Below are 288,358 nucleotides of genomic sequence, written 5' to 3' on the forward strand. Positions count from 1 at the left end.
AATGAAAGGAGAATTAATTTTTAGATTGGAGAATCAGTGAGTTCTCAAAGCACATCATAAAGTTGGCTGGCTCGTCTGTCTTTAACTAAGGCTGTCCTGCAATTTCCCTGAATTCTCACTCTCTTCTCAGCCTTTCCCCTCAACTCAACTATGTACTTCCTTCCATTCTTCCTTCTTGGCCTCAATTCCTACAGGAGTATTATCACATAATATTACAAATACATTTTCATACCTTTGAACAACTCAAAAGGAAAAGTATATATGGTATGTAAATATATTTTTATTGACTAAAATGGGAGGAATATTATGAATGAATCTGATGGGGCAAAATCAAAGACCGGTAGGTATGTAGGGAGAATGGAGAAAGGTGGAAGTGATTAAGCTCCTTCATAATCTCCATCAGATTCCACCAAGCCACTTCAATAAACATACCATCCTTATGAAAACTGTATGTGCTTCTTACATAAATTCTCAAGACAAATTTCTAGCCCCTACTCCCAAAGGGATTACAGCCACTAAACCCCTCAGATACAGAAATTCCTGATGCTATTGCAAACCTTGATCATACTTATTACTTAATGCTATTCTTAAAATCAGCACAACTGTTAAGAATACATATTAATAAATTAATAGGATGCTCAGGCTCTGATAGTTATTCGTATTTTGATCAACTTAGTTGCTGGGTCAGTGATAAATTTAATTCTCTTTGATCAACTAAATTGACTAAAGCAAGAATCATATCCTAAGTTTTGCACTAAAGGATAATTTAAAATAATTAATGTACAACGATGGCTTACTTCCAAAAACATTTGACGATCTGAAGCTCTTTAAAAGTTTTGCTGCTAAATCATAACGTAATTTCTATCTAACATTGAATTATACAGAATCAAATAAAATATTAATTATGCAGCCATGCTATAATTTATGGCACTAAGTTACTATCACTGCATATTTCTTTAATTATGATATAGAACCCATAATATTGGGCCAGCTCAGAAAATGCTAAATTTTGGAATAGTTGTATTTTCTGTTGGCTATTTACTAGAATTTTTCTCTTGTACATGAGACTTAACTTTTACTTTGATATTAATTATTACCTGCTGGATCTCCCATTAATTAATTTTCAAGCAATTATTTCTATCACAAATGAAAAGTATTGACCAAATTAAAGGTCATTTCCAGAATTAGACTATGGGAATTAATTTCCTGGTTTCTACATTAATAAGTTGTCATATGTTGTTTGGCAGACATTAATTAGAGTTTACATCAGCCATGCAAATTGGGCTACTGGCCACTCTGTTGGAAAAAGTAAGGCTGGGCTTTAAAAGGAAAAAGACAGGATGCAAAATCAGAGCCCGCTACACTGCTAGAGAGCCTATGTTTTCTCCCTTCCGAAGATATATCATTATTAGAGACTTTCAAATGTTTTTCATGTCTCCACAAATTCAATTTAGAATACTTTCTTGGCTGCTCTGAAAGCAATCAAGCGTAGCCACATTTCTAGTTTAATTGCAAGGTGTATAATATTAAGCATGGGAGAATTTTTATGCTTTGGGAAATTTTTTGTACTCAGCTCTGGAAAAGTTATTGCTATGAGAATACAATATTAAAGTATTTGAATTACATTTTATAAAATATAAAATGTGAATTCATTTATAAAATATAATACATGAATTCAAAATTGTACCCATGAACTTAGGCAATCATATAATTTATTAATTTTTTCAGCCATTATTGTTTTTTGCCACACCAATGTACGCAATACTTCTTCAGTTCCTTAAAAATGGTTTGTAATTAATGTATTTTCATGTATGAAATATTTCAAACAAATGATAAAATATGGAGAATAGTATGACAGACCTAATGTGTATCTCTTCCAAACTTAATAGATGTGAATATTTTCATGTTTTTACTTCCAATCTCTTTATGTAAAAGTAATAAAAATAAAACCTTACAGATATAGCCAAAAGTCATCTCCATTCTTTCTTCCCTTCTTTCCCCTATTTTCATAGAGATTTCAGTATCCTAAAGTTGGTGCATATTATTTCTATGTTTTTTAACATCCTTTATAATTGACATAATCAATGTTTGGGTTTTTCATATTTGACTTTCATAGGTATTTCTAAATTGCATTATATATATATATATAATCTATATATAATCTATATATATATTATCTATATATAATATACAATAGATATATATATATCTATTATATAATATATCTATATATCTACATATATATATAATCTATATAATCTATATATAATATATATATAAAATCTATATATTATATATATATGTATATATATATCTGTTAGAGGGCATAGGGTTAAATGTGTGTGGTGGTGTGTGTGTGTGTTCCTATGTCATATAACAGACTTTTAAAATGTTACCAATCCAATATGTATCACGTTGTTTTAATTTGTATTTTCAATAATGACTTTGAGCATCTTTCAAATGTTTATTGAACACTAATTTTTGTTCATCTGTGAATTGAATTGAATGTTCATAACTTTTTGCCCATTTTTTCTACCGTACTGATTTTCTTATTTATATAGGAGTGCTTCACATATTATGAATGCTAAATATTTGTTGATTCTATACAATTAAAATCCATTTCCAAGATTGGCTTGTATTTTAACTTTGGTTGTTTTTAATTACATTTTTAAAAACTTTAATACAAATTTATTGATCTTTTGTTTTAGTTTGTACTTTTTGTGCCTTGTTTAATAACTTATTCTCTACCTCGAAGTCATACATTCTTCTATGTGTACTTCAGAAGTATTTAAATGTTTTTTTTTTCACTGTTTAGGTCTTTCATTTTTCTGGAATTTATTTTTGTGTATAGTTTGAGGTTTGCATCCAATTTGATTATTTTCCATATAGATGGCCAATTCTTCCAGCATCAATTTATTGAATTGTGCGTTATTTTTCCATTGACAAATAATACACTCTGTCAACTACCCAATTTCCCCGTATAAGTGGTCTATTTTTTGGCTGTTCATTTTGTTCCACTGATGTGTCTAACTATCTCCTGTAGCAATACCATGACAATTTAATTACAGATTTATAATGTGTCTCAGTATTTGAGAGAACATATACCCTTTCTTCTTCAAAATTGACTTGGTTGTTCCTAGCACTTTTATGTAGAACTTTAGGATTACCATTTCAAATTCTGTTAATAATTGGAACTTTGGCTCATTGCATTAAATTTGTAGTTACACGTCAAGGAGGAAAGACTCTCCTTATAATATTGAGTCTTTCAATTCCTGTATACAGTATATCTTCTCATTTACCTAGGCATTCTTTATGTATTTACAGTGTTTTCATTTTATCTTTTGCTAGGTTTATTCTTCAGATCTTTATATGCTTCTCCAAGATAGCCCAGTACTAAAGAACCTAAGATTTTGGAGAGAAGGGGAAAGCACTGAGCTGAGTCTGACATTTTGCACCAATTTGCTTAGCAAGGATTTTGCTTATTTTTAAGTGTCACATCTGATAAAATAAGATAAGCAGAAGGAGCTAGCTAAAGGTCTAAGAACCTGAGCAGACTTTCTGGCATTCTAAAGGGGGGAAAAATTCAGGGCCCAGGACTGAAAAGATAGCCAGGATTCATAGCAGGAGAAAAATTCCAAAGAGAAGGGATATAAGGAGGAATGAGCACTACATTTGGAATGCTTTTCCCTCTTATACATTTTCTGATTTTTAAGGAGAGCAGGGCTAAGATAAAAAAACCAATCAGTGAGAATAAGATAAGCAGCTGAGTTGAACGAAGATTTTAGAAGTCTCTCAAGGGTCTGAGAAATAAAATGTATAGTTCAATATCGACTAAGGTAACAGACATTTGTAAACATCCTAATCTTTCAATTGAGGCACTGAATAACTAAATTACTTGGCTAAGAACAAACCAAAATAAACACTTATGCATACTAAAGCAAAATTTTGAAATCATTTCAATTTTGGGTTGAAATTATCTGCTTCTATTTTTAATACTCCCTGAAGCAACAGTAAATCATCATTATAGGAAATAATGTCACACAGAGCCTCAAACTTTTTTCATATGCAATGTCTAGCAGACAATAAAAATTTACTAGACATGTCAAGAGACAGGATCAAGAAAACAAAACAGATACTAGAAATGGACTCATAGATATACACATACAAATTTACATATGTAGATTAGCATATACAAGAAAATAAATGACTAGATGAAGAATTTCAAGAGAGAACAAAAATGATCTATGAAAATATCAACTGGAAGTCTTAGAACTTAAAAGTATAATAAGTTAATACCTCAGTAGAGTTTTTCAAAAGAACTAAAGGGAGGGTAGCGACCTTGAAGATATGACAGAAGAAAATAATTTACTGATCATGAAGTTAATAAAGGAAGAAAATTCAGACTAGTGAATAGAAGACAAATGGTATAAGGTGAAAAATGTCTTAGATATGCGTAACTGGAGTCCAAAAAGAAGCTAGAGAGAAAAAGTGACACAGGCCATATTTTAGAAAACGATGGCCAAAATTTTTTTTTAATTAAATAAAATTCCAATTTACAGAATCAAGATGCATTATAAATTGTAAGCAGGGTAGATATAATATAAAGAAAACCATACTTAGGCATAATAAATATTTTGTTTTATATATATATCAAAGGTAGCTCTTTCGGCCTATCTTATTCTATCAGATGTGACACTTAAAAATAGGCAAAATCCTTACAAAGCAAATTGGTGAAAAATGTCAGACTCACCTTAGTGCTTTCCCATTCTCTCCAAAATCTTAGATTCTTTAGTACTGGGCTATCTCGGAGAAGCATATAAAGATCTGAAGAATAAACCTAGCAAAAAATAAAATGAAAACACTGCAAGTACACAAACATTTTGATATATGTATATATGTGTGTGTGTGTGTGTGTGTGTGTGTGTGTGTGTGTGTGTGTGTGTATCGGGGGTGCCAAAAAAATGTATTACATTCTAGCGTATTATACTGAAATTAAGATGCAAATCAAGTTGCATTCTTTTGGTCCTTATTTTAACTAAATATGTATCCCAAAGGAGAGATTGTCAACTAACTAGAAGTTTCATATTCTAAACTCCTAAATGTCTTCCTTTTACTTAATCTTAATTACCTTTTTTTCAGTTTTCTTCTTTGCTTGATATAATGTTCAATAGAATACAAAGATATTGTTTACCTGTATAGTATCCCTAGATATTCAAGACCAGTGATTATGTCTCTCTATTCCCTAGTGTCCAGGCCAATCAGAAACAAGCCTAATTATATGCTTTCTGTTATCACTTGACTAGTTTTCACAGCTTGATGTACCATCAATTTCAAGATTCTTCTAAATTTAGAAAATGAGTTTGACCAAAACTTGCATTGATGAGATCCTTTGCCTTTAGTTTTTGAAAACATGACTACTGAAGCAAATAAAGCACTATCCTACTTGTTTCTAAAAAGAGATAGAAAGTAAGTTGAAAGCACATTGTTATTTTGCTTCCTCGAAAATACACTCTCTTGGGGTGATTGTTGTGCCGTCTGCTAATGAGTTTGAAAGCCTAATGTGACATTGATGTTCTTTATGCATCATTTATTTCATGTTTAATTGCATTACAACAAAGCCAACATCTGTGGCAATGAAGATACAAAGGATATTTTATAAACTTAGAAAAGTAGAATGGAGTCACAGAGCACACTTCCCCATGGAAAAACATTTCTCTGAAATAGACTTACCATCTCAATTATATTAAAGACAGAGACGGCCATCAGAAATCAAAAGCCAGCAAATTAGTAAAAGACACAGAATTTAAGGACCAATACTAGAACTTAATTGATTGACGGCATAAACCATTCGTTTCCTTTATTTGAGAGAAAGAAGAGAGGTTTTGAATTGTATCCCCATTTCTTCTATCATATGATAAATATATTTTTAATGAGATGCCTTAAAATATTTAGGTAATAAAATTTATGACTTATTGATGTTCATTCTTTGAGGTTACAGTGGTTTAATTTTGTCTTCATGAAATAAAAATTAATTTTTAGATGGTTTACGTATGGTAATTCTAAGATTAATATGTGCATTTTCATGCAATGGAAATAATTTTTATTAAAATGCACAGAAAGAAATACCTGGTATATAGTAGAGAGATAATGCATATTTGATAAATGGAAAAAATAAACTTATAAATTATCTTAGAGACTGGCACGGGATATGCAAGGAATGCACTAGACCAAGATATTGAATTTGAAAAAAAACCATGAAATCCTAAAAGTCAATTTTTAATTACTCAAATTTTTACAGCGCAAGCAGTGTTTGAATATTCTTCTTAAATAGCTAGTGGTGGCCCCAGGGAAAGATTTAAGAGTAACAGAGGTGATTATATTTGTGTCTATTAGAGAAAGTTACTATTTGTGTAGGTCTAAGAAAGATGAACACACTTTCATTGGTGGCTCCTATAAGTTATTATTGTACTTTTTTCCTCTAAATTTCTATAATATCAAGAAACCAATTTATTTGAAGTATTTCCTGTGGTGCATAGGAACACCTAGATTGTTGATTTTAGAGAAAACTAAAACATGCAGGAATTCTTATAATTTTATCATCCCTTTGATTAAATAATTGAACAAGTGAACAAATTGTATTATTGGCCAGATACTCTAATTTGTAAGCAAATACAGAATCCCTCCCAGATGTAGTTTGTTAAGCTAGAGCAGAAGACAGACATGGAATAGAATTCCAAATGTGCTGAGTATACAGCGTTATTGGATATAGAACTAACCTGGCCTGGGCATTTGTGAGCATTCCCTGAAGAAGTGACCTTTAAATTGAGACTTGGTAAATGGGCAGGAATTAATTAGGAAGGGAAAGAGGGAGCAGAAAATAGGGGATCCGGCAGAAGGCAGAGCAGGCAAAAATCTTGAAACGAAGAACAGGGCAAAGAATGCAACTTGATATGCATCTTAATTTCAGTATAATATGCTAGAACGTAATTTTAATTTCCCCAAGCACCTGCTGAACTCCATTACTTCTTCTGTTGATTAGAGTATCCTTCCAAAGGCCAATAATACCATATGACTCTTCAGTTATTGTTAGAGTACAATTTCCAAGAAGCTGAAGGAAGTCCAGCACGGCTGGTGCATAGACAGCAAGTGGGGAATGGAAAGAAAGAAAACAAGCAGGGTAAAGGTAAAACGGAAAAGGTAAAATGGAAATCACATAGCTCAAAACACTGCAATTCCCTCAAAATGATCTCAGAATGGGTTTTGTCAATAGATGTCAGCCTCCAATCAAATCCACTTTCCCTCTGGCTTTCTTCTTCTGGAAACCTACATGCTGACTCTCCCCACCACACGGGCAGCGAAGTTGTGCCATATTCCGGGCAATGAGATATTTGTAAAGTCCCAGTGGGGGTCATCACTTCTGAATCAAAAACAAAGCCCCATTAGAAAAAAATCATTTATACCCTATTCGCCTTTCTGTTTTTGCTGTCTGGATGGTAAATACGAAGCCTGGTGATGCAACAACCATCTTAAAACAGGAGGATCAGTTCCTGCATGTTAAGGATGGTGATGTAAAAGACAGAAGAGCCTGGGGTTAGTGGGAGAGGATCAGCCTTACTCTGCAGTCTATGCCGCGGGCTGCCCCTAGCATTGTGTACTGCACAGATGGTGGGGCCATATACAGATGCCTTGCCTGGGTTCCCGATAGTAAGTGTCATTGAGCCACCCGACCAGAACTGAGTGGTTTATTCCCATACTTATTTTGGTGTGAGACAAATAAACTCCTATCTAGTAAAAGGGACCAAATTTGCGTTTTCTAGTAACTGCTGCCAATCACCTTTTTAACTTTCAATAGCGTTATTTTTTACCTATTTATAAATCAAACATCTTTGTTGAAAGCCTATATATTGTCTGAGGAAAAAATGTTTTTGACAGCCTGCTCTTTCTCTCTATGTGAATATAAGGGTAAAATTGCTGTCCTGGAGTACTAATTTCTCCCCCAGGCAATGTTCTAAACAACTCAAACGTTATCTCCTTAGGGAGTAGGTCCCTATTCCCTCAAGACAATATTAGTTATTTCCAGGGTTGCTAAGGAATGTTATACATTGACCATTTATCATGTCCTCTTACAATTCTTTGTTCATACTACCTCCATTTTCCCCGTAAGCTGTGATATTTACAGGGCACTGTTCTAATATTATTTTCTAATGCTATTGCCTAGAATATTATACTATTAATTTATAATATTAGTACTAGTAAATATTATTCTCTGAATTACATTTAAATTTTAACAAGCACTTATGTACTGCTTACCATATTCCATGCACTCTTTTAAATACTTTACCGACATTGTATAATTCAATAAATTTAATAGTCATAACCACCCATTGAGGTAGGCACTATTATTATTGTCCCCATTTTATAGGTGAGGAAACTGAGACCGAGAGGGCTGAATTAACATTTTTAAGGTTACAGATCTAGTAAATTATGACACTTAGATCAGAACTTAGATGAGGATGTTTGTGTTTGAAATAGAGACTCAGAATCAAATTTTAGATGGAAGGAATCTTAGAAGTGAGCTGCTGTCTTTTCATATACAAGGAAATATTATATATGGCATACAGAGACATGGAGATATTAGGTGACTTTATTAAGTCAATTACTAATTATTAAGTGTTATTAATATATTAATATATATTAATTATTAAGTGTCAGAACATTAACTGGTCTAAGAGCTGAGACTTTGGTTCAGGTTTCCTGATTTACAGGTTAATGCTGCTTCCTCGGCTCCCCAAGCTGAGTTGGCATCAAAATCACGTGGGAAACTGTTGTGATAATACAGATTCTAAGGTCCACCATCTAAAGATTCTGGTTTGGAATGGAGACTTTTAAAATTGTCCCAAGATTATTTAGTTATATAAATAGTTTTTTTTTTTTAAATTGTTAGTCTCCAGTACATATGTATCATTCTAGGTTTGATCAGAAAAACAGAACCACTACAACTATTACGAAAATAAAATATTGAATGTAGGCATTAGGGAAGAAGCTGGGGTCATAAAGGTCTGGAAGAGTGTAGCCAGAGGATCCGAGAAACAGCTAGTAATGACTTTAGCCAGAAGCACTGGAGTACATGGAGCAGACAGAAGTTGGGGAAAATCCAAGAAGCTGCCATAACTATAACAAGAGACCCGAAGAGGTCTGTAAAGTCTCTACTTCTGGGTGTTACAACCTTCTAAGAATAGTGGCTTTCATTTTACTTCCACTTCCCATGCTATATAAAGAAGTTCCTCTCGTTGGCAATCTCTAACCCGGAGTTACACACATAAGTTAGAAGATTCTGGGAACATAATTGCCCCTTTAAAAGGGATATTGGTAGTGCTGAGTGGACAACAGATGTGGTGCCCCCGTGATCTTCATCTCAAGTGTTCACATCCTTGTTTGATCCCATCCTCTTATGAGTGGGCAGGGTCTGGGACTGGCTTCTAACCAACAGAATATGTCAAAAGTAATGGATTACTTAAGATTATAGTACCTCTCCTGCTGGGCTGAAGTCTCTTTCTCCATTGTTGTCTTTAGAGAAGCTAGAGGGTATGGATTTTACAGCTGCAAGGAAATGAATTTTGCCACCAATCATGCAAGTAGGCAAGTGGCCTTTTCCGTAGTTGAGCTTCCAGATAAGACCCCATCTCTAGTCACACTTTAATTGCAACTTCATGAGAGATCTTGAAGCAAAGACTCCAGCTAAGTCATGCCATGATTCCTGTCTCCCAGAAACTGATATAATAAATGTGTATTATTTTAAGCCAATATATTTGTTGTAATGTATTACATAGCATTAGTAACTAATATGACAGACAGCCTGGTACAAACGTACTTAAAAGTAGATTGCTGACACTACTAAAACCTGAAATGTGGGGCATTCGCTTTGGGAATAAGTGGTGAACAGGAATAAATTTTTCACTGGATGTGGAAAAATAATGAGCTGTTTTAGTGAGTGGAAAAATATTTGTTGAAACCTGGCCTGCTCTGACTTGGAAGACAGTTTATATAGTGAATAATCTTATAGCTTTCGTCTAGGTGTTATTGAGGCAAAATACTGGAAGTGAGAGCTGGTTGCAACTAAGTGCACTTGACAAGGTATTGAAGAAAGAAATAAGCTCAGGGGGAAAAAAAACGAATAGTTTGCAAGCAGAATTTAGAGGGGATATAAATAATTCAGAAATTGCAGTGTTATAAATAACACTACTTCTCAGCAAATCCAAAGTGTGGCCATTATGGCATAGCTTTAGTTTAAAGACCAAATCAGCCTAGACTAAAAGAATTAAAGACGTATTTGAGATGCAAAAGGAAGTCTCGTTCCCACTGAAAAGCATACGTTCTCTCATGCCCTCTTCAGCAACAGATGTTCAAAATGGGGAAAAGGGAGGACTTCCCGGAAAGCAGAGCCATGAACTATGGAGAACGATGGGTCAGGAAGCTATTCCTGGCAGAAAAAATGGAGGCTAATGAAGGGAAATTACCTGCTCCACAGTAGAGCAAACTTACAACATTTATACAACAGAAGTTTTGAGGAGTGGTGACGGCTGTGCGTCAATAATTCTTCGGCATTTTGGACAGAAATGTTATCGTAGTTATTCTGTTCCTCTTTCACCATTAGATGTTGGCAGTGAGGGGCATATAACTTGTTTCTTTAGTTTATATACCTCTGGATCATGGAGAACACAATTTGAATTTGAAAACTGCACAGCATTGTGTACTGAGAGCCTGATACCATAATTAGATGCAACACTTGAGGCATCTTCTTTTGGGAGCGATATTTTGCATGAAAAAGCCACATAAATATTTTTGAACAAGAAAGTGGAAAGTGGTAGGTTATTTCGCAAATATTCAGCCCCCTTCTTTAAAAAAGTGTATTTTCCTGCCCTACGGTTATTGGACTATGCATTATAACTTAATTGGCCGAAGGAATGTAGACAGAGGTAGCAGTGTGCCAGTTACAAGTCTAGGCTTTAGCACCAAATGTTACTGCTTGTCCCTCTTGAAACTCTAGAACTTTCCACTGAGAAAAACATGGCCCTGAGTGGCTATTATCCCTTCCGCCTGGGTCCAGAATGAATATGTGTGCAGCAGAGAAACAGATCTGTGAGTGAAAGTAAATAAATGCTTGTTGTTGTATGCCACTGAGGTTGGGGGTGGTTTGTCACTAAAAAAAAACTACCTGACACCATGCTTGGTTAAATTCTTTGATTCATATTTTGGCCCATATCCTAATTAGAACAACCAGTCACCCTAGTGCTTAATTAATACTTAATGCTTTATTTATAGATGCAAAAGGATAATAGAAACCACTGTTCATTCATTCAAATGTGTGCTATACACATTAAGTACATAGGAGTAAAGCACCATGATGGATGTGAGCCACTCTCAAATGTAAAAAAAAAAAAAAAGTATATATGTATGCAAGTATGTATGTACTGTAAATAAATAAACATAATATACACATATACATATACAAGTTCTGATAATTAGGTTTGTGAACTTGTTGCAATGATGTTGCTAACCTTTTTTGATATCAGAGGGATTAGTCATTATGAATTTGTACCAACTGGCCAAACAGTTAACCAAGTTTACTTGGAAGTACAGAAAAGACTGCGTGAAAAAGTTAGATGACCTGAACTTTTCACCAACAATTCATGGCTCTTGCATCACGACATTGCCCCAGCTCACACTGCACTCACTTTCTGTGAGGGAGTTTTTAGCCAATAAACAAATAACTGTGTTGGAACACCCTCCCTAATCACCTGATCTGGCCCCCAATGACTTCTTTTTTTACCCAAAGATAAAGGAAACATTGAAAAGAAGACATTTTGATGACATTCTGGACATCAAGAGTAATATGATGACAGCTCTGATGGCCATTCCAGAAAACGAGTTCCAAAACTGAAGGTTGGACTAGGTGCTGGCATTGGTATACAGCTTCCCAATAGGAGTACTTCGAAAGTGACTGTAGTAATATTCAGCAATGAGGTATGTAGCACTTTTTCTAGGATGAGTTCACAAACTTAATTGTCATACCTCGTGTGTGTGTGTGTGTGTGTGTGTGTGTGTGTGTGTGTGAGAGAGAGAGAGAGAGAGAGAGAGAGAGAGAGAGAGAGAGAGAGAGAGAAAGAGAGAGAGAGAGAGAGAGAGATATTAAATTTTGGCCACCTAAGTCTTCCTTATTATCACTGCATCTCCAATGTATGCAACTGCAGGGATGGGTGGGGAAAAGGTGAACAGAAAGGTTCAAGGAACTATAAAGTAGAAAGTTAGAAACTTATATATATAAGCCAGGAAACAAACTTGTAATTGTACTTGGAGCAACTTAAAAGGTTCCTCATATTTGTGTACCTTGGGATGGGCAGAAGTACACAAATTCAATTTGCTCTGACTTCTGTTGTTAATGTTGTTAGTGTACTTCCTGAACGGGGGAAAAATTCTCTCTCTTCTTGTCATGTTGACAGCTTTTGCTACATAAATAGATAGCTACGTAGGCAGATACCAAGGTGTGAACTTCCCTCATGCATTTTAATTGGATGTTAGATTTGAAGTGTGGGGTTGAGCATTTAAATGGCAAGGATGCCCATCAAATAAATTCCAGATATCTATTTTATATCAGTGAAGTGGGCACTGCATAGTTAACAGAGGGACTAGATAGTTGTGCATTAGTAACTAACTCATAGGTCCTAGAAGCAACCCAAAGGTAAGGTGTTTTGTGATCTACAGAGAAAACACATCTCTCCACATTCTGTCTTAAATCATCCCTGAAAAGGACAGCTTTGGAAAACAAACTTTGGACATCAAGTTTTCTGCAAACCAAAGATAAATCTCTTTGGTTTATTTTTTACCCTAGAAGCTTTTTTGAAGCACACAGGAAATATTAATTGACATGTCATCAATCAGTTGACTAACTGATTGAACAAATATTTACTTATATTTAAATATTAGAGGCCCTGAAGTCATCATAGAAAAAGCACAGACATACTCACTGCTACCTTGAAGCTTATATATGAAAAAACAGTAAATTAATAAAAGGAGAAATATATGAGATGGTCATAAATTGCAATGTTTTATAGAAATAAGGGACTGAGACAGGCCAAAGAAGACCTCCCTGAAAAGTGAAATTTAAGCTAAAACTTAAAGGGGGGAGAAAAGAGCTGACATGTGCATTGGGAGGATACAGTACTTCAGTGGAAAGAAAAGCAGGTGCAAAGGATCTAATATGGGGAAGCATGATGTCACCAAGAAAGAGGAAGGAGGTTGATGAGTAAGGCCTGAGGAGAAGGGTTGTATGAGATAGGGTGGGGGCGACAGCTAGGGGCTAGGTCAAACAAAATCTGGTAGGCCTTAGTAAGGAGTTTTATCAATGTGTAACCTTTGAGAGGTCAGACAGTGGCATGATAGGTTTATGTTTTAAGGTGTCTTTGGCCCATGTGTGGAGAATGTACTGGAGGGCCAACAATAGAAACAGGGAGGCCAGTCAGAAGGTCAGATGAAAAATCATCTTGACCAGAAAGATGATCTGACCAGATTGAAGTGAATAAAACAGGAGATAATTGGTAGGTTCCAGGTATGTTTCAGAGGTAGGTCTAATGAAATATATTGGTAGATTATTCATCACGAGTGAAAGAGAAAAAGAGGGCACGCCTTATGGGTTTCTGATTGAGTAATTTAATAAATAGAAATTATGATGGGCAGAAGTCAAAAGTTTCATTTTAAGATGTCTGTGAAGCATCTAAGTATTGAACTGAAATAGTTGTATATACTATCACCCTAAAACATTTCTTTTCATGTCCGCCCGCAAAAATTTTCCCCTCCTAAGACTTTGTCTTCCATTGAGAAGAGAAACATTTAAAGGTTGGTTTGTGACAGGGTGACCATGAAATTTATGGACCAAATTAGGACCTTTCTGAGAGTGAAAAGGGAGTTAGTAATAATAAAAATGAAAACCAGTGTAAACCTGACGTGTCCTGAGCACACCTGGACCTGTGCCCACACAGCCTTTGGCAATATCGAAATTGGATGTTTCTTGTCTTCAGTTTCCTCCTCACTTACTTTCCACATTTCAGTTCTTTGTAGGTTTTCACCCCAAACTCTGAGAGTTTAGTTTCCCTCTTCTGGATTATGGCGAAGTATTTTAGAATCCAATTGTACCCAGTGTCTTTGCTCTGAGCTGCACCTGTTTCTTAAATTTCCAATGTTTTTCCTCATGAAGTAACCTAACGTGCTTATTATAAATCAAGTAGTTTATACCTAAATCCAAGCTAATCAATGATTACTAGTTGGTTAATGTATTTCCCTTTTTTAAAAAAAGCAACGGAATCTGCATTATAAAGAGAACATGCAGAGAAAAGGCATTTAAGCCAGGAGAGGAATGACTGAGAAACATTCAGGCATTGAAAATGATTTTTGAGCACCCATGTCTTTCATGCTGCATTTTTTTTCTACTGTAGAGTTCACTGTCTAGTGAATATTCTTGGAGCACCAGCCCTGAATTATATAAAAGTTAGATGGGATATTAAAGATGTAAATTTTATCCTGCAGAAAGGATGTCTTTAAGCACATTGAAATCACATTACATTCTTCAAGAAGCTGGATCCTTTCCTTATTGCAGGAAGTATTTCTATGTTCCTTGTTCCATAAGGAAAAGAAGCCTTTTAGAGAAAAGAGCATCCACACCAACAGTAAAGGTCTAACCTCCTGCAACAGGACATGGGATAATTGCTTGGCCTTTTCACTCTTTCATTCCAGCCTGTACTTCTCCTTGGTGCCTATTGTCTGCCATTCCCTTATGTGGTGCTGACTAATCCAAAGACTATGGCTACAGCCATTTGTCTGGAAGCAATTTAAACTATTTAATGCCTTTCCTTTTTTTGTTTGTTTGTTTTCCCTTTGAAACAGCTGAAGTTTGGTTTCTTTTATTGTCAATTTATTATATACCCATTCTGTTTTCCTCCCACTCAAGGGGCAAATATTCTTTAAATTCAGGAAAGAAAGAGGAACCTATGAAGTCTCTGTAGTTAAAAATCTTTAGGTTTCAATGATGATAGATTAGATGTGGATAAGGCTATAACTATAGTTTTGGATTTGGGCTTTGTATTATGTGCATAGAACAAAAGATTGTTTTCTCTTTTTCCTAACAACTCTCTAACTGCATGCTAAGTGATTAGACAAAACTCTTTCATTTGTTCATTGTCACTAATTTTCTGAAATAGAATAAAATTAACAATAATTAATGTGTTGGCAAACCAGTAGGAATGATTAGAGAGATTATAAAGTAGGTTGGAAGAAAATCTCTGATGACTCCCTTTGTCACTTAAGCCCATTCTGAACCTTGTTTGTTTTGAAAAAAACCATCCCTTTCTGGATTGAAAAAATATACATACATGTATTAAAGTAATGTCAACTATCTACTAGTTTTTTCCTCCCCGCCTATCTTTGGTCTAGGTGCAGTAACCCAGATCATGTCATATTAGGATGTATTATAGAAAGAAAGTTCATAAACCAAAAGAAGTGACTCTACAATTTTTACATAAGTATGGCAAAAATTCATTGGGTGTCACTCTAAGGAAATGGAACTGCATAATTATGAAACGCAGAGAAGATAAAACTTTGGGAAATATACATCTCCACTTTGAGAGAGTCTTAGGAATTCTGTGGTTACACTATTAAAGAAGGACTTTAAAACCATATGAAAAGTTCTATGTGACTTTTGTAATGGAGCTCATTGCCAAGGTCAGCAAGACCACCTGTCAGTCAAAATCTACAGAATGAATGCATGCTCATCAAAATGGAATTAAGATAAGAATATCTAATGGTAGCTACAGTAGTGGACCAAGAGTGGAAAGAATGAGTATGAGTTCCTGATTTGGAAAAGTAAATCCTACCTCTAAGTCATAACTTTTTAATACGTGGTTGAGTTCAGAAAAACTCTTTTTTTGAGGTCAAAAAAAGAAACTAGAAATTGTGTCACTATATGTGTGACATTTTATTTTCTGGAACAGAGTCTATAGTTGTTTTCAGAATCTTGTGAAAGGTTTGAAATTTACTCGAGCCCTATAGTGCACATAATTATAAAATTCTATGGCAAATAGAATAATGAGATTTTAGGAAATCTTTTGTTTCAGTGCAACTCCATTATTGCTTAAAAACAAATTACTTCAGGGACAGAACTCCTAATATTCCACTCTTGAATGGGCATGTCAAATAAGGCATACTGATGGTGGAGCAAGTATATCAGACAAAATTTGGACAAGAAACAAAATTAATATTGATATGTAACTGACATTGAAGATCCTTCCTCCAGAGCCTCTAAGAGTCCACTACTGTATGTGTCCCCTGGGCCACAGTCTTGCTCTGTTCTTTCTTGGTAAACACAGGAGACAAAGACCACTTCATATTTGTTTACACTTCCTCATTATTGTATTAAAAAATGACCATTGGTGGGAATGTGTAAATAAACCCTAATGGTCATTGAAGCCACATTTTGCCTGTAAGCAGATAATTCCTCTGGAAATTATAAATGACCAGGAATAACTTGGCCCTGGTTCCTTCTCTGACCCTGTATCAGTTAGTCACTTAAGTTGTCATACAGGAACTTTTAATGAAAGGAGAACTGTACATTGCATTTTCATCTTGCTGCATGTTATGGTACAGATAATCTTGTTTTATAAATGTTTATCAAATCTGTCAGTTACTAGAGACTGAAATTGGCATTTCTATTCTTTAATCCCCAGTGACTCACAGAAACTTATCCTTTGACTCATCCATACACTTAAATCTTTTCACACATTAAAAAAAAATGTTCTGGAAATTAAAGTGTATGCTATTTGTATTCTTTTCTAAGTTCGTCCAAGAAGTAGGTACAATAAAGCTTCGTGTACTGTATCAGCATTCTCCAGATGGTAGAAGGAAAATTAAGTGTCAGATCCACATGCTCTCTTTCCTCTTTCTTTTCTGAATGTACAATATAATAATGGTCATTGGTCTGAAAGTCGGACATTTCATTAGCCTTTAAGCTGTACTGAAAACAAGAGAGACAAGAATAAATTCAAAATAATATTAATTTGAACTGTCTTTGTTTTAAAAATGTTGTAGTTTTTTTCCCTCTACAGCAAACTCATCCATGCCCATTCATTGCAATTACTTCCCATAGGACATCAAATTCCAGGTTTTGTTGCCAAATTGCACTCTCTTTTTGAGCTTCAGACCAATACACCCTCCTCACTTCCTGATAGCCATATTATAATTAGAATGATCTTGTAAAAGTACAAATTAAATTATATCATTCTTTTGCTTAAAGCCATTAATTTATTTCCTATGTTTTAGATACAACTCAGTAGCTTAGTGAACTATAGGACTGTATCATGTAGCGCCTGTTTAGCTCTCTGGCCTCAGCTTTTTATCTCTCATCTCTCTTTGTGGCAAAGTCTGCATAGATATGCGTCCTTTCTGAACATAAAAGGAAGATTATATTTCTCCTTTACACTCATAGCTAGGTTGGAAACAAATGAACAATTTTCAGTTAAGGAATGTGAGTGAGAGGGATATAGCCCTCTTGTAATAACTAACATTTCCCATGTGATCCTTTTTTTGTCCTTGAAAGAGAAAGATTCTGAAATGGCAAACCCACCCAATGACAAAAGTCTGTATGCCTGAATCACCATTTGGAGGAGAGGCATGCAGAAGTGCCACCTGACCTGCTTTGGACAGCAGCAAAGTAAATTTTTATTATGTTACATTACTGAGACTTTGTGTTCGTGTTCTTTACTAGAACACTTGAGGTTTTTAATTCTAACTCATAAGCTTCTATCACAAGAGCTTTTAACATTATTTCTTGATTACATCAAATTCCTTCCTGCCATAGGGCCTTTGCACACATTTTAACTAGCCAGAATGCTCATTCATCTGTTCCTGGTCTGATTAATTCCTCCTCACTTTCCAGCTATCAGCTTAAAACTGCAATCTACTGTAATCTGTATTAGACTGTTCTATTACACTAAAAAAAATCTGTATTTTTCTTTTATAAATGCATTAAAATTTTACATATATGTAAAATTTGAGCCAGTTCATATATATATATGGCATCAAAACAGAAACAGGAAACCCTAAATCCTATTTTTCTTGATTTAGCCCTATCTAGTAAAAAATTCTGCTGATGCCAGAGGTTGCAACATTGAGTTAATAGTTACTCATAAAGAACTTGGGGTAAATGAATAGTTGTTAACTCAGCTACAGTGGGCAGATATGACTCTGAGATAAAGAAGCATTCATAGATAGTTGATAAAAATAAAGGCTGAAATTTCAAAGGCCTTTGATTTAGTGGTTAAAGCTATATATCCTTATGTTGTATTAAACACCCCATTCATATGAAACTTATAACAGTTTTCTATCTTGTAATCACAAAAATGTGCCATATACTTTCTAAGAAGTCCACTTGAGACATCTAGATTTCATAAATTTAATGTTATTTTCTGTGAAATATCAATACACACTAAATGGTTATCTTGGAAGAAATCTGCATTTAACCGACCAGCTGCAATTTCACATATATAAGCAACTTTGATTCCTTCATTATGTGTAAAACATACTCTTTATCTAAGAATACTTTCTGGGTTTATTATAATAATATGTCAGGCCATTCAACACATTTTTCTTTTCTTAAAAACAATATTACTATTAGAAGAATTTTTTTGAAAATAATTTCTTTGACCATGGATTTCTAAAGTCCCTGAGAAGGGAGCCAGGATCAAGACTTCTCCAACTGAAACATAGATTCCCAGGAAAGAGACAGCCCAAGCCAAATACAGGCTTTAGTAAGAAGGGCTCGAATCTCTTGTCTCTCTCCTGTTGGGAATCATGTCAGTGCGAGACTGCTTTCCCCTTGGGAATCTTTTTCAGTCATTGAAAGAATGCACATGTCTACCTTGGAAATGCCTCCTATGGCTCAGAAATACTGTCAGTAAGTGCTTTGTATATTTTTTTAACTTAGTGGAAGAAAAAAGTTGGTATATCCTCCAGGTTTGGCTGTTTTCCTTTCTATAAATTGAGGCTTAGTTGAATCTAAGGATTTTATCTGACTCAGTGGGAGTGTGGGAAATCTTTCCTTAGTGAGTTAAAAGATACAGCCGATAAACCATGGCAGAAGGTAAAATCTTTAGGCTCTAAGGGATGATCCCTGATCCACGTGTGGTTATGTATCCCTAAAGGGAACACTGCCCTTCGAGAATTAGTCCTCAAAGATTATGATGTACAGGGAAAACTCAGGAATTGATAGTCTGGATGTGTATGTTTTTCCTGAAATTCAGTTATAGCGGGTATACAGAAAACACCCTCCTTGTTTTGACTGAAATATTTGGAATATGAGTAGAACTTTCACCGATAAAAGATATTTTTATACATATACAAATTTGAGCCAGTTCACAAAATATCAAAAGGTAGAGTATGATTATAAAAGAATGATCATTTCTTCAAAAGCTGTCTCTCTGAATTTTGTCCTAGCAAATATGAGAGTTTATTGGGCTAAGTTGATAGCACAGTTCTCTAAGCTTTCATTCATTCATTCATTCATTCATTCATTCATTCATTCATTCATTCATTCAACAAATACATATTGAGAACTGAAGACACTGCTTTATGCATTATGGATACAAAAGTGTACAAAGTAGACAAAATCCTTTGCATTTATGGACCTAATATTCTATATGGGGAAACGCAATAATAAATAAATTAAAATGTGTAAATTATGAGTAAGTTAGAAGGTAATGAGTGCCACAGGTAAAATAAAAAGGAAACAAGAAGAATAGAGATTTGTTGGGGAGTTATGTGTATATAAATATCATAACCAGGCAATGTCACACTAAAAGATAAAATATGAGCAAGGCTTGAAAGTGGTGAGGCAGCCACTTTTCTAGAGAAAGACAAATCAAGGTAGAGAGAAGAGGAAGTACAAAATTGTAGTCAGATTCCAAATTTCTGAAAAGTATCCTTGAGTGTCTTTTTTCCTCTTTCCTTCCTAAGTCAAGAACTTTCACCTTTGTATTTAATGGAAACACTGTACAGCTTCTCTTTGGCATATCCAAATTGTCAGCATCACTACTCTTACTCTTTGGAATCATTATTAAGTAAAATAAGGGTTGCTTGAATGCAAGCACAGTGATGCCTCAACAGTTGATCTGATAACCAAGATGGCTGCGAAGTACTAACGAATGGGAAGTGTATACAGTGTAGAAGTGTAGACAAAGGGATGATTCGTGTCCTCCCAGGTGGAACTGTGTGAGATTTCATCACGCCACTCAGAATGGCACTCAATTTAAAACTTCTAAATTGTTTCTTTCTGGAATTTTTTATTTGATATTTTTAGACCATGGTTGACCGTGGGTAACTGAAACCTCAGAAAGTAAAACTGGATAGGGGAGACGACTGCATGTTGATATCTAAAAGGGTGTTGCAATTTAATAGCTCCCACATGAGCTAATCATTTACCATGTGCTCTATTTCTATTGTGCTCCTCCTCATACACACTAACTTCGTTAACTTTCTGTCATCCAAGACAGAGAGCTAATACTTTTCCTTTATCTTCCTTTTCTACATATGCACATTTAATATGTTTGTAAATCTCATCCATCAAATTTATAATTATGACTCAAAATTCTTATTTTGTTCTATTCTTTAAGGATCTTAATTTTTTTTTTTTTTTTTTTTGCACATATCTATTTCCTTGAAACTTCTTGACAGAACATGAACACAGCATCTATATTTATATGGTAACCTGGGGGTGAGGTTAGGAAGAGAAGGGCCTACATGGTTCTCCCCAAATTTCTAGAATGGGTACTATCTTTTAATTATCTTTACATTTTGTCTTTTCACATTTGTTCCTCTAATGACTTTTCTTTTTTTTTTTTTTTTTTTTTTTTTTAGTATAACATTTTATTTCTTTTTTTTTTTTTTAATTAATTTTATTGGGGTGACAATTGTTAGTAAATTTACATAGATTTCAGGTGTACAATTCTGTATTACATCGTCTATAAATCCCATTGTGTGTTCACCACCCAGAGTCAGTTCTCCTTCCATCACCATATATTTGATCCCCTTTACCCTCATCACCCACCCCCCACCCCCTTACCCTCTGGTAACCACTAAATTATTGTCTGTGTCTATGAGTTTTTGTTTCTCATTTGTTTGTCTTGTTCTTTTTGGTTTATATACCACATATCAGTGAAATCATAGGGTTCTCTGCTTTTTCTGTCTGACTTATTTCACTTAGCATTATTCTCTCGAGATCCATCCATGTTGTCACAAATGTTCCTATATCATCTTTCCTTAACGCCGAATAGTATTCCATTGTGTATATGTACCACAACTTCTTTATCCATTCATCTATCGAAGGACATTTTGGTTGTTTCCATGTCTTAGCCACCGTAAACAAAGCTGCAATGAACATTGGAGTACACGTGTCTCTGTAGAGAAATGCTTTTATATTTTTGGGGTAGATACCCAGGAGAGCGATTGCTGGGTCATATGGTAATTCTATTTGTAATTTCTTGAGGAACCTCCACACCGCCTTCCATAGCGGCTGCACCAGTCTGCATTCCCACCAACAGTGTATGAGAGTTCCTTTTTCTCCACAGCCTCTCCAACACTTGTTACTATTTGTTTTGTTGATGAAAGCCATTCTGACTGGGGTGAGGTGATATCTCATTGTGGTTTTCATTTGCATTTCTCTGATGATTAGCGATGTTGAGCATTTTTTCATATGTCTATTTGCCATTTGTATATCCTCTTTGGAGAAATGTCTCTTCAGGTCCTCTGTCCATTTTTCAATTGGGTTGTTTGTTTTTTTGTTGTTGAGTTTCATGAGTTCCTTGTATATTTTGGATATTAGCCCCTTATCAGAGGAACTGTTTGCGAAAATCTTCTCCCATTCAGTTGGTTGCCTCATTATTTTGTCAATAGTTTCTTTTGCTGTGCAGAAGCTTTTCAGTTTCATATAATCCCATTTGTTTATTTTAGTTTTTACTTCCATTGCCTTTGGAGTCAAATTCATAAAATGCTCTTTGAACCCAAGGTCCATAAGTTTAGTACCTATGTTTTCTTCAATGCAGTTTATTGTGTCAGGTCTTATGCTTAAGTCTTTGATCCATTTTGAATTAATTTTGGTACATGGTGACAGATAGCAGTCCAGTTTCATTCTTTTGCACGTGGCTATCCAATTCTGCCAGCACCATTTATTGAAGAGGCTGTCTTTTCTCCATTGTATGTTTTTAGCTTCTTTGTCAAAAATTATCTGTCCATATTTATGTGGTTTTATTTCTGGGTTCTCAATTCTATTCCATTGGTCTATGAGTCTGTTTTTTATGCCAATACCAAGCTGTTTTGATTGTTGTAGCCCTGTAGTACAAGGAAAAATCAGGGAGTGTGATACCTCCAGTATTGTTCTTTTTTTTTAATATTGCTTTGGCTATTCGGGGTCTTTTGTGGTTCCAAACAAATCTGATGATTTTTTGTTCTATTTCTTTAAAAAATGCCATTGGGATTTTAATGGGGATTGCATTAAATCTGTATATGGCTTTGGGTAATATGGCCATTTTAACTATGTTGATTCTTCCAATCCATGAGCACGGAATGTCTTTCCATTTCTTTGTGTCTTCTTCAATTTCTTTCAAAAATGTCTTATAGTTTTCAGCATATAAATCCTTCACATCCTTGGTTAAGTTTATTCCTAGGTATTTTATTCTTTTTGCTGCAATTGCAAAAGGAATTGTTTTTTCTATCTCTTTTTCTGAGATTTCATTGTTGGTATATAGGAAAGCAATGGACTTTTGTACGTTGATTTTGTAGCCAGCAACTTTACTATATTCATTGATTGTTTCTAATAGCTTTTTGGTGGAGTCTTTAGGGTTTTCTATGTATAGCATCATGTCATCTGCAAAGAGTGACAATTTAACTTCTTCATTCCCAATTTGGATGCCTTTTATTTCTTTCTCTTGCCTGATAGCTCTGGCGAGGACTTCCAACACTATGTTGAAAAGCAGAGGTGATAGGGGACAACCTTGTCGTGTTCCTGAACGTAGAGCAAAGGGCTTCAGCTTTTCACCATTAATTATTAGGTTAGCTGAGGGCTTGTCGTATATGGCCTTTATTATGTTGAGGTATTTTCCTTCTATACCAATTTTAGTAAGTGTTTTAATCATAAATGGATGTTGTATCTTATCAAATGCTTTTTCTGCATCAATTGATAGAATCATATGGTTTTTGTCCTTTATTTTGTTTATGTGATGTATCACATTGATGGATTTGCGAATGTTGAACCATCCTTGTGCCCCGGGGATGAACCCCACTTGGTCGTGATGAATAATCTTTTTAATGCATTGTTGTATTCGATTTGCTAGAATTTTGTTTAGGATTTTAGCATCTGTATTCATCAGAGATATAGGTCTGTAGTTTTCTTTTTTTGTGTTGTCCTTACCAGGTTTTGGTATCAGGGTAATGTTGGCCTCATAAAATGAGTTAGGGAGTACTGACTCTTCTTCAATTTTTTGGAAGAGTTTGAGCAGGATTGGTATTAGATCCTCTTTGAAGGTTTGGTAGAATTCACTGGTGAAGCCATCTGGTCCAGGAGTTTTGCTTTTGGGAAGGTTTTTGATGACTGATTCAATTTCGTTACTGGTGATCGGCCTGTTTAGATTTTCCACTTCTTCTTGGTTCAGCCTTGGAAGGCTATATGTTTCTAAGAACTTGTCCATTTCTTCTAAGTTATTAAATTTGGTGGCATATAGTCCTTCATAGTATTCTTGGATAATCCTTTGTATTTCTGTGGTGTCCGTGATAACTTCCTTTTTTTCATTTCTGATTTTGTTAATTAGTGTCTTCTCTCTTTTTATCTTAGTGAGTCTAGCCAAGGGTTTGTCGATTTTGTTAATCTTTTCAAAGAACCAGCTTTTTGTCACATTGATTTTTTCTATTGTCTTTTTGTTCTCTATTTCATTTAGTTCTGCTCTGATTTTTGTTATTTCCTTTCTTCTGCTGATCTTGGGTTTCGCTTGTTCTTCTTTTTCTAGTTTTTTAAGGTGTAACATGAGGTTATTTATTTGGGATTTTTCTTGTTTCTTGAGATAGGCCTGTAATGATATAAATTTCCCTCTTAAAACTGCTTTCGCGGCATCCCAAAAATTTTGGTAGGATGTATTTTCATTGTCATTTGTTTCTATGTATCTTTTGAGCTCTCCTCTAATTTCTTCTTTGACCCTGTCGTTCTTTAAAAGTATGTTGTTTAATCTCCATGTATTTGTGTTTTTTCCTGCTTTCTTTTTGCAGTTGATATCCAATTTCAAAGCTTTGTGATCAGAGAATATGCTTGGTATGATTTCAATCTTCTTAAACTTGCTGAGGCTGATTTTGTGTCCCAATATATGGTCTATCCTTGAGAATGTTCCATGTACACTAGAAAAGAATGTATAGTCTGATGTTTTAGGATGAAGTGCTCTATATATGTCAATTATGTCCAATTCATCTAATGTGTCATTTAGGGCTGCGATTTCGTTATTTATCTTCTGTTTGGATGATCTATCCATAGCTGTCAATGATGTATTTAAGTCCCCTAGTATAATTGTGTTTTGGTCAATTTCTCCCTTTAGTTCTGTTAGTAGTTGCTTGGTATATTTCGGTGCTCCCTGATTGGGGGCATAAATATTGATGACTGTTATGTCTTCTTGTTGTATAGTCCCCTTTACCATTATGAAATGTCCATCTTTGTCTCTTGTTATCTTTTTCACCCTGAAGTCTGTTTCATCGGAAATCATTATGGCTACACCTGATTTTTTCTGGGTACCATTTGCTTGAAGTGTCAATTTCCACCCTTTCACTTTGAGTCTATGCTTGTCCTTGTAGCTGAGATGTGTCTCTTGTAGGCAGCATATGGTTGGGTTTAGTTTTTTGATCCAATCTGCTACTCTGTGTCTCTTTATTGGTGAGTTCAGTCCATTTACATTTAGGGTGATTATTGATATGTGAGGATTTCCTGTCATTCTGTCTTTAGTTTTCTGGTAAGGCTGTGTCTCCATTGTTTCTTTGCCTTTTTGTTGTTGTCTGTTATTTCTGTGTGGTAGTATTCTATGATGTTTCCCTCTGTTTCTTCTTTTATTACAGTATATATTTCAGATTTGGATGGTTTTTGAGTGGTTACCCTTGAGTTTATGTAAAAGAAAGTTTGATATTTAGAGTATTCCAGTTTCTTCAGTACGCTTACTTTCTCTATTCCCATATTCCAGTTCAGGCCTTTACGCTCCCCCTTTTTATGTTTTGGTTGCCACAAGTTGTCCCTGTTGATGGTGGTCTAATAGCCTCCTTTAGTATTTCTTGTAGTGCAGGTCGTGTATTAGAAAATTCCCTCAGCTTCTGGATGTCTGGAAAGGTCTTTATTCCTCCTTCATATCTAAAGGAGATCTTTGCTGGATATATTATTCTTGGCTCATGATTTCTCTCTTTCAATAGTTTGAATATTTGGTTCCATTCCCTCCTAGCTTGTAGAGTTTCTGCTGAAAAATCTGATGATAATCTAATGGGCTTTCCTTTGTAAGTTACCGTCTTCTTTTCCCTGGCTGCCTTGAGGATTCTTTCTTTATCATTGATTTTAGACAGCTTCAATACAATGTGCCTTGGTGAAGGCCTGTTGGGATTGAGGTAATTAGGTGTTCTATTTGCTTCTTGGATTCGAGGATCCAGTTCTGTCCACAAGTTTGGGAAGTTCTCATCGACGATTTGTTTGAATATATTCTCTGTTCCCTTCCCTCTTTCTTCTCCTTCTGGTATGCCCATTATTCTTATATTGCTCTTTCTGATGGAGTCAGAAAGTTCTTGTAGAGTTCTTTCATTTCTTTTAAGTCTCAAGTCTCTTTCTTCTTCCCTCTGTGTAAATTCCAGGTTCCTATCTTCGATGTCACTGATTCTTTCCTCCATCTGGTCAACTCTACTACCTAAGCTGGATATTTTATTGTTAATTTCTTCTATTGAGTTCTTAATCTCCAGAAATTCTATTTGGTTCTTTTTCAAGATTTCAATCTCTTTTGTAAAATGCTCATGGTGTTCTTTGATTGTGTTTCTGAGTTCATTAAACTGCCTTTCTGTGTTTTCTTGCATCTCGTTCAGTTTTTTCAGAATTGCGATCTTGAATTCTCTGTCATTTAAATCACAAAGGTCCATATCTCTAAGTTCCTTTTCTGGAGACTTTTCACTTTCTTTCTGAGCTATCTTGTTGCCTTGGTTATTCATGGCAATCACTGATTTACTATTTCTCTTCCTAGACATCTACAGGAGTGTCTTCTGCAACAGGTTGATAGGTATGCGAAGAGCTTTTGGAGTTCCAAAGCTCTTTCTGCACCAGATTCAGAGCCCGTTTGTTTCAGCAGTTCTGTTTTACTCCTGCAGGGATCCGCCCAGATAGGTGGGGCGAGGGGCGGGGTGAGTTGTGAGAGGTGGCCCAGAGCAATGGCGGCGACTACCACCACAGCCAGTCCTGCTTCCACAGCTCCTTCCCCTTTGCCGGAACTAGTTGGGCTGCGAATCTGTGTCTGCGGTCCACAGTTCTCAGAGCAGCAAATATTCTGTCCTTTGATCCGACACTGCTACTTTATCGCTTCTAGCACCGGGCAGGTGGGGGCGGGGCGAGCTCTGGGAGGGTAGGGAGGGGGCGGCTAGTCTCCGTGCCTAGGGCTTCCGTTCTCCGCTTGGCAGTGAGGGCTTAAACCACCGATTTCAGCCCTCTTCCCTCAGTCTTTGCTCCGAGGTCTGCCGTGAGCGAGCGTTGGGTTCAGCGGTTTTGTATGCTGCCCCCTCAGCCCTGCGGGCCGTAAGCGGAGCCCTAGCAGTCCGAGTCCTTCCCTCTCCCGCAGGTGCGGAAGATCCGGGAGCAGCGGGCTCCGAGCACTGAGCTAGGTCTGTGTCCTGCGCCCGCGCGGCTCCGTCTCCGCACTTCTCCTCTCCCTCCTCCCCCGCTCCCGCGATTCACCCACCTGGAGGTGAATTCAGTAGTCGGCCTCTTCGTCTTGCCTGTCTGCTGTGCAAGGAGTCCTTTGTGGAGATATTGTTGTCCGATTCGTTGTAAATTCCAGGGGAGCGTTATAGAGGCTCACCTCACGCCGCCATTTTTTTCAGTCCTTTTTCCTCTAATGACTTTTCACTATGATGATCTTAACTACAAACAAACTTTTGCATAATAACAATATTAGTTTAATCTATGAATCCTCCATAATATCAAAACAGAGACCAGAACTAGTAGACACTTAACAAACTTTTTTGAAATGAATATATCTGTATATGTTTATTATTTAAAGTTTTGATTTTGAATGAAAAAGGTCTAGAGCAGTGATTTATTATTGAATATAAAACACTAGCATTATCCTTTATGTTCACATTTATTCAAACCTACTTTACAAGTTTTGTATGAAAAAATATTATTTTCCCTTGTTATGCATTTCTGATTCATTTTATTCCCTCGTTTTTGCTTTTTATAGTGCACTTCTATTTCTCTTCTCCTAAATTTTATTTTTTCTTCATTCAATTTATTTAAACATTTTTAGGTTTTCAATGACAATAAAAAACTTCTACATCATCATGGAGAGGTTTTTACCTTGGAAAATGACCATAACATTTTGACTCGTGATTTTCTGCTACTCAATTCAATCACAATCTTTATTTTAATCATTATTGTGAATTAAAATGTTTAGATTTCAAAGGCTTGAAAAGAAATATGAGCAGTTTCTTTTTTCTTTGGGTGGCTGCAACACAAGTTGGCTTTGTGGCAGGTAATTTAAACCACAAATACCTGCCATGTTCAAATTTTGTTCTGAATAGCACTTTGTGTTTTGAAACTATTTATGGCATTCAATTTCATTTCTGGAATTACCATCATAAATTGATGGACAAAATGCCAGGAAAGTAAAGAGGATAAAATATGATGGAATAATGAAGTTGGGTGGACTCAAATGGATAGATTATTTAGCCTCAAATTGCTTGAACACCTAAACCACCCTGATAGATGTCTACCTTTAATCATTATGTCCTCATAGCTCCTCCAAGATGAGGTGAAATGTTAATTATTCTGCAGGGAGGCTACTCAAGTTTGATCAAAAATCAACTTGTGCTTACTCTCATTTTGTGCACTAGAAACTAACATTATTTCTCTCCCATTCAAGTATTTGAAGAACTAGAGAGAAAATGTAATCACTCTCAGGTTCGTATTAAATTTTCATATGCATTTTTCCAGCCTTTCAAATTGCTGTTCTTTTAAAATCTTGGTTGCTACTCATTAGGCCATCTGCAGGTCTTTCATATATTTACTTTAACATAGACACCAAACTTTATGTAATCCTTTAGAGGAGATATAACATACAATGTAAAGAATTATTTATGCCTTGATATTGCTTAGAATTGTCACATCTTATCACTTTTGTATTTTCTTGTTTCAAAAAAATGCCAAGTTATTCACTTAATAAAGTTTTGGGTCTGAAAATATTGTGGTTCCCTTTCAAGACAACTGAAAACATCCTTAAATCTTTGTAAAATGTCTAGGCCTAGTAGTAATTTAGGTTATTAACTAAAAACTTATTCATTTTAACCAAAATGAGGTTAAATGTGCAGCCAGCCCCTCTCGAAGAATAATTACCATGGCAAAAATATTAATCCAGACAGCTAGCCTACGGTACTGAAATGTTGGACACAAATCTTTTTAACTTAAGTACCTATTGTTCAAATACATTATATATGTATACACACACACACACACACACACACAGATATACACACACATATATGTATATACACAATATATACATACATATAAATATTTCAAACAATGTGGAATTGTCAATATAATTTTTGGATCCTATCTATTACTAGGATCTGTTCTTGATGAAGCAATCAATTACTTTTATAACTTGCTTATCAAATGCGTTCACATTTGAATAGAGATAATGCCAACCATTGCTCTGAATAGGCACCCCAAATGATAATGAACTGTGTTACTACTGAATTACTTAAAGAGGAAGCATGCTATTTTGGAGTTGAGAAATGTAAGTTTTAATTTTTAGTTTTGAACTGTGCTAATAATGCATGACATTATGCCAAGGCCCACAGCTGAAAGTCATCTTACATATTTTACCTGTATATCCTCAGCAAAGTGACTAAATATGTGTTGTGTGTGTGTTGCAGTATCTTCACTCCTAAAATAAGAAAATTAGACTAATATTTTTTTTCTAATATTACACCTCATGAAACTCATGAAATTCAGGAATGTCTAAAATATCAGGCCTTATACTATGACATGATAACCTGTGCTGCGTTTGAAGTGAATATACAAAGCAAAGAAAAATATCTTCAAGATATATTATTAAATGAAAAAGTCGGTTCGTATAAACTATATATAAGATCCCATCACATTTTTCATATATTTTCTCAAATTTCACTTCAACAGACAATATTAACCAGCCCAACCTCTTCACCCAAATCACTCCCTGCCACTGTTTTTTGTCTTCTTTGCCTTCATAGTAAGTACCACACCACTTGATATTATATTTAATATTTATTTCTTTTTTCAGTTCTTCCTTTCCATGAAAAGAAGTTTTCTATGAAAACTGTTAGAGGTCAGTTTACTTGCCATGCTTACTGCTGAATTCCTGGGATTTAAAAATAGGGCTTCACATAAAACAGATGTTCATTGTGTGTATAAATACATTTTGGAAACATGATGATTTTTAGAAATAATACATAATTTTTTTTTTTTACCATTTAGAGTTTAATAGGAAGAGAAGGGGGTTTAAATGAAGACATTTCCTTTTCATTTTGTATCCTTTATGCCGTTTGCATTTATCATATGTCTGCATTATATTCATAATAAAATATATATGAATGTAGGGCATTAAACATACCACCAAAACCCTGAGGCCTAGTGAAAATCTCAGGGGGTTATATTGCTAACCCATGGACCTTGCAGAAGACCTTAAAGGTAGAAATTAGATCCTTACTTTCTAAAGCCAAGAATGTGATCTGCTTAAAAAGTAAGCTAAAAATAAATATTAAAATAAAATTAGAAATACAAAATGCTTGTTTCCTCATACTAATAATGTTTTAAATGTATTTATTTGTAACACATTAGCAATCTGGATAAGTTTTGCCATTAAACCAATAATATGAGATGATTTTGCATTTCTTTAAATTTTTTTAACGTACTCTCCAAATTTTCTGTATCATTACACAGTTTGCAGTTATTTATGGCTACAAAGAATAAAACATAATCCCCTCTAAAATCAATCAAAAAACATAGTGGCTTCAACACATTAAGGATTTGGGCGTAGGGGTGGGTCAAAATCTCACATAATAGAAGTTTGGAGATAGAGAGAATGAGGTTGGTATAATGGTTTCAGGAAGACATCAGGGACACAGGCTACTTCTAAACTTCTGCTCCACAATTCTTAGCAAGAGTTGCTAAAGCTCCAGCCATTGAATCCACATTTCAGGCATCAACAATAAAGCCAATCAATAATAAAGCCAAGGAAAAAGACAAAAAAACCAGTACGCTTCCATGCAGAGGCAGCTCTTTCATGGAGCCTTCCTCAATTTTCCTCCAAATTATCTGCTTACATCAGTATAATTTTTGGCAGACTTTAGTCTTATGGCTATGTCCAGCTCCAAAAAAGCCAAGTAACATGTTCCTGTGACTGGTCATATTGATGGTCTGAATAAATTTGACATTTTTAAAATGGAAGAAGGGAAAAATAGATGTTGAATAGACATAGAGTTTCTGCCATAATCAGTTACTGCTTTGCAATCAGACATATATGATATATATATATATATATATATTATATATATATATATATATATATATATATGAGTATGTTTATGAGTATGCAAGTAAAAACAAAGCAAAGCAAAACAAACACCTTGATGATGTCCTGCTACTCCTCAAAATTCAATTTTTCCTTAGGTATCCATTTCTAGCCATGCAAATGGGCCTTCCTAAAAAGAAAATGCTAGCTGATATTTGTGACAGAGGGATCACACCATGATTTCTCTGCTCTTGAGAGCAGTAGCTTTTGTTCATATCTCTGTATTTCAGGGTGTAAAAAGATGAAGAAGGAAATGATGGTACTCAGATAGACAGGGACTCCATCTCTATGGAGACCCTGGGTGTTTGAAAGACAAGCTGTCTTTTTTCTCAGTGCTTTATCATAAAGCCACTAGCAGAAGAAACAATGAGTTTAAGGCAGCATTTGGTAGAGGTCTTGGAATGAGGAGAGAGCAGGGATGGACTCCTCCAGTGACTATGAGCGATAAGAATAGTTCACGCTTGATATTTTCAATTTTTATATGCAACTCAAATATTTTATGTGTGCAATATTATTTCTGTTTAATTATACCTCTTCATACAAATCATGTTTAGCATCCTTTGTGCTGGGGTCTTTTGGGAGACAATTCTCGCGTATTTCTGCGTGACTAGCAAGCAGAGGCACCGGTTGCCGTTTGCTCTGAACTATCCTTCAAAGATGTTTGGCTAGTGAACAACCTTGGAAGATAGGAATACTTTCTTCGTCTGGAGCAAAGTCCAGCTTTGTTTACTGTCTAACACTGTTTTAGCCATTTGGGCTTTCATTACAAAACACCACAGATGGTGGCTTATAAAGAACAGAAAATAATCCCAGTTCTGGAGGCTAGAAGTCTGAGATCAGAGCGCCTGTGTGGTCTGGTGATGGCCGTCTCCCACGTTGCAGACTTCTCATTGTATACTCATGTTGTGGAAAGGGTGAGGAATCTCTGTGGGGTCTCTTTTATAAGAAAATCAATCCCATTTATGAGGGTTACACCCTCCTGAACTAAGCATCTCTCAAAGACCCCATCTCTTAATACCATCACATTGGGCATTAGAATTTCCACATATGAATTTGGGAGTAGGGACACAAACTTTCAGACTACAGCAAGTACAATAAAGATAATGTCTCTCTCTGGAGAAAGCTGCAGGAAGGCTTAGAGTCCATTTAAAAAGATTCAGGTTCTCTAAGCTTGGGATTTCTCTTGTGCAGGTATCACTTTGCCCTCTTCCTACTGCCCTGTGGGAATTGTGGCTTGGCAAAGTGCTACAAAATGATGATGCTCGGGCTATCATTATTGCAATAAACAATCAACGGATAAAACTGTTCATTGTCTCTGACTCAGAAATCTCTTATCTTCAGCTGGCAACCGTGAAACTGTGGCAGGCTAATGTGTTAGTGGCAGGTGGGTTGAAATCTCATATCCTTTACAATTCTTAGTTACACTAAGATGCATTGGAAAAGAATTTATTAGGTTCTCCATGCTTATGACTTCCATATTTCTTTCAGAGGGAACCTAATAATGTGACTTGCCCTTCTTGACAATGGTGGCTTGAAGCAGAAGTGGATTTATGTCCATGGGAGGGCTGCCCAATTGTCAGAGTCCATCTGAACTAATCTAATTCACTTTTTTGGGAGCGTGACTATGAGACATAGACAGAACACTAATGGTTGGGAATGGTTATTAGCCAACAAGTGCACTGGTTAAGCATCAGAATACAGAGGAATGGTTATGCATTTTTAAGAGTCAAATTCTTTGAGAAAGACACCACAGCTGCTCTTGGACATCTGGGGAAACTACTAATTCCTGAGCGGTCATATGCATTTCCAGGGTGTGTGATTTTCCTTGCTTCTCCATGTTTACTTGTAATATCTCTCACTGACTGAAAGTAACCAGAATGTGCTTTTGCATCTCTTAACTGGAAAAAAAGACAAGCTAACATGGGGGAAAAGATGATAACCTCCCTAAATGAAACATGAAGTCTTAGGACAAGGATTTATCTGATACAAATTTTGACTAAACTATACTTCAGGTATTTCCTGAATGAAAGGACCTAGAAATCCTGATCAGATAATCAGGTATTAAATCTGCTAGCCACAGTTGCTGCTAAAACATGAATTTAAGCAGCTTATTTGCGTTGGTACATTAGGATCATTTCAGAATAACTGATTATAATGTGCCTGTGGATTTTCTACCCGTTGTGCTGCAACACCTGTCTTTAGAATTAGCAGTGATATCCATGAAGATTAATCAGACAAAATAGAACCTCAAAAGTCTTAACAGAGGGGTTCAAGGAAGCAAAATGTGCATTTTTTTTGGTATATGACTGATAATTTTTTTCAAGTGTAACTTAATCTATAATAGATTAAAAACAAAGCAGCATCAAAAGGTGTGGATTTTATCAAGTGCTTCTATTTTGGTCATCTAGATTTTTCTATAAAAATTTACTCAGAAAAAAACTCCAGTACAAATGAATAAATCGACACTGGGAAGAGAATCTCAGCCTTTGATTACCTGTACTAAAGCGAATGTGGTACTTGAGCAGGCAGGAAGGAAAATTTGTTTAGCTTTTCTTGACTAACGTTAATTAAAAATTTAGACCCTCTTATTATAGCTAACAGTGTTGTGATGGCCATGTGTGAGACAACTTACCTGAGGGGAAGAAACAATCTCACTGTCTTACTGCTTAGGACAAAATAGAATATATTATGCAAATTAGTAGAATAAGATTACTAGCTCTGGTAATTTTCCAAGGAAGGAGATCTCTTTCTCTCTCTCTCTCTCTCTCTCTCTCTCTCTCTCTCTCTCTCTCTCTCTCTCTCTCTCCTTCTGTGTCTGTGTGGGTGAGTATGAGTGATTGTACATAGCCTGGATCTGGATCTCCTGACTTTATGTTTAATAATAGCATAGATGCTTTATGTTGAGCCAAACTATTGTTTCCCAAAGGGTGTTCTGTGGAGTACTAATTATGTATGATGGGGTAAGGGTGAGAAACCAATTACAAGTAAAAAGTGCCAATTCACTGTATCCCAGATCTTTCTAGTTCAAAACAATTCCTGACAAACATACTCGGTTTTTTTGGTAAATATTCGTAAGTTCAGAGGCTCTTCTTGCCTCCGACCCTATTTCTAGATGAATTTGGATTCAAGTGGGATGACGACTAAAGATGGGGATTATGACCTTGGACCCATAAGTGGTCTTAAGCAGTGGTTTTGATTTCCTCCTGGAGAGCTTTTCCACTGACTGTTCTGCTAGAATTTACTCCTGGCACCTGCACTGGTGTGTCCATGGTCTTTCCTACTGGTGTGGTCAAAATCCTCAATGACTTGGCCTCACTTTGTTTTTTCCTAACGTCACAGACATCCTGGTCTCAGCTAGCCTTCACTCTCTCAACCCTATCATCGTGTTGCCTTGTGTCAGAGCAATCCTATGGCTTTCTTTTGAATTTTCTAAACACAAGCTATCTCTCTGTTCTCCTCCAGCATATGCATGAATTTCTAGACCAATTTCATACCACAGAGAAGCAAAACTCAAACCCCCTCTGTGCCTAAACATTAATGACTCCACTTACAGATCACCTATGCATTTACACGAGGCACAGTGGCACTTTTTGGGCTAATCTGTATATGGCAGATTTAAAACATAAAGTCAGGTATAGGCCCCCCTTTTTTCAGAGCTTCTTCTTAATCTCTCTGAGTCTTCTATTGAGTCACATTTCCCTCCAGTCTCCTTTTCTATTTCTTGACTTGAAGTTTGACCCTGTGGGAATGAGGTTGTTGGCAGTGAGGAAAGCTGTATCTGAACTCTCTGTAGAATAGAGAGGTAAGTAGAATATAGCATCAAAAACATTAGCTCTGGACCCAGAGTTCTTGAGTTTGAACCCACCCTTTGCCACTTAAAACTGTTTAAACTTGGGCACATTACTTAAAATGCCTACCTTTGTTTGCATATTTCCATATCTATATAATGAAGAAAATATCAGAAAGGTGGAAGAAAGATTGAATGAGATAGTGTGTATTAAATCCTTGACAGGTACCTGGAATATGGAGCTGTTCAAAATTATCTACTGCAGTATTTCTTTCCCTCTTTCTACCCAAAGACTTTTATTTCTGTTTGTACAAGGATGCAACTTCATAATATTTTGAATTCTCTCTAATCACTTTTTATAGTAAATTTATATAGCAAGTTTTCCTGGTCTAGCAGTTAAGGCTATTGTCTTGCTTTGGAAAAACAAGAACAAACTATCTAAATTGAGAGTCAAAAAGGACCAATGGCTTTATTTTTCAACCTAATATCTACTCTTCTCCTGAAATCTTGAAAACCATCACTTTAACACATGGAGAACCACTGAGCATTACAATTCAAGTATAATGAAAAATCCATAAATTAACATTATCAGAAATATATCTATTATATATGGAACAAATATTGGAAAATGCTGAGTTATATTAATATTTGAATAATAGGTAGCAAACTTACCTCTTCTTTTTCTTTCTTTTCTGCCATTGTCTTTTGAGAAGGGAACTGCTCAAAAGTTTTCTCAAGTTCTCGAGAAATCCCCTACCCCTCTTCGCATTTACCTCTCTGACTCTTCCCCCAAGGAAGAAAAAGGCATTAGTCTAGTCGCTGGACCTCATTATATCATGGACTGAGTTACCATACCTTACATATATATGTGAATCAATTCCATTTATAAGCACAACCAGGGCATGGCTGGCCTTCTATTATATCTGAGTGCTCTGTTTCAGCTTCTCTATTAAAGATTGGTGAGTAAGGCAGTCCTGCCATATACAGTCATGTCAACTACCCAGGAAGTGGACCCAGAGTCTGCTTGGCCAACATAGTCTTCCATATTTGAGTAAGTAGAGGATTCTAAGCCAGGCTGCTGCCGTTGTAAGGAGAGACATCAACCAGCATGTTGGCAAAACTCACAAGTAGGGAAACAGAGAGGGAGAAGTGAAGTCAAGGACTCCATATGTGCTTCCTTCCCTTCGTTCTTAACTGAGTGGAGGGTCTAAGTATAAAATCACATTATTGGAAAGGAAATAGATTCAGTACTCTTAGAATTTTCAACTTCTGAAAATTTGATTTTACCAATGATAAATCTGTCCCTGAGGAGATTGTTTGGAAAGGGAGAATTTCTCATAACAAGTAAATACATTCATTTTCTATATAAATGTAAGGGATTTTTCCCTCATTTTTAACTCCAAGAGTAACATCCTATGTTGATTTTTCTCTCTGAAGCTGCGGTTTGTTAACCCACCTCAAGGTGAATGGTAATGATATATTTGACCTAATTACGAGTTTCAGAGAAATGAATTCTATTTAAGGAAATACCTTAATAGAAAACCTATTTGCATACCACTTACACCAACAATTTCTGCCTCTTTAGAAATATAACATGCTAGCATGCTTTGGCATAATTTTGAAAACTTTTCTAATGTGGTCACACCTTTTTAAAAAAAAAATGAATAGTCTAATTAAAAATATTGTGAACTGGGTTCTCTGTTTAAAACATTTCCTTTCCTTCTTCAAATTAAAAAAAATCCTCAATCTTTTTAAAGGAATACATTCTTAGTACATATTAGTATATTATTTTATTACCGTAATTGATTTGAAAAAGGCTGAATGTCAGGCAGAGAATTGTGAAAACAAAGTCAGAAATCAAATCTGAAGATGTCAATTATTTTATATCTATTTTTCTAGTTTCAGCATTTATGCCAGAAAAAAAAAAGAAAAAGAAGATTGATGCTAGCATACCTTGGTAGCACCTTTTCCTTAAAAGCTCCTATAAATAACTCTTTATAAAATAGAATTACTGCATTCAACATGGAATGACAGAACAATTTGGGGGTGAAAAATGGAATTTTATCACTAGGCAATGTTGCCTTTGTCCTGCTTGAGGAGGCAGCACAGGCAGGTTAGCAATAACTTCTATTAAATTTTATTTAAGAAATAGCATGATGGACTCATGTCTGTCAGTATCTACAAAAATCCACATGTTGTGGTGACAACAAGAAAGAAAGGGTGTTGGAGAACTCAGTCAAATACTTGCTGGGATAAATCTGTGTGAAAACATATAGATTAAAGGTACTCATAGTGGTTATTTGAAGGTGATATTATAAGATCTTTAAAAATAGCCTATTCTGAAACTTCCATTTTCACTGAACACACCAATTATTGAGTACATCTTCTGTGCACAGATCTATCCTGGGCACTGAGTGAGAGTGTTGAAGAAATAGAGAATTGACGATATTGTTTGTGAAAGAGCATGGCACCATCTTTTAACACTGACGCTATAACTGCATGCATGAGTGTGAGGCAAACAGAGCAGAAAGGAGAGCTCTAAATTGAGCATAAAGTGGAGCCCAATGAAAATCATCTATTCTCTGTCATCCCTTTCTTTCCACCCTGATCTTAGCCCGCTGCTGCACACCTTACTCTTGTTCATGATTACACACCACTCCTGTCATTTCCTCACAGCTCCTCCCTGATCTGCTCTCTACTGCAGAGTTAGATGTCCTTTCAACATTCCATGTTCTTACCCCACACACCATAGTTGAGGCCCAAGTTGCATAAGTTCTCTGGAGGCAGGTAATTTATCTCGCTATTCATTTATCCTCAAAGAGTGATGGCTACTATATCTGAGGAGCTCACTGGAATGAACAGGAATGATTTTTGGATGGAGTGGGGCTTGAGATAAACCTTGAAGTATTGAGAACTTTACTGCATACTATGATGAATATGTCTCACTTGCTCTTAGGACTATAAGCATGAATCAAATAAAAATGCTGCATAAGATCATTCAAACAGAACTATTGGAGGAGATACATTTTGTTTTTCTGTGGAGAAAAATTGATTACTATCATTAAACTTATACTCATAAAAAAACTCCTCTAAACTATATATTGAAAATTTCTTGACTTTTGGTTATTTGTCCTCATTAGGGTTGGCCCTTGTGGGTCCTTGGTGTCATTTGTTTTGTTTTAAGTAAGTTATTGTAAATAGTGTGCCCAAAGAATTTGATCTAACTCAGAATATTTTGGCATACCTAGCAATTCAGTTATTTTACAGCCGTGGTAAATGTGCTGTCAGATTAATCCATTGTTGTGTTAATGTTAATAATACATGGTCTGTTGGTTTATAAATGGCTTGGTGCCAGGTAAGTCAGACAATTCATCACAGCTGGTTATTTATGTAGACTTGTATTAGTTTTGTCCGTTAACAAGAGATTAATTCAGGAAAAGAAGGAAACACATAGACTCTGACTTGCTGAACTAACTGACATCAGTGAACATTTTTTCCCCTTTTCCTTCTCTTTGCCCTTTCATCATTTAGGCTTGAGTTTAGGAATGTGAATATCAGTAAAGTATCAAATAATCAAAAGAATTCATGTGTGAAATAGTGTGTCTGTTTTATAACAAGTATAAAATTGTGTTTAGCTATGAACAGGATTTAAATACCTTCCAAGATTATTACTAAGGTAACAGAAGAGCCAAAAAGAAATTGCTGCAGACACAGCATGTGTTTTTGCTTTGTTCTTTTTCATACTTTTTATCATCAACTCAGAATTATCCAACATTCAAAACGTGAGTAGGGACAGAGCTACAGCTACACGTCAAACATGACAAATAATTGTATTATAGTTGGCTGGACCTACACAGGTCATACATTAATTTTGAGTTTGTCTTGTAAGTAGGACATTGTTTTAAACAGGGGGAAAAAATGTGTATTTTGGGAAGCTCACCTTTCTTCTTATTTTCCTTTAAATAACATACAACTAATCAATTTGCCTTTTAATTCTGTCCCGTTTGAAAAAATAGATGTTATGCCCTTCAATAGTTCTGCTTGAACAAATATACAGGATTTTGAGTTGATTCAATGTCATACTTTTAAGACACTAAGTTATTTCTATTTTCGTCATTTTCCATTGTCATTTTTAAGGTAAATAGGGGTCATGTGCAAGGAATTGAGAGAGTCACGTGGAAGGAAAACAGACTTCCAATAAAGGAAACTATTCCTATTTTTTTTCCTTTTCCTTTTCTATATCCTTGTTGAAATTGTTAATAAATTGTCATGCTCTGGATTTGAATCAGCCAAAAATGTCTGTCAGGAAATGATTTTAAAAAGATCAGCCCTTCTCTCTGGATTCCAATTATAACCTCATAGTAAATTTCATAGTTTCCAGATCACTTTTCTACTTACCTAACTGGAGTCATACAAAACTCCTGTGAATTAATTATAACTATCCTCATTTTACAGGTGAGAAATCTGACTGTCAGAGAGAAAATGAATCCATTCAGGCCACCCAAATAGTCATCTCTGATAAAACTTAAATCCAAATTTTCTAACCCTGTATTTTGTTTGTTTGTTTTTGTACTTTGTTTTATTCTCTTGGTGTACAATAGATCTCCATTAGAATAAAATGGCTTTGTTTATGAGATTGTTCGTTGGATAAACTGGACACAGCAGGATACAATCAGAAAGTACACTTTTCCCCATTTATACACCCCGCTGTTGTGTTGATTCTCCTTAAACCATTTTTGTAATAGCTTCATGATTGCACCGTCTTTTTCAACACATTCAGGTAAATTAGATCTCAATTCCAGGTATTAAAAATCCATTGCAGTCTATCATCAAAGTGTCTATTCTGTATTCTCCATTTTGGACCTACCTCTAATAGGAAGGCTACAGGTATAGCATGGAAGAGGGAATTTAACATATAAAACTAGTTACATGGCAAGCACAGACTAAATGTTGGAGATATTGTAGTGATCTAACAGAGATCCTACCCATTGGGAGCTTGTGTTCAGCTTACGTGTCATGGAAAACAGAACAAGCTGAGCAGAGTAAGAAAGAGCATAAGAGAGAGCATAGGCCTTGTGGAAAAACTGATATTTGATAAAAGTGTTGAATAATGCTAAGGAGTTCACCATGCTTATACCTGGAGGTGAGAGCCTTCTACAAGAGGGAGATAAGAATGGGCCTGACATATTCCAGGCATGGTGAGGAGACCAGAGGGCAAGGCAGAGTGAATGAAGTGAAGAGTAGGAGAGATTGGGACATTAAAGTACAAAGGGCCAGATCATGGTCAGTTTGGGTCTCCCAGTAAGCAGATGCTGAGACAGAGTTGGGAGTGAAAGAAGTTTATGGTGGGTTACACCCTATGGATAAATAAGGAGAGGGGTGAATTGATTAGGGAAAGTCTTCAGACCGAAATATAAATGTAATATCTGTGAAAGGCAAGAGGAAAGGAGACAGAATGGAGCAAAGACTAACCATGAGTCATATTTGACATAGTCTCAGCCAAACCAATGGTTAAGAGCAAAGATTGCCTATAAGGGAGCCTTATATTTGGCTGGAATAGCTGGGTCTTGTATCTGCACTATACTTACGTCATTGGCTGAGGACTGCCTGGGAATGGTGTGGCCTCAAATGCTACAGCTAGAAGCTACCAGTTAACTCTAATCTGAGCAACTGGATGTCAAGTTAGTTTTTGAAGAGATCTGAGCAGCACACCTTCTGTTCCAGGCCTATAGGTCATTGTATGGCTGACTTTTAGTCTGAGAGAAAGCGGGTTTGAGAAGATGAAATACATGATTTGACTTAATTTCAAAAAGAATCATTTTGGCTATGTGATGAAAAGGGTAGAAGAAGGGAGGAGGTTAGGGTAATAATCCATAAGACCACCTTCTTATACCATATACATAACAAATTAAAAATGGATTAACAACTTAAATGTAAGATCTGAAACCATAAAACTCCTAGAAGAAAATTTAGGTGGTAAACGATTTGACATCATTCTTAGCAATATTGTTCTGGACATGTCTTCTCAGGCAAGGGAAAAAAAAGAAAAAAACACACAAATTGGGACTACATCAAACTAACTTTTTGCACAGCAAAGGAAACCATCAACAAAATGAAAAGACAACCTACTGAATAGGAGAATATGTTCACCAATGATACATCTGATAAAAAATATACAATGAACTCATACAACTTAACACCAAAAACAACAACAACAACCTAACAATCTTTTAAAAAAATGGACAAAAAACCTGATAGACATTTCTCCAACGAAAACATAAAGACATACAGATGGTCAATAGACATATGAAAAGATACTTAACATCACTAATCATCAAGGATGCAAATTAAAACCTCAATGAGATATCACCTCACACCTGTCAGAATGGCTATCATCAATAAATCAACAAATCACAACTGCTGACAAGGATATGGGGAGGAGGAAACCCTCATGCACTGTTAGTGGGATTCCAAATTGATGTAGCTACTATAGAAAACAGTATGGAATTTCCTCCAAAAATTAAAAACAGAACTACCACATGACCCAGTAATTCCACTTCTGAATATTCATCTGAAGAAATCTAAAACACGAATTTGAAAAGATATATGCACCCCTGTTTTCATTGCAACATTATTTACAATAGCCAAGATAAGGAAGCAACCTGTGTCCATTGATAGATGAACGGATGAAGAATATGTGGTACATATACACAATGGAATATTACTCATCCATAAAAAAGGAATGAAATCTTACCATTTGTGACAACTTGGATGGACCTAGAGGATATCATGCTAATTTAAATAAGTTAGACAAAGATAGACAAATACCATATGATTTCACTTATACGTGGAATATAAAAAACAAAATAAACAAAACTGAAACAAATTCATAGATATAGAAAACAAATTGATGGTCACAAGATGGAGGCGAATGGGTAAAAAGGTGAAGGGATTAAGAAGTACAAATTGGCAGTTATAAAAATAGTCATGGCTATGTAAAATATAGCATAGGGAGTATAGCCGATAATAGTGTAATAACTACATATGGTACCAGATGAGTACTAGATTTATCAAGGTGATCATTTCATAAGATAAATATATGTATAATCCCTGTGCATAACCTGAAAGTAATATAATATTGTATGGCAACTGTAATTAAAATGTAAATTTTAAAAAATTAAAAAAAAAAGAGTTGATGGAGGCTTGGACGAGGGCAATGGTGGTAGAGGTGGTAAGAAGTGGTCATATTCTGGATGCACAATGTCGCAAAGCTGCTCACTGATGTTGCTGAATTCTTCAATACTTAGCTTTGTTTTTCTATTCTATTCCTTTCCCCCCAATTACTTTGTTGCCTTAGGTCTTCCAGTGTTGAAGCTAAGGGACAGAAGACAGATAAGGGTCAGAAAAATGTTACTTGATTGTTGGAGTTGTAATCTGGTGTGGTATGATCTGTTGGGTAACAAATATCAAAATTCATATTCTATATTGGGGATTATTTTGGGGTGTTGGGCGCACAGTTCTTCCAATACAACTAGTAGTTTGCTCCAACTATAATTTCCTAGTTGGGTCAAAAATCTCTGTTATCTGGCTACTTATATTTTACCCTCTCTTCCTATTTTTCAGCTGTCTACTCCATAACAAACTTGCCTGAAGGATATCTTTTTGGATAGAGACCTTTCAATATGTCTCACTATAATTCGGCAGGGTTTACGCATATCCCACAGAAAACATGTATATTTATCTCTACATACAAGACAGTACAGGTTCCTCCCTCTGTAACCATCTCTCTTCCTCTTCCTTTAGCTTTGATTTCAGTCTTTGGGTCACGTGCCAGGCTCTGAATTTTTAACATTTCAAAAAATACAGGACAAATTCTACAGGTGGTTATCTCAGAATATGCTTTACTTGACAGGGTAAGAGAGCAAACATCACCCAAATTCTCCACTTATTCCTGGATCCACATCCTTCCATGTGATTTTGTAGCTCTTCCCATCAAAGTATGGAGTTCCTTTCTCTACCCTTAAATATGGACTTAATATGGGCTGATAAAAGCAATTTTGAGCCACTCTAAAAGGCTAGTCCACAAAAGACCTTGTATGCTTTTACTCTCCCACTTGGGACACTTACCACCTCTGCCATGTAAACAAGCGTGGGTTAACCGGACCCATGAGAGTATGTGGAATCCAGACATGCTGTCTGAGCTGAACTCGCACCAAATCAGCCGTCTTCTATCTGACCGGACAGCTGACGCAGAAGCAAGAGTCAGCCAACACCAGAAGACTGGCCAGCCTACTGCAGCCCCAATAGTTGTACTGAAGAATTATGAGCTAAATAAATTGTTGTTTTAAGCCACTAAATTTGTGGTGGTTAGTTATATGGCAAAAAATAATTGATATCCTTGGATTAATTTGAGGGGAGTAATCCCACCATAGGAAAGAGAAAGACCTACACTCTAAAAGTACCCTTCTTTCTAAAGAAATTCTTATTGTCTTAATCAATATTCAAGTCTTTCCTTATATACCTTCAAGGTCATTAACCTGATTTTAATGGTTACCATTTAGCAATTTCTCTAAGCTTGGTGCAATGTTTCTTTCTAGAATGCTTACATATTAAATAAACATTCTCAGCTTTGGGAATTTATCCGAATGTGAAATAAAAGGGAAAGTCTTATTTCAGCAACTTTTTTAATGTGCAAGGACCACGTATGCTTCAGCCTTCAAGAGGTGACACAGATTAGTGGTGACATGTATGAACTTCAAGGTGCTAGTGAGAAACTGGATCCTCCACTTATTAGGCAACCTGGACAAGTTAGTTAACTTCTGTGATGCACAGTTTTCACACGGTAAAATGGGAATAAAATAGTACCTATATAATGTGTTGTGTGGATCAAATGAAAATATATCTAACATGCTTAAAAAAGGATTTGAATTAGCATATGCACTCATTGAATGCTAGTGTCTTGTTTAGCACAGTAAAGAGTATGACAAGAGTACAAAAAATATATTAAAAGATCCAGCTTTCTGGAATTACTATGGAATCCCATCTAGCTATGGAATTATATGTAACTTTATGTAGCTACTATGCTATTTCCATTTGTAGTCATTACTAATGTTGGGTGTCTAAAAATGGTGAGTGGCTTAAGAATCATTTAATATAAAAGGTCAAATAACAAATGCAGCCAAATTTATAAGAAGTCATTGATATCACTTCAAATGTAACACCATCAGTTGTACAAAAGTTTAAGACTGAGTCCTAGTTCTGAATTCTGCAAATGACTGACCAAAGCCTCCATTAGTAATTAAAATTTCTCCATTATATCTTCTTTTCATCTACTAAAGTAAATTACATGCAAAAAATCAACTTTGTGATCAGAAATTCCAATATATTAAGATATGATGAACAATGATTGTTAGTATCTCAATTCCTATGTATACTTGTTAGTTTGTGTTTTTTTTATGAATTATTTTAACTGAGTATATTAGGTTTCCTACTGGTTAATTTAATATTGGTGTTGTTCTACATCAACAATTTTCAATTAATGGTGCGAAACATCCAATGAGATAGAAGTAATTATTTTCATGATTGCTTACAGCCGTCTCCGTAAGGATAGAGAATAAGATAATGCCTAGAGACACATTTATGAATTATTGAATGTTACTTGTGACTATCTCAGCAGTTTTAAAACATTTTCCCTCAGATAGCCCATAAAATCATCTCTTGAAACTTCTGAATTAACAACTATTAAATGAAAAAATATCATACAGAAATTCATTAAGTACTTAGTGAGCTAGGTGGTTACCAACCATATGTTGCCAAGAGCTGATAAGATGCAAAAGAATTCACTTTTCAGTTACAACTCTGTCACCAACATGTCTTTAGCACAGATCGAAAAGCATGGCAAGAATAACAATTATTTTTTCCAAAAAACTTTCTTTCAGTGTGAACATCAAATTCCTCTTGTCATTATTTTCCTACAGGAACGAATTCACATAATTTCAAATCTTATTACTGTCGATGTATCACAGAACCAGTATTATCCTTGGCAGTATCTTATCATTGATTAGTCTCAGAGCTGGATCAATATTTCAGCAAAGCATAAAAGATACAACAATTCAAAACAAAACGTGGTAAGCTTACAAATGTTTCCACATACTTCCTCAAGTCCTTTTTTTTTTGGTTTAAATGTTGTTACAACACAGGTTAAATCTCTATTTTGGCATCCTTTTAATTTCCCATTCAGAGAAATTGCTCCTATTTCATGCATTGAAGCTCTGATATACTGTGAAAATTTATGCCATCATTGTGGCATGTTAGAGAACACGTGGAATGTTGTCTAATCAAACTGAAGAATTGCTTCTACAGCACTTCATATTGGTTCTCCTCCAGGCCCCAGCTGCAGAGCTTAGTACATCCATAAAGAGTTACTTCCACCATTAAAAGACTCTCATTGTTAGAACTGTTTGTGTTTTAATTTACCAAGAGTCTGTCACTCTATAATTTCCACTCACTAAAAGTACATCTGTCTCCTGAAACTACACCAAAAAGAAATTACATTTTGAAGTCCTTCAAATATTTGAAGACAATCATCATGCTCCTTGAATCTTTTCTTTTCCAGGCTCGATTTTGCTGTTTTGTTTTGTTTTTTTTCTTTCTATTCCTATTAAATGTGGCATGTATTATATAACTTTTGCAAGAAATGTAATTTCCATTATTTTTCTTTAACTACATTAAATTTCTATCACAAACTCCCCTTCTGCCAAGTGGCAGAAACTTTATCTCAATTTAGCATCCTCACCAGTTTCTTGATCTTCTGAGGGATGTAAGTATTGTGGAGGCTCTGGGAGTTGAGGAGTACCTGGTCCTGTGTGGCCATTTGCCCACACTGATGCCCAATGAGACATTTTTCTTCCTGTAGGGAGTTAGGTTCATGAATGTCAATGCTACATTCTCTTCATCTCAATTTTCCATGTCTTTCAAGATACCCTGAGGAGATACTCTGAGGTACCTCCACTCTGGTAGAAGAAAATATTTCAATCTTCCATGAATTTTGCTCATGAAACAGGTCTTCTGTGATATTGATTTAAGTCTATTTGCTTAGAATCTCAACTATGTCTCTTTAACCCTTGAACCATTTAGGCAATAGGAAAACTTTGGACTCTTGCTACTTCCCTGGAATTTACCCCCCAAAGAAGACGAGAAGTCCCTGTCTGCGTTCCCTAAACTTCTTCGGGAGACTTAACAATTCTACTCTACATATCCATCTTCTCTCCTCAACTGTAAATTTTTTATGTGATGAGAGTGGGAATATTTGATGTTTTATTGATGCTTTATTGATCTATATTCTTTTATATCTGGAGAATTATGTTTCAGATTATCTGTTATACCAGTCCTCTTTTGCTTTAATAGAAATCTCTTAGTCTAGTCTAATTTGATTAATGACTAGAGATCCAAAAGAAATACCAGAAATTAATTTCAAGCTTAATCAATTTAGTACATCTATTTCTCAGCCTATAACTATTATTTTCTCTAGATAATTATTAGGTAGCTTTTGCAACAATGACAGTTAGTCCGTAAGTTTTCTTTGGTCTCTAAAATTTTCCCATCAGTTTTTCTCTTTCTTTAAATGTTAGTTTGGACTTCTTTTTATGAATACACATAAGTATCTACTTCTGATACTCGAGAGGACTTCTTAGATTCTTGCCAAGAGTCTGTTCACCATTGTACTATAATATTTCTTGGTTTAGAAACCAAAATCCTATCTTTTAATGTCATAAATAGAACCATCTCTTTTCTTCTTAGGCCTTCCTCACTTTCAATGCTATGACTTTTAATTATATTCCCAAATTCCTTAGTGTCATGCACAGAATAACAACATCAAGTCATTCATTCATTCACTCATTCATATATATTTTGTATCTATTACTTTGGAGAGGCTTTGTATCCATTTAAGCTAAGATGTTTAAAATGAATAATTGTACATACAATTATAACTGTATTAACTAAATGCTATGATTAAGTATGTACAAACTGATGGGGTGAATGGTGTCAAGGAAAAGAATCTTATAGGAGTTCATATTTCAGCAAAGTCTGGGAATAGATAAACATTTTTAGGTAGCCTTCAGGTAGGGATTACTGCTATGAAACATGTTCAGGATAGAGTGAGCAAGATCAGCAAAATCACACGGGTGCTTCCAGAAACAATAAGTTGGTTTATATTAACAAAGAGAAGATTTTAAAGTGAAAGTTTTGAAACTGGGGACCAGGTCATAAATGTCTTTGTGGCTACACTATTTTTTTTTTATTGTGAAGATTAAAGAATCCTTTGAGGAATTATTGAGAGTAGAATAATTAGTGTTCATTACATGTTAACTTACATATGAAGGTCAGACAATTAAGTTCTCAAACTCATCCTAGAAAAAGTGTATGTACCTCATTGCTGAATATCACTATGGCCATCTTGAAATATTCCCCTTGGGAAGCTATGCACTGATGCCAGCTCCTAGTCCACCCTTCAAAGCAATTTTGGAACTCTTTTTCTGGAATGGCCATCAGAGCTGTCATTGTACCATGCTTGATGTCCTGAATGTCATCAAAATGTCTTCTTTTCAATATTTCCTTTAACTTCGGGTAAAGAAAGAAGTTACTGGGAACCAGATCAGGTGAGTAGGGAGAGTGTTCCAAATCAGCTATTTGTTGACTGGCTAAAAACTCCCTCACCCACAGTGCAGTGTGAGCTGGTGCATTGTTGTGATGTAAGAGCCATGAATTGTTGGTGAAAAGTTCAGGTCGTCTACCTTTTTCATGCAGCCTTTTCAGCACTTCCAAATAGTAAAGTTCGTTAACTGTTTGTCCAGTTGGTACAAATTCATAATGACTAATCCCTCTGACATCGAAAAACCCTAGGAAACATTATTGCAACAAGTTCACGAACTTAATTGTCAGACCTTGTATTTTTCACACACATGATATGAAGTAACCAATGTTCAGCAAAGTTAGAAAACTTGCATCAAAACCAGATGCTTCTTCCATTGCGTCTCTTTGACAATGGTCTAAATATAGTAGTAACAAGAGAAATAAAATATAAAGTTAGTAAAATAACAAAGAACTATGGCTGAATAAATGTAGAGTTAAGGGAGTTAGGAAAATAAATAATGATGATTGAGTGACTGATTCTAGTGACTTGAATAGGTAAGTACATCCTTGATTAGACAGGGATTTCAGCAGTATGCCTAATGGAAAAGATATATTGTGTTAGGCAGGTTGAGTTTGAAATCCCTGAGGGATATCTAAGTGGAAATGTAAATTAAAAAGTTGGCTATATGGTTTGTTGCCTAGGAATTGATATCTGGAGTAAAACTACAGATTTGGAAGAAGAGGTCTTGACTAATGACATGACAGTAAGTAAAAGAACTCATAAAAGTTTTGAATGTGAGAATAGGAGTGAGATAAGTACAGATCCTGAGAATCAGCAGTATGTAAAGTATGGGTACAAAAATGTAAGTTTGAAAAGAGACTAAGAAGAAATGACATGAGAAGGAGGACTAAGGACAAATGAAGTTGATTTTAGGAAAACCCAGAGAGGAGGACAGATACCACTGCATGAATAGAGCAAAGGACTAAAGTATGTAATTACATTGTGCAATAAAGAGGAAAGTTGTTACTGTGATGAAGGCAGGTTCTGTGGATTTGTTGGGGACAGGAGGAAAATTTCAGTAGTTTGAGAAATGAGCACTAGGGGTACCTTGTCCATTGTATTCTCTGGGAATGAAGAACCTGGGCTTGTGCAAGGCCCCAGCTCAGTTTTGAGAAATGAGGTATGACAAAATGGAAAGAATGAGCACATATAGCTCGGAGGAAACCTGGTTATATTGACTCAAAGAAAAGGGAATGAAGAACTGAAAATGTTTGCTCTGCTTTCAAGTATGAAAAGGATTTGAATATTTTTCTAGCTTGAGGAAGAAGAGTGAGCAGAGGGGAAATGGTTGCATAAATACATATATACATTAGAAAGGAAATATTTGACTGAGTGTGGTTGTTAAGGAGGAACAGAGAGGTAAGATCAAGAGACTAAACATCAGAAAGCAATTTTTCCAGCCTGACAAGACTTTTTTGGCTTACTGTCATATTTTGAATTCATACTCTAGGAATGAACTGTCCAATATAGTAGCCATTGGTTACATATGGTTGTTGAGCACTTGGAAGTGGCTGGTCCCAACTGAGCTACACTGTGATTATAAAATACACACTAGATTTCAAGATTTAGTGTGTAAAAACAAATTTCAAATATTTCTTTAATAATTTTTACATTGACTTCATATTAAATGGGGTTATTTTAGATAGATTGGGTTAAATAAAATTTATTATTACATTCCTGGTCAAGACGGCAGAGTAGATAAATGCTGCGCTTACATCCTCTCATGACCACATCAAAATTATAACTAAGCGACCTAACAACATCATTGAGAATCGACTGAAGTCTAGCTGAACTGAAGCCCTACCTCTAAGGAAATATAGAAGAAGCCACCTCAAGATTGGTAACAGAGGCAGGAACATTGAACAGGCTGGTCCTACAGCCATGTTTGGCCATTAACAATTGGGAGGGATATTTTGGCTGCAGAGGTCCATCCCAGAGGAGCAAAAGGTCCCAGCCCTACATCAGGTTCCCCAGCCCAGGGATCCAGTGCTAGGGAGAGAAGTCCCCATAACTTCTGGCTGTGAAAACCAACAAAGATTGTGGTTGACTGTGACAAGAACAGCTGTAGTCACAGGTGCTCCTCATAAAGGGCATGCACACAGACTTATTCACTGACAGGCTCGTTTGCTCTGAGCTCTGAGCTCCAGTATGGGATGCTCAGCTTGAAAGGCAGCAGCTTGAAAGGCACCAGGGACAGTATGGGATGAAATGGATTGTCTGGCTACAGGGTGAGGACTGTAGGGGCAACTTTTTCCCAGTCAAAGGAGCTAGTGGAAGGGATTCTTTCTTTGTGAAGCCCTCCCCCATCCCAGCATGCAGACACAGGTGGCCACCATATCTAGTCTCCATCAACTGGGCTAACACCATTCATTCACCCTGCCCTGGTGATCCCTTGAGACTGCCCCACCCAACTATTAGGCCCACCCAAGCCAGTGGCTTTATGCTACAAATGGCTTTTTTTTTGCTCCTGCTATGGACTTTCCTAAAATCTCTCAAAGGTTCACAAAACTCAAACAAGCAGCATCTGGCTTTGGCATGTCCTATAACTCCCGCTGAGCAGCCCTAAGCCCAGCAATAGTGACAGCCAGCCTCAGTTTGCAGTTTGGCCTCTAGAGACACCTCCTAGCTCAGCATGGGCAGCATCCATCTGCAGATTGCTTTGTGGCTCCTACCTGGTGGCCTCAGGCAGGGCAAAGGCTTTGGCTGAACTTCGCCTGCAGCAGATTCCCTTCCAGGAGGCCCTGGGTCTGGCATGCCCAGTGGCTAGCTTCAAACACAGCCAGAGCATCACCTGGCCACCTCCAAGGATGACACACCCAAAGAGCATACTAGGAGGCACCAGAGCCCTGCTAAAGTGAATCCTGCACTATAGGGTCAGCCTCTGCAACACAGTTCCTCTACTGTAGTCACAGCCAGTCCTCACAACCAGACTGAGGGTCGGTCCTTCTCATTGACATGTAAAGAGCATCCAGGGCTCAACTACAACAGATGGGCACACACAACCCACACAAAGGACACTGCTGGATCACCCAGCTCTTGTGACCAGGGAGACTATGCCACTGGGCCCCAGAAGACATCTACTACTTAATACCAATCTACTAAGACCAAGAGGCATAACACCCCTACCTAATATATAGAAACAAACACAGGGAGGCAGCCAAATGTGGAGACAAAAATTATGTCCCAAATAAATGAGCAGAACAAAGCTCTAGAAAGAGAACTAAATAAAATTGAGACAAGCAATCTACGAGATGCAGAGTTCAAAACATTGGTTATAAGGATGCTCCATGATCAGGGGAAACTTCAACAAAGAGACAGAAAACATAAATTGGAGAAATTAAAAAAAATTAATCAAAAGGAAGAATAACTGAAATAAAGAATCATTAGAGGGAATCAATAGATTACATGAAGGAGGGTATTGAATCAGAGATTCAGAAGATAAGGCAGAAAACATATAATCAGAATAGAAAAAAAAATGAGGATAATTTAAAGGGCCTCTGGGACAACACCAAGTATACAAACATTCACATCATAGAAGTACCACAAGAAAGAGAGAGAGAGAAAAGAATTGAAAACCTATTTAAAGAAATAATGAGAGAAAATTTCCCTAACCTAGTGAAGGAAGTAGACATACAAACCCAGGAATTGCAGAGTCCCAAACAAGATGAACCCAAAGAGGCCAACGCCAAAACACATCATAATTAAAACGCCAAAGGTTAAAGACAAAGAAAGAATCTTTAAAGCAGCAAGAGAAAAGCAGTTAGCCACTTACGTGGGAGCTCCCATAAGACTATCAGCTGATTTCTGAAGAGAAACTTTGCAGGCCAGAAGCGATTGGCACAAAATATTCAAAGTGATGAAAAGCCAAAGTCCTACAACTAAGATTACTCTACCCAGCAAAGCTATCATTTAGAATCAAAGGACAGATAAAGAACTTCCCAGACAAGAAAAAGCTAAAGGAGTTCATCATCACCAAACCAATATTATAAAGAATCTTAGAGGAATTTCATTGAGATGAAAAAAATATATATAAAAATGTGAATAATAAAATGGCAATAACTACATACTTACCAAAAATTACTTTGAATCTCAATGGATTAAATGTTCCAATCAAAATATAGGGTAGTTGAATGGATAAGAGAACAAACCGTTACATATGCTGCCTACAAGAGACTGACTTCAGATCAAAAGACACACATGACTGAAAGTAAAGATGGGAAAAAGGTATTTCATTAAAATGGAAACAAACAAACAAACAAAAGCTAGGGTAGCAATACTCAGAAAATAAACTTTAAAACAAAGGCTATAAGAAGTGACAAAGAAGGACTCAGTAATCCCACTTCTGGGTGTTTATCTGAAGAAACCCAAAATGCTACTTCGAGGGAATGTGCGCATCCATATGTTCATTGCAGCATTGTTTACAATGGCCAAGATGTGGAAGCAGCCTGGTGTCTGTAGATGGAAGAATGGAGAAAGAGGAGGTGGTACATATATACAATGGAATATTGCTCAGCCATAGAATGGAATAGGTTATTGCTATCTGCAGTGGCATGGATGGACCTGGAGGGTACTGTGCTGAGTGAATTGTCAGGCAGAAAAAGACAGATGCAATGTGATTTTGCTTATATGTGGAATCTGAAATAAATAAATAAACAAACAAAGTAACAAATAAACAAATTAAACAAATAAAAAGTAACAAATAAAAGTAACAAAATAAACAAACAAAGTAAATAAATAAAACAGAAACAAACTTATAGATACAGAGAACATTTTTATGGTTGCTAGATGGGAGCGGGGTTGGGTGTGGGTGAAAAGGGGGTTAAGATGTACACATTGGTTGTTACAAAGTAGTTATGGGGATGTAGGATATAGCATAACGAATATAGTCAATAATCTTGTAATAGCTGTGTATGGTGGTGTCAGATTGGTCCTAGATTTCTCAGGATGATAGATGGGAAGGGGTTGGCATGCAGGGTGAAAAAGGTAAAGGTTTTAAGAAGTACAAATTGGTAGCTACAAAAGGGTCACGGGGATGTAAAGTAAAGCATAGGGAATATAGTCAGCAATATGGTAATAACTAAGTATAGTGCCAGGTGGATGGGTAGTACACTAATCAGGAAGATCACTTCTTAAATTATATAAATGTCTAACCACTATGCTGCACACCTGAAATTAATATAAAATAATATTGAATGTCAGCTGTAATTGAAAAAATTTAAAGGGGGTGAAATGGTGAGGAGAGTAAGAGGTCCAAATTTCCATGTATAAAACAAATAAGTCATGGAGATGTAATGTACAGCAGAGGGAATTTAGTCAATAATATTGTGATAGCATAGTACGGTGTCAGATGGTTGCTGGGCTTACCATAGTGATTACTTCAGTAGGTCTATAAATGTTGGATAACTATGGTGTACAACTGAAACTAATATTGCATGATAGCTGTATTTCAATTAAAATCTTTTAAAAATGTATTATTAAAATCAATTGTACCTGTTTCTTTATAACGTGGGTATTGGAAATTTTTTAAATTGCATATGTGTCTCACAATAAATTTTTTGGGGACAGTGTAGCTCCAGGAAGACTCTGGGCCTCAGGTTAGAACCTGTGACTATGTTTAGGCACAAAACACGTGCCCAGCAAGCTGTCACTGACCATCATCACATATATATTATTCCAAAGAATTGGCCCGGTGTTCCTCCTACAAATCCTTGTTTTTGTTTTACAGTACTTCCTCGAAAGTCAAGTCTGACTTACACAAGTCTAGATAGAGGCCTCTCTTGATACTTAAATCTCCAGTAGCATGTAGTTTCTTTTCTTTGTTACATGTCATGTTCTCTTACTAATTCTAATTTTCTTTTGCTTTTGAGCAATTATTTTTGTTGTTGCTGTGATCTCCTTTATTCTTATCCTTCCTTGAGGTCCTCATCTTGTCTCATAATTTTCTCAAGCTCTTTCGGTTCTCTCTAGCAAACATATTGCTCATTTTTATAACAAATATAATTTGTCCAGAGGTCCCCTGTAAACTACTAGGGTAAGTGGCCTTTGTGCTGCGCCTGTTAGTGCTTGAGCTCCTAATCAGGAAGATATTCCTGGCAATTCTTATTTGCAGCCTGTTGACACACTGTTCTCTTCTACCCTCCTACCCTCACCCATTGGCCCTCATAGCCCCTTGCAAACTTTCTGGGTGTTAGGAATTATCAATCATTTCTACCAGCTAGGGTCATTCTTCTCCAGAAAACATAAACACAATCTGTTGACCAAATATTCTAAATTTCCCCCCTATCACTCTTTGTCCCTTTCTGGGTCAGTTCACTGAGACCTGCACTGAAAAAGGCTGGATTTTATCTTGTCTACTGAAGAGCTAATGAAAGTTAGAAAGTTTACATGATATGTACATGTTTACTTCAATCACCACGGCACTCTTTGGTGACTCTCTTGATGTTTAGTCTCATGCTAATTTAAAGACTTTAAACATATACTCAAGGTCCCTCCAAGGCTCTATAAAGAGTCTAAAAACTAGGTCTATGTTTTGACAAAAGTACTTTTTAACTTGTATGACATACTTCATTGATTATAGTGAAATTTTAATGGAAATCCTTTTCAGTTCCTGTATCTTACAATGCTCCTGTCAAAAGTTTTAGCCATAAAAGAGGAATAATGTGTTTATTACTAGTAACTGGAAGACAATATACAGTCTTAATTAAATTTCCTCACGAAAGATTACTCTGTTGCTCTCTATGCTTTCCTCCAGAGTTCTTTTTTATTAAATGATATTTCATTGCCAATATCCTCCTATAAATTTTCTGTATGTTCTGAAACAAAGAAGCAGCTGTCTAAATGCCTCCTTGTCTTATAGAATAGAAAGAACCTTAAATAGAAAGATAGGAAAACAACATTTTGCATTCAGCTAGTTTTTAATTAGAAAACCTTTTTAGAATAGCAATTTTTCTCCTAACCAGAGTTTATAAATATTTGTGCAATTACACAGAGAGTTCAATCCCAGATTGTTTATACCTTTCAGTCATTTAAAAACTGATAAAAATCTATGGTGAAAATATAGTTAATAATTTTCAAGAAAGTCTTATTTTCATTGGTAAGTACAAATTTAAAAATCCCCGGGCTTGGCAATAATTCTTTGGGAAAAAAATATACACAACAGAGTGCTAAAAAATATATACAAGTGGACACATTGGTCAACGTTGCTCAAGCAGTAGTTCACTACAATCAGAAGTGTCTGGACGCTGATGGTAACCACTTTGAGCACCTCTTGTAGTTGCAGAAGTTAAATGTGACTTGTACTCATCTTTTGTTATCGGTATATATTGAGTAATCAATTTTAATAGTTTTTTCCTTTCTCAAATTTGTATACATTGGTTTGGCACCGTGTATGTGTGTGTGTGTATCTGTGTGTGTGTGCCTACACGTATATATGTGTGTATATATATACACATACAATTGAGATATAATTGACCTAAATATTGTATAAGTTTAAGGTATACAATGTGTTGATTTGATACATTTATATATTGTAATATGATTACCCATAGCATCATCTAACACCTCTGTCATATCACATAATTATAATTTTTTTGTGTGTGATGAGAACTTTGAAGATCTAATCTCTTAGCAACTTTGAAATATATAATACAGTATTGGTTACTATAATTACTGTGCTGTGTATTAGATCTCCAAAATTTATCCATCTTCTATTTGCAAGTTTGTTCTTACTCATTCACATGTTCAACAAATTATACTCCACCTTTCTAGAGAGATCTGGTTACTCAGCTATGAATGATTTCAGAGTTGAGGCAATCTTTCTCCCTGTCATATTTTCATCAAAAACCAATACACATGTTCCACAGACTGAGAGTGTTCTGTAATGCATTACTTTTTGGCTGCCAACTGCAAAAAACTGAAAAAGTGAAGATAGATTAATGTTATTAAAAATGCATCAGCCAGTTATTTTCCAATAACTGCCTTTAATGTGGAAATTGTCTCAAATGACTTTCTCTCTTACAGAAAGGCCACTGCCCCTTTACCTGTATTCTGTAGCAAGCTATGGGCAGAGTTATCACTCATCCCATTATTCTAGTGCTCACACTGGCACTTAGATTTCTGAGGGCTCCTTAGCTGCATAGTGCCAGAGAATCCTTTGTCATTCCTAATCAACAACTGTAAAGAAAAGGTTAAACAAGCTTCTTCCACTATTATGGTCAGAAAGGTTGTTCAGAGCAGACAGGTAGAAGAGGGGACATTCGGTGGTGCTCACTGTTGACTACTGAGTGCTGATTATATCTGTGCCTGTACTAGGATCATAACATCATGGTCACTTCCCACTGAGGAAAGAAGGGGATTTAGCTCAGTTGCCACAGAAAGTGCAGAGAAATAATAAGGGTATCAGAAGAAAACCCTTAATTGTCACAGAATGATTTAATTCCAACCAAAATTAACTGCTGTACGTAACTCCAGAAATACTCAAAGAATACAGACACCAATATTGGTTTATGTAACCAAGGAAGTCTACTGGAAACATCCAGAATTTCTTGGACCAGAGACAATTCTCTAAGCTTCCATTTGTTACCCTAAAGCTGTGAGTAGCAGGTTTTCCCCTTCTTTATTTCTAAGAGGTTGGAGGGTTCAGAAGAGGGTAAATGTAAGTTTATTTTTCAGAGTTTCAGCCAAAGCCAAGAACAATGCAATAGATCCCAAGGATTCCAGATCACATGGCAACGTGGTTAAATATCAAAGTGGGCCATGCTAAGAAGGTGTGAAGTTTTACCACTATCTACCACTATGGACTCATCAACCATCTCAGGGCTAAGCCAAGAGACGACTAGAGATGTATTAGAACATTCAAGAGGGCAAGAATAAGAACTTTTTCGGAGAGAAGTGTGCTATGCATTTTCAGCCCCTCGACGTGGGGAGAAAGGATGAGTGCTTCACCACCACTGCAAGTTTAGAAAGAAAAAAAAAATCAACAATAGGTTCATAAGTGTAGTAAATGCTCTTAGAATCTTGCCGAAATCCCCTGAAGTGGGTGTCACCCCCCAGCTCCTAGCTGAGCTGCCTCTAGCCAATGATAACTGATACAAAATGTGTGCTCCCTTGCTTTATATTGGGACCAATTATGTTCTTGCTCCAGAGACCCTCAAGAGAGCAGCTGAAATGAAACTTCAGCTAAAATTATGTCCTTTTTTACATTATCCTGCTTCTCTCACTTTCTTTCTCCTGAGATGCCCTGAATAAATTAAATGTTTTCAAATTCCCACTTCAATTTTTGTTTTAAGGAACCCCGCCTAAGAAAACAGGCATCTATAGCTTGTGGGACATGGGGTCCGGTACCTGATTCATACCTAGAAAAATCTAGGTATGTGAGACTGTGACATGTAGTCAGTTGCAGCACTTTGGGCAGCAGAGTCATATGTACACCCCATGAAAGAGGGCCAGCTACAGCTGTCTTGGAAAGGACCTTGCTCAACGAAGGCCTTTTTTCACGGAGTGAAGCAATTTCTATAGGGATTCTTAGGTGTCCAGAAAGAGAAGGAATCCAAGGGGTTAGATACACACAGTATCACATCGTCACTAGGGATAGAGATATGTGCGGCACCCACATGACATCCCTTGTAAGAAAGAACAGGATTAAAAATCTGTTACACCCTCAGGGCACTACTGTAAGATTTTTAACACAAATGGTAGCATTTATTCTATGACTATTATTTCTTCATTCTCTGCCTCCTCCAATGCTGGATGGGCCGACATCAGAAGCTACTGAGGGACAGAGATAGAGTAAAGAAATAGGGAAGAAACCCTCCGTAATCTCCTGCAGGCTTCCATGCTGCAGGCTTCCAGGCCTAAGGAGGTCCAAGTTGAGTAAATAAAGACATTTTATATTATTTTAGAGTGTGAAGATTTGATATTAGACTGGACTAGACTTTTATTACTTGAGAGTTAGTTGGAAAACCATGGAGACATCGAAATTCATACAAGAGACAGAGGGGTACAGATCCATGTAGGAGGAAATACAAATGAATAAAGTTACTTTCTGCTTGCACCTTACATATTTTGGCTTGTTCATGAAACCTGTAGCTTTCCTCTGTATGTATACCAAATATTAATAAGGCCCTCTTTGTTCCTTGCTATCTAGTGTATTACTTTGAACCTTCCGTTCTGCTACCTGGTATATCCCAAGTCCTTCCCAAGATTTCCATAGATTCCCAGGAAGATGTACATTCTAGTGTTCACGTTTGTTTGTGGCAAACTCCATTTCCTTTTCATCAATGCTCCCTTTCCACATGTCTTCAACAAAATTAACTCAGTGTCAGAAAGGTCTAATGGACATTTCTATATATTGCCCAGGATATGATATCTTTTTTTTTTATTTGATGAAGAACTTAATTCCCATGTACTAGTTTTTCTAGTATTTCTGGCTGCTAAAGTATGGGCAGTGTAAAGCACAGATTGGTCTAGTCAGTTATGTCTACCCATGAGCTAGTGGCACCAAGAAGTAGAGGCAGTGGAGAATTCATTCATTTATGAGTGGTGGTAGTAATGCCCATCCACAGGCCTAGCATTGTCAGCAGTGCCAGCGCTAGTGTCCGGCCACCTGGACCCGTGGTGACAGTGATATGCACAGCAGTAGCAATAGGTGGCCAATGGAAGCAGCAGTAGGTGGTTGGATTCTATGGTGTGGTTTGGTTGTGTTTCTGTCTGTTGTGTTTCCATTTGTTTCTGCCTATTTCTGAGCCAGTTTCTTTCAGACTTCCCAAAGATTCTGTGATCTACAAAAAAGTGTTTCAAGAATATCTTTTTTTCCAATTACATTATCCAGAGTCAATTTTACTTGCTTTATATGAATCTGTATTAAAAACACAAGAATAAAAATAGAATTTAACAACGTATTAGAGTCATGGAGAGGATCACATTGCAGAATGAGACTTTTTATATCTTTGTTTGGTTCTCTCTTTTCTTATTTTTTTTTTTTGCCTTCTGCAATCCATTTACTCTCCCCTTCCCTTTCTTTCCTCCAAGAGGTCCACATACTATATCCTCCCTTCATTATGCAGAATTCCATTCATTCCAGGTACCTGATCAATCCTAAAAGTGCTCATCTTTATAAAGGAAACTCCAATCAACTGGACCTCATCACCTTCAAGGCAATGGGAGTTATAACAATCGTAAATAAATGAATAAAATTCTATTTGTTTGATCAGTGTGATTTATATGCATACTTTTGTATGTACAAGTATATGTATCATGTACATATATATGTATGTCTCACATGTGTCTACATTTCGATAATTATTTCAAACCTAACGTGTATTTATTGCCATCATTTACAGCCTATAGTAGAGGACTACAACTAATGTGTTTCAAAATTATAGTACATATAGTGATTATTATGGTATATTTTGATTTATTATAGTCGGTGTTCAGACAAACCAATTCAATGACTTAAATGTGGGAGAGGGATCTGCAAACCTACAAACAAGTGCTTCTTTGTATGATAAACTGAATCAAAATCTTAAATAAACCATATTGCAAAAGATAAGTGACACTTATAGCCTAAGGATTACTATGAGAAATAAATGAAGTAACTGGTAATGATAGGTGACATTTACTGGGAGCTTACTGCGTACAGCATTCTTTTCTAAGTGCTAACTCACTTATCTACTAACTCACTTATAGAATGTTCAGAACATCCTATAAAGTAAGTACTGTTAGTACTCCCATTTTATAGATGAGAAAACTAAGGCACCAGGTTGACATTTTCAAGCTCACACATCTGTAAAGTTTTAGAGCCAGATTTCAAACACAGGCAGTCTGGCTTAGGAGTCCATGCTTACAGCCATTGGGCAGTGGAGCCTTAAAGTAAGTGATATTGGTACCAGAAAAAACGTAGAGGAAGCATATGAAAACTGTCAGTTTTCCTTACACTTTTATCCCATTTATGACAAAATTTTATGACAATAAGTATACCATTTGGTGTAAATTATGCAACTTTGAGTATCAACAACTTTCTCAAGCCAAGAATATAATGATAAAAACAATGTGACAACAATACAAACGTTAGGTGCCTTTCAGATGCTTGTAACTTCCAAGATTCTAAGCTCAAACTATTGGCCTGATCTCCTTAAATTAATTTAGTTTCCTTTAGTTTCCATTTGTCTATCATTCACCACAGTTAAACTAAGAATTATATAGCTTCTTCTCCCACACATACATTGAAACCATCGTGATAATACTTTAGTCATTTTTAGTGGTTTCTTCTCTTCTTCAACCTCACAATATGATTTTCATTCTTACAGCCTCCTTTTAGATTATGTCCCTTCTCTTTGCTGCCTATCTCCACATACTCCCAAATCATTTTGCTCATTCCATGTTCTTTTTATATGTCTTATGTGTTTGCTTTTTGTACTTTTTCATTTCTTGAACATCCTTAAAAGCATGGCCACTGGCCCCATACAATTCTTGTTCTGCCAGCTGACTTTCATGGTCTCTTCTACTATGCTCACACCATTTCTTTACAAGGAAATATCTTTAGCATTTATTGTAATCCTTTTATGTTTATAGTAAAAATTGCCTTAGGGCACAGGTAGAATGGCACAAAGGAGAGAACTCATTTCATTCCTATCTGCCTTCTCAATCTATGATATTCACCTTTATGTTTATTAGTTTCTGATTTGACTTACAGAACACCTCCAATGGAATACTCTGCAGTCACTTTATTTGTTACATTTGCTTGATCCTTATCTCTCTGTATAAAATGCCCTTCTCTTCTTTGTGCCTTCCCTCAATATGTAAAATACATCATTATGCTCTCCACGTTTTCTCCAATGATAATTTTTTTAAATTCTTCACCCACATCGAGTGAGAACTTCGTAGCCTATGCCTAAGGCAAAAAGTTCATGGGCAGTTTATTTACTTATCTTTGCACCCTTATTCATTCATAGCACTATTAAGTATTGGTTTGGGGGGCTTTATAAATTTTTAATTTAATTTTTATTATTTTTATTGAAATATAATTGACATAACTTTGTATAAGTTTATGGTGTCCAATGTGTTGATATGACAAATATTGCAATATGATTACCTCTGTAGCATTAGGTAATATCTCTATCTCATTACATAATTATCATTTCTTATTTGTGGTGAGAACAACTAAGATCTAGTCTCTTAGCAATCATAAAGTTTATGATATAGTATTGTTAACTATAATCACTATACTGGGGTATGTACATACAATGGATATAATTCAGCCATGAGAAAGAAGGAAATCCTGCTGTTTGCAACAACATGGATGGAACTTGAGGGCATTATGTCAAGTTAGGTAAGTCAGACAGAGAAGGAAAAATACTTATATTACTTATATGTGGAATCTAAAAGGGCTGAACTAGAACTCATAAAAATAGAGTAGAACGGTTACCAGGAGCTGGGGAGTGGAAGAATGGGGAGATGTTACTTAAGGGACAAACTTGCAACTAGGAGATAATTTCTGGATTGCTTGGTTCTTCAAATACAACTTTCTTGATGTCACACTCTTTCTCAAGAATTTGTTATCACTAGTTTATGCTGAATTTCACAGTTGTACATCTAAAGTACTTAATTGACTCTTTTATTTAAACAAAGTCCTCAGGATGTCTCCACAATGGATCATAGGCAAAATTAAGCCATTTCCCCCATCCTTTTCACATCCAAGCTCATTCCTGTTTCTGTGACTTGCCTGAAGACTAAACTTCAATCCATGTTTATCTTTAATAAAATAATCTTTTTTGCTTTTGATATTTTACATTATCTTACATATCTGACTAAAAATTGATTTATGTCATTCTCTTTCTCTTCCCCATAACTACGAGCACTGACAATTAAGTTCGTGAACTTACCACCGTGTGTGCTTACGTTGGCAGCACTGTACAAACAGCTGGGTAAGGTTTCATAATCTTGGTATATCAGTGTCTCACAGCTGTGTTCATGTCAACATGTGGCAATGTCTTGCTGAGTGGCGTTCATTATTGTTGTTACATGTTTTTCTCTGCCTTTGCGAGAATGTCTGAGCTTGAATTAGAGCAACGAACAAACATAAAATTTTTTGTTAAACTTTGCAGGAGTGGAAGTGAAATCAGGGACAAGTTTATGGGGATAATGCCATATAGAAAACAGCAGTGTACAAATGGATTAAATGTTTTTCTGAGGGGAGAGAACGTGTCACTGATGTAGAGAGGTCAGTGTGGCCAGTAATGATTAGAACTGATGAAAACATATAAAAATTCATTGAATTGTGCCTCAAAATCGTTGGTTGACTGCGAAAAGCATAGCAGACCATGTAAACATTAACAGAGAAATAGTTAGGAAAATCTTAACTAAAAATCTTGGCATGAAAATGTGTGAGCAAAAATGGTCCCGAAGGAGCTCTTGCATCACGACAATGGACCAGCTCACACAGCACTGTTTGTGAGGGAGTTTTTAGCCAGTAAACAAATAACTATATTGGAACACTGTGGGGACAGAGCCCCAGAAAGCAGTTTCCAGGCTCTCGACCTCACATAGAAAGCTGCTGGCTCAGGTAGTAAATGGCCATCAACTGTGATTGGATGGCCATCAGCTGTGGCTAGTTGGCCGTCAGCTGTAACCCGTAAGCCATTGGCCACTAATATAACTGCCGTAGCTAAGCTAGCAAAGAAATGGGGGCTAGCAAGTGCGGATTGCAGAGAGGCGGATGCCGCCGGCGAGAATATAGTGCTATGACTCCCCTACTTATGGCTCCGTGGGTGTTCCTTTTTGGCCTCACCATGTCCTGCGTTCTTATGTGGGGAGCGGGAGCTGAGACCCCGCAGGCCGTCCTGCACGACAAACACCCTCCCTACTCACCTGATTTGGTCCCCAATGGCTTATTTCTTTACCTGAAGATAAAGGAAATTATTTCTTTAAAAGGACTTATTTCTTTACCTGAAGATAAAGGAAAGGAAGACATTTTGATGACATTCAGGACATCAAGGGTAATACAACAGCTCTGATGGCCATTCCAGAAAAAGAGTTCCAAAATTGCTTTGAAGGGTGGACTAGGCACTGGTGTTGGTGCATAGTTTCCCAAGGGGAGTACTTCGAAGGTGACCATAGTAATGTTTAGCAATGAGATATATATTGCTTTTTCTAGGATGAGTTTGCGAACTTCATTTTCAGACCTGGTATAAACACAGCTTGAAAACTAGGTAAGAGTTGGAAAAAACTTAGAAATCACATGACCTTAAGTATCATGTATAGTATTCCCCTTTACCTTTGGTTTCACTTTCCGCAGTTTCAGTTACTTGTGGTCTGCAGTGGTCTGAAAATGTTAAGTGGAAAATTCCAGAGGTAAACAACTCATAAGTTTTGAATTGCGCACCGTTGTGAGTAGCATGATGAAATCTCGCGCGTTTTGTTCCGTCCCGCCTAGGATGTAAATCATTTATCTGGTGTCTTCACGCAACAGATGCTCTCTGACCTTTGTTCACGCAGGCCATCTGATTGTTGTGGTATTGGTATCACACTGCTTGTGTTCAAGTAACCCTTATTTTACTCAACAATGGCCCCAGAATGCAAGAGTAGTGAATGCTGGAAATCTGGATATGCCAGAGAAGCTGTAAAGTGCTTCCTTTAAGTGAAAAGGTGAAAATTCTCAACTTAATCATCTCACATCATTACAAGAAGAAAAACGGTGAGTGCAAGATGATACTTTGAAGGAGAGAAAAATCCGCATTCACCTGAGTTCTGTTACAGTATATTGCTATAATTGTTCTATTTTATTATTATTGTTGTTTATCTCTTACTGTGCCTAATTTAAAAGCTTTACATGGGTAAGTGTGTTTAGGGGGAAAAAATGGTATATATAAGGTTTGGTATTATCCATGGCTTCAGGCATCCACTGTGGACCTTGAAACTTATCCTCTGCTGGTAAGTGTTGTATGGACTACTGTAGTTATGTTGCTTTATTTTTCAGGAAGGAAACTTTCAGAAAGTTTCTCTTAAATCCTAGATCCTCAAGGGTACATGGTGCTCTCTCTTTGGCATTCATCACAGACGCTTCGATCCCAGTAGATGCTAAGTAAAATGTGTTGGATTTATTTTTATTAGAAATGAGAAGAATGTCAGTAAATTTTAATTTTCACTGGGACTACTTATGCAAACTCATTTCAAACCAGCCTCTGGGAACTTTGAAACAACAGAGTAATGACTCATTAATCTACCTCCCAGATCTTGCTAATATAAAATTATGACTTTGGCAAATAGCTTTCAGTACCACAGATACCATCTGTTACTCTTTTCTGGTTGAGTCATACAGCATTGTACTTCCCCAAAAGGAAATATGAACCCAAGTAACGCACCTATCAAAACACATCAGGCTAGGGCCTGAATGAAAAAGAGAAAGCAGTTCATTAAGTGAAAATTATTGTGTACATCTATAATAAGTACTATAGTAAATTGCATATTTTCATTTTAGCAAATTAAGTTTCATAGCCTCGGTAGTATATATCTTCACCGTTTACATATTCTAGTGTTTGATTTCTAAATCACATTTCCTGAAACACACACTCCTAAAACTAATATTATTCAGAACCAACATCAGGTAAAGACAGACTTAATTTCTATTTGCTTGTGCTCACATAGGAGATAAGCTTCTTTGTTGATACAATATTACTCATTATTTCAAAATTATTGTCTCTCACTATCTCTTCCAGGATATTCATTAGGTAAAAATTGGTATATCTTCTACATGCCTTGTTATACTACTCTATTGTATCACAGATAATTTCAAATATATCTAAAATATAAACTTGAGTTCAGAGACTGTGACTTACTCAACTTCTTTATACATTTACTGCACATTATGCATAACAGGTATTCAAAAAATGTATAACTGACTTGTTTCCTTTTTGACTTTGTGACAAATCAATGGCCACACAGGTAATATAATACATAAAATCTTTGCAACAAAATGTACCACACAATGTAGAGACTTTCCTGCACTTTCTATGTTCTTTATTCTGTATTCTCTAGTTTATTTTTATACCACTATTATCCTGTCTTAATTACTGAAGTTTTAGCGTGGTCTTGAAGTCCAGGAACATATGTCCTCTGACTTGTTCTTAATGCTGGTCTTGCATAGTCTAGGTTCTCTGCACTTCCATATACATTTTGGATTCAAAAAATTAATTTTTACAAAATGCTGTGCTCTGATTTTGTTTTGATTGTATTGAATGTAATGATCAGTATCAGAACAATAGGCATCTTCACAATATAAAGTATTCCAATCCATGAAAATGGTGCAACTCTCCATTTGATTGTCTCCTTTTATTTCACTCAGTAGTGTCTTACAGTTTTCTGTACGGAGGTATTTCACATATTTTTTAAAGATTTATGTCTTGATACTTGACTTTTTTGATGGTCTTATAAATACCGTGTTTCCCTGAAAATAAGACCTAGACGGACAATCAGCTCTAATGCATTTTTTGGAGCAAAAATTAATATAAGACCTGGTGTTAATTTATTATAATGTAAGACCTGCTATTTATTATGTTATATTGTATTGTGTTGTATTGTATTGTGTTGTGTTGTGTTGTGTTGTATTATATTATATTATAATGTAAGACCGGGTCTCATATTAATTTTTGCTCCAAAAAACGCATTACAGCTGATTTTCTGGCTAGGTTTTTTTTTTTTTCGGGAAACAAAGTAGTATTTGTTTAATTTTCTTTTTCTGATTCTTTCTTGCTAGAGTATAGAAATATTGAATTTTTCATCTTTTGACTATCCTAATATCTGATTAATTAAAATATTTTACAGACTTTTGGATTTTTTATGTTATAATCATGTTATCTGAGAATAAAAATTTTCATTTTTTCCTTTCCAATATTTATACCTTTTATTTCTTTTTCTTATAATACTGCACTGACTAGAATTTTTAGTATGATGTTGATAGGCATGACAGTAGTTGTAACATTCTCTTTTGCCTGATCTCAAGGTAGAGTCTTCAAAACTTAATCATTTATGTGTTAGCTGTAGGTTTTGTGTTTCTTCCTTTTTCTAGTTCTTCATGAACATCTACTTTAATCAAATACCTGTTCTATAGCAATTTAGATCACTATATGTTTTCTTCTTTCTTTTTCAATGTGGTAATTACTTGATTGATTTTCAAATGCTAAGTTAGCCTTATCTTCCTAAGATAAAACAGATTCAATATGTTAATATTTGCTTATAATTTTTGTACTTATGCTTATGACATGTTGGTCTGTAATGATTTCTAATACCTTTCTCAGGTTTTGGTATCACATTCAAAGTTTCTTCTTACTCTGTTTTTTGAAAGACTGCAAAGTTTTTGTTTCATATTTTTCATAGATGTTTGGAAGAATTCATTAGTAATAATAATCTCAATTGATGTGTTGTTTGTAGGAAGCTTTGTTTTTATTACTGATTCAGTTCCTTTAACAGATGTATGAACTTTTAGATAATCTACATTTTCTTCTGTTGGTTTTAATACATTTTAAAGGCTCTAAGACATTTCATCCTAGCTATCAAATTATTGGCAGAACTTTAAAATAATATTCTATTATTAATTTTTTAATATCTATGTTTCTGAATTGATGTCCCACTTTTCTCCTTCCTGACTTACTAATGTGTTTTTCTCTGTTCATCTTGATCAATCTTTCCATAAGTTTATCATTTTCAAAATTCAAATTTTTGCCTTTTTTTGTTTGTTTTATACTTTTATCATGTTTCACTGATTTCTGGCTAAATCTTTATTATTTCTTCCATTCTGCTTTCATTGGCCTTCAATTGCTTTTATTTTCCTGAGATGGAAACTTTGATCATTGATTTTAAAACATTTTTGTTTCCTAATATGTGCTAAAATGTGTGCTATTCCCTCCTGACTCAGATACTCTACAGCCACTAACAGAGCTCCATTACTCTTTCGTTGGACATCTTAAATCTATTACTTTAGTCATAACTCTGAAGGTTATTGGAAAAACACTTCACCCTTTATGGGATGAGAAAGAGTGAAATGAACAGTAAAAAGAAGGAAGAAGGTAAAAAAAAAAAAAAGGAAAAGAGGAAAGATAGTTGGACTAGACCCTTTCTATAATTCTTTCTGGTACCAAAATTCTGACTCTTTAAATAGCGTGAATGACTTTACTCTGTACTTTTCAATCCACTCTGTATAAAACATATGCAGCCACCATAGGTCAGTGTACAAATGGGCTTTTATATCTGGAAAGGCCAGGCAAACTGCTTGTTCAAAGGCTGGCAGAGGACAACAAGAGTGCTGAGTGTTTGCTGTGGGAGATATAGTCACCTGTCCCTTTGGATGGGAATTGTCCCATAGGTGGTGAAATTTATGTGTGTTCAGCTCCTTGAAAGAGCCTTATGCTTACGGTCTTAATCTGAAAACTTTCCTTTGCATTTCTATGTTAAAGCTAATGTAGTCTAGTCAGAACATGTCTGACTCACTTATATATTTTTCTTTTAACCTAAACTTAAGGTCATAAATTCAAATGCATATAGGAAATGTGTGGGTAAATGAATGAATTAGAAAGGTATAATGGTTTTTATATTATATAAAAAATTTTTTAATCATTGCAACCAAAATATAACCTTGGTATAACTGGGACAATGAGAAGTGAAGGTGACTTTTGGAATATTGGAGAGCATGTAACCTTCTGTTGGAAAAGAGTGTCAGCTACTCTGCTTGAGTAGATGATTGCCATGCAGGAAAATGGGTTTGGGATACCAAAATATTCTAATTTCTCAAAAGGAGCGAGAAACTGAGATTTTGGCACAATATCTCCCAATTTCTAAACATGGATATATTTTAATATTCTTTTATATAAGAAGAATTCACATCTGTGTGCCAACTATGGATCTCTGTGGTAAGGCTGTCAAGGTGGATTTTGGGTTTTTACTAAGGCTTTTGTTTTTATTTAAGAGTAAATAAATTTTTAGTTGCTTTTGCTTGTTTCCTTTTATTCTGAAAAACATAAGTACTCCTAAATGTTGATATGAAGCAATACTAAAAGAAGAATCAATAAGGAGGCAACTCCTGCCCCAGTCATAACAGAATAGAAGCTTCTTTCTTCTGAGTAGTTCTGGGTTGGCTGTTCTTTGACTGAAAATATTCAATATTGGCTATTAATCATATCTACTGGTTTTGCGGTTCCTCATTATTTTATTTCTGACACTAAAATCCATGTTCTTTGATATGCACAATTGTCAGACTGATCATTTCTTGTGAGGGTCATACATGAGAAATAATCACATGTTTTGTTAGTTTATTAATTCATTCAGTAAGTATTTACTGAGTATCTGTTAAATGTCAGACAACCATGCTAAGTACTGGCAATAAATGGTAAACAAAACCTGACTGGGCCTCTGTTTTTGTGGTACTTTTAGTTGAGTGAGGGATACAGGCAGTAGTAAAACAATCATGTGAGAAATGTAAAATGACCACTGTCACAAGTACTGTGACAAGGCACTGATGTCAGGGAAGAGCTTCACCTCAATTATTCAGACCTCATCCTACCGAAGGGATGCTATAAACACATTTCTGGTGCTAGCCAGCTTTAAGGAAAATTTAGAATAAATATTTCACCTACTTCCTAAAGAGGTTTTTTTTAAAAAGAATCCTCTTTATAGGGAGTTTTGTGCAACTCTTTTCTGGAATCCTGAGACTCAGTGGGCATGTGAGTTGAATTTGAGTTATCCAGAAGAAGGTTTTTCAAATGAGAACTATTATTCTTGTCTTTGTTTCTTCATAACAAGTTTCTTAACATTCTCTACTTACTGGGGGAAATGTATTCCCTGTCTTATTTTCCAGTTCTTCACAAGAATTCTCTGTATTTATCCAAGAAGAACATAGTAGATTTTATAATGCATTCAGAGATCATGAGAGTAAAGCAAATACATACAGGATATAGATTCTAGCACTACATGTCCAACCTAGTTGCTAGCAGAATCCCAGTGTCACCTTGGGTTGAGTGACACCCAGTTTCCTTTTTTGTAGGGAATCCCATTTCATCTAGGATTCTGATCTAGTCAACTAGAAATACAGGTCTTTTACCATTTTTCACTTTAACCAAAATATTCCAGGGACGCAAATGAAATGCATAAATAGGGAAACTCATATTTTATGTAAAATAAAGATTTCTGAAAGTCAATTTGTAGAGGATATATACCAAATATGCCAAAAAACACTCCACTTCAGACAAAAAAAACCAGGGCATGAGATTTAGATCAAACTGCAGTGTAAATTGCAGCTTTGCTATTTTAATGTGTGATCTTGGGCAACTGAGAAACAAAGATAATAATAATTCCAACATCACAGAAATAGTCTAAGAATCAAATGTAGTAAGCCTATGAAATGCTTACCACAGTGGTTGGCCATAAATGTGCTTGGATCAGTAAATGTAAGGTAATATTATTGTTTATTCCTACTATTTGCAAAAGTTGTATTCCTTTGGCTTGGGTACTAGAATCTCTTGTAACAAAAGTCTCATCTTTTCTGAGATGTTTTTCTGAGATATTCTTGGATGGTAGACCCAAGTTTCAGGGCAATGTAAGGGATGGTCCCCTGCCTTCAGTGCATGACAGATCTTTAGCAAAATAGATATAACAATTTTGAGGCAAAAGAAGGAAAAGGGAGAAAGAGAGAGAGATAGAGAAGGGAGCAAGCAAGTTAGTGGAATGTTATATATTGTGCAATGTGACAGGCATCTCTTTTAATCTCCAAATCAGCAGTCAACTCTCTTTTGTTTAGTGGTGTTTTGTTTTAGTGGATGTGAGTACGTGAATGCATGTGTATGTGTGTGCCCTCTGTTCCATCTCCTGGAGAAAATGAAACTACAAATGGTCAATCTAGCTGGAGAAGGTCACAGATGCCATTTATATGTTACACCCGCAGTGTTGATTCATGTTTCCTTTGACAGGAATGAGAGAATTCTGGCACTGGGTGATGAAATTGGTGTGAAAGTCTTGCCTACCAATTCTAGTCCATAATTGTTAAATAACCTTGGGATTCCAATTTAATTATCTTCAGGATCTTCATATGCAAAACAGCAGTAATTGTAGTTAGCAGATGCTCACACAATCTATTGGGATTGCCCATCAAACTAGTATGAACAGTTATATAACAATGTAACAGACATGCCACAGTTAACAACCGAGTCATGACCAGAATTTGATAAACTCCCTGGCATTTTATAAAGGCTCTCTAAAAGTAATCCCAATAATTATGCATGCCTTTTAAAATCTTCCTCTCACAAAGAAAGCTACAATGGCTTTTATTGACTCTCTATACAAATTTGTAAAACAAAGCAAAGACAAATTTCACCTTATTCTCCACATTTTGTGTGTTTTCCCTTCTCTTCACATCCACTCTCTTACTTGCCAATCTTCTCTGCTTCCACTTTACTTCCTTGTAAATTATCTTGGCCTCTTTCCATATTAAATAAATTCATCAGTAATAAATTTTCTTTGCTCCTCTGGCATCCATTGATTGAAAATCTGGTAGGTCAAAGACCTGCGGGGGATAAAAAGATGACTCAGATTTTGCCTCAGTCTTTGAAGTAGACCTGTTGTTCCTGTCTGGCAGCCTCCTCTCCTTGGGGAAATCACCTTTCAAGATACAGAATGGGCATATGACCATGGCTAGAGCCAAGAATGGGCATATGAGCCAGGCAAGGTCAGACCAGAGTCTTTTTTCAGTGATTCATATGGGAAAAAAAAAGAAGAAGAAGAAGCATTTTCTACTGTAATTGTTAAACTAGGATGATGTGAGCCTGGAGCTGCTGACAGCCATCTTGCCTGGCAACTTGACTTCATGCAAAATAAATTCAAATGGAGAATTGCATTGTTGAATTCCAGGAATATTTGGCAATAGATTCCCTTTTAGCTTAAGCTAATTTGAATTGGTTTTCTGTCACTGGCAATCCAGAATGCAGAATGTCCTGATGAATACTGCCTTCTAAGAGATTATAATCTAATAAAAGAATACAGTTAGAGTCACAACATTGTCCTGCAGTGACAAAGTTGAACAGTACAAATATTTGCATGTGTGACTACAAACAATAGCAGTATTGCAATAATATATCATCTAATGCCCCAACCTTGTTTCACATTGATTCCTAGGTTCCAAAGTTTCAAAGGAACCCTCCAGTTTTAGTGGTATATGTGGGATGTGTGTGGGGTGAGGAGAATTAAGGTGAAGCCATCTTCCTGACAATTTCACCAGCCCCATGATATTTATTAGGTTCCCTCAACTGCTGTAAATATGCAGGTGACCTCGGTGAAAAAGTATAAAATTAAGTAACACTGTTAAGTATATATAACTATACAAATAGAATGGCAGGCCCCTAACTCTTTTATCCAATTGGCTTGCCACACTAATGCTCTGCCTATTTATTTCTGCAGCCACCACCAGCTGTATTAACTAGAAAATAGCTTTGTACTAAAATTCTAACACATGTTAACACCTGTCCTGAACTCTTATTTGAAAGGTGGACAGATGGTAGCAACTCGTGAAAAGCCTCCTTTTGACATCTGCCATACTTGGCTTCCTTCTTTTGAAAATGCCTTTTTAAACTACAATCATAAGTGGCAAATGATACTCTTTCAAATTCAATTAAGAGTGTTGGTAATAATAAAAGTCATATAATAAAGTCTGATGAGCACAAAGTACTTGAAATGCCTTATTGATTAAAAATGACAAATTTATAATTCTTTCTTCCCAATAGTTACTTTCCACCTGTACATTTCATCTCACATAGCATTGTGATAGTTAAGAACAAACTGCAGACAGTAAAATAAGAGATATTAAAGAGCAATTGTTAAAGTGAAAAAAGCAAAGAGCAAAGAATTAGGTGTAACATACTATCATTTATTGCAGAAAGATGGACAAATAAGAAATTAATTTCTTTAAAGAAATTAACCCAAGAAAGATATATAAGAAAACAGTAAAGGTGGTTACCTGCAGGGAATGAGGGAGAGCATGGAGGGATGGGCAAGGAAGTGACACATTTTTGAATATAGCTTTTGTATACTTTTGACTTACGGAGCATGCTGATGTTCCATAGATTCCCCAAATAACTCTTAATAATAATAATAGAAAATATTTAAGAGTAAACTTAAAAAAATGAACGCAACTATTTTTCAAATTAATAACACAATCATACTGAAGAAAGAAAAATGTATAAAAGGACTAATCCAAGTGGCTTTGTACAAAATGTTTGACTACACACTCTCAGTCTTGCAGTCGGGGGGAAAAAGAGCAAACAAAACCTGGACTATTTTGAGAGGATTTGTTTTGTCATCATGGTATGGTAAAACCTTTCTGAAATTATTTTAGTTTTATTGAAGGATTAAACAAATGAGTAAATGTTGAAATTATTGAGAGAGGCAGTTCTCAATGTAGAAGAAAGGAGATGAAAAGATAAAATGAGAAAAAGCAAAGAGGAAATAGGTAGAAATGGATTGGAGTAGAAGACATCAGTCTGAACTAATAATAGCATGCCCTTAATAGCTGGTGTTTTTATCATCATCATCACCATCGTCACCATCATCATCATCATCATCATCATCATCATCATCATCATCGATTTCAACTGCCCTGGTGACCTTTTCCTCCCAGGATGGAGCTGTAGCTCTAGATGAAGAACTGTACTGGAATTTCCTCACGTTCTCTGGAAGCTGTGGCAGCCAGTGGGGCTAAGTCTAACATTGATATGCATCTACATCAATTGTTGCTTTTGTGAATATTATATGCCATTACTGTGCTGAGTTTGGTCATCAAATTGACTTCAGTAAAGATTGGTAAATATATTGATGTAGGAAGACACCATATTTGTAGTTATCAAACTTTCAGAACTCGTGCAGTCAATTCAATCCTCGAAGTCTCAGTTTCTTCATCTATAAAATTTGTACACTGGAGCAACCAATTTAGAAACCAGTTTGTCATTGACTAGTGAAATTGAAGAAACACATTTTCTGTGATACCAGCAATTACAACTCTTATGCATATACCTTAAAGAAACTCTTGCATGTGTGTACCAAGATATACTAGTACAAACAGAATGTTTATAAAAACTGAATGCTGAATGCTGGGAACAACCCAAATGTCCATTAATACTTAAATGAATAAATAAATTGTGTTATGATTACACCTTAATGAAAATGAGAGAATCAAAACAAAACTAAAGCAAAAGGATAAATCTCACAAATATTAGGATGAGCCAAAGAATCAAAACTCAAAAGAATATACACAGTGTGTTATCCATTTATAGGTTTAAAATGAGTCATATTACTTTGGGATGAATACATAGATGGTAAAACGATTTCCTTAAAGGTAAAGGATCAATTATCACAAAATTCTGGAAAGTAGTTGCCTCTACAGAGGTGGTAGACTCTTGGGACCTTGCAGGGGGTTGGTATTATAATATTCTATGTCTTAATCTGGATTCCCATATTATCATTTGGCTGGTGAAAATATGGGAGCTCATGGAGTTGTGTTATATGGGTGTTAGCTTTATAATTATTAAGCTAAACACATTCATTTTAGTATCTTTAAAAATATATTCATCTAATAAAGTAGTGGCACTTTTTATAAAGGCAGTTATAACTGGCAAATTCTTTAAATGGTTTGAAAAATCTCACAATCATTGAAGTTATGTTTAAAACAAAGGGTAAAATATTAAAAACAATATTACAGTTGTAGTCTTATATAATTAAGAAAATATGGTCACACATTTTAGTATGTAGGATTATATTCATTTAGATGTATAAATTTTGTTATGTTTAGTAAGAAAAGCAAGCTTCATGTTACAGTTACACGTCATTCGTGTTGATGTGATTTATAGGGATTTTCTAGGATAAGAGAAATCAGATCCAATATTCCCTCTAAGTATGCTTCAATAGAATAAGGTGATCAAGACTGAATGATCAAAATGTAGATTACTTTCCTGGTATTAATGAATGCCTTAAAGGGTGTATAATAACTCTAGCTTTTTGATAAACTAATTGAGAAAGGCTCCCACACAAATGTATTCTAATGATATCAACATTTGGGTAAAATCTTTCCTTCCTTCCTTCCTTCCTTCCTTCCTTCCTTCCTTCCTTCTTTCCTTCCTTCCTTCCTTCCTTCCTTCCTTCCTTCCTTCCTTCCTTCCTTCCTTCCTTCTTTCCTTCCTTCCTTCTTTCCTTTTTTCATAGGCAAAATTGTGTTTCCCACAATTAGTACATTGACATCCTAACCCCTAGTATCTTAGAATATAGACTTGTTTGGGAATTTGTTGAAGATGAAGTCATACTGAAGTAGATTGGGCTCCTAATCCAATCTGATTGATGTGCTTATAAAATGGGGAAATTTGGATGCAGATGTTGTTTTGTGTCAGTCTCCCCATATCAATAACCAGTGCTGTGGCAAGACTAGTCTTTATGATTCTTATTATGATTGCAAGATATCCTCAGGAATAACCATCAGAAAACTTTGGGGAAAAAAGAAAGACATTATTTTCAGGTTCCAGGAATTCCATGGCACACCTGGGACCACACAGAGAGGTTGGACAAGGGTAGGACTGGGGTTCTGCTTTTATTGGAAGCAAGAGTGGGAGCCTAAGATTTTGTGAATTCACCCTTTATTGGTTAATTTAGAATATAAAAGCAGGAATTTAAAACATGGGGAGAAGGAAAAAACAAGCTGCCCCCAATTGTCAGTTATTGAAATCAACCAAGATTTCAATAGAAGGAGCCTGGGGTTTGGGGGGCCTGACTTCCAATGGAGTCTTGTCTCTGGCAATATGCTTATTGGAGATAGTGTTTTTGAAGCTGATGCCTCTTTGAAGTGGATGCCTCAGCAATCAAAGCTTAAATCAGGCACTTGCATCACAAAAAGAAAAGCCAACTGTTAGGGCTTACATTGCAGACATGCTTAGAGAAAAGGCAATGAGAAGAGACAAAGGAGAAGACAGCCATCTGCATAAACCAGAGAGATGCCTGGAACAGGGTCTTTCCTCACAACCCTGAGGGGGAACCAATCCTACTGAACTTTCATTAGACTTCTACCTTCCAGAACCATGAGACAATAAATTTGTGTTGTTAAAACCACCCAGTTTGTGGTACTTTGTTAAGGCAAATCTATCTGTCTGTCTGTCTGTCTGTCTGTCTGTCTACCTACCTACCTACCTACCTACTTACCTACCTACCTACCTACCTATTATCTATCATCTATATAATCTATAGTGCTGTAACAGTGCCTGAAATATGGTTGATGCTCAAGAGCTACAGTAAAATCTACGAAATAGGAAAATAAGAAGAGGGACTATTGTACAGAATACATGTCACTCTAAAACCAGGCCTTCTATTCAATTACTAGTAGCTTTGTGAAGGAAAGTTAGAACCCAGAGTTAATTTGGGCAAAATAGAAAACTTATTTATTAGGATCAGGAAGATGTCAAGCTTGAAATTCTTGTCCTTTCATTTTTATTTTATAATTTAATTTTTTACAGTTTTCTTGTAGATTGTTGATTAAATTTTATGTTGCTATTTTACACTCAAGCTTATTTTCATGGGAATAGATGGATTAATGATATTTTCTATCCCCAATGAATCTATGTGAAAAGAAAGCCTTAACACTTGGCCATGTATGGTGACAACATCACTCCAGACTACTTGCAAAAGACATCTCATATGGAACACTGATACCTTAAAAAATAATATTCCAAGTTTAGAGGATGATCAACTAACGGTCTTTTCCTGATAGAGTAGTTGTGCCTTTCTCCCTCACCACTTCTCATATACATATACTTTGACACCCACAATATCCCACCCCATTCCACCACACACACACACTCATACACACACACACACACACACACAACCTGGATGGCACTGAAAAGTTGTCACTATCACCATCATGACTCAGCATGCGCGAATACCTAATACTACATAATTAGAACTCTATTAGAACCATACTTAGATTTTCCAAACACAAAAATGAGATAACATGGAAACCTATATCTGAGTTTAAGTAAAATGTGAAAAATACATCTGTTCCTCAAACAACTTATGTTTAAAATGCTCTTTTTGCCTTGAATGTTCTTTTCCTTTGGGTGATAAGCCAAAGTTGTGCAATCAAAACTGAGGACTGGAATGGTTTGTGTAATGCCAAAGGACAGAGAAAGATGAGAAAATAAGATTTGAGGGCCGGTGAGGTTGGCCTTATGAATTATATGATTCAATAATCTGCAAAAATTCATTCAGTAGTCCTATTTCCTTGGATTCTAGACATGGAGAGATTAGTGATAGGAAGGAAAGAATTGGTGCCAGAGAATAAGATCAATCTTATAATTATCTAGATTCTGAGGGTAGGGACCAGGACTGACTACATAATTTGGGGAGCCCAGGGAAAAATGAAAATATAGAGCCCCTGTTTAAGTATTATTAAATTTTAAGGCAGCTACAGCAGAGTATTAAACCAAGCATGGGCCCTTTAGAGTGTGGGCACACTTTACACACCCATGAAAGTGGCCCTGGGAGCCACCCTCAGATAATAGTAATGATAGCTAAGATTCATCGTGTCCTTACAACACATTGCACGTCGCTCTAAGTAATTTATAGGAATTAACTCATTCCATCCTTATAGTAATCAATGATTTATATGTAACCACATTTAAAGATTAAAAAATAGCAACAACACCACCAAAAACAAACACAAAAAACTAAGGCACACAAACATTATACTAATTTGCTCAGAGTTATGCAACTTATTCATGCCAGAGCAATAAAATCCAGACATTTATTTTCAGAGCCATACTTTTAACTACTAGCTATTCCGCTTCCTTCTAGATGAAAACCTCTCTATAGAAAATAGTGTCAAATAAATATTATCTCTTGCTGAAGATTCAGCACAGAAGTATTCCCTAATCTCTTGGACCGATGATTCCCCACGATGGCAGTTTGAGCTTGGAGAAGGCATCTTGCCATTTCATAATTGGTTTGTCAGTCATTAGAACCACCATTAAAAAAAGTGTTTTATGTGTAGCATTGATTTTATAAGGCACTGAACCTTATTATGATTGTTTAAATGAGACTCCTATAGACTGAGTAAATCTGGTTTTCTCTGATATAATTTTTAATTTCTCTGATAATTATTTTTAATATTATTAATATTAAAATTTAATAATATTTTAATATTATTTTCTGCATACATTGGATATATTTGTTTTTTAAGAGCAAAGCCACATTTATTTTTTTTCCTTTTGGGTGTTACGCTATTAGTTGATGAGTTTTTCTATTGGTTTCTGTGCACTAACAAAGTAATCCTGATCACAGCAGGTTATCATAACACAATCTGGATGTTTTATTAATCAAAACCGGCACAGCTGGAATACAAAGCAACAAGGGATTCAGTGGCACACCCAAAGACCAAAGTTAATTACACAAGGAAATGACCTCCTTAGGTAAGAGGCAGTCATAGTTCCGGCTTGCTTAGGTGCCAAGGGAAATAGGCGATAACCTTGGCATTTTTAGGAAGTTGTGGTTGATGGAGGAAACTGACCTTCTTGTTAGTGCAGCTCCTGAGAGAAAAGCCAGATAGACTGAGTGAGCACCTTAGCCAAGGAAGTGCCCTCATTTCCATTCTGATTTGCGATGATGGTGGGGGCTGAAATATCTAATCTAATAGATTCCAAGTACCTGCTGATCTGGGAGGCGGTAGGACACCATTGTTCTCTGGGAGACTTGGGATAACTGGGATGACTGGATGAGAAGAAAGAGCAACAGAAGGAGCAACATTAAATTTAAATTCTAAATGTATTTGGTAAATATTGATTTGAAACATTTGTTTATAATGTAATCCAATCAGATAAGTGCCCAACCTCGATTTTTAAAACAATGTATTCTTCTTTCAAGTAGAAAATATTTCCTTCTTTCAAGGATGTTGATTAGACTGCAAATTTTATCAGCTTTCAACATGATACCTGTACTATAGTACATAGTCACAGATCATTTGTTGAATGAAGGTATGAATAAATGAATGACTAATGAAATAATGATTTTTGTTTGGGGAGGTGGATAGGAAGGAAAAAAATGCAAGCTTATTTCAGAAAATAATAGTTTTTCCTTTGAGCAATTCTGTTACTCATTTCTGGGGCTAAAGTGCTCTGATAGTCTTCTGAATAGCCATATTTTCTTGCTATTCAATTCTCCACATATAAAGTAGTGCTTCGCTTTTTATAGCTTGTATGAAACATGTCACTTTATTGAGCAGTATAGAACAGTGTCCTAATAGGCCTCTTGAAGAATTGGATTGTAATTTGTTTTAGATAAAAATTGTTTTTTAAGACATATCATACTTGTACTTGAGGCCAGTTTAAAACATGGGTTTATCACTCCATGGATTATTTTTTGTTGTTTCCCCACCCCCCTCGTTAATCAACTCCATCTCAATCTTAACATAATTGCTTCCACTGAGACATGAGTAAATGTAAGATGATCTGTCTTTGAATATCTATGAGAAAACCATATGGTTTCTATATTTCATAAAACCATGGTTAACAGACTACTCTTTTCTCTCATTCAATGTCTTCCAAACAACAGTCTTCATAATACATTTCCAAGAAAAGCTTTATTCCAGACAAAAATTGTTGGTACGTGTGACTACTTGTATCTATCAATACTATTTGCTATTAGCTGTTTTGTTTCATCTAAAAATGATTGTTTAGTTTTATCTACAAATGCCTTTTATTTTTTTAAATGTATTTTTCAATAAGTACTTCAAATTCTCTCATGAATAGGCAAGAGACTCACAATAATGCAATTGATGAAAACCTGCATTGTTACAAATTAGGAGGTAGGGTCATGGTATGAAAAAAACATATTGTATGGAATAGGATAACCAAGCTGTCATCCTACCTGTGATTTTCAGAAAGTTATTTAATCTGTTTTGGCTTCTGTTTTTCTTTGATAAAATGAGAAATGAACCCCAACATCCAATAATGTGCTAGAGTTGAATGGCTGGCAAGAGCTGATTGCTAAATATTCATAAACATTGCACACCCACATTTAAATCATTGGTCATTTGCAATTGAGCATGGTGGAAGTATTCATGCTACAGAAATGATGATCATTCACTATCAATCAGGACTTTTTTGTTTTTTTTGAGAGCCAGTTTATTAGCATATCACTGCCTATTATTATAAAGAACCAATGAGATAATGTGTGTAAAAGTGTTTTGTATTCCTGAAAAATCTATGCTTAAAAATCAGGGTAGTAGAGTCATACTGATTTATCATTAAATTTTGTTACATATATATATTTCTTAGTTATTACTTAATCCATAGTTCAAAATGTCCATTTTTATAAAAGATTATGACAAAAGTCTTCTGAAAAAAACATTAAAAAATGTTTATCTCTGAAGGAATATCAGTGGAAAGATTTTGAAAAGTAATAAATTTTTCTCTCTTGGAAGATATGAAACAATTCAAACAAACAAATCCACATGGGATAAAAAAGGTAAATGAATTCAGGTGAGCAGAGAAGAAAACATAAAGTAGTAACTCCTAAGCAGAAAGGAATCAGGAAACTAATTATTGGAAAAACAGTTCTAGTTACAAAAACTTTTAGACTGTGTAAAGATATTTTTCTATCCTTACTGAGGTATAATTCAGAAATAAAAATTGTACATATTTAAGGTTTTCGACTCTATGTTATGATATACATTGTGAAATAATCACCACAATCAAGTTAATTAACATATCCATCACCTCACATAGTTAGCATTTCCTCGTGGGTATGTGTAATGAGAATTCTTAAAATCTACTCTCTTTGTAAATTTCAAGTATACAATATAATATTCTTAACTATAGTCATATTGCTGTTCTTTAGAATTCTAAAACTTACTCATCTTATGTAACTTAAACTTTGTACCCTTTAGCCAATAGTTCCCCATTGCCCCCTCCTGTCAGCCCCTAGCAACCACCATTCTACTCTCTGCTTCTATTAGTTTGATTATTTTAGATTTCACACAAAGGTGAGATCCTGCAGTATTTGTCTTTCTGTGTCGGGCTTATTTCACTTAGCATAATGTCCTCTAGATTCGTCCATATTGTTGCAAATGGTAAGATTCCCTTCCTTTTTAAGGTTGGATAATATTATATATGAGTATATCACACATTCTCATCTGATGATGGACATTTACATTTCTGTACACACACAAAAACCAAACTATTTGTAAAGGAAATTAAGTAAACAATCCCATTCACAATACCAACAGAATAAGAAACAGCCAAAGAGGTGCAAGATTGTACACTGAAAATTATAAAACATACATGAAGAAAATTAAGCAAACACAGGAAAATAAAAAGACATCTCATGTTCATGGATTGTACAAATTAATGTTGATAAAATCTCCATACTACTCAAGTAATTTACATTTTCAATGCAATCTCCACTACAATATCAATGGCATTCTTTAAAGAAATAGAATAAACAATCCTAAAATTCACATGGAACCACAAAAGACCCCAAACAACCACAGCAATGTGACCAAGATAAATAAGGCTGGAGGCATCACATGTCCTGATTTCAAGATTGTGTAAAAACTTTAATTCAGATTTTCTGATATTATCAGAGCACCTACACATGAAAATACAGGGACTTGCTGTTCTCTTTCAAAAACATTCTCCTCAAATACCTGTACTTCAGAGGGACAACAGTGACCAGGAATCTCATTCTCTGGGTCTCATGCTTCTCAGCCACAGGAATAGTACTTTTTGGTACTCTCCTCCATCTCCTTCTCCAACGGCTTCCATGTTGGTTTTCTTCCTTCTCACAATTCCTCTCTTTCTCACCTCCATGCCCCACATTACCTGTTCTCTTCTGCTCTCTTCTACTTCCCCAAATTATTCACTTACCATTCTAAGATACTGAAAAACTTACTTCCTCTTCCCTTCAAGTATTTCCAACACCAAGGCTTTATTCAGGAATTCATTCTCTCTTCAAGAAATGCCACACATGATAGGCTCTGAATGTCCAAATACAATTCATCCTTCGGGACCCAACCCAAACGTAATCTCTGTGGTAGATTACATTCATTTCCTAGGGCTGCTATAACAAATTATTGCAAGTATGGTAGCTTAAAATAACAGAAATCAATCCTGTCACAGTTTTAGAGGTCAGAAGCCAAAATTGAGGTGTCGACAGTGTCACTCTGTTTCTAAAGGCTCTGGGGAGATTCTTGGCTTGCTGCTTCCAGCTCTGGGGGCTCCAAGCCTTTTTATGTGGCAGCATAATTCTAATCTCTGCCTTCTCCTTGACATAGCCTTCTCCCCTGTGTCTTTGTGTCTCAAATTTCTCTCTCTTTTGTCCTGTAAAGATACCAGTTATTAGGTTAGGGCTCACCCTAACTCCAAAATTATATCATCTAGAGAGACTTTATTTAATTACATCTGAAAAGACAAGAATTTCCAAATAAGGTCACATTTACAGGTATTGAGGGCTAGGACATGACACGTCTTTTTCAGAGACAAAATTCAATTCCATTGTATCCAGTAAAAATCTGAAACAGAGACTTGTATAAAAGGAAGGCCAACAAATATTCATTGAATGAATGCCTACGAGAAAACACATCGGATAATCATTTGTATTTATTCCTCTAGTCCTATAGCAGTGATAATTCCAAATATTTTTGTTCATAAACTACATAATTCAAAAGCATGACCTTGACCAAGATAATGCAAATAAAAACATTATAGATAAATCAGCTCTGATATTGGGCAGTACTTACAACCAAACAGTATTTGCATCAAGGAAGAACATTGTAACAAAGCATTTCCCAGTGTTTATTTTTATTATAAACACTGATAAATTTCTCCAGACAATAAAAGACTCTTAAAAAATACACTGCAATGAAGATCTCACTTTTATGTAAATTGTTACAGATCACAAGTCAAAAGCTAGTGAGCAGGCTCATTTCTGTAGAAGACAGCTATCGTCAGAAGTGACAAGGCTGTCATATAAATTTCGTGAGGTGGATTTTAGTACATTACAGCTTTGAGCTTCAATCTGGTTTGACATGAACAAGAAGTCAGAGTAACGAAGTATTCGAGTAAGAAACACATTCCCATCCATAATAACTTAACATGCTGTGCAATTTCCATAACCTCAAAATAATCCCTCCCAAGGATTTGTTGATAGGTAATCAAATATAATTTCATCTCTTTTCAATGTGTTTAAAATTTATTGGTTGATATTGCTTACTGGAATTCAATAACTGCCATTTATCATTTTGCAAATGTGCAATTTATTCACTTATTACAGGATTTACATTTATTTCAGATCAGATTGTTTGATTGGAATTTCAAATCTCTAAAGTCTCAATTTCATCTATGTGCATTTATGTAAAAAAACGTGTCAATTTCCAAATAAAATCAGTCTATATTTATACTTTTACTACATCTAGTGGGAGTTGGCCTTTTGGAATAGCTTCTGGCAAATGTTCTTGTCATCAGATTTAAAGACTGTAAGAGAAAGACATTCCGCACTCCTATTTTATGGTTGGAAATGTTCCTGGCCATTGTTTTACAGCTTAGGAAAGAAAGTCAAACATTACAAGCTTCTGTAAGCCACAGCCAGACCTAAGTGCAGTTGTGACAGTATGCATCAACTTGGAAAAAAAAATTAATGGTGAAGGAAAATATATAATTAGTCTCTTCCTATGTGAAAATAGAAATTTACCACTTGACAGATTGTCATGCAAATATCAATGGTGACAAAATAGCTTTGGCATATTTGTATAAACTCCTCTTGGGGATACTGTGCTTTTAAAGGAATAAAGAAAAAGCTGCAGATCAGCCTCTTTGCATGGGACCTGGCATCCTAAATTCGTGTTTCTCTCTGTGAAAAGGAAAAATCAAGAGAGATTACCCATGATGGAAGCATCTGGGGTCATTGAAGGACTGTGATTTGTGCCACATGCCCTTCTGTGGCTTACACTACAGTTGTTTCTAAGTCTCCTTTTTATATGACTCAACCTCACAAGCAGTTGTCGGTTCTTTAGAACTTAGTATATATTTTATGCTTTTGCACTTTCTATGCTGTTAAATAGGAGGTAGTGTGGCTTAATGGCTATTTGAAGTAATCCCACCATGCAACATTTTTTCTTGGAATACTTAGGTAGGCCATGTTCTAAAAAAAAAAAAAAAAGCAATGGTGAATATGACTGTAGGATGGTAGGAAGCTCCAGGAGTTTCTTTGTCCTCGGGGAACTTATCTGAGAAGACAGTAAATTAAGCGAGTTAAATGTTCTGATAGGGAGGTAGTGTCCTAGGAAAGCTGGTGCATAAGCGCACTACACAGAGGAGAGGCATGCCGAGAAAGGCTTTCCGGATGAAGTGCTTATTAATCTTGAGGCATAGAGGGAGAAGGAAGAGATTAAATCCCATGTGCAAAGGCCTGTATTCAAGTGAGAGCATATCTCCTTTCAAATATGTGGGGAAAATGTTCATTCCATTAAAGGATAGCCAAATTAATTCCACTTTATTGATGATCAATAAGAGAAGGTCAACCCTAAAGGAAATGGTGTCACTAAATCAACACTTTTTCGCTTCGGATTGGAATGTGCCTAAGTGAAATTAGAACTTCACTTTGTCAGATGACATCTATCAAGCACCTAGCTGTTTGCCTCCACTGGCAGGAGAATCACAGCCCTCTGTCCCAACGGCTTAAATGTTTATAAATTAAGACAGGCCTATATCAGGAAGGGTCTCGATAGAAACAAGAAAGCTACTCTAGGAATTTCATTCAGAGGAACTGCGTTCAAGGAATTGGCTACAGAGGTGTTTGAAGAACTAAAACTGGAAAAGAGAAAAGGAAGGGAGCAGCAGAAGAAAAAAGGGTGATAATGTGAAATCCAGAATTAAGAGTAACTGTGGGTGGGAATCCAGGATTCTGCAGCTGCGCTGTTGGATACACTATCATGACCAGTTCTGCATCTGCCGGGTACGTGCTGCTCTGATCAGAGCTGTCGTTTATGAAAAGGTACTCCTTCAGTCCAGGCTGCTGAATCTAAAATCAACCTCCTTTTGCCGCAGACACTACAATTCCCTTCAATGACCATAAAGTGCTATCCTATTGGAACCAGAAGCAGAAAGCTTTACTTTGTCTCAAACTTTTGATCTCTCACAAATCTCCCTATTGGCAGAACCTAGACACAGTAGACAATCACCTAGCAACAGGTCATGGGAAATGTAGTTTGCAGAGTTCCACCCCATCAGCGCAGAGCAGAATGTAGAAGAGTATGCAAAGGGGCTAAGAGACAGCTAAATAATCTTATCAACAGGTTCGTGATTAGAGCTGGAATCAAAATGAAATCAACTACACAGCCAAGATGGAATTGTTGCCCTATGAATATTTAAATGAGGATTTAGTTGGGTAAAAGTTATATTACAATCTCACTGAGGTTTTAATGCAATTAAACAATGAATAAATATCATTTTCAATTAAATTAAGTATAGGGAAATGCCATAAGGCATTATTTTGGTATATCTGATTGATGTTCACAGCAGAGAGGGAGAAACTCAAACAAAACTGTGTTTCAGTTTTCTTGCCCTTTCTTCCCCCTCCAAAGCTGTAGACTCCTGGTGGGGCAGGAGTGGCAGGGTCGGGGAGACTTTATCTGCTATCCTGGGTCAGCCTTGTTGCTGGGGTTGGGACCTTCTTAATGATTCTTCCCTCCTTGGTGGCTGGCAATCTCTGATGGTCTAGACTCAGTACATTTTCCTGCCCCTCTCTCAGGGATGTATGGTTATTGTCTCCTACCTTCCCCAGCTTTACTGGCTCTTCACCCACGCCCTGAGGGCAACAGTGTGCTGCTCTTCCCACAGAGGTTTAAAGCATTTGTTCTGGGCGGGGGGGGGGGGGGGGGGGGGGAGAAGGGAGAAGGATCCCAGATGGAAATGTCATGCCTTTTTCACAACAGCTGCTGCTGCCCTCCCCTGCTTTCTCAGATCTCACCCTGCTTTGATCATTTTTACAAGCACTCAGTGAGGTCAGTGGAGAAGCTCCTGTGAGTTGCTAATTTCCTTATGTCTGTGATTCCCTGTCATTCTACACTCTCATACTAGCCAACAATTGGCCTGTAGCAATTCGTTAAAAAAAAATAAATTTAATCTAATTTTTCTTATCTGCTTGCATGTCACAGGTAAGCAAGTACAGTCCCGGGTAAGCAAGTACAGTCAGGTCTCCAAGGGGTCCACATGCATGGATTTAACCAACTGTAGATCAAAATATTAAAAAACAAAATTATGTTTTTGCTGATGTATACTCTGTAGTGAGGCCTACAATGGTTGCCTCTGTGCTTATCATATACAGACTTTTCTTTTTTTTGGTCATAATCCCTAAACAATATAGTATAACAACTATTTACATGGCATTTACTTTGTATTAGTTGTTACTAGTATAGGTAATCTAGAGATGATTTAAAGTATACAGGATGATGTAAGTAGGTTATATGAGGTCAGATGATTAAGTTTGCAAACTCATCCTAGAAAAAGTGCTACATACCTCATTGCTGAATATCACTATGGTCACCTTGGAAGTACTCCCATTTGGAAGCTATGCACCGACGCCAGTGCCTAGTCCACCCTTCAAAGCAATTTTGGAACTCTTTTCCTTGAATGGCCATCAGAGCTGTCATCATATTACTCTTGATGTCCTGAATGTCATCAAAATGTCTTCCTTTCAATATTGCCTTTATCCCCGGGTAAAGAAAGAAGTCATTGGGGGCCAGATCAGGTAAGTAGGGAGGGTGTTCCAATACAGTTATTTGTTCCAATACAGTTATTTGGCTAAAAACTCCCTCACAGACAGTGCCCTGTGAGCTGGTGCATTGTCGTGATGCAAGAGCCATGAATTATTGGTAAAAAGTTCAGGTCATTTTCGTCTTTTTCATGCATCCTTTTCAGCACTCATAAACAATAAACTTGGTTAACGTTTGTCCAGTTGGTACGAACTTCATTGGCAGACTTCATATGCAAATACTATACCATTTTATGTAAGGGACTTGAGCACAAGCAGATTTTGGTATAGGAAGGGGGAAGTTCTGGAACCAATCCTCCATGGATTCTGAGGGTGTTCTCTAATCACATTCCTCTCTCTTTAGAAACATCTGTCTGAACTTAGATTTTCGGTAAATTGGTTTCCTTGCAACCTCAACATTTTTATGGGTTCAAGAAAAGTTGTGCATTTATAGGTTATCCAATTTTCTCTTGTTATAAGTTTGGAGTAAAACTCTTTCATACTATTTACATACTAAGCATAGGCCAGAAACCCACTATAATCTTGGTTCAGTCATTTCTGTGGTTAAAGGTATTCTACGGCTTCCGCCTCCTTATTTTATCTATTTCTTTACAGTCTTTCTAGTTCAATGATCCACATGCTCTATTTGAATTTACTTTTCCTAATGTTTCCCCCTCTTACAATATAATAGATGCTACCTCTGACCTATACTGTTAATCCAGCTTCTTAAACTCTTTCATGAAGAAATTCTTAAGGAGATTTTTTTTGGTAGTAATTGTCTATTGTAATGAGGAACTACTTGTTTTAAATACAGCAAATGAGGAATCACTTCCCCTGCTTCTCATTTTTGTGCCAATTAGAGGAAATCACTAAAAATGGTGATTAGGAAGCCAACTTTTCCATGCTGAGATTTGACATGATGGTTACTTAAGATATTATGTCTAAAATTTGAGGCAGGATGCATTTTAAAGTAGATACCATTTCTGTGTGATGACATGCTTTTGAATTTCTTTTTCTATTCTAAAGTTTATACTCATTTTCTTATGTGAAAATAAATAAGGAAACTTCGTTTAAAAATGAGTCTGGAAGCCCTGAAAGGGGAGCTCTTATGCATGTACCACCGGTTGCAGCATATGAGTATATAACCAAAAGGAAGAAGGAAGAGAAGAACCATTTTGACAAGGGAGGACACTTTTCACGTAGGAATTTTATGTCCTGCTTTTAAAAGGAAGTAAATTCCCTCCCTGCCTTAGCAACAACCCACTAACTCCTGCTTGCACCCCTGAAAAACAGCCACGACCTCAAACTCTTCTTCTTTTCCAATAAAGTTTTGTTCAAAACAATCCTCCGCAATTTCCTGCTAAAACGTAATAAAAGCCAAACTTCCCTTTGTTTCTTCGAACTTACCTAGAGTTCTTCGTAGCTTGCTTGCTCTGAATTGCAATTCTCTGCTATTCCTGCATAAACTCATTTGGCTGGTAAAAAAAATTCGCTGTTTTATTTTTGAGGTTGACAGAAAGAAAACAGGATAATGTCTTAGCAATGTACATGTTCAACACTTTAAAAAAATAGAACCTTCATAAAACAGTATTAAATGTGTTGTGATATCCTCTTGAATGAAATTCCCATAGCTATCCTTAGTAAAATGTTCTGGTGATATTTTCTTTAAATATCAAGGGGAAAAAAATATATATATATAGAAATATATAGCACATATGTATAGTATGTTACACACACACACACACACACACACAAGCCATGTACATATAATAGTATGTATATGTATATACAGAAATATATACATATATACACACAGAGCATTACTCTCATTTCTATCTAATTATAATTTTTTCCATGTATACATAAGTCAGATATTATTAATATGTCTTATTGATACTCAAAAAGATGTTTATAATATATAATCTCTAAAGTAAATGCATTCTTTGCCTGCCCCGCTTAAACATTTATATATCTTTGTGTTACATTTTCATATACTATTGCAACATACTTCATACACTCCCATGTTTAAGTGCTTTATTTTTTTCCTAATTTGATATACTGTAGAGATTCTTCATGACATTCTGATTTGTCTGAAATATTACCTCTCCGATTTCATATGGTACATTATCCAGAACTCTAAAATTATTTATTTGTAAAAGCCTAGTTACCAAATCCATAGCTGACCTTGTACAACAGCATAGGTACAAAAGGGGAGGAGGGTTGGAACATTGGAGGATATGTATTTTCCTGGTATCCGAGGATCAGATGTGCTCTATCTGTGTAGTGAGGGAAGGTTGTTTAGCAGAGTTAAGACAATAGACTTTCAAGTCAGGAATACATAAGTTTGAATTCTGTTTCTACCACTTGCTATAGTAACGATCTGACTCCAGACATTTCAGTTAACATTTCAAGCTTCAGTTTCCTTGTCTGAAAAGAACATAATAATGGCAACTAACTCATAGGACTACTGTAAGGACTAAATGAAAATCACACACACACACATACACACACACACACACACACACACACACACCAGAAGGTCTTAGCCAAGACCCTGTACATACACCCACTGCCTGGGGCGTATAAGTGTGATGTTGATAGTGGGAGGCAAGAGGAAGTTATGGAGGAAAATGAAGTATCATTTACTAAGGACCCACTATGAGACAAACACGATGCTAAAAATTTCATGTGACCTCATCTTATCCTCACAATAATCCGAGAATGTAGGTATTGTTATTTTCACTTTGTAGATTGCTGAATGAAGGCAACGATGAATTAATGGGAACTTGAGGCATATAACTTTTACGTCTCTTTCCCAAGTTTAGACAGCCCAATGACAGACCAGAACTCAACTCAGGACTTGAAATATATCTGGTTTCATCTATATTACTCTGCATTTTTTTTATGTATAAATAGAAAAAAAAACCTATACATCTTTAAAACAGATGGAGTTTAATACAGGACATTGAGTACAGGTCATAGAAAAGCTGGGGAGACAAAGAGGGACATTGAGGTAACACAAAGATACATCAAGTAGGGGCCACCACTCCTAGAACAGAACATCTAAGTGACAAGGTAGTGAATGGAGCCTGGGGGCTTGGGTCACTTGGCTGGAATTACGATGGCATTTTCTAGGCGGCACTGGAGCCAGGGAAGCATCTCAGAAGCTGAGAAGACACAACCGTAAGCAGAGAGGGCAGGGGAGATGTAGCTTCCTGTTTCCTCTCACTAGCTCTCCAATCTGCTGCTGTTTCCTTTCACTGTGTAAAACGAGTGTAAGCTGCCTAATACAAAAACAAGGAAAACAGAGCCTGCAGGGATCAGTCATACGAAGAGCAAAGCATGAAAAAAATTGACCTGAAAAAAACCCTGCCAACGATAAGCATCGTTATTCTTTCACACTCCTTTCCAAAGTGCCCCTACTTTCTTTAGTCTATTTTGTGAGAACCTGTGTCAAAGACACTCTTGTTTTTTTCCACTTGGTCAATTTTCTGTTACATATTTTACAGAGATGCTAATTTTCTCTGTTTTTCATGTCACTTATGTAAATCTCTTGAGGACTGGGATCATATCACTTCAATCTGACAGAGCCACAACCTGTCCTCATATTGAGAGAGGTGCCTGCTAGACACTGAATGATAATTAAGATGGGTTTTGCATTGTGACAGATGAGTGTACTTTTCCTGTGCCATATGCTTCTTGAAGTGAGGTGCAGATTGTTTACATCGACTCATGTTTAGCTACTACCTTATTAGTAGCCATTAAGTTATTTATTCCTAAAATGCCTGAGTAGGACTGATTTGGTTTCTTTGCTGGCAAAGTTTGTGTTGATTTTTGTATTTATTTGAACTTACAACTTTTATTTATGTTGGTAGTCTTTCAATCTTTCAACAGTTTGTTATTTGTTTGATTTTTTTGTTTGGCTGACTCTCCTGGCAAGAATGGAAGCTCCAAAGGATAGAAACTTTATACATTTTGCAAGGCCACCTGTCTCAGAATAAGTGCTCAATTAATGTTGGTGATTGAATAAATGCATGATCTATCTAACTAATCTTTTCACCTATTATTGTATTTTTGTGATTAGAAATTGTCTCCTTCTAAGTATTGAAATACTTTATATATCTTGACAAGTAATTTTATTCAACTTGTCTTAGATGTCCTAGTGCCTTTGCTACTATGACAACCATTTTTCCTATTATGATTGTGTAGATCTTAAAAGACAACTATGTACAATCTATTTTTGTTTGTATTTTTTTCTAACATTTATTTAATCTATTTAACCAATTTCAGGATTTTCATTTGGTTGTAACTTTACCGTATCCAGTACTTTAGAGAATTTTAAGTCTACTTTTCCCAGTTTAAAACCACGCTTTATTGTCAAGAATCTAAACCATCTTTTATTAAAACAATCTCATGAGAATCTGATTACTTAATATAACCCCAAACTGATTTTCATAAGAATGTTGAAATGCATTCAAGTATTCATTGCTTAAATTATTTATGTGTGCCCAACAAAATCCCTAATAGTTTTGTGGTGGTTTTCTAACTATTATAGTTGTGTAACTTGAGATGAGTGCTTATCTACTTAGAATCTCATTATGAATATCACATAAAAAACTTTCATGTATGCTTAAGTTACAAAATTCTTTGATGTTAATAGCTACACTATAATATGGTCCTATAGAGGAAGAATAATTGCTGTTCCTACTGATCCCAGAACAGATGATGTTTGCTCAACATCCCTGATTTTGAGTTTGACAAAGACCCACAAACTAATGCAACACAGTAAGATACAGGACCCAGATTCTGAAGCTAAACTGTCTGGATTTGAATCTTGGTTCTGCTACTTATTAGCTTTGCAATCTTGGGCAAGGCACTTAATCTTGCAATAACTTGGTTTCCTCTTCTATTCCATAAAATGGAATAATAATAGTACCTACATCAAATGGTTATTATGAGGATTAAATGAGTAAATAATGTATGTAAACAGGTCTGTAACAATCCTTGGTACTTGGCAAGTGCCATATAAATGTTAGCTGTTATTTATTATATAAAATTGTAGAAGTAATTGTATGATGTCACTGCTTAGAACACCTCAGTAGTTCCTTAACACCCTTAGAATATACCATCCAAATTCCTTACTATGTGCTATATGGCTCTGCTCACTTGGCCCTTACTTATTCCTTAGCTTATTCTAATGAGTAACTCTGGCCATCTTCAAGTTTCCAGACATGCCAAGCTACCTCTCTTCTCAGAGACCCTGTGTTTGTCAGCATGCCCACCTGGAAGGTTCTTCACATGATTGCCTCCTTCTCATCTCTGGGTCTTAAAAGAAAATGCCTTCTCCACAGAAAGGCTTTCCTTGCTTATCCTATGTAATTACTGCCCCACACTGCCATGTTTGGTTTTCTTTCATAGAAGACTGTTTGTTTTCTTCCAAGTCCTTAGGGTAATCTGTCTTTGTTTTTTTATAGTTTTCTTTTTATTGTGTCTTCCTCAGGAGAATTTAAGGTCTTCAAAGTCAGGGAACTTCTATGTATTGTACACTATTTTATTTCCAGTCCTGGCAGAGCATCTAACACAAAAGAGGGACTTGATAACTATTTGTCCACTACCTACATGAGAAAATTAGCAAATGAATGGATATAATGAATTGAATGTTACGTGTTTCAAGTTTCAAAGAGTTGAAATAATAATAATAATAATAATAATAATAATAATAATAATAATAATTCAAGTTGAAATAATAATAACGATTATGGGGAGGGCAATGGGATTAGACTCTCTGGATTACTATTATATTTATAGATAAATACCAGAGCTCTCTGAATATCTACAAATTGCTTTGGCACTGCTTCAGGTCATGTGAAGACTTCAAAAAAAGAAAAAACAATAGAGTCCATGAAAACTTTAGGATCTAGTATGAATGTGTGTAATTAAGAGCTGAGCTGTGAAGTATAGACTCTCTGAGGAAAATGAAGATTCCTAAGTTAAGAAACTAAGTAAAGAAACTTAGTTATGGCTCATGAATGCAGCTTCCAATATACTGGGAGGTAGCTCTGACTGTAAGTTCGGCTTCTAGAGTGAAAACACCATGAGGGCAGAGATCATGTGCTTTGGCCCCTCCTCCCTGCAGCTATATCTCAGCCACCTTTGTGCTCAGTCCGTGGTTTTTGAATGAAGAGGAAAAATGGTTCACATCTATTGTCCTTATCTGTGGAAAAACAATCCAAATTGTAAGTTTACCTAGTAGGAACAAAATTAATGGTTATTTAAAAATGTGTGGTTACAGGGGCTTTTATTAGAAATTGTCGTCATGGCAGAATGCATTATTTTATTTAAAGCTGCAAAATTCTATGGAACGAATTCTCTTAGTATTTCATTCTGTACATGAGACACTCGGGCTTAAGATATCCACTGAGCTATTAAATGATAGAGTTTCTGCCTAAACCCAGATTGGCTTGCTCCTCGAAACAAATATCTCAAGCCCTCACTATGATAGTCTGTCTCCTCCTGTTTGTTGTAAGGGGGTGGATACAGAATTTGTGTGGAACAGAACCACAGTGCAAACTTTATCCACATAAAGGTGACTAACTACTACTAACTGCAGTTTGGAAGTGTCATAGGCATTAGGACAATGGTGCAGTCGTCAAAGATAATTATAGCTAAATAGCATGGTTCTGTGAACACAAGACATTTTGAGTTTCCACCCTTTACATACCAACTGTGTCCTGAATCAAAGTGAACAAATATATAATTGCACATTTTTTCCTGAGAGGGAGCAAAGTAAGTAGAAGGCTGTAGAGTTTACACCCTACTTGTGAGAAGGTTAAAAGTGTGTTTCAGTGTATAAAGCCACCGTTGTTGTCACCCCAACTGTCTTTTCAATGTTTCTGTTTCAGCTGAAAATAACCACTGTCGACCTTTCTCCAAAAGCCCAACAGAAGAGTTAAACTGATTATTTTAGATAAAGTTGAACACACATGAACTTTCCCACTGCATACCAGATTTGGAGAATTCAAATCTTATAGCTTTTGAAATCAAAACAAACTTTAATGATTAAAATACTGATGTTACTCTCAATAAATTAGGGGAATGACAATACATATATCAACCAAGGCACATTAAGAGAGACAACTCTTGTACAAATCAGGTGGATGGTTGAAATTTAGCATCTCTCAGTAACCCTAATTAAGGCATCCCTCTGCTACAAAGATTTTGGTTTTTCTATGTGTCACTTAGAATTATCACAGTGCCTCTCCTCCAGCTATTGTCAATTAATCATATTTATTGACAGACTGATGCTAATAAAACCTTTTTCTCAATAACTAACCAGAAACTACAGGATATAAAATAATAACTCAGGTTGGATTTCTAATTCTTCCAAATGAGGCTACAACCTTTCTTTTGGTATATGTCCCATTACTCCCTTTCATAATGTTCTAGTCCAAATAAAATTACCTATTCCCATCCCTCAATTTTTATTAAAAAAAGTCACAGGAATTGGTAAAGTTCTTGACCAGTTGCTTTTTTGTCTCTTCATCAATTCTTGTCTGTAGAACTAACATTACCAGTCATGTGATGCTTAGAATTATTAGTTAAAAGTAGGGACTCTGCATTGATATTCAAAGGCAGGCTTTCCCACTTGTTGGGGTGCAGCTTTACATATATTACTTAACCTCATGGTAGACTATAAATCCCTCTGCCCGTAATGGTGTGACTTTGTGATTTTCTTCCCTGAAGATGGAGTATATTTTTCTGCTTCATTGTCCAGATTCACCATAAGGTTTGCTTTGCCAATAGCATGAGAGTTCCCCTAAAAGTTTTAAGGGAAGCTGAGTAGTTCAAACCACCACCCTTTTGTTTCAGCCTACTTGTTAGAATACATGGAATAGAGCTTTAGCAGTAATTATAAACAACAACAACCACACACAAAAAAAGCTGTGTTTTTTATTATTGAAAGCCACCAAAATCCAGGGGTATTTTGTTACTATAGCAAAGCTAACCAATACAAATTTTATTTATAAAATGTTGAAACAATAAAAATACTGACCTCTTAAGTCCTGTGAAGATTAAATGAGAGATTCAAGATAACATATTCAGGTCAATGCTTGGTATATAAACACCTCCTAAATGATGATGTCAATTAATGTTAATATTATTATTAGAATAAACCTGTGTTTTTTTTCACAATTGGAGAGTAAGTATTTTGAGGATATAGGTGGTGACTTCACCTTAATATAGGTGAGAAATAATGGAGGAAAAAAGGGATCAAACATTTCTGGCATACTTACTTTATTCTGGCTAGGCTTTCTACACAGGTTAAATAATTTCATTCCCACAACACTGAGTTTAAATGCCAGTACTATTACTTAGCAAATCATAAAATTGAGCTTCAGAAACTTACGAAAGTTTCCCTAAGTCGTATAGCTAAATAAGTGGTGGACCCCAGATTTGGACGACTAAATTCTTGCTTTTCCTATTGTACAAAACTGTCCACATAGTATCTTATGCATGGTGAATTCTTACAAGATTGTTTCTCAAGCTGGCCAAAAGATTTCACCAACATAACTTCCAGAACACCTCATAACTGATCTGTGCTATAATGCTGGAGCTTTTAATTTAAGTAAGTCCTCATAGGAGGCTTTGTTAGACTGTGAAGCTAAGGGTGATAAATGAGAACTGGGTACACATTTGAATGTATGTACTCTGTAGTTATGGTGAATATTGCATAATGCCAAGATAGAAGGGGAGGACTGGCTCAAGTTAGCTGGTCCCCAACATATTCAGAGTAACCTGTGCACTGAAATACTCCTACCTTATATATACAGATATGGACTCAGAAGGACCACTGAGTAATCAGCAGGTCTGAGATCACACTTAACTCCAAATATGTGTGTCCGCTGGTATGTGGCCCTTTGGGGGCACCTGGATGTTTATACTTCACTTGACAATGGAAAATATCTACCACGTATCCTGATTGTGCTGACTTTCTTTCATAACGTTTAAGTAACTAAGCCTTGATACATTTACACAGCTAGAATCTACATCTGGTCTCATTGTCAGTCTCAACATAGCACTGACATTTGTCCGTATGGTGGTTGTGAAACCCTGAATGAATAAATATTGACTGATTGATGCTAAATTTTGAAACAGGCCTGATGAAGAATAGGAAGTCTACTTATCATTCCCTGTGTATTTTATTTAAAAATGAAGATTAATTTACAACTTTAGCCGGTTTTCTGACAACATAAAGGATGTGTATAAAAACACATCTCTATTTTCTTATATAACTAATGAAACATTCAGAGAGGGACCTCTTTGCATATTTCTAATTTCACATACTTTTAAATACTTCATATTCATTTATAGGGGAAACTGCTGTCTTACTTCAAATGGATTATTTTTCTTTTTCAAATCTCAAGACTAACATGTCTCAATGAGGTAGTTTTCTAAGAGGAAATAATATAGGATTGGCAGTCAGATAGTATATGATATAGAAATGATGACTAAAAAGATTTTCACATTTGAAAGAGTGAACAAAGCCATTTATTGATGAAATAGGACGATAGAGAAGAAAATGTCTCATGTGATATTGCTTGTGATATGTCAGACATCACCAAATTCATTTGTGCTTCATGGTTACAATTTCCCAAAACAGGCTCCAGGTCTTGAGAATAATGACCCATGTTTGAGTGCTATTCTCTTGAATTTCTTTGGAAAATCACCTTAAAACAATGAAGCTTGTTCACCCTTAACCCAATTTCATTTTTATTGGAAAACATAACATGAGCAATAAACGAAGAATGCTATATATTCTCTTTCACAACTGCTCTACCCTTTGTAACACTGAAAGTGAATTCCAGTTGTAAAAGAATGCCTACAGACTTTTAAGGAGTTCTTGTGCTCCATTTCAGGAGTGAAAGCTACACCCTGTTCACAGAGAATATAGTGTGACATAGTTGCAGGCAACCTATTTCCCATATGTGAAATAGAGATTCTCTTCTCCAGCTGTGATTGTCTTGGTAGTCTGGGAAAAATCTACTCTGTTCTGACTTTGCTTTCTCCTCCTTGCTTCCTTCTCTTCTCTTGCCACCTCATTCCTCTTACTGGAACAAGAGAGTAGTAGTAGACAAAAGACATGACCATTAATTTATATACCTGACCCATTAAGTTCCTTGCCTGGTGGGCCACAGTGAACTCAGCTATGTTATGCTGAATTACAACACCTTTGAGAAATATAAGGACATTTTTCCCAAAGATCTTTATTCTCCTGTTAATCACACTTTAAAATATTTTACTTTCAGCCTTAAGTTCCTGATACTACTTATCTCACTTCAGGGAATATTGTGTGTGTGTGTGTGTGTGTGTGTGTGTGTGTGTGTGAATACACATACACACGTACCTTTGTGTATATTTATGCAAGTGCATACATTTATGGGTAAAATTTAAATACACACATGTACCTTTGTGTATATATATGCAAGGGCATACATTTTTGGAGCAAAAAATATTTCACTATTTTTGTATTATAAAAGACTACCTTAAGGAAACACTGCTATGTTAAAAAAAAAACTATTTAAATATGATCTAACATTTTTAAATGTTCTGATGTGTTTCGCTAGTAAAAGTCTAAAACGAAGAGAGACTGATTTTTAAAAACTTCTTGGGGAAACCATGCATTCCCTGTAATTAGAATGATGGATGTTAAGTAATATTTCATAATGCTTGCAGCTCCTAAAATGTGCATTCTTTGTTCAAGTTATGTGGTAACTAATATGAGTATCTGCTCTAAGAAAAAGGCAAGATACATGTCTTATTTGCAAATAATATAGGTATATTAATTGCCTATTTGTATATAAATGTAAGATACATGTCTATCCATCATCTATGATTTTTTAAAAAAATTTTATTACATGAGAGAGCTTTCCACCTTTCCTATGAACTACACGTTGTTTTTAAGCACAGACCATGGAATCTTACATTGAAAGCCAATGTTTATATTGCAGGTCGATTTGTAGTTATTCTATTTGAAGCAGGAAATTGAAAATTTATTGGAAATTTTCACCCTGATGACACAGAGGCAGCTTTCTCTTAACATATTCATAACATGACTCATCCTTCCACCCCTCCTCTCTGATATAAGCATCTGTCATTTGATTAATTGCAGTACCCTCATCCTATTTCCTAAGCTAAAATCCTCAGGGTCATTTTCTATTCCCTCATCTCCCTTTCCTGACAGAACCCATCAGTCACCTAGTCCTGTCATTTTGATTTCTGCAGAAACTCTAAAGTCATTCTTCTCTTCTTCATGCCAAATAAAGCTGTCTCACTTTAGGCTCTGTGTTAGTTAAGGTACTAGGTAAGCTTAGGTAAAAAGAGACCCGCCAAATGCAAGGAGGACTAGTGGTCCAGGGTGGGTGAGTGACTCTGCTTTTTGAGGAGTGTATTCCTTCTTTATTGTTGTATTTTCACCATCTGGGGGATCAGATTTGATTCATTCACAATTTCCAAGTGCAGCCTGTAGGAGGAGAACATGAGAGGTAGAGAGACTTAAGTGTTGCAGATCACTTACGGGTATGTTTATGTATTTTGTCTAGAACTTAGTTACTGGCCTCCAACTACATACAGGATATAATTGTATATGTAATCCAAATGGGAGGCCATCTGCCACAGATTTATTCATTCGACATGATTGTCTAGAACACTATTTTGTTTCAGACCCTGTTATAAATGTTGGGGATTCAACAATAACCAAAATAGAGTCTTATGTGTATAATACTTACATGATGATGGAGGAAGGCTAATAATACACAAATAAGTAAATACATTCATTTACTACTGAGTATTATAAGTGGTATAAAAGAACACGAGGTAAAGTAAAGGAACAGAGAATAACACAGTGCCTCATTAGGTAAGATACAAGACACAGGTTGAGATATTTGATGAGAGGTCTGATGAAATTGGGGGAATGTGTTGATGTGGATATCTGGGGTAAAAGCATATCAACCTGGAGGACTTGAGGTGGGAAGTGATCCTGGCACATCTAAGGAAGAGAAGCAAGAAATTCGGTGTGGCTAGAGAAGGGGAAGAGTGCTAGGAAACAAGCTTGGAGAGTTGGTTGGGAGACATGGTAAAAACCTTGGGTTTTAGTCTGATAAAGGGTTCTGAGAAAAGGCATGCTAAGTTATAACTCTGGCCTATGAGACAGTGCCTACACCAGGATGACAGTCATGGAACTGGAAGCTGTTGTAGGGAAAGTGTCACCAGGTAGGTTGGCATGAAGGACTCACTATGTACTGTGCCTTATGTCAATGAAATACTCTACAAGGATTTCCCCCAATTTTTACAACATGTATTTCTGAGCATCAATGCAAGATCACTTCGGCATAATACTTTGCCTCCCTGAGATACAATTTCTCTACCTAAAAAATGAGAATTATTTTTTGATAGTATCAATGCAAGGATTGAATCATGCCTCACATAAGAAGCATGAAGAAGAGTGATTAGCCCATAGCAGACAATAAGGACTAGGTTCCTTCTTTCTGGGAAGCCACTCTTAAGTCATTTTCAGCAAGCAAGCAAGTTGTAAGGGAGAAGTCTCTAGAATAACTGAATGCAAGTGAGAGATAAGAGAAAGGAAAGAGAAATGAGGAAGGAAAAAGAGTTGCTTATGCTACCAGCAACTCAAAAATATTTTGTGATAGTGAGTAGGATAAATTTCAACAAATAAAGAATGAATGAAGAAAGTAAAGGTGGAGCTACACTTTCCCTTTCAGAGCTTTAATTGCATTTTCTTGGACTTTTATTTTCTATTAGAAGCCACAATCCAGGGGCCAAAGCATATCTCACTGGGCCAAGTGTCAATGGCATTTATCTAAGATTTTCTTTCCACCAAAATTATAATCCAATTTAAACTTGTAAAGATTAGTGAATTTGAAAATAACTTTAAAGGTGTCACCAGTTAAATTAGAAAAGGTGAATACTTCTATTATAATGCAAAATACTTTCATTCAATAGGTTTTATTTCTGCATATATGAGATCATTGATGTAGATTTGTTATGGTTATTTAAGGATTTCTATTTGTGTATGAGCAAATACTGAGATCCATTCCTTTTCTTCAATTGATAGTAAGGCTTGGGCCTCTCCTGTTTTTAACAAGTAATTCTAGTAGTCAGTGCAAGAATGCATTCATATTTCAGAGCCGGGGTGTCTAAACTTTTTTCAACGTTTTTCACCAAGGCCCATATGTGGTAAAATACAGAAACAGCTGGGCCACTCACTCGAGGTGAAGTACTTATTGCCTCACCTGGTTTATTTAAGTAAACTAAATATATTTTTGGAATTTGCTGCGGGCCAATTAAAAATGTATTGTGGGCCGCAGTTGGCCCGCGGGCCACAGTTTGGACACCCCTGCTCCAGAGCTATACTGGATTTACATCACGACTCTGCCAATTTACTGTGTGCATGATAAGAAACAAGTTACCTAAGCCCCTAAGTTGTTTGTCTACAAATTGAGGATACTATTAGTATCTACCTCAAAGGAGCTATGTGAGGATTGATAAAAGATTTACTCATGCATATTAAAAGTTTCAAGAGTTTACTTGAGCAAAAAACAATTGGAATAGGGCAACACAGACCCAGAAGCGGTTGCTTCTTCATAGACAGGAGCCAGGGGAGAGACGGACAAAGTGTGGAAGCAAAGAAAAGAAATGAATTGATTGGCTACAGCTTCAAGCCTAGTTGGCTGTTTGTTTTTGGTTGTCCTTAGTGTTTGATTTTGTAACTTTGAGGCATGCACAAGCATAGATTTTGCTTGTGTGGGCTACTATGGCATTACAGCCATATTAGCCTAATGGCCTCCTTGTTTAATTAATTCAACAGGATTAAATGAATTCAAACAATGTTTGATAAATGATAATTCTCAGTAAGTGTTAGTCATTAGTGTAAGTAAGAAATGCATTCAAATTTTCCCAAACTACCTGACAGGAAGATAACATTCATTTGGATTTGAACGTCCTCAGGTATTTTATTTTTTTTCCACTATTAATACACATATTATTCTACCTTTCCTACATATGATGATTCAGGAGAGGCTCCAATATTTCATGAATCCTCACAGGTATCATTTGTGGGTGTCTCTCACCCCCAAAGGAGGAATTTTGATCGAATATAACAGGAGGAGGGTATTTCTGGGCAAACTCCTCACGGTGGCCTTCAGTCTGGGACCAAACTCCAGACTCTCTAGCAGTTGGGAATTTTTGAGTACCCCTCTTTGATCTCTGGAGAGAGTAGCCCGTGTATATTTCAAGTCTTGGTTGCAAGGGACCAAGAAGCCAACTCAAAATAGCTTAAGCAAAACAGGGATTTATTGAATAATGTAACTGAAAACTCCAGTGGTCTGTTTCCCTTCTGACATGGCTGATCGAAATGTGCAGAAACCCGTCCCCTTTTAATTTTTGGCTCTGATTTTCCTTCTTGTGTCCTTTGTTCTAAGCTATATTTTCCCTCCAGTCATGGTAAAGAGGCCACCTTAGGAGAGAAGGTCTGTTTGCCAAAGGATCTGGCGGACATGCCAGATTATGATTGCTTCTTTACTTGGTTTACGTTAGCTGCCTATCCCGGAACTACTCACTGTGGCCAGCAGGATAGAATATTCTGATTGGTCAGCTTGGGTTAGGGGCAGGCAAACAGAACAGACATAGAGGAGATCAGTAATGCTCTGCTTCTCTTCTTCAAGAGGTCTGTCATCTAAGAAAATGCCCACACAGAAGAACTCCTTCCGAAGAGTAGTCCCATGGGCGAAGGCTGTCGGGAAGCTGTACCATGTGAGATCTTGACATCATTACTAGTCAGCTGACAACTGATGAGCCAAATGTGGTATAATTAAGCTCATTCTTATGATTGAATAATGTGGAGAGCATGGGTAGCCCACTGCATAAGTGTTGGTGATCTTATTTACAACTTCTGCCAGACATTTTTGGTGCTCATATAAAGATTTGAGGCTAGAGACATTAAAAACATAAATAGAATCCAAAGTGTCCTGAACACAGTGTTGAAATTGACCCTCAGCATAGAGGACATTCCGAATACATAAAATTATATTTTGAATACGAGACTTTTCAGAATTCCTTGAGCGTGTAGATTCATGCCTGGATTCTGTTGGACAAACTGCAAAATGCAAAGAGAAAAGGTACTTCTCCACCTTGAGGAAGTAAAGGCAAAGGTCCATAGATCTAGGAAATACCCTATGTGTTGCCAAGCTCAGGACTCCCTCAGGGGAAGGCTGATTGAGAAAATGACATGTTTACTCACTTGCTATTCTCATGTGTCAACACAGACTATCTGGAGACAGTAGGGGGTGAGATAGATTCCAGTGTAAACACCGTTGCTGAATACACTAATCCTGATGGGAGGAGAAGTGTTTTTTGAGGCAGTCAGCACAGAGCTATGAAATGAGAGTTTTAGGTTTCACTTCCCAGTGATATCCTGTGTGAAATATACAAGTAAAGATATTCAGTAGGTGTGGGGACAGAACCCTAGAAAGCAGTTTCCAGGCTCTCGGCCTCACATAGAAAGATGCTGGCTCAGGTAGTAAATGGCCATCAACTGTGATGTGGCTAGTTGGCAGTCAGCTGTAACCAGTGAGCCATTGGCCACTAATATAACTGCCATGGCTACGCTAGCAGAAAATGGGGGCTAGCAAGTAGATGGTGGCTGAGCATGCAAGCGGTGTAGTGAGGGTTGCCAACAGTGTGGCTCCTGCTTCCTGTGTCTCCAAGTCAGCCGCCAGCAAGAATATAGTGATATGACTCCCCTACCTCTAGCTCCGTGGGTGTTCCTGTTTGGCCTCACCACATCCTGCGTTCTTACGTGGGGAGCGGGACCAGAGAGCCCGCCAGACACCCTGCATGACAGTAGGATAAAGCCTAGAAAGCTGATGCTGCGTGACAAGGTCCTTAGCTTTATTTTTACATTGCTTGGCTCCTAGTTTCCATCACCCAACCACCACATTCGGGTCAGCATGGTATCTCAAAGAGCAATACCTCGACCATATATGGCTTTCCCCCTTATCACCACCCAGCCCTGCCTGAAGACTTTACTCTTCAGTTACTTCATGGGTTCAAAATGAATTAGATAATCTATATAGAAAGTACTAACTCAACGGTGACTGAATAAATAAATGGTGGAAAGAAAAAATATGTAAACATGCATGTTTTTCTTCATTATCTGCAGAAATCATAAAACGAATCAAGTTTTTTCACCCTAATTGAAAAACTCATTTAGGTTTCTATATATTACATTGTCAAGATGATAATTTTTTTTGAACAGGTTACATAGATTTACCATCAGTTTATTCAAAAATATACTTCCCTCTTACAGATACTTAAGGACAAAAGGTAACATGCAGAAAATCAAATGCATTTGCAATGCCTTCAAGAAAGTGATTATTCGTAAAACTAAAAGAAACTGATCAAAGAGCATAAAAACGCATATTTTTTTTAAAAATTCTATATTATAATCCATTAAAAAACGTAAACTTATCCATGGCTTCTCCTGAAATAGTTAAAGATTTGGTCTTAGCAGACTACAGAGTTGTCTTTTAGTTCCCTTTACTCTTTCTCCTCAGGGACAATTGAGTTCTTGGTTATATATTTATTCCATCCACACTAAAAAAAAAATAAATAAATAAAAAAAATCACATGTCAGCTTTGACACCAAGCATTGAGAAAAATGGGTGCACTGTTCCTGCCATACTACTTGTGGGAGTGACTATCCTGAAACCCTATATCAGAGAACATGTTGTTGTTCACAAACTTTTGACTTTGGCTCAGTCTTAGGCATAAAAATGTCACCGAAGAAACCCTGAAGGGTCCTAAAATAGAAAGAACTCAGCTGTAGTCTGAGAGTTCCTGCTGGATTCAGGAATTCAGGGTTTGGGAAATTGCGAAGAATCAGCTTATTTGACCTGAAATCCACGATATCAGTCCTTTGGATTGTGTTTGCCCAAGAGCTAAGCACTTTTCACTGGACTAAACATCCTATTACCCTTCCTGTTATTGTTCTCTTCAGTTTAAAGAAGTTTAAAGGTATTCTAGAAGGGTATGAGATGGTTAAAGGATAAAACTCAGGTGGTATAAATCTCAACATGCAATTTAAAAGCTCATTTATCTATATTTTTAAAGTGCTCCCTATAAATATATAATTGTAGCTTCATTCATTATTTCAAGAAATTTTTAAGGAGCACCTAGTCACTGTATTATGTGCACATAGGTTACATACTGAGCAGAACTGACATGCTTCTTATGCCCAGGGGATTGCATTGAAGTAAGACTCTTAAAGGGAACTTCCCAAGAATGTGCAAACTACAACTCTAAGATACCATGGAAAAAAGTTGCATCAATGCAAGGTAATATGGATTAAATGCACACTTTAATTAGACACCGTATGCAGCATTCTTATAAGAAGGGGGATCAAGGAAGTCAGTCCACAGATGGAAGAAAAAGGTTTCGTAGGATTTAGATATGTTAGATAGAATGAGCTGTTTGCCACAAGAGAACATTTGATTATGGCACAGATTATATATGTGAAGAATTAGTGCAATGTTTGACAGGCTAGTGGCTAATAGCACCAGCTTTGGTGCAGGTAAATAAGTGCAAACTCTGAGTAGCAATGGAAATCAGAGGATGAAAGAAAAAGTTGAACAATTTCCAGATTGCCAGATTAGAGAGAAGAATGGACCAAAATACATTTATACTTTATGCTATATAGCTCTAATGTCCTGCTGTCTTCAAAGGAGAATGAGAGATGATTCCTCGGCATGTTCAGGATGAGATTACTTGAACGTCCTATATATAAAGACAAAAATGAAACTAAGCTTTTTGTAATAGTTAATACTAATTGACAATAGTTCATGTATAAAAATTATAAATGAATGAATAAGTAAGGAAGTAAATAAATAAACGGGGTGCAATGGACTGAATGTTTATGTCTCCCCAAATTCCTATGTTGAAATCCTAACCCCCAAGGTAATTCAGAGATAGAGGCTTTGAGAAGTGATTAGCACCCTGATAAAACAGTCCTCAGAGAGCTCTCTCATACCTTTCACCATGTTAAAGATCCAGTGAAAAGATGCCACCCATGAACCAGAAAGCGAACTCTCATCGGACACTGAATCTGCTAGCATCTTGGTCTCAAACTTCATAGCCTTCAGAACTGTGAGAAATACATTTCTGTTCCTTATCAGCTACCCAGTCTGTGGTATTTTGTTATACCAGCCTAAGACAGTGGAGGTGCATGCTCTTTAGTTTCCTTTTTAACTGAATAAGCGCACAGTTTTAAAAACAGAAACTATTACCTTAATTGATAGCATTGAAGGGTAGGAATAGGATTGAAATCCTTTTTTGTAATTCCATAAATTGAACATAGGTAGTAATTCTGGAATTATATATGTTATTAGATTAGTCTCTTTCTTTTCTTTTTTTTTTTTTTGGTTATTATATGCTGCACAGGGATAGACACAATTTTATCTAGTATACTAAGATTAACTATACCTGTAGTATGATATCGAGATTATTTCCCATTTTCAGTAATGTAAATTTATTAATTTACAAGATGCCCCACATTTTCCAAGGAAATGAAAGAGAATTATCCCTAGCACTGACATAGAAATTCATGTTTTGAGACATAAATTCAGTTTTGAGAGACTATTCCAATTATAGAGAAAATTATGGGACAGATCCATAGATGATCCCAGGTCTTCATTCATCTTCCATTATTGGTACTTGTATTTCCTTAAATACAACTAACCTCTGCTTTTTTTTAAAAAAGACATTTAAAAAGAAAGTACAATATATAAAGTAATCAAAGTCTAAGTAACAGGTCTCTAGAATTCACTCTTGCTAATGTACTGTTATTTTTGATTTGTCCTTCTTTAAATAATCAAAGCATTAGAAATAAAGATGAAGTCCCTCTATCTCTCATCCCAGTCATATTCCTATGCCCTTCCTCCATCAATGCAGTCATCCCCTACAATAAATTTAGTATATATTTAGTTATATGCTACGTATATCTCTCCACCCTATTTTATGTAATATATATACACAGAAATATTTACATTTTTGATTAGTAATGAAGTTGAGAGTCTCCTCAACTATTTATTACCCATTCAGTTTTATTTTTTCCTTTTTACGAATTATCTGCTCCTTTAGCTATCTTTTATTGAGAGATTGTTTTGCTTGTTTGATTGTTTTTGGAATATAGATTTCTCAGTCTTAAATATTTAGTAAAATAGTTTAATATATACATTATATAATTATATATTTAATACTATATGATGTATACTATATACACCAAATAATACATATATATATATATATATATATATATATATAACACAAAAGTATAAACTCTTATACACGTGTGTGCATACATGAGTACTTAAACACACAAACTCAGTATGACTCATTTGACTTTGATCTTGGCTTAATATGTCCACATACTGTTCTCTCTGCTTTGTTCTTTTGCCAGGGCTTACTTAAGATAGTGAGGTTAGTTTTCGGGTATCATTAGCTCTGCATCTGTGAATTAGTCTCATGGGGTAAACTGTCAAATAAATACTTCCCATGGCTGATTTATATTAGAACAAGTGTCCTGGACCTTCTTTACGCCATATTCACCTTGAGACTACATCTCTTTCATGTGAACATTCCCTCCTGTATGACGGGTGAGCTCGGGATCTATCTAAAGACAGCTTGGCTTGATGTCATATTCTTTTGTTTGAAACTCTCTCTGTTCCAATAACGTCAGGAGCACATCCTTGCTAAGCTTGACTTGACCTGGCAGAACTTGTTAATCTAAAATCAGGTCTCAACATGAAATTTGCCATTTATATCAAACTTTACAATGGAGCCCCTTTTACATAATAGAGTTAATAGAGTGACTTTTCCCTTCAACGATTCTGCCCTTGAAAAATGCAGAGTTTTGCAAATCAGAAAATTACAACTCTACATAAGTCTTGTGGAAATGATTCATTCTCCAAAATTAACTAGATTTGTCTTAAAAATCATATTTTACTGTGCAAATTTTGCAAGCAAATTCCATTATCCAAAGCATTCTTTTCCAGTATAAGACGCTTATAGTAAATTGAATTCTAAAACAAATAAGAAATTCCAGAACTAAAATAATTTTAATTTATTATAGATTGTTAAAGGGTTGTTTATGAAATATTCTCCTGTGAGATGACCAGTGCAGCTGATAGAATTGGAATAAAGGCTATCCTACTGAGATTCTAACAGATAGGAATTAGAAAGTCAGCTCCCACAGGTGTTCTTTTCTCCTAAGCAGCACAGCTGAAATTTTAGAAATGGTCTCCAAGTAGGAGACAATGTCTATTAATTAATTAATTTATCCAAATATTTTTCCATGTATATCATAGCCTGTCTGGGATAGAGTTTTTAGATCATGAGTTTGCTTCTCAAGGATAAGGCTAGAAATTAGGAATGGACTGTGGACTTGTGAATTATACATTTTCTTCTTTTAAAAGGAACATTTAAGACACTGACTTGCATTCTTGGCTACTTACACTTTAAAAGGTAGGTATAAAATTTCTTTTGTGATTTCATTCCAAAATATAGGTCAGTTGTTCTCAGTGTTTGATATATCAAAGATCATCTTACGTGGTTTTTAAAAATGAGAATCATGCATGTTTTTAATTTTTAAAAATTGCTTTTCCCTTTTAGATGGAATTTATTTTTTAGAGCAGTTTTGGGTTCAAAGCAAAATTGAGCAGAAAGTACAAAGTTCCTTCTGTCCTCCTTAAGCACAGTCTTCCCCGCTATCAACCTCCTGCAATAAAATTGTAACATTTGTTACAATTGATGAACCTACTATCATTATAGTACTAATGATACTATATTGACACATAATTGGTACCCAAAATCCCTCATGTAAATTAGGGTCCACTCCTGGCATTGTATATTCTCTGGGTTGTGACAAATGTGTAACTGTCTGCATCTTCCATTAAAGTATCACACAGAGTAGTACCACTGGCACCCACATCTTCTGTGCAACACCTGTTATCACTCCCTCCCTTCTAACCCCTGGCAACCACTGATTTTTTTTTTAATGTGTCCATTATTTTGTTTTTTCCAGAGTGTCATGTAGTTGAAAATCATACAATATGTAGTTTTTCAGATTGGCTTCTTCAACTTAGTAATACGCATTTAAGATTCTTCCCTTTCTTTTCATGGATTGGTAGCTCATTTCTTTTCAAGGCTGAATAGTACGTATGGTCTGGATGTACTACAATTTATCCATTCACCTACTGAAGAACAGCTTGCATTCCTCTAAGTTTTGGCAATTATGAATAAAGCTGATATAAGCGTCCATGTGCAGGTTTTTGTGTGGACACAAGTTTTCAACTGCATTGGGTAAATACCAAGGAGTATGATTGCTAGAATGTAAGATAAGAGTGTGTTTACTTTTGTAAGAAACTGTTAAACTATCTTTCAATGTGGCTGTACCATTTTGCACTCTCATGAGCAATGAAGGAGAGTTCTTGTGACTCCGTATCCTCACCAGTTTTTGGTGTTGTCAGTGTTCTGGATTTTGGCCATTCTAGGAGATGTGTAGTGATACCTCATTGTTTTATTTTGCATTTCCTGGATGACATATGGAAGAATTTTGTCCCATGCTACTTCTGTATCTATTGATATGATCATGTGATTTTTATTCAGTCTGTCAATGTGATGGATTACATTAACCATCTTTTTGTTATTTATTCCTAGTTTAATTCCAATATTGTCTAAGAACATACATTAGTTTAATTTTTTGTGGTCCAAGAAAATAGGTTGTATGATTTCAATTCTTTGAAATTGGTTGAAGTGTTCTTATGGCCCAGAATGTGGTCTATTTTGGTATTATTCAGGATCATATTTTGAAAAACACTGCTAGATCGTTCTCTTCATAATGATTTATAAACTATACTTGGATGACAACTCTGATTCAATTCCCAATGAGACTCAATCTTGTTTCACATTTATTACTTTTCCTTTCACAGCTATGTAAGAAGTACACCTATTGCCAAGATATCCTCTCAAAATACCAATAGAGAGATATTTTAACATGAAATTTTCTTTAGTATGCCCACCTGTATTAAATTTCCAACAGAGCTATGATGGAGTCTAAAGTGCCTGAGGCAAAGCTTATGGGCTACTCTTTATTAGTGAGCTAATCCTAAGCAGCATGAGTAGGGGCAAGTGGAGTTAAGAAGGAGAGAAGGAAGCACCAATGTAAGGATACGTTATCAAGCCAATTGCTGTTTTGTAAGCAGGAGAGCTGGTGAAATATGATTAACCTGGGTAAAATTGCTTGTAGTGTGGTTGTTTACTGCAGAGGAGGCTGCATGAGATGAATTGCTTGACTTCAGGAGTTTGGGGCGGCAGTGTGCTATGCCAATTAGAAATCCACATCAACTTCACCATCAACGTGATAAACCTCCAGGAACAGATCATTATCATGCTGTCATTCTCTAGCGTGACAGCTGAGTCCTGGATTAGGTATTCAACATTCACAAGCTACCTTTTACTACATTTAGTATTGTCCATTTTCTATAACCTGGGCACAACTATTATAAATATGAAATCTTTTTTTCTTTAGTTATTTATAGGAAATTTTTAAAAAATACTGAAAAGAAATACAACAGGATAATAAATTCGTAAGTAGCTATCATCAAGTTTCAACATTGACCAACACATGTCCAATATTGTTTACAGAATTATTGTGTCTTTGTCTTATGTGTAAGGAATCAGAATTAGAATATGACAATAGGTGCAATGACCCCAATTAAGTGCAGGTAGGACTGGAGCCCTAGAGAACCTATCAATTTAGGTAAACTCCAGGGTTTGGGATATTACCAACAAGCTTATTGTGACAGCTACAGTTTGCTTGCTGATTTATCTTATTAATTTTATCAACCATTGCACCAACCCTAGAAGAATCTGTTTCTAAAAGTTGTTTTTGGAGAAATGCCTTTGTTTTCTTTTTTAGTATACTTACTGAGTTAAGTATATACATGGAGGAGAATAGATAGCTTTTGAAAAAGATGCAGTTTATAAGTCTAACCCAGTGATGACTCACAAGTAAATAATACTCAGTGTCTTGTATTAATTAGTGTTATGCACCCCTACTATTACTTAATTAAAGAAAATGAAAACCTAATTCAAAGTAAGGCAATTTATTGTCCGGCATGCTCTGAATTTAATTTCTGTGTTTTAGACTTGACTTGTGCAGGCTAGTTGTTGAACAATTAAGAAGAATGATATTCACCAGTCCAGACTCCAGGATACTACCTTTCAGTACCCATCTGCTAATGAAACTCTTGAGAATTCCCACAGAGTAGAGCAAACAAACGTTACACAATTGTGCCAGGCATTTTTCTCACTTCCTTTGTAGTAATACACTGTCCAATTAACATCCTGGTGGGCCTAGGGATTCATAAAATTTTGAAGAGAACCTTTAGGCTTTCTCAGAACAACTGCTAGAATTAAATATAAAAAGAAACAAGATCATCAGATGAAAAACTAATCTAATAAATATTTAATTCCTTCTCTTGGAATAGGATACCAAGTTTTAGTCCATGGCATCTGATCACAGAGTTGTGAAAGACCTTGACAGGTCATCCAGTCCAGACCTCTGATAAGAACTGTATCCAGGACATGCTGGCAAATAGCTGGATCCTATTTCCCTAAAATCAATAAGAAGGAACAGACCTCCACATTCTTGGGTCAAAAGACTCACATATGACAGCATCCAAAAGTCTCACTTTTTCACAATTGGTTTCAAATCTCAGAGAATGTCTTTGTTTCTCCCTCCATCCTATGACAGACCAGTACTTCTTCCCTTGGGTCACCTATCATGTGCTTTGGGAAGAAAGAACTTTCAAAATAAAAGTTAGGCCAAACACAACACATACTCTGCTCATAAACAGTGCAGGGCATCGATAGGTAGTAAGACTTGACAGGCAACGTATCCCTGAAATTTCTCTCTTGAGGCTCTTTTATATTATATGGCATCTCACCAGACAGTACAGGTAATTAACTATCTGCAAAATTAACAAGAGTCAATTTACTTGATTAAAGTCTATTTTGCCTCATAGATAGACTTTCAGGGTAGCTAAGCTCAGTATTCCCTATCAGTTCACCAAATTTATTCTCAACTTTGCAATGAAGACATTAACACAGAAAAATATGTCTTCCCTACTAATATTTCTAACATTTCATGGGGCATAGATTTGCACATAGTATACTCTCAGCTAATGTGCAAATGAATAGATGATGAAGAAAGAGAAAATTCACAAAAGATGAGCAAACCAATCTTGAAAAAACTTGCAAGTTTAGGAACTGAATTGACTTTCTTTCATAATACATATTATTCTATTTTGTTGCTGCTTTATCCTCCACCTGATGTTTTAATCCTACTATAGGTGACTTGTCATTTTATCTTGTGAACTTTTCTAGTGATATCTCATATACCTCTTTGCTAATCTTATGCCTGCAAAATTGCAAAAACATAAGGCTAGGTGAGCCTTCTTTCTGATCTTCTTCCCAGTGCTTTGCTTCCTCACTCTCTTGCCTTCCATTTACATCAATGTCAATATAATCTCTTCATGAGATTGTAATGGGGAAAATATTAGGAAGGAGGACATTGCTTTCAGTTTCAATATCTTCATTGTGAAATTGAGGATGAATTTAATGAATTGATGAGGAATGCATAAAACAGTCTCAGGAAAGTTTGTTTGAAAGTCATTCAGCACTTTCCTTGTTACTAAAAAACAATCAGTAAAAATACAAGCTGAACAATTAATGAGCTAGAAGTGAATATGATCAGTGATCTTATTAAACAATGTGTAGAAGAGAGAAGTGCAAAAATCAGCATATAAACGTAAGAATTTTAGGATTTATTATATTCAACACTGGGAAAATAGGGAAATTGCTAAAGTGATTAAAATTCGTCTGAATACTACAATATTTTAATTCACTTAGAGTACTATATGAACATGAAAGATAGTTTTTAATAAAGTTAAATCTTCCTGAACAAACTCAGCATTATTTTGTAATTAAATCTGTCAGCTCACACAATATCATATTATTTTTCAACTTCTACAGAACAAATTCAAAGTTGAGTGGAGGTGTTAATTATCTTTGTTGAAATATCATATCCTAACTTGTTAATATTCCTAAAGGGCTATTCCTGAAATAAAGTATTGGTTCTCTGTAGGAATGTTTACTGCTAGAAATATAGGAGTGGTAAACACCAAACCTGTTTGGTATATATACCTTCCTTGTTTTATGAGATAGACTTTTTCATTGAAAAAATTTGTAAACCAAATTTTACAAATCAAGTATGCTAAAGTAATAGAGGATATCCACTCTACTTATTTACATCTATCTATCTATCTAGCTAGCTAGCTAGCTAGCTAGCTAGCGTCTACTTACCTATCTAGGAGTTTTACCATCAATTCCTCAAGGAAAGATAAACAATTGCCTTTAAATATATCTTTTGAGTAAATTATATGTTGAATTTCCTTAAGTACTGAACATCTACCAAGGCTTTGTTTTTATGCTGAAAATAATTATCTATCAGCTCTCCCTAGTCTGCAAGTGAGAAAGGTAGCAGCCTTTGGCAGCAAGTCTTAGCAAGCTGCTGATAAAACTGAGAATTCCCTACTTACAGATAGGTCTCTTCTCAAAACACCTAGGAAAGCAACAGAACAAAACTGACAGGTGACCTGGAGCTATTTTTTTGAAGCAGTTACTACAAATCAACTAATTCAACCCCAAAATAAACAAATAAATAAATAAACAAACAAACAAACAATAAATTGAACTTGGTTAGATTTGTTGTGGCACAAAATCTGTATTACCTGCTGGAAAAGAAAACAGTGCGAATATACAAATGTCATGTGCTAAAATGGAGAAATCAATACAGCAGTTAAGAAATACACTAGAATTTCCGGAGAAGGAAATACATAGAATGTGCTTGGCTTGTCAGGCAATATTTTTTTTTTCTTAGACAAGCATTCTGTACCTTTTTTATGTCAAATTCAAGGCAATCTGTGGAGACGGGTACCGTCCAAAGAAAACTCCTCTGAGGAAGGGTCAGGGTCACACTCGGCAGATGGACACTTTATGTTTCCTTCAACATTCAGAAATGCTGCTCACATCTGCTGAAGTGGTGAGGCTGTCATCAAAGGGCCCTGAAGCTGACCTCTTCTATTTGAAGAGATTCAGGACACGAGAGCAGGGAGTGCTGATTTCCCTTACGCTGCCCCCTCTGTGAACTGGTTTTCTAATGATGCATGTATTTAAAACAATTCTGCAGATGACATCCTATTGCAAGGCCCCTGAGCAGATTTAGTCAGCTCTACATCAGGCAGCTTTGAGAACATACAAGTCCCCTTTGCACTGCAGAGCCAGCTGGCTACTCTGTCCGAATGCTGTCTTCCCAACATTTGGATCTCTTCCTCTGTCCCAAGAGCACACTTGTGGCACCGTAACGATTTTTCACCGTAACTTGGACATAACCATATGCTTGGCTTTTCTTCCTTTAAATTTTTAATGCCGGTAAAATTTTATCTTGAGAAGTATTGAAAATGCAGAGAACAATGCCAAAAAAACAGAACAGATTGTTATTCACTTTTATTTCATATTAGCAACTGTTAACATTTTGTCACATTTGCCATCAGTCTCATTGTTTCTTCAAGACATATATCCTTAAAATTGAAAAGTTCTTTTTGACGTCTACCTCTGATCTCATGGCCCTCTTCCCAACATTGGGAAGCATCTTTCAGTCACTGGTTTATACTTCTAGTTTTGGAAAATGTTTTATCCGTGGACATTTGAGTTGTATTTAAATTATTGTAATCTCATATACTGATCTACCTTAAATTGTATTCTTATCTTAATCAGACACTGTTATAAATACTTTATATGCATTATCCCACTAAGTTCTTATCAAATTCTGGGATCATTTAATTAATGTGCCAATAAAACTTTTGCCAAAGTGAAATATTCTTTTGGAAGGCAAAATAATTATTTTATAATCTCTATTTTCCAAAGAGCTCATTTTTTCTTTGTAAAAATTTAACTATGAGGAGTCGTTGACTACTTACCTGGGTCAGATGGGTACCTTAATTCTAGTCCTCTCAGTAGCACTGCGAGGTAGGTGTTATTAAACCCATTTATAGAAGTAGAAAATCAAAACTCAAAGAGGGAAATGCAAGTTGCTCAAGGCCACACAGGTAATGATGGGGAGAGATAGGATATAAGCTTTGGTGTATTTTCTCCTAACCCCATTTATTCTCTTTGACTATATTGTACTATGAGAACCTCAGAGCTGTACTTTCCAAATAGAAGAACTAATGTATCAAAAGAAATTTTTGTTGTATTATTTACTTTTCCTCTAGCACTAACACAAATATCGTAAACAGCTCCTGTTAATTTTAACACATGATTTTGTGTACGCAGAGATTTTTCCACTCAAGATGACTTTTCAAACATATTTAACAAGAGGAGAAAAAATTTCCCCAACACAGTTCAACCCACAGTCTTGCAATGTCTTAGTAATCTCTGATCCCAGACAGATGCCCAAAAAGTTCATCACTGGAGAAAGACACATAGATTAACATTTCTGTCTCTGGATTAAAATAAAAAATGACAAATAACAGTTGGCCATTATAGCCTTGAACTGAAAAAAAACTTGTTTTAAAAAATGATCTCGTGAAAGAACAAATAAATCTAAAAGAAGATCTAAAACAAATTATTTTCAAGATCTTAAAGTACACATATATTGTACATTGTTTATATATTTTTTCCAACATACAACATCCAAAAAGTCATGGCAAGAAGTGTTGGGAAATAGAATTTTAAGGATTCAGGTAAATTTTATGTCCAGAGACGTGTTGAGTGTTTGATAATGCAAAAAACCTTAGCTATATGGGCCCCAGCTCATTCTAATGTCTGACTTTTCCAGACCATTTGGGTCAAGAATTAAATGTCAACGTTTCATAAAACCTGAGTCCAGAGAAAATGAAATGCATTTGGTTTCCTTCTTTAAGAACACAAGAAAAATACACCAAAATCTATAGCTGATAAAGACCATAGTGTATCTCAATTGATATTATATGGTATTTCACTTCAGCTAAAGAAAAAACTTACACTTTTTTTTTTTAATTAGAAAAGCTATTATGAAAGGTTTCAAGTAATATAAAATGTGCTTTGGCTATTTTACAAGTTAGGTAGGAAAACTTTACTGAGCTTCTCAGAAAAAGTACAAAGTTTCAGTGGTATGTGGGGCATAAAATAGAGATTCTGTGGCGGTAAGGTAGGGAGGATGACAGTATTAAATTACACAGGAATTATATGAAGGACAAGTATATTACCCAAGAGTGGGAGGGTGAAGTCTCTCTCATGGAAATCACTAAGTATCTACCTTACCTCCCTCAGGTCTTTTTATAAAGGCTATCTTCATAAAGGTACGATCTGTTAATTCCAATTTAAAATTGTGATCTCTGCCCCTTCCCGGTATTTTCTATTTCCTTTGTTCCTGCTTTGTATTTATTTGTACTATTTATCAGCATCTTACAAATTATATAAAATTATATATTTTATTTGTTTGTTTTCTGTCTCAGATTCCTAGTACATAAGCTCCCTGAAGACAAATAGTTTTGTCTGTTTTGCTTACTACTGTCTCCAGTATGTAGGAGAATACCTGGCACATAAGTTCTCAATAAATATTTATTGAATAAATGACTAAAAGAATAGACATATAAAGAGTAGACACATGCAACCATTTATTTTATATGGCTATTAATATTGCTATACATGATTGCTTTTGGTTAAAGGCACTAAAATACAACTCATGAATACCACATTCATAACAAACCTGACAAGATCAACATTGAAAAAGAAAATTGAAATATTGTAGGCTAAAATGTTTCATGAAAGAAAAAGATGCAAAATCTCAAGTAAAATACTATCACACCAACCTCAGTAATGAATAAAAGAAAAAGATATTGACTACTATGAAGGTGGATTTATCCAAGAAATGCTAGATAATTAGTAGATAGAAAAATCATATGTCCATGAGGATAGATGAGATGCAAAAAAGTTTGGCTGTAACATTCATTCATGATTACAAACATATAGCAGTGTGGAAAGAGAAATTCCCTTAATCAGATAAAAAGTATCTACAAAAATGTGCAGCAAACATCATACTTAACAGTGAAAAATTGGAATCATCATTTTTGAGATCAGAAACAAGGAAACCTGATAATATAAATTCTTCTCTGCATTTTACTGAAGCTCCTAACCACCACAGTAAAATGGAAAGAAAAGAAAGATACAAAGATTAAAAATGAAAAATCTACTATTCAGAGATTTTTATACATAGAAAAATGTCAAAAGGAATCTATAGGAATATTGGAATTAATAAGAGAGTTTAGCATGATAACTGGATAAAAATTACAAAGTTTATTATATTCCTACATAACAATAAAATGGTAGAAAATGAAGTCTTAAAATATACAAATTATAGTAGTAGAAAAACTGTGAAATACTTGGATAAAATCATGTTCTGGTTTTAAACTCTCAACATTAAGATACCAATTTTTCCCAAGTTCATCTAAAGATTCAATGCAATTGCAAACATGTCCCTACATTTTTTTGATGAACTTAAAAATATAATTTTAAAACATTTATTGAAGTGAACATGTCAAGAATAGCCAAGATATTCTTCAACAAAGACAAGTTAAATAGATGTACCCTACCTAACACCAACAATTAATTTTTTTAAAGTGATTAAGTAGTAAAGATAGTGTAATCAGTAAATGGTACTAAGATAATTAGTTACCTATCTGGGAAAAATAAAATTAGACCTTTATATCACATCATATTATAAAATCAGTCACAGGTGGTCTAAAAAAATTAAAGTCAAACAAAAGTTTTTAAGACAACACAGAAAAGTTCTTTCACCACATTGGAAAAGATGTCTTAAAGAAGACATAAAGTTGATGGATTTGACTATTTGAAATTATAAATCTTGTTACTTAAAAGTTATTTTAAATATGGTAAAAAGATAGTATTTCAGAGTGGGAGAAGATATTTGGTACACATATAGCTGACAAAGGATTATTATCTAAAATATGTTCTGTATGTGTGAGTTTAGTTTATATTTATGTTTGTGATAAACTGAATATTTGTCTCTTCCACATTTGTATGTTGAATTTTAACCTCCAGTGTGATGGTATTAGGAGGTGGGGCCTTTAGGTGATTATTAGGTCAAGAGGGTGAAGCCCTCCTGAATGAGACTAGTGCCCTTATAAAAGAGACTCCAGAAAGCTCCCCTACCTCTTCCACCATGTGAGGACCCAGGGAGAAGACAGTCTATAAACCAGAAAGTGACACTTACCAGATAACCAATCTTCCTATGCCTTGATCTCTGATTTCCAGCTTCCACTACTGTGAGAAATACATTTCTTCTGTTTATAAGCCATCCAGTCTATGGAATTTTGTAGCAGGCTGAATGAACTGACTAAGCCAATGTTTAAGTTTAGATTCACATTTGTATTTATTTTCAATAACATTATAAGGTAAAGCAACCTAAGAGGAAAAGGGCAGAACATAAAATAGAACTTTGTAAAAGAGAGTATAAATTCATGTGTGTATATATATATGTATATGTATATAACATTTATATATATATATATATAACATTTTATTTTAACAGTAATTAGAGAAATAACTCTAAAACACAATGATAAATAAAAATAAAAAGTCCACATTTACAAAAAGTAAAATTTCTGCCAATACTGAATATTGGTATACATGCTGAATGAAGGAAACTATTGCACTAGGCATTGGGAGAGTAAATTAGTACAAATAATTTTGAGACAAGTTTGACATTATCTATTAATATTGATCCAGAAATTCTATTCCATGATGTTTTCTGTAAGATATATGTGCAAAAATGATCATAGGAGAAAAATCTGAAAACAACAACAAAATGTACAATATGTATTATACAAATATGAGGTCTGACAATTAAGTTTGTGAACTTGTTGCAATGATGTCGCTAATCTTTTTTGATATTAGAGGGATTACTCATTATGAATTGATATTAATTGGACAAACAGTTAACCATGTTTACTATTTGGAAATACTCAAAAGGCTGTGAGAAGAAGTTAGACGACCTGAACTTTTTGCCAACAATTCATGGCTCTTGCATCATGACAAAGCACCAGCTCACGTGGCACTGTCTGTGAGGGAGTTTTTAGCCAGTAAACAAACAGCTGTATTGGAACACCCTCCCTGCTCACCTGATCTGGCCCCCAATGACTTTTCTTTACTCGAAAATAAAGGAAATATTGAAAGGATGATATTTTTAAAATTCAAGACATCAAGGGTAATACGATGACAGCTCTGATAGCCATCCCAGAAAAAAGAGTTCCAAAATTGCTTTGAAGGGTGGACTAGGCACTGGCATTGGTGCATAGCTTCCCAAGGGGAATATTTCGAAGGTGACCATAGTGATATTCAGCAATGAGGTATGTAGCACTTTTTCTAGGATGAGTTCTCTAACTTAATTGTCTGACAGATATTATGGTATATTTCTACCATGTAACATACACTAATCAAAATAAATAAGCTACAGCAATTTACATTAGCATAGAAGGATGTCACATATGTGATATGCAATAAAAACAACAAAACATAGTAACTAAATAGTGAATATTTATTGAATGAGTAGAGAAAAGGAAGAAACATTTATTGTTCAAGAATTTATATATAGATGGTAAAACTAAAGTATAAAGAAAACAAAGTTGTGATTATCACACAAGTCAAGATAAAGGTCATTCTGAAGGAGGGGTGATTAAAGGTTAGGGATAAGGAGGTGATTAGGTTCAGTGATTGAGGAGGGGTCCATAACAGGGCTTTCAAGATACTACTATATCTTAGGATAGTTGAATGGATGTTCATTTATGTTTTCTACACTTCTCTGTATATATGATATATACAATACAAATTTATAGAAAGGAAACAAAGGCAGATCTACATTCAGAGATCTGTCCAAGGTCATAAAGACAGAAAGTGCTAGAACCCTGATTGGACCACTTCTGTTTGAATCCATAGCAAGGCCTCATCTACTAAACCTCTACTCAGAAGAACTCAGGCGTTCTTCATGTTCCGTCCATCTCCCCAGCTCTGCTCCTCAGCTGGCACCTTTAGCTTGTCCCTGCCCATTCCCAAGAATGGCTTTAATCCTTATGTTAAAATGGAAATCTAGAGGACAGCTTGAACGTTTTCTGATCCTCTACTGAGTAACTCTAAAAGTTCCTGGTACGTTCCATGACAGTTCTATAAAAGTTACTATGACATAATAAAATCAATAATAATAGCTTATGTTTATTGACTCTTTACACTGTTTTTTTTGTTGTTGCCACAGTATATACTGAATAAAGGATCAAACCGATCCTTTAAAAATATACTTCAGATCATGTTACTTTTATGCTCAACATTCATCAATGATTATTCATTTTACTTAGGATCAAGCCAAGGTCCTTACAATAGTCTGAAGGTCCTAAATGCTCAGATGCTTGCTGCCTCTCTGACTTAATCTCGTATAGTCTCACCTTACTCTGTCTACTTCAATCTTAGCTTCTTGACTGTTCCTTAAACCTGTCAGTCCTCCCTTCTTCATTGTAACTATTTACATCTTGAATGGAATGCTCTGAAATATTCTTCTCCTAGATATTTGCATGGCTACATCCCTCATCTCCATTAAGGCTTTATTCAAGTGTCAGTTTCAATGAGGTTTACCCAGCCTTAAAATTGGTACTGTGCCCTCACATAGACCCCACACACTCCCAGCCCCATTCAGTATTTTTCAAAACACTTGTGACCATAAATATACACATGTATCTGTGTATGTGTGATTATTTATTATGTTCATTGTTTTCGGTTGGTCTCTACTCTGTAAGGCTCCTTTAGGGGAGGACTTTATTTTTCATTATTTTATTTATTTTTTTACTGTTTAATTGCCTTAGTGTATCTTTTCCCTTTTCGTTTTGTTTTGGTTTGTGGATTATTTTGCATATCTATATTCTCATTAACTAATTCTCTTTTTAATAGTGTTTAATATGATGTTTTACTTCTCCATTTGTTTACTATTTTCAAGGATTATCATTTTTGTGTCTAGAAGTCTTATTGGGTATTTTTAAAATCTGCAATGTAAATTTTGATGTTTGTTGTCCCTGTCATATTATCAATTCCCTTTCTAATTTTTTAAAAAAATCTATTAAACATATTTACTTTACGTTCCATATCTGATAATTCTAACATCAACGGTATTTGAGATCTAGTTTTGTGGTTTATGTTTGTGGTGATTTTTATTCCTTGTTTCCTCATGAGTTCAGTGATTTTCTGGAGAATGGATTGACCTCCTGTTCTTTGGTACTAAAATTTTTGGTAATAACACTTTTTTTGTGTGGCTTGATAGGAAAGCTCATTTTTCTAAAGTAGGTTTCTGATTGTTTCTTCCAATTTCCTGAAAATATGCTTGAGTATAAAGAAATAATAATCTCCTCCCCAAGACACCACATTTAATTATAAGTAGCTATCTAAATACTACTCAGTAAATATTACATTTAAATATATATTGATTTAACAAATAGAAAATGCTTATTATGGACCAGTAATAAATAAATGAAACTGAAAGCTCTAGCTCACTTTTAAAAAGTCCGTTCACTAAAAAGTGTTCACAGCATTCTGTATAAACATCTCATGCATATATCATTAAATATATGCATAATATTATTCTAATCTCATTCCCTGAGAAGCCATCATTCAATTTTATTCAATAAGTCATTATAAAATGAGAAACTTCAATTTCAGCATTTTTATTTATTTGTGAAATACTCTCATGGTGTCTAATATTTTTTAAAGTCTTGTAAATATTATTGTTTGAAAGATATGTGATAAAACTGCTTTAATTAAAAGGCTGCACTAGCATTTCATTTAGAAAGCTTTTGTGTAGTAATATATATATATATATATATATATATATATATTCAAAATGAATATATAGGTAAACATTTATTTTTGTGAAAAACACAATCCTGAACTTAAATAATACAATTAGATGTACATATTTTGGAGACTATAAGACCTTTAAAAATAGCACAGCATTCTTGCAACAGAAGCTATTTGTAAAATTACATGGCCTAGCACATGAACCCTGTATTATTATTTTAGATTTGATCTTTTCTCATTTTTCTTTTTTTTTTTTTTTTTTTTTTTTTTTTTTTGGTTGTTGAGAGCCCACTGGCCCATGTGGGAATCGAACCGGCAGCTTTCGGAGTTAGGAGCATGGAGCTCTAACCGCCTGCGCCACCGGGCCGGCCCTTTTCTCATTTTTCTAAGTCAAAAGTCTATGGCAAAAGAGAATTATAAAATCAGAGAATATTAAACATAGAAGGAAACTCAAAATAATCTAGGTGCTCCTTAGCTTTAAAAATTAGAAAACAGAGATGAAGCTAAATCACTTTTAGACCACTAACAAGTTAGTGACAGAGTAGGAATAAAACTTGGGTCTAATTAGTAACCAAGGTTCTTTCTATTATAACACTCAGATTCAGATTTGGCATTTATTGAAAAAAATACCTTCTACTCTCAAAGCATTTTGCTTTGCAATATAATCTCCATTTATCTCATAGGCTTTAAAAAATGCTATGATGGATCCTTTGGCCTGCTCATCTGTGTATGATTGCAGTGTATGTTTGTGTGTATATACTTGAGGTGGAAGGGAAGGATCGAATGGAAGAACCAATCATTCATTTGTTTGTTTTCTTATTATGTGTAACTACATTACTCCACCTTCCCAGGCTCACAGATTTTACTGGAGAAAAGCAAAAACTTTGTCTCTCTTGCAGAGTTTCCAAATCAAACTTGAAAGACTTTCTATCATGTAAGTATGTTAAACAAATGTAGAGTGATGAAGGTTTCCTGAGAATCCATCCTCAAAGAGAAATATTTTACCTTTGAAGGGAAATGTAATATCGTTAAACCATAGTAGTGAAAAAGTGTTAAACACAAAGTAGGTGTCTGTATGAACTTAATTATTTCTCTTCCTGAAACATCAACCTTAATATTCTCTATGTCTTTCTGAAGCTCCTGATCTCACATATTCTTTTCAAACTGTATGTGGGGACAAAGCTCCAAAAAACAGTTTCCAGGCTCTCGGCCTCACTTAGAAACGTGCTGGCTCGGGTAGTAAATGGCCATCAACTGTGATCAGATGGCCATCAGCTGTGGCTAGTTGGCCATCAGCTGTAACCCGTAAGCCATTGGCCACTAATATAACGGCTGTGGCTAAGCTAGCAGGAATGGAATGGGGGCTAGCAAGAAGATGGTGGCTGGTAAGCGCGGACTGCTGTTAGGCTGATTATGTAGATCCTGCTTCCTGTGTCTCCAACCCAGCTGCCAGCGAGAATATATTGGTTTGACTCCCCTACCTATGGCTCCGTGGGTGTTCCTTTTTGGCCTTACCGTGTCCTGCGTTCTTGGGCGGGGAGCAGGAGCAGAGACCCTGCACGACAAATGGCGCAGCGAGCAGGGTCCCCTGCACGACACTGTATTTCTACAGCTTGTAGCTACTCCTGTAAGAAACTCCAATGACCTCCATATTGCCTAATTCAATGCTTTCATTGGGTCTCCATTTTTCTTCACCTGTTAGCAATATTCAGTAGAATTAGCAAACTGCTTCTTCCTATAAACTTTATTCTCTTTGTTTTCATGAAATGACATTCTTCTGGTTTTCTTCCCATCTCCTTGGTCACTACATCTTACATTTATTTGTTGTGTCCCATTCTTTGATCTCTAAATGTTGGGGTGACCTAGGGCTGAATAATAGATTTTCCCTTTTTTGTTCTCTATTTTATTTTCTTTAGACAATTCCCTCTAGTGCCATGACTTCAAATACAATCTAATGCTAAAAATTCTCAATAAATTTCTGCAGCCTTGACCTTTTCCCTACATTTATGACTAAAAGATACAACCACAGACCAGATATATCTGTTTGGATGTTTAGAAATAATGCATCTAACTTAGAACTATTGATTTTCTTCACAGTTTTTTGCTCCAATATTTATTTCCCCATATTATAAATGAGTGTGAGCATTTACCTACTTATTCAAGTGAAGTTTAACGGCCATCTTTTTTTCCTTTTTTCCTTCTCTGATACATCTAATACAACAAAAATTTCTGTAGATGTTCCTTCCAAAACTTACTGAAGTAGCTCCAGAACCTGGAAGAGTAACAGACACACAGTCAGTGCTCAACAAATATTTGTTCAATGTGTTCAAATTAAATATATTCTGCTTTTACACTTATATCATGCAATTTCACAACTTCAGTGTTATGAAAGCTGACTATTTCTCTGGGAAACAATTTCTAAATTACAGAATTTAATTTCTCTAAAATTTATTCAAGAGGAAATAAAGCAAGAAATTGATGTCTATTTGGGTCTAGATATTTTTTAAACTTTGGAAAAGGTCAATTTACAGTGTAATTACATCATAAGTCTAACATTTTGACAGCATTGTAAAAGGTCAGGCAAATTTGTGTCATTGTTGATAATGAAATTATGACAAAACTGTTATGCCAAAATTTCATTTGAAGTATTCTGGACAGACACAACTATATACTATAGAGTAATGGAAATGTGTCCTATATTAGAAGTGGATAAAATTTAAGGTAGGTTTTTACTTAAATTTTACATAAATAATAAATAACCAGAGCCAAGAACATATCCAAAATGACTTACAATTTGTTTTAAAAAGAGAGACAAAAAAATAAATGTAGAAATGAATACCATTATTACCTCTTCCTTATTTTATTTTTATACATTTTTATAAAATAATTTTTACTATAAATTTAGCATTGTAAATATCTCATAAATATTTTTTGTTCCACTTGTCTTTTATAAGGCAATTCTATTCTACTTATTGTGAGATGCTCCTCTAGGATTTTTAATGATCTTGCTTGCTTCTTTGCCATTTATATTTTGAAAAGTCAAAAAATAAGCTATCAACTTGATTTCTAGGTATTTTCTAGTTTTCTTATGCATCTCATTTTTAATGTTAAAGTTGCTGTCTAACTTAAATGGTATGTTAAAAAACGTAAATCTTAAAAAGTTCTAGGGAGTTTTCATTCCTAAAAATGAAAAAAAAAGTTATTTTAAGGGTGAGAACTCAGTGTACGATAAAATGTGCAAAACTGGCCCAATGCTGTCTTTGGGGGGTTAAATTCCTATTCAAACTACGTCTGTCTCTCTCGCTCTCTCTATCTCTGTCTTTGTCTCTTTATTATCATTAAAATTTTCAAATTTGCTGATATCAGTAGAAACTGTAGTTACCATGGCAAATAGCTAAATTGTAATGTTTATTATTATTTTATTAAGTTACAAAATTTGATGCTAAACAATAATCAGAAATGTGTTAATACACGAAACTCTAATGCACGAGGTTCTCTTCTCAGCACCAGTTGTCCCTTGTACTGCAACAACCACCTATTACATTGTTTCTATTATTATCGTAATTATCATTATTATAAGTCAGTGAACTAGTATGCAGGACTTGTATTAAATTCTTGCTTTAGAGAAAAACTAAATGGCTAATAAATGGTCACAATATATTCAGTGAAAAAGGATTGATAGTTTCCTGTAATTCCCCAAGCTGTAAAAAAATGTAACATTATACAAGTGCATAGACAAAGACTATAAGAATTACGAGGAAAATTTAGCTAAGCTTACTTCTACATGGAAAGATAAGTGTGAGTGTTGGATACCCATTCTATGAAAGGCACTCTGTGTCATGTGGTGATAAAGATCCAGCCCTTTGCCTCAAGAAAGCCACAGGGGGGAGAACAAGGTCTGATTAATACAAGGTGACTTCATTAGTGACCTTCCTGCAATTCACTCATCCTCACATACAGAAAATCATACATCTATATTTCATGTCTGTGTATTCCCCTTTCTTTCAGAAAATAGCCTGAGCTGGATTTGAAGGCGTACACTTGTAAACTATCTCAAGCTCTAATTAGTAAAGCTACCTCCTGAGGCTCTTTCTCCCTGTTTCCCTCTTCAAATTCTAGTTAACTTTTCCTTCCCTTTCTGGCAATACCTTCTGCTGGCAGGCTACTGCCTTCTCCTTGCTCATCAGTAGCTGCTGCAAACATTCTTTCATTGTCTCCTAACCCTGGTTACAGTCTCTAATCATTGCCTGTTGTAGGCTCTTCACCTTTCCTTCCCAACCTGTCAGCACTGTGGATAGTCAGCCATTCTGTGCTTCTTACAGCCCCATTTTAATTTCTTTGCCCTCTTCACTCCTCATCAAGACAGTTTCAAAGGAGAAGCTTTGTCAGGTACTAAGGATCACAACTTATGTCTGTTGCATGGAATGGACTGGACAAAACACATTGATGCAGAATATCCCAATTTCAGTTTATACACAAGAACCAAAACTAACAAAAATAAATTTTATTCAGTCTATTTATGGATCCTTATGCATTAAAACCCAAAATGATGTTTCACTTCTACTGTATTTAAGAAAAGGTATGTGGATTTAAAGTTCTCGTAAAACTGATATATATGAAGCCTAAAGTGGATTGACTGGGTAATTGCCATTTAGAATAAAAAGTGCAATAGCAAATGGTTTTTCACACATGACAAAAAACCTTATATCATGCGCCAGGCAATATCCCTAAACTGATAGATATATTACCTAATTATGGTAGAGACAAAAATCTGTGCAACTAAGCACTGAAATGTAGCTATAAAACAGAGATTTTTGCTTTGAGTAATAAAACACCTAGCATTAAATTATTAAGGAAATATTTTGAATATAAGACACTACATGAAGTGATATATTTCCAAAGACTTCTTACAATTTGTCACTAGCTATAAGAATACTAGGAGTCCCTGCCTCCAACTACCTATTTTTAATACCTTTTCTCTTATTACAAAGTTCAGTCTAAACTTTCTGGTCTGAAGATCACCCATTTAAGTGTAAATAGAGAAGATGATAAAAAACAAAATTTGAGAAGCTTCTCATTTTGTTATCTATCATGTTACATCATCTATGCTAAGCAATGGCTGTTATTTCTTTCTTTTTTATCTCTAAACACAAGGAAAAAAATACCATTTTTCTTGCCTTCACCTTTTTTCACAAGCCTCAGGTTATTCTAGGATTTCTATTTCTAGAAACTGTTCTGAGACATCTGTGCCTTTCCTATATTCATCCTGCTTATGTGCCTTTCTCTCCATCTACTTTTTCTACTTGTTCTGATTAAATTTGGGTTGCTAGAGCTGCCTTATTGATGATTGTTAAGATACCACATCCACCTTTTATTTTGTTTCCCCATTGCTACCATTTGCCAATATCTAATCACATTTTTGCTTTAGAGATCTTTTGATCCTTTTCTGTTTTCAAATCCTAGGCTTTGGAATCATGCTTATATTTGATTGGAACATTTTGGGAAGCATTCTTCTTAAAGTGCAGTAGAGAAATTTAATTTGATTTTTATCCACCAGCAACAATATGCCTCGAAACAATAGGGCCAACATATTTGATCCCTCTTTTTGGTAAATGTTTTATATGATGCTTTACTTCTATAAAAGTATGGTCCAAAGAAGATAAGTTTATGTCTGGATTTTAAAAACAAAACAGCAAGCAAGCAACTCCTATTCCTCCCACCATAAAAAAATAATAAAAAAAAATAAAAAAGGACTTCTTTACAGGACACTACTATTGTCTCTCTACAGAGATAGCATTTGTTGTTGTATACGGGGGGGATATGTATCTTTCTTTTTCTTTCTATTACTTCTTAACCATTTACTTATTTGATAAGGAAAAGAAAGTTCCAGGAATACGTGAAGTTACCATGTGTAAGCTTATTCCATTACAATCTAAGATATTTAACATTTATAAGAATAAATTCAATAAAAAATCCATTTATAATGATTGATGAGCTGTAAAATGATTGAGTCATAGATCCAGTTCACCTCTGTTACCAAGACAAATTGCAGGAATCACCTATTCACATTTGACTGATGGCTCAATAATATATATGTTTATATATATATATATATATATATATATATATATATATATATATATAGTAACTATTATGTTGTTACATTATATATATATAATATGTTATATATCTATTACATTGTTTTGTAGACCTGAAACTAATAAAATACATATATATTATAAAATATATATATAACATGTATACTTTTTTATTAGTTTCAGGTCTACAAAACAATGTAATAATTAGACATTTGTCATTTATATCCCTCACAAAGTGATAACCCCCCTCCCCTAATCTACTACCACTCTGTTATTCTATATAGCTGTTACAATATCATTGACTCTATTCCCTATGCTGTACTCCACATCCTGTGACTATATATATATAGTCATATATATATATATATATATATATATATATATAAAATGTTAATTATAGTTGACATTCAATATTATTCAGCTTCAGGTGTACAGTGCAGTGGTCAGGCATCTACACCGTCCATGAAGTGGTCTCCCTAATAAGACAAGTGTCCATTGGCTACCCTACAAAATCTTTACAACATTATTGATTATATTCCCCAAACTGTCTTTCATATCCCCGTGGCAAAATTGTGACTACTAATTTGTACTTTCTGATCTCTTTGTTTTCTCCCCTATCCCCACCCTCCTTCCCTCTAGCAACCATCAATTTTTTTCTCTATATCTCTGAGACTATTTCTACTTAGTTTGCTCATTTACTCTGTTCTTTAGATTCCACATACAAGTGAGACCATGTGATATTTGTCTTTCTCCATCTGACTTATTTCACTTAGCATAATATTCTCTAGGTTCATCCATATCTTTGCAAATGGTAAAATTTTAACTTCTTTATGGCCAAATAATACTCCATTGTATAAATGTACCACAGTTTCTTAATCCAGTAGTCTACTGATGGGAATTTTGGTTGTTTCCAAGTCTTGGCTATTGTGAAAAGTTCTGCAATAAATATAAGGGTATATAGTTTTTCAAATTAGTATTTTGGAGTTCTCTGAATAGATACCCAAGAATGGAATTGCTGGGTTATAAGGTAGTTCCATTTTCAATTTTTTGAGGAACCTCCATACTGTTTTCCATAGTGGCTGCACCAATCTGAAATCACACCAACAGTGAACCAGGGTTTCCTTTTCTCCACATCCTCACCAGCACTTGTTGTTTGTTGATTTATTGATGATAGCCATTCTGACCAGAGTGAGGTGGTATCTCATTGTGGTTTTCATTTGCATTTCTCTAATGATTAGTGACGTTGAGCATTTTTTCATATGTCTGTTTGCCATCTGTATATCCTCTTTAGAGAAATGTCTCTTCATGTCCCCTGCTCATATTTTAATTGGGTTGTTTGCTTTTTTGGTGTTGAGTTGTATGAGTTTTTTTTTTTTATAAATTTTGGATACCGTGAATATAAGACCTAGCCGGATCATCAGATCTAATGCGTGTTTTGGAGCAAAAATTAATATAAGACCCGGTCTTATTTTAATATAAGAGATGGGCTAATATAATATAATACTAGGTCTTATATTAATTTTTGCTCCAAAAGGCATATTAGGCATATTAGAGCTTATGGTCTGGCTAAGTCTTATTTTCGGGGAAACACGTATTAACCCTTTGTCCAATGTATCACTGACAAATGTCTTCTCCCATTCAGTAGTATGCATTTTGTTTTATTGATGGTTTCCTTTGCTGTGAAAAAGCTTTTTAGTTTGTTGTAATCCTACATGTTTATTTTTTCTTTTGCTTCTTTTGACCAAGGGGATATATCAGTAAAAATATTACTAAGGGCAATGTCTGCAAATATACTTCCTATATTTCTTTGAGTTTTATGATTTCAGACCGTACATTTAAGTCTTTAATCAATTTTCAGTTTATTCTCATATATGGCATAAAGTGGTCCAGATTCATTTTTTTGCATGGGTATGTCCAGTTGTCCTCACACCATTTATTGAATAGACTATCATTACCCCAGTGTAAACTCTTGCTTCCATTGTTATAGATTAAATGACCACATAGGTATGTATTTATTTCTGGGCTTTCTATTCTGTTCCACTGATCTATGTGTCTGTTTTTATGCCAATACCATGCTGTTTTGATTACCATAACTTTGTAGAATGATTTGATGTCAGGTAGCGTGATACCTCCCACTTTGTTCTTATTTCTCAAGATTGCCATGGCTATCCAGGATCTTTTATGGTTCTATATAAGTTTTAGGATTATATGTTCTAGTTCTGTGAAAAATGTCATTGGTAATTTGATAGGGATTGTGTTGAATCTATATATTGCTTTAGATAGTATGGATAATTAAGTCTGCAAACTTGTTGAATCAATGTTGCTAACCATTTTTGATATCAGAGGGATTATTCATTATGAATTGGTAACAATTGGACAAACGTTAATGAAGTTCACTGTTTTGAAGTGCTGAAAAGGCTGCGTGAAAAAGTTAGACGATCTGAACTTTTCACCAACAATTCATGGCTCTTGCATCAAGACAAAGCACCAGCTCACATGGTACTGTCTGTGAGGGAGTTTTTAGCCAGTAAACAAATAACTGTATTGGAACACACTCTCTACTCACTGATCTGGCACCCAATGATTTCTTTTTTTACCCAAAGATAAAGGAAATATTGAAAGGAAGACATTTTGGTGACTTTCAGGACATTAAGACTAATACGACGACAACTCTGATGGCCATTCCAGAAAGAGTTCCAAAATTGCTTTGAAGGGTGGACTAGGTGCTGGTGTGGTGCATGGCTTCCCAAGGGGAGTACTTCAAAAGGAACCATAGAGATATTCAGCAATGAGGTATGTAGCACTTTTTCTAGGATGAGTTCGTGAACTTAATTGTCAGGCCTCATATATTCTTCTTATCTATGAGCATGGTATGTATTTCCAGTTATTTGTATTTTCTTTAATTTCTCTCTTCAATGTCTTATAATTTTCTGAGTACAGGTCTTTTATTTCTTTGGTTAAATTTATTCCTAAGTATTTTATTGTTTTTGAAGCAATTGTAAATGGGAATGTTTTCTTAATTTAACCTTCTGATAGTTATTGGTGTTTACAAATGCAACTGATTTCTGAATATTAGTTTTGTATCCTGCTATTTTACTAAATTCATTTATCACTTCTAATAGTTTTTTGGTGGAGTCTTTGGTGTTCTGTATATATAGTATCATTATTTTCATTTAGTGAAAATTTTACTTCTTCCTTTCCAATTTGTATGACTTTTATTTCTTTTTCTTGTCTGATTGTTGTAGCTAAAACCTCCAGTACTATGTTGAATAAAAGTGGTGAAAGTGAGCAACCTTTTCTTGTTCCTGATCTTAAGGGGAATGGTTTTAGCTTTCCCCATTGAGTATGATGTTAGCTGTGGATTTATCATATATGGCCTTTATTATGTTGAGATATGATCCCTCTATTCCCACTTTGCTAAAGTTTTATCATAAATGGCTCTTGAATTTTGTCAAATGCTTTTTCTGCATCTATTGATATGACAATATGATTTTTATTTTTCATTTTGTTAATGAGGTGTTTCATGTTAATTCATTTACAGATATTGAAACAAACTTGCATACCAGGAGTGAATCTCACTTGATCATGGTGTATAATATTTTTAATGTATTGTTGAATTCAGTTTGCTAATATTTTCTTGAGGATTTTTGCATCTAGGTTTATTAGGGATATCAGCCTGTAGTTTTCTTTTTCATAATATCTTTGTCTGGTTCTGGAATCAGGGTGATAGTGATCTCATAAAAAGAGTTGGGGAGCCTTCTATCCTTCTGAATATTTTGGAATAGTTTGAGGAGAAAAGGTGATAATTGTTTTTTTTTTGAATGTTTGGTAAAAGTCACCTGTAAAGCCATCTGGTCCAGGGCTTTTGTTTGTTGGGAGCTTGTTGATTACTGATTCAATTTCAATGGTAGTTATCAATCTTTTCAAATTTTTTGTTTCTTCTTGATTCAGACTTGAAAGTTTGTATGCTTCTAGAAAATTATCCATTTCTTCCAGATTGTCTAATTTGTTGGCATATAGCTGCTCATAGTATTTTCTTAAATTTTTTGTATTTCTGTTGTGTCTGTTGTCACTTCTCCTCTTTCATTTCTGATTTTATCAATTTGGGTCCACTCTCTCTTTTTCTTGATTTGTCTGGCTAAAGATTTGTCGATTTTGTTTATCTTTTCAAAAAAACAGCTCTTGGTTTCTTTGATCTTTTGTATTTTTATTTTGTTTCTATTTCACTTATTTCTGCTCTGATCTTTATTATTTCCTTCCTTGTATTCCTTTTGGGATTACGTTGCTGTTCTTTTTCCAGGTCCTTAGGTGTAAAGATAGACTGTTGATTTGAGATTTTTTTTGTTTCTTTAGGTAGGCCTGCATTGCTATGAATTTACCTCTTAAGACTGCTTTTGCTGCATCCGATAGATTTTGGGGTATTGTGTTTTCATTTTCATTTGTCTCAAGGTATCTTTTGATTTCTTCCTTGATCTCGTTGTTGACCCAATAATATATATTTTTTAAAAACGTCTAATATAATTTGATGGAATTGAACATTATTAAATCAAAGGTGTCATTAAACAATGGCATTGTTATGCTTTTAAAAATTATATGCCAAAAATATAGTGAGGTCAATTTATATTCAATCCAACATCAATAAAAACTAGTTGCCTTACATCAGTGTAAGTATTACTTTATGTCAACTTATATTTCTTTACATATGACTGACTTAAAGCTTCAATAAATTTAGTTATATGTATAGATTTTAGTTTAATAGCATTTAGCTTCTCATGAAAGTTTCACATGCCAAAATATCTTGGAAATACATAGGGGGTAACATACTTATGTATTTGCTGAACTTTCTATCAGGGATGGACTTAAAACCTGAGGAAATTAGGCTACAGTGTAATTATTTCCTGCACAGTTAGAGTCCATCACATAGGCAGGGTGCTTTTGGAAAAATAGACTAAACTTTTAGTGGTAGAACATTGTGCTGACTTCCTAGCAAAGTATATTTCAGTTCTTGTTAGGCAATAAGCATTGTACATAGTATTATGCGCATGTGTTTGGGGACAGAGGGAATTGAAGGGGTAAGGGCAAAAAAAGGATGAGGCTAGTTCCTTCCCTATGGATACCATATTGGCTTAATGGCTTTTCAGAACCAGATAACTCATAATCAAAGATTTCACTGTGCAATTTACAGCAACTGAAATATAACTCTGCTATCTTTATTTTGTTTTCATAAATTAAGTTTTGAAAAAATAAAAGAAACAAAGGTTAACAAATTGTTCCCAAATAGTACATAACAGTTAAATTATATCACTTTTAAGATGAACAGTTAGAACAAGCAATGCCCTATAGTCAAAGACCACCAGGATTACCAGTAGTCAGAGAAAATTTTGTTTTGTTTTGTTTTTTGATTTGTTGACACGAGAGTGAAAGCACACCATGGAAAACCATGAAGTGTCTCAATAGGAGTGTGTTAGAAAGCACTTTTTATAGGACTTGGGCTTGGATTAGGTGATTTTGGGAAAGGAAAGCACAGGGTTGGATGCTGTCCAGAAATTGGAGATATTCCACAATTGTGTATCTTAATAATTCTTATTTAGAAAATGAGAAGACAAAGCAAGACTGAAGCTGTAATTGGTACAGAAACAGCAGAATCACTCTGATTAGGGGATAGTTATTAATTTTTGTAGTTTGTACAATGGTTTGTTTTAGTCTTGCTCTATTAGAGTCACTGAATGGCCTTGTCTGCTGATGTCCTACAAATTTTTACATGAAACAGAAGAACACTATGGGCTAGCTCTGAATTCTAGGTCATCTCCTAGTGACACCACCTATTTGGTAATGCTCTGTTAGTTCCAAGATGGCAGGGGCTGCTTTCCCATTTCGTTGAACATATTAGAGAAGTTAAAATTCTTTCAAATAAATAATGAAACTCTAAATCTGTCCATTTACCAGTAAACACAGTGTTCCCATTGTGCCAAGCATGATGATATATATTGGATCAGAAAAAGAAAAAGCAAATGAAGGAGAAGGAGAAGAAGGAGAAGAGGGGAGAAGAGGGAAAGAAGAAAACAAGGGATGGCTTTCTAAAGAGTATAGAAGTGTTGTTGAGAAGACTTCTTAGATGACTCCCAGTGATCCCTGACTCCTGATATTTACATTCTTATGCAATCCCCTCCCCTTGAGTGTGGGTTGGACCTCATGACTTGCTTCTAATGAATAAAACATGACAAAAGTGATATGATGTTACTGTCAATAGTAGGTTATAAAAGACTGCGACTTCTGTCTTGCTTGCTCTCTCTCTCTGGTTCTACTTGCTTACTTGCTCTAATGAAGAAAGCTATCATGTTGTAAGCTTCTGTGTGGAGGGTGCCCCACGGTCAGGACCTGAGAGAGATGTCCCACTGACAGCAAGCATAGACTAAAGGCCTTAGTTCATCAACCTACAAAGAACTGAATTCTGCTAACGGCTGTGTGATTGAGCTTGTAAGGACATCATCTCCTCATCGAGCTTTGAGATAACCAGCCATTGGCTGCTACCTTGATTACAGGCTGTTGAAGAACTTTGAGATGGAGGATTCAGTTCATCTGCTCCTAGAGTCTCGATCCATAGAAACTGTGCAGTAAGAAATGTTGGTTGATTTAAACCATCAAGATTGGGGGTAATTTGTTACACAGAAACAGCTAACTAACACAGGAAATCAGGGCAGGATAAGGGTGAGGTGAGTGAGGAACTGTGGTGCGGGGGACCCTGCTCGCTGCGCCATTTGTCATGCAGGGTCTCAGCTCCCACTCCCTGCCCAAGAACGCAGGACACGGTAAGGCCAAACAGGAACACCCACGGAGCCATAGATAGGGGAGTCAAATCAATATATTCTCGCTGGCGGCTAGGCTGGAGACACAGGAAGCAGGATCTACATAATCTGCCTAACAGCAGTCCGCGCTTGCCAGCCACCATCTTCTTGCTAGCCCCCATTCCTTTCTGCTAGCGTAGCCACAACCGTTATATTAGTGGCCAATGGCTTACGGGTTACAGCTGACGGCCAACTAGCCACAGCTGCTGGCCATCTGATCACAGTTGATGGCCATTTACTACCCGAGCCAGCACCTTTCTATGTGAGGCCGAGAGCCTGGAAACTGTTTTTTGGGGTTTTGTCCCCACAGGAACATAAGGCACAGAGTTTAAGAAGGCGCTTAACTCTCCAGGCTGGGCAAGTTCCTCAGTCAACTTGGTTCAGCTCTGCAGGATGTATATATATATATAGATGTGTATATATATGTGTATATATATATATTAAATGAAGCATTAAAGTGAGATTGCAAGAGAAAGGACAGGAGCTTTGATTATGGATCTATTAAACTATTATATACTACACCTATTTTGTGATAGTTCAATTCCATTGATATCTGATGCCAAAATTATAATAAGTTCTCTAGGAATACTCTAAGTACTCTAAGAGTGAAAACTAGTCACATAAAAAGGAAATATTAGATTTACACAACACTATGCGCACCTATTTTTAGGGAGATTTAGAAAATTATGTTCTTAGTTAGGGTAGGAGGCAGAAGGCAGAAGAAAGAGACCTTTGTTGCTTACATGTTTGAAATATTTGTTATAGGAAGATTTCTTGCTAATATCGTATATATATAAAATACTATTTTTATGAACCAATCTCCCTAAACTCCCCAGCAGGAAGTAGACAGAGAAAGGATAAAAGCGACAACATAAAATACAAAAGCACTGTAAGGCACAGCAGGAACAACGTGAATGAACAAGTTATTTCAGCAGAACTTCCTGTGTGCCAAAAGCCAAGTTGTGAAAGAAACGGTTTTTAAGAACTTCAAGATAAAACTAAATTATCCTCACACATCAGATCAGGAAATGATGGTGAGGTAAAAGGAAAGGAAAAAAGATTGAAAGATTTTTGTGATATTTTATTAGAAGTTAATTTTAATTTTTAGTACTGTAGAGCACAGAAGCTAATTACTGCTTTTGTAGTAGATTGATCACATACATGCCTTCATTGAGCAGGCTTAACAGCTCATTATCAAAATCCAAATCATAGAAATTTCAACCAACCTTAGACCAATTGTTTAATTTTAGTATATATCTGAGTCCCTTGGGGATCTTGTTAAAAAGTAGATCCTAATTTAGTAAGTCTGGGGGGGCCTATTACTCTGCATTTTGACGATATCCCAAATAATGTCTTTCTGACAAGCTATCTGGTGACCACACTTTTTTGCTTAATTAAATTATAGTTGAAATGCAATGTTGTATTACTTTCAGGTGTACAATATAGTGATTCTACATTTATATGCCTTACAATGTGATCACCACAATAAGTCTAGTAACCGTCTGTCACTATACAAAGTTATTATGATATTATTGACTATATTCCCTGTGCTGTATACTACATCCCTGTGACTTATGCATTTTATAATTGGAAGTTTATATCTTTTATTCCCCTTTAGCTTTTCACCTATCTCTCCACCTCCCTTCCCTCTGGAAACCATCAGTTCTTAGAACTAGAATTCTAAGTTCTCGGAAACAAAGTTCTTTAAAATGTCATCCCGGGTTCCCCTGTCAAGCAGTGTCAACATCACCTGGGAAATTATTAGGATGCAAATTCTCAGGTCCCCCTCCAGGCTATGGAATCAGAAACTTGGGATGGTGCCCAGCAATTTCCTACCTATCAAAGACTCCAGGTAATTCTATGACATGGAAAAGTTTGAGTACCACCATCTTAGACTATAATGTTTCTGAACCAGAGTTACAAATCAGAAATGCCTGTGTAATTTTAGGAAAGTGTACCTGCCCAGTCATCAGTTCTGGAGAGTTTGATTAAGTTGTTTGGAGGTGGAGCCAGGAAAAAATTTTAAAAACTTTCCTTGGGTTGGTGGGAGTAATAACAAAAAAAATGAGAAACCCTGCTTTAGAGCAATTGCAGCGAAATCCAATAACTTACCCAAGGTCTGAGAACCAGAAATAAAAGACCTCACTAATTCTCGTGTAAGTTCTTTCTTTGCCTGGGATTTTAACAAGATATCAGGAGGACTTAAAATAATCTAAGATAGTCTTTCGTAGAATGGATGTGATCTAATCCAAGATAGTTTTTCATGGAATGGATGTGATCACAGCGTGCTCTTTCTCTCTTAGGATAAAGAAACAGTTGCCCATTCTGAATTGCTCTCTGGGACAGAGCCAACTCAGAGGCCTGCATTATTCACTTAATTACATTCTCTTTCAGGAGTATAAAAACTGTAACATAGAAATTGAAGAATTGCTTGAAGCTAAGCTGTGATAGCCACCTGGGTCAAGCTTTGAAAAAATAGTAAGTATATGCTGTATGATAAAAAAATACAGCAGATGTTTAAATTAAAAAAATATATATCAATCTCCTTCAAAATACTCCTCTTCACCTTGAACACACTTATCCCATCGTTCTTGCCGCTTTCTGAAGCAGTTCTAGAAGTCCTCTTTTGTGAATGTCTGTAGTTGCAGTGTTGTGGCTGTCTTGATGTACTGAGTCAATTCAAAACATTTTCCTTTTGTGGTCATTTTGACTTTGGGGAAGGGCCAGAAGTCCCATGGTGCCAGATTCGGTGAATAAGGTGGATGAGGACACACTGTAATGTTTTCATTTGACAGAAATTGCCACACCAGAAGAGATGTGTAACATGGAGCATTGTCATGATGGAGGATGAAGTAAAGACACTGACAAAAGAGGACTTCCAGAACTGCTTCAGAAAGTGGTAAGAATGATGGGATAAGTGTGTGTGAAGTCAGGAGGAGTATTTTGATGGGGATGAATGGCAATGTGTCTTTACAGTAATTTTTCATTTCAACCCTCACCGTATCTTTTGATCATACCTCATATGTGCTAAGATCCCAAGTGCACAGGTATTGTAAACACTGTCTTAAATATTGTTTCCTTACTTTGTAAAAAGTGTGTTAAAAATAGGTGATTTTAGAATGGGTGGTTTATTTTCTTCTGATTTCTGTGTTTTATATTTTTCAGTTAAAAAAAATAATTTAGTTCAGTGTGGGGACAGATCCAGGAGAGCAGTTTCCAGGCTCTCAACCTCACATGGAAAGGTTCTGGCTTGTGTAGTAGATGGCCATCAGCTGTGACTAGTTGGCCATCAGCTGTGACCAGTTGGCCATTAGCCACTAATATAACTGCTGTGGCTACGGGGTTGGTTGGTTGACAGAGAAGCAGATGGCGGATGCTGGATCGTGTGGCTCCTGCTTCCTGTATCTCCAACCCTGCCGCCAGCAAGAATATAGTGGTATGACTCCCCTATCTATGGCTCCGTGGGTGTTCCTTTTTGGTCTCACCATATCCTGCGTTCTTGTGCAGGGAGCAGGACCAGAGACCCTGGATGACATTCAGCCTACATATTTTTATTACTTTGTAATAAATATTTGTACTTAAAGTAAAATCTGTTTAAAAAGCTCTTATCATTAGAAGAGAAAGCATGTTGAAAAGTGTTTATCCCTTACATATATCATATATATGTAAAAATATGTATATGTATATATATGTGTGTATATATATATATATATATATACACATATATATAAACTCTTAGATGTCGTGTTCTGCAGGACGAGGGTCGTAGGGAGCCAGGGAGCGAGGAGAGTGTTAAGAAAAGACAGTATACATGAATAGAGTTTAAATGGGGCCAAGGGACCTGCAGCCTCAAGGACTGGGCTCCTAATCGGGCCTACGCATTAGCTTTTATTAGTTAGGTGGGGAAATAAAGGAGATAAAGCTTGTCAATCTCAAGATCTGTGAATCTTATACATCATAATAGGAAACTGATTCAAGCCAATCACCCTTGCCTGCAGGCAGTTGAACCCTAAGTCTCAGGATGTATGTACTTCCCCAAGGGACAAAACCTATATGCATATGAATAGATGGAGAACACAGCATTGAGTCACTTCCCTTGCAAGTTGTGGGAAGGAATGCAGCCACTGAGGCAGAGGCTCTCCTTAGCTGGGGGATGGTGGGTGGCTATGCCCACCTCTATGAACCCTGTGGGTTCTCCTGTGTGTCCCCACTCGACTGCACCTGGCTTGAGTTGTCCCCGCTGTGGGGAATCTTATCACTGGCTGACCAGCCATCTTTCTGGGGCCAAACAGGGAGACATAAGGTGCAAGCACAAAGGTGAAGCAAGGTCCCTAAAGGATCCGTCTCACAGACTCTCCTTTCTTTAGGGGCAGGTACAAGGAGACTGACAGGTAGGCTGCTGCGAGGCAACACTTAGAGAATTCACTTATCAGAAGTATTTAATAGTACCCAGAACTCCCCTAGAATCCAATTCCAATGGGTATCTCTGTGCCCTTTAGGGAGATGTGAAGAGGATTTTCGGGGGTCCCTGAGTCCCTAAATTCATAGACAATGGTTCTGAATTTGAGTGATGCTGTCCTACTAACTGGCTTTAAACACAGGTGGAGATATTTTGGATTTTACACTGAGTAGTGACAGTGAATGATGGCAGGGAGACTAACCAGGCTGCCGTGCGCGAGTTATGCAAAATGAAGGATTTTACCCAAAATGGCACTCCTTGGTCAAACAATTAAAGGAAGGAATTATAGGTCCTGTTTTGCAATCTCAGGAGATGGTTGGAAGGAGAGGATGCCCTCTGTGCATATGGGGTTCACTATGAAGTGACACAGGTGTTTCTATCTAAAGAAGAGCAGCAGATGGAGGCAGCTAAGAGCAAGCCAATCCAAGGCTTTGAAAACACTTTGAAAGATGTGTTTGTTAAAAAAAAAAAAAAAAAATGCACTCATCTTAGAATGCTCAGCATGAAAGAGCAAAATGCACTCTCGAAATAATGTTTAAAAGTGTCTCTAACTGGAGAAGAGAGGAGAGAAGACTGGAAGTTAAGCGAAAAAGCAAAGGACCTAAACAAAACAAAACCTTGACACATAGGCCAAAGGCGTGATCTATAGTCCCCAAGTGTGGGGAAGACACAGCTGCAATAAATAGTCCAATATGCTGCTCTTTGATGGTGCGGTTTTATTTCAGGGGTAAACCTCATGCTTTGTAGAAAAGCAGTTACCAACCAGAGGGTAGCAGTGTAATCACATTGGGTAGCTTTTCCTTATTAAACATAACTTTACCCAGATAGGGTAGATAGATACATTGAAATGAGCAGGAGAGACCTAGGCCTGGTTAGAAAACCCCTTACTGCAGCTCCTACTTGGGTCAAGACCCTTTGTAGCAGCCCTCACTTAGGGCATCAATGCCTTCCTAGCCCAGCACGATTCCAGGCTTACACATACCCCTAAATCAAAAGGATGTGTTGTTCGAAGCCAGAGAGAGGAAGAAGACATCCCGCTTATCAGAGTACACATCCAGCTTGTCAGGACCACCAATACCTTACTAGCCCAGCAGAATTCCAAGCTTACACATATCCCTGTATCAAAGGGCCATGTCTTCACATGCCCCTAAATCAGGGGCGTCCAAACTGCGGCCTGTGGGCCAACTGTGGCCCGCAATCCATTTTTCATTGGCCCGTAGCAAATGCCAAAAATATATTTAGTTTACTTAAATAAACCAGGTGAGGCAATACGTACCTCATGTCAAGTGAGTGGCCCGGCTGTTTGTGTATTTTACCGCATATGGCCCTTGGTGAAAAACGTTGAAAAAAGTTTGGACACTCCTGCCCTAAATCAAAGAGTTACGCTGTTAGAAGCCAGAGAGGGAGGAAGACATCTCCCTTATCAGAAAATACATCTTGCTTATCAGGACCATTTTAATGAGTTTCTCAAATAAATCCTAAAAGGAAAATTGACAGAAACTGCCTTGAGAACCAAAAGGGAGGACTGGGCACTTCAGCAGGAGAGAAAGAGATAAAGAGAAGTGTGTGTGGGGGGGATTCTACCCACAGAAATCAAAGCCTTCATACAGTGTAAAGAGGAGCCTTTCCCCGTTTTGTGATTGGTTGTCTCCACATCTTGGAGTGTATCTGCCTTCACTGATAAACTTCTTACTACCCTATACCTGCCCCAAACACTGTCTCTCCACTGAATTCTTTCTCTCGAGAGGACAAAGAGCTGAGGATTATTATCACAACCCAGTAACAGTCCCAACACCAGACTTAAAGAGAAGCTACAGGTACGGGCCTCAGTGTGTGTATTCTGTGCTTTGACAGAAGTTTCTCTATAAATCTAAAACCCAACCTTGGTTAAGAAGCACAGTCCTAGAGGAACTGATGAACAGTATATCTTTTTCTTAAAAAAAATAATTTTACTTGCACTTAACATGAAATTTAGCCTTCTAACAAATTTTTAAGTGTACAATACAGTATTGTTAATGGTAGGTAAACTGTTCACAACATCTGCAGATCTCCAGAATTTATTCAGGCCTGCACAGAAGTTTTCTCTGCCCAGGTGGTGATGCTATGGGGTGGTGAATTTCTGACTATACTTCTTAGGAAGAGCCCAGAATACAGCTCTGCTGTCACACAGGGGGGTGTTCAATAAAAATTATGTATGAAATAATAAATGAATATAATCTTTCTGCTATTTTGTTCATTGAGCAGCAAGAAAAACAAGGATTTTCCTCTGCAATCTTATAAAAGGTTTCCGGGAATCCAGAAAAAAAAATCTTTAATATTATAAGATGGAATAGGAAACTTGGTCCTTAAATTCCTGACTAGGGGGACGGCACAGAGGGAGAGAGGAAAAAAAGAGTTGCCACAAAAAGAGAATTTACCCTAAGTAACAAAAATAGCAAAATAATGTCTACTGATTGCTCTTTAAGCGTTGTTTTTCCTTTCATTCATGCTTGGATGCTCAGTTTAAGGAGAATTGTGAGGTGTTGTTTATGAGTAGAGGAAACTCACAGTGTTGGTCTTTAAAATGAGGTTTGAAATGCTTATACCGGTAGCATATTGTCTGTTCAACACACAAATCCATTGCTTAGTGACACATGGCAGAGCACCTATCCCATCTAGTTGATGCTTCACATAATGTTAAATTTGTAAAGTGTTGTTCTTATTATTTAGTGCGATATTAAAGATATTTGTTTGAAATGAGTTGGGGACCCTAGAGAGGTTAATTACCTGCTAATTACTTTGCCATGTGCTTCTTTCTTCTCAGGGTGGGTGGACTATTCTCACTTCTACATGAAAATTTTAAATGACTGAACATTTGAAAGACATAGTATCTGTATGAATTTATACCTGCCCTGAATGACTACAGCACAGATTTTATTTTATTCAACACATAGAGACATGAAGTCCCTGAAATCCGTGCCTAAAACGATCACTTATTACATTTTCTCCACACACATATTTCCAGTTAATGTTTTTAATATTTGGTCATAATAGTTTTACATCTGAAGAATGAATTTGGTACATAAAAACATCCATGTACTATTTTAAGGCCTAAAGGGTTTGTAAGATAAGATGATACATTAGATGATAGATGATAGATAATAGATAGATAGATAGAAATAGATATTCACAAATACATTGATTCATAGATACATAGATGTATTTACATATACTTAGATACGTACATGGATACATTAATGGATGAATGGATACATAGATAGGCAATTACTGAGTTGTCTCTGTATGGGACATAAAATAGTAACTTCTCTTCACCTAGCAACAGTGATGAGAAATGTTCCAACCATCTTGTCCCCTCCTTAATGTGTGTCTCCTGGCAGAAGGAGCTCTTGTGAATATTATTGGTGGGAAATGGAAAGTGTCATTGTCAGCAGATGGTATAGAAACCCTTTGTTTTGTTCTTTCTTATAAGTACCATGTGTAGACTTTCCTTGTGGTTTTTTTTTTGCTGGTGGTGGTTGGAGGGATGTTGGGGGCATGCTCATGTTCAGAAACTGCCGGGGATCGGATGAATAATTTCAAGTAAAGTGGTAGAAATAAAGAGGTCACCTCAGGTTGACTCTGTTATGTAATTTAGTTTCATTGGCAATAAAATTGGTCGTTTTATCCTTACCTTTTTCTAATGTCTATTTTTAATTACTTTAATACTTGGACAGAGGAAGGTCATTAATTTCCCCCACTATTACTCATTAAAGCAAGTTTCTTAAAAACAGATTTCAAATTAGGAAACAATAAGATTTTGATACAGCCAAATTCCACTGTGATAGCCTATCATTTCAATATATCAAATAGAAATACAATTTAAATGAACAGTATGTGTTACATACTCATACTTTTACAAAAGCTCTTGAGCTTCTCCCACTAATCATTTGTTTCAGTGCCTTCCTAATATCTCTTTGGTTCAGTTTTTAGGTTCTTTATTAATTGGCTATAGAGTTATCAAATGAACTTCAATTAAACTAATGGGGAACTTGAAAATTATGTAATTTCCTGTTTGAAGAGTATTTTGTAATTTTTAGACAAATGAGACACAAGCCCTTGAAATTATGTACCTCCTGGGTCTCATTGTTACAGGCCACAAAAGAGGATTATTAAAACTTTCTTATAAATGTTCCATCTTTATGCTTCTTCTCTATTTCTTGTGAACCAAATTTTATCCAACCAAAAAGGAGGAATGATAGCATGGACTGAAACAAAGGGAGTTGGGAGCCAATCATTGTGTATAAAAGCCCAACTTTGCTATTTACTCACTCTTTAGCTTCGGGTATGAATTAATCTATCTGTCCTTAGTTTTCTCATCTATAAAATGGGTTAATAATATAAACCAGTCAATAATATAAACCTTGGTTATCACTCAAAGTGAACAGAATTTATTTCTCTCCTCTGCTTATTAATGTTTCTATGTGTCTAGTTTATAGACCACATCCTTAATATTTTGCATCTTACATATTAAATAATTCTTGGAGTGGCTCTTTGGCTTAGAATAATTATCTTTGCTCTCGGGAAAGCTTCATACGAGAGGAGTTAACCCTGAAATGCTATGTCTGTATTTCATGTCTCTGAACCACCTGTCATCGCTTATTTGTGCAGGGCAGACATCTAAGCCAATTATTTCTTTTTCCTGGGAATTTGAAACTGACAGTCACTAGAGTGAGTCATTTTGATGTCAGGACCCTAGAAATAACACGAGATCCCTGGAGCTACTTACATACATGCCCTTCCTGAAACCTGAACTTGCACTATTCATGAGCATCTGGGATGCAGTATGACAGAGTAGATTAGAGCACAGAACCAAGAGTCAGGCTGGCTAGGTCTGAATCCCAGACCTGTCACTTACGACCTTGGGAAGATTTATAACTTCTCGGTACAGCAGTTTATTGATCTTGATCTGTAAAAGGCATATAATAGCTGTAAATACCTTATAGAACCCACGGGAGAATAAAATAAGGTAATTATGTAAAAAACTTAGAATAGTGTTTGGAACACAGTGGCAGTTATTTTTAGGATTCTGGGAGATAGTCCAGTCTCCTTCCAATGCACAGGTTGTACACTTTTATCTTTATTCTTAAGCAAACCATCATTTTGCTGTTGTTGTTGCTTATAACGAAATGAACCTCAATAAAAGCCTGGGGAGGTTGTCTTTGGTATTTTGTTTAAACCAGTTCAGTGTATACCCCATATATATGTTTACTGCTAAAATGAAAATACCACACAGGTAAGGGAGGAAAATCAGTTCATAACAAAATTCCGTTGCCTGAAAAGCTTTGTTTATGTGCCTCATCACTTCAAAAGGATGGGTTCAGTTTTATAACTGAATGACATTTTTTCAACGAATGAAAATTTTGTGATTTGTAAAATATAAGCATAAATTTTACAAATAAATCAATTTGTCTTCAATAACAATTAATATGAACATCATTTATTGAGTGCTTATTATGTGCCGGACTTTTGTTAGGTGCTGGGAATACAGTAGGGAGGAAAAATATTTCTGCCCTTGTGAGGCTTGCATTTAAGGGAGGGGAATGGAGAAACAAATTTTACTTATGTAAAATAGTATCAGGTAATTATAAGTGTCAGGTAATGAAGAAAACAAAGGCAGGGTAGAAAGTAATTGTGGGGACAGAGCCAGGAGTGCAGTTTCCAGGCTCTTGGCCTCGTGGAAAGGTGCTGGCTCAGGTAGTAAATGGCCATCAACTGTGATTGGATGGCCATCAGCTGTGGCTAGTTGGCTGTCAGCTGTAACCAGCTGTAGCCACTGGCCACTAATATAACTGCTGTGGCTACGCTAGCAGCAAATGGGGGCTAGCAAGAAGATGGTGGCTGAGCCTGCAAGAGCGGGTTGCAGTTAGCACGGCGGATTGCAGACAGTGTGGCTCCTGCTTCCTGTGTCTCCAACCCAGCCGCCAGCAAGAATGTAGTGATATTACTCCCCCATCTATGGCTCTGTGCGTGTTCCTTTTTGGCCTCACCCTATCCTGCGTTCCGTTCCTATGTGGGGAGCCAGACAGGAGACCCAGCATGAGTCCCCGCATAACAGTTATGTTCTGGTGCTATATTCGCCAAAGGAATTACAAAAGCTTCTTTGAAGAAGTGTCATTTGACCAATTAAACAGTATTGAGGTGGGTCACAATAAACTTCATTTTATAGATAAGAAATCTGACCTTTTTGCTACAGGTCACGCAATGAGGAAGTAGAGGAATCAGGCAATTTGGCTCTAGAGTTGACCCTTTTAGAAACCACTCTGTACTATCCAGTAAGGAAAGAAAAAGATAATATTAAATGTATTTTCTTTTTCTTTGCTGTGTAGTTTTTACACCACTTACTTTTCCTATTCTTCTGACTCCGTTTTCCATTTGAGACCTGATACACCTTTCGTACGTATACATATTCTAGAATAGAATACAAGTATTTAATTGAGCTTGCTAGCGTGGCTGGCAATTAATTTTACCATGTAGTCTACTTTCTGTTCCTCCTTCTTTTAATACATTATAAATAACTGAATACCACATCTAAAGGGCAGCTAAGCAAACCACCAAACAATTTTGCACACATAATGCATCCTTTGACTTCAGAAGTTTTTAATGTATAATATATTAAACCAGTCAAGTTTCAAAACAGTTACCAATTATATAGTCCTTTAAATCTACAGGGACTAGCCCTGGCTTTTCCAAACTTATACTTTAGAATAAAAAGGGAAATATATTAATTCATCAAATAATTCGTTGTTTATTTTTAATAAGTACTAATTCCCCGGGAGTATGGATTATATTAACTTTTATAAAATACCTGCCGTAAAATATGGCATTATGAATCATAATTGGGGGTTAGGGTGAGGGGGGATTGAGCTGAAAAAATATGTTGCTTGCTGAAATGCTTTCAGGTTATAACGAGCATCTGAGTCCAAGTTATTAGGACAGGTTATTTCAGGTTATTAAGGCATTGCTTTTGCTTTCTTATGTTCCTGAAGGTAAAAATGAGCGATTTCAAAGAGTTCCTCATAAAATTATTCCATCTGGCTGGAATTTTCATTCCTCATCACATTAGATCTTTCAAATGTTTTTATTTTAGGTCCCTTCACTTTGGCAGTAAAGTATAGCCTTCAGGTAAAGTTATTTAATATGATATTGTAAGAAGAATAGCTTTTCCTACTTCAGCACCTATTGCAAATTAAATGATTAATCTTTATAAAAATTCTATAGGTAGGTATGTATTATTAACCTTGTTGAAGACAGACAGTTTAAATAATTTGTCTAAGCCCACACTGCAGGTACATATGAATTAGGATTGGAAAAGAGGCTTGTTCTATGTCAGAGGTTATGCTCTTTCTTCTGGATGTGTGTAGTTACCAATGCTCAGCTAACACTTGCATGTTGCAATAGTTAAGAATTAAGTCTGTGAAATCCATCAAAGCTGAGTTCAATTAGAGGTTCTTAAATAAATCACTTAGCTTCTATAAATCTGTTTATCTATCGTTCAATAGAGCAATAATAGTGTCTACTACTTCATAATATGACTAAGAATTAAATGAAAGAATACCTGTAAAACATAGTAAGTTCCCAACACATTTCTATAAACATTATAATTATGATTATTTAAAAATTATTATGATCTCTTGGAATTCTGATGGAGGAACATGTCAGACTGTTGCAAATATTACTGGACTGACGGGCTGTTTTCTAATACTACATAGGTCAATCAAAATGTTAGAGATTACCTTTCACACATGATAGGCTCAATCACAAAACAGAGCCTGAAAATTTGGGACCCCCCCCCCATTGTGCGGTTGTGTTATTTGCCCTTCACAGTTTTTAGAAATTTGCATTTGAATTGGTTTGCACTGTCCCAGTAACAGTCTTAGTTTGACCACCTTGCCCCTAGCTTAGAACTTGTCATTTATTTAAACAGATTTAATCTCTTATAGAAATTTAAATTATATTGGTTAATTCATTTCCCATCATTCAAGAATTGTTCTGAAGGGGTCTACTCTATGCCAAATTCTAAGGTGAGGATATTAAAATGAGTAAGTCACTGCTTTTTTCTGTTAAGTATTGATTTTCATATTCAAGTGGACATTTTAATCACCTGAGGAATTTTATTAAAATTCAAATTTTAACTCAGTTGGCATAGGGTGAGATTTTGCATTTCTAACAGACCTCCAGCTGCTGCTGCTTGTCTATGGGTCATAGTAGGAGTAGCAAAATCTCAAGGAACTCACTAGTGTGTCTGCAATCAGATATGAGTACTGATAATGGCTATGAATCATATACAATGTTACAAAAATGAGTGAATGATCAATATTGGGCATAATAGAGATAATTAGGAGATATTGTTTAAAACGTTAAGCAGAATTTGGTCTTAAATGTCAAGCCACATTTTAACGATATAACCATACAGCTTCCAAAATGACAATTCCCAATTTGATTCTTGATGCATTTGTGTCTCTATTACATTTGAGCAAAGCTTAGTTTGGCATGACCTAACATGATGAATCTTTCCCCTCATAGGTGTCCCTGGCCTACCTATGCCTGCCATCTTTCAATATACAATTCCTAAGCAGGGGAATACCTTTGACATTTTTTCTACATTAAAATCTCACTCCACTGATCAGCGTTAGTAATTCTAAGTACAGCAGGTCCTTGAATAACATCATTTTGTTCAGCATTGTTTCATTATAGCATTGATGAAATGCTCTAAGAAATTTTATTTATATCAACTAACCTATGGTATAACTGGTTTTCTAATAGGTTCTTTCACGTATAGTTGAAGAACCCATTGATGGCAGTAAGTAAGGACCTACTGTATAGTAACTTTGAAAGCTTTCGTCTAACTTTGATATATCTTAAGTCTTCTTTCACATTTCATCTGATTCTTGAATTTAAAGTCCAGGATAAATATGGTATTTGAATTCTTAGAGAAATTTGGGTGTGAGCTATGGCAGGATAGGAGCAATACATAACGTTCAGAATTGTTCAAAGATGAAATAGGCCAGAGGTATGAAGGACATAATCACAGTTGTGTAATTCCTGAGGATTTTGGTGAGAGATTAAAGCAGCAGACGGGCAGGTGTGCAGGGACCAGTAGCATTGGCACCACCTGGGGGACTGTCAGGAATAGTAGACACACACTCATCCTAAACCTACTGAATCAGAATCGACCTTTTAACAAAACCCACAAGTGATCCTTACACATTTTAAAGTCTAAGAATCACAAACCTATACTACTCCTGCCGCTGAGAGATTCTGTGAGTCTGCATTGATTGCTGAAGACCTTTAAATTGCTATTTTCCAAAAGGATGACTAGGTTTGCATCTGCACTTGTCTAGATAGTAATGAGCCATAGGGATAAGAAATTGACTCTAGTTCTAAATTGGCCCCCAATCCTCATTAGCCCTAAGTACACTAAAGAGATTGAACCAATTGGATAGACCAAAGTTTCTTAGACTTCAGCATTCATCAGAATACCTTTGAGGATTTGTTAAAATGCAGAATGAAAAGTTCTACCTCCAAAATTGCTGATGTAATAGGTCTGGTAAGGAGTGTGAGAATTTGTTTGTTTAACAAGTTTCCAGATCACGCTGATGCTGTTGGCCCAGGGTCTACACTATGAGAACCACTTATATAGACAAAATGCTGGGTGTTGGGTTCATTCCAATGTATGCCAAGCAAATCTTGTTCTAAATAAAAGCAATGTACTTTTAGTTTATAAGGTAGGAAGACTCTTCTAGAGCTAATCTGTAGCTAACTCAGATTCCTTAAGGGCATTGAAGAAGAGAACAGCTACTTTAGATCTGCCCTAGGGTTGATACCATCATGCATCATTTTATTGTGCTTTGCTTTATTGTACTTCACAGATGTTGCATTTTTTACAAATTGAAGGCAAGACCCTCCAGCAAAAAGATTATGGCTCACTTTATTGTAATACTCTATTGTGGTGGTCTGGAACTGATACCAGCCATATCTCTGAGGTGTGCCTGTAATTGTAGACTAAGACCATTAGGATGTGTTAGTGTAGACCAAATGAGAAAGTGGGTTTTGCAAAGGGTTATTAATTAGCTACATATAAAGCATTTGTCTTCTGCCTAGAGCTATGCCAGGAGACAAAGATTTGTAAGTAAAAAAGCAAGCTTTCTGACAATGTTTTGACTTCATACCATAAGACTTAAAGCAAACTGTACACAAACACTGTACTCTAGTTGGTAAATTTGGTTCTCACAGGTATTAACAATCTTGAAACCACTTTATATGTTTATTAGAGTTGATCATATAACTAAATGTATTATAGAGAATGAGAGTAAGACTTATGTTGGTGATAGAAGTTACAAATAATGAAGGAAGGAAGGCTATAATGGTGCTGGATTAGAGTAGGAGTTGCCAAAAAGAACTCATTTATATATATATATATATATATATATATATATATATATATATATATATATATATATGTATATGATGTATTCTAACTCTGTCCACATGAGAGAGAATAGAACTAGTGACACCCTAGAAGCAATGGGCACCCCTAGAGCTCAAATTTTGGTTTCTATAAACCATTATCCAATAAAAGGAATTAGGGCTCCTTGGTGAAGTGGTTAATTCCAGGGCAGGGGCAGAAAAAACACAAGATGAACCTGTAACATATAGTGACAGAAAATAAAGATGTCTTTAAAAAAAAAAAAGGAATATATCACAGGAGACAACTGAAATACATGGTGCAATTTGATCAAATAATAATAGATATTAACCCAAATAATAGAATAATTATCTTTGCGATTATATGATATAAGTAATGCATCTCATTTTAAATAAAAGTGTACATACATACATACATACATACATACATGGGAGAGAAGGGACAAATGTTCCTTACAGAGGAATAATTCTAATTAATATAGGAAGATTGAGGAAAATAGAAAATTGTCATTAGAATACCACAGTAACAATTGCTACAAGATTCACCAATGAAAGCTAAAATTAGTGAGTAAAGTGAAGTTTCATAGTCTCAAAGAAACTGTCCAAAATAAATATTTATTAATTTCAAAGGATAATATAGTAACTATAGTGGAGCAACTTGGCAAACTTTATCCTTACCAAGAGTTCAAGATTTAAATTACCAGTAGTAAGAGATATTGACATACCCTTCGATATGATGAACTGAGAAGGGAACAGTACATCTGTGGCATTCTTCCCAACAATGCATAATCTCTGTTTAATCACAAGAAATGTATCAGACAAATCCAATTTGAGGGATAGTCTGCAAAATAACTGACCTATACTTTTGAAATTCAATGTCACTACAGAGAATAAAAAAAATGAGGAACCATCACAGTTTGGGGAAGATTAAAGAGACAAGACAATTAAATAAAACGTAGAATCCTAGAATCAGATATTAGCAAAAAAAAATTGGTGAAATCCAAATAAAGGCTACATTTATCTAATAGTATTGCACTAATACAATCTTAGCTTTGATAATTGAAATATCATTATGTAAGATGTTAACATTAGAAGAAGCTGAGTAAAGGGTGTTATGGGAACAATCGGCAACCTACTGTAAGTCTACAGTTAACTCAGAATAAAAGTTAAAAACAATGAAAAGATACAGAATAAGTGGAAGTGGCCACCCATTCTAGTTCCATTGTTAAAGGGAACCACAACTTTGAGTTAAGGTATGTCTTTACAGGCACTGTAATAACTGTGGTAATAACAAATAATTAATACAAATGAAAAAAAAATGGTTTCTGATTTCAAGCATCTTAAAATTAGTTTTAAAAATGCACCTATAAGAAGTGACTAGAGAATAATTACTAGGCACAGTTTTAAAAATTGTACACCGACAAAAGTATATTTAATATAAGATAAATGTTTTATAAGTCCTGGTCATTTTGTTTCCAGTCCTTTGCCTGGTGGCTTGTAGTGATCAAAGGGAATTACCCACTAGGCTCCCACTCTTTGTAGCATTTTTCTCCTTAGCTTTCTCATTTCAGTATCACACTGAGCTTCCAGCTCCTACTATCTCCTTCATGAAGCAGAGCTGAATTACTTGAACTGATTTACTTGAAATCCTTCTGGGATGAGTGAGGAAATGCTTATTAGGAATATTTTATGTACAGAAATTTCATTATATAAATTACTTAAGTTAATTAAAATAGAGACCTAATGACTAATGTTCAAATTCCATTAACTAATTGAGAGAGACAAATGAATTCCCATGCCTTTCTACGTGCTTTTTAAAATTCTTCTAGCAGTTGGTAACATTTTTATAAGAGTTTAATTTATCTTGAATAAAATGACCTTTCTTTTTCAGTCTTAGGCAGAGTCGAATTTTGACTACCTTTTCAGTGTCTTCTACTTTAACTAATTCATATTTTGAAAAACCACCATCTGTTAACAAATAATGTTCTCACTATGAAGGCAGTGATTATGTTTATTGCAATTTTGTAGGATGAGAAACAAAAAATATATGTATAAGAATAGAAACTGGAGAGGAGCAAATTCTAAAGGAAAGAAACTATATGAAATGAACAAGCATGATCAAGCCATGTTTGCTGCCATGATTTCAGAATAAAAGAATATGAAGCAAAAATATGGTTAGTTAAGGCTATGAAAGTGAAGAAAAGGAAGAGAATGTTACAGATGTCTTTTATTTTAAATGGGAATTACTGTGCACTTCATTCAATTTGATAATATAAATTCTTTGAAGCTCTAGAAATAGGCATAAAGATGATCACTTAAGTATATAAGCAAAGAATCACAAAATAATATAGACTAAAGAAAATCCAATAGATGACCTCTCAAATACATAAAGGGCTTCAACTATATATTGTCTACTAAGCAAAGCTTAGATATTATAATAATGATAGTAAAGCTAAATTTTACTGATATCGAGTTTTGTATTATGCTTTAAATGCATTGTTCTCTTTTGTTCCAGAAAACATCTCTATTAGATTGATGAATAAAACAAAACTTTAGTGTTCCCTTTGTCACCATAGAGGCTCCTCAGCTGTATCTACCACAAAAATAGGCCCACCTGACCATTCCCAGCATCAAACTTGTTTCTTTTTCTTAATGTGTCCAAATTTAACTGGGCTCTTGAAAATTGGCAAAATTTGTAATACCTACGTTGTTCATTCAGCAATAATAAATGTTTCTGAGTGTCTACTATGTGCAAAGCTCTGTTCTAGGCCCTAGAAATAGAATAGTAAATAAGAAAACAAAAGAACTCTGCCATTGGGGGCTTACATTTTAGGGTGGGGGCATAAAATAAATAAGCACATTTATAAGGTCTAAAAGTAATCATTACTCTGAAGAATATAAAATAAGGTGATACGAAAGCAAGTGCTTGGGGAAGAGTGCCTATAGAAAGAGTGCTCAGGGTAGACCTCTTTGAAGAGATGACTTTGGAATTGATCCACAAAAGGGAAAGGAGTAACGTAAGACAAAGGCCACAAAGAGTGTTCCAGATAGAAGGAACAGGATGTACAAAGGGGCTGCAGTATGAATGAGCCCGGTGTGTCTGAAAACCAGACACAGTGTGGCTGGAGGATAGGGAGATTATTAAAAGATTCCACTGGAAAAGTAGGCAAGGGCCTTGAAGGTACAGTAGATATTCGGGCTTTATTCTAAGAATAATGGAAAGTCATTAAAATATACTAATGAAGGAATGGTGTGATTTGATTTGCATTTCAAAAAGATTACTTTGTCTAAGGATCAGGAATGGATCTGAGGACCAGAGGGTAAACAGAAAAAAGAGGACTATTGAGATAATCCATCTGAGAGATGATACAACTTGGAAAGGATAGTTTTAGTAGGTATAGAAAGAAAAATGGAATGGGGATATATTTTGGAGGGAGTGCTAATAAGACTCATTAATGGAATGTGGGGGTGAGAGAAAAGGAAGACATAAAAGTTGATTCTCACGTGTTTGTCTTGAGCACCAGGGGAGAAAGTAAACATGTCTTGAGCACCAGGGGAGAAAGTAAACATGTCTTGAACACCAAGGTAGAAAGTAAACATTTGTAAAGATGAGGGAAACAGAATTAGAGAAGAGTTCGTGAATCCAGGCCTAAGAAAAATGACCAATGTTATTCTACTTCCTCTCCCACACCACCCATCCTTCATTCCCAACTCTAGTGAATGTTAACACACTTCCTGGCTCACTTAGAGCCTGACCAACACTATAAACTTCCCCATTTATGTCTGCCTCCGCAATACTGCCATCTTCTTTAGTCTCACAATAAGGGGCACCTCTTTCCCAGCCAAAGCTAATTGTCACATGTTTGCCGTTGACCTCAGCATTACCAAATTTCTTGAGGAATTTTATTTTCCCAATTTACTGTTTCCATGTCTAATATTTCTCCTGTTCTTCTTTATTGGTTTTTTCCCTTTTATATTCCAAAGTTTATAAATACCTGTTAACTTGGAAAAAAGAAATCTCTGTATGCTCCTTCTATCTATCGTCCTCTTTATTAACTTTTTCTAACATGGGCTTAAGACTCTCTGTCTTGCCTCCATTTGTGATTTTGTTGTTGTTCTGAGTTGCAGAGGGTTGAGATAAGCATAAGGCACAATTCTCGGCACACAAGCATCATTGGTTTATGCAGGGCCCTGGAGCCTCTCTGATTTATTGGTTTGTTTGTTCAGTATTCCCATTTATCCCATGCCCTACACCCATCCCTCCTTCTCAGAGGCAATCATTCTAATGGGTTTGACAAATATGTTCGTTGTGGTTTTTGGTTTAAGTGTTCTTAAAATATATGTAATGATATTTTGTGTGCCTTGCACGAATTGTAATTTGCAAAATTGTCTTATGCCTTAGTTCCCATTTCTTTTTCTTTTAATGTGCACTGTGTTCTAATGTGTATCCGTGTTGCTATATGTAGAATCACCCATTTTCTCCTAATTGTAGCACTTACCACTCTAGGTGGACACATAGATTGGCTCCTACTCCATTCACGTTGCCACAAACAAGGCTGTCATGTATATCTCATATCCGTTAATGAGCTCATGAGAGAATTGCTTTGAGCTATATACCCAGGAGGAGAAATGCTGGGTCACAGTACATATGCATACTTAATTTAGCTGAGTGCTTCCTGTTTCCTTTCCAGATTGGCCTCCAGTCCACACACCTACAAGCAGTGTATGGGCTCCTATATAGTCACATTTCTACTAACACTAGTCATTATCTAGCTTTCTAATTTTTACCATATTGGTGGATATTTCATTTTTGCTTAATTTTCATTTATCTGTTTACTTATGTGTTTTAGCATCTCTTCATATGCTTGCCAGATTTTTGGAGGTTCCATTTCTATGAATGCCAATTATAGCTTTTGTCTAATATTCGATTGGTTTCCTATGTCTTATTAATATGCAGAAATCCTTGTATATTTCAATATTATTTTCTTGTATTTGGGAGATAAATTCTACTTGATCACAGTGATATTTTTTCTGTACCATTGAATTTTGATCCAATGATGTTCAGTAGTTTAGGTGTATTAAATGCATTTTTGACTTAAGATATTTTCAACTTACAATGGGTTTATCAGACGTAATCCCATCATAAGTCTAGGAACATATGTACCCTGTAACAAGATAGAAGGGCTCAGAAGAGCTGTGCTGAGATTGCCAACTGTTCTGTTTAACACTGGAGGAAACAGATAAACAGTGGAGTTTCTCTATCTGGTAAGCAACTTCATGGGCTGGGATAGAAACACAACATATAGACAACCACAGTCAGAAATCAATACGGACTTCTTATACTAGAACCAAATATTCTAAATGTTAATGATATTTTTTTTATCCCTGGGTGATAGAATTATATGTATTTATTTCCCTCACTTCCCTATAACATTATGAATTATCAAAATACTTACAATGAGCTTCTGTCAAATGTATAATATAATAAAACACATTTTCAGGTGAATATATATGCTTTCCTACAGTCCTCATATATTAAGTGAACCAGGAAAAACATTCCTTCTCTTTCTGCCAAAGCAATTGCAAGAGATGCTTGGCCATGCAAAGAAGTGGATAAAATTAGCCTTTAGGAAAGTATGAGAAAGTGTGTGACTTTTGTCGAAGAGGAATAATTGAAAATTAAAGAGAGGAAACGCGACTTGAAAAAAGTATACAGAAATGGTTTCAGTCCTCATCAAGTTGAAATGATACGTAGTTGATTTAACTTGCAGATTTACTGGATAAATTAGCTCCAAGTACATTTACAGATACCTAGATAGGAAAAAAAAAACAACCTTGCATAATCTTTCCCTATACATAGAATGAAGGGTATTTTTAGTGAATTTTCAAATTATTTGGTACTTGGTCAACTTAACTCAAAATGTAAACCTTTCTTTGTATTTAAAATAAAATACTTACTTCCAGTATGATAAAGGGCATAGCTGACTGTAAAAAGAATTCATAAAGTATAAATTGTTTTGCTTCAATTAAAAGGAACTAAAAGAATGACTCATCAGTTTAATAATTGCTCTTCTGTCTTTTCTAAATGGTATAGTTTGCCTCTTAAATAAGAGGTATTTAGAAAAAGCTACATTTTTTAGTAATTAAGTAATAAATCCAAGGGATTTAATTCTTTTGTTGGTAGGTGTTAGTATTATTTCATCATTCTTTCTTGTACGTGTAATTCTGAGTATGCTATTCTGTATGTGACAGAAACAGTGAAACAGTATCAGCTATTTTAGTTGATGATAGTTAAGATTATTCAAAAGAAAGGGACATGTAAAGCCTTGTCTTTATTTTTTCATCGGGATGCGGATGATCTGTGCAGCTAGTCTCATCATTTTCAGCTTTTGAGCTGCCACAATGATGCCTGAAAATTTTAACATCATATTCTTCCTTCATCAGCCTTTTCCATTTTCTAGCCGATAGACAGGAAACCAGACAAAGTTTTAGCCTACTTCCTCCATAACACTTATGGTGGGAAAAGTTTTCATAGATCTAGTGATAAAATAGTAACGGTCATTTTCTCCCTCCTGGGTTCCTGATCAATAAAGCAATTCTCCACACACTCGTTCGAACAGCTCTTTGAACGTAAGCTTTCTAAAGTTGTATTAAATATATCAGTGTACTATGCTACTGTCTAGACAAGGCGGAGTAATAATACCAGATTTATACTCCTGTTAAACAACAACAGCAACAACAACAACAAGATGAAAAACAGGCACTTGAGAAAGTAGGCATCAGAAAATAGTGATCATTGAATGACAAGACAGAAATGAAGTAAGCTCCATTATTGCCCTGGCTTATTACATGAAGAGTGTTTTCAGACTGAAGGACAGGCAGCAGGAACACAGGCATAGTCTGGTAGGCCCTCTGAGTTGATGAGATGGCCTTGGGAGTCTAGAGAAGCCAAAGAAGCTAGAATAAGAAGGGCAAAATACTAGAGAGGAGATAGCTTCAGAGAAAGAGAATTCTGAAGACTTGGAGTAGGTTTCTACCGAGCATTGAGTTGAGTATTGATAAGTGCATATATATGAATACACAGCTAACGGCCCAGAAAAGTGTCAACTAAAAGGATTAGAGGAAATTGTTTCTGAAGTTCACACAGAGCTAGAAATATTGCCTCTTCACAATAGAAAAATTAACAAACAAACAACAATAAAAAACAAAAACAACCCTCATCATTCAGTAGACTTCAGTTTGAATTAATAAAAATCTTGCCTTAGAAATGGGGATAATTTAATGCTACACTAAATATAGCTGTTGTTCAGCCAAACAAAACTTGAAATCAACACTCAAAAGGACCAAACTATTTCCAGCTTAAGCCTGTCACAAACAAAGTTCAAGAATAATAATGGTAATATGAAAATATTTAGCACCCAATCAGATAAATTTAACAATATCTGGCACCATTTCAAAAAGCACCAGACATACAAAACACAAAAATTCACTTTCTCTACTCTGTGTCCATGACCCTTGCAATGTGACTTTGAGTTGCTCCCATGAAGAGAGATGGGTTCTAGTTTCCAACGCATTAAATCTGGGCTTGCCTTGTGCCTTGCTTTGGTCAACCAAATGCAGTGGAAATGACAATGTACCCTTGTTAGCTGAGGTCCCACGAGGCCTTTTATGCTTTCTCTCTTAAAAGTCTGTCCAGATTTGATGTGAACAACCTGGGCTTGTGTGCTGAATGACGAGAGACACATAGAGCAGAAATGAATCTTTGCTCTGAGACCATTCTTGACCAACTGGGGCCTAGCCATGCAGCTCTGCTCAAACACATAACTGAGCCTGGCTGAGAGCAGAAGAACCACCAGCTCAGACTAGCCCAGATCACTAACTCGCTCAATCATGAGGTAAGTAAATAATAACTGTTTGAAGCTAATAAGTTTGGGGATGGTTTATTATACAACAGAAGTTAAGTGATACACATTCCTTCTCATCTTATTGACCTGAGTGGAAGTGTCTATGAAAACAGAATAGGCTAAGCAAGGAAGAGGGATGGGATGGGAAAATAATTGTCTTGTTAATAGAAAAAGGGGAAGGGATATGGGTAGGCAAACAACCGTGTACATTATAGCAAATTGTTCCTTGAAAATTAAAATAGTAATTACTGCTGGGCTAAAGCAGCACTGCACACAGTGATGGCTTTTAACTAAAGAGCAGTTACAGCTCTCTATAAAAAGGGAGAAAATAAGTGAATTTTGGTGGAGGTATCTTTTTAATTTAATTCTGACTCACTTGTTAGGGGGAAATATCTACTTTGGGCTATTTTGCAAAACCTAGTAGTGGGGATTATAATTTTCCTTACTTTGTTTATGAAGATTTTACTTTCCATAATTACATGAAAAAAATTACCCAGCAGATGTATCTTTTCAATAGCATTCTACTGGGCTTCCTAATACAGGAAATTTTTCAAATTGATTTTAAATGAAATTCATTTAAAAGAGGGGTGAAACTAGTATGCATATACTTCCTGTCAGAATTATCAATAATTAGAGTGTGGAGGACACATAAAGAATAAAAGGAAAATGAAAGATTACTCTTCAGTCTATAGGAAACCTATAATTTAATGTATTGTGTCATTTATTTGCTTTCAGAAGATGTGATTATGATGGATTGTGCTTCTAAGCAATTGTCAAGCTTCCATTAGTGGCATTTGCATGGCTAATTATATGAATCTTGTCAACCTCTGACCTGGTACATTGTTGCTGAAAAAAATCTGGTGAGTACTCATATGCAAATTTTCTTCTTTAAAAGTACATGATCATGTAGCTAAAGGTTCTCATATTTTCAGCTTGTGCTTGTTATGCTGTTTCAACTTGACAGTGGTGCCTAAAGCAAGATTGATACCAATTTGTAGTCAGAATAATAGAAAGTCACAGGTCCCTATACTTTGTTAAAGTGTAAATTCAGGCTGTGAGTGAGGGTAATACATTCCCTGAGCCTGTTTTTCCCCCTAAGAGTTTTCTTATATATATATAAACTTTTCATATATATATATACATATATATGTACATATATATATATATGAAAAGTTTTTCCTTTACATTGCTACAGAAAAAAAAATTAACAAATGTGCCAGGTACAATTTTTCACTGATAATCATCTATGTTTCTTGAAAATCACACATAGTATTTATCACAACATCCGCAGGTTACACTAAGCATAAATAATATAGTAGATAGGGAGAATTTGTGTCTGTCCAGTGTCTAGGACAGGACACCACCACGGTGGCTTCAGGATATGGGCATTTGTGTCAGAAGCCCAAACAAAAAACTGGGGCTGTTCTGCCAAGGGCCTAGTGAAAGTCACACAGTAACGTAGAAACATGAAATACGCCAAACTGACCATATATAAATAAAGAGGAGCCAGGGTGACTATCACAAGTACTTGTTGTTTTGGGAGGCAGGGTTAGGGGGAAGACTAGAGGTTCAAACAAATGGGAATTATTTCATCCTTAAATTGATTGGGTATGCCTAGTGAGCTTGAGAAGAAACATCAACAAAAATTACCTCAGTAGCAAACTCTTCCTTGCTTCATCTTAAAGGGGTTCATATTCTTTCTGTGAAGAAAAGAATTAACGCCCAAATGAGGCAAGATGGATACCTCTTCATAAAAGTAAATGAGACTGTGAACAAAACAGAGTAAATAAAGAGTAGACAGTTTCCTATTTAGGAAAAATCAAAAGCCACGTTTGTTTCTAATATTCTCAACTTGTCTCTCATTTCATTTTTTGAACCTTCCTGACCAGTGGTATCTTTCAGCTTTTCCTTTGTGAGTACTCAATTAAATAATGGAATTTCTATTTTTCCTGTATCCTCAGAAGGTGAGTAAGAGCCAGAAGTGATAAATTCTACTGGGGAACGTACATTTGGTACTAGTGTAACATCATAGACTACTGCACTCATTGTGTAAAACCTCTGTGATTTTTAAATATCCTTTTAACATTAGCATGTAGTTATTGGTGAATCAAAAGGAAAAGAGAGGCAAATACAATCTTCACATCACATTGTTTATTCAGTTGTCTATTCCACCTATGTTTATTGTTTAATTGAATTCAGCAAATGAAACTCATTTAGTCAAGTTGTTTTTCATCGGGTAGATTAGGGCTTATAAATAAACTCAGTGCCTTTGGGAGTCAAGCAAATAAAGAAAATATATGAGATGACCAGGTATGACAATGCAGTCACTTCATATAGATAGGTGAACCTAATATAGATACTATAGATTGATGTTATATAGCTATGTAACATGTTATATACATATACCGGGAATGCCAAAAAATGTATACATATAAAATCTTTTGTTATTGGTATATACTGAGTATTACAATTTTAATGCAGTTTTTTTCCTTTCTTATAATGTGTGTATATTTATTGGCACCCTCTGTATATGATATATATGTGTATATACATATATATGTATATATATACATATATATCTGAATATAGATTCAGATAATAGTTTATCAGGTATTGGGGTAAACTGTAGATTGAAATTACTCTAAAATCCACTCAGATTTGATTTTGTTAAAGATTCTGTGTTGGTTAGATTTGGTCAATGGGCCTCCTACAGTCTGACAAAGTAGACATTCTGATAATTGCTGTAATTTCTAGTATATTTTAGCAACACACAGAAGTAGCCTGTTTTATTTTCTTAATGGAAAAATCAGGAGAACATGAAATACAAAATACAGAGTAAGCATTTGCCAAACTATATCCCATGGAATTCTGATTAACAGGATGTTTTGAGGGATGACAAGTGGAAAGGAGCGTACACTTGAGAATGCCAGAGATATGCAATGCACCTATTCAAACCAATACATGATATAATGTGAGTGGTGATAAGTACTATGAAGAAAAATAATGCAAAGAAAAAAAGTGTTGTATTCAAAGCATGATATTGAGATAATGCTTTTGATAGGCAGGTCAGGACTTTTGTGAGGCGAGCTTCGAAGCAGAGACCTAAATGAACAAAGATTTTGGAGGAAGTATTCCAGAAAAATAGAAATGGCCAAGTTGCTGAGGCTGGAATGAGTTTGACTTATTAGAGGAAGAACAAGAAGGCTAGTATGACTACAGCTGAGTGAGTAAAGGGCCAAATTACCGAGGGCCTCGTAGGCCAGGATAAAGATTTAAGCTTTATTCTAAGACTCTGTGAAGACCGTTTTGATCAGGTGATAGCCCTATACTTACTTAATTTATTAAAAGCTCACCAGAATGCTTTGTATATCAGGGACTCAAAACAACCAAGTGTTGAAGCACTGAAACCAGTCACTCTGAATGACTGGCAGATGAAACTTCCAATTTCAGAGCCTATTGTGCTCAGGTACCTTTACCCTTTTCTTGGCAAATATGGTAATAGGTACTTTTATCACAGATACAACAAACACACAGGTATATCAATGACAAATAAGATGCAAAATATATTTCTTATCTAGAAAAGAATTAAAAATAATCAAAGGAATAAATCTACAATTGTAGAGATGAGTAGAGGAAGCATTTTGGTGTAGGAAAATCTCAGTATTCCTTGGAATCATATGATTCAGGTTCACAGTTTTTAAGACCGGTATTGGAATTGTTAGCACGTCTGCTTTGAACTTCTCAACTCCGTGAAGTCCAAGGAAGTGCAAATATCAATGTATCAGATCAGAGTTTCTCAAGTTCAGTACTATTGACATTTTTGAGGGACTATTTGACATTCTTTGTTATCAGGAAGTGCCCTGTACCTTAATTACTAGGATGTTTAGGAATATCCCTGGCCTCTACCTATGAAACACGTATACCTCGTATCCCTATCTCCTTGCCACCTCTGTCTAGTCAAGACAATGAAAAGTGTCTCTAGACATTGCCAAATGTCCCCTAGGAGGAAAGTTCTGCCCCCCCTCCCCCAGGGAGAACCACTGTGTGAGAGGATAGGAGTAGTCTATACAGTCTCTTCTATGTATGAACATGAACAAGAGCGTGTGCAAAGCAAACCTGTATTGAAAGCATCCAAAAACTAAAGCAGTGTTGGGAGCTCAAGCCTGGTTACCAAACCTCCACATGAAGGACATCCTAATCTTACCGAGTCTTTGCAAAAACAGTTTCAATTGTTTTTACCCTAATTCAAGTGTTTCCTATGGCTCAGAGATGACTAACACAAGCTTGGATGTGAGGAACATAATCCAACAAGTAACTAGAGGGTTGGAGACCAGACTCAGGTCTGCCTGACTCCAATGCCTAGTTTCCTTCCAACACAACATTCTATGTCCTGCCAAGAATACCAAGGCAAAATCATGGGCAAGATGGCTTTTGTATGGCATAAATTTGGATTGTAGTTAGAAAATTAGATAACCATTTGGAATCTCTCCCATAATAAATTTCTTTTTCCAAATAATTATAACTATTATTATAAATTATAATTGTTATAATAATAAATTTTAATAACAAGTGGCATATACCATGGACTCACCACATGTAAGGCACTTTGACAAATGTTCCATGGAGAAGGTCTGATCAAATCCTCATAACAACCTGATGAGCTGGATTCCATTATGATCCAGATTTTGCAGATAAAAATAATAATTAGAAAGAAATATCTTTTTTATTTGCAAATGAGTGGCCCATTGCTAAGTCCTTTGCATAGATATAATCCTCATCATACTTTTATGAGGCAGAAAGTATTTTTCTTATTTTGCAGATGAGGAAAGTGACACTTAGAAAAATGAAGTACCCACTCAAAATAAAACTTGGAAGTTAAGTAGCTGGCATTCGCATCTGTACTTGTCTGATCTAGTGTCTGATATCATAACCACTTGTTACGCTATCCTGGTATTAGCAGTGCATTTAAAAATTTGGACAATTGTGAGTGAATATAGATACCTTTCCTTTTACAAAAAGACAGCAATAAACACTTTCAAAGTGATTTTTTTTAACATTAAATTTCTGGTAGAAACATCTTTCTTAGAAATGTGTTCTATCTTTGCACGATCTCTCCCCTTTCATTCATACTTCCTACCCCACACACCAGGGTCTCAGAGTAGATAGTGAAGAAAGTAGGAAGGCATAGAATAAAGGGGAATGGCAAACAATAAGAGTTGTCAGCAAGCACAAAAGGTAAGAAGCAACATTTGTTTTGGCAAGCTAGAAATGCTTATGTTTCTAGTCACAGTCTGCTTTCATCCTCTTTCAGGCTTCATTTGAAAGTTTCCCTATTAGAAACACAAGGGAGCCTCCAGCCAAAGAACATATTCTCCCTTTAAATACTGGGTGCCAGAATAGACTTCAATTTATTAAACCAAGATTGCAGCTTGATCCTTTTTGTCTCACTGAAACATTTCAACAATTATTTAAAATACATGTATTTGTCTTGCCATTTCTTGTTTAGGATCCCTTCTGTCATTCCTCCTAGAAACAGCAAATTTATAGGTACTGTAACAGGAAACATAAGAACGGTTTTTACTTTTGAATTCTAAAAGCATTCTATTATAACGAACAGCCTAAAAATGTTCATATATGTAGCTTGTGACATATGACCTCATATGTTCTAATATAAGAAAGATGGATAGCTTAGCCAGTGATAAGCCATGATTAATAAATACTGAGAGTATGTTTATTAAATCAGTGATTGTAAAATAAAATGACTACAGAAGGCAGACCTATAACTGAAATGGGTGAAGTGAGACAACATGAGAGATGGAAAGGAGTGTGGTGGGGAGTGTGGTCTAAATCTGAGCATATGTGCTTTCTCTTAATGGGGTGCTCATGATTCTACTCTAGCGGATTTTTGTTATGCAAGAATGTGGGCTCTGTGTTGTCAGATTTTGTGACTTATAAATGGAGCTAGAAATCCCTATTTTCAAGGTAAATTTCCTGATTTTAAAATGTTGGCAAATTTCTCCCTTCTTTTTAAAAATACTATTCAGGCGACTCATATGGTACCTCAGTTATGATAGATGGATATTGATTTCAGAATGTGGGAAGCTTTGTGGTCGTTTGTACTCCATTCTATTTAGGACAACTTTTATGGCATTTGAACTCACATTTGGCTGGGCATTTCTTGGGGAGGGGAGCTTGTTACAAAGTCATAAGAATAGAAATTCTCGTTCAGGAGGTCTGAGGTAGGGCCCAGGAATTTTGCTGTGAATGGCACAGTGAACACAATTTGAGCACCATCTTCCAAAGTAAGAGGAAGGAACCCATTAGATCCGGGGTTGGCAATCTATCACCCATGAACCAAATCCAATATATTGCCTGCTTTTGTAAATAAAGATTTATTGGAACACAGGCACATCCGTTTGTTCACATATTGTCTATAACTGTATCATGCTAAGGCAGAACTGAGTACTTGTGATAGAAACTATATGGCCCTCAAAGCCTAGACTTTTTACTATCTGGCTCCTAAGTGTAAATTTGAATTAGACAAAATGTGTCCTAGGACTATAAATCTCAATAAAAGCATGGTTCCTTAATATTACCTGGGTTCATAAAAACAATGTAAAAAGAGCCATACTGCTGACGCTATTGATTCATAATTCAGTTTTGTCCAAACGATTTCTCCTCAGCAAAGACTATCTTGTTGCTATGACAACACTTACATAAAGCTACATAGAAGAGAAGAAAAGAAAAAGGCACCAAAAAACATTAATTGTTCAGCCAGAGAGGACAGTAAAAGGTCTGTGATTTGATTTTGACTTTGGCAAGGACACAAACACAAGAATGTTCACATTCTCCCCCATGGGTGAGAGAGGCACATATGACTCTGAAGATCCTGGCTCCTTCAACAGGCCATCCCCTATCACACTTTCCGTAAACACCATCTGTGTGATGGAGGAAATGATTTCATAAATAAATAAGTCGTATGCCAGAGCTTTTCACTTGTCAGCAGCATAGAAAATGGGTTAATGGGATTAAAAAATAGATCAACATTGAATCCCTGTTGTCTAATCCTCAATGTATATCACTCATACTACTACGGAATAGTCACACAAAATCTGAATCACTTTTATAGTTATCTCATTGTTAACAGTCCTGTAATCCATCTATACTTTTGTTCCCATTTTAGCAAATGACATCAATATTCGCCCTTTTCCTGAGGCAAAAACTCTCAAGAGTCAAACTTAATTCCATCCTTTTCCTCTTGGATCACATTCACACAGTCTCTTAGCCCCTACATGCTACCACTCCGGTCCAAACAACTTTCATCTCTTGCCTGGCCAGATGTGGTCACCTTCTTACATATCACCTGCCTAAATTCTTACCTTCCCACAATATAGCCTCCATTCAACAACCAGAGTTCTGTTTTAATTACATACTGTGTTTCCCCAAAAATAAGACCTAACAGGAAAATAAGCCCTAGCATGACTTACTTTACTGTTTTTCAAAGTAGCAAGATTGAAAGACATCAAAATCTTGTACCCTGGGCCTGTCAGGACCAGTAACTTCATTTCCTCCAAAGAAAGATACTCTAAGTTAGGCATCTAAGATGCTACAAGAAGATTACATAGAATAGAAATACTCAACATTAAAAAAAAAAAAAGTCCAGGCCAGATTATAAAGGGTAATTTTTAAAAACAAAGAAAAAATGAGAAAGTGAAGTCTGAGTGGTCAGATCAGAAAAGCCAGGTGGGGTTGCAGTCCTTGGGGACACTGCAGGTCAATGGCCATGCTGGGCTATGTGCTTTAGCCTGCTCCTGCCTCAACAGTTACCTGCTGTATCCTTCACTAACCCCTGACAACGTTAGTAATTTATCGATATGTGGCTAGTCTTCTCACAAACATGTGAGACTCACGGAGCAGAAGGAGGTGAAGGAAAGTGACTGGACTGCTGTAAAATCTCTTGCTACTTTTCAACACACACACACACACACACACACACACCATGGACGTGCATTTATACAATGACAGTGCACATCAATTAGACAAGGGGGGTTTGACATAATGTGTTCCAGAATGATCCACAGGGCTTGAGAACCTCATTCAATGTCCCAAACTCTACTTTGCCTTTCACAGCCTAAAATCTGTAGTAGACGCAGATGACTGGGTAAAAATTCCTTGAAACAATCAAATGGTCAAAAAAGATTATCTTTAGACACTGATCATTTACACATTGATCATATGGGGATATCATGGAAATTGAAATATACTATAGAAAACATCACATTGCCTTTTTTAAAAAAGTTTATTGGGGTGACAACTGTTAGCAAAGTTACATAGATTTCAGGTGTACAATTCTGTAATACATTATCTATATCTCACATTGTGTGTTGACCACCCAGAGTCAGTTCTCTTTCCATCACCATATATTAGACCCCATTTACCCTCTTCTAGAGCCCCATTTCCCCCTCCCCAATTACCCTCTGGGAACATTTAAAGTATTGTCTGTGTCTGTGAGTTTTTTTTCTTTTAGTTGTTTGTCTTGTTCTTTTGTTATTTTCGGTTTATATACCACATATCAGTGAAATCATATGGTTCTCTACATTTTCTGTCTGACTTATTTCACTTAGCATTATGATCTCCAGATCCATCCATGTTGTCACAAATGGTCCTATTTCATCTTTTCTTACCGCCGAATAGTGTTCCATTGTGTGTGTGTGTATATATATATATATATATATATATATATATATATATATATATATATACATATATACCACAACTTCTTTATCCATTCATCTATCGAAGGACATTTTGGTTGTTTCCATGTCTTGGCCACCATAAATAAAGCTGAAATGAACATTGGAGCACACGTGTCTTTATGGATAAATATTTTCAGATTTTTTTTGGGTAGATACCCAGGAAAGTGATTGCTGTGTCATATGGTAATTCTATTCTTAATTTTTTGAGGAACCTCCACACTGCCTTCCATAACGGCTGCACCAGTCTGCATTCCCACCAACAGTGGATGAGGATTCCCTCTTCACAGCCTCTCCAACACTTGTTACTATTTGTCTTGTTGATGATAGCCATTCTGACTGGGGTGAGGTGACATCTCATTGTGGTTTTTACTTGCATTTCTCTGATGATTAGTGATGTTGAGCATTTTTCCATATGTCTATTTGCCATTTGTATGTCCTCTTTGGAGAAATATCTCTTCAGGTCCTCTGCCCATTTTTCAGCTGGGTCATTTGTTTTTTTTGTTGTTGAGTTGTATGAGTTCCTTGTATATTTTAGATATTAGCCCTTTATCGGAGGCACTGTTTGCAAAAATCTTCTCCCATTCACTTGCTTGCCTCTTTATTTTGTCGATGGTTTATTTTGCTGTGCAGAAGCTTTTAAGTTTGATATAGTCCCATTCATTTATTTTAGCTTTTATTTCCCTTGCCTTTGGAGTCAAATTCATAAAATGCTCTTTGAACCCAAGGTCCATAAGTTTAGTACCTATGTTTTCTTCTACGCAGTTTATTGTTTCACGTCTTATGCTTAAGTCCTTGATCCATTTTGAATTAATTTTGGTGCGTGGTGACTGATAGCCACATTGCCTTTAAGCAAGGTTTTTTAGCAGATTATTTTGCCGACATTTATAATTAATTTATAATTAATTTCCTTTAAAAGTATATGCATGAAATGTATTTGGTATATCTGTTTGTACTGTTCATCTCATCATAACAAAAATAGTAAATCAATTATGTATTTTCCATTGCTATAGTACTAAGTAATATAAAAATATGGGCTCAAAAATCATGAAGTGATTAGAAAAACAAATGGGCTGATCATAATTGTCTATAATTTGAAATTCTAAAGTAACTAAGAAAATATCTTTAAAACTGCCAACAGTTCTCATTTTCATTTTTATATTGTGTTTTTTATTATTTTTCTAATAATAAGACCATTACAGAAAAATTGGAGAAAAATATATACACATATAATCCTACCTACCCAATTAACCATTGTTAATAGTTTGGGGTATATGCTTTTAGATATTTTCCTATTTATACATGGCATTTGTCAAGTCTCATGCAGGAACATGATGCGTGCATGTATACGTGATATTTTTTAGAGAAGTCAATCTATACATATTTTAAGGTAACATGCTTTTCTCCCTTAGCTATATATTATGAACATCATTAAAAGTGAAAAATATGCTATTTAATTTTAGACATTTACAAACGTTTTATAGGAATTTTTTTACAACATTTTTTTTTTAATTAATTAGTTTCAGGTGTACATGACAAGGTAATACTTAGACATTCATCATTTATATCCCTCACACTATGAACCAACCCCCCCATCCACTATCCCTCCGACCTCGCACCAAGCCATCACATTATATATATAAAATTATAGTTGGCATTCATTATTGTTTAGCTTCTGGTGTACAATGCCATGATCAGGTATCCACAGTATCCCTGAGGTGGTCTCCCAAATAGGACGCATGTCCATCGGATACCCAACAAAATCTTTACAACATTATTGATTACGTTCCCCAAGTTAATTTTCAAAAACCCTGAGGCCATCTTGTGGTTACCAGCTGCTTCCTAATCCCTTCACCTTTCCCCTTATCCCCCCCCCCCCCCGCCCTGCCCATCTAACAACCCTCAGTTTTTTCTTTTTGTCCCCAAAACTGTTTCTGATTAGTTCATTCACTTATTCTTTTCTTTAGATTCCGCATATAAGTGAGATCATATGGTACTTGTCTTTCTCTTTCTGACTTATTTTTACAACATTTTTAGTGGTTGCCTAAGATCATATGAAATACTTAGCATTTATATAAATAATCTTATGGTATTTTAATATTTAATATTTTCAGTCTTTTTAAATGATTCATAGAATGGATAAAATCAGTATAAAACAAATGAGAAATTTAAAGATAGATATCCCTCAAGCCCAAATTCTAAAATAATAAGTAAACACGCTTAAACATTTTTTTCAAACAGAACAAACTAAAGTTCATAGAGTCACACATTTAATTTTTGACCAGTATGTGATTCTTAACACAGTGTTATTCCGATAACCAGTATCAGCTGACTGGGTAGGACAGGAACCCAGGGGTCTACAGTCTAAGGAAGGAAAGTGGCAGTCCTGCCATGTTCTGGAATCCCCCTGCACTAGAACTAACCCTGGCACTGTATGTTTGGTTATTTTTTTGGCTCCTGTGTTTATTCTCAGTTACTGTAACTGGCTGGGAAAGGAGAAGTGTGAAGAGTTTTCCAAACTGCTCTTGCCCAAATTACTCAAAGACTAAGAGATGCTGCCTGTCACAGGTCCCAAAGAGCTCCTAGACAATTAGGTCTACCCAGGGACATGGAGCCGTGAACTCCTTCTGGATCTCTATGCAGAGTGATCGTAACCTCTAAACCGAAAAGTACAATACACGTTCTAACTGTGAGATGGGAGACTTGAAATCTTGGCTTTCTTGGAAAATGCAGGAAATTTAGTCCAAATCCAGGTGTTCAATTTTGGATTTTACTACAGTTTGAGTATTTGATCATAGGATGGGATTTATATTTAAAGCTGGGGTTTCTCTGTGCTGTTTGTATTTTATAGTAGGAGAACCTCATGCAGTTTGTTATTCATTAATTCAATTTTTCATCTAATTTATTATTCATTAATGTTTTCATTTAATCTCCTTGTATATGGAAAACATGGTTTGGTATGGGGATAGATTTAATTAATGCTCTATTCTGATCCATTCCTCAGTGTCAGAGGCAAAATCTATGCTGCTACCGGCAATCCTAAGAGAATACCCATAGGAAAGTGGTTGGGATTGAGGGGTTAGTCACTCGACCTCAATAGGGTAGGAAGGTACCTCAAGGTACCAGGCATAAGCATAATCTGAAAGGTTAATCCGAATGGGCTAAGAAAATAAAAAAGGTAGGGGATGTTAGTGAGGAACTTCCATGGAGAATAGTTTTAACTAAATATTCTACCTCTTGACTCCCTTAGTCTTTCCTATGAAAGTGGAGTGAATTACCTGGTCATTAGGCTACAGCTACTAATCCATTTACTCCAACATTTGGAGCTTACCTTTGTGAATTCCTGAGCAGAGGGTTTGATTTCTGATGTTTGGTCTCTTTATGAATCAGTAGAGTGAAGCCATTTTTATAAGCGAGACTGTTCTACAGACTTTATTTTCTCTCTAAGGCCCTATTCCAAGACTCAGTCCGAGTGGACAGGCAGGAACAGTTCCATTTAGACATTCGCCCTTATATTTGGGTTCTCTGCTGACTCTTTTGTCTTATTTCTCAATTGGTGTAGAGTTACATGGGGAAGGGAGGTGCTGTTTATTAGATTTTCCTTATCAAAGCCGCTAAAGGTAAATATTATTATTAATCTCCATTAATACAGTTGAGGGAACTGAGATGTAGGAAGACTATATAATATGCCCAGTCTTAGACACATGGACCTGAGTTAAAATCCTGCCTTTATCTATCATGTTCTTAACAAGTAAGTACATTATGCTACCTCTCAATTATTGTAAAAGAGCATAATTAGTTATCCAAACAATAATTTATTTAATTACATTTTATAAGGCAATTAGCTAGAAATGTGAATTATTAGTACTTAGATTTTTAGTATCTAGTTCTATAAAGCTTCATCTTGATATATTTAAGGACCTCTTTTAAATAAAACTCCAGATAGCTACTCCTACCACAATCTAAATGAAATTCTAACACCAATCTTATTTACTTTATTTAGCAAAAAAAAAAATGTTAGGAAAATAACACGTATTTGTCGGTCTTATCCACGGGGATTTGAGGTGTCAGAGATGTCATTTGCTAGAAATTCAAATAGCAACTGCAAAAAGCTTAATTGCCTAGACACAATTTTTCACTTCCTGGGACACATTTTTCACACTTTTTCAATTTGCCATTTGGAAATCTGATTTATATTTGTATAAGTGACTGCAAAAGAAATACAGAGCACTTAGAATGCGCACACATTTTTTGGTACCCCCCCAGTATATTTATATTAGAGCTCTAATGTTGTCCAGTACTTTTTTTCATGATTTCTTTTCGTGGCCCTGGATACCAGGGAACTGGTTGCTGCTGAGGAACAAGCCAGATAACCAGGGATTATCTAATTTATAAAAAGTTACTGAATGCTTTTGCTATACACTTTTGCAACCCATCTCCCAGTTGTCTAACTTAACAACGACTTCACCATTCCCTTCCCCCAAAATAGCCCCCATTACCTAGAGATAACATCTTATTTTTCCTCTTTAGTACCAAACACAAATTCCATACAGACCTAGATCTTTTTAATCCAACATCGATAATTATAGAAAAGATCTTAATACAGTCTTGATCACCTTGACAGTGTCCCTTCTTAAGAGAAGAATGATCTTTTATCAACAAAATTGTTGACCAGTGAAAACCAATTTGTGAAGATCATTATCATGAAAACCAACATATATAATTTCTCATCCAAATATGTGGTTTCTTTGCAAAACAATCCATTTTATTTCTTGGTAATTACATTGTACATGTGTTTATGCTGTCAAAAAACCAGCATAAGCTATGGCCTTTGATCTGAAAACATTGATTCTTAGTTGCCCTGCCTGTGTTGTTTTCATTATGAATCTTCAAAAACAAACATTCTGATTACGTTAGCTGAAAATTTTAAATGAAAGCCTATTAGAATTGGCACATTCATGCTGAATCTGCAGTAAAGCACAATTCTACAGAAAAGGCAGAGTGGGGTGGATTTGCAGGCCAGCTTGGTCCCTTTCACCCAGCAATGCTTCCATTCCTCCTGCATATTTTTGTACCAGCACGTGCCCTCATTAATGTCTACAGTTATGGAGACTGAACAATGAGGCACCTGTTTAATAGATGAATCAGATGTTTCATCTGAGTTCAAGGGGGTCCTTCTAGTCTTCCAGTAGATTGAAATAGTGTTTCTAATATTTGTTTCACAAACAAAAAAAAAAAAAAAAAAAAAAAGAAGAAGAAACCATGGAGCAAGAAACAAAAGAGAATAGCAAAAAGAGATTGAATGGATGGGGGCAATTAGAAGGATACAAAATTACAATAAGAAACACTTTCAAAATAAATATCAAGCAATATTAATAGACAGATGGAGGTCAAAATCCCCAAAATGGGGTACTGACATTATAGGTACTGGTAAATCTCTGTTTCTGCTTCTATGTTCCGTTTCTTAGTTTGGTTGTTCATTCTATTATCATGACATACTTTTATTGAATTCTTACTTGGTGCTGGGCATGGAGCTTGGGAAGAGAAAGTAAGACAGAGAAGATTCCTGCCCTTGTGGGTATTATAACTTAATAAATAAAAATGACTATCTTGAATAGGATTTCCAGCCATACCCAGGCTTCTACAAAGCCAAGAATTATATAAGTGTTATGGAAATGAACAGTTTACACATAGTCAGAAATGACCCCAAGAAAACCATCTCAAACTGACACTAAAAGAGCTCTGAAGTCATCAATCAAAAAGTACCTAAATTACACTATAGTTCATTGTTAGAGAAAAATGAGAAATTTCTTAACATTTTTCAAAAATCAGTTTAACTATTACAACTCTTCTTTGGGTAGCAAGGTGAAACAACCTTTTAATTGTAGCAACTAGCACCAGAATATTTTTTTTGGTTTTTGGATTTTGGTTATTTTTTGTTGTTGTTGTTGTAGGGGGAGAATGCAAGGTGCTGTTTGATAAACATCAGGATAATTCACCTGGATACAATGTGAGACCCTAAAGACTTCTGTTATCAACTTGAGCCAAAGCAATAATAAGAAAATTTAAGCTTTTCTATAAGAGAAAAAGATAAAAATGATATATTTGTTTCTTTGTACTGTTAGTGGCTCCTGAGAGAAAACAAGATAAAAGAGAAGGAGGAACAGCAGCAAGATGGTTAGGTGCTTGGGTACCTAATGTGACAGTTAAGAATTGAAATGTCTAATATACTATGTAAACTGTGGGGCTCAAAGTCTTCTGTGAGACATATCTTGTTTTTGTCATTTTGACTGTAGAAAACAATGAAAGAGGATGAATTTCACATCAGTGGTCTCAGTGAAGAACAGAGTAAGCACAGACAGAAGTAGGAATGAGAAGCTGATAACCTTCAGAATGTCAGCTCACCACCCATCGACAGAACTCAGGATTTTCAATTCCTTCTATGTATGAATTAGAGTTGAAGTCAATCTCATGTACATAGACCCTAGATTTCACCTATGATACTGTTTCACAGCAAAATCAAGACGAGATACACCTGTAGTTCAATTGTGTTTCACTTGGCACCCAATAATTAATGAGTGCAGGAAAATGCTTTTAGTATTTTGAAATTCAAAAATTATTTTCAAATGTAATACCACCTCCATCAATTCTCCTGAGAAGGAGTTATGTGATAACAGTAGAGTAAGTACCAATTTCCCTTATTTTATTGGTGAAAATCTGAGGTCCAGAAAGACTTCAAAAAATGGTCAAAGGTCACGTGTCTGGAGAATGAAGCTGTTGATGAATAGAATGTCTTACTCTCAATACTGAATGTGTTTTGTTGTGCTGTTGTTTAATATATTTTAAAACAATTATCATGAATATAATTACAGAAAAACGCATTTACATCTTAATCATGAAAGCAGTAACAGATTCCTAAATTCAAGCAGAATTTTAATCAAGTTTCCTAGTAGTAAAACTAGGTCATTTGCATATTTTCTTTTGATTTAAATCCCTAATTGCCAGGGTATTTGCATTTTCCTATCAGATTTTGCCAGCATATACAATTCATCTACATATTCCTGTTAGTGTAGTTGCTGAAAATGAGTGGCCTTTCCTAGTCATAATTAGAATTAACTTCAGCCTCACGAAAGGGAATTTTACAGAGCATAAAGAGGAAATATTTTGAAACTCAAAAATCTTGTCAACCCCTTTAAACAATGAGTAGTTGTGTTGATATTCTTCTCAGGGTGCCTGAGGTTATATAAAATAGGGTTAATATTGAAGATATCCTAATAACACGTTCATATGTCAACTTAGAGGTGAATAAAGATTTGTCTTTGAGTGTACAAATATTTTAACCGAGGTATTAGGCACTGGTTTATACATTTGCTCTCAATTTCCATAATAATTGCATATATATCCCCTTTTGCTGACTGATATTAAATCTCTAAATTTAGAAATTAAAAGGAATAGAAATCTGATTTATTGGCGAGGATTTCAACCTATGTAATTAACGTTCCACAAATGCTCACAAAACCTGAGGGACTTCGTGTCACTGTGCTCACATTACACTATGTTTATCCAAAAGAAAATAAACATCAAATGCACATCATTTTACCTTTAATTCACTGTCCCCATGGTCTATGAGCATTTGCAGTCACCTGTACCCTCATCCTGAATATCATGAACAAGATGGCCTTACTGTTTCCATCAGCTTGACTAAACTTTAAGCAGCCTTCATCCTGCCTCTAAGCCCCTAATTGCCCTTTTCTTAGAACACTTACTTTAGTAAACTTTTCATCATAAATTCTTTCTCTGCCCCTTTGAGTCATAAATCTTCTCCAAGCCTCTTGCCAGTTTTATAACCCAGAAGTTTCTTTCTCAAAGACCTAGGAGACATCCCTTTCAAATGTAATTATCAGAGTAGATACCCCTATCTCCCAGTCTCTGTGGGAGGGTAGGAGCTTCAATTAGCAAACATCTATGGCCTAATTACATTGATCAGCTGCTTCTTCAACATACAGAATGCTATTCGACTTCCTCATCCCAGGTTTGAAAAACCACACCTGCTTTTTTCAGTGGAGTGGAGTTCAATCCTTGTCCCCTATTGCAGTAGTCTTCAACAAAATCTTTAACTCTCTCTGGTGCAATTTTAATTTGACAATCATCATCATTATTATTTCTACCATCTTTGGATCACTTGCTATGCACTAAATGCTTTCCTAAGTTCATTACTATGGAGTGTCTTATTATAGTGTCAATAACCTAGACCTTATTCTCAGTCTCATTTTATAGATGAGGGGATGAAAGTATAGAAGAGTTAAATAGCAGTGCCCTCTCTGTAAAGGGGCTCCTAGCTATTTTCAGAGAGGAGGCAAAGGGGAAAGAGGGAGGGAGGGAAGGAGAGAGAGAGAAGGAGAGAGAGGCAATATGATAGGCAAACGCTACAATTCTTAGGAAAGTTTGGGGCCTGGGACAAATCACTTTGCCTGTACCCATAGGTTAACTCCACATGAAGTTTTTATGGAAATAAAACAATAATCATGAAGTAGAGAAGAGGTCCCAAATGTCATAATGCAAACAGGAATATCTGTATGGAAAGAGGAAATGTATTTATCTAGATACTGGTGATGGTGGAGCAGAGGGTGCAGCTTATCACTTGCCAGTATTGTTCTATTCCTACAGTTTAGCATTAGATAGCAAAGCTATCACCTTCTCAGGCATTTTGCCTTTTGATTTGCCAGTGGCTTCCCCACCATCCACTGTCATCTCCCTCTGAATCCCAGGTGTTAATGCAGAGCAGGAATAAGTCTCTCAAGCATGAACCGGTGTGTTTCTGTTATTTGCTGCTCCATAAATGTGCAGCTCTGACAGCTGATTATTGGAGCACATTCCACTTTAAGTTTGCCCTTTGTTTAGTAATAAAAACGTATTTGAAATTTAGCTCTTACTATAAACAAGACTAGACAAAGGGATGGAGCTAGTGCTTTTTACCTTCATCCAAAGCCATCTAGAAAATAATTTGTTGAGGATTCCAAATATATCCTAGCCTCCTTTCCTTTAGTCAGTAGCTTTTGATCTTAAATTTGACCTACATTTTCAAAAGGAAAGTGCTGGTAAGTTCAACTTTTTCACTATCTCCCAGAACAAATGAGGAACTGAAGGGACAAAGTGGAGTTTGAAGGTGTTGGGTTCTTCAATACCAGTAAATCCCATCAGGTAGAAACCAGCTGCCTGTGTGATCTGCATGATGGTGCCCCAATCTCAGAAGTATTTGGCTTCCCCATTCCCATCACCATAATTACCAGGGCCAAATGACCAAGGCCTGCTTGCCAGGACCATGTTCTCTATTGCATGGTATGGTAGCTAGTTTGTTCTGTCCACTCAGATCTCATTTTTAGATGCCATTTTTTAACATGACCTGGTTGTGTCATTATTCCTCTTTTTCTGTGATTCACATTTCTCAGACTCTGTCTTTATCCTTTTCCCTCTTTTTCATTCAGAAAGAGATATCTAGATTTTTGGGGCTTTACTGGAAGATTGACAGGGAAGTTTTCCCAGGACACATGAACTGGGAGTAGCACTTCTTCAGTGATTGTCAGGGGCTATGGACTAAATGTTTGTGTCCTCCCTCCAAATTTGTATGTGGAAGAGAGACTTTGAGAGTTAGAGTTAGATGACATCATGAAGATGGAGCCCTTATGATTGAATTAATGCCATTATAAAAAAGGAGGAAACACAACATCACTCTGTGCAATGTTTTAAGGAAGGTCACTTGAGTACATAACCAGGAAGAGAGCTTTCAACAAGATTCTGACCAAGCTGTACAGACTCCACAACTGAGAAATAAATGTTTGTTCTTTAAACCACACACTCTATGTTATTGTAATAACAGCCCAAACTAAGACATCACTTGGAGCTGTATCCTCTGTTCTTCATAAGAATAACTGATTATTAATGTTTAAGCTGACCCATGAAGTGATTTGCACGTAACACCAAAATTAGGGAGCTATCTTCATTTTGATTGTTTCTCAGTGTCTTTTCATAGCAATCTATATCATTTTGTTATACGTAGTAAGGTCCAGGTTGACAGGAAGTCCCCAGTAATGGATTTGCTAAATATATATTAGTCTTTCGCATTCTGTTTCTGTGAAGGAAGATACTAGAACTGGCATTTTCCTAAATAGGGCACTATTTCTATATTGACCTATTTTTTAAAAATTCAGTTAAAAATATACTCTGTGTTTGAAAATAAATACCATTTTCTTCCACTAAATTTTATCAATATTTTATATATTAAACATGTCTTATTTTCTTAGGATGTGAGCATTTATCTACAACATTGTGAGTACTGATGAGTACTTACTGGCAAACTCACCCAGGCTGTAGTAGGAGAACATGGGGGAGGGGGCAGACAGCCCTCATCCTGTGCTAATTAGAAAGTTTTACTCTTATCACACTCACTCAACAAGGCCACAAGATGAAGAGAAGGTGCTGCCCTTTCTTTACCCCCACAAACCCCTCTGCATCATACATTAGATGTGACTTCATGGCCACATAGCCTATAGGTATGAATTTGTCTGAGATTTCTGTTTCAGATTTAGATTTAAATCTAAACTACGATAATGAAAGAAAGAACATTAGAGGATGAACTCATTATTCTGAAGTTGACCCTTCTTCCTTTCTACTCTCACTGAAATGATAATCCAGATAGTTAATTGGAACCATGACTGACTAGGGAAGAAGAAAACATTGGGAAGTGTCTTTCCTTGTTTTTAATTGATGAACTGTTTTTACTTGAATTTTGCCGAGTAAAATGCTAGATGCTGTGTATGTCTAAAAGGAAAATTCAAATAGAAGATCCACGAAGACTTACGTAAGCACACAGCAAATTAAAGATAGTAGCTTAAGATAGCAATGGCAATCAGAATGATATAGTGAAGTTAGCAATAGGCCTCAGACACAAAGGAGAGAAATTCTCAGGCAAAAAAAATCCTGTAAGTTGCTTGGTGAGTGCCAAAAAGTGGGTGTGATAATTGGCTGACTGTCTACCAAAACTTTGTTCCTCCTTTCATTGTGTAAAATTGTCACTGGGTGGTGGCTACCTACCCGGGACAGTATTTTCTGGTCATGCTTCCATCCAGATAGTCCCAAGTTCTCATCAATGGAAGGTGAGAAGTGACATGGAGTCACTTCATGGCCAAAGTGTTTAAGAAGTGAGAATGCCTTCTCTACTCTCATTTTCTTCTGCCAACGGGAAGAAGATGACTCCAAGGCTAGGAGATGAACCACAAGGTGAGAGATCTTGGGTCTTTGGTTTTCCATGTGGAGTGTTATGTGAGGAAAAAGTACAATCCAGCTTTGGGACACTGAAATCTGGAGGGGGGTTATTTGTTATAGCTCCCAGTCTCCTGACTAACGCCATTTGAGATGGTAGTACTGACAGGATGACTGACACCCAAGCATTCCACACTGCCTACTCTGAATTAGGAGAGAAAGTGTCTCATTTTTACTTCCCACCCTCTTCTGGGCTTCTTCACAAGAGTAGGAAATATTCGTATGATTGGTTAAATGGTCAGAAAATATTTAGCCTCTGTTTTATAAGGACATGGATTTCTTGTGTTAAAATGTCCTGTGATCATATCTGCCTTCTTTTTTTTTTCTTTTTTTCTTTCATGTACTGGAATTTAAGGTGAACTAGAGCCAGGTCCCTTCAGGGCCTGGTCACATACTGTTTCAGACTAAGCTTCATTGCTTTATATCTCTACACCATATGGCTAACCAGAGAATGGTGAGATCCTATGATTTAACTCTTGGCTAAGGTCTCAAAATTGAATTGAGATTTCAAATCAAGCTTACCAGTGTTCTATGATGGAAATATTTCAGGAAACTCAGCTAATAATAAGGGGTGGATTTGCTTCTCACTCTTTATGTATTGTAGGTATATAGTTGTCCTGGGAAACTTATTATTTGGAGAGGGCATAGGCAACAGAGAATTTCATTGAACTCTCCCCTAGTCTCTAGATATGGGTGGCAAATGATATATTTAAAAAAAAAAAAAAAAACTAAATAGAAAATCTCTTTTAATCCCTAATACATAGCATTTTGGCTATCTATTTTTCACTGTTCAAAACATTTAATGTTATGTAAACACAACTTCTATAGTTCTGTACACAAACCTGGATCTGATACACAAACCACATCCCTGATTTTACCATTTCCCATAATTAACATCTATAATTGGTGTGGACACATCATGGCAATGTTACCAATGATGTCATCTCTTTCTTTTTCTCCAGAAGTATGTCTGTGTGTGTGAGTGTGTGTGTGTGTGTGTGTGTGCGTGTGTGTGTGTGTGTGTGTATGTACAAGATCTACTTGTCCTTGGATTTCTAAGCACCCAGATATCCAATTTCACACATTTGTTTGTGTCCTAACTTCAGATAGTTGTAAGCTACACTTTTCATATTCATGCCCCCCTCTCTTTCAGACCACGTCTACCTGTCCCCCGACCATAGCCTAATGAAATCACACGATTTGCATGATTGAAGAGTACTTCTACTATTACACCCTCTACCATAGAATAACTGACCCACATTTATCTTCATAACAGGAGTTGCCATAACAATTCATGATGTTCTTCCAGATGAAATATGTCCTTCAACTTCAGTTTCCATCTCCATTTTGTACCTAATGGCCAGTACTTGGAAGAACCATAGAGTACTTAGAACTTCCAGAAATCATTTATCTTATGGGAGAAATTCTGAGAGGGAATACATAGTCTGGTCTGGCCTTTCCCTAGTATATAGAGACAATTTGTCCAAGTCAGAATCTTACCTGGAGGTGTGTGAGATAGTAGAGTTCCTAAGTACTTCAGCCTGCTGACTTTTGCTTCCACTTTGGAATGGATCCATTCCATGCAGATCCATTTCTGGTCCACACCTCCAGACTATGCTTAACTAATTGAGACCTCCATTTTCTATCATGTGCCAGGAAAACCTGCCTCAATCCTCAGGACAAAAACTCATGCATGACATAGAGGAAATGCTAGATTATCATAGCTCTGCAGCTATTGGCAGTGTGTAGTATACAGAAAGGGGCAGCTGGGAGGGGAGAGTAATGAGAAATGTCCTTTGGCCTCAGATACTCACTTGCTATGTCCTTCCATCGAGATGAGTCAGAGAAATAGTGGCCTCACTCTGGGGAGAGGATTGCAATCTGGGGAGAGGATTGCAAACAGGAGGTGATATTGATTCTATAAAGATACCTGTGCCAGAAGACCACTCCTGTCCCATATTTTTGTGTAACCCAATACAACTGCATGTATTGGCTTCCCATTGGTTAGAGACCTCTTAGTACAGTTCCATTTCCCCAACTGGCTCTGCAACTGTATAGTGACCCATCTTCCAACTGCTTATTTTAGCCCTAAGAATTCCCTTGGGCTCCAAGCCCCACACCATTGAAGAAAAGACAGCAATGCCAGTTGTATTTGTTACCTATTGCTAATGTAGCAAGTTACCATAAACAGTGTCTTAACACAACATAAATTTGTTATTTTGCATTGCTGGAGGTCAGGAGCCCAATGTGGGTCTGACTGAGCTAAAATTACAGTGCTGACAAGGCTGCACTTCTTTCTGGAAATTCTAGAGAAGAATTCATTTTGTTACCTCTTCCAACTCCTAAGGGGTCACCAACCTTCCTTAGCTCTTGTATCCCTTCGAAGGAAGGGATCTTTAAACTCAGTAATCTTGCAGTTCTCTATTTGTAGTCATAGCTCTCTCTGACACTTCTGCTTCCTCTTTCACTTTTAAGGACCCTTATGTTTACATTGGGTTCAGCTAGATAATCGAGGATAACCTTCTAATTTTAAAGTCAGTTGATTAGCAACCTTAATTCCCCTCTCTCATGTCATCTAACATATTTACAGGTTATGTTAGGATGTGGCCATATTTGGGGGATAGAGGTCATTATTCTGCTTTCCACATCTGTCAAGCCAGCCAACCCCACAGTTTACCTCCTGCTCTGCCTACCACAGGCAGATGTATCAGCTGTCAATTTCATACTTGTTTCTTGCAATATCATTGGGCGACAAGCATCTATATAAGACCTGTCATTTTTCTGGATTCTGCTTTCACTGTTCACTTGATCAACATCTCAATTTCCATCTGTTTTTCATATACTATGTTTAGTTCTCCTAAAATTCTGTTGCCTGGGAGACACCCACAGGATTGGAAGCATGTCAACAAATCTAGATAGATGTTGTACTTTACTTGGAAATGTGAAACTATGTTTGGTGTCAGTTAAAATAGTTTGGAGAAAAAGACACAAGTACCTAAGGAGGCTGCCCTTCCGAGAGGTAGTTCAGGGAAGTAAGATATTTGTCACATGTGGAAGTTAAGAGATGTTATGTCAGGGACTAAATACAACAACCCAAAACAGATACTTTGCAAGTTATCATTTTTATTCTTTTTACTTAAGCAGAGTTATGATGGTTTTTAAAAAGTTGTAGAATTGTAAATCGAACTATTTAAATGTCATATTCAAAAGCAGCAGGTGTATCATACAAATCAAACTATGGGCTAACAAGAAATCACTGGTTGTCACGCCAGTGAAGACACAGAGAGAGCACTAAGCAATTACATAGTTTGGTGCTACTTATCCAAGCACAGTGATTTTCATTGATTGTCTCTGACAATTAGCATTTTCCATTTCACAAAGCAATTATTTATATTTCTTTCCTCCTAATGGATTTTATTAATCACATCCATCAGCCATACACACAGCCTTTATTAACCCCGGAAGTAAAACATTTAAAAGTTTGCGTTTATTTCTTAATCAGAGAGGCAAACACTAAACGAAGAAATCTCGAGACGCCAGGTCTTCCTGTGTGGATCAGGTGACATTGGTACCCCAGCGAGGGAGTAATGGAACAATCTGTGCAGAAGTCAGTTCTGGTTCTCTGCTGAATTCCCCGTCTGGATTTTGTTAAGTACACCAATCTCCTTCAAAATCATGCATTAAGGATCTCTTAGATGGTTACAATTAATTAAAAAAAAAAAAAGAAATACCATCTATTCTTTGTAAGACACTATTCTAGGTGTTAGAAAGATATACAGACATACAACTGCTCTGAGGTAGTATAACAAGGGACTTAATCAATTAAGATATAATAAATGTCCTCAAAAATATTGAGGCTGATAAAAATCCTTACAGCTGGAACAGAATTCAGGCAAACTGTCTGAAGTACGACACACTGGTACAAAAATGTTCAAAGTGGAACATTTCTATAAAACAAAATAAAATGAATAAAGGAAACATGATAGAAATAGACCCATAGAGACAGAGAACAAGCTGTGGTTGCCAAAGGGGTGAGAAATGGGAATTAAAAGGAAAAACAACAATGTTCTAACTATAAATAGGTTGAGTGAAAGTAAGAGGAATTAATTCTTCGAGGATAAGATGATCTTGCAGAGCCATCTGGAATTTAATTGATGGTTAGATTTATGAAGAGCAGCACTTTGGTTGACCAAAGAACATATGGAATTTTGATAATCTGAGATAAGAAAAGGGTTGACAAAGGCACAGTCAGGGAATGGTGAATGAGATCAACAGTCTCCACATGCTCTTTCCTCAGCCATGCTTATCTCTGGTCACCATCCTTCACTTTGTAGCCATGCTGATCTTTTTAAAAATGTGAATATGATCCTGTCCTTCCCCACCTTAGATGGTTTCCAGTTGCTCTCAGTGAAGACCACGAGCCTTAAAATGTCCTCACTTCTACACAACTTGGCCCCTGCCAAAACTTCCAGCCTCACCTCTTATTTCCACTTCCCATAGGAGCCTAGGAACATGCTTTAGAGCACTGCATGTGTTGACTTCCTCTGCTACAGAACCCACATGATCTCAGAGTTAATCTGCATTTTTCACTGGACTCTACAGAGCTATGACGACTCAGCTTCCTCTTCACCATTTTAGTCCTGACTTGGCAACCTGAGGAGTCTCTGGGGCTTTAGCTGCACACCAGTAAGCACATTCTACATTTTCAAGTGGACTGTGGCTGCTCCTGACTATCTGAAGACCTTCTCACATGCTTTTCCCTTTTGCTTGAAATGATCTTGCCCTCTCTACCTCCAGAGCTTCTATCTCTCTATCTGCCCAGCTAATACCTACTCATCTTTAGAGCTCAGCCTAACCCCCATTTTCTCAGGGCACACTTCTCTTTACACAGAAGATCTGATCAAGCCCCTTTGTTATATGACCTCACAGCAGTTGTATGTCTCCCTTACTCTCATTAAAATTCCAATTAAAACCAAGTTTGGAAATTGTTTGCAATATTAGTCTTTCCATCAACATAGTAAATTTATATTGCAGGAGACTGCATATGACTTGTTAATATTGAATCTCGTGTAATAACATGATGCCTGACAACTGGTAGGTTCCAAATAAATGCTATTGAATAAATGAATTTGTGAACAAACGTGGAGATACTAGGAGAACAGACTAGATCCAGATTGAAGTGAATTTGATATTAAGGATTTTGTGTAGAAAATCGGAGGATGTTTACATTCATAAAAATTAACTTGTAGGCTAAAACAAATGTTTCAATATGAGAGCTTAGGAATAGGAAATAAGTGATAACTCTCTTTTTATCCAGGCAGTCCTAAATCAATTCAAGATATATACAGAAATCCGACACAACTTTCTGTTTGTTTTCTGCGTATATAGATGTTCAAGTTCTGATTTTCCACCTCGCACTCTTTTCTGTTCTCTATAATGTCAACATTTTCCTAAGGGAATCTCTCTTCTTCCAGCTTCATTGGCCTGTCTTCCTTTATTGTCCTTACATCCTTCTATTGCTTCTGTTACAAAAGTAGCAAGGATACATTTTCTCAAACACTCCAGCTCCTCCTTGATTCTCTGAGCAGACCTGATTCCTAGAGATACAGACAGGCCTTTCATATTGTCATCTTAACTTTTGTATTTACAACATTTTAATTTTTATTAGGCTTAAAGTATTTTTTTTTTCATTTTGGTAAGAACACTTAACATGAGATCTGTCCACTTAACAGATTTTTAGTTATACAATGCAGTATTGTTATCTGCAGGCATAGTGTTGTACATCAGATCTCTTGAACTCATTCAACTTACATAATTGAAATGTTATGCCTGGTGATTAGCAAGTCCCCGTTGCTCCCTCCTCCCCAGTTTGTAGCATACACAATTCTATTTTTTACTTCTATGAATTTGACAAATTTAGATACCTCATATAAGGGGAATCATGCAGTATTTGTCCTTCTGTGACTGGCTTATTTCACTAAGCATAACGTCCTACGGGTTCATACAGGTTGTCACATATTGTAGGATTCTTTCTTTTTAAAGGCCAAATAATATTTCAGTGTATATATACAGAGGGTGACAAAAAAGATGTATGCAAGTAGACACTTTGGTCAATGTTGCTCAAGCAGTAGTTCACTGTAATCAGAAGTGTCTGGACGCCGATAGTAACCACTTTGAGCACCTCTTGTAATTGCAGAAGTCAAATGTGACTTGTATTCATCTTTTGTTATTGAAATATGTTGAGTATTACAATTTTAATACAGTTAGCTTTCCTTTCTTAAAATGTATATGCATTTTTGGTACCCTCTGCATATGCCTCATGCTTTTAATCTTTTCATCTGTTGATGGACATTTAAGTTGTTTCCACATTTTAGCTAATGTGAATAGTGCTTTAATAGCATGGGAGTGCTAATATCTCTTTGAGACCCTTATTTCAATTTTTTTGAGTATATAACCAGAAGTGGCATTGCCATATCATCTGTTTTTAATTTTTTGAGGAACTTTCATACTGTTTCAAAAACACCTGCCCCATTATGCATTCTTACCAACAATGTATAAGGGTTCCAATTTCTCCACTTCCTCATAAACATTTGTTGTCTTTTGTTTTTGTTGATAATAGTCATGTTAACAAATGTGAGGTGATACCTTATTGTGGTTTTGATTTGCATTTCCTTGATGATTAGTGACTTTGAGCATCTTTTCATAAACCTGTTGGTTATTTGCATGTCTTGTTTGGAGACGTGTGCATTCAAGCCCTGAGTCCATTTTGTCATTGGGTTATTTGTTTTTTTTGCTATTGAGTTATAGTTCGAATTTCTACACATATGTCCAGGTTGTGCAAGTTAAAACTCATCTCATAACTATAAGATCAGTCACCTGGACAGCAGAGCCACAGCAAATTGCTAAGTTAAAACCACTCAATACTGATCCTACTTGAGGTAATACCTAAAGCCACAGGCCAGGTTGTGCTAGATATTTGGCCCCCAAATCCTACTCCTTATCTTTTTCTCAAAGTTTCCAGCCAATCTCCCAATGTTTGTATCTTAGAGAACCTACTAAATAAAACCTATGCTTATTCTCTCCCTGAATTCGGAAATATTCAAAGACACGAGTTTAGCAGATACAGATAAAAATGTCATTTTTTTTTTCTGATACTGGCCATATTGGGAAGTGTGGCTTATGTATTCCACACCCCCCCCCCCGCCCCCTCCACCAGAAAAAAAAAAAAAGATCCAAGACTTTTCCACGTAGGCAGAGCTTGTTCTAGTAAGGTTAACCAAGTTTGGAGACATCCTAGATTGCACCTTGACACAGGCAACTGAGGTCACACACATACACATATACATACACACACATATACCCACAAGCAGAGAGGAAAGAAGAAGCAGTGGAGCCATACAAGTAGGTATTTTACATATTAGAAAGTAATTACTTGTTCTATAGGGAGAAATGAGTAAAACATGGCTCAAATCACGAGTATGTTCCCATGTGGAAATATGAGGGATAGGAAAGCTGTCTTCCTTTCTAATAATGGGAACACTGAGAATCAGACTATGGCCCTACAATAAAAGGTCTTAGCTCCTGATGCATCAACTCTGGTAGAACTGTCCAGGTTGAAGTAAGGATATTGGGTTATTAACTACATGGTAGAGTGAAGACAAACATCAAAGGAAGCTGAAGCCTACCCTTAAGTAATGTGGGAAACATGTTCCCAACTGACATGACAATTGTCAGGTCGATCTGCTACAGTCCAATGGGGAAACCAAGCTCTATAAAGCAATTGACTCTAGAAAGATCAAGTGTGTGAAAATCCTATAGCTACAGGACCGGGTCACTGGCAACAGATACTTTGACTATGATTAGCTAACTGGAAAGAATCTCTTGTATAGAATTTGGAATTAAAGCCAGATATGTGTGCGTATCACTCTGAGTACTGAATTCTTAACCTCAAGTCATTGCTGCCTTTCTGAATCTGTCCACTAGTATAAAGATACCCTACTGCTTTTAAACAGAAAAATGACAACTCTATTGCCTATAATTGAAACCTCACTCCCATTTTAATGGTCCTTTTCCTCTAGGCAGCTACAGTGGTCTTTTCTAGAAATGCTGGGCAATGAATAATTATATATTTAGCATAAATGTTTCAGATGTTCAGCTAAAGCCTTTACATGATGCCTCCTTTTTAACATTTTGTTTTTTGTGTGTAGTTCTATTCATACAATTATTCTATTTATAAGTGGTATTATTGGAGGAAGGTTGTTTTTTACCATTGAAAATACGTATTGTTTCCCTGGCACTTAGATACACATATAACAGAATAGTTGTTGGCTTTGTGTTAAAGAACTGGTTCTCACTTTAAATTCCAAAAACAAGTGTCAACCATGTTGATGCCTTCACCACCTTTAAAGGCTTGAATAGGTAAGCTCTACCACAAAATAAAGAAAACATATGAGGTCTGACAATCAAGTTCACAAACTCATCCTAGAAAAAGTGCTACATACCTCATTGCTGAATATCACTATAGTCACTTTCGAAGTACACCCCTTGGGAAGCTGTGCACTGACACCAGCGCCTAGTCCACCTTTCAAAGCAATTTTGGAACTCTTTTTCTGGAATAACCATCAGAGCTGTCATCGTATTGTCCTTCATATCCTGAATGTCATCCAAATGTCTTCCTTTCAATATTTCCTTTATCTTCAGGTAAAGAAAGAAGTCATTGGGGGCCAAATCAGGTGAGTAGGGAGGGTGTTCCAATATAGTTATTTGTTTAGTGGCTAAAAACTCCCTCACAGACAGTGCCCTGTGAGCTGGTGCATTGTCGTGATGCAAGAGCCATGAATTGTTGGCGAAAAGTTCAGGTCATCTTTTTCATGCAGCCTTTTCAGCACTTCCAAATAGTAAACTTGGTTAACTGTTTGTCCAGTTGGTACAAATTCATAAAGAATAACCCCTCTGATATCAAAAAAGGTTAGCATCATTGCAATATGTTCACGAACTTAATTGTCAGACCTTGTAAACAGTAGTTTCTCAAAAGACAGAAATGTTGCTACTGTGTGACAGACTCCTTTATCCCTCTAGAAAGACAATATTAAAAATTTCACAAGATTGAAAGGATTGTGGGGTCATAGCATTTCACTCAGCTCAGTATGTGAGAAGGCACCTGTGGGAAGCAGTATGATCTATGAAGATAGAGGATTCCCTTTCTTCAGTAAATATCATTTTCCCCACTTTGTTTAAGCTAATCAAATGGAAACTTCAGAAGAAAAAAATGTTAGTGGTAATCATAACCCATTTCAATCTCACCTGTTGCCAGGGTAGGTTGAATGAATTACTAGGAATATGAGTCTTATTTAATAGTTTATGTGGAAGGATTGAATAGTGAAGGCGGATGGTTAGCTTGATTCAAGTTGTGCTTTAGGACTATTATTTTATTACTCTAAATTAGACTGATTTAGAAATTAAGAGCTTGGAGGCCATCATGACACTTATTTTTGCTGACCTGGGACTTTCTCAACCAGACCCACTTACTGGTGACCCAGCCCAAAGCCCTTGCCCCAGGATAGTCACATGGCAGGCTGGTATGTCACCTAGGAAGGTCAGAGTTTCTCTATTCTAAATCTTGGGTCACATCACTGGAGAAATATGTGTCAGGAACCATCAATTCTTCCTGACCACAGTGATAGATCCAGAGATAAGCATATAGCACAAGAAAACCAATGAGTCTTTTCTAAGAGTTTTTCTAATTAAACATGGAGAAAAACAACCTCTTGGTTTTTGTATCTTGTGTGCTAATAGTATGCCAGTCTAACACAGAGAGACCACAGTCCCCTGCTCCTCACCACTTGCAGAAGCTTGTTTTGCAATAGAGAGACTAAAGTAAATATTCTGAGATGAAGCAGGAGAGACAGATTGACACCTCTTGCATGCAAACACAAGGCTTAATCGTCTTTACATTTCTGCATTTTACATGGTTCACATTTTGTGTAGTAATAAGTTTCTACCAGTATTTATTTGTTTCTAAGAAAAGTGCAGAGAGAGGGCTAACTGAAAACCAATACAGCCTCAAGATCTATAACATAATTTTTCTTAAGACCTAAAAGACACATGCAGGTAATTCTGCTTGCGCAACAGTAAGGAGAAATGTTAAAATGATTCCTGAGACTTCAAGGTCTGAGTTTTCCAAAAGGGACAGAAGTGGTTATCCAGGCAATGGAGTGCTGTGTGAAGCACATTATGCAGCAAATAGCAACTGGTTTATGTGGCTACATGCACTTGGGGGCCAGAGGGTCAAGATCATAAAATAAATTGCTGTCGTACTTTAGTTTTTTCTGAAAATAATGATGGGCCACGGCAGACTTTTCCAAGCAGAAGAGAGACATGTTCTGATAAATATTTGAGATAAATGATCCTCTTTTACAATGTGGAGGATAAGCAGAAGGGACCGACATTAAGGAAAGACCACTTAGGAGATGAATAACTAGTACACAGGCATGTGCAAAGATTGTCAGTGAAGCTAGACAAGAAAATAGGTTCAGAGAATATGAAGGCTCGGAGGTTTTGCCGCTGATTGAGAAAAAATCCATGTATAGACAAGAGAGGAGCAGAGAAAGGTTTGGGACACGTGGGAGCAAGGGAAGTGGTGATATGTTTGATTTTAGCTTTTTTGTATCACTTGTTCTCATGGTACTTGCACATGGATGGTTCTAGAAAAAGGGTGGAAATGTAGACCTTGTATTTAGGATAGAAGGCAATACCAGAGATACACATCTGAGAAACATCAGCAAGAATATTTTTTAGCTGTGTCTGAATTTAGACACAAATTTCAAAACAGACTATTGAGTAAAAAGTAAAAAAAAAAATATTGTAACTAACCCTCTAAAATTATTTAGACAATATTAGTGCTATAAGTAGAGGAACTGAGAGGAGATTTTACAGAGTTCTGGAAGGCTAGAGCATTGATTGACTATTTTTCTCTTCCCTGACCAAGGGGTGGCCTTGAATTTATTTCAAAGGAAGCAGAGCCTTATAGTTATGAACATGTCTTTAAGCAGTAGTGAACAGATGAGTAGGCTAAGTTCTTCCATTATAGTGGTGTAACCTGAGAAATACAGAGTTGGTCCTAACATGATCTGAGCTTCTCCAATTTGCCATAGTTTTCTACAGCTGTATGCTGCCCTGGGCTAGGCCTCGGACTCCAAAGCCATCTGTGTTGCCATTTCAGGCACCTGCTCCTGCTTTATGTGTGGGCTGTATAGTAGGTGCATGTGTGTGAATGTGTGTGTGTGTGTGTGGCTTGTGTGTTTACAGTATATGTATAGGTTTCTATATGCATGTGTGCACACATTTGGGTATGCTTATGAATTCTCTCTTCCTTCCACCACTAAAATCACCTGAAATGATACAAGAGACAATTGATATAGTTTGTTATTTGATGAATTAACTGACCAAGATCTAAAATTCTGAAATGATGTTGCAAGATAGCTATAATGATATGATTCTAATGTGAAATATTTTAAAACTGTGTTCAAGTCTCAGTATACTGTCTTATAATGCAACTGAGCAGAGCATGCATAACTTAAACTAAAATCATGATGACGTGTTCTGAATAGATATTTGATAACCCAAATACACCAGTTTCGGTCCTCTAGAGAATACTCATGTAATCAGAATAGGTGGTTGCCCCATGTGTTAACCATTTTCACAAAAATTTATTAAGGGTGCTATTTCATTTTTACTACACTTAACTGATTAATCAAAGCATACTCTAAATACAAGTTTTTATATTCTTGTTCCATCTGGTTGCTCAAAATGCTGAGGTTCTAATTTTCTGAAATTGCTGCTTTTTTTGCCATTACCAGATAGAAAATGAACTGCTGCTCTTCAGAGTTCTAATAGATTACACAATTAGGAGTTTAATTTTTAAAAATACGTTTTTTGTATTCTCTATTATAAACACGTATTTTCCTGTGTTATTTTGTCAAGAGAGAAATTACAGTTCTTGAATACAAAACAATGTGTGTGTGTGTGTGCTATTATTACAACATACCTTGCGAAGTCTCCGTTCATTATGTCATAAATCAAGTGTCAAGGATAATTTCCAAAGATCTAGCAACACATGGCATGCATAAGTAAGAACATTATGGTAATACAAAATGCTAGAGGATAAATATTTATAATTCTATAAAGATGCTCATTCCTCAAGCCAACCTAAGTGGTATTTCTGATGTAATGAATGAGCATGTACTAACATTCAGACAGAGTTTAGAGAATCCCACTACTGAAATCAGATAAGTGATAGATTGAAGAGCTACACCTATACTTCTATCATATCATTCCTGAATTTCTTTCACCTATGAACTTTACATTTCCAAGATAATTATTAATTTCATTGACCATGACGTATAGAAAACATGCTATATTTCTCTCCTGCAGATGTTATTGTTATAAAGATCACTGTATTTGCAAAGTTTTAAAGATAAATTAATTAACTAGTTGGCTAAAACACAAAGTAGAAAATATTTCTGTGTTAGGTACTTAAGAATTTTAGATAACCTGAATATTAGGAATTGATAAATCTACATATTATAAAGATGTGTTTGTGTAACGACAGTCATTTTCGAGTGCTACATTGTCTTAGTATTCCTGTCATGGATAAGGGGATAAAGATTTAGAACGTATCAAAAATGAGTTATTTCCTTCATCCTCTTCTTTTATGTCTGCAAGTTTGTTTTCATAGGTCCCTGCACATAAAGTAAAGCAGACACATCTGGCCAAAATTTCAAAAAATCAAGAGAATAATAATATATCATGTGCCTTATAAATAAATTGAATTATGCATTTAATGAACAATAGAAAATAGTGCCATTCAACCACATAAATGTTTAAAAAATTGAAGAAATGCAATTATAATTGGAGAAAATTATTCAAGATTGTTAAGGTTTAATTTCTAGCCAGTTCTTTGTTTTGCCTAATTCTCTGTGTACCCGTTATATTAGTTATCCACTGCTGTGTAACAAATTACTTCAAAATGTAGTGACTTACAACAGCAAACTTTTACTGTCTCATAGTGTTTGCAGGTAAGAAATCTGGGTTCTCTGTTTCAAGACCTGCCATGTGATTGCAGCCAAACTGTCAACCAGAGCTGCAGTCATCTCCAGACTTACTTCTATGACCATGTTGGCAGGAGTCAAAGATCCACTTCTAAGTTCACTCATGTGTCCATGGCAGCCTCAGAGGATCCTTGTGAAACTGTCTCATAGAGTTTCTTTACAGGGTTTCCTTGGCAGTTTCCTCCAGGGTGAAAAAATTCAAAAGTGAGTCAGAGAAAGACTCAGGTTGCAAGCTATAATCTTTTTATAACCTAATATTGGAAGTGATACCTCATTACTTCTGCTATATTGTATCCATTAGAAATGAATCAAAAGTCCAGCTCACAAACAAGGGGAGGGGAGTACATAAGAATAATTAAACAGGAGGCCAAGTTCATTGCAGGTGATAATTAGAGGCTGTCTACCATATCTTTTAGCCCTCTTTAGGAAATTCCCCATCTAGTTAGGTTGTTGGAGCCATCTCAGCCACCATGTAAACATGCATTTATCAGAATCTCCACATGTTCTTGCCTTCCTATGTCAGAAAATACTCAAGGGCCACTTCCACTCTTGTCTGTGTTTCTTACCTGTCCCCTCTCCCATTCTCTACAGGTATGTCCTTCTTTCCTCATGCTTCTCAGTACCCTGATGGCACTCCTGCTTCTTCTCTCAGCAGATGGCTTCACATCCCTATCTCTCAGAGAAAACAAAGTTCATCAAACAATTAAGCATTAACGTTCTGAACTTCCTACCATGTCCCAGCACACAAAAATTGATCAGAGCATGTATTCTTTCTCACTTCTTTCTTTCTGTATTTCGGAGAGAAATTTATTCCTCTTTTGAAGCAGCTTAGCTGTGCTTTCCACAGTGAATTGGAGCTCCTCAAGCCTCCCTAATGAGAACCATTTAAGGTGCTCTCTTCCCTGGAAATTTGGAATCAGCAGGTTTGGTTGGGGACCTAAGCATTTGCATTTTGCCAGGAGAGCAGCAGATTCTTATCTTTAGATGAGTTTGGAAAGCACTGAGTCATGTCATTTAAACAAGACTATTTAGTAAATATTCATCTTAGGGAGTACGTTTACTAACTGATAAGGGGAATACAAAATTACATGTTAGAAGAAACCTGACCAAAAATTAGTTTCTAAGGGATAAACAGAACACTCACTGAGTGAAAATAGGTAAGAAGATGACAAACAGAAATATGAACACTTTTTAGTTATACATAAGGTGTTGGGGTCAATAAGTGAGTTTAAGCGATTGAAATCTGCTAGGCTTTCTTTTGAAAGATTTTCACAGGAAGTTGGCTAATACTGAGTAATACTTTTATAACTTGAACATGTTTTTTGTTTTGTTTTGTTTTTGTTTTTGTTTTTCCAGAGGCAATGGAAAAGCATTGTGGTAGTAGGTTTTCTTCAACTTGAGAAACATTAGAGGTCAAGGCATTAGTGGGTTTACTTGAATCAAATGGAGAATATGTGTGTTATGATATCATTTAAGATGCAGTTGATAGAGAGCTTCTGAAAACTTGAGTTGAGCTGTTACAACAAGACAGATTATTTGTATAAAAAGTTATATTTGTGACCGAATGATGCTTGAAGTAAACTTACACATTATTGAGTATTTAGATGTCTGCCTCCAGGCAAACAATTTTAGAACCATTATAACTTAAAACTCATAAGCACACTGCCAGGGAAGTATTATTACACTCCTTAATCAATGAATAATGAAGGCTCAGATATGGCCAAATCACAGTACCAGAAAGTGGTAGAGTAGGGTAGCCAATCCAGTTTTAAGCCAAAGTCATTGCATTTCTACTACTATAACATTACAATATAACCACATTTCTGAAGTGTGTATCCAGGATGGTTTGGATCCAAAATCATTCTTAAAATCACGTTTATAACAGAGAGAAAAAGAGAGAGAGAGCAAATCTGCAAGCACTTCAAATATTACATTGAAAAAAATAGTATTTCATTTGAGTTGTGATGAACAATCAAAATGATAGGGTTTGGCCAGCCCGGTGGCTCAGGCGGTTGGAGCTCCGTGCTCCTAACTCCAAAGGCTGCCAGTTCGATTCCCACATGGGCCAGTCGGCTCTCAACCACAAGGTTGCCAGTTCGATTCCTCGACTCCCTTAAGGGAAGGTGGGCTGCACCCCCTGCAACTAGAAAATGGCAACTAGACCTGGAGCTGAGCTGCGTCCTCCACAACTAAGACTGAAAGGACAACTTGAAGCTGAATGGCACCCTCCACAACTAAAATTGAAAGGACAACAACTTGACTTGGGAAAAAAGTCCTGGAAGTACACACTGTTCCCCAATAAAGTTCTGTTTCCCTTCCCTAATAAAATCTTTAAAAAAAAAATACTAGGGTTCTTCCTTTACAACTTGAAAATAAAAAACACCTGACATTTTAAAATTCATGAAAAAATAATTTTAAAGTTATAGAATGGCTGCACAGATGTCATTTAACTACTTATTTCTGGCTATATCCTTTATAGAAAAAAATTGAATTGAATAGAAATGAAGTTTCTTTGAATGCTTTTAATCAATATTCAAAAAAATTGCTTAAGGTTCCAAAATTCAAATTGGTAATAAAACATACCATAGAATTACCAGCAAATATCAGCAGGGAAATTGCAAGGAAAAAAAGAAAAAATGGTGTTTGATGTTAGTTACATCTCAGTAACAACATGGTAAACTCTTGGTTTCCTGTCTTTGAGCTGCCTTATCAGGTAAAGAAATCACCTCCTATCATGCTTATCAGAACTAACTTCTAAAACCAGCTCTAGGACTCTTCCACTTATAAAAATCTAGGTGGAGAGTCCAAATATAAATCTTTCTTTAAGACCTACTCCTCTGGGTCCAGCTCTGGTCCTCCCTTTCCAGAAACCCCTTTGGCTATGGCATCTCACATCAACAACCCACCCAACTTCCTCTGGTACAGCTGCTGCTTTAGTACACCACATTAACCATCCTACTACCTATGGCTTCAACACCACTTCCCAAGGCATAATTCCCAAACAGACCCTCTTGATAAATCTTTGACTCCTACGCTAACAGCTGCTCTCTGACCCGCCCTGGCTGGCTCTGAGACCCATGAGAGACCCAATCAACTAAGAGGACATTATTTTAAAACACTTTAGAAGCTCTAAAGTACTATAGACCTGTAAGAGATTCTGAGTATTACTTTTTTCTCTTGAAAGGTTTGTATAGATCCCATTAGAGTAGGCTGAAAGGACTTGAGTGATGTTGAACCATTGAAAGGAAAACCACATTTTTCCAGATTTCAAAACAGCCATACAAGAAAATGTTTGGGGGCGAATATTTACCCTGGCAAGTATTGCTACTTTAAGGAGCAATAAATCATCATTGTTTTTCATTTCAATATGATCAAATGAGAAAAAAAACTGAAAAAACATTTGCATTTGAGACAGGTGATCATAGTGGGGCTAGAGTTTGATGAAATTTAGCAATAAAATAATTCAATTTCTAGTATGTATTTTCATTTTATTTTTTATATTCATTTTTCATGTGAACACTGAAATTCAGATGCATAATAATTAGTAGTTAATATGCATCAACTTGTATAACAGTCCTTAACATAATGTGATTAGCTTTAGGTATTTATAGTATGGTGAATAACTAGCTAGACAAATGCATCATTTTCATTAGAATTACATTATGTTCCATAGGAGAATTTGTGTCTTGATTTCCGGAAAATAACATGATGTTTTAAAACTCCACATTTCAAGGATATTTGTTCACATATCTGGCAAGCAGTCACTTCAGTAAAATTGAATAGATAATGAATTATTTTCCAAAGAAGTTTTTTTTTTTTTTTTTTTAGTCTTATCAGTTTCTATTTTTTTGTTTTCCCACCCATGGAAGAAATTGGTCTGTCAACATTTATTCTGCACTCCAATTAGCCTTGTGCTAAGCCATGAAAATGTAGGCAACGGGTACCATCTCTCACGGTCCCATCGCCTCTTGGATACTCAAGGAAATAGCTCTAGCAGTTATCATTTGCCTCTCCTGCATAGTTTTTTCTCTCTACTACTTACCATCAATTTAATACCATGTTATTATCTTATTATAGCAGCATCACACTGCTTCAAATTTTCCTTTCCTATCTGCTGCTTTATCTTTCCCTATAATACCTATCATCTCTATTGATGCTGTTGTCCCATTTCACTTTGGCTTAGCAGCAGCCATTGACTCAATTGATCATTGCCTGACTCTGGGCTTTCAGGATCCACAGTCTACTATTTTGTTTTCCTTTACAAACGTCTCCTATAGTCTACTTTGTTAGTTGCTTCTAATCTCCCCAACCTCTAGAATGTGAATTCCCAGGGCTCTGTCCTAAGACATTTTCTCTTTTCTATTTCAGTTGTATATTTGGTGATTTCATCTAGTCCCATAGTTCTAAATTCTATGAATATGCCAAGAACTCCCAAATTTATGTCTATAGCACACATCTCTTCCCTAAATTCCAGATAAATAAATTTGACTGATGGCTTTACATCCCCACTCAGAGATAAATATGTCAGATATAATATTTCTAAAATTAAATTCCTGATATTCTCCGTGAAAGCCACTCATCCCATAGCCTTCTGTGTCCCAGTACTTGGCAACTCTGTGTTTCCAGAGACTAGGGCCAGAAACACTAAACTGACCCATGACTCCTCTCTTTTCATACCATGTATTCAATTATTGATTAAATCCTATTGACTCTACCCTCAGAATACACTCAGCACTGACCATTTCTTACCTGCTTTGTTACTAATGCACTGGTCTAAGCCACCCTCATTTGTCACTTAAATTATAGCCTTGAAATATGCTTCTGTGTCTTTATCAACACAGAAGCCTATTAAAATGTAAGTCCAGTCATGAACTCCCCTGCTCCCCTGGCCAAAAAACTCCAGTGGTTTCCCTTCTACCTCAGAGTAAAGACCCAAGTCCACACAGTGCCCATGAATTCCAGCTCGTGTTCATTCTGAAATACTGACTTATTTTTCCCTCACTCTGCACAAGCCACGCTGGCATCATGACTGTTCTTGATCAATTAACTATAATCCGACCTCTTCTTCACACTGCTACTCGCTGCGTGGCATGCTTTCTTCCCAGGCAGTCTCATGACCTGCTCCCTTACTTTCTTCATAAAATACCAAGATTGTAATGAGGGTTTTGGGGATCACTCTGTTTTAAATTACACCCCTTCAGAATTTCCCATTCCTATGTGCTTCTTTTTTTTCTCTCTAATACCTATCACCTTCTGACATATTATGTAAATTATTCATCAACCTTTTTTTCTTTACTGTCTTACGCACTTTAATGTAAACTCTTTAAGAGCAGAGGTTTTTGTCTGTTTGGTTCACTGCCATATTGCCAGTGCTTGACACAGTGATTGCCAAAACATATAAGTACATTGAATGAGCACATAAATGAATGAATTAAACAAGCTTAAAACTTAGTTGTGGAAACCAGGGTAACATTTAAGGAAAAAAACACAATTGGCAGAAGATTGCATAGAATGATGACAGTAAATTTCAAAAGAAAGGGCAAGTTAGAGATCCAGAAGACTTGGTGAGCATCTTGGGGGAGACACCCATGATACGACAGAAAATGGGACTTGATTGATGAACTCTGAGAACCTGAATATTTCATACATTCCAGCAAAGACACCTACCCCATTCTCTCTCAGATGACTCCATGCATGTTTGCACTTTTAGACACAAGTTGTCTATTCTGCTTGAGTAGTTATTCCTCTGTCTATGCCAACGGGGAGAAAAAGTTCATTCATCTTATCCAGGCTCAAACATTACCTCTTCTTTGCATTTACTAGAAGATAAAATCTACAAAGATAGATGTCTAATCTGTTTTTTGGAAACTGTGGTTTCCCAGTACACAGCACATAGCAAGCACAAGCGTTATATACCTATTTGTTGAGGGAATGAATGAATGAATCTTCCCTGACCTCCACATTACCACTGCTTTGCCATCTTTGATTTCATAGTACATTTCTTATGCTTTATCTGGCATTGTTATTATAGTATTGACATGTATTTGTTTCTATCCACAATAACTATTAAACTTCTCAAGAGTCGGGCTGTCTCTATGTCATGTTTGTTCTTTTCACCTTTCCTTCCTTAGTAGCATGTCACTACGCAGTATAAAATCACTGTCTTAAAATTGCATAGTGTATTCATTAGCTATTGCTGCCTTAACAAACAACTACACAATCTCATGGACACCGAAAAATAAGCATTTGTTTTGCTCATGCTTTTGTAGTTTAGCAGGAGTTAAGCTAATCCACTTTGTGCTCGGCTGGGAGCGTTTCACCTGCAGACTCAGTCTGGAAGTGTTTCACACGTATCTCGTCTTCCTTGGATCAATCGGTTAGTTGAGGCATGTTTGCATGGTAATGGCAGAGGACAAGAGAACAAGCTGGAACGTTCAATGTCTCTTATATACAATACTAACACCAAAGCATGAAGATTTACAGGGTTTCCCAGTGCTTAATTTCAATCCACGAACATTTTTATAGTGCCCACGATGTGCCAGGCACTGGTCTAGGTCCTGAGGATACAAAAATGAATAAGAAACACAAGAGCATTGTGGAACAGATAAAGAAGTGATGAGTCATTTTACAAAAGAGTTAAGTGATGACTTCGTTCATACATAATAAATAGGAGAGCCTGAAATTGAACAGAGGTTGGCTTATCTTAGCAATAAATTCTATACTGTTTCCTAATTTATCTATAATCCTGACAAGGTGAGAATGCCACTTAGAGTCCCTACATTGAGTGCAGAGACAAGGATAGAGATGATGTAACTCCGTTCTATGCTAATATCAGTGGGTAAATGAGGGTAACTCTCTCAATTTACCAACTATTCCAGGCCAGGTGCCTCATCTTATACTTGTAAGACATGCTGCTCTTAGCTAAAACAGTCTCTGATATGTATCTTCTCACTTTCAAAGAGCTCTTAGACACATTACTTCAGGGCAATAAAACTTTAGACTGCAGAGGAAGAGTCTTTGAAAGGAGACATTACAAGGATATGAGAACACACCTTGAAACTTTATTAGTAAAATAAGATCTTGCAATTTTCTTCTGTTGTTTCTCTGTGCATTTTCCCATTGCCTTCCCCCAACAAGCTGCTCCTCATAGGAACATATTGATTTAATCGAATCTTACAGCTGTAGCTGGGAAGCGCCCTGAATAACAATAAGGCTTTTATATGGAATATGACTTAATTTAGAGAATAACTGCTGATGCAAGATGGCAGATTCATTACACTGCCTGGCTGATCAATGTACTACCATTTGGAAAAGCCAGACTAGAAACTAAATAGCTTTTCACATTGGTTGTCAGACATTCTTTTAAATATCTTGTTATATGTTATGACAGATGGATGAGGAACAACTTTAGGTAATCAGAAGATCAAGACAGCAATTTGAATCTACCAGGGGGAGAAAATCACCTACGTACAACAGGTGCTGCTCTCAGCCTCAAGTTGTTTAGGAGAGTTCCCTATCAAACCAGAAATAAAATGTGGTTCATGCCCTCAGTGGTAGCAGTGACAGTGTAATACAAATCCTTTATATAAAGCAGCTGCTTCCCCTGTTTCCTCAATTTTTCAGTGAATAGAGAGCTCCCTAAGTTCAAGTGAGAACATTGTTCTTTCTATAATCTGTACCAGTGAAGGTATTATTTATAAGGAATTCAACAGAAGCATACATAGTCTTTAAGAATTTGCAGGCCTTCTGCTACTTATTCTAGAAATAGCCTCGTCCCTGACATATCCTGGCCATAGCTCCAGACCTCAGTTGTACAGTTCATTGCCTGGTTCCAAATCCTCCGGGAGTTGTCTGACTCAGCAACAGCATACCCTGCTCTAACTAGCCCAATTAGGTTTAAGAAACAAGAGACAATTTCTTGCCTCAAAGAATAGTCATGTAAACTGAAGTCAGTTGGCAAGGCATCTGGAGTACAGCCCACCAATGGGGAGCCACAATTATGGACCTGAGAAATTTTAATTTTAGCTCATTTTCAGTGGGAGTTCTACAGCTGTGGCTATGATTTTTAAAATGCTCTAATTTGATATAACAGCAATTATCCTTTACACACTTCCCTGCTTAATGAAATCCTATCCTCCTGTGGAAAGATGCGTGTACTGGAGTCTTATTAAGAATTCTGCTGTCATTACTCTTTAAAATAAAATAAAGGTTAGAACGTATCAAAGATGAAAACAAGAATTGGACTATATTTTTCCCTTCCTCATGTCCATTTCCAAAAAAAGAAATAAAAACACCATGAATATAATACATGTTAGAAATGATATTTGTGGTTGGGAGAAAAAATAAAAAAATAATTAATGACTCTGTTCTCCTAAGTCAGCCCATCTGTGATGTCATTGTCCCATCTGTAGGGTGCCAGTGCATTTCATCTCACTACTGCTGAGCTGATTAGAACAAGTAGAAGAGTAAGGGCTAAGACCTAGCTGCATCATTCAATCATTTCCTATGTAAGGCTTTACAGTGGCCCAGATGCAAGTGACTGACATGGCATATAGATAGAACAAGGAGACAGCTAAGGGAGGTTAAATTATAAAGTGTGAGGAAGGGATCCAGCAGAAAGGTTTCTCAACGATAGGCAAAACAAGTAGGTGTGAACGTGGTGAATGGAAAACCACATGAGGACTCTAACAGGTTTGGGGTCAATGGTTTAGTTGACCAAATGTTGGCAAAATTTTTTCTATTGAGGACCACATAATAAATATAATAACTTAGGCTTTGTGGTTCAGATGCTGTCTTTTGTAACTAACTACTCAACTCTATCATTATAGTGCATGGTATGGCCATGTGTCAATAAAACTTTATTTATAAAAATAGATGGTGAGCAAAATTTGGCCTCCTATCCTTAGTTTGCTGACCCTAATCTAGTGCCTGAAAGAGTCAGGCAGGGTAGGAAGAAGCACAGATCGTATCAAAGACAAGCCAAGGAGGCTAGCAAGGACTTACATTCAGAGTCACAGGATACTGACTCAGTTACTCCAACCACAGTACAATTTCGGAACAGAATCAGTGGTAAAACAGATAAGCTGAGTTTATTTCAAAGATAAGCAAGATCTTAACCCTGCCCCCACTTTGTTAAAAAGAAGTGATACTTAAATCTAGGTGACACTAGTGAGTGGCCATAGTTATGGCAACGCTGGAAGATTAGAAGAATGACAGAACTAGAACATGACAGAAAGTTTTCTACGTTATAGAATAAGAAAATTATACATTTAGCCTGAGTAAAATAAAACAAGATACATATTCAAATACTAGTTCTATTACTTGAGTAATGATTTCTTTTCTGAGCTGAGATTCATCCACAGTTCTTTAAGTAAAGGGGAGAAGAAGAGTACTTAAGTCATAAAGAGATATAGAGGCAAAAATGAGATCCAATGTAGGTAAAGCATGGAATTCACTATTTGGACTCATCAAGCTCCCCAATAAAATAAAAGCCATAATTTTTACTATTTTGTGTTTGAAATTAATTTTATTGGACTTAAAAAGATACCCTGTCATATTCTATTCAATATTTAAAAACTGTTGTGTTCTGAGAAATGGTCTTCTTAAAGAGTTTAGTTAAGAAAAGGATAAATAAAAAAGGAAGCTATTGGATATAGATTCAGTGTAAATCAATTGGATTTGGATTCATAGCAAATACCAAATTCTTTCCTAACTGGAATATGACCATTATGACATTCTATGACTATGTGATTGTTTCTTTTGTCTTCTTCTCTTATTCCTTTTCCTCATTTTCTTTTTACCTGGTCAGAAGGTAAGGAATGAGTGGGGAACATTACAGGGCAAAGAAGTGATTCATTTTATAAATTAAATACAGAATAATCCCTAATGATATAGTGCAAAATGGGACAAAGGAAACTTAAAACAGAAAAAATGCTGCCCTGATACTGTTTAAAATTAATGGAAGAACTAAAATCTGGATGATAATAAAAGTTTAGAGTATTTTAGGACACAGGTTCAGTTCAAGCTTGTAGGCAGGTAAGTACTGAAATTTCCTTTAAGTTGCATGCCATCAGTTTGACCACAGAAACTAAGAAACTCAGTAACAATAATAGCAATGACAGCTAAAACTGAATCCTCACTGTGTGCAATGCATTATTACATTCAGGGCTACGTATATTAACTAACTTAATGCTCAAATCACTCCTTAGAAATGGGTGTCATTATTATCCCCATTTACACCTAGAGAAAACTGACATACAAACAAATTAATAAACAGGTGTGTATGTCAGCCAGGATTTTCACCCAGTGGACCTGGCTCCATAGCCTCAGCACTACCTCAAGTACATACTTGAGGTCTGACAATCTACTCATCCTGGATAAAGTGCTACATACCTCATTGCTGATTATCACTACGGTCGCCTTCCAAGTACTCCCCTTGGGAACCTATGCACCGATGCCAGTGCCTAGTCCACCCTTCAAAGCAATTTTGGAACTCTTTTCCTGGAATGGCCATCAGAGCTGTTGTCATATTACCCTTGATGTCCTGAATGTCATCAAAATGTCTTCCTTTCAGTATTTCCTTTATCTTCAGGTAAAGAAAGAAGTCATTGGGGGCCAAATCAGGTGAGTAGGGAGGGTGTTCCAATATAGTTATTTGTTTAGTGGCTAAAATCTCCCTCAAAGACAGTGCCCTGTGAGCTGGTGCATTGTCGTGATGCAAGAGCCATGAATTGTTGGCGAAAAGTTCAGGTCATCTTTTTCATGCAGCCTTTTCAGCACTCCGAAATAGTAAACTTGGTTAACTGTTTGTCCAGTTGGTACAAATTCATAATGAATAATCCCTCTGATATCAAAAAAGGTTAGCAACAAGTTTGCAAACTTAATTGTCCACCCTCGTAACGATGCCTCACATATTCATTTCATTTTATTTTTAGAACCAATGTGGCCAACTTGTCCCAGGTTGCCTGGGACTTTTTGATTTGAACACTGAAAGTCCTGCATCCTAGGAGCCCTCTTGGTCCCAGGCGAACCAGGACAACTGATCACCCTAATGAACCTCACTATAGATGAAGTTTGCCCTACAGAAGAAAGCAAAATAACCTCAAACTATCAAAATAGCTGTGACAAGACCCACTAGGTAATGCTCAGCTATTCTAATTTAAGACAGAAAGGGAACTGTCCACACCACTACAAAGCTCATCTAAACTGAATTTAGATGAAATTAGAAACCTTATTTTAGACACAATTAGAAAGCTTAGTTTAGAAGAAATTATAATGGAATTGGTTAATTGGGTTTCCAAATAAACAGGAAATACTTAAAAGAGCAGGAGGTGAAACTGACAGAGAAAAGAAACTAAAAAACTTTAAGGACAAAGTCTGAGGACATTTAATAACACTTAATGACATTTAGTTGTGTATTAGTTAATGCTTTTTATTTGTCAGTGACAGAAAACCAATTTGAACCATCTTCAGCAAGAGAAATTTGTCAGAAGTACTTGCAACGGAGTATAGATACCATTAGACCTTGCTTCCTATCATTGTTTCTCTTTGTGGTGGCTTTATTCTCTTAGGCTGTCACTCTCTTCTTGGATGAAAAGGTAAAACCAACAGCTCCTAAGTTTTATATCTTCCACCAGAGGAGAAACATTGATTATTTTAGTTCAAATTTTAAAAATCCCATTTGCTTAGTTTGGATTATGCAATCATTTTTGAGCCAAAAATCAATGGCCAACATTGGGATCATATATGAATATGGCAGTCTTGTAAAATCCACACTGATAAGGGGTGAGGGGAAGGTACTTTTCAGAAGGAGGGGAGCCTACTGGTGTCCACTACAGTTCTCTGCTTGGCTGCAAAATCGTCCCATATCCACTTTCAACCAATTCTCAATACACTTTCTCTCTTATTCTTCTTCCTGTACGTGGATTATTAAAATATCACCGTGACTGTATTTGAAATATCCCACATATAACCACAAAATCTCCTCTTCTTCTACCATCACCACCAGGAAAAAATTAAACACTAGTAGAGCTAACTGTGATTTTGGTAGAATTGTTATTTACAAAAATATGCCAAGCTTGACAAACAAGAGAGTAGGGTGGGATATCATGGGGTTACTCTTCTCCAAGGTTAGCTTTTCTGTGTGATATCAGAGCTGAAGTCATGGCCTTTTCAAGTTAGGTGGCATCATACATACCCTGTCATACCTCAAATGGTACTTCAATCACTACTAACTAATACATTTAATAAACCAAGAGGCTCAATATGCAGTGGTTGAGAAAAAATTGGAACAAATTCCCACATAGAAAGTGAAGAAGTTAAAATAGGATCAATATATCTTGGTCCATTAGGATATAAACTATAAGGGCAGGAATTTTTGTTTCATTGACTGATTTATTCCCAGTACCCAACACGTAATAGGCATTCAATATGTAATTGTTGAATAGCTGGGCATCTTTTTCTTGTTTCAGTCTCTGCAAGTACAGTGTGTTCCTTGGTGGACGACATAGCTGTCTGAGATCCTGTTTGTTGTTCTTGATATTGCCTTGAGAGAGAAAAGGGATCTATTGAGTCCATTTTAATACTTAGTGATATTTCAGGTTGACTGTAGAATGAACAATCATTATTCAAAACTTGAATATCCATGCTCAATTAGTCTTCCACTATATGTCTTCATTTCCTAACTGAAGTCTTCATTTCCTGAGAGTATTGCCATGACCTAAAATTTAGGCAACCAACTCTTTCAGTTACAGAGTTCATGTGATTAAGGTTTCCTTTTACGCTCCTCTTAGCTGTAGATAGATAATAGAAAATGTTAGCTCTGAAATTCAGGTATGTGGGCAGAATTCAGAGAATCTTATAAGGAGTACAGATTTCTAAGAATGCTGTTTAATGTCATTATATGTTCCTTGTTAGGTATGCCTACGGGTTTATTGAATGTCTTGGGGATATCACATCATCCTGTTTTTATCTCCAATAGCAGAGATATCTGAGATATGAAGCTGTAGATATCATTTGTGGCTATATACTCTCCTAAGGCTTTGTGAGTTAGTGAGTTTGTATGCTCTGTACTACTTTGTTTTAAGAAGTTGTGACTTTGCCCACTGTCAGTTAATGTGGCTAAATGAGGCTGCCTCCTCCTCTGGCTTCAAATCAGGACATGTGGCCCAAGCCCAAATCCATCAGAGTAGTTTATAATCTGGCCACAATTACCGATTCAAGAATGGGCTCCTGGCCTCAGTTGAGTCAATGAGAGTCATCTCTGAGACATTTTTCTGGACTTACGTGAAAAATAGAATTCTCTCCTCTAGAAATGTTAGTAACCCTACTGCTTGCAGTGGTCATATTTGACAACTAAAGGAAAAGCATTTCTGAGAATAAAGACCACCTAAGGATGAAGACAGAGACCCGATAATACATACTTTGTGCCCTGAAATGCCAACATATTTTAATTCAGATCTACTCTGGAATTTTCAGTTGTGTAAGTCTCCAAATTTCCTTTTGACATAAACTGGACATAGTTGGGTGGAGCTCATGTTTTTTTCAACCTAAATGTTCCAGAAAAGTTTTCTGTTATAGAAACTTGAGAAAAAAATTTGTAATAAAATATTTATAAAGCTCTTTGAATACTTCATGAAAGAATTGTATTGAAGTAATGTTGGCATGAGAACTTTGAAATATAAACATCTGTAAAGTGCAAATATATAAGCATAAATGCTAAAGAATAAAGTATAAAGCTAGAATGATGTACTCAAAGAATTACAGCTCTCAGAAACAAATTCAATTTAGAATAATAGCTTAAAATCTCTCTAGAACTCCAGCAATCCTCTCGAATCAATGTGCAAAATAAGGAGTTTCCTAAAATCACCTATAGTATGTGCACTTATTAATTACGTAAGTGTTCTTAAAATTAACTCGGAGTTATAATTTTCAGAAATAATAAAGTTCCTAGGTGATTTTCAAATGATATCATTTAAGCTACATTTTAATAATAAGTGAAATTTCTTATTTCTGAAATGTGAAAATAGAATATTGATCCTAGCAATAATTTCAACATAGCACCAGAGAAAGTAACTTTCTTCCATCTAAAGATATAGAAACGTGACTGCTTCTAAAGCTTACAACTAATGAGGGACAATTAAAATCATGCTTCTTTTGTGAATAGTAACAATTTGCTTGTGAAACTTTGTATGTAGGATAACACTTCTTTGCTAAAGCTAAGAAATCAATAGAGTACCTTAAACAAAAAGCCTGTTAGAATTCAGCTTAAAGATATGGTTAGCAGGATAATAGCTTTCACCAGGCTCACCCAATAAATTTAAGGCCTTTTTCTTTATGGAATATAGTTTTATAAACAAACAAGCAAAAAATTGAGGGTGAAGGGATTCTTCGATGCTGTCAATTCCTTGTCTTCTTAAAACTAAGCATAATGGACATTTGGGATAGTTACTAAAATCTATAGTAATAGAACTGCCAATGTTATGGCAAGATAGAGAATAAATTAATGGAAAGCAAGACAAATTTATTTACTCTGTGGCCTCTGTAGATCTAAAGACCATTGCGAAATATTTAAATAAATCTTTCTTGTCAGTAGTAAGCATAAGCACAGTAGTATATAATAAAAAAGATATATTTAGTATAAGAAAAATACACTTGCTAATATTGTCTTGTGAATGGCACCAGTTTCAGTATTCCTCAAGCATGGTCTGTGAAATGAGATTTACACGAGATTTAGCAATGCATGAATTACTACTGTGAAGGCATAAGGTATGAATTTTCGGATCCATATTAACTGTTTCAAAGCAGCCACACATTTTAAATCAAGAAGTATGGTGCTGCACTGAACTCTGTTCTAGCGGCCAAAAGATGTCTTTTCATTGTTTTACAAGCATTTCTTGTAAGCCTATTCTGACAGTTAGCATTTTATGAGGCACTGAAAAAAATGCAGACGTAAGGGTAAAAAGAGGAGCCATGCTACAGTCCAGATCCTAGCTTGAGAGTTGAGTCAGGAGATATGGTTTATAGCTTGGTCTGTCCTTTCAACCAAATATGTGTCCCCCAACTGGGCAATTGGGCAAATTCTAAATTGTCTGGAAACAGTTTTGTTTAGTTTAGTTTTTTAATCAATTGTAATCTTGGACTAACGTTCTTTTTAAAGTCCTGTCTGGCTCTGAAATTCAGTGATTTAATTATATTTCATCTTCCCTGGGAGGCAAAAAAAAATCTAATTGATAGAAAATAGATTCATGTACTTAGCTACAAATACTATATAAAAAGATTTAATTACAGGTACTGAATTCATCCATTCTATTAGAAGAACCTATGCAAAAAATTCTAAAAAATTTTCAATTTCTCCTCCCAAACCGTCTTCATAATAAATTGCTCTCTTTGTCCTTTGTGTTAATAGCACTTCCCATATGCCTTTATCATAGCAATCACCATTTTGTATTAGGGACAGTTGTACAGTTTTCTGTCCTATCTCTACCCACAAATCTGAGTTCCTGAGGGCCAGGACTACCTTGCATTCTTTCCCCTAATGCTTGTTTGACGTTATTTGGCACTCAAGAGATGTTTGAATATATAAATGAGTGAACTGACACTTTCTGAGAAAGGTAGTTATAAAAATAATCTATTACCCCAGAGAATAATGTATAACAATCTTACTTTCTAGATAATACAACACACAAAATGTATAAATAAAATGTTTTCAAGGTGGCTTCACCTACTAAAACATTTCCCCCCTTCATCATTAACAATCTACAATTCAATAGTTTTTTTCCTACATAGATTTTGTTTTTCAGTCTAATCTAATTTTGGAATAGTGGCCTTATAATTGCTATCTATTTATCATAAGATGGGCAGGCTAAATGTTAAAAGTTATACATGAAGTAAGTATCTCAAAAGAGAAATTATGGATGATCTGAATACATTCATACACTTACCGTATACCTCACCAAGAAATTGTCTCTTTTATGTAATGCCTTTTAAGGCAATGATGACAATCTTCATAGTTGTGGTGGTCGCAGTGATACTCTCAAAGCTGATGTTAACAAGAGCTATTACTGTGTTTACATGTTTACTGTGTGTGAGGCATTTTGAATATAATATCAACTTTCGTTCTTAGAACATACTATTGAATTAGTTATTATTCTGTTGCTCCATTGTTGAATGAACAATTAGCTATAAGGATATAAGCAAATTAACTATTATCCACAATTGATAGTTGGAAGAGCTGGTCTGGAACACAGATTTTTCTGAAGTATGCATAACAGTCTACTGGCAATTAAACCAACAAGTTAAGTAGAAAATTGAATCATAAACAGAATCAAACTGTTAAATGTCATCATATTTGCGTTCTATTAATTCACTTTTAGAAGTTATTTTACACACAATTTTATTTAAATGCATTTTGAATATGATGATATCTGCCACAAACTCATAAACAATCAAGAAGTATATAGTGCTACTTTTCTAATGAAAGGAGTGACATCACATTTTCTTACCAGTTGAACTTATCTCAGCATGTGAGAATACGACATCAAAATGTCTATGAACCAATGTACAATAGGAGTTAGGTTATGAGAAGCCATATTTATAAAGGATTGCCTGAGGGATAAGCAATTCATTCATCTCTCTAGGTAATCTCAAGTCAGTTTCTGGATCAATCAGCCAGAAAGCTGCACAAATTGACTCCATTTTACGCTGTTTCTATTACTGCTTTTACTTTGGCATTCATGTAGGAATTTTTTTTAAAGCTATTTTACTATAATTTCTGTTTATTATAGGGATATAGAAGAGATAACTTACCCAAATTAAGGTACATGAAAGGTTTTTGTCTCATTATTTTTAAGACATTTACTTATTCTTAGTAACCAGTATATTTTTTGTTTTATGGACCATGCTATTCTTATAAGGGATAATATCTCTCTCTTGCTTTGGCAACTATCACACTTTGTCAAATTTCTTGTCCACTTTGGATTGTTGTGCATGACTATCAGGCTTGTCTTTCTGTGCGCAATACACTTGGACATGTTTCACTATTTTTCCATCATTATCTTTTCACTCTGATTTTTTTTAACATTACGTCATTGTAATTTTATGGTTTTGGAAACCATCTTTTTTAATGAAACAGTTTTAATATAAAAACACTTCAGAACATTTGAAGTCTTATTTATTAAAAACCCTATATACAAGCAAACTTTAAAATCTGAGTATGGTCATGAAGATATAAGACTAATAAGTTTTGACGGTATTCAGGAAAAAAGGACAAATACAGAAAATGGAAATATCTTTTGTCAGGATACTACTAAATTGTATTCCTTGGTGTTTCTTGTGAGCAAGGGAGAAGCATGACACAAACAAGAAGTAAGATAGAGGAAGGCTGAAAACAAGCTATACCCAGTCAGTTTGCTTAGACTTTATCTGTTTCTTCAAAAATTAGTATCATAAGACATCTTGAATTTTTCCCACACTAAAAATTTCTTGTTACTTCCATTTTAAAAACAATTATGGTAACTATTTTGTTGCATTAAATGATGTAGGAAGTCAAAGCACTTGTTAAAATTAGTTGCAAAAAGGGATGCTCTCATCAAACATGAGAACTTTGGAAAAATTGGGGACTCTGATTAGGGCCATTGATAGAATTGTTTTGAAATACAAGAATGAAACATTTCACCTACTGAATAGCTTGGACCTTTTCTTACAACTTTTGTTTCAAAGCACATGTAGGATTAATTTAGATCTGATTTATTGGTATACTAAATTATGTTTAAAGAATTATAAATGAAACTTAGACATCTTGCACTTTTCATGTATTATCATCAATACACCATCATGTAATACTGTACCGGTTAGCTATTGCCACATGAATGCTACATAACAGACAATTCAGTGGCATATAAGAAGATACATGAATTAGCTCATGTGGGTGGTTGCAAGGTTTAGCTAATTTGGCCTACGCTCACTCACGTGTCTCCATCAGCTGCAGGTCCTCTAGGAAGCTCTGTTGTTGTTGTCTGGGCTCGTAGACATACATTTATAACAGCTGTGCTGTTATTTTTATGTATTGCCTGGACTCTCAGATGCATACCACTTATGCTGTTGCCCTCTAGGCTCATAGATGTATATGGAAGTTGTCTGGCTGTCAGCTGATCTTGGATGTCCTCGACTGGGATAACTTCAGTGAGCCAGCACTGCTCCATGTATCTTTTATCTTTTAGCAGTCTAGCCCTGGCACGTTCTTACAACAATGGAGAAAGTGCAAAAAGAGGCAAGCCTAATTGAAAAGCATCTTTCCAACCTCACTTTAATCACATTGGCTGACTTCCTGCTACTAACCCAAAAGCCACATGGCTGAGGCTAAAGTTGGAATGGCAAAAGGGGACTACAAACTTACATGGCATAGAGGATCGATGTAGGAAAAGGCGAGGAATTCAGGCCATTTGTAATGACTGCAGCACAGAATTCTATTCCAACTACTTTATAGGATTTGTGGATCCAGTAACACATAATTTGCTTATTAACATCCCCTCTGGAAGAAGAATGTCTTGACCTTATTAGTGCTTTCATAAATTAATATTGCCTGTGCTCTTCTCTCTCTCTCTCTCTCTCTCTCTCTCTCTCTCTCTCTCTCTCTCTCTCTCTCTCTCTCTCTCTCTCTCTGTCTGTCCATGCAAGTATTTGGAGGGTGTGTGTTTTATTTGGCTTTTTTTTCTATGACTTGAAATATTAGATGACATTATTTAATGATAAGTACAGAGTAATGTTCTCCTGAACTCAGGAATGTTTTAAGGAGATAAAAGTGAAAATGAGATGACAAAGGAAATGAGCCAGAAAATAAGACCTCTGGACAATTAAAATTCAGTGTTCAAGACGAACAAGTGAAAATCTTCTAGGTAGATTGTATAAATTAAGCTTATAGATTTTGAAAGAAAACAATTTTGAGGTTTCTTATCATCATGAACAGCTGTGAAACCTCCAAATGAACTTTCCTAATGAGTGTGGAAACAAAATCTGTTTCTTTATTTCCCAGATACTGTGTATTTGCCTGGCTATTAACCAACACTGACCAGCTGCTGCTATCTACTCTGCAACCACCTTGTCTTATTGCTGGCATTTGAATTTGGAAGGAATATGTGCTCCTTTCTAAATATTCCAGGTATTATCCCTTATTTGTACAGTGTCTGTCTTCTGGATTGACAGTAATAGAAAATATCAAAATCTCCCTGGTCTCCTACGAGATACAGTAAAGTGCTTGGAGGTTCTCATTGAGGAAGTTGTGGTGGTCATTCTTCCTACTTTCTTCTGTTTGTCAGTAATGTGGGGATTGAGAAGCTTAAACCTACGTTTCCAAGACCTTTGTAAGTGAGGGTTCTTGATGCAATATAATTTATCCAAGTGGATTGGAACATTTCAGAAGGAAGCAGAGCCATACTTCTGCAACTGCTGAAGAGTTTAATCAGGAAGGCTTTGGGATTCTCTGCAGATAGTTTACATAGAGATCAATTATAGGGACCACTGTGAATAGTCATCAGGTGTTGAAAATGTATATAAAAGCTGCTCAATCTCCACACTACTGATGAACGGTAGAAGGAAAAGAAAATGGCCGCAGTAGTCTCTTCACTGTGTCTCATCAGATGTGTGAATTGTGAGGCAGGGTGTTGTACATATCTACTTACTGATTAAAGCTAAGGCTAAAGCTAAGGCTGTGCATTTGTGGAGCCAGTACTTCCTGGGGGGTGAGTTCCCATTTCTTTGTTTTAGTAGGGAAAGCGGCTCTCTTGGTGGCCTGGTTTTATACTGGTATTGTGGGCCTTGTTCAGAGGGGACAAGCTTCTTAGCTTTCTGTGAGCTTTCTGTGAGCATTTAATTCCCTTTATGAAGTGCCATTCTGCATAAAATACCTAGCTTTCTTTCTGTTATCGGCAACTAAATTCTGACTCATACAAACATGTGAAAAGCAGAGACATTGGGTTAGTTATCGCCTTGCCTGGCCACCAAAAGTAAAATGTAAAATATAGATTCATCCTTGTGGGGACAGAGCCCCAGAGAACAGTTTCCAGGCTCTCGGCCTCACGTGGAGGGGTGCTGGCTCAGGTAGTAGATGGTCGTGGGCTGTGGCTAGTTGACTGTCAGCTGTGGCCTATTAGCCAATTGTCCACTGATATAACTACCGCAGCTGCGCTGGTTGGTGAGGCGAGTGGAGTCGGTCAGTTGGCAGAAAAGCGGACAGCAGGTCGCAAGTTGTGTGCCTCCAGTGAGCCTATAGTGGTGTGACTCCCCTACCTATGGCTCCATGGGTGTTCCTTTTTGGCCTCACCATATCCTGTGTTCTTGTGTGAGGAGCGGGAGCTGAGACCCCACAGGCACCCCACACGACAATGCAATTACTTCATTACTTTTTATTCCTTTTCTTTTTGTTTACTGCTCTTCAAAATTTTGAAATATTTCAAGGTCATAGAAAGAGTTTGAAAAATAATGTAACACATTTTGGGGTTTTCGCTGTAAGGTTGATCAAAAGTTGACATTTGCTTCAAATCTTGTTTTTTAACTAAAATATCACAGGTTTAAATAAATCCCTCCGTAGTCCCACTTCTTTTTTATCCATCCTCAGAGGTAACCAATATCCTGTTTTACATATATATATATGTATATAATATATATAATTTTACATATATATATATGTGTGTGTGTGTGTATGTGTATATATATACATATACATATATATATATATATATATATATATATATATATATATATATATATATATATATATATCCCTGAAAATAAGACCAGGTCTTATATTAACTTTTGCTCCAAAAGATGCATTAGGGCATATTTTCAAGGGATGTCTTATTTTTACATGTACAGCAATCTACATTTATTCAAATACAGTCCTGTTATCTTCTGGAACGTCGTCATAACATGCTAAATGCGTCAGTCGGGCTGATGATCTTAACTGAAGCTTATTTTCGGGGTAGGTCTTATTTTTGGAGAAACACGGTATATTCCCTATATATATATTTGTTTATGCTTTCACTGCATGTATATGAACTCATACCAATTGTAGTATTGTCTTGTATTTTATACTTCATATAAACTATTTCATATTGTATGAATCATATGTTTCACAATTTGCTCTTTCAATCAGTGTTATGTTCCTGATATTTTTCTATTTTTATACGTATACATACAGATCCAGTGAACTCATTATAAGTTACATATGATTTTCCATTGGCTGATTATACCATTTTCCTCCTGGATTTGTTTCCAAGGAATTATTTTCTGAATTTATAATTTCTTCTGGCCTCTATAGTGGCCGTATAATTGGTCTCCTTGTTTTGGCCAATGGCATTTACACGCCCAATCCTTCCAGCTTCAAAACTTTGGGATCATCTTGACATGCTATTTTTGTTATTGATCAATTCATTGAACACTGGGTCCTTGTTAGGACCCAGTCTGTGCTAAAATGTCATCTCCAAACACAGACATTCCTAAACTAGCCTCCTCACCCTTTCATTCACCTACTCCAGCCTAATATTCAGGCTCTTTCTTCATTTCAGAATATAACTTACTTATATTCTGGTTTATCTTTTGTCTATCTTCTTTTATCAACTATAAGCTCTATAAAATTTTTAACCAGGTATTTATACACAGTGCTAAGATTAGAGAGTGGTAGGAGTTCAGTAGATATTTGATAAATACATGAATATATGTATTGTGCAAACTATTGCATCCTAAATTCAACCAGTCACGTTCTGAAAGAATGTTTTTCTTTAAAACATCAATAATGTAAATACAAGCAGAGGATATTCAGAAAGAAAATAAATATAAAAGTAAAGCAATAGTTTTAGAACTTAGCGTGTTGTCTGGTTCTATGTTTAAAATTGTGACCATTAAAAATGGTAAATTTTTTACACATGTAGAGTATTCCTTTTATTTTTACCTTAGGTTAAATTACCCAAAATAAAATCACCTTGTCAAATATTTCATCTACTAATGAAAGCAGTAGCTTAAAATTTTCACATGAATAAGTTGTCCTATTAATAATATGAATTTTTTAAAAAAATAATTATGTATAATTTCAAATATCTAAAAAAGTACAAAAATAATACAGACACCTATGTACCCACAACCAAGATTAAACAGATGTTAACACTGCCATATGTGTACTGTCTGTCTTTAAAAATGTGAAATTAAATGGTACAGATTCAGTTAAATCCCTCCTCTTCTATCTCCTTTCCTCCCCATCAGTAATCATATCTTAAAGTTGTTGAGTATCTTTCCTGTGCATGTATGTCATCATGTACATAAAAACAGAATAGCTATGCACCCTCGAGCTCTTATGTAAGAAAAAATATATACAATTACAAAACAAAATTGGATGTGAAAGTGAATATTTAATTAGAAAAAAAATCACAGCATGTTTAAAAATGTAAAAAGCTGATAAAGGTCACAAGCATCGCACAATCTACAAAAATCACATATTTTTAAGTGAATTGCCAGGCCTACCTCTATAACACATTTTTTTCTACATTTATGATCACATAGTTTTTGATTACTTCTTCCCCAGACAACATATTTAAGTATTAATTTCTAAAGAGCAATTAGAAAGAAAATTGTTTTTACTTCTAGCATGGATGAACTACATTTGTTTTTTATTATTGATAGATGGAGTGTATTAAATTTACTACTTCACATGTTTGCTTCCTTGTTGTGCTGATACACATTTATGTCCAACATATGCAGGGACTCAGGAGGAAGAAACTCTTACTATTTGACATCATTAGCATTGCTGGAGGTCGGCAGCAACCCATGAAGGAGAGACTGACCGTCTCAAGAAGGTAATGCATGCTTATTTTACTTCGCGCTTACATTGTTAGAAAGAAATAAGTGTAAATACTGCACTGACCAAGTGTGTGGATCATCAATAATTTCTCTCTGTATTGCCTACCCTTCATTATCCTGAAATTAGGATTTTATGTCTAACCATTAGTTAATATTCAGAATAAAACATCCTCCCTGGAAAGAGGCAGATACAGTTGCCAAACATAGGTTCATTAGCTACATGTTAAATCTACCTTCATATATGTGTGTGTATTCATTTTACATAAATGGCTTCATTCTGCTTTTTGGGTGTTTTGTTGTTTTTTTGCTTTGTGGTTCGCTCAGGTTTAGTTTTGAATTTATTCATTTTTATGCTTACAGGTATAATAATCTATTCAATTTAGCTGCTGTCAAGTATTCCATTGTACTGATCAACTGCATTTGATTTTTCTATTCTTTTTCCAAAAGTCATTTAGAGTTTTTTCTCTTTGGTATTATGAATAGTACTGCAGAAACATTCTTTTACATGTCTCCTTGAACATGTGTGGTACTGTCTCCAGGATAACCAATAAGAGTAAAATTTTGGATTACAGGATGTGTGTGCCTACCTTAAGCAAATTGCTAATCAAAATGGCAGTAACATTTATATTCTGTTAATAATAAGAGTTCATCTAATTTTAGTGATTTCTAAAAGTAGAATACAATACCTAGTGTTCCCATCCTGATTGATTTTGACAACAGGTTGGCTGTGAGAGGGATTCTTACTGTTGTCTTCATTTGCATTTAACTTTTTACCAATGCTGTTGGACATTTAATGTATTTATGCTTGATTTCGTCAACTGTGAATTGTCTGTTTGTATTCTTGAATTGTTTTTATTGGATTTTCTTCATTTTAATTTTCATTGATTTGAAGATGTTTATCGTATTTTCCAATTGCTAATTTATTTATCTGTCATATGGGTTTGATTATCTTCCTCAAGTTTGTAATTTACCATCTTAGTTTGTTTCTGATCTCTTTGGCAATTTGCATGTATGGCCATAGGTGAAATTAGGTTAATCATTTTTTTTTGTCAAATATAGGTGTCAAGATTATACTGTTTGTTTTTATTGTTGTTTTCTTAGAAATAATTTGCACAAAACTGGGATAATTTGTATATTAGAAGTTGGTTAAATTTCTTTGTAAGTTCCCTAGATCTAAATCAACCTCCTCCAACCCATTATGGGTTTACTTGTGTGTATGTGTAGATTCTATTCTACTCTTCATTTTTTTCAAAGATTTTAAGACTATTTAGTTCTAATTCTTCCTGAGTGAGTTTTGATAAATTATAATTTTCCAGAAAATTTTTATTTTATCTAAATTTTCCATTTTACTACAATAAAACCATGCATAATATTCTCATAATATTTTTCAAATCTTTAGTACATCAGTGGCTTTCTTTATTCCTAGTACCATGGGAATGTATGTGTTTGTGGGTGTGTGTGGATGTATATGGGTGCACGTTTACATACATTTGTGTGTTTATATGTGTGCTTGTGGGAGTGCCTCTTCTCCTTTTTTCCTTGAACAATTTCACCAGAATTGCCTAATTAATCTTTTAAAAGCATGAACTTTTGGATTTTGTTGATATTTCCATTTTGCCTTTTTTTCAATTGTTTACTGATATTTATGTCCTGCTTTTATTTTCTTCTGATTTTTTTGTGTATGCTTATTTCCTCTTTATCAATATTTCTTCTTTACTACAATAAGTATTTAAAGATAAATATTTCCCACCTATATGGTTTTAGCTGCATCTCATCTAATTAAAATAGTTAAATTTCCTTTACATTTCCTATTTTTCCCATGATAAAATAATGTTAAATTATCCAAATAAGAGGAGATTTTTGGTTATCTTTTTATAATTCATTTTATCTTGTATGGTTGTAGAATATTATTTGATTACATTTTTTGTAACATTCAAGAACATTTTAAGTGTCCTTCTACACATTCATTTTGGAGAAAAATTCTATGATTACTTGAAATAAAAACACATTTTCTGTCAGTTAACGGAATGTTGTGTACCCAAATATGTATTAGTTCAAACCTCTTAATTTTATTACTAAAATTTATTTGTTTTATTAAACAAGTATTGCACCATCCCTGCAAACCAGGCATTTTTTTCTAAGTGTTTGAGAATGCAGCAGTGAACAAAATTGGCAAACTCTGTTTTAATAGAGCTTATGTTTTCAGATGGGAAGACAGACAATATACAAATGAATAAAAATATATGTATATGTATGAGAAGTCAGCTGGTAATGAAGTACATGGAGAAAAATAAAACTGGGAGGAATGGGTTGGGAACGGTGTTTATTTTTTCTGGGATGGTTTTCTCTTTACTTGGAGGAATTGATATACAGACAACTTTTAGATTTCCCTGCTGCTCTAAGAACTAGAGGAAGATGGGCCGGTCAGGTGGCACTACCAAGTAGGTGGGTGATATCAGTCAGTATTCCAACTCATGCAGTTGGGTGGAACAAGTGTTATATGGTTGTTTTTGTTGAGTTTTGAAACTGGCAGCGTATATTCAACACTGAATTCACAATGGTACAATTCTGTAGTACAACTGGAAGATCTCAATCCAGTAGATGATATCAACTGTACAAAGATTTATTATAGAAGGGGGTTTACAGGTCCAATCTTGGGATTCAAACAGTTTATTTGGCTACCAACTAATTTGTATTGAAAATGACCATTAAGGAAAGTTGCATTTCATTGGCCTTTCAATTCAGAGTTATGATATAGTTTCAACTTAGATTTATGATAAACCTGTACTTTATTATTTTTTAAATAATATGTGCTTTGTCATTAAAAGTCTTCTATAAAATTCATTTATAATGACTGTATAATATTCAATGAATGAACCCAATGTATTTATATTTCTAAAGTTGAACATTTAGGTAGCTTAAGTTTTTAACAGTTTAAGTGAATAGACTATCTTTTGTTAATTTTAAATTGCTTATTTAGAATAGATTTCTAAAAGTAGAATTTTCTGGCCGAAGAACTTTATGTGTTTAAAGCAAGACATATTGGAGTGCTTATTTTCCAGAAGGATAACGATATTTCTTTCTAATACTGCTGCATGAAACTGTTCGTGTTTCTATCCCCTAAAGTTCAATGAACAATAATAGTTTTTAAATGTTAGTTAAATCAAAAAATATTATCTGATTGTGATTTAAATGTGTATCTTTTATTTGTAAGGAGTTTGAGTGCTATTTCGTTGTTTATTCGCCATACACAAAGAGTCATGCAAATATTACTTGGATCCTCTACTTATTAGTTCTCCCACTAGCTTCCACAGAAGGTCCACCTGGACATTTCATCAGTTCAGAAGTTTTACTGGAGATTTAAAAGGTCATAAGAGGGACATATTGCATAGGTAGACCACAGTATTACTGTCTCCACCCTAATTCCTACCATTCTCACCTCTGTCCTCTATTTTCTTTTCACTTCTCTCCCAGGATTGGTTTAGTCCATATTCAGGTTCCTTTGGATTGTCACCTTCTGCCTAAGGGCCTTTCAAGATATTTCCTATAAGGAATTCCATTGAATAAACCTGTTTCCATTTCATTATATCCATAATTTTCCTTTCAAAAATTTTGTGATGTGTCTTTTAGTAGATGCTATTTCAAAAATTAATAAATATGACTCATTCATTTAATATTACCATATTTATATATTAGACACTGGCAGTATGCCAGGCATGGTACCCAGCACTAAGGGTAGAAAGGAACTACCACACACTCTTACTTCCAGTTGTTTCTACAGTCTCATGACTATTTTGAAGCAAATGATGATTAATTATTTTAATTATTTATAAAACTCATGTTACAAGTGCCTCTAGAAAGGGAATGTGGTTCTCACTTTAGTAATTCCCCATAGAAACCATCCGAGAACATACTTAAAATGTCAAAAACATGAGGAATGAAAAAGACCTAGAAATAGAAAGGGACAGAGGGAAAGTAAAAGAATGGGAAGAAAATGAAACAGATTCAAAGAGAGACAGGAAAAAACACATGAGCCCTAGAGATGCAAGTATATTGATAAATTGGAAAGGTCAAGAAATAACAGACTACGTGTATATTTCAAACCTTTGCAATATTTTTTTTTAATTTTTTATTTATTGGAATGTCATTGGTTAGTAAAATTATATAGGTTTCAAGTGTACAGTTCTATAATACATCATCTATATATTGCATTGTGTATTCACCACCCAGAATCAGTTCTCCTTCCATTACCATGTATTTGACCCTCTTTACCCTCTTCTACAATCCCCACCCCTTACCCTTTGGTAACCACCAAATTATTGTCTGTAACTATGAGTTTTTGTTTGTTTGTTTGTTGCATTCACTTTTATATCCCACATGTGAGTAAAATCATTTGGTTCTTGACTTTTTCTGTCTGATTTATTTCACTTAGCATGATAATCTCAAGATCCATCCATGTTGTTACAAATGGCACTAGTTCATTTTTTTTATGGCTGAGTAATATTCCGTTGTGCGTGTGTGTGTGTGTGTGTGTGTGTGTGTGTGTGTGTGTATCTCATGTCTTCTTTATTCAATCATCTATCCAAGGACACTTTGGTTATGTCCATGTCTTGGCCACTGTGAATAATGTTGCAGTGCAGTGAACATAGGGGTACATATATCTTTATGGATAAGTGTTTTCAGATTTTTTTGATAGATACCCACAAGAGTAATTGCTGGGTCATATAGTAATTCTATTCTTAATTTTTTAAGGAATATCTGTACTGTTTTGCATAGTGATTGTACAATTTACATTCCCACCAACAGTGTATAAGGGTTCCATTTTCTCCACAACCTTTCCAACACTTCTTGTTATCTTGTTGTTAATAAACATTCTAACAGGTGTTGAGATGGTATCTCTTTGTGGTTTTGGATATTTGGATTTCCCTAATAACTAGTGAAGTTGGGCATGTTTCTATATATCTGTTGGCAGCTTGTTTATTTTTGGGGAGAAGTGTCTAGGTTTTCTGCCCATTTTTTAAAATTGAATTGATTTTTTTATTGTTGTTGAGTAGTATGAATTTCTTACATATTTTGAATCTTAGCCCCATGATGGAGGTGTTGTTTGCAAATATCTTCTCCCTTTAGGTTGGTGAACTCTTGGTTTTCTTGATGGTTTCTTTTGCTGTGCTGAAGCTTTTTAGTTTGATTTAGTCCCATTCATTTATTTTTGCTTTTACTTCCTTTGCCTTTGAGGTCAAATTCATAAAATCCTCTTCGAACCCAAGGTCCATAAGTTTAGTACCTATGCTTTATTTTATGCAATGTATTGTTCCAGGTCTTATGCTTATGTCTCTGATCCACTTAAAGTTATGTTTGATATATGGTGACAGCAGTCTAGTTTCATTTTTTTGCATATGCCATTCCAATTTTCCCAACACTATTTATTGAAGAGGATTTTTTCTCTCCACTGTATGTTTTTAGCTCCTTTGTCAAAAAATATGTGGATTTATTTCTGGGTTTTCAATGCTATTGTTTTTCTTCCAGTACCATGCCGTTTTGATTATTGTTGCTTTGTAGTATAAATTGTAGTTGGGGAGTGTGACATCTCCAGCCTTGTTCTGCTTTCTCAGAATTGTTTTCACTATTCAGGGTCTTTTGTGATTCCATACAAATCTGATGATTTTTCATTCTATTTCTTTAAAAAGTGCCATTAGGATTTTGATGGGGAGTGCGTTAAATCTGTATATTGTTTTGGGTAATATAGCCTTTTTAACTATGTTGATTCTTCCATCCATGAACATGAAATATCTTTCCATTTCTTTGTGTTTCCTTCAATTTCTTTTAATAATTTCTTATAGTTTCAGTGTATAGGTCTTTCACATCCTTTAGCTTTATTCTTAGGTATTTTGTTCTTTTTGTTGCAATTGCAAAGGAATTGTTCTTTTCTTTTGCTGAAATTTCATTGTTAGTATATAGGAATGCAATGGTTTTTCTTATATTGATTTTGTATCCTGGAATTTTACTATCTTTATTGATTTTAATAGTTTTTCAATGGAGCCTGTAGTTTTTATAACAAGAATCATTTCATCTGCAAAAAGTGACAATTTGGCTTTTTCATTCCCAATTTGAATGCCTTTTATTTCTTTCTCTTGCCTTATTGTTTTGGCGAGGACTTCCAGTATTATTTTGAATAACAGTGGTGAGGAGGGCATCCCTTTCTTGTTCCTGATCGTAGAGGGAAAGCTTTCAGTTTTTCACATTAAGTATGATATTAGCTGAGGGTTCCTCATATATGGCCTTTATTATGTTGAAGTATTTTCTTTCTGTACCCATATTATTAAGTATTTTAATCATGAATGGATGTTGTATCTTGTCAAATGCTTTTCTTGCATCTGTTGACATGATCACATGATTTTTATCCTTATTTTGTTTATGTGGTGTATCACATTGATCAATTTGCATATGTTGAACCATCCTTGCACACCTGGAATGAACCTCACTTGATCATGATGTATATAATCTTTTTAATGTTGTATTCAATTTGCTAGTATTTTGTTTAGGATTTTTGCATCTATATTCACCAGAGATATTGGTCTGTAAGTTTCTTTTTTATGTGTGTTATTCTTACCAGGTTTTGGTGTCAGGGTAATGTTGCCCTCATAAAATGAATTGGAAGTATTGCTGCTGCTTCAATTTTTTGGAAGAGTTTTAGGAGGACAGGTATTAAATCCACTTTGAATGTATGATAGAATTCACTAGTGAAGCCATCTGGTTCTGGACCTTTGTTCTTGGGGAGGTTTGGATGATTCAATTTTCTTACTGTTAATTGGTCATTTGAGATTTTTCCAGCTTTTTTGTGATTCAGTCTAAGAAGGTTATATATTTCTAAGAACTTGTCCATTTCTTCATTTCTTCTAGGCTGTTGAATTTGATATCATATAGTCCTTCATGGTATTTTTGTACAATCTTTTGTATTTCCGTGGTATCCATGATAACTTCTCTTTCATTTCTGATTTTGTTTGTATCTTTTTTATTTAGTGAGTCTAGCCAGGGTTTTGTTAATTTTATTAATGTTTTCAAAGAACCAGCTGTTTGTTGCACTAATTTTTTTCTGTTATCATTTTGTTCTTTATTTTATTTAATTCTGTTCTATTTTTTATATATTTATTTTCTTCTGCTGACTTTGGGTTTTATTTGTTCTTTTTACAGTTTTTTGAAATGTAATGTTAGGTTGTTTATTTGGGATTTTTCTTGTTTCTTGAAATACTTGAATTCCTGTAATGATATAAATTTTTCTCTTATTTCTGCTTTTGTGACATCCTAGTAATTTTCATATTATGAATTTTGATTCTCATTTGTTTCTATGTATCTTGATTGCTTTTGTTTCTTCTTTGACCCAGTTGTTCTTTAGTAGCATGTTGTTTAATCTCCAAATATTTATGTCTTTTCCCACTTTCCTTTTGCAGTTGATCTCCAATATCAAACCATTGTTTTTTGTAGAATATTCTTGGTATAATTTCAATCTTCTTAAATTTGTTGAGGCTAGTTTTGTGTCCCAAATATGGTCTATCCTTGAAAATGTGTCATGTGCACTAGAAAAGAATGTATAATCTGGTGTTCTAGGATGACAAGTTTTGTACATATTGTGTCCGTTTAGTCTAATATGTCATTTAAGGCTGAGATTCCCTTATTGATTTCCTTATTGACCAGTATGCTCTATCCCCACCTATCAATGAAGTATTTATTTAGGTGTCCTACTGTAATTGTGTTTTTCTCAATTTCTTTCTTTAGTTCTGTTACCGTGTTTCCCAAAAAAATAAGACCTAACTGGACAATCAGCCCTAATGCGTCTTTTGGAGCAAAAATTAATGTAAGACCCGGTCTTATATTACCTTATATAAGACCGGGTCTTATATATTACTTATATATTATTTATATTACTTATATATTACCTTATATAAGACTGGGTCTTATGTTAAAAGACTGGGTCTTATATAATATAAAGACCAAGTCTTACATTAATTTTTGCTCCAAAAGATGCATTAGAGCAGATTGTCCAGCTAGGTCTTATTTTCGGGGAAACATGGTAGTAGTTGCTTTATGTATTTTGGTGCTCCCTTATTAGGAGCACGTTTTTGTTATAGTTTTTTTATAATGCTGTTTCAAATATAGAGCTAGTTCTAACTTCTATTATTGCTTTCTATGGAATGTTTCCAAAATTCAGTATCTCTTCTCCTTTACAATCCACAACCAACACAACCCAAACCCAGCTCTTTACATCTCTGGGCATAGTAAACTTTTAGGGGTCCATTGTGCTACACTTTCCTCTTCCCTCTCATAGTCCACAGGAATTTGCTTGCCTGCTGCCTCTCTGCTGCCATGATCAATTTTTCTACCTGCATTATATTCCACTTGATCTCTGCTTGGAGTAATGTGCCAGTCCCTAATTTTTCCTTATGTTGCAGTTATTGAAATAGTTACATTGTTCCTTTCAGTTTTTTAATAAAATTTCTGTGTTTTCTTATTTGATTTTGTTACTGACACTACTTAAATGAAAGTACACAGCAATAAACTATTAATAAACGTATCACAAACTAACAGTAATAATTATTAAACTTTGGGTTCCAGACTGTGATAAGTCACTTGATTAATATCCAATTTAATCTTAAAAACTATCTTATAAAATTGTGTTATTTATAAGATATTTGTGTTATCTCACTTTACAGCAGTGGAACCCAAGTAATTGAGTTATGAAAAGTGACAAAATCAAAGTTACAGAACTGTAGAAAATCTTAAATGAAGAGATTGTTTTCACTGTTTTTTTGTTTTTACATTGTGTAAATTTAAGGTCTACTACATGTTGATTTGATACATTTATATTTATAATATGATTGCCATTGTAGTTGTAGTAAATATTTCTATCATCTCACATAATTATCATTTCATTTTTTGTGGTGAGAATAGTTAAGATCCAGTCTCTTTGCAAGTTTGATGACTATAATACAATATTGTTTATATTCACTGTACAGTGCATTAGATATCTAAGTCTTACTTATTTCCTGGTTGCAACTTTATGCCCTTAAACACCATCTCTCCTATACCTATTTTCACTGTTTTTTAATTTAAATTTAAATAGTGCTTGGTTTAGACTGTTGTTTCAGGTCTCCTTAAAGATGTCATTCCTGACAAAGTTAGTCTTACTCCTTCATTTGATCATTTTTGTTCCTGAGAGTAGAACTTATTCTGCTTCCCAACATTTTTCTTTCTCCATGAAGTATCACCATAAAATCTCTTCCCCTTTTCTGACTGTTATTTTTTACTTCATTTATTCATACACTGAACAAACCTACTGAGTTCGACTAAGTGTCAAAAGTGGTTCCAGATGCTATGGATATAACACTGAACGAGACAAACATAGTTCTGCCCTCTTGGAAATTATATTCTAGTAAGAGAAAGAAGTTGATAATTAAACAATACATAAATAATGCTAGGACTTTTAGTGTCATGACGGAAATAAGCAAGTGACTTTGATAAGTAATTACAGGAGTGACTTTCTTTAAATAGGATGATCTTTTCTGAGGAGGTGACATTTTTGCCAAGGCCTGAATGAATGATAAGAAGAAGATAAATGTGAAATTCTCTGGGGAAATAACATTTCCTTTACAAGGGAGAATAACTTCATAGTCCTGGAGACAAACACAAAGGGGAAAGGGATAAAAAATAAGGTCAGAATGGTGAGAAGAGCAGAATCCAGTGGGGTCTTGCAGACACTGATAAGTAGTGGATTTATTAGGATTGCAAAGAGAAGCCATTAGTGAATTTTACATAGGGAAGAGCTATGATCTAATTAGTCTTTTTTTTTTTTTCCTTGTTTTAAAATAAACTCCAGATGCTGTTAGGCCAAGTGAAATTTTAGGTGCCAAAGAGTGGGTGATTCAAATTCTCCAAGTCTCATATGAGTTTTATTTATATCCCAGAAGAAAACTCCATATTTTCAGAGTACTTTGGTTTCTTATGAGAAACTTAATTAAAAACAAAACAAAACAAAACAAAACAACAACAACAACAACAAAAAACACCTTGGCTATTTCCTTTTCCTGAAAACAGACCACTTTGTTTCTTGGTATTTTTTTTTTTCTTCCACAGAGGAAAGCAGTGAGATTTAACATCTCCATAAAAGGAAAATAGTGATCATGTTGGTAGATTCCTGAATGCCTGTAAGAACCATGTCTTTCCACTGTTTGTATCCAATACTTTGATTATATGGCTTGTTAGGAACATACACGATTGTGCCTGTGAGGCAGGGAGCCCACTTATATCCAGCAGTGGGACTTTGGTCTGTGCACACTCTGTCTGGGCCTCAGATTCATCGTCTGTAAAATGAGAGGGTTGGTCTAGAACAGAACTTCTCAAACATGGCTATAGACTTTGTGGGCTGGATAATTCTTTGTTGTGAGAGACTGCCCTGTGCATCGCAGCTTGTTTATCAGCATCCCTGCCTTCTAGCCATTACATGCCAGTAACATCCCCTGGATAATGAAGAATGTCTCCAGACATTGTCAAATGTCCCCTGGCAGGCAAAATCTTTAACAATTGCGATAGAAGGGCTTTTTAGTTCTCTCCTTGCATTTAAATTTAAAAATTTTCAAGAAATCCAGCAATAGTCAGAGATGTGATGCGCTTTTGATATTTTATGTTATTTAGGAAGACATTTTCTGCTGAGAAGTGTTAAGATTTCTTTTCCCTCTTCTCCCTCTTTATCACCAGGACAACAATTTACTGCTAGGGAGTAACTTGTATTACAAAGAACAGAGTATTAAAGCCAAGGTGGATAGCCCCTTCTCAAAGCTGGTATATAATGAGTCAAAGGTTGCTTATTATTCAGGTGATCAAATTTCATGTGTCTTTTGAAGGACCCATCATATATTACGGGACGAAGACATTGTTATGTAGTTGAGTATACATGAACCTAAGTGAGGAAACTTACTCAGATAACCACAAACTTATTTGGATTGGAATTTTCTATTCATCATTCCCTAAAAGTGTGGAAAAAATATGCCAAGTAAGGTGATCCAAACTTCAAAATATTGTATTTCATACTTAGACTAATTTCTGCATTGTTTGTGATGCTTCTCCAAAAATCCCAGGGTACTCCCCCTTGTCAACATCCAGCGCCCTACTGCTTGATTGCTTAGTAGGAGTGATATTGATTTGTAGTAGAAGTCTTGCTCATGATGCATTTAAAGGCAGTTGTTTGAAATCCTACACTGTAGTGAGAATTTTTTAGGAATTTCTCCATCTGTCCTTGGAAATGGCTGAACTGAAAACTTTGGAAGATTTCCTGAGCTACGACAGTGGCAAACTATAACCAATAGTAGGAGGAGTTAAGGATGACTCTCAGACTTATGATTATTTGGTGATGGCTTCATTTTATGGAGTTTCCATTGGTTGAGATGAAGAAACTGATAAAGAAAAGACCTGGAGGAGAAGATTGTATCAACATTGATTTAATTATTTTGTCTTCTCACTATGCTCTGAGTTCTTTGCTAGTAGAGACCATATCTCATTCAAGTTTATTATTGGTACCTAAATTTCTATGTGGAATTGATGAAAGTCAGTCAATATTTTTAAATTATTTATAGCAAATATTAATGAAGTGATTTTCCTTTTATTTAACAATTACATATTGAGTGCCAATTATGTGCCAGGCATCATTATGGGAACAGTGAAATGAATAAAGGCACAATAATTGTTCCCATGTAGCTTACATTGCAGCAAGAATTTGCAGTACAAAAACGTTAGTCTGAAGGAGAGCTGCCTGGACTTCTTGTCTGCCAACCTTAATTTTTGTTGGTGTTTTAGAGGGTCAATAAATAACATCCCTCTTGAATACTGTGACACCTTTCTGCCTTGAGACTTTTCCACTTGCTATTCCCACTGCTCAGAACTCTTTTTTCCAGAAATCCACAGTTTGCTTTCTAATCCTATTGTATTTTTTAGAGTTCTCCAGAGAAGTAGAACCATTAGTGTGTAGCTAAAGACAGGTAGGTTTATTATAAGGAATTGACCGACTAGAATTCTGGATGCAAACAAGTCCTGTGATCTGCAGTCACCAAGTTGGAGACCTGGGAGCACTGAGGGTAGTTCCAGTCTAAGTCTGAAGGCCTGAGAACAAGGAGAACCAATGGTATCACTGCAGTTCGAATATCAGCAGACTCAAAAGCCAGGGAGAGCTGATATTTCCAGTTGAGTCTCAAGGCAGGGTGAAAGGCTGTTTCCCAGCTTGAAGACAGTCAGAGTTCCTCTTACTTGCAGAATACTCAGCGTTTTTGTTCTATTCAGGCCTTCACCTGATTTGGATGAGGCCCTCCCACCCTGCGGAGAGCAACCACTTTACACAGTCTACTGATTCAAATGTTAATCTCATTCAAAAACACCCTCACAGATATACCCAGAATAATGTTTGACTAAATGTCTGGGCATCCCGTGGCCCACTCAGGGCAATACATAAAATGAACCATCCCACACGTAAAATCAACCATCACACATATCTAAGTTTAGTCAAATGCCACCTTCTCAGGCCCACACTGACCACCATGGCATTTCATAAGCCCATCCTGCTTTTTATTTCTTTTTCTAGCACTTCTTTCTAATATACTATATTCTTTATTGTCTTAATAATCTATCAATATACTGCAGTATTAACGTTCAGTTATGTTAAATTTTTGTCTCCCCCTGTCTTATATTTTCCACGAGTGTTGGATGTTTTGTATTGTTATTATCTTTTTTACCACTGCTGTTTCTTTGCCACTTAGGATGTTTTTTCATATATAGGATGTGTTCCATAGATATTTATTGAATGAATGAATGAATGAATGAATGAATGAATGAATCGGTCAGATGGAAACAAAGTTGTGATGTTTACTGCTGAAGATACAAGTTGGCAGGATGTTGATTAGATGTGTTGTAGTGGGGAATGTGTCTACTTGATCCCTGGTTTGGGGAGACCTACCCACCCAGCCTCAGGCAGCACTGGAAAACCTCTGGCCTCTACCAGGTGCAGAACTGTCACCATTGCATGGCTGATGGGGGGAAAACAGAATCCACTCCTTTGAACAGGGAGGGGGGTGTTGGAGAGGAAGAAAGTGAAGCATAATGTGTCTAGTTTCTTCTTCCAAATGTACTAATTAGATCATTAACCCACTGAGATCAACCAGGGATATGGATCTCCTACTCTCAGGAGGAATTCAGAAGTCCTGGAAAGTCCTGCTTCGAACATCAAAAGGCACATTTCCCAGTGCCAACCATTCCATCATTTGGTATCTTTCTGGTCCCTTGGTGGGTAGTTGAGATTCTGCCCTCAGAATGCTCTGAGATAACATTCTGATAGAACACTGAGATAGAACTGAGAGAGCACTGAGATAGAACTGAGATAGCACTGAGATAAAACAGTGCTTTAATTATGCAAAATCTAAAGCCACTATGTATCCCAAGCTGAGTATTCACTCCCTACTCTCCTTCCCATTCCAAATTATTTTCAGGCTATATGACTCAGCACAGAAGTTGTGCAATGAGATTAAATGACAAAATAAAAATAGTGAAAAAAAAATGCCAATGCATAGAGATTCCCTAAATGTAATTGTGTTTTTACTGACAAAATAAAATAAAATAAAATAAATAAAGTCCTAACAAAGTTCAAAGCAATTAAAGCTCAACTTCATATTCTCTTATTCCTGCAAATCAAAAATCCAGTAAGACTATGGCACAAAATGAATTCTCCTCACTTTGTCATTCTGCTCAGGGATAGCCAGACTGTTTTTGATGCTTAGGTGGAGTTGGGCTTTTTCCATTTCCTGCAGTCTGAACGGTCCTCCACTGGAATGGGTGTAGTTACTTTAAAACCATAGAACTAGAAGGGATCACTCAACAAAAGGAGACTTGAGTGGTTTTTACTTTTGTTGTTAATGAAGTTTTTATTTTAGAATAGTTTTAGATTTATAGAAAAGTGGAGGATTATACATGGGTTCCATATAGCCTATACCAGTGTTCACTATTAAGACCTTGCATTAGTATAGTACACTTGTCACAATTAATGAACCAATAATAATAAAACACTATTATTAACTAAGGTCTATACTTTACTATAGATTCCCTTAGCTTTTACCTAATACCTCTTTTCTGTTTCAATGCCCCATTCAGGGTATCCCATTATATTTAGTTATCATGTCTTTTTAGCCTCCTGTGGGCTGCAGTATTTTCTCAGACTTTCCTTGTTTTTGATGATTTTGACAATTTTGAAGAGTATTAATCAGGTATTTTGTAAACTGCCTTCAATTGAGACTTGAACGATTTTTTTTTTCCCATGGTGAGACCAGAGTTATGATTTTGGGGAGGAAAGTCACAGAGGTAAAATTCCATCAAGAGCACACATTGTCAATATGACTGATCACTGTGGATGATTAGTGGGACCTTAATTTCCTGTCCCACATATTGTTTGTCAGATTTCTCCAATTTCCCCCCTTTCTATACTGTACTTTTTGGAAGAAAGTGACTATGCGCAAACCACATTTAAGAGGTGGAGAATTATGTTTCTCCATAACATAATCCTCCCAGCTTGGTTGGGAAGAACCTAGATATGTTATTTGGAATTTTTCTACTTGGGAGATTTGCCTAGTGTTTTGAATTTATTTAATCACTGATTTATATCAGTGTATACTCATGGATATTTAATTTATACTTTTAGGTTATAATTACCATATATATATATATATATATATATATATATATATATATATATATATGGTATATATTATACTCCCTTATTCATTTTATTTCTCCAATTATTCCAGCTTTGGCTATTAGGAACTCTTTTAGTTAACTCCTAGCTCCCTTTGACATAGCCCCACCATTGTGCATGTGTGTGTATGGGAAAGAGGGAGAGGGAGAGGGAGAAAGACAGAGAAGGAAAGTGAGGGAGGGAGGGAAGGAGGGACGGATGGAGGGAGGGAGGGAGAGAGAGAGAGAGACAGACAGACAGACAGAAGATATGTGTATGTATGCTTGAGTATTTTCTTATTTTCTGGTGGTTCTCACTTTGTAAAGTCTAAAGAATTAAGAGAACACAACCAAAGTTCAAACTCACACCTAGCGAATATTTAAAATATGCCTGTGCCCAGATTTTATCTCAGGAAAACTCCCTGTCATGCTGTGAAGAATGCTAAGGAAAGAATTGTAAACAGCAAATGTTGTGGGTTTTTTTTCAGCCTGACAGAGACTACTTCTTGACAAAAGTTTAGTTAGGCTCCTCTGGGCCCCCTTCCTCGCTAGGCCTTGTCCGCGGTTCCTGCCTAGTCCAGTTGTAATACAGGTCCTGCTAAGTCAATTTAGGGAGAATCCCCTACCCTGGATATCAGGTCACCGCTGTATGTGAGCAAACCCCCCATCTCCCATCCTGCCTTTACCAGGAAACCCCCTATTCTTGATGTCTCCTCTTAGTAATGTCCATCCATTGAGCCCCTCACCCTGCACATTGGCTATAAATCCCTCCTTGTCCTTGATGTATTCAGAGTTGAGCAAAATGTCTCTTCCCTATGGCAATAGTCTTGCCACCTATTGCAATAGTTCTCAGTAAAGTATTCCTTACTCTTTTGACAAATGTCGGAATAATTTTTTCTTTAACAAAACTCAGTAGGATTTCAATCAATGTATGTTAGTCATCTGGAGTACATAACCAGTGGAGTTAAATTCAGTCAGGAGAAATCTCCCCTGTAAGAAGTCAATTATGAGTTACTTTTTACAATATCTGGAGGAAATTCACCTATGTTTGGTGTCTTCTCTCTCAGACAGAGATGACTGAAATGTTCTTATCTTCTTGTAACTTTTGAGATGTACACTTAGAGGGACCTCCAATCGTCAGGTCTTGTTTGAGAAACAATTCTTTTTAACTGCACCTATCCAAAGCCTCCGAATTTTCATTACTCCTTTGAGCCTTGTGGTTCAGGGGCCCCAGTGATGAGCTGAGTGTTGGCTTCTTTCCTGATAAGGTTCATTTTCTTGAGTAACTCCTTGGCCCAATGATTGTGGGGATGGGACCACTTAGGCCTATGGAACCTGTGTTATAGGGAAGGTTACCCTAGCCTACAGATCTATGACAACAAGAGATTCCCACCAGCTGCTTTATCTAGTGAGAATTTTATTGGTGTTTCAAAAGTCTGTGCCTTCAGGGGCTAGTGAAGACCAATACTCCTGACATTTATTCCTCAAGACATTACTTATGTCAAGTTCGAATATTCCCAAACTTAACCAGTATGCATTTATTTCTACTCCATTTTTTCTCATTTTTTTTATTATGGTAAGAACAGACAACATGAGGTCTACCCTCTTAACAAATTTTTAAGTGTACAGCACAGTATTGCTATCTATAAGCAAATAGTTATACAGAAGTTTTCTAAAACTTTTTCGTCTTGCATGACTGAAATTTTATGTGTTGAACATAAACACTCCAGTTCCCCTTCCCCAGTGCCTGGTAACTACCATTCTACTTTCTGCTTCTATGAGTTTTACTTTTATATACTTCATCTAAGTGGAATCATGCAGTATTTGTCCTTCTGTGACTGGCTTATTTCACGTAACATAACATCCTCCAGATTCATCCATGTTGTTGCATATGGCAGGACTTCTTTCTTTTTAAAGGCTCAATAATATTCTGTTGTATGTATATACCACATTTTCTTTATCCATTCATCCATCAATGGATATTTAAGTCATTTCCACATCTTGGTTATTATTAATAACACTGAAATGAACATGGAAGAGGAAATATCTCTTTGAGATCCTGATTTCCTTTTTTTTTTGGTATAAATATCGACTGACCCTCCAAAGTCAAAGTCAAAAGTGACCCTAATTTATGAAAGTTGTCCTCATTCACTACAACTATCTACCACACACTGAAAACTGTGCTTTGTGCAGATTTCATTCTTGTTCTGAAATTCCAACTCTCATCTACTTCTCAAATTTCATAGACAATGAAAAAAACTTGTTGAGGTTTAAGGGATTATTTAGTAAAATCCTCTTTCCTGCCTCAATTCAGAGCAATTAAAAGACTGACATGGGAGACAGAGAGATGGATGCCAAAATATCAACTTGTTGTAGATAAGAATGTTATCAGAGGATGAGGATTAAATCAACATGCTAATACTTCCCTCTTGAGAGAGGCCGATTAAACTATGGTAGCATGGCCGAAGGGGGGTGGGGGGGAGGGGGCAACAATTGACCTGCCTGTGCCTGGCTAAGCTCTTAACATGATTGTTTGGGCAGTCCCAAAAGAATCCTCTCAGCATGCTGGTAAATCCAAAAAGAAAAGAGGGATATGAGATGAGCTGAGCTTTTCCAGTTTGTTCTCCCAGACTCACATAACACACCTCACTTCTTTTTCAAGGTAAGGAAAGAGGCTAGATGTGCTGAAACTTCTTCATGCAAAAATATTTGGTTAAGAAAAAAACTGTTTTCCCCTAACATATTACTTTAATTCATAAACAAAATGCCTTAAACTCTTATTCCTGATTCCTAGGAATTCCTGATGGTTAGTTAGGTTTAGTTAGGTTCTAGTCAGTTAGGTTTACTTTTTGTTCGAATTTCTTGTTCTTATCATCAGGTGTTCTTCTCTCATGCTGCCTTTTCACTTAGCCTCAGGCATCTTCCACATCGCTGTTTCTTTTCATTTTCTTCTACTTATTTCCTTTCTCATGGTTTCCCTAAATAAACTTTAAATTATTATGTGAAAAAATTTAAGATTCTTTATTTCAATCCTTCATTTTCCAGGATTTTTTCTGGGGCAAAGCTTGCTACTATCAAATTGGCCAATCAAGATATATGTCAACAAAAATTAAATGATATATGCAAACTTCTTTTTTCTTTCCTTGTCCCTAGAAAAAAAAAATACCTGAATCTATCTTCAAACATAGAATTAGTGTTATTGTTACTACAAGCACATTATACATGCAAAGATGACAGTATCTTATAAATAGAAATAGGAATTCATTGTATCATTATAAAAAGGCGGTACATTGTGAAACATATAAATACTCATTTCATATGACAAATACTAACCATATTTGGTTGAAACTCACAAAAGAAATAAAACAATCACAAAAATATGAATCTTTGGGAGTCTAAATGCAAAGTATCATGGTAACCTATAGAAAGAGAGAAAATCTGCATGGTTGGCTAATAGCTATAAAAGAAGGAAGATTATACTTTCATACAACTACAACCCTTCAGCTAAACCAAACATAAAATTGAGGAATGGTCAAGTAGATAAAGATCCCAACAAAGTCTGAACTGAATTAGTATCACCCTCAGTTGACTTTTTATAGGAGTCCCTTTTTCATGTTAATGATGTGATACATTTATATTTGTGATATTATAATGAGAAAAGCCACATGGAAATGAACTCAATGTTATCAGAGGAGAACCAACGTGTATAACTACCTTGTTTCTCCAAAAATAAGACCTAGCCAGACAATCAGCTCTAATGCATCTTTTGGAGCAAAAATTAACATAAGACCCAGTATTACATTACATTATATTATATTATATTATATTATATTATATTATATTATATTATAATAAAGACCGGGTCTTACATTAATTTTTGCTCCAAAAGACGCATTAGAGCTGATTGTCTGGCTAGGTCTTATTTTCGGGGAAACACGATAGTCCCACCTTGGTGGACAGTTTGAAAAGAAGGTTGAAAGGGAATTACACAGAGGACATAGGAGGAGGAGATCACAAAAGAGTAGTCTTGACTTGTAAATAAAGATGATCATGCTGAGCCTGTCAGCTTGGGAACCTCTCAAGTGCCTATTGTACCTTTTGATGACTTGATTACATCTGGTATAAAGAAACTAAACTGTACAGAACCAAATAGACTCACATGTTCTACCTGGGGGATGTTGTTGCATAAGAGCAATTACTTGTCCTGAGGGATACAGTGGTGAGATTATTTTGTAAATCATCTTGGGTTGCTTACTTGTTCCTTGATAAGTCTTCTAAATCCTCACTGTGATCGGTGGGGGTTGAGCTTATGAAAGGAGCTAAGAGGTGCACAGTGGAGCCCACATCATACATATAAGATGTAAACGCACCAAATATTAATAGTTTTAATGGGATTGTGAAATCACAGCAATTTTTCCTTTATTTCTTTTTCATTTATAACAGTCAAGCATTTATTATCTTTAATCAAATCAACAAACTCATATTTATAATAATAAGACTTTTTGCATTTTGTTTGGCAAACATTTATTAACTACTCAATATAAACCAAACAATGTACTAGGCACTGGAAGTACCGAGATGAATATGACATAGCCTCTTTCTTTAAAGAACTTACCATTGAGTGGTGGTCATGGGAAAAAATACAAATGCTATATGTATTGACTTTTGAATTTGTTCACAGAGGTATTTCTTGTTATAAGCTGATTATTACTATGAATTATAGTGCAATATACTAATAGTAAATGTTATAAGAATTCATTTACGATTAGTAATAAATGACATAATACATATGAATTTTAAAATAACTTTGAAATGTTTTAGCTGATCCATGTCATCCAAATCAACAAGATTTCCATCTAGTGGCAATTTACTTAAATTTTAAGCACAAAGTTCCTAAAGACTAGAAACTATTAGAGCCTACAAGAATATAATTAAATGTACATTAAAAGATATGTAACATCACTGGAGGCTGTAGACAGTACACAATATGTGATCTATAATGAAAATTTGCATTTTGACTTTTAATTCAATCCTTAGTAAATACAGCCATATTATATTACAGTCTTTTTCTTGAATTTGTTTAAATATGATCTCGAATAAATATAAATTAGAGATCGAGGCCTGCATAATTCTTTCTTAAGACAAATGGATAGAGTCACATTATAATACATTTAAAGTGACAAAACACTTTGCACTAATCTACCTTTTCCTGTAGGCAGAGTTATCACTTCCATTATTCTCTTTTCGTACTTACCTTTATCAGAATGGTAAACAGATTCTGACAAGTTGAATTAAAGTCTTCTCAGAAATATATTTCAAGAAGTAGGAGAGTAGTAAAATGAAGTAGACTGTTTTCATCTATACTATTTATCTTCAAGGGATTTTTTTCCCCCTAAAGAAAAGCCATTAGAGACTTCAACAAAGTAAATGTTATTTTGGTCAAGTATTTCTGTCACTTCTTGTGACAGCCATTAACTTGAAAAGAAGTTATATCTCTCAGTTCATGATTCTGCACACAAGTTTGTTAACCCCTAAAGAAGAAAAGTTCCTTTCCAAATGATTACATTTATCAACTCCCACATACCAGGCTTACTCTTATAACTTAGAATTTAAGTGTGTATAATTTATCTGGTTTATTTAACTTGCAGGAAGTCATCTAGAAGGGCTCCAAAGCCCTTTAGAAGGCAAGTGACATCTTCTAATCTTGTGATTTTTAAACTCTGGCATGTGGCTGTCCCGCCTGCCAATTCTAATAGAAGGAAGGCCCTAACTTGGAATGTCCTTCTGTTAGTTTGTATAAGCCTATTAAAATTCCTCTCCAAACTTGTTTCAATTTCCCATTTCACAAATCAGACCAGGAAAGATTTCTACCCTTTCTGACTTAAGTATTAACTATTTCAACTCCTGTAGATCCGATGGTTTAGGGGGTAAACACATTTATGAGCACTTTTACTAATTGCTAGGTCTTTTAGATGGTGATGACAGAGCAGCTCACTAATCTCCTCCATAGTTGGACATCAACAACAGCAACTTTTCTTTGCTGTTCACCTTAAATGTGAATTCTAAGCAGAATTTGTAAAGACAGTGAGGTTATAAATGGAAATCTTATACATTTACCTCTTTGCAGAGAATCCAGTAGTCCAAGATTAATCACTCGCCTTCTAGGTCTCTCTACTCCAGGTATGAAACTGTCACTTTGGCATGCTATTCCTTAGAAAGTGTCCTAGGAGTCAAAATCTCTGTTCTCTCCATTCCTACCAAAATTCACTAGGTACTTGTTTCAGAGTTCTCAAGATAACCGTCAAGTATGCTGATACTCTGGAAGGATTCACAGGATGCAATGACAGGTTACACCCTAGGTTTAGCACAGAAAGTATGTAGAGTAAGAACAAAAGGCAGCTATACATTGGGTGGAGTTCAGACAGGCCAAGGACAGGTTTTCAAGTCTTCCCCCATCTGGGGTCATTGTCTGGAGTTGGCTTTTAACCCGTCTATAAATTGTAAGTATGTAGTAGGAGACTGCCTGGAGAGAAGGCTTGTACGGAGAGCTGGTCATGTAGGCAGATCCTGCTACACAACCAGATATAATAACAACACCCAAGACCCCAACAATGAAACCAGGTACACATCATCAATCTTGACATTTGTGTAAAAGAATCCTGCCAGGCTCATGTGGCATGGTCTGTTGCTCCAGTTGTATACAACAGAATTACCAGTCATCAGCATAATGAGTCTTCTGAGGGCCGAATTCCCAGAGGTTGGCCAAAGGTCAATTGTGGTTCCAGGTCCTTTAGAGACATGCAGGGAGCAAGTGACCAGTCCTTGCTGTGCTAACGCTCCTCACAGTGCTCTCTTCAGAATCAGGTGCATGTTTATTCATTCACTTTCCTGTTTGTGCATTGCACTTCAATACAAACATTTAAAAAGATATGTCAAGGATCTTAGGCTTTGTTCAGATACTATCTCTAGAAAGCCTTGGAGCAGCCAGGACTTTAGAATATAAGCTAAGGAAGTTTCATCGGGATTTTGAAGTTTAAATCCCAGACAGAAAACAGTTTTAACAGCATGTGCATAAGCGTGTTGGAATTTCCCACCACTCTCGCAGTCATCACCTTGGCTTGGCTTAGTGGGGATGAGCTGTCTTCATCTTCTCTCTCTGTTTTACCTACCCACCTTGTCTTTTCCACCAGTTCTACTTTTAAAGGGAAATTGTGTGGAGCCAGAAGTGACATTTGAAATCACGTGTGCATGTGGAACTTCTGAAAGATAGAACTTGTGGTTGATGTGTAATTCTGAATGTAATGTAACATGCAGGTGGGTGCAATGTACTTCAGGAATGATAGAGTTATACATGGTGCTTCCATCTTGTTTTATATAAGATGTTTGAGGCAGCACAGTGCGATAGTTAGCTGTATGCCCTCTGGAACCCACTACCTGAATATATCTAAGCACAGTGAGTCGTTGAATGTTCATTTCTTCATCTATAGATTGGGAGTGATTTTAGTATGTCACACTGTTGTGACAATTTAAATAAAATAAAGTCTATAGAGTCCTATGAAAATACAATCTCAGGGTAAGTGTTCAGTAAATACCATTATTATTACTTTTCAGTACTGGTGGGACTTAATAAAAACAGCACTGGATATAGAGTCAGCAGTTCAGGGTTTATATTTCAGGTCTATGCTTTTCTGGCAATGTGAACTTGTGTATTTAACTACATGAGGCCTCACATTTTTCTGCAAAATGGAGAAAATAAGCCCAAAAGAGATAAAGTATGTGAAAAAGTCTAGGTCAGCCCCTGTTCACATGACAAATCTGTATTTCATATTGTAAACACAAATTCAACTAAATCTGTGGCTTCCCACTAATAATAATAATGTGTTGGTTCTGTGAAAAAAAATTTATTGCTTATTATAAATTTTAAAACTCTATTTAGACACTAGATTTGAGTGTTACGTATGTCTGAAAAGGGAGAGAAAACTTATTCCATTGACATCAAGCACTTGTAAGACATGCATATCAATTACATCCAAAGAATGTATGAGTCACAGAAATGGAAATGATATATAAATCTAAAGACTTATGGTTAAAATAAATTTTTCTTTTGTTACATAGTAAGGTCAAAACGTTGTCCTGCAAGTGAAGGGAGAATTATGATATGGTGGCAATTCCAGGGGCTTTACTGTTGCTGTAATATAATTGCCCTTTTGTGATTGTAGTTAAAGTGAGACTCCCATTTTGTTTTGTTCCATTTGGACTATAGTTCCCTCTCTAATATTCTGCCTTGTGTATAAGTATTCAGAAGAAAGCAAGGGCCTCTTCTTGCAGGGGACTTGCCTTTCAAGAGGGTGTCAGAAAGGATGAGTCACTCTTAGGATTGATTTCAGATAATCTGTTGCCAGGATGCATTTGTTAATGCGGTCATTTAAATCCTGGTGTCCATGGAACACAGTGGAAGGCAAATTTGTCCTTGTCATTACATGACCAAAGCCCTCTTTTAAAAGATAGAAGGAAATTAATTAGACTGCAGATTCATCCTTAAAATGAAAGGACAGGCTACCTGGGCAAAAAGATCTGGAAGAAGACTCATTTTTATTAGGAAACTCTTAGTGTTCAGCTCAAGTAGCGTACATTTGTTCAAAAGTGATAATGCTGTGTTATTATTATTTCTAACCCTGCAGTTGGTCAAGGAAGAACTGAAAGTAGCACTTCATCGTTACTGACTATATATAATGTTTACTCTAACATCACCACACTCAGAGATCTTAAAAGACAGGAAAGCTTTTAAATAAAATGAAAATTGAGCCAGTGAGACTCTGGAAAATCTTAAAAAGTAAATATAACAATCGCTGCATAAAATGCGTTGACAACTAAATCATGAAAGAAATGTCTTACTCTTATCATTTCAACTCTCATAATGGAAATATATGATTATACAGCTAAAAATGATTTCCCATCATTAGCACTTAAGATTTTTATATGCTTTTGCTATTTTATAGCAAGAAGAAAGTTTTTAAAGAGCATAAAATACGGAAACATGTCTTTTAACCTAAACACTATTTATTTAATCTTATTCCTGATTGTTGAGTAGTATGACTTTTCTGAAATTATAAAAATAAATTTCATAAAATTTGTCTGGATTAAATAAAAGGCTCCAAACCACTTTGACAAAGGGTATAAATGGCCCTTCTGGTTGCACATTGTTTGCAGAACTTGGACAACTGAAGAAAAGACACAAGTAACATTTGTTGTCACTGGGATAATAATATAGTTTTTAACATAATATACTGGAGGAAAAACTAGATTTAACCAATGACAAGCAGTTTTACACTCTTTAATTCATGACACATAGATAAAAAGCAATAGAAACTGAGTGTTGTATGCTTCATAGTCACCATTCCCTTAAATGGGTCATAGAAAAGTGATGATTGTGTTATCTCTATATTAATCATTGCTAAATACAAAGGCATTAATTAGGAAATTTAATATATATTATGTCAAAACTGTTTGAGCAAATAATTAATAAATAAAACATAATAAATTCTGTTGTTAGGGTGGAAAGGAATAGTAACTCTTTATTTATGAAAATCTGTATGCACCCCACCTCACCACCAAGGCTTTCAGAATTCCTCATATTTAAGAATAAAGACCACAAAACAATATTGGCAAAATGGAATCAGCTTGATGGATAGATTGAAAAATGGCTCCATGGACACATTAAAAAAGACATTTTAAAAACTTTGCTTTGAGAAACAATTTGAATCTGTGTAATTTGATGTTATTTATTTTTCTCTTGCTAAACTCAAATTTTCTACCATCTTTATACCCAGCATTTTTAGTGTTTGCAAAGAAAGCATTTAGTTTTTGTTTATTTAATAATATCTCAACAAGCAAAATAAACATTAAGTCCATTCTTGAAAGAAATGAGTTTGGCAAGAAGAAAGGACTGTTCTTAGAATGGAATGAATTATCAAAACAGGACAGGGAAAGTGTGGGTAGAACAAAGCTAGATAAATAAAAGTGTTGAAAAAAATTTTTAAGTTGCAATTTCTTAGAATCTGTGATGCACTAAGCACTATATAAGGCACACTGAAAAATGTGAATAAAATATAAAACAGAGGATTTGCTGCCAATGAATTTCAAACCTCATTGGGAAGACAAACTAGGACTGTACCACTTTTCTACTACGCAGAGCAAGAGATTAATAGTGTCATAATTAATGAATCACATTTTTTACTTCAATATATTAAAATTATATTTAAAGTTAAATTTGCACTAGAGTAGAAGACCTGCGTGCCCCATTAGTGTGAGTGTCAGATGCCCTTGAGTCAGCTCTCACTCCTGGTGACTCTATGAATGAATGATGTCAACAATGTCCTGTCCTCAACAACACTGCTCAACTCCTGTAACTACTACTATATCAGAAAGAACTATTCCTATTGCTGTCACCACCCAGCTCCACTTATAGTACCTGGCTACAATTTACATTTATTAGCCTGTTTAATTCATGAGCCAATACAATGGTGCTGTGGCAGTTTCCGCATTGTCCAATCGAGTGCTTTTGAGATGCAGTTTTTACTGGACCATGGCCCCTTACCAGGAGTATGGGTATAAAAATCTCCCCAAGACATAAGGAGCTTAAAGTGGAAATTACCTTTTTTCTTCTTGAAGATTTCAAAAGCAAACATTTTGCCTTTCCCTTCAATTTCCTTTTTCCAAATCCTGTAAGGAAACGCAAGAGAAGTGTGGAAGTGATTGGAATAAGTTTCTCTCAATTCACTGGAAAGTTTGGAACAGAAGACACTTGAGTTTCGTCATCTATTCATGTGAAACTTGATTTTGGAAAAGGTCATTGCTAAAATTTAGAAAATAACTTATGGAGTTGAGCTCCACTGTGGTGTTTTTTGAAATGCATCCAATGTGACAAAATTGGACAAACAAAAGAATAATAAATACATATTTGTAAGGAATTTAGGCACTGGAGTTAGAAAAAATGATTTTTGTAAACCTTGCTTCACCACTGACCAACTGTTTGCTTCTTTTATAAAGTAGGATTAATAATAGTACCCTGTCATAGGAGATTGAAAATTAAGTAACATACCTAAAGTACTTAGCATGGTGTTTGGTACATGGTAAATATTCAACAAATGGTAGTTATTATCATATACATTGTAGAGAAAATATTTTGTATTTACCTACATTAAACATGTTTACCAAAGTATCCTTTGATAGATGATTGGATAAAGAAAGTGTGGTAGATATATACAATGGAATATTATTCTGCCATAAGAAAAGATGAAATAGTGCCATTTGCAATAACATGAATGGATCTTGAGATTATTATGCTAAGCAAAATAAGTCAGACAGAAAAATTGGAGAACCATGTGACTTCACTGATATGTGGGATATAAAACTGAAAGAAACAAAGGAACAAGGCAAACAGAAGCAAAACCTCATAGACACCGATAATTGTTCAGTGGTTACCAGAGGGTAAAGGGGGAGGAGGGATCGCAGCAGAGGATAAAGGGGGTCAAGTATATAGTGATGGAAGGAGAACTGACTCTGGATGGTGAGCACACAATGTGATATGTACGTGATGTATTACAGAATTGTACACCTGAAACCTATATAACTTTACTAATAATTGTCCCCAGTTAACTTTAATTTAAAAAAAAATGATTTGGCAAAGAACAAGCCTAATCATTCCTTTAATACTTTTAATCACTGATTTAATGAAGACTCCACCATTGAAAAATGAATGCAAGCAGAGATTGTCTTTCTTAATTTAGAATAGATAAATAAATGTAGATAAATGCATGCTATTACTTTAACATAATTATTACTTTTTATTCTGGAACAGAAGATAAGAAATTTAAGAAGTCATCTTAGAAGGAAATTATAAATGTAAACGGTGTCACTCAAATGCCAAAACGATTCATGCAATTCAATAAAAGTTTTAATCATTTGGACATCATTCCAGTTTCTTGTTGAATATCCGGATTGACTAAGGTTCTCACTGACAGGGCTATGTTTTAACTAAATTTCCCAGGTTTTTGGCATTGCACATACATCACAATCACCGACTGATCACTATTACCTGCAGACTCACACATTTAGAGTCACACTCAGAAAAAAGTGAAATTGACTATTGCTACCTCTTAAATTAGGAATTAAAAATAATCTGTGATTCACCAATAGCAATTAATGAAATCATTCTCACAGTGATAAATAAAATTTTATTTGTTTGCATTCAAGGGGTATATGATGGGCTCAGACTCCTCGAATATTCTGTGATAATTCCCATCTAATTTATATCAAAAATTGAAATTTAATTTAAATAATAGTTTATTTTAGGAAGAGCATAAAGCAAATAGTGCTGAGTAAATCAGTACAGGAATATAAAGAAATATATGCCTGGTAACACTCTTTGAGAGGTATTCACCTGATATGTCAGCACTAACTAAATGTTCTACCCTATCCTAGGTAACTATAGCAGATCCTCAAATAATGTTTTGTTCAAAGTCATTTTTTTTTTAAATTGATTTGCAGCCTGGGCCATGTCTGCATGGCGTCTGCATGGCTTTTCTCTGGGTACTCTGGTTTCCTCCCACATTCCAAGGATGTGCATGTGAGGTTCATTGGAAATGTCTACGTTGCCCTGGTCTGAGTGGGTGTGGGTGTGTGTGAGTGGCCCTGTGACAGAAGTGCTCCCTGTGCAGGGTGAGTCCCACCTTGCATCCAGAACTAACGGAGAGAGGCTCTGTCCACCCTTGACCCTGAACTGGAATAAGCAGATTGGAAAAGAATTACCTTACTTGTTTTCATTCATCTTTCTTAAATGTCTATAGAGCTCTTGCTTATTTCAATATTTAATAGCAGAAGTTTTGGGGGTCTTTATTTAGAAATTTGGTGATGTTTTTGTGACCAGAAATATGTCATAGAAACTTAACTCTTGTTTATATCAAATAGCCTATGGCAAAATTAGTTTTGTTGTATGTCATTTCCAAGAACCTATCAATGACATGCAGTGAGGGTTTTCTGTAGGACTATATTAAGTGTTTGAAAAACAACTTTGCTTGACATATTAACAAATGGGAGAAAGCAGGGCATTTGTCCCAGGCAGCCAGGCCCTGCCCTTCTCTGATTATGTGTACAGTCAGGAACACCTTGGGTGTTCTTCAGCTCCGGCTACTCTTTTCCTTCTCCCCTTCTGCAGAATGGCGTGCTACACGATAACGTGGTCTCCCATTTATTGGCACTATTGCTGTAATTGAGGGGGGTGTTGGGAGGGTGGCCTATACATTTTAGAGTGCTTAGGAGTATGCCCCATGTCTACCCACTAGATGCCAGTACAACACTCCTCCAATACAAGTGCATCAATCAAAAATGTCTCCAGACATTGCCAAGTGTCTCCAATGGGGCAAAAATCTCCCTGACTGAGAACCACTACATACAGTTAGCTGGATAAACTGCCACCCAAATCTTTACCAAACCTGTTCCTCCAGCACACCAACTTTCGTGAATATGGTACAGTTATCTCAATTCATTTCACCATGAATGTGAAAATGAGTTCTGTAAGAGATAACACTGAAAGGCAGATGTTAGCAAATTTAAATGCCCTTTCTTCAGATCTTGCATTTGTGATGGACATTCTATTATATAATTCATGTTGTTTGTATTACCATCAACTAGCACCCTTCTTTGATATTCTAATCTGTCCAGTTGCTGCATATGTATCAAACATCAAGATATAAAGGGGGGAAAGGTAGTAAATTGAAGGGTTTATACACCTAAACTCGGCACACAAAAGCAAATTCTATGTAACCTGAACATGTTATTATAGGTGGTATACTTGTGTACACACACACACACACACACACACACACACACACACACTACATTAATTACTGTTAAAGTCAGGATATCAAAGCTCCTGCCAAAAATGTTTTAAAATGAGAAAATTTGTATCGTGGTTTAGATAGAAGAAAAATTGTGGGATTTTTTTTCCTTGGGAAAACAGTCCTCTTCTATATGGCATTTTACCAAAAGTCTAAGATAAGAGAATACAGCATTGGGAAAAGTGTACTACTGCAACTAGAAAGGCTAATCTTAGGGCTTCCGATTGCTGGAAATTAGCTCAATCCCTACCAATGGGGATCCCCAGAAATCTCCATCCTCACCAAGATCCATGTTAGACCTAAGTCTTTTTTTTAGACCTAGAGCTAGAGGGAAGTTACTGCTTTTCCATTTCAAAGGCCACTTAATTTTCCACTGCAGTGATTAGCAGTGGGACTATACATTTCTTTCTTTAGAAACGCAAAAGTAGCTGAAAGAAGAAAATCACAACATATGACAGAGAATTCTTAGAGTCTGAGTGATTCGCTCAGAAAAACAGCTTCATGAATAGGACCCCAGCATTCTGGTCTAGCTTTTTTCCCCAGCCCTTCCTCTAATATTAGGCATGAAGCATCAGGCCTACACATGCTCCCAGAAATATTTTGTTCACAAAATCTCTTCGAGAAAATAATTGAATTAAAACAACAACCAAATTGCCAAAAAAAAAAAAAAAAACCACAACAGAACACCAAAACAAAAGAGAAAAACACACACAGGAGTTAAGTCTAAGTACATTTTTAGGGAAATATATATTCTTAAAATAAATTACATCCTATTTCAATGTCTAAAACAAACCTCAGTAGTTTTAGTCTCAGCCATCTGCTTTCAGGTTAGTTTTGGTTTTATAAATTCTTTTTAAGAATAATGAGACTTTATTTCTTTAACATTTTTTATAAATAAAAGATCATTTTAATGATTTTCCCAAAGAAAAGGATTGATCCGAAGATAAGTTGGTGCTACTACTCATAAAAACAGAAATCTATGAGAAATTTAAATGCCCTTTCTCCAGTTTCAAAAAATTATTTTAACTAGAAAATTCCTTTTGAAAGAAAGAGCAGCAAATCACTCCTACACAAAGGAATTCAGTGTGTAATGCCTTTCGGCAGCAGAATACCAAAACTTTTGTTCCGTGGCACTGGGTGGCTTAACAATAGATGATAACCTCAGTGGAATCACCAAACAGACTTTACAGACCCCCAAAAGATGCTTTCAGGTAGCAACTACAATTATACATGAACACAGCAGCAACTGATACAGCAGGAGAGAAAAACTGCCCAAAAGTAGAGAACATATGTAGGAATGACTGATAATATCTGAGATCAGTTTGTAGAAGGGAAGCAGAGGTGATCAAATACATTTAAAAATGTACACCCAGTTTTGAAATGTGAAGATGAAGGTAGAGAGGATTAAAATTTGGCTTAAAACTCACCTTTCTAATAGTCTTACATTTAAAACAAGCTTTGGCCCAACTTTATTCATTTTTTTCATTCTGCCAAATATTATATTTTAAACATGGCTTCAACCAATATTAAAGACTCATTTTGAATATTTCTAAAGTAAAGGAGGTTTGGTCCAAATATAAATTGGTACCATCCCTACAAATAGAAATCTGTGAGAAACTTTTAAATGCCCTTTCTCTAGCTATAAAAGACCAGGTGGCAGTCATAAGAATGATCCTGAAAGGCCCAAATACAGCACCATAATTGACCACAGGCTCCAACTGTTGAGATTGGAAACCCATAATCTGATTTGCCCAGAGGCCATGCCTGTCACTGGGCTTCTACTTGTCAGTGAGGTCGGAGGTGAGGGGTGAGCAAGGATACTAGGACAAACTAGGGTTCCCCTGATGACTCCCGACTCCTCTGTATAGCTGTCAAGGACACTTCTCCCAATATTGCTCCCCCTCACCAATGTCAGACCTGCATCTGGTTAGATGGCTCTCCAGCATTTCCCTGATCCCCACCCACTTTCTTTTATAAAAGCACCTCTCTTGATATAACAATTGGGTGGTAATCCAATCTTCATGTCTGACCCAAACTAACATGGAGCACATATCCTTAAATCAACATATTCTCAGCTTCTTGGTTAGGTGATTCTGAAATTCTAGGAAAAGCCAAGTACTGATGTGTTCTGAAAAGCCTGTCTTTCAGTGGTCCCTAAAAAGTCCTCTCACAAATAAGCCCCTAAAGAAAATGAAATGGAAGAGGCAAAATGTTCATAATATATTAAGTGAAATGAGATTTTAAAAGGACATGAAAATTAGTAAAATTATGATATCAGCTATGTAAAACAATATTCATGGAACAAAGATAATGCATCATACTAGATTTATTACTGTTTATTCTTTTTTACTATATTGCAAGTTTGCTTAATTGAACATGTTAATATTTAATATTATATCAGGAAGAAAAAGTAAAATATATATAACGTATACTAACCAAGTCAAGGATAGAGGGAAGTGAGATAAAAACCCAACAATTAGAGAATATCTCGTTGCATGTCTACTTTCTCCAAGAAATAGAACTAGGCTGTTGACTGAATCCTGGTAGGTGTTTATTGTACCTTCTCACCACAGAAGACTTTGCTGGGTTAGAAATCCTTACCTTTCTGCTAGAGGAGGTGTAGTCCTGCCCTTTGTGTGCTAGATTTCTTCAAGAAACTCCATCATCTCCATTATACCATGTGAGGCACTCAGCAAAGCACCCAGAGATTGTCCCTCCCCACTGGTGATGACTGCCAAGAGCCAGTGCAGCTGGAGAGCCCTTCCGGTGTCTCTGTGCCACTCTGCTATACTCTAAAGTCCCTTGACCAATAGACTCTTCTTTCCACGTGGAGTTCTTTCAAAACATGTAACAGTTGTAGTATCCTCAAAATAAAGGAGGTAAATCTTCTGGTTGAGAAAGTAGAAAAAAATAATTTTCTTGACTTTGCATCACCTATCTCCTTATGCTACAGAACTCCAATACTAGAATGAAAGAAATGTACAATTTTTAATTAAAGTTACTCTGTCATATGCAGTTGAAAAGAGTTAAAAAGAGTGAATATTTACTCTTTTCAAGATTCAAAAGCCTCACTGGGTTTACTTTTCCTCCACTCAGGGGCTGTTGTTTCCTATGCTCATTTCCCAAATCGTGTTTGGGTATAGGCAGCAATATGCATAATCTCATGGCTTTGGAGAACTCGGCTGAAGCCTATCTTCTGTCTTCCTCTGCCTAATGTGGCTCATCAAATATGCCTGTACGGTTTAAAACCAATTCTCAATTTTCTCTTTTCTGCTGGAGTGTCCCTGGATTGTTGAACTCATAATCTTTTCATTCTCTTTGATAAAGAAAAGACATGATAGTTGACTTCAGGGAGATTAGTCATCTCCCACAAACTAGGCACCTGACTGGTAATTCAGATTGTCTAAATTATGTCGGCAACCCTCCTGAGAGCCCAGGTTTTGGAAATCATCTGAAGCCCTCTACTTGTAGCTCAGTTCACCTCTCATGGTGGTTATCTCTCTGACAAGTTTGCCAGCCAGCACACCCAGCCATGTCCTCTGTCCCCCTTGGGAAGACTCAGGAACTTCTGGATACCCTCCATTCCATGCAGCTTCTTGGAGATTGGTAATCAACACCTATACGGACACTTCCCTCAGCCATTTCTAATGTACTTGCCTGTGTCTCTTTAGATATGACACCATGCGGATCACATGTTTCTTTAAGGAACTTGTATTTTCCAGAGAAAAAGCCCCAATGAGTAAATAAATACATGAGGATCTAGGCTCTTACCATGGGGTTTTGTCCCCTCCCCAACAAATCTTTTTCTTTGATTTCTTTATTTGCAGTACGAGTGGGAGTTCCAAACTTCTCTATAGAGACGCCGGTTAACTAGAGTCTTATATTCTTAGCTACACTATTCATCTCTCAACTGGTGTCTTTAATCGATACATGAAAGGCTTTCAAATTCTTCTTTGTGGCAGTCGAATGTTTCTCCATGTGGTACACTCCTCTGCTCTATGTTCTATAATGATGCCATACTCTCCTTTATTAAGCAAGGAGCCTCATGGCCTTGCTTTTATTGCAAAAGGGCTGTTGAGGAAGGAGAAGAACAACCTATATTACTGAAATAGAAGATACAGGGGACTTATTCCAACATCATTTGCTCTCATTTGAGTGTCTTTTACCATTTAAACTTCTTTGGCAACTTAATACCATCTTCCATATATTTGTAAAAAATTTTAAATAATCATTAAGTAACCTAAAAACAGTTACTGTTATCATTCCCATTTTATAGCTATTAAAAGTGAGGCACAGAGAGGTGACAGTATTTATCCTAGATTTCTTAACCAGGAAGTGGTATGTCTAGCATTCTAACCCAGTCTTTGGAGCCTCAGTTTTTTGACTTCATGCATACCCAATGCCCTGTCATGCATTCTATTTCCTCTATTTCTTCTTCACATTACCTAATCTTCTGGTTGAGAAAAGAGGAGAGGGAGGAAAGTGAGCAATTCTAACGCCACAGCTCCCATAATCAATTGCTTTCTCCAGCCACATCTTCCAGAGATGGGCACGCACATAATCCCAAAGCATTTGCTCAATATTCTGACATGCTTTTTTCTAGGATGACAGTTACGTTTACTCATTCTCAGAAGATTGGGAATCCTTTAGCTCTTAAGTTGACCTATGTACATTCCATTCATAAAGCCTTGAGTAGTTGCAAAACTTCAACTCATACAGGATTTGAGTAAAGCTTCCATAATGTTAACAGTAATTACTGAGCATAGGTCAATGCAGAAACAGTGTGAATATTACTCCTCTCTCCCTTCCTGTCCAAACAGAAACAGAAGACAATAGGAAAAAACAAGATAAAAAAAGGTATGAATAAAAAAATGAAAACAGCAGAACTAGGACATTAGCTAAGTCATTTCTTTGAGAGTATTTTATTCAACCCTCTAGTTAAGGAGAAGTTGATATTTAAAGCTAATTTTATACGTCTAGTTATAGATATAATTTGTGGCCTAATGGTAGGTCAATTTAGTAAATATCATCTGATTAGGGTAAAATTTACACATTATTCTTCCAAAATGGTCTTTTGTCTCTATGTTTAAACAATATTTCTAACCAAGTATGTTGAGTATTTTCTTCTAATCAATGTGTAGACCATCATCTCAATGCTCTTCTAAAGTTAATGGATGTTTATTAAACAAAGGCCAGGGTTAGATGAGAGCAGAGAAAAATCTGGATGATGTAGTTTAAAAGAGACATAATATCAGGATTTCCACAATGATGTAAGTTAAAAGTCTAAACAGATGTTCTACCAAATACATTTTTAAAACTTCTATGTTATTCAGTAAAGTAGGTACTTGGGTGACTTCACCTTACAGTGGTGACATTTTTGAAAATTTTTGCTGTAGTGAAAGTGAAAACAATTTCTTGCTTTCATTTTGTGCCATTTGAACTACCCCAAATCAATGGCTTCAAACTCATAACTTGTAACATCATAAGAAATGACACTTAGTTGATTATTTCTCAAAATAGCACAAGTGAACCCACTTTGTACAAAGTGCTCAATGGGACCTTTGCTGCTTCAGCCGAGGCCTAGTTTGATTGCTCCAGAGAAAAGTCTGATTTGAAGAACTCCACATCTTAATACTAATGCACTTTCCCTTTAGGAACCCATTTACTTTACCACCTTGAAACCCATTTCTGTACCGCAAGACCAGATATAATCAAGTTTCACTTGGCTTGGAGTCTTAGTTGATGATTGTGTGTTCATACTGATTTTATTAACTTTCCCTTCACTTGGTCATATTCCAATACTGTTGTCTAGAGAGTTCCTTATTATAATTTGGGTTATACTTGTTTCCTTGTGCCAATAGAGTATATCCTCTATTTCATAATATCCATTTTCTAGGTCTGTGTTTGATTTCCATGCATATTCCATATAATCATTCCTTAGGCTACACAGAGGATGCAAAAAAAATGTGGAATCCTGTCCTCAGAGGAAAAAAAAAATCATAGAGATAAAATAAAAAACATCTGAGTTTGAGGCCTGAAGAAAAAAATATATATGTTAACACACACACACACACACACACACACACGCGCGCGCGCGCGTTCAGAAAATTTAGTTCTTAAACTTGTTGCAATGATATTGCTTAACTTTTTGATATCAAAGGGATTATTCATCATGAATTTGTATCAACTGGACAGTTAACCAAGTTGACAATTTGAAAGTGCTGAAAAGGCTGTGTGAAAAAGTTAGATGACCTGAACTTTTCTCCAACAAGTCGTGGGTCTTGTATCATGACAATCACAGACAGGGCACTGTATGTGAGGAAATTTTTAGCCAGAAAACAAATAACACCCTCCCTACTCACCTGATCTGGCCCCCAGTGACTTCAGTGACCTGAAGATAAAGGAAATATTGAAAGGAAGACATTTTGATGAAATTCAGGACATCAAGGGTAATACGATGACAGCTCTGATGGCCATTCCAGAAAAAGAGTTCCAAAATAGCTTTAAAGGGTAGACTAGGCCCTGCATCAGTGCATAGCTTCCCAAGGGGAGTACTTTGAAGGTGACCACAGTGATATTCAGCAATGAGGTCTGTAGCTTTTTTCCTAGGATGAGTTCTTGAACATAATTGTCTGACCTCATATATAGCACATTATATAATGTTCTATCAAGACTCCCTCATTGTCCTGAATCATTTTTACTTTGGGGAAGAGCCAGAAGTCACGTGGTGTCAGATCCAATGAATAAGGTGGACGAGGACGCACTGTAATGTTTTTATTTGACAGAAATTGCCTTATACCAGAAGCCATGTGTGTGACATGGAGTGTTGTCATGATGGAGGATTATTTATGGAACACTTTAAAACACACCTTCTCTCTACCGTAACACATACCCTACTGACTGCAGCGAACAAGTTGAAACTTGTCACATACTGTTGTTAAAGTTTGGCGCGTCGTTTCTCTTATGAAGATCCCTGCCTTTCCATTGGATGGCACTCGGCAGCAGCATTCACTGTATTTTGTAATCACAACGGAAAGTCTCTGTGTTACACATCACTTCTGATATGGCAGTTTCTGTCAAATAAAAACATCATGGTGTGTCCTCATCCACCTTATTTACCGGATCTGGCACCATGTTACTTCTGTCTCTTCCCCAAAGTCATAATGACCATAAAAGATAAACATTTTGAATTGATTCAGGAAATCAAGGCAGCCATAACAACACAACTAAAGACATTCACAAAAGAAGACATCCAGAATGGCTTCAAAAAGTGCCAAGAAGGATAAGTGTTTGAAGTGAGGGGGAGTATTTTAAGGAGGATTAATGGCAATGTGTCTTTTACTGTAATAATTTTTTTCAATAAGCCTAAGATATGATACTATTATAACCTTTGTTATAATAATAGAGGGATGAATAATAGCTCCTCCAAACATGTCCACATCATAATCACCAAAACCTGTTATCTTACATGTAAAAAGGAATATTGTGAATGTGATTAATCTAAGGATCTTAAAATGGGAAGATTATCATGGATTATCTGAATGAGACCAAATGTAATCACAAGGGTCCTTATAATAGGGAAGATCAAAGTTAAAAGGGGGGAAATGACAATAGGACCAGAGGTTTGAATGATGAGCCTTGAAGGACCAAGGGCCCACAAATCAAGGAATATAGGTGACTTCTAGAAGCTGGAAAAGCTAAGGAAACAGAGTCTCCCCTGGAGCCTCCAGAAGGAATGTAGCTCTGTCCACATCTTGTTTTTTGCTCCTGTAAGACCCATGCTAGACTTCTTCCCTCTGGAACTATAAAAATAATATGTGTTTTCTTAAGTCACTAAGTTTGTTATAGCATCAACAGAAAAGTAATAAAACCCCATTTTACAAATGAGAAAGGGAAGGCACAGAAAATGTAATTTGTTAGCCTCAATTTTCATAGCTAATGAGCAGCAGAACCAGTATTTTGGATTATGTTTGACTGACGCCAAGGTCAGAAAAAGGTCAGAAAAAGGTCAGAGACAGGAAAGCTGGGATCGGGAAGTCCACTGTCCATGGATGGCGCAGCAGTGGTGCAGTCTTTATTTCACATACAGTTTTTATACAGTCTTAGAACAGTTGTCTATACAAACAAGTATTAGCAGAACAAGCAGGTATTATCAGAACATTTTGTTTTGTGTATTGGCCAGTTTGTATGTCTGTGACTGCATTAGTGTTATCTTGTACTTTCTGGGAAGATTGCTGAGGCGAGGCTTCCCAAGGGAATGACCTTGCAGTTGCAAGGCTCTTGTCAGCTCACAGCCTACTCCCCACACCCCAGAAAAAATTAGATAACACAAATTAGAGTGTGTGAGACAGATCCTTTTGGGGACTTTACCTTACCTTTGTGTTTACACCTTGTTTCTCTGTGGGGCCCCAAAAGATGGCTGGCTAGTCAATGACGGGTAAGATTCCTCAAGGGAGGAACGACCTAAGCCAGACACAGCCACATAGGGGCCATCTGGAGAACTCGACCTCAAAAAGATGGCTGGTTAGTCAATGACGGGTAAAAATAACCTAAGCCAGACACAGCCACATAGCGGCCATCCAAAAGAACTTGACCCCAAAAGATGACTGGCTAGTCAATGACGGGTAAGATTCCTCAAGGATAGAACAACCTAAGACAGACACAGTCACATAGGGGTCATCTAAATACTCACGGGGTTGATAGAGGTGGACATAGATCCCCACATTCCCCCCCGCCCCCGGCCTAAGAAAACTTCTGCCTCTGTGGCTATATTTAATAATGTGAGTAATTCTTGATGTAATAACATCACTTCTCCATCTATTCTTTTCAGTAAGTTTCAACATAAGGTTTTGTCCCCTGGAGAGATACATACAACTATTACTATTACATTCACGACTCTTTTATCAGACTAGGGTGATTAGGTTTAATTATATCTATCTGGTTTTATATATAAGGCCCACAAAGCTCAGTTGGTAGAGCATGAGACTCATAGACTGTGGCTTAAAGCAAAAAGAGAAGGGGGAGAGTAGGGAGCGGGCTGTGAGCTGACAAGTGCCTTGCAGACTGTAAGGTCATTCCCATGGGAAGCCTTGCCTCAGCAATCTTCCCAGGAAGAACAAGATAACACTGATGAAGCCACAGACATACAAACTGACCAATACACAAAACAAAATGTTCTAATAATACCTGCTTGTTCTACTAATACTTGTTTGTATAGACAATTGTTCTAAGACTGTATAAAAACTGTGTGTGAAATAAAGACTGCACCACTGCTGCGTCATCCGTGGATGATGGACCTCCCGATCCCAGCTTTCCTGTCTCTATGTCTTTTCTCAATCTCCTCACTCTTTCCCCTCAGACCAAGCCCTCCTGGCCACGGTGGCTGTGTCAGAATGGCGCCTGAACAGGGAACTGAGTACGGGAAGCAAAAAAAATGGACAAGTAGTGGACCATCCTCTGCTGCCAAGTGGAGTGGCGTGGTGCCAAACACAGGTGAAGAGACTCCCCTTGAAGTTTAAGTGAGAGCTCTCAAAGTTTAAGGAAGAGGAGGGGAGCAAGCTAAGTACAATCGGGAGTTAAACATGGGAATGACCTTGCAGTCTGTAAGGCCCTTGTCAGTTCACAGTCAGCTCCCCACAATTATGGAAATAGGACATTTAAGCTTTTTAGGTCTTTGTAAATTCCTAAACTAAATGGGCCTTAACTTGGCTAATTTGCTTTTATTTTTTTAAAGTTAATATTATTCACCATGGTGTACTCAGTAGTACAAAGATATACATCTACCTGAGGATATCAAAAGTGACTGTCATAATTTAGTACATTTTTTGCCCAATGCAAAACAAGCATGGTGATCTTAAACATACAAATCTGAATCAAAAGATTATGGATAAGACTAGTGTATTTTCCAGTGTGCCTCTGTTGTTCTATTTTTTATTGTGTTCAGGGCTGATGGGGCCAGAACGTACCCCTGTGAGTTAGGCTGCTTTGGTTTTTCCCTAAAAGATTTGATGTTTCCACTCTCCCTCATCCTGGACAAGTAAGATCCCGTTTTTGAAAGCTTGGCGGAAACTTGCTCTCTGCGTCTAGGTAGAAACAGGAGAAGGAGAACAAAGAGGAAATCTTCCAGGTTATAAGTGGTTCTAGATGTCAGGGAAAGGTGGTATGATCTTCCCCAAACTACACAAACCTGACATACCCAAAGAACTGGTCCAGCGAGAGACCTCAAGAGAAGTCTAGCCTTGGCAGCAATGTTTAGTAGCTGATTGTAGGCCCCTTTTATTATTTATTCACCTTGAGCCTTGTAAAAGTCAACTCAATTTTTAATTTGGCTGTGAAGAGTTGGAGATGGGAAAATTCCCACACACTGAGTTTCTTCCCTACACGTTAGATGGAGGCAGTTAGATGGTAGTTAGGGTTGAAGAGAGTAGAGAGGCTGTCTCATCAGCTACCTGAGAAGCTGAGATTAGATCACTGTAGCAAGTCGTGCATAATGGAGTAAAGTGATATGAGGGAACTTCATCCTGAGTACAACTGAGGCCTTGAAAATATTTATTAAAATGACCTAGAGATATCTTGGCTTAGGACTATCTTGAATTTAGCTCATTTAGCTAAGCCATTATGATTTTAAATTAGAAACTAAATACTGTGATATTTTGTAGTCCCAAAATATATGGGATATATGGTTCTTCAGTCAATTTCTGCTTTTTTTCTTAGTAAGTTTTTACACAGCACAGCTACAAGAAGGTACCATTTACATCATAGCTTATTCAAATAGTACCTTCTGGAATTGTGCAGAGTACAATCTGCATAGATCTATGCAGTGACCTAGTCAAGTTGCAGCATTTGGTTTCCAGCTTAACGTGCATCAAGTCTTTATATGCACATGTTTATTTAATGCACCATATATCTTATCCTTAACGTTCTTCTAGAACCATCTGAATTCTGTTGCTTAGATTTCCCATTCTATTGTTGAAATCTATGTTCACAGCCATATAAAGCTATGAAGAACACAAATCACTTTTTTAAAAAACATCGTTGGCATACACAATCAAAATTAAATCTACATTTTGCCAGTGTTTCTGTTTCATGAGAAATTTGATTTTTATTTCTATTTTCCATTTTATGTCCTTTATTATCTTTTGTTGGTACCAAAATGGCTAAAGAAGTAGGTAAATATCTTTTTCCAACTTTGCTTGCTGATTAAAAAGAAAATTGCTAAACCATATACATTTCACAGTTTTTCAGAAGGGCTCATCAATATTTTATCAGGCCTGAAAATATGTCACCAGATGTGTGAAAACTGTCTTGGGGAAACTTCCTTTATTCAAATTTGAAATGTGCTATTATATTTATATGTATAAATTTAAACAGTTTCTTTTTCTTATTTATTACTAGTGAATGCAATTGGTTTTATGATTCAGATTTTCTTTGGAAATACAGTCTCATAATTGTGTGGGATTTCAGAGTTTGTTTTTATGGGACTTTATATCAACTTCCTTTTGTTCTAAGTAGATGATGAATTTGTGTGTGTGCATGTGTGTGTGTGTGTGTGTGTGTGTGTGTTATGTACATCTTTATAGGTTAATGGTATAGTCCATCTTATTTTGCATTTGATAGGGGAAGCTGGTGATTAAAAATTCAGTTTTAGATTTTCTTTGCCAAAGTTTCTTTCCATTTAAACCTGTGGAATTTTTAATTTAACATTCCCTTACCCTTATCCTCCATGCCAACCCTTCCTGTTTCCCTGGAGTGTTTAAGGCCCTAACTATACATGCCCATGACAGAAATATTATACGCAAGAGTTAGGTGTCCAAATGAAAGCTGGATGCTATTTATATCTTTTGCCTTGTCTGGGTAGCTTCCAGATGATTGCTCTCTTGACTTTCTCTTCCTTTAACATTTGCGTTTTTTCTCTTCTACAATTGTTTTGACCTTTCGAAAATCTAATTCACTTTGCTTTAAAAAAACAAACATGCCTTGGGCTTTGAACTGCTTTTAATTGTACATTTTGCTTTTTGCCATTAATGTTTTACAGTCTTCCCCAACTCCAAATGCTTTTTAAAAAATATTTAATAGCTATTACTAATCATCAAAGCTCTACTTAATTATTACTTTGGCCTCCATTTCACTCTGTTTTTTACCACTCTTCTATTCTACAGTACTTTTTAGGCACTTCAGAATTTAGAGTCCTCTCATTTTCAACTGTTTTACATGTTGTTGTTTTTTTATTTTTTAAGTGTATTATGGTAAGAAAACAACATAAGATCTACCCTCTTAACAACTTTTTAAGTGTACATTATTGTTGACAATTTGTATGATGCTATACAGCCAATTTCGGGTTTAGTCATTTTGCTTGACTGAAACTTTATGCCCTTTGATTAGGAACTTACTATTTCCCCTTCCCTCAGCCCCCGGCAACCAATATTTCACTTTGATTCTATGATTTGACTATTTTAGATGTTTTATATAATTGAATCATTCAGTATCTGACTTTCTGTAATTGACTTATTTCACTTAGCATAATATCTTAAGGGTTCATCCATGTTGTTTGAAATCACAGGATTTCATTCTTTACTTAAGGCTACGTAGTGTTCCATTAAATGTATATACCACTTTTTAAAATTCATCCATCTGTTGATGGACATTTAGGTTTTTTTTTCAGGTGTTTTTATTTTTCTCTCACACGTTGGCTATTGTGAACAGTGCTGCAATGAACATAGTGCTAATATCTCTTTGAGAGGCTGCTTTTAATTCTTGTGGATCAATGCCCACAAGTGGGTTTGCTAGATCATATGGTAGTTCTAGTTTTAAGTTTTGATGAACCCCCATACTGTTTTTCATCATCGTTTCACCGTTTTGCATTCTCACCAACAGTACCAAATAAAAAGAAAAAAAAGTACTTAGGAATAAACTTAACCAAGGAAGTGAAAGACTTGTATGCTGAAAACTATAAAGCAATAATGAAAGAAATTAAGTAAGAAACAAACAAATGGAAAGACATCCATATTCAGGGATTAGAAGATTTAGTACAATTGAAATGTCCATACTACCCAAAGCAATCTATAGATTCAATGAAATCCCTATCAAAATCTTAATGGTATTTTTCACAGATATAGAAAAACACAATTCCACCAGTGTATATTTTTATACAATCTACATCTGGAAACTAATGATATAACTTTACAAGTGACAAAACAATATAATGAAAATAAAAATGCTTTGCCACTTATCCTGGTAAATTATCCACTCTAGGAAGCCATAAATAACATTGTTGAAGGCATTTCCTTCTGTTGGGAATTCTAGAGCCTTTCTTTTTCATGGAGATGAAAGAAGATTGTGTTCCTCACAATCCTACATTTCAGACTACGTTCACTGTTATTAGCCAGAGAGTAAAATGACTTACTGCATTGTTCAATAACTTGAACTCAGAATGTAACATGATAAGCAATCAACAGTTTGATTATCTACTTAAAAAATTGAAATAACAACCTTCTGTTTCATGTGAATAAAATGTTTTTGAATGCCAACTCTAGTTTCAAGTTAACATTTTTAATTACAACACAATTAACTTGTACATGTGTAATTAAATGAATCACTCTATTTTTCAAAATTTCAGAATGAAGTACGATAAACGTGTAACATGAATTATAAATAAGATGGAAAAATGAAAGATAGACTATAGGTCAACAAGTCAGTCCACAAAATAGATACTTTAAAAACATTTTTCACTTTTTGTCCTAGTCATTTACTATATTTAAAGGGACTATGTTTCTAAAGTATCAAATGATTTTTTTTTTTCTTTTCCTATAATGCCAGTCTCACAACTATCATCTCCTCCTACCTCACCCCCAGTCCCATCAAAGACATTTATTGCTTCAGGGAAATGTTGGCTCCTACTAAGACCAAAGTCATTATTGCTTAATTGGAGTATGAGTCTAACCTTTTTGAGTGTCTAGGGAAATAAAACTTTTGAAAGTCATATATGAAGAAAAGAGTCTTCTAAATTCTAAGTGTTTCTTTACTATATTGAGTCACACCTAGTTGCCTTGAATCATAGAATCTTACTATAAGTAGAGTTATGGCAAGGACAGTCTTGATTTTTGCCTTTTGTTCAGTTGTCACATCCAGGTTAGTGCTTGTCCTTCTTTAATTTATTTTCAAGTGTCCCCATTTTGAGGCTACTTTCACTATAAGGGTAGACAAGGAGAAGAATGTAAAGTAAGTTTCTATAAAACATGAATGGCATATTGCAAACTCCTCTTGAAAAGAAGAAGAAAAAATAGGACAAAAGAACAAGAGGTCAGATGTGGGTGTCCTTAGCTGCTACCTCTCCTGGTAGCAAACCCGATGGGAGAGTATGGTAGATATACCCAAATACGTTTAGTGGTGGAAACTAATGCTTGTGTGTTTTGGGGTAGGAAATAAGTAAGTACCCTGCTGCTTCTTGCTTCTTCCCTATGTCCTGGGAAACTTGCTAAGCCTTTGGAAAGCTGATGTGGTCGCATGAGACCACATTCCACCATGATGCCCTCAATGAGATTCACAGTGTCTGAGAGAGTGTTTCAGATTCCCTACAATCTACACAAAATATAATGGGGATTTCAAAGTTCTCACACACCTAGTCATACACTTAGAAGTGATGGAATAAATCACTGAGCCAGAGTAGGTCCAGGGTCAGAGCAAGGATGTCTCAGAGACTAAATGAGGGATGACAGGCTTTGGACGTAGTGACCAGTCATTGCATTGCACAAGAGAAGTAATTACAGAGTCAAGAGTCTTCCTGGCCCTTCTGAAAATACAGATCTTTTTCTAACACCATCTTGAGAAGGCCAAAAGAAGCGACAGTACTAACAGGGAGTTCGGTCTTTCACTAGACTGACATCCCCAGGTTTGGATTGAACTTTTTTTTCCCTTGTACTCTATATATTTACAGTACATCAATACATAAACACACACACAAATCGCACGGACACACATCATCACATCATTCTTAACATAAGTACATTTGATTTCAAAATATAAACATGAAGTGTTTGTGGTATAAAAGACTTAAAAACACCTAGTCCAGTTTTCATTCTTTGCTATGCATGGAGTAATTGAAGATCATCTGGAAGTTAAATGACTCGCTGAAGATCACATGATTGGTAAACAAATAACAACACTAAATAACACTTTATCCAAGACCATTGAATAACCAAGTCAGTGTTTTTTCTGCATACAAAAGTGTTTATTAAAATCATTAGTTTCTTCACCACTGCAGTAACAGAATTCATTGCTTCATTGCCTTGTTGATCCAAAAAATATTTAGTCCTATTCTGAGTCAGTATCACTATAATTTGGATGAACATGTGAGTAAAACATCCCCCTACCATTAAGAGTTTACAATTTAATGTGACAGTTAGAAATGTAAACAAAAAATATAACCTGTTATTATCATAAAAGAGAGAAAATGCATGCATAAATGACTCTAAAGTCCAGAATTACTTATTGATGAGTTACAGATGACAGTATAATGAGATGTCACAAACTCGGCCAATCACTGAGTACAACTCTGTAGATTCTAAATTTACATTAGACTAAAAGAAGATCTCTCTTTCTGGGTATTTATCTTCCCAAATATACCTGAGAATCCTCAGTTATACTATGATACATAAACTGAATAAAGATCATACAAGCTCTCCTAGTGGGAGATCCTGGAAAAGCCATTTTCCCTCTTAGAATTGCTGGGTCAGAAAGGGGCCTTGAGTTGTCATTTATGAGGTTGATGCAAAAGTAATTGCAGTTTTTGCAATCTTTAACCTTTTGAACCTTTTAAATTACTTTTACACCACCTAATATAATCAGAGCTGCCTGTGGCCAAACTGCAATCCCTTCCTCCAGGACAACTGTACCTGTCCACCCTCTTATTTTTTCTGCTTTGTTGCACAGTGTCAAAGCATTGCGCAGGCTGCTGCAATCTTTATCAGAGGTCTGACCTCAAAGCCATTGTCTCCAGTGGTCTAGTGCTCTGCTATCTTTCTAGGAAAGAGACCTTCCTGTTTTGTGCCTAGCTTTTTATAAGCATCTTTCATTTATATTAGAACTTGTATATCCATTCACTCAGTCATTCACTAAAGTAAGAAATCTTATTAAGCAACTGTTATATGCTAGGCACCCTCCATCTTAACAGGAGGGTATAGAGCAGGTCCAAGTCATTGGGTGCCCAAGAACCATCCTGCATTTATGTGAACACAGGCTGCTGCACATTTATACCTATCACCAGAATTCTTCCTCATCTGTCAGGATTTTTTCTCAAGGGCCCTGTATTTATTTATTCTATAGAGTAGGAAGTGTAAATTAAGGAACCCAGAATAACATCAGAAAAGTCTTTTTTCTCCGGTATTTGTATAGTGCCCGGCACACAGTAGGTTCAAAATATCTATTGAAAAAATGATCCATACAGGTGATCATACATGGCTTTCAACAGATTATGGATAAGGTACAAATTATTTCTGAATGATCTTCTGGAGGCCAGAAAATTCAGGGAAGACCATATTAAGAATTTCTCTCCATCTATGTTTGCAATTAGAAAATCACTCTTCCTAGAGAAAGTAGAGTACATCCAGGTTGGAGTAGGCAATGAAATTATTTTACTATGCACCAGGCTATTACAGTCTTAATATATTTCCAGTTAAAATACATTCTTTTATATGAACTACACCTAAAGCTATAATAATTTTATAGAGGACCACAATTAGCTTTTAAATTAAATGTCATTCAGAATTTAGAAATTTTAAGTTTGGAAGAGATGATAAGATGTACACGCTATAAATTACACTACACCTGCTGAGGGTGCTAGGGCAGCAGTGCCAAAATCACACCCAGGAACAGTTTTTAGCAGCAAAATGTATAACTATTTCCACTAAGTGGAAAACGAAGATTATAAGTTGTCTTGATGTCAGTTAAAATCAAGCCTTGTTGTCAAAAGAATAAAGGACAGTTCAGGTTTTACAAGTGAATTACAAATCTCTTTTGGGTTTGCAGAACATTTTGCAGTTTGGAAAGGTAGATCAGGGATTGTGGATCCGTGTTGTTTTATCTACTAATCTCTGAAGATAACTGAGAATTGCTAGAACTTTAACCTGACATCCAGATTCAGATCAGACACAGGTACCTTTGGCCAGCCTGGAAAGTATTTGCAGTAATTGCCAAATGTACTTAGACTAGAAAGCAATGCTGGGTAAATTATCACAAATATTTGTTCTTTGCTTAAAACTTAAGACTCAACATGATCTCAGCCTTATTTCCACCTCACTAGCTTTTCCTTTAGATTCTCTTTAGTGGTTGCCTCGTGTTTTTGACAACTGAATGTTGAAGAGTTGCAATACTTGGATATTACCCTTGGAATGCACCTACTCCAACAGTAATCTCATCTAGTCTCAGGGCTTTAAAGCCACATGAATGCTTTCTAATTTATTCTACATCTAAGACTTCTCTGAACTCCAGAAAACTCACGAATACCACTGTCTTCTTAATATCTTCCCTTAAATGACTAATGAAAGTTTTCAAGCAAAACGTGTCCAAAACAAAATTGCTTACTATTCTACAAAACCCATTTCTTCTTACAGTCTTCCAATTAAGTTTTTATGGTTTTTCCGGGCACATGTAGTTGCTCCATTCTCTTACCTACAATATTATTCACACATCTGTACTAGGATTTATCAAGTTATGCCATAATTTGTTTATATCTTTCCCCCATTTGACTCTGTTCTTCTTGAAGGCAAGAAGCATGATCTTTAAATTTGGAGTTTAGCTGAGATAGATTGTCTAATTATCAAGCCATAATTCTTAACAGTGGCATGCTCTAACTTCATTGATGCCAAGGTTAGAGGATTTGTAACCATACAAAATAACATTCTTTATATATATATATATGTATATATATATGTATATATATTATACATATATATATGTATGTATATATACACACACATATATGTGTATATATGTATATATAATCAGATTATGTATTTATATGATATACATAATGATATTATTTATATTAAGATTAATTACATTAAGGTCTCTATATTGTATTATATTAATTATATTTATTACATTAAATTTATTATATTTATTATACTGATTATATTATATTTATTATATTTTATATCATTTCATGGTGTCATTTAAACAATATTGTTACCTGGAATTTCTTTGACACTTGCTTTTATCGTACCTGGAATGAAGTTTTGAGGAAAAAGCAAGGCCTTTCTATAAACATCTCTTGGGACTTGTTATTATCTACTAAAACTAACATCAGTGTTGTGAAGACCAATATGGTTTAAGTTGTTTTGCAACACCTTACTTTTAAATTTTATATGTAAAACAAAAGAATGGGAAATTGCTTTGTCATCTGCAGTCCATTCTCTATCTGCCATCACATTTTTGTGCATGAGAAGGAGAAGGAATATTTTCACAGGCTTTCTTAAAAGCTTCTGCTTTATTATGAAAGAGATATAAAGTTTTCTAAACTATATTAAATTTTTTAATGTTGAAAATATTTTTAAATGAGTAACAAGCATGAAATATATGTATGACACGCAACTGATGACTGGTAAGCTCTTTTTTAATTAAATATTTTATTTTGAGATGATTGCAGATTTACATACAGTACATAAAAAATAACAGAGAGATATTGTGTACCCTATGCCTAGTGCCCAATGGTAATGTTTTATAAAACAATAACACAGTACTGCAACGAGGATGTTGACATTGACCCCATCAATGATCCCATAACCAGAGGTATCATTCCTGTTGCCATTTTCTAGCCACAGGCATTCCCCTCTTACACTCCTTCTCCATTCTTAACCAACTGAAAACCACTAATTTGTTTTCCACTCTTCTAATTTTGAATTTTAAGAACATCATCTAAGTGGGATCATCCAGTATATAACCTTTTGCAATTGGGTTTTTTCACTTAGCATAATTATCTGGAGAGTCATCCATGTTGTTGTGATCTAATTACCTGTAGGTAGAAAATAACAGTGTGTCAATTTTTTTCAGTATATAATTTTTAATGAAGAATCCCATGAGTATGTGTGTTAATTACTCTGACTAGTTTCTCAGGATTTTCAAGGTGAGGTAAACAGTAGCAGATTCTGAAATGATCTACCCATTAATCATCAAAACTGTTCTTCTATTTGTTTTACATATTTGGGTTTGACTACTTTTTTTTTTAATGGAGAATAGATCCTACAGTTTTTGTTTATATATATCAGATGAGTTGGAATCACAAGTGAAATTGAAGTCAAAACAGGTTATAAGCCTTACATCCCCCATAGGTATGTCATAGAATAGAATAAATTAGACTAGCAGGGTACTCCTCTCATAGTCATGAGAAGCTAGGGCATTAACTTTCATTGTATATTCCATAAGAATCTTTTCCAGCTAAGTAGCCTATTCAGTCTCAAGGAAAGTCATTGAAGTTTAAACTTATGTGCAGATTTATCCCATAAAATTGGGATTATACACAAACATTCATTCATATTGCTAAATTAACCAATATTATGAATTAATTGTGATCTTATTGGAAGATTTACAATACAATTAAACATGCTATTAAAACCCCATTTCACTCTCTGCAGAACAAATGCAGGTATGACTTATAACCTAACAACTAATGGAACTTTAAAATACTATTATATGTCACTCTGAATGTGAAATACACAACATCAGACCTGATCTCCTAGGCAGTAGACTTTTTCAGTGAACATAAACATAGACACACTTTCTCTTGTCCTTAGTTTATGTGGAAAATCATTATCTTGAACTAATATAGTAAACATATTATTATATTCTTCTGAATGACTTCATTTATGTTAACTTGCTTTTATGCTCTTTAAGTTTATTGTAGAAATATCACTTGCATTTTCCATTATTAGCATCAGTTGTTGTTTCTCATGTGAAATGGATGCAGCAAAAATGTTCATTATAGTTACATCTAACTTGATTTAACATAGATATATTTATAATTGTAAAATTCAGGAGGGAGTTTGCATTGAGATCCAAGACCTTTCTGTAAGTTACAGAACTAAATATTATAAAGTAATATGTGTAATAAAATATCTAACAATTGTTTAATGCGTGTTCTCCACCAAACTCTGTGATGAATGCTTTACAAATATAAACTCATTTAATTCACTCAACTATCCACCAGGATAAGCATTATTATCCCAACTTTAGAGAGAAAAAAAATAATTTAGAAAGATTACATAACTGATCCAGCAACAAACTTATAACCTCAGTATAACACTCCTCATTCACTTTAAAGTGGTGTATGATACTGCACTTGTACAGAGAGGAATTACAGTCTTTCTTTAATTTTTCTGGTATAGTTTAGATCCTGACAGTAGAGAAGACAGTTCTACATTAGTGATTTGGCTCAGAAATATGCATGTACACAGACACAAGTTTCAAAGGTAAAAGGCGGAGGAATGGATTCTGCTAAATTTAAGTGGATAATGAAAGTGTCTGGGATACTATGTGTACCCAATTTCCAAACACTGGGTAAGACTAGGTCTTTCTCTCTCTTTAAGAATTTTTAAATGGACAAAATCTTGCATAGGTCTAAAAATAATAGAGTGCAAGTATCCAAAAGGGGACCAAGGCTTAAAATGTGCAAAGGAAAAAAAAATGTGCAAAGGAAAGCACACTGTTTTGAAAAATATATGTTATTAAAAAGTAAATTTTAGAAAACATTTAAAGTAAACATGGACTCCAAACTACTGACAGATAAAAGATAAGAAGAAATGGAAATAAACAGAGATGGGAAAGGAGAAAATGTAAAGGAAGAATTAAGTAAACGTGATATCAAAAAGAAAACTCTGTGGTGATGGCAATAAAGAACAAAGTGGTGCACTAGAAATCTAATTCAGTGATCCACAAAGAAGTCTAAGAAGCTTCACATTGATGCAGAAGTAAAGAAGAAAGCTGAGGGAATTATGAGAGCAGTGGAGAAAAGAAATACAGACATACTTTGGAGGCACTGCAGGTTCGGTTCCAGACCACTACAATAAAGTATATCACAAAATAGCAAGTCACACTAAGATTTTGGATCCTCAGGGCATATAAAAGTTATATTTACATGCTATGTTAGTCTATTAAGTGAGCAATAACATAATATCTAAAAAATGTGTAAACCTTAATTTAAAAATATTTTTGTTGCTAAAAGATGCTAACCAACATCTGAGCCTTTAGTCATCATCTTTTATGCTGATGGAGGATTTTGCCTCTATGTTGATTGCGGCTGACTGACAGGGTGGTGGTTGCTAAAGGTTAAAGTGGCTGTGGAAATTTCTTAAAACTAGACAATGTAGTTTGCCACATCCATTAACTTTTGTTTTGAGGAATGATTGCTCTGGAGTGTATGATGCTGTTTGATAGCATTGTACAAAATAAGAGTCAATCCTCTCAAACATTGGTGCTGCATTATCAACTAAATTTATGTAATATTCTAAATCCTTTGTTGTCATTTCAACAATCTTCACAGCATCTTCACCAGGATTAGATTCTACTTCAAGAAATTACTTTCTTTGCTCATCCATAAGAAGTAATTCATTATCTGTTAAACATTTATCATGAGATTGCAGCAACTCAGTCACATCTTCAGGCTCCACTTGTAATTCTAGTTCTTTTACTGTTTCTACCACATCTGCAGTTATTTCCTCCACTGAAGGCTTGAATCCCTCAAAGTCATCCATGAGGATTGGAATCAACTTCTTCGAAATTCCTGTGAATGTTGATATTCTGACTTCTTTCCATGAATCACAAATGTTCTTCATGCATCTAGAATGGTGAATTCTTTCCAGAAGGGTTTCAATTTACTTTGCCCAGATCTATCAGAGGAATCACTATCTATGGCAGAGATAGCCTTACCAAATCTATTTCTTAAGTAATAAGACTTGAAAGTTGAAATTACTTCTCAATCCATTAGTTGCAGAATGGATGTTGTGTTAGCAGGCACAAAAACAATATTAATCTCATTGTACATCATCATCAGAGCTCCTGGGTGACCAGATGCATTGCAATAAACAGTAATATTTTGAAAGGAATTTTTAGGAAAAAAAAAAAAAAACGGGCAGCAGTTCTCAACAGGGGGCTTAAAATAATCAGTAAACCATGTTGCAGTTATGCTATCATCCAGGCTTTGTTTTCTATTTATAGGACGCAAGCAGAGTAGATTTAGCATAATTTTTAAGGGCCCTAGGAGTTTTGGAATGGTGAATGAGCATTGGCTTCAACTTAAAGTCACTGGCTGTATTAGCTCCTAACAACAAAGTCAGCCTGTCCTTTGAAATCAAGCATTGACTTCTCTCTAACTATGAAAGTCTTAGATGGCATTTTCTTGAAATAATGGGCTGTTTTCTCTACATTGAAAATCTGTTGTTTACTGTAGCCACCTTCATTAATTATCTTTGCTAGGTCTTCTGGATAACTTCCTGCAGCTTCTACATCAGTCAGCACTTGCTGCTTCACCTGGCACTTCTGTTATGGAGATGGCTTCTTTCCTTAAACATCACGAACCAGCATTTGCTAGCTTCTTTCTTTCTCCAGCTTCTTCACCTTTCTCAGCCATCATAGAATTAAAGAGAATTAGGGCCTTGCTCTGAATTAGGCTTTAGCTTAATGGGATGTTGTAGCTGGTTTTATCTTCTACCTAGACCCCGAAAATTTTCTTTACATCAGCAATAAGGCTGTTTTACTTTCTTCTTATTTGTGTGTTCCCTGCCATTTTGATTTCCTTAAAGAACTTTTCCTTTGCATTCACAACTTGATAACTGTTTGACACAGAGACCTAGCTTTTGGCCTATCTCAACTTTAGACATGCCTTCCTCACTAAGTGTAGTCATTTCTAGATTTTGGTTTAATATGAGAAACCTGAGACCCTTCCTTTCATTTGAACACTTAGTTATTAATTGGACAAATTTCAGTATTGTTGTATCTCAGGGAATAAGGCCTGAGGAGAGGAAGACAGATGGAGGAAATGGCTAGTTGGTGCTAACATGTCTTCGAACACAACAAACATTCTATAGCCTGTCAGAAAACACAGTTATTAAGTGTACTGTCTTATGTGGCCATGGTTCATGGCATCCCAAAACAATTACAATGGTATCATTAAAGATCATCTGAACAGACCACCATAACAAATATAATAATAAAAATGTTTGAAATACTATGAAAACTACCAAAATATGATACAGAGATACTAGGTGATCAAATAATGTGTTAGGTTAGTGCAAAAGTAATTGCTGTTTTTGCAACTATTTTTAGCCTTTTAAACCACAATTACTTTTGCACCAACCTAATAAAATTAATATCAATAGACTCGCTCCATGCATGGTTGCCACAAACCTTCAATTTGTAAAAATATATATATATATATATATATATATATATATATATATATATATATATAAACAAACAAACCCACAATATCTGTGAAGCACAATAAAGTGAAGGGCAATAAAACAAGGTATGCCTTTATACGTTATATGGATGATGGGAATGCCAAAAGAGAAAACCAGAGCAAGTTAAGCAGAAGTGATTATTAAAGTCAAAATATTCTAGTCTACGGAGCAAATCTTCTCACTATGCAAAAAGCAAACCAAAAGGAACAGACTAACGATGAGATCTATCCTGTCTTCCCACCTTCTATTGTGATTTAGAGCTATAAGAAAAAGATTCTGCATCCAGGGAGATAAAAGACATGCAATAAACTTGTTGGTTGCACACTTTTCATCAATGCTAAATTCCAGAAGAAAATGTATCACAGTCTGTAGTGTTTTAGAAGAAAATATTTGTGATCCAAGAATTCTATACCCAATAAAGTAGCATTCATGTTCCTAGCAAAAAAAGATTTAACTCTGAAATATCTAAATGTAAACTTTCTCAAAACATTTTATGAATGGTAATAAACTTAATTGAAACAGAATACAGCTGACCAGATTATCCAATTAATCAGAATTATTTTAGCATTTTATTTTTAGGAGAAAATCACATCCTAAAGAAATAATTTCATGTTTTGAATGACTTAATGAAAGCAACCTCCAAATTGTGTTCAAATGTATGAGCAAAAAACCAATTCTACATCATTCACATAGACTGTGAACTAGAAAAATATCATGTAGAGACTTTGAGAGCCCAAAGTATCTCTGTAGAATCAATTAAATGGTTGCTTTAGATCTGCAGACTGGAAACTGAGAGCCACAGAAACCTGTGTTAATAGAAATTAGGCAAGGGAGACACCTGGTGATTTTTTAATATCAATGTTGTAAGGCCTGGAGTCTCTTAGTGAACAAACTGATATAGGCTGGTGGGTAAGAGTCAGCCAGACTGTCCACCTCTTCATGAATCACAGTCCAACTGTTTGCAGTAACCATTAGACAGCCACACTACTGAGAAGAGGGCCTTGTCAGCAGTAGAGAGAAATGAAAGGCTTCTGAATATGGCTAAAAAGAGGAAGAACAAATGCTGAAAGCAACAGTGTGTCTCTGAGCACAGCCTATCACCATGTTAGAGAGTAGTGAATCTCCAGTCCAACTCCATTTTACTGCTACTTCAGTTTCTGTATAATCCATTGCTCCCTTTCCAGCTAGTGCCACTGCCACTACTTTATCTCAGGCCCTCACCATCTCTCCCCTAGGTGCCTATAACAGCCTTTGAGCAGCCTCTCTGCCCCAAGTCTGAAGGCTCAGGTTTCATGCTATAGGGAGTTGCTATAAGGATCCTTTGATAGGATAAATCCAGTCTCATCCAACCTTAGACTCCATCCATTGCACTCCATATTTTATTGCATAGCTTTGTCATCTTTTTTTATAATTAGAAATAAGATTGGTGGGGCCGGCCCAGTGGCTCAGGCAGTTAGAGCTCCGTTCTCCTAACTCCGAAGGCTGCCGGTTCGATTCCCACATGGGCCAGTGGGCTCTCAACCACAAGGTTGCCAGTTCAATTCCTCGAGTCCCGCAATTGATGGTGGGCTCTGCCCCCTGCAGCTAAGATTGAACACGGCACCTTGAGCTGAGTTGCCTCCCGGATGGTTCAGTTGGTTGGAGCACGTCCTCTCAACCACAAGGTTGCCGACTGAAAGGACAACAACTTGAAGCTGAACGGCACCCTCCACAATTAAGATTGAAAGGACAACAACTTGACTTGGAAAAAAAGCCTGGAAGTACACACTGTTCCCCAATAAAGTCCTGTTCCCCTTCCCCAATAAAACCTTTAAAAAAAAAAAAAGAAAAAAAAAGAAATAAGATTGGTTGTCAAGCTCAATCTTCCGCAGAACCCCAAAATAAAAACAGGTAAAAGAGGAACTAAAACGGTTGAAGTAAAAGACCAACGTAACGTCTAGCCCTCCTGTTGCTCTGCCTCACATCTCTGTATTATTAGCGGCCTGGAGGTCCTCTAAAAAAACGTTAGAACTCCAATAAGCACCATTTGAAATTTAATGACTAGAAAATGTCTACCCAGAGTTACCTTCATTGGGGTCCTGTAGCCCATCTCTGATCCTCTCCCATCATATCTGTGGTTCAAACAATTCTGAAGAACATGCAGCTGCTGACCAGCTCATTGAGTTTCCTACCATTCTGGAGTGACACATGCTGTTCCCATGGCATAGGCTGGTGGCCCTACTACCACACTTTTTTCTCTTCAAGAAAATGTCCATGATTAGTATGTATCCTCTTGGTAAAGACTTCACCACCTGTTAGGCAAATCCATCACTCTCTTTCCTCGGTTCCCACTGTACTTTGCACAAACTACTTTATGGTAATTATTGGTGTATATTGTTATACATTTGTTATATTTTAAACTCCTTTAGTTCAGAGATATAGTCCTTATACTTGTTTTGACCTAAGTACCTAAAATAGTGCCTGGCGTATGAAAAGTGATAAATAAATAATTGATAAGTGAATTAAAAAAATGAGGTCCTCTCAAAAATATAGTGCTTGTCAATAATCATGAAACAGAAGCACTATTACAATCCAAATCCCCCTGGCAACCCATTCAATGACCTTGCCACAACACGACATAGCCTCTAATCCTTCCAAATTAATTTATGATCATTCGACCACTCTTCAAGTTTATGTCCCACAATTCACTTTCCCAGCTGTACTTCTCCCGAACCTGCATTTCTCCTACAGCTGCTGTTAGCGTGAACACTGGATGCTGAGAAAAGTAAAAGTAAATTCCTTTGTAAAGATGATGACAAACCAACTAGTTAAATCAACAAACATTTGCTATTCAACTACACCGAATAGTAAACATTGATAGTACTGATATCATGTACTGTGCTAAACATTATGGGTGAAACAAAAGAAATTGAGTATATATATATCTTTTTTTTAAGATAGGCCACTATTAGGGGAAATGAGACGTAGCCCCAAACTACTATACATTACGTATCTGATAAGTAGTGTTAGAGAGATACTGACTGGTAGTCACAAAAGGGAGTACTCTTCTTACGCTAAGCTCTTTTTCTAAGGAGACTTCCTGGCACAACTGGCCAGGAAGTTGTTTGAAATTGGACCAGATGGCAGGAAGTACCTCAACAGGTGAAAGGAACACAGAGGGAAAACAGCATATCGTGAAGACCTTGGTGGTGTAAGAGCCAAATGTCTAAATTCCACTCCTTGGATGCCAGCTTGGCTACAGAGGTCTCCTTGAGGACATGATTATACACTCAAATGTCTGCGGGATACAACACCTGACTTGGTGTCCAGAGCACAATAGACTGTCAATAATGATTTATTGAATGACAGATCCAGAGGAGTCTACAAAACATGAAGAATGGTGCAGAAATCCAAGAGAGTCTAAACAGATTTATAAATTCAGGGCATAGAAAATAACATGTGTATAACCTAAAAAGTAAGTTGGAGCTAGACTGGCAAATAGTATAATTATATTTCTTAAAACAATCAAAATGCCCATTTAAAAAAAAAATCTCTTTCCAATAACATGCATTGTTTCCTTCTCCTTCATTGGGTATAAAAGAATATTCCCCATTAAGGAGTCCTCTGTTGCACCCATTTCTAATGACAGACTTGACTCTATGTTATTATTCTATGAGTAAGTTTTCACAGCATAGATGATTTGGAGATTGTTCCTTGTTGTAGTGAGGTCCTGGGTACATCAGATGTGTACCTTACCACCTCACCAATCCTTTCATGATTTGATCCCCTAATCAGGTCCTAAAATTCCATTACGGGGGATAAAAATTATTCATTGAGATTTGGTTTTGAGAGGTAGGAAGATTCTGAATTTGACCTTCTTTACAGTGGGCCATTTCTGCCACTGTTCTTTGATGCTGATTGAGATATGATTAACTGTGATTGATTCAGTAGTACAAATTTAAATGAGTCATTTTTAGTTTACTGATTTTTCAATCACTTGATATTCACACTCCTACTTATTAGCTATCATGGAAGGAAAATGACTAATTTTCCTTCCAAAGAGCAAAATAATTTTCCCCACATTTGATTTAATGGAAGAAGTGATTATTTTTCTCTACTTCCACTGCTTGTTCTGATGAAAATTTCTGTCAACTAGGAAATATCTAAGTGAGGCAAGTAATGCATTCAACAAAATTGCAACAAGTACTACTATGTTGTATATGGAGTTTTATATTGTATTTGTGAAATAGCTTGCTCTTCCAAAGTCATTTATTTTTCTCCTGTTTTTCAAAGGATTCTGTTGCCATTTACCCAATTTCTTTTTATGTGCATGGGTGCACACGACCCCTCCCTCCACACACCCACACAGCATACCTCACATATAATGAGTATCTAAGTTGGTCTCATGTGGAGAATCACTGCCACTTAATAAAGAGGCACAGGAGAAATCTCCTGCAAGACAATTGACACATTGTATCCAAAAGGAACTTTTAAAATTTTCCAGCTAACTTAAATCTAAGGAAGTATTAGAGAATTACAATTTTCCGAGTTTCTTTTCATATTTTCTCCACAGTGAATAGGGAACTGAACAATACTGACTAGAGAAATATTTCCTTAAGAGAAGATTTTAATTAGAAGCTTGCGGTATTATTATCATTAAGAAGTTTAACCAAAAATGCATGAAAGAATGTTAGGTTATCATTACATATTTTGAGAAATGTGAAGACAAAAACAAAACCTAAATTTTGTAGAATATTATGACAGAAAGAGATGTTGTGCAGAAACATGTATTACCTACCACAGTAGCTGATATCTCAATTCTCAGTCTCTCGTCACCACTCTCTCTTATTCATTCATTTAAGAAATAGATTCCTGGAAGGTAAGGCAAGAAAAATAACCAGTGAATAGTCTTTTATAGGAAAAGACTGTAGTCGGAAGGAGAAGACATAAAATGCAAATGCAGTGGTCTGATATTCAAGCCATAAGCTTAGAGAATAATAACGATAATAATAATAACTGTATCTTTACCAATTTTTCTACCATTCAGATTACTTTTTACCTTGAGACCTCATTTTACCAGGGAAAGAAATGAAATTTCAGCCAATTCTGTTAATTTTGGCTGATTCAGTATAATCTTTATGGTTTTCCCTTGTCTTTTCCTAGGATTGTGTTAAGTTAGTGGTGAGAGGATGAGAGATACTTGTCTATGTTATGCAATGGTGTCACATAATGGGTCCTCGTTTTTTCCTCTCTCCACACTGTCACCAAGTGAGGCATTCTCTCCCACTTGGTCTTGGTGGTTGGTAGAGGCAAATTATTAATGCTTCCTCCCAGACCTGCCTCAGGGTCTCTTGGTTCCCATGGCTCTTAGTTCAAGATAGTCATCACCCTCACACTTAGTACAGCATACTCCTGTGACTGCCCTAGAATGAGGGGAGCCTCTGAACCTAACTGATGATTCTTCCTTAGCTTTTCACCATACTTGACTACACGCTTACAACAAATCTGCTTAGAGGTAGCTGTCTTCTCAGATCTACCCAGGGAAGCAAAGTACAAGGCTTCTCTGTTGTCAACCCTTAACCTAGCTGAAGTTCTATTACCCCAAACCTATACCATTGAATGAGCCTTCTATTAAAGACATTGAAAATTGTAAGGTCTTGCTTCTCCACCAATTCTCCTTTTTAGCTCAGAGATAATAATCTTTGTTTATGTAGTTAAATGAAAGAAAATATGGGAAAAGTGGCTCTCTCCTAAGTAGTTTCTTGAATCTGTGGGCTACGGTTTTAGACTTCATGGTCTTAGATCTTTACAGCTTTAGATTTTGATACTCAATACCAGGATTTTGTGAACACTCTTATCCTTTTTGTAAATTAAACCTTTTTTTGTTTCTCTCAGTATTTTTACTTGACATTGAGGACACAGCTGTCACAGTCTAGTTTAATGGGGGAAACACATGGAGTCAAAATAAATTACCAGAGGGGGGAAAAACAAAATACCATTATCTATCTAAATTATCTATCTATCTATCTATCTATCTATCTATCTATCTATCTATCTACCTATCTATGTATCTATATATATATATATAGATTAATATATCAAAATATTATGCTACATAAGTAACTATAGGATGTGATAAGTATTGTAATGGAGACTGCTATGATAACATGAAAAAAGTGATATTGTCCAAGTGTTGACATTATAAAGCATATTAAAATTAACAATAGATTTAAGGCCTTCACTCTGATCTCCCCTCCACCTAGAATTTCTCCCATGGGAAAGGTCTACATTTATGGGTTGTAGTTCATGGAAAAATATATATCTAGGATTATATCTCTTTAGGTTTTCATATTTATTAATTTTGTCCTGAATGCACATATAAGCCTTTTGAGTCAGAAACTGACCATTACTTACTTAAAAGCAAGTAAAAAGATTACCATTACATTACCAAAGCAAAGATTACCATTACTTACTTAAAAGCAAATAATAATCATGTGGTTCCCCACATTACAATTCTTCCTCCTGGAGAGTTACAACAGTCAGGTCAAACATTCTGTATGTAGAGAAATATTGAAAAAAAAAGAATATGGATATTTGTATAGAAGAAAGAGGAAGTATTTCCCCTTCTCTACTAAAAACAAAACAAAACAAACAAACCACCACCAACAATAACAAAAAAACACATTTTTTCCTCAGGGAAGGGTGGAAAAAATTCTGCATTCCCATTCTAACCTTTTGGGATATAAATAAATCCATCAAAGGGCCAGATAATCCCAATGCCTTCAGCTTTGCCACCCAGAGATGTCTACAGACTTCTAGACCTCATCAACCCTTGATATGTATACATATAATTCCAGAGTTAGTAATTATCTTTTGAGCTCTGACTATCTATATTGTTGTAAAGTACTTTCTAGGGCTTGATTTTAGTCCAGGATCCTAAGTTTCAGTAAAATTTCGGTTAAAAAAAAAATTCTATAACTATGCAGAAACAAAAAGATAGTTTTTTGATACCACACATCTCAGATATTATTGCATAGAAGATATAGGAATTATATTTGGTTGGCAGAGTTCATTCCCTTTAAGCATATGAACCATCCTCAACTTCCAGAAATTGTGATTACAATTAGCTAATATTTACTTTTTAAGAATCCATAAACAAAATTCCATATATTTGTCTAGTAACTGTTTCTGGTCTTACTGCTGGCTTGAACCTATAGTCAATTAAATGCTTGGTATAAAAGGGTTCTGGAAAACCAGAGGTGATTTCCTTTTGGAAGACTAAGTGTGAATTATGACAAAACTAATTTTATTTCTTACTATACCTAACAAAGACTCTTATATAACCTTTACAAATGGAATACAACATATTTGCTTTAAAAAAAATCACAGTTCACACTGGAAATAAAGGTAGATTTCTAATTCTTTTATCAGTGATACTGGAAATGTTTTGATGGTAGGCTGAAATGGTGACTGTTAAGGTAGATTTAGGTAAATTTTCATAGTGGATTCCCCTTTCTGATACAACAAAAGGAGAATCTCATTTTTCTTTTTACCTCTCTGTTCAGTTATCTACTAGTTCAGAACCTTTAAAGACAAAATTGTCTAAATAATAAACAAAATTTATCTTTGAATAATTTTTAACAATGTTGTTAAAATTGTTTAAATTCATATAGAAGACATTTATTAATTTGAAATTGATAAAAAAATGGAAGTTGAAAAGTTAAAAATTGAGTTTTTACTGCTTGTTAAATTCACTTTTCAACTCAGAATTTTTTAGTCTTAAAACCTCTGAAACTTTGAAATCAATATTTCTTTGACTTTGGACACAGATCTTATCAGTTAATAGAAACACAGTGACATACAAAAGACCACTTTATGGCCACCATTTATGAGAATATTAACTAGTTAAGACTCGTCAAATGGTTTGATTGAGATACTAAGCATTAGCAATATTAAGAGTTCATTTTAATGTTGACTTAAGAAAATTTTAATAAGTTTTGATTTACATTTTCTCATTTTTAACTAGGTAGTTAGGAATACCTCACTACCTCACCAGGTTATTATATAAATTGATAAAAACAGGTATTTAAAACCTAAGGAAACCTATTAATACAAAATGAAGAAAATCCATTATCTGAGAAACTCTGAGTGTTTCTAAATTGCTTCAAGACATTTTCAGGATCACAATATGAAACTGTCCTTTATGTTACTAAATATGAACCTGTGATTTTAATGTATGTGATTGCTTTGTATTTATTTATAAGGTACTCATAAAGTATGAATATAACAGAGTATACCTCAAATCATATGTATTTTTCTGAGGTAAATCCTGTTAAATGTTTGGTCACAAGTGCAGCAAATAGTTTTGTGTAAAGATATCTACTTATGCTAATTTGCTCAAAAATATATAAAGACAGTCTAATCAGAAAGGTGTAGAAAGACATAAATCTAAATTCCATTTTTCCTTAGATTTTTTTTTTTATTTGAACAAGCTAATTTTATTCTATGTAATTTTTGTTACCTAGGAAATCTAAATTTTCTTGAGCAGAACTGAACATACAAAAAATAGGGATTTACAGTTTTATCAGACCATGTTTTGATTTTCATATGATGTACATATTTTTATGCATATACCCTTTTATTAAGATAAGCAATGAAGCAATTATCTACCAACACCGGGACAAATGGGTTCACATGATTTTGCTAGTAGTGGGCCGTAACTAGATAAGAACTAATTGATAAGTGTGGTCACATCTGGCTGAAAGTGAGGGGTAGGAAGACAGAGACTCCTTCCTGGATAATGTGACATTTGAGAACTGGGCCTTGAAGGAAATACATGGATGAGTGGAGGTTAAAGAAACAATAAAAAAAGGCAGAGAGAAAGGAAACTGCAGGGTCTATTTGTTGAATAATGAATAGTTGTTTGGTGTGAAAGCTAGCAGAATATGCCAACCCCAAATACTGGTATATTGATTACTTTAAGCTGTAGGCACTTGAAAAACAGTGAGTGCAAGAAGAGCCTTTCTCTGAACTTCCCTTATCTGCCTAAAGACAGATCTTACAAAAGAAACTTAATTCTCATAAATCCTCTCCTGAGAGCTTCATCAAGCATTGAGGATTGACTCTTATCACACGAGAAAAGACCAGAAGTCAACACCACTCCCAGACAAACTTTGTCACAAATTATTATATCAACCATCTATTCTTCTAAGGGCCCATTCATCTTTTCTAAAAATAATTTACTTTCCCCAAGAGACCTATATCCTCCCTCCTTTTTCTTTAAGATGGTATTTGAGCTTGGATCCTAAGCTACCCCTTTGTTATTTATTTTTTCCTCAGTATCTCCCATGTATACATGAAGTATACATGTCAATAAACTTCTGCTTGTTTTTCTCCTGTTAATTTGTCTTTTATTGCAGGGCTCTCAGATAAAAACTACAAAGGGTAGAGGAAAAATTATTTTCCCTCCCCTATAGGTAGAAAACGACAGGTGCAGGGAAGTGAGTAGAGAGGTTGAATCCTACAGTGCAGCCAGGCCTTGTAGAAACTTACATAGCAGGGGAAGAGTTTTGACTAAACCTTGGTTTCTCAGTTTATTAAAAAGAAAATACACACCTAATTATTATGAGAATAAATGTGACAATATGCATGAGACAGCTGGTAGAACATACAGTTAGCACCCAATATTTGTGCTAGTTTAAACCTCTATGTTATTTGGTGATAACAATAGAGACTATAATTTTCCTAAAGGAGGGTATTCTGTAAAGATGGAAAACTGATTGTGACTTGGTTCCTTTTCCCTCTGCTCCCAACACCAAGCTTCTTGTCCTGCCTGAATTAAACAGCTACTGGGACCCATTAGAGACAGATGTAAGTAGAGCCTTGGACTACATTGAAGGGTGAGAGAAGGACAGGTAGGGAAAGTTTCCCAGGGAAAACACATTACACATACGAGTATACTCATAAGAAGGAAACTGTTTTCAAGAGCCTTGCAAAAATGCAGAATCATCCTGAAATATCAATAGAGTATATATAATAAGAGCCAAATCTTCAGAGTATTCAGGAGTGAATGCGTGATAAAAAAAAACAGTTACGTTCATTAGTCTTTTCCTGAGACTATTTGGTAATGAAAAGAAAAAAAAAGAAAAGAGAACAGCCCTATAGCAGAAGAGAAATTTGCATGTTTGTCTTTATATCTTTATAGTACAGGGAGACTGGACATATTTGTAAGCTATAGTAAATAGTTTACAGAAAATAGAGGCAATGACATATACATTGAAGATGCAAAAAATAAAGGAATGGAAAATTAATAGGAATATAGCAGGAGCTATTTGGAACTGGACTGATTATCGTATGTGATAAAAATCCGTATATAATAGTTTATATCCCCACTGTTAGCTTTGTGAGGGCATGGATGAAATCTCTCTGGGTCTCTTTTATATTCTCAATGCTCAGTCCAGACTATAGGGTTCTCAAACAAATACTGATGACATAATAAATGGAAGTGTTAGCCTTATAGGAAGGAAAATGTACAGTACGCATGAAGTTAGACTTTGCAATGAATCAGTCAAGAAGGAAACCTTTCAAGCAGCTAGATAATTTGATGTTAGTGAAAAGGGAGAAGAAACTGGTACACATGAATGGTTTGGGCTTCAACAGAAAGGGTCTTCTGTTTTATAGAGATTAAAAGTAAATATTTTGAAGTCAGCCATCTGTATATGTGAATCCAAGATCCAACCTTTATAATTATATGATGTATAAGTTACATAATAATTTCTATGCACTTCCATTTTCTCATTTGTTGATGAGCGAATAATACCTAACTCACAAAGTAGACTTAAGGACTACATGCGATACTAAAGATAAATCACCAGCCCAAACCTGTCACAGAGCAAGTACCACACCCATTTTAATGTTTAGGTTTCACGGAGGGATTGGGCAGGACAAAGACCTGCAATGGGGAAGAAGCAGCAGACTGTGAGGGAAAGCTCAGCGTCTGAACCTGACAGCCTGACTTTCAAGTGGCTCTACCACTTACCAGCTGTGTGGCCTCGGAAATCCACTTACCTAATCTTTGCCTCAGTTCCCCGTCTTTAAAGTAGATATAATAATCCTACCTAAGTTAGAGAGTTGCTTGAGAATTAAATGAGTTACTGTATGTAAAACACTTAGAACAGTATCTGGCACATGGCACATGTGTGAATATGTTAAAGTGAAGAGGAGGAAGGTATATTTCGGGACATGAGGAAGAGATACAGACATTTACTTAAGAGAGAATACAGGTAAAGTGGCAAACAGAAATGGAATGGGTAGAGATGAGGTACAAGATGAGGAAGAACAGAAGGGAAGTGTGGCAAATGAACACAAAAATAACGAAACAAAACAGAAATGTGAAAGCTCATTTTGACACCAGCTCAAACACATATTTTCATTATATAATCGGAGGCCAGATTTGTACACATCACGGGAACACAAATGATAAAATAAAATTCCATTGACCTGAAAATTATATTAAAAAAGGAAACAAAGCATTTTTGTTTTTTAAATGGTTCTCCCATATCTCTTGTTCTGGTTCATTCTTGTTAACAGACCTTTAGAAGGAAAAAAAAAAATGTTTTTATCCTTTTATTGTCACCTGTGATTAAAATAGATACTGTTAATTTAAAGTTTGAAGAATTGACAACACATTTTTCTTTCAACATGTCTCAACTAGAGCTTTTCAAAACTTTTATTATAAAGCTTAAAATAACAGAAACCTTGTGCTGTGGTGGATTCCAAGGAAATTTTAAAACAGGCGTACCTAACATGAAATATTGAAAAATTGAAATGATACTATAAAAATGAGTAGATATGTTCTATGCTCTACAGAAATGCAGAGTTCAAGAAAGTGAAATTATCCATTTTTATATTCAACTCTTGTGCATATGGAAATTTTATATATATACATATATGTATGTATACATGCATATGAAATAAAAGGAGAAAATGACAGATATATATAGATAGCTCAATATTTTGAAACTTCTTGATTCTTATAGATCTATTAGATATAAATAGATACAATGTAGAGTACTGAATAATAATAACAGTGAAGTTTATTAATAAGTGTTTACCGCTATATATAATATATAAAATAAGTTTGCATTTTTTAACTGTCCATAAAACATAAATGTCCTAAAATCAATCTCACAATTAGAAAAGTACTGATAATTTTCAGATCCTACCTCAATAAACCTTCATATTAGTGACAAAGATGAAAAACAGTAACCCCAACCACTAAGAATTTAAATGCTTTCCTGAATTATTCTTTGGTCCAAGAGGAATAAAAATAATTACAATAAAATATCAAAGTTATGATAATTAAAACACCACATATCAAAACCTACAGTAGTATACCAAAATTATACCCAGAGTAATAAAGTGCAACTGCAAACATTTTTATCACCAAGTAAGAAAATAAAAATAAGAGATTGAAGCTCTTGTCTTACGGCATTGAAGAAATACCAACAAAACAAATCTATAACATGTACAGGATCTCAATTAATACCAAAAAAACAAAAACCCAGATTTTATAAATTAGAAAAAATACAACACTGGTTTATCAAAAACAAAACTGGTATCAAAAAAATTGAAAAAATAATCTTCTGATTTGATGGCAGGCTAAGCACCTACTACAATCCCATAATTACAGTCTGCAAATGGAGAGGGACATCACGGACCATTAGTGCTGGTTTGTTTGTGGTGGAACCCAGAAGCCAGAGTGCACCAGCAATAGCCAATAGGGCAGTTAGTCATGCTGCTAAGGAGGGAAAACACAGGTCGTTCACCTCTGTGCATTCCATCTCCCTATAAGACAAGCAGCAGACTCAGTATTCGCAGTACAATTTGTCTGGGACAATGTACAACTAACTGTAACCGCAGTACAGTTAGCCTAGGAGACAAAGACATTATGGATCAATGTGAAGCACAAAAAACTGAATATCTCAAACATCATGTCCCAGTCATCTCCCAAGCTCACTATAAGGGTGGAAACCTTGCCCAAAATGCCTGCTCATCAACTAAAGCACAAACGAAGGAAGCAGTCCAAAAGAGAACTATGACTTCTACAGTGGAATCATAAACCATCACCACCAGAAATCTAAGAAAGCCAACATTGCAAAAGAGAGAAGAGATTCAACAAAGGGAAGAAGCAATTTCTAAGCAAAGAGAATTGATGAAATAATCAGACAGGGTTTTTTTTGTTTGTTTGTTTGTTTTTTTATTTACGTTCTTCAGAAAGAGAAAGGCAAACATGGGAAACAAAGAGGGCACATAAGAAAACAAATTTATTACAAGTAAAATCCAAGATGTTATTGTTATGAACTCTGTCTATGTTATGAATTACATCTAATATAGTCACTAACTCATCAAAATATATAAAATGAAACTTATAGAAACTTGAATACTTCATGAAAGCACAATTGCTTTGGTAATCACCACCACGTCTTTCTCAGAGTTTGCTTGTTCAAAGATAAAGGATGTCATAGAAAATTTGAAAATACAATCATAGAGATGAATATTTTCTGTCAGGCCCCTTTGACATAACCAAAGCCCTAGTTTTGGGTCTAAAGTTATAACTAGAATATTTGTGTGGATGGCATTTCTTAGGAATTCTGACCAATTATCTCTACTTGAATGGTGGGAAAATAAAGGGAGATGGACAGCTCTGGCTACTTTTATCTAGCATTATAAGACAAGGAAAACTACAACGTGAAATTACATATTCTTTCCTGTTGGTATTTTATTAATTTTTGTCCATTAATTACTGCACAGTAATTGGATGGCAAAATCGAGAAATATTTGATTTTAAGAAACATTTGAACTTAGGAGAATAGACATAAATGCCACAGAAATCAAACATTGGACTGAATATTCTAAATAATGGTACCATCTAAAGGCATAAATAAAATCTGCATAACCTACTGAATCTTGTTCTCTGAACAGAAGGAAGGACTTTTTTTGGCATAAGAAAAAGTGAAATTTCACAAACTATAATAATTAGTAGAAAACATGATAATTGATTTTTACATGTCTATAATTTACTGTTCTTTTCCTCATCTCCATAAAAGAGATTACTTATTAATGACTTTTTTAAAAGTATTGAGAGCACAGTTGTGCCAAGCACTGTGGAAAAGCTCTTGAAATAAATACATGCAGAGAGGAGTGTTCTTGAATTGAAAGACTCAAGATCTGGTGGAAAAAAATAGACAGTAAATTGTTAAATTTTACGTGCTAAATTTTATAAAACATATGTTGACAAAATGTTGTGGGGACGCTAGGGAGAAGAGTCTTAATTCTGCCTGGAACATTGAGAAAGAATTCCCAGAGGAAGTAACATTTAATTTGGTTCTTAAAAGAGAAGTAGTTTCCAGACGAAAAGGAGACAGATATTCCTAGCATAAAAGCAAAAGTGTAAAGACATCAAGTGCTAACCATGCAGAGGTATTCAGGGAGTTGTAATAAGTTCAATATGACTACAGAACACAGTTCATGGTTTGAAGTTTCAGGAAAAGAGAAAGTAAAAATCAGGCGAGGCTACTTTGTAAGTGAGGCTTTTTAATCCACACTGAGAGATTCAAACTTAATCTTTTAGCCATTGGAGAGCCACACATATGTTTAATAACTTCATTGTGTTTTATTTTAAATTACCCCATGATCATTAAAAAAAATCAGAACATTCATAAGATGTACCTGAAAACCTAAAATCACCAGTTTTCTGAACAACCCAGGGATAACTACTGGTAATATATGTGAGCAACTTTTCCAGGCTTTTACATTTCATATTAATACACACACACACACACACACACACACACACACACACACACACACAAATATAATACTTGTAGTGTTTTGTCCCTTGCTTCCTTACAAATATATGGTATGTATCTCTCCAATTTAATGAGTTGAGTTATACATTATTTTTTTTAAAAAAGCTACAGGATACTGTATAGATAATGGACATCCAATTATTGTCAACAACATAGACTTTCAAGAAGCGCAGGGCATTATTAAATTTCATTTTTAGAGGAATGGCTTTAACAAGAATGGGGAAGATCTATTGGGTGAGTGGAAAAATGGTGGCAGAAGAACTCCTTTGGTTCCTATGAGAAAGAACCAGATCATTGAAGATGAGGGCTGGGTATAAATAGGCACCAGGAAATAGGAGCAGAGAAGCTGAATCTAAGAATATATCAAAGACAAAATTCACTCTGCTCGAACCTAATTTGTTCAAAATAAAGGTGGGCGGTAAAGGGTTACATATCAGGCCTGGATTGTTCTTACTGTTCATAGTCCAAAGAAAAGCAAGCCTGAGAAAAGTGTTTTTATGTGCCTGAGGCTTTATGTATTTTCTGAGGTGTCAAGGGGCAGGGGTGCTGCAGTCTGAGTAGCTGCACGCCTACATAACTGACTTCTAATAAAAGCCCTAGATACCGAGGGTTGTATGAAGTTTCATGGTTAGCAACACTTTGCATAATGTTGTCAGGCATTGTTGGGAGAATTAAATGTGTCCTGTGCTACTTTCCTGGGAAAGAAAACTTGGAAGTTTTCTCCTGGTTTTTCCTAGATTGCATCCAAGTGCATTTTCCCTGTGCTCATTTGAATCTACATTGTTTCAATTTTATAAACCACAACCATAAGTATAACGTTTTTCCAAGTCTTGTGTGTCCTAGCAAACATCGTGAGCCTGAGGGTGATATTGAGAACCCTTGCATGAAGGGTGAGTGAGGGTTCAGAGTCATTCCTCCTGAGAAACCAAGGAAACTGGGTGCCATTAACTAAAATTGGAAACACAAGAGAAATAACAAACGTGCATTTATGAAAACCAGGATAAATACTTCAGTGTTAGACACAGTAGATTAAAATATTAAAGTATTGTAGAAGAAGACCCATATGACTCAAAATACAATGAATAAATTAAAAAAGAAATTGTTGCATACAGTAAAATGCCACATGTAGTCACACATAAGATACATCTAGAACATTTCTGTCACCCCATAAACTTTCCCAAAGCCCCTCTTTAGTTACTATCACTACTATTGTATTCTAACCGCTATTCTGACTTCTATAACCACAGGTTAGTGTAGAATCATGCACTATATACATACTTCTTTATGACCACCTTCTTTTGCTCAGCATTATGCCTATGGGATTCGTCCATCCTTTTGTGTCTATGGCTAATTCGTTCTTTTTTATTGTTGAGTGCTATTCCGTTGTAAGAATAAATAATTGTGTATCAGGCTGAATAATGGCCTCCAGTGGTATCTGTGCCCTAATACCTGGGACTTGTGAGTATGCTACCTTACATTCAAAAGGGATTTTGCATATGTGATGAAGTTAAGGATCTTGCGATGGGAAATTATTCTGCATTATTCTGGTGAGACCAATGCAATTGCAATGACCCTTATAAGAGAGAAGCTGGAGGTGAAATTATGGGACAATGGAAACAAAGATTGATGATGGAAACAAAGAATAAAGAGAAGTAGCCAAGAGCTAAGGAATGTCACAGCCTCTATAACCTTATACTTCTCTGGAGCGTCCAGAAAGAACCAGGCCTACTGAAACCTTGATTTCAGCCCAGAAAGACTCATTTTGAACTTCTGACTTCCAGGATTGTAAGAGAATAGATGTATGTTTTAAGTCACTAAGGTTTTGGTAATTGTTATAGCAATAATACAATACTAATACAAGTTCTCCATTCTTCGGTTAATAGACATTAAGGCTATTTCAAGTTTGGGACAATTATGAATAACATTGCTATGAACATTTTTGCACAATGCTTTCTGTGGAAAATACGCTTATCTTGCAAAGGAAGAGCATAGGAATTTCTGGGTCATAAATAGTTGTATGTTATTAGAAATTGACAATTTTCCTAAGTGGTTGTGACATTTTAGACTCTCACCAATTGCTCCACACTTGCACAAGAGTTGGTATTTTTAGTTTTTAAAAAGTGTTTACATGTGTTGATAGTTGTATTGTATCTCTTTATAGTTTTAATTTGCATTTCTTTGATGGTTAACCCTTTCAAACACATTTCAGACATGTATTGAACATGTGTCTATCATTTTGAAATTTTTTGATTAAAGAAACATATACTGCATAGAAGAAACCGACATGTATAATTAAAAACATTGTCCACATGATTTCAGGAGGTTCACAGAATCCTAACGCCCTTCGCTCCTTGAATTCTTGGTCAAGGCTTGACCTTGACTGCTGCCATTTTCTCCCGGTTTACCTATCTCCATATTATGCCTCACACTTTTTGTTTTAACAATCTTGAGTGCCTTGAAGTGTCTTGCCCAATTTGTCTATCTTATTTCCATTCCTTTGAAATGTCCTACCTCCTTCACCCCAATTTCCAAACCCTTACTCTCCATTTAACACAGCTCACTAAGATTCTTCTCCGGGGAAGTTTCCATTGATACTCCTAGTCTCTGTTTTATCAAGTGTCTTTTAGTACTCTATCCCTACTTTTGTTACCAAACTTACTGTATTCACTATTAATTTTATGTTTATTTTTGTGTCTCCCACATTATGAACATCTTGAAGTCAGTGACTCTGTAATTGTTGTATGTTAGAATATAAAGCTTATGGTTGACAGTCAAATGTTTGTTGAATGAATAAGTGAAAGATTAAATATTTAACTTAAAAATTATATTGCCAGTAGTGATTACTTCTGTAATTCTGAATTCTCAGAATTCAATGACTAGTGTAATTGATGTAGTGTGTATATGTGTAATATATATATATATGTATATATGTATGTGTGTATATATATGTGTGTATATGTATATATGTGTGTGTGTGTGTGCGTGTGTATATATATATATATATATATATATATATATATATATATATATGTATATATATATTATATCCTGGACAGTTTGGGAGAGCAGAGGGGAACTGTCTTGTGACAAACTAATTATAATGGTTTAATTTTATTTTTAATTTTATATTACAGAAGACATCTCTGCCCTTTTTTGCTTTTTTTTAACTTTTGTTTATTTTAAGTGTATTTTTCTAGGACCCATCAGTTCCAAGTCAAGTAGTTGTTTCAATCTAGTTGTGGAGGGCGCAGCTCACAGTGGCCCATGTGGGGATCAAACACAGCAACCTTGTTAAGAGCACTGCGCTCTAACCAACTGAGTTAGAGCAGCCCTGCCCATTTTTTGCGTTTATAGAAATCACTTCATATTTGCTTTACGATACTTATACTAAAGAAATATAATTTTCTTTTCAGGTATATATTTGTCTCTGGATAATATGAACACCTGAAGTCAGTTTTTGTGTTGTTGCTTTGTTTTAATGGTGCAAAGTCGGTGTTCCATAAACCCTTGTTAACTGAGATTTTTTTCTGTCACATCATTGACCAGAAAATGCCTGAGTAGGATCTAGCCTGACAAATGTTATCATCTGACGTTAACACTTGGGCCAGCTCTGTTCTTTTCTTTTTTTTTTTTTTTTCCAGAAGGACCATGGACAAGCTAAAGGCAGAAATATGCCAGAAAGTAGTCTTTCTAAAGAGCATGGCAACAGTTCTGCCGCCAGCTGTTAAGCTTGTGTTAGTTTCATGAAATGAAAAGGTTACTCCTCACTTGTGGTGAATGTCACATTCTCTCTCACCAGGGAGAGTGTAGGCTGCTGGGTATTGTCCTATCAGAGCAAATACAGTTCTGCATTGAAGAATTCCAGCTGGTGTTCAAGCACAAGGCCTCCTTGGACAGGGCTGAACTATCACCCTTCTTTGCACCAAAGCACAGTGGCTATCTCCATTGATGCCTTCATCGAATTATATGTTTTGAAGGCTCCACAGCAAAACCTCAGATGAGCACAGTAGGTAAAGGAAATTGAAAGAAGTATAAGTACCTTTTGAGACACATATTAATAACCATACACAAATAACTGCTTGTAGTATTTTTCTTGTAGCCATGGTAGCTTAATCTATTTATTGCTAATAATTTTAACTTGAGAGTTAGCAAAAGAGAAATAAGGGAAATCTAAATTTATCATTTAATTTTGTTCAAACACATCCTCATTATTTTTCTGTTCTTCAAAATGTCAGAATACAATTGTTCTATTTTCACGTATTTGCTCCACAAAAAGTTCTCTTTCCACCTTTGCTTCTTTTTTAGTGCTTTGACCCATTACCTCCATCAGCTTGTTACTTTTGTCTTTCCTGGCCTTTCTCTGAAGGACTCCCTTCTCTCTTTGAACAGCTCTTTTTCCTACTACTTCAGCACCCTGAATTACCTATATCTGGAAGAAATGCTTTTAAAAGTCCCATCTATTAAATCTATGCTGCCATTTCTAGATGATAAGTGTGACTGGGTTAAATAATTTAAAGTAGACCAACCAGCAACATTTTTTCCCAATCCAAGCCAATTTATGACCATTTCTGACAACAGAATTGGGCTTTAAAAAATAAAACTCTTAATGCTCACTTGTTCACAAGTGTGAAAGCTAAGTGGGGATATATGAAAAAAATTGTCATAATTTTCCTACTCAAAGTTGTTATTGGGCTAGAGTGAACTCCGAGTGTCACAAATTGTATGTTTTTCTGAAATTTAACCTTGATGTATCATAAAAATAATTAACAATACATCAAGTTTAAGGTAAAAATATAGTTTGCCTGTATTATCAATCATAAACCATAAACCATCATATTTTTTCCTGGTGCTAACAAAATTTTGGGGTGGGGGGAAAGAACTAATTCTGAACAAATGGACATATTGAATCCCTCTCAGGCAATGCATAGGGTACTACTTACTGAGTACCTAATCTCGGTGCACATACCAGCACTGAGTAGCAAAAAATAACCATGGGTAGTTTTAGGTAAGCAGTGGTATATGTGACTCAACTAACGCTCAGCACACAGCTCCCTGGAGAGTTGTCGTAGATTTTCAGTGTACCAAGGACATTAGATATATACTTAGAGAAGTGTTGCCCTACGTTTTATTATTTTTGAGCATTAATCATCAACAGAATGGTCATTAGCACTCTTCTACTACTACATAAACTTTTTCAGAAAACATTTTGATTCATCATTATAATTACCAAGCATAAAATGAACACATGGGGCATGATTTAAAGTTATTTTGTATGGGTTCTTCTAAAAATCAAATGATGTGAACTCCATAATCATATAGGGTCATTTTTCTGCAAAGACTCGGTAGGCAAAGTATGATTTTAATTTCAAAACCAAATACAGGGAATGTGAAGGTAATGACAGAAGTGTATCCTAGTTGCAATTACTTCTAACACTGGGCATAGCACCGAACTCAAGGTCATATTGGGGCATAATTGCGATGCTGACTTTCATAACTGCATGCTGTATAGGCAAATTTGCTAATTAACTGGATACCTAATATGAGATGTTTTACATATTTTTCAGTTCTGAGGCCTGGTTTAGAGTCTGAAAATAGCTATTAGATTAGATCATTGTTTCAATAGAAGAATCAAATGTAACTTATTTGATACTTGGTTTTCCATCTGTAAAATGATGAAATCATATTTGACAACTTAAAACATTTGGCCTACCCTCCGAATAAACTAGAAGATATGAAAATGTGTACACAGTCACTTAATCATATAAACAGATTTATATTTATCAGGACATTTTTGCCTGGCTGTTGCCTGGGTAGACAACACTCTCCGTACACAGCTCTGTTTTATTCATGAACTTATTTGCTACATAACTGAGAAAAGGGTAGCAAATTTTAAGACTAAACTTTGTCATGAGATAAAGATGAGGAAGCAGAGATAAAGAAGGGAGCTCCCATGTTTCCCTGAAAAGACCTAGCCGGACAATCAGCTCTAATGCATCTTTTGGAGCAAAAATTAATATAAGACCGGTAATATTTTACTATGATATAAGGCCGGGTATAATATGATATGATGTAATGTAATATAATACTGGGTCTTATATTAATTTTTGCTCCAAAAGATGCATTAGAGTTGATTGTCCAGCTAGGTCTTATTTTCAGGGAAACATGGTAGTATTCTCTCTTCTCCCTCAGGACTAATTTTTAATGATTGGGTGACACTCTGGGCTCAAGCACAACTTCAGAGAACATGGTGACAGAGTGTGGCACAGAGAAAGGAGTCCTATCTCCTCTCCTCTACTCAGAACCTACCACAGTTCTGATCCACAGATATCTTCTGCTTTGGCAATTCCTGGGAATAGCTAACATAATATAGGAAACTGATTGGCTTGTAGAACTACCTAAGCCAGGGTGTAGAGAGTCAGCTCTGTCTTGTGTTTCTCAATCCTGTTTCTTCAGCAGTGTCCTCTCCATGGCAGGATCTTCCCTCGTCACTGCAACATGGCTGTCATCCAGACACAAGTTCTGATGCACAACAAGCAGCACAGAAAATCTCTTCTAGTGCTTTTCCCAGAAGAAGAAAGGGGCTTCCCCACCGACCGCTCCAAAAGCCGCAGTAAACATTACTCAGTGTCTCCCTGGTTCTGACTTGATTACATACCCATCTCTGCACCAGTCCCTGTGGGCAAAGATTTGGGCACATGGTCAGCTCTAAGCCAAGAGTCAATCAGGGCCCATACCTGAAGCTTGAGGGTGAGGGACAAATTGCTCCTGAATGCTTCTGAATGAAATGGGGAAAGGGTGGATTTCCTGAGGTGACATAAGGGTAAGATATATAGGGAAAGCCCATGCTGATGACAAAACCAAGAAGTTTCCATTTTAGCTACCTGTATGTTGGCTTTGGTGTCCTTCTGATGGGCTGTGACAACTGAAAAGTTGGCCAAATCAACTTCTGGATAAATGGAGGCTGGAGGAGAGAAGAAACTCTACAGCCCTTTCACAATGCCTCTAGCTAACAGACTAGATTTTTGGCTACAGTAGAGACAGATGTTGTAAAATTCTAGAAGTAAAGGAAGGAAGGCTTTCAGTGTTTGAACTGCTGGGTACTGTGTGGTGAACTTAAGTCCTCTAACCAGGAGAGTGTTGTCTTCAAATCCTGTAGTTATACAGACAAAATCAATATCTAATAGCATTTCCCCTCTTCTCCATTAATTCTCCAACATCTAGTGACTTTCTACCTTATGCTTCTCACCAGTAGTGTCCAACAGAAAGAAAAAAACACACAAATGTAAATTCAATCACATACATAATTTTGAACCTTCTAGTAGTCACATTAACAATGTAAAAAGAAAGATGAAATTAATTTTAATGTAGTTTATTTAACCCAATATATTAAAAACATTATCATTTAAAACATGCAATCAATTTTAAAATATTGAGGTATTTCACTTTTTTTTGGTACTGGTTTTTAAATCCAATATGTTGCATTTCATTCCACACTTTACAAGTGTGGAATAGCCATCTGTGGTCAGCAGTGACCATATGGATCCCGTGACTCTGTATTCTAGTTGTATTAAACTATGTCTTCTTCCCTCATGTTTCCATTTGTTTTCTATCTTCTTCATTTCTTACATGAAATGCTCTAGCTTGGAACATCCTTTCCTTCATCGTTCTATCTCCAAACACAGCCTTATGGGTCTTGGTAAATGTATTTTTGTCCTTAGGGCTGTCCGTGGCTGTCAGCGCATCCAGAAAGTCTTCCCTCAGTGCAGGTCATACAGCTCCCCTATGGTGTTGTGCTTAGCCCACTTATCCACACATTAATGGGCATGACAGCATTTTGCTCACAGCAAATCAAAGATCCAGGAAGAAATAATTAAAATAGACCATAAACCTCTTGAGGTCAAAGATTTTGCCATATTCATTAGTGTATACACAGAGGTAAGTCTAATGACTAGAGTGGAGTAAATACACAACAAATATTAGTGGAATAAATAGGAAAGGATCACAAGTTGAAATTAACTTGAACTCTCATCTAATTTCTACCACTTCAATGGCATTGAACTTCTGGGAAATTGTCTTCTCTCCTCAGCGATGAACAAATTGATACCTGCCAATATCTATTCTTCCCTAATGCTTGAATGATTCGCAGTATATGCAAACACAATTTAGGTAATTTTTGTCAGTTTCATTTTTATTTATGAGTGTGTAAAACTATATCTAGCTATGTGAGGAATAACTAAATTTCAGAGAGAATTTCTTTTTATTATTTATCATATGCCAAGTGCTGTGCTAAGTGGTCTACAAGTATTATATGACTTGATATGAATCTTAAATATACATTGTAGAAAAAATTTTTTAAATCTCCAGTTGTAGTAAAGTGTAGTATAGTGTTAAAAACAGATTAAGATAGTATAAGCAACCTGGGTTTATATCCCACCTTCAGTCTTACTAGCTAGTTGAACATGACTAACCTTCTTAATTTCATAGGTTATTGTTCAGAAATATTAACTTCCCACTGAAAAGAATGAAGTTTATTTCACCTCCACTTGACTATTGACCTGACCATGTATCTTGCTTTGGCCAATGAGATACTGGCAGTTGTAGCATAAGCAGAACCTTGAAAAGCACTGATGAATTGTGCATATCTTGCACCTGTGCCATTTCCAAAAGAAAATATTTCCAGTCTAACCAACTGAACCCTGGGAAAGGAAGAGAAACTTGTGGAGTAGAACCCAATCATCCTAGCCAACCTATCCCTCAGTTGACCTACCTAGTCAAGAAAATAGATTATTATTAATTTAAGCCATAGAATTTGGGGGTTGTTTATTATGCAATACTTCTGTGGCAATAGCTATTTCCACATTTGTAAAACAGAGATAATAACCACATATATCTCATAGTGGTATTGTGAATATTAGATAGCTTGATTTATGTAAATCTTAGAAAAATTCTTGGTTTCTAGAAAGCACTATATATGTTAGTTATTATTTATAAAATGAAAAATAATGTGTATCCAAAGAGTTTTAAGTAAATTTCTCAAGATCAATTGATAGTAAAGATTGAAATCTGTTCTGAATTTACTAGACTACCTCAAATATCTAAACCTTTGATATTTCAGAATGTACTAGAAAATTGGAGAACGTAAATAATGGAAACTACTCTTGAGAAATGGAACAGGTCACAATATAAACAACAGGGGTTTTTGAGTCAGACAGAGCAACGTTATTCATTGAATAAGCATTTAAGTGTTCTCAGGGAGCCAGACCTTCTACTGGGCATGAGGAATGTGAAGATAAGGTCAAGAGGGTTTCTGCTTTGAATAATAGCAAAAAAAAAAAAAAAAAGAGATCAAGCCCTCCCTCTTCCACTTACTATCGGTGTGGTCTTGGGTAATTAATGTTTCTAAGCCTCAGGTTTCTCACCTGCAAAATTGGCAAAATAGTATCTATTCTTGTTAGGGTTTTGTGAAGATTAAATGAAATGATTTATGTAACAGGGGCTGTCACATTCTAGGCAGCCAGAAAATACTAGTTTTTCTTCTGTCTCCTTTTCTCTCCCCTTTCTCATGAGAGTACTCACAGTTCTTTATGTACCTTGTGATGACTAAGTAAAATTAAATTTCCTCGCAAGAGAAGAGAATTAATTAAAAAGATACTTCAGGAGAATTATTTAAGTACACTCAATTGTAATTATTGAATTCAAATCCTAAGTAAATAAAAACAATTTAATCAAAACTAACTTGTGTGATGGGATCAGAAGTAGCTCTATCAAGCTGTAAGGACAGTTATTTTCATTTAGACTTCATGATAATCACTCATTGGGTGTTTCTGTCCTTATATCACCCTCTCCTCCAACCCTAAGGACTTGAGAAAGAACAGAAGTTTATCACTTCAGCAACTCATTTGATTATGTTTAAGTGCTTTCCTCTAATTCTGTGATAGATATTATTAGTTATCTCATTCAGTATTCATATTGAACCTCTTTTTCCATGCCTTCCTCTACTCTAGGGAATAGAAAACATTACATAAATGTTTCTTAGCCTCTTTGCAGGTGTGGGAGGCTGAGAGTTTTGTCCAATGAGATACAAGGGGAAGTCTGCAGAGGGATTTCTGAGAAGAATTTTATTGTTCTGTTAAAAATGGGCCATCTTGTCTTCTTTTTCTTCCTTGAAACTAATTCTGATATCTGCAGTTTCCATAATGATCTTAAGCCAAAATGAAATGGACAACACAGAGATAAGGTTCCACTCCTTAATGATATTAAGGGATGTCATTCTAAATATTTAGAGATAATTACCACATGGCTATCAACAATTCAG

Source organism: Rhinolophus hipposideros (genome assembly GCF_964194185.1).
Source record: "Rhinolophus hipposideros genome assembly, chromosome: 1".
NCBI lineage: Eukaryota > Metazoa > Chordata > Mammalia > Chiroptera > Rhinolophidae > Rhinolophus > Rhinolophus hipposideros.